The sequence below is a fragment of the Ambystoma mexicanum genome, chromosome 11, assembly GCF_040938575.1.
Source record: "Ambystoma mexicanum isolate Mex_15411 chromosome 11, UKY_AmexF1_1, whole genome shotgun sequence".
Taxonomy (NCBI): domain Eukaryota; kingdom Metazoa; phylum Chordata; class Amphibia; order Caudata; family Ambystomatidae; genus Ambystoma; species Ambystoma mexicanum.
The window spans coordinates 87,605,071-87,893,428 of record NC_090934.1 but is presented as its reverse complement, the minus strand read 5'-3'; the positions used below and the strand labels follow the sequence as shown (position 1 = coordinate 87,893,428).

The 288,358-nt window shown below is 46.2% G+C and overlaps 1 protein-coding gene across 1 annotated transcript; it reads left to right on the top strand.

Moving 5' to 3' along the window:
* The first annotated feature begins 138,032 nt into the window (after positions 1-138,032).
* PSMB2 (proteasome 20S subunit beta 2) lies at positions 138,033-270,355 on the top strand. The gene is made up of 6 exons (XM_069622598.1): positions 138,033-138,418; positions 158,961-159,083; positions 159,578-159,648; positions 224,873-225,035; positions 237,852-237,901; positions 270,153-270,355. Exons 1-6 carry the CDS (start codon positions 138,328-138,330, stop codon positions 270,252-270,254), a joined length of 600 nt encoding a protein of 199 aa, XP_069478699.1. The 5' UTR covers positions 138,033-138,327; the 3' UTR covers positions 270,255-270,355.
* The last annotated feature ends 18,003 nt before the right edge of the window (positions 270,356-288,358 follow it).

The window sequence follows — 288,358 nt, the reverse complement described above, 5'->3', positions numbered from 1 at the left end:
CTCAATAAAGTAGGGAAACCTGGAAAACAAACAGATTGCAGTTCACACACTCTCTGCATTTCAATTACACAAAAGGCTTTAAACCTCAATGTACGTCAGCTATTATGTCATGCTACGTGGCAAATAGTAAAAACCTATCGGCAGAGGGATTGGTTAAGGGAACATTTATACCTATAGTCTGCATAGGTGTTAGTAACATCATTGGATGCCTCTTATCTGGTAGACACGCCTTGAACAACCTCTAACTACGTAAAATACAGATAATAGCAGAATAACAGCAGCGGATTGCCTTCTGCAACAATGTATGGTTCACCATCACATAGGCCCTCATGATTGGTTGGCACTCTCTTACCAACCTTGGACATTCGTCTCGTAAACGAAACCCAGGTGAAGAGGAACAATGTCAGAAAACTACCTTACTTCATTAATTAGCTAACCGTCTCTCATCAGTTAGACCCTAAGCCAAGGCTTCTTCTTTGTATTTGACGTTGCTGAACGTTCTCTTCCTCTGAACTTTAAAGGGAGTGAAGGTTCTATCTTCGTCTGAAGCTTCATGAATAAGCCTTGTCTTCTGGTCCTACACCACGCTTGAGGGGACCATGATTTGATCCATTCTGCCATTTCTTTTAGTGCTATATAATCCAATTATATTGGGTGTTATTACTCCTCTTGGTCTCTGTGGACTTGGTTGCTCCATCTTCCATGTGCTTACTGCATCTTTAATTGTACAATACCTTGACACTCACAAATGTTCACTCCTTTGCTTAATGCAAGAGAAATACGTCTTATGCACATGGCCTATCGTCTTTGACTCCTGTTTTACCATGCAGTTGTGCTCTTGCTGTGACATCCTTGATCTTGAGCCAAACGACTGTCTGTTGTTCTGCACGATTCTGTTATTCCAGTGCCTGTCAGCTCTGCAACCTTGGTTTTCTCCTCGAGGCTTCTTGTTTACTATTTTTGATGCCAGCGTCCATTTTCTCAAGATGGCTGCTTTACTCGCGTTATATTTCCTACATCAGAAAGCTTCTACATTGTCTCATCTACCTTGTGTTTCTGCACATATACATCTACTGCATTTCTGGTTACTTATCTTCTTCGGATATATGGTTTTCTTCATATTTGCATGTGTTTACTTTGTTCTTAAATCTCTGAATGTTAATATATTGGTTTAAGTGCATCCACGTATCTTCTTTTCTTCAAGACGTCACTTCACATCTGTCAGACTTCAGTTATAGTTCTTCTATGTTCAGTGGTGCTTGCAGGTGTCCTTCTACCACCTCAGTTCGAGGGTACAATTGGTACGGTTGTCTGAGTGCATAACGTCTATCATACCTTCGATGCAGTATTGGGATGATACCAGCTGTCACACATAGTGCTTTCTTGCTGTTCTTCCAGTATGACGGAGGTGAGGGGGTGTGCTCTATTAGTGACGTTTACGTCTGCATCTCTACATAGTGTTCGGCTAAGTAGGCTGTTCAGCCACTAGAAACTAGAGTATGCCTCCTATCATGAACGCATGGTCCCAATCACTAGGCCCCACCTTTTACCACTGCAACATGCATAGTGAATGTTGGCCTCACTCCCTACCTTTATACCACAATGGCAGGACACCAAAAGGCCCTAGACACACCTGATCATTCTTCCAGCTTCTGGATTACGCATTCCCTCAACTAGACCATTCCTCCAGCAGCTGCACCACACCTTCCACAACTAGACCACACCAACTAATACATTTACAGGGGTGTGGCCTTGTAGCTGGCAGTATGGGTTATTAGCAGTGTAGTCTAAAGGCATAGTCTGTGCATGGTATAGGGGATGAAAGTGGGGTCTAGTGGCTGGAAGAATTAGTTCTTGCTAGGTGGCATACTCTGCCTGCTGAAGGGGTGGTATAGTTGCAGAGAGATGATTATAGAGGGGCCACAACATCGGCTTCTAGACCAGATTCCCTTTCTGTAGATTGCACGCCCTGCGCAAAAAGCACACCGCCTGCCACTCGACAACCACCCCAGGGACAAGATTTCAGGAAACTGACAGAGGCCAGCTATCGGTTTTAATGGACTGAGGTTTGGGAGTGGTCAACAGGTGTGGACGTTAAAGGGGTTCATAGTGTGACACTATGCATAGTGCATACAGCCAGACAGATAGCACAGCAAGTTAAGCGCTCCCCCTGATATCTGTGCGCAGCCTGCTGTTGCAAGTTCAAATCCTCAGCCCTTCATCCTTCCGATTAATTGAGTACCACTCTGTAGGATGATAATGTCTTCTGTTATTTCAGCGCTCTGAGACCTATGGGTTTGTAGGACTATATAAGAAATACATTATTATTACTAAGATTTTCAATAGGGGAGTGCCCTCTGATGAGTGTGTTTAATAGCAGCCTGGACAATGCAGAGCGTGGTTCCATGTGGACATGGAGCAAGCCTCTTTTGCTGAAGTACACATGTGAGAAGGCCGGTGGCCGCATGCTGGTTTCCACTGCTTGTGACGGCCATGCCACAACCCAACCCTGCATGATCCACAAGGCGCAGGAGACCCTGCAACCCCCCCCCGCCCCCGACGACTATATCTTCAGAAGGTGTGTGAGCTGATAAGAGTAGCAACCCAAATATCAATAGTACAAAGACTCCTCGGCCTTGTGGTCTCACCCATGTGTTTGGACGACACCTAGGGTCGGACTGGGCAACGAAACTGTCTCGGGCACCAATGAAAAGATGGCTTAGCGCCGCAATGGCAATCCGCTCCCGTTGTGACAGACTGTTCAAATAGTACACAAGGGGGAGTGTTGGGGTAAAATATGTTGAAAATAATTCTGCAATTTAAAGACTATTTGTTCAGTCACAAATACAAGCTGCACAACGAAGTTACACATCAACTGGCCCACTCGGGCCAGAAACCTGGCCCACTGTCACTAAAAAAACAAGCACTGGCCATGTCAACAGTTTTGGCTTTTGTGTTGGCATGGGAAAGGCATTTGCCAGGCACTGCCATAGTGGTATTAACTGACCATCGATGGTAGCAGCTGCAAAATGGTGCGAGTTCCTGTGGATATAATAGCAGTGTCACCTATACTCAAGCCAAAACTGTTAGCTTTGCAATGCCTCTTTTTAACAGGACTTCAGTGAGGAACTAGCATAGTGCTTCTAAATCTAGTGGCTGAAGGCAGACCTGGTTAAAACATTTGTATTACACCAGTAACAGGTTTACAGCTTCATTAACTCTCAGAAGACTGCTTTGAAATATCACTGGCAGGCACTTTGTGCACAAAATTTGATGGTAAGGCTAGAAATGCTAGTTCAAAAAGTTCCCGTGAGGAGGTGTTTTTGGATGGGCTTTGGCAGGAACTTAGTGGGAATGACAATACAGATTAGAATGGCCATGGGCAGTCAATGGGTGGGTAAAAAACCAAAGAACACCTGCAAGCTGTGTGTCCCCCCTCATATGCCATTTCTCCCTAACTGTATTCTAATGCAATAGTTTCGGCTTACTGGCGGCGCTAATAGCCAAAACTAAAAATTGCCACACTGAAATGTTGGGCCTGCAATTCTGGCATTGCCCTATTGCTCTATGAGCCAGTCCAAGCCTGGTGACACCCCACAACCCCACCAACACCTCAGCCCTATGACCCTCCTCCCAATGGCTTTTCCCCTCCCCTGTACTCCCCTCTCCGCCGACCGCCTCTTTACCTGGCTCAGAATCGCCACGCTCCTTGCCATGCAATTCTGACACCATTCTGGGTGGCTCCATCATACGTGAAACGAGCACACTTTCAGTTCGCGTAAAAGCACCTTTTTGCACACGTGCATATGGGAATAGAATGCCAAATGAATCGTTTCTGTTCTGGATACTCCTTGCTCTAATAATATGTGCAAAGCTATAGTAGCATACTAACAAAACATACTAATAATTGCAGCGGAGGATTTGGGAGGGGATCAGGAGGGTGAAGGTGTTACAGCTTGGGAAGGGGTCATAGTGTAAAAAAAGTAGTATAACTATGTTGCAGTCAGCCATGCCCTCACCCACCCCAGGGGGAAGTCCTCTCCTGTAAGGCTAGAGTGGTGCAACCACTGACCAATATTCCCCCTAGGGGCGGTAAAATGCAGGAGGAGCTTTCAGGGGAGGACTCCCCCCCCTTGGGGATAGAGACATACATTCTGGGCCACAACACCCCGATTCCATCTCACAGCCCATCTCCACTCATGACACTATTCACACACACTCTCAAATGCTATATTGTGACAATAGTCAGTACTGGGATGAGTAGGAGCCGCGGAGGCATGAAGATCCCCTCATTGAAATCGACAAGAGACTTTGCCATTCATTCACAAGATTTTGGCCCTATAAAGAGGGAAGAAGGACTCACCTTGGTAGCAAGCAGGTCCAATCAGCCCCGGAGTAACAGAGAGGGAGAATGCTGTCAAACGCAGAAGCTGGAAATTGAGGAAGCCACAGGTCCGACAACACAGGCGAGGGGCGGGAAGCAGCGCTGTCGTATATGGTGGCCGGACTAAGCCCAGCTGGAGAAAGGCGAGGCAGTGGCACGACCTCCAGGAGGACATGGACTGCGCGGTCCACTAACGTTGCCAACACTGCAGGGAGCTCAGGTTTGCGCAGCCCCCTCGAAGCCAACAAAGCAGCTTAAGGCCTGGGAAAGCAGGAACGAGACAACACCTAGAAGCACCGACACCCGACGAGAAGGCCCCAGAAGGTAACAGAAAGCCTGGGTGGACCGGCGGGGGTGGGAAGACAAGGAGAGGGCCTCTGCTTTGGTCCATAGGTGGTAATAGTAAGAAGAACACTGACCCAAGAGAGAGTGAAGCGTGCATCAGAGGTTTTCCTCATCACAGTGGCAGTCATAAGACCACTGACCCAAGTGAGAGTGAAGAGTGCATCAGAGGAGGTTTTCCTCATCACAGTGGCAGTCATGATATCACTGACCCAAGAGAGAGTGAAGCGTGCATCAGAGGAGGTTTTCCTCATCACAGTGGCAGTCATTAGACCACTGACCCAAGTGAGAGTGAAGAGTGCATCAGAGGAGGTTTTCCTCGTCACAGTGTCGGTCATAAGATTACTGACCCAAGAGAGAGTGAAGTGTCGGGGTGATTGCCCGGGGGCCGGCAGAGCCGTCCGCGACCTCCGGGGCAGTGGGCCTGAACTCCTCCCGTGTCAAAGGAGTATGAGGCACACACAAGAGCAAGGTAGTTACTGCTGTTTATTATAGTAACGGCAGGGATTATTCTCAGCCCGTATGCATCCGGGGAGACTCTCTCAGCATTCGTGGGGCTCGCAGGCCCTTTTTACTGTAGTATGACGCGCTACTTGCGTCACCTGGGAAAACTTGTCCCAAAACCTAACGCCACTTTGGGTTTGCTCCCCGAGTGGTAGGGTCAGTATAGTTACACTTGCAGTTGCTACATCAAATTGGTTACAAGGGGACACTTGGTGATTGGCTAGCTGGAATGGCGTCAGTGATGAGCCCCTCGTATTCTGATTGGTTCACCCGTGAGCCCACAAGCCTGGGACCATCGCTGTTCCCAGCTCGCGGTGTACCTGGTGCTGGCAACAATGTGCAACTATGTGTTAGTGGTGGACAATGGACAGGTCTGGCTAGTGGCTGCTGTGCATGTCTTTCCCATCGCTGTAGGTGTCCAACTTGTCACTTCATTGTTGCAAATCGTGTCCCAGGCGTGGGATCCCAGCGACTTTCTGTCTCGCGAGCTTGGCATCTTGTCAACTCGGCTTGGTCACATGTGGAGAGACCGTGGCTGGAGCAGAATTATGAGCATTTGATTTGTATTTCGGCTCTGAGGAGCATTCGGTGTTGGCAGGTGTAACCTTGGCGCAAGGAGCGTGGCATGTGAATGGCAACGTTGCGGCCTTGGCTGTGAGCTCTCGTTGGGGCTCGTTCTGCATGATCAGCGCTTTGCATTTTCGTCTGAGAGGATTTTCGTCTGAGCGGCTCCAGCCTGGAGACTATTGCTTTGCTGCCTACCTTGGCCTATTTTCTGGGTGGCGGTACATAATCCATAATATGGGGGTCGTGAGAGCGTCACAAGCAGCAGTAGATATATAGGGTGACCCTTTGCAGGGATAGCAAGCTTACATACACAAGCTCTTCAGGCGTCTTGCGTTTCTGCTGTGCTCTAGGAGGCCTATGTGAAAAATAACAACAATGCGCGTCTGGGGGTGTATCGGTCCTCTGTGTCGTAACACTGAGTATGTTCTTCGTGTGGGTTGGTATGTGAGTGACCAGTGGGCATGGTGGCACGTGTGTTCTTTTCTGTTGGCTATGTCGTCATGCTATCTCTAACGATGATGGCGTTTGTGGCTGTTGTCTAATCGAGTTGGTCCATGAGGCTGACGTCCGCGGTTCCCGGATGTGGTAGTGGGCATGATCCTCGGGCGTGTGGGCCACAGGGGACCTGTCCGTGTGGTGATGAAGTAAAGGAGTCGAACTCCTCTCGCGGGGGTGCTTGGGTCTTGATGTCCTGGGCCATGGTTTAGATGAGAATGGGGGAGGGTGTTTTCCCATTTTCCCTCTTCAGGCCTCCTCTGGTCGACTTGTCGACCACAAAATTATCCACTCTCTTATCTCCGTGTACTCTCCATACTTTCGTTATACCCGCCAGGTGTCCGTACTGTTTCAAGTGATCTTCAAATGACCTGTACATGTATACGCATCCACTGCCAGGCTTGCAGTAGACCCACTTTCCAACATAATTCTTTGGGTTCCTTGGGTTCTCTATCTTCACTGATGGTGGATCTAAGTCTGCTTCCATTATCTGCTGGCGTAATCTGTCTCGTTCCTTTATGATGATGTCTGTGTGTTCGCCATCTTCAGCTGGCATTAGGGCGTGTATGCTGATCATTTCCATCATTTCATCAGTAGTGCGCGCTGATCTTGCTTTCCATAACCTAATTCCCAACAGGGCGGCCATTCCCAATATTATGCATCCTGCTATAATTTCAAGACCACCTAACAGCCACAATGGCATCCATGACCACAAGTAGGAAAACCAGCTACCATCTTTCTTCACTCCCTTTGCTTCTTCTGCCATCTTGGCGTGCATCTTGGCAAGTTGTAATATTGCCTCAGAAAGAGTGCCATTGTCTGCGTCGTTGGCCGGGCGAATGTGCAACACGAGCTCCCAATTTTCACACAAACTCCTCCCTCCATTGCTGTTAGGAGGTCCAGCACATATCTGTTCTGGAGTGCCTCATCATTAGTTCCCATCTGGTAATCTGGAGCCACTTTGCATTTGCATATGCCTGCATCCCTCAATGCATTATGGAGGAGAAGAACATTGCTGCTCTGCTGAATAGTCTGTGTTCTGGTGGGATGTCACTAAGAGCCGTTTCTGATGTTCCACACAGGTAGTTCCCCGTCAGTGGTTCTCCTTCCCTCTTTACTCTCGACAGGCTTGCCGTGTTGTTCCTTTCCCTTCCTCCTCCCATCTTCACTGACCTTTTCTTCCTTTTGTTCCCCTCGTCCATCTTAGGGAAGTTCCCCAGGTTGACATGTTTCTGCGGTACTACCAAGGATGGTACGTTGATGTGTACCATAGTGCATATTCTATTCCATGATGGTGGCAAGCTGTGGTATGCTTTTCCTCCTCATCAGAACTGCTGTACCGGCACCCCCCTCAGCTATCATTATTGTTCTTTTGCAGTTGCTTTTTCATCCAACATTGACATACCCATCATGTTGATAACAAAGTGTAGGTGTAGTTAGTGGAAGTATTGTTATTGGTTCCTCGTCCTTCTCTAGCCAGCTTACTAGTGCTGCGCTCCTTGTCCATCCGTTGTAACGTTTATTGTTCTCCTCATTTACTGTTACTACTGTTGCCTTTTCCAATGTCACCATATTGCTTCCCACAACGCCATCTACCCATCCTCCTTTCGTGTATACCTTTCTATATATTAATATCAGTGGTCTTTCCCAGCACCCTGGTATCCCAGGAACTTCTCGTGCGCGCCATTCACATGGTAAGTAGTTCAATGTTACTTCCTTTGTTTCTCCTTTATCAGGTCCATCCGTCACATATTGGAGCCCTTGAATATGCTGCCAGTAGTTGTCGTACATGGGTAGTGTTTTGATGAAGTTATTCTCATACGGGTACGTGTCCCTTGATTTCCATCTCAGCGTTGCTAGTCTCCCTTGGAATTGTCCTCTTGTTTGGAACAGGGCCAGGTATAGCAGGCACTCCACTGATGTTGCAGGTACCTCAGTCGCCACAAATGTTGTGGATGCGCTCATGGCGTATGGGATCAATGAGCACACATAGCAGTTGCCCCCTTACCAATTTTGGACATGTGCTGGTACCACATGTTATTTGAGAAGTGTGCTGACTCTGTAAGGTATGAATCTACTCCGTTGTTATCAATAGAGGCACTACGTTTATCCTTCTTCCTATTCCCTCTAGGGGTAGTCGTACCAACTGACACCGTACCTGTTGCAGCCGTGGGGGAGGGACTGTTATTAGAGGGTGATGCCATAACATAGGAAGCATAGTGTGCCTGCCAGACAGTGGCAGCAAATAGACCAGTGATGAACAGTATGGCTATCATCTTTATTACAATTGCTAATATCACTGGCATAGTTCTGTATCCTTTGCTGGGGTCCTGCAGCTTCTTTACTTTTTATTATATAGATGCCCGCCTGAAAATTTCTCAATCTGCGTTATTTTGTTAGTGTTTTTTCAAGCTCTCCCTGTCATATAATCGTTCAGAGCCCAGGCGAAAAGCTGTTCCCACGCTTTTCTTAGCGTCCTATCCCTTAAAGCTGGTAAGTGCTCGTGGAGATGGGGGAAGATTGCTCTATTATCAAAATGAACGTGTTGTAGTACACACGTAATCTTCTTTTCTTTAAGTATTTTGGTCTTCTTATAACGTACACAAATTGGTGTGACAATGCTTCTGGGGTGTTGTCATCCATGGGCAGCATTTACCTCTCGGCACTGACATATGCGTTATTAACTTAAATTCACTTCCATCTATATATATCAGTACTGTGCGGTACCTGCATGTGCGAGACACAAGAGAGAAAAGAACATGCACGTGTCTACACAGTGTGGTGTAAATTTGCGTATTATTGGACAATTCCTTTATTAGGGATTGGCTGGGGTGGTGTTTGCTTTAGTCTGGGATCTTGTGACCATGGGGTGGGGTATGGGTGATTGTTCACTTATGTCTTTAGGGGGGTTTGGTGTATTTGCTGTGTCGCTGATGCTGTTGGTTGTCGTTGCTGATGTGTTGGCCCTTCCGTCGATGCAAGGGGGGTCTGTGCTTTGTAGGGCTTGATGTCATGCAGGTGGGACCAGACGTTCTTGTTCCTCAACTTTACAGCTCTAGGAGCTGTTTTTTCCACCTGGTGGGGCCCAGTGAACCAAGGGCTGTTCCACCGGCAGTTAACGTTCTTCAAAAGAACATTGTCCCCCTCTTTTACTGTCAACTGTGCGGCTTGGTCCTGTTCTTCGTTTGCTTTTTATTCTTGTTGGGTGTTCTTCGACCCGCCCCGCGTTCGTTCAATCTGTTGAGAGATAAAGATGACACTAGTAACCAAGGAAGAGACTTATTCGTACACTTCTTCACCAAAAACATGTTGCGAGGCATGGCAATCTGTTATAGCTCTTGATGGTGGTGTGAGTGGAAGGTGCATTTGGTGTCTGGTCACCACCTCGTGGGGTGTGAGGTGGTGGTCTGACCCTGGCCTATTCCTTAATTCAAACAGAGCCAAGGGAAGGCAGTAAAGCCAACTCTTTTTGGTTGTTTGCTGAATATTTGCTATCTCTTCTTTTAGGAGGTCGTTGAGGCATTCACAGATTCTGTTTGCTTGTGGGTGGTACGCGCCTGCAAACTTATGCTTTATACCCAGGAGGGCAGTTACTTGTTGGAACATTTCATTGGCAAAGTGTGGGTCGTTGTCCGACAGCAACACTTTGCATACCTGTCATGATGCCTACGACCGGGGACCCAGACCAAGTCCAGCAACCCCAGAAGCAGGCACCAAGTTATCCTAAGCAAGCCCAACAACCCCTGCTAGGGGCTATTTGTGTCCAGTCCTGGCCTACGGCGCCAGGCTCATATGGAGAGTCAGTCCTGGCGCCATAGGCGCCATGTTCATAGTTTAAAACTTACCTGATGCAGACCATGCTGCAAACTTACCTGATGCAGACCATGCTGCAGGAGCTCCAAGCCAAAAGAGGCTTGGAATGGACTACTTTACTTAGGGACTATTTTTTTACTCGGGCGGGGCTGGGGAGGAATACTTGCCTGGGACTACTTTGGAGGCTATTTAAACCACGCCCAAAGAGCAGCACACGCTTCGCGTTATTCTGCATCCAGCAGCGTAACGCTCACCGTGCCTGCAAGTCTGCATCCAGCCTTCTGCCACGCCCGCCTCGAGTTTGGAGCTCCTAGAAAAAGGGAGAAAGAAGGAGAAAAGGTTAGAACAACGGCAATACCTCTGATCCTTACCTGAATTTCTGATCCATCGCGCCTTCGAGCTGGAAGAAAGAAGTTATTTTATGCGCGTCGTCTCGCCTGCTGCAGCACCGCGCTGAACTCACCGGCCTTCGCAGCATCTTTACATTCCAATGCATCCTCCTGCATGTTCCCGCCGCACTCCGGCACCTAAGGAGAAGACAAGAACAGCAAGGTGAGCCAAGGGAATACACAGAGGAATATTAGTTACCCCCCCATAGACTTACCTGATTTTACCACCGGGGGTACTATTCCTCTTCACGGGTCGGTGCAGCTTCCACTGCATCTTCGCCGAACCCCGGCCCCTAAGGGGAAACAAAAGGACAGCGAGGTGAAACAAAGGGACTAACAAGGGGAACCCTCCTCACCACAATAGACTTACCTGATTTTACCATCGGAGGTATTATTCCCTGAGAATTCATACTTTCTCTCAGCGCCTGAATAAGGGAGAAAGCAACAGGTTACGTATTGACATTATTTTATCGAACTGTGTTGGAAAATACAAATCCTTACCAGAATACTACCGGTTGCCACAAGGAACTCTTCATTAGGGTCAAGCTGCAACCTGCAAGGAATCAGACAAGAGTGAAAGTCAGGCATTTGAACTCTTACGAACTTTATACTTACGGCGTCTTGCCGGGAATCTCAGAGTCAATATTGTTCTGGAACTCACCAATTCCTTCGAGCCAGTGAAGCAACTGGTTATCAACGCGCCCCTGCGCTCAATGCAGGATGGAGAGCTCATCTTTTCAAACCACCAGGTGAGACTATAAGAGGGGACATCAAAGGTGATCTGTGGGGAGAACAGCGGGGGTGGGGGGATTTACGCTCAACTCCACGGGTGGTTAATTCCCTTTCTCCATTTGCAAAAGAATATTCCTACGGGCCAAGCAAACGAAGCTAGGTGGGCCAGTCCAGTCCGTCATCTCGGCCCTACGCGTCACATTGGTGGAGACCGCAGCTGTCCAGTTCCGATCGACGCCTCTGTGGGAGCCAGGTGAGCGTAACAATACCCACCACCTTTTGAATACCTCCCTTACCAGGAACTTCGCTGCTCTGAAGGCGTCTGCATGGGAGCATGTGTTACGTTATAGAACTACGACAGAAAGTCGATATTGTTTCCCACAATGAAAACGAAAATGTGATTAATCTCACCTTGACAGAACGAGGAGACCACCAGGAAACAATCAAGTGCAGCTGTGAAAGCTACCCTAGGACAGCCCTGCCCTCTCCGACCCGGAGTGAGATTAACCAGGGGAGAGAACAGGGTAGCCAGGGAAACCCTCAATGGGGGAAGAAAACCCTGGTCGAATCTGGATGTGTTGTGAATCCGGATGGTAGATGAATGTCTTCAACAAGTGGCTGTGGGCAGGAAGGCTTCGTCTGGAGAAATGAGAGGACAATGATCAGAGAAGTAGAGGAGAGAAGGGAATGAAAAATGGAATTGAAAGGCTTAGTGAATGGTTCTCACCAGCGGAGGGAATGAGAAGATTAATTATTTAAGGCTTCGAAGGAGAAGAGATCGGGAGATGAGAGCTCTGGAATAAATATGACTTGGGTCAGAATCTGAATGGAAAGAGGTAGATCAGGATTCCGAGTTTCTGTGACTTACAGATAGCGGGTGTATCAGCAAAGATGAAAGTTGATTTGGAGAAACCGAGACGCCGAAGGATATCTGGAAGTGATGAGAAATCCCGAGAAAAAGCGAGACCGGACTGGGAGCAGGAGCCTGGAGATGAGAACTATAGAGACAAATAGGTTACAGGGTAAGTCAAAAGGTTGACAGTAAGAAATAGAGCTCAGAAATCCCTAGAGGCGAACTCACGGAGCGTCTGTAGAAACAGAAGCGACGCGAGGAATCGCCGGCTTCCGTGTTTGATAAAGGATCACGTGAGCCAGCCGGAACGTCTCGGAGAAACGTGAAGAGTCTAGACCGCTACTTTCAGAACAGAAGTCATCTTGAGAAGGATTATCGGGATTAGCGTAGAGAATGTTACTACACAACTGGTTGTAAAACAATCGATTGCGAGCCCATAGTGACCACCTCCCACGATGTGTAACAGTATACCCCCTCCTCCTGGGGGGAGAACCCGGTTTACCCGGGTGAAGAAGAAAGAATCGTCGAATCAACTTGGGGGCATGAACAGCAGAAGCAGGCTCCCAGGATCGTTCAGCAGGTGCGTAACCCTTCCAGTCTATCAAAAACTGCAATTTACCCCTCTTGTATTGAGAGTCACAAATACCGGCCACTTCATACTCTGATCCAGTAGCCGTCAAGACCGGAGGCGGAGGAGGATTCACCGATCTCTGAAAACGGTCCGGAACCACCAATTTGATTTGAGATAAATGGAACACTGGATGAATCCGAAACCAGGAAGCCGGTAAGGCGAGTTTGATTGCAGCAGAACCAACCCAGGAGAGGACTTTAAAAGGCCCAAAGTATCTAGGAGACAATTTAGATGGTATAAGATGCCGGGGAAGAAATCGTGATGCCAGCCAAACAGAATCTCCCGGGATGATATTAGGGGCTGCCCGACGATGTTTATCTGTGTTCCTCTTAGCCCGATCTTGAGCCTCTTGAAGAGATAGTCTGGTCAGTTTCTGTCCCTCTTGAATGTCTGATATAAGACTGTCAACTCCAGGGCAACTGGAAGCAGGGACAGAAACGGTAGGTACAAAGGAAGGGTGATACCCATAAGAACAATGAAAAGGACTGGTGTGAAGAGCAGAATGTTTGGCGTTGTTGTAGGCGAACTCTGCAAATGGGAGCAACTCTACCCAATTGTCCTGGGCTGCAGAGATGAAACATCTTAAATATCCTTCCAAAGTCTGGTTTAATCTTTCCGTCTGCCCGTTGGTCTGGGGGTGATAACCGGAACTTAAGGCTCTCTTAATGCCCAGAATGTTACATACTTTCTGCCAGAAAAGAGAAGTATATTGGGGGCCTCGATCTGATACAATAGTATCTGGGAGTCCGTGTCGAGAAAAGATTTCAGAAAGGAAGATTTTTGCCATATCTGCTGCTCCAGGAAGCTTAACCAACGGGATAAAGTGTGCCAGTTTGGTAAAATAATCAATGGTGACCATGATAGTGGTTTTATTCTCAGAAGGAGGTAGGTCCGAGACAAAGTCAGTGGAGATAAACTGCCAAGGTCGGTCTGGAATAGGCATTCTAGAAAGTAAACCCAAAGGAGACATCCGAGGAGACTTAGACTGAGCGCATATCGTGCAGGCTGAAATATAATCATGTATGTCTGCCTTTACTTCCGGCCACCAAAAATGCCGTTGAACAAGTTCCAAGGTTGAGGCGTAACCTCGGTGGCCAGCTGCTCGGGAGTCGTGACACATTTGTAGAACTTCTTGCTGAAGCGAGGGAGTGGGAAGCAGAACCTGAGCTCCCTGAAAATAATAGCCCCCTTCTTCAATGAGGTGATGAGTAGTAGCAATTTTTTCACATAGAAGTTTGTTTTGATTTGTAGCAATCAGTACTTCTTGAAGAAAGTCCGTTAGGACCGCGATAAACCGTGCTGTGGGGAACATCCTTTCAGAACAGAAATTAGAAGTGGGAGAATCCTTCCGAGAAAGAGCATCGGCCCTTAGGTTATGTTTTCCAGGAAGAAAAGTGAATTCGATCCGAAAGGGAAGAAAGAAATAAGCCCAGCGGGCTTGTCTGCTGTTGGTTGTCTGGGCATTCTGGAGTACTCTGAGATTTTGGTGATCCGTTCGAACTGTGACAGGAAAGGAAGACCCCAAGAGCAGATGTCTCCACTCTTCGAAAGCCCGTTTAATAGCTAACAGTTCTTTCTCAAGAACAGAATAATTCAGTTCGGCTGCGTTGAATGTTCTAGACAGATACGCAACAGGTCTTTCTTCCCCCTGGTCAGAGAGTTGTAACAGCACCGCTCCCATAGCGTATTGAGAGGCATCAGTCTCCACTATAAACGGCTTGGTCTGATCAGGGGTAATCAAAATAGAGGCAGAGGTGAACATTTCTTTCAAAGTCTGAAAGGCCCTTTGGGCGGCTTCGTTCCAGCAGAATGTGGCGTTCTTTTTTAGCAATTGAGTGATAGGCAGAATAATTTCAGAAAAACAGGGGATAAATTTCCTGTAGAAATTTGCAAATCCTAGAAATCTCTGGATGTCTTTGACACAGGAAGGATTGGGCCAATTTACGACTGCGGATACCTTCTTTGGATCCATAGATATGCCCAGGCTCGATAACACAAAACCTAGGTAAGTAACTTGTTCTTGATGGAACACACACTTTGAGGCTTTACAATAGAGATGGTTTTTCTTGAGTCGACCAAGGACTATGTTTACATGATTTACATGGTCTTTCGGGTTGGATGAATAGACCAGAATATCATCCAGGTAGATGATTACAAAATGAAACAAAATGTCCGCGAACAGGTGATCCATAAATCGCTGGAACACTGCTGGAGCATTTACAAGACCAAACGGCATCACATGATATTCAAAATGTCCGAATGGTGTGCGAAAGGCGGTTTTCCATTCGTCTCCAGGAGCTATCCTGATGAGGTGGTAAGCTCCTCTGAGGTCGAGTTTTGTGTACACCGAAGCCCCCTGGACAGCCTTAATAATGTCAGATATTAAAGGCATGGGGTACTTATCTGGAATGGTAATCTTGTTGAGACATCTATAGTCTATGCAGGGGCGAAGTTCCTCAGAGTCTTTTTTAGGAATAAAGAAAAGAGAGGCGCCCGCTGGGGAGATTGATTCAGAAATTAGACCATTGCGTAAATTGGTCTGGAGATAGTCTTTAAGGACTGCCTTTTCTTTTTGGGACAAAACATACATCCTGCCAAAGGGAATGGGTTGATCTGAAAGAAGGTTAATATGACAATCGTCCCTCCTATGAGGAGGTAGAGTGGGAAATTTGGGGTTCTCGAAAACTGACTGAAACTCTTGATGACACAGTGGGATGATCTCTAGTTGGTTTATGGTGGACCCGGTTGGAAGATTAGACACCTCGGTTGGAATGTGAACACCCACAGACTCCTGGGACAAACAGTGGTTTACACAGTACTCAGACCCTAAGAATAAAGTACCCGCTGACCAGTTAATATAAGGGTTATGTAGTCGTAACCATGGGAGACGCAAGATAACAGGGAAATGAGCTGCCTTAATGAGGTCAAAAACCAAAGTTTCTTTATGATTGGCAATCAGACAAGTAATAGGTTTGGTCTGTTCCTTGATCGGGCCAGAGCTCAAAGGGTTTCCATCCACTCCTTGTATGGGAGTAATGATGGATTAGGAAACAAGCTGTATCTCGTGTTTCGTTGCCCAATCATTGTCCAAGAAATTGCCAGCGGCTCCACAGTCAATCAAGGCTGGTATACCTGCCAACACTCGTTTGGAAAGAATCATAGATAGAGATACCACCACCATGGTTTGGCAAGTAGCTGTGTCAAGCGACATTCCCATTCGGTATGGGGAAGTAGGATTTGAAGCCACTACCGTTCTTCCCCTTGGGGTAGGGTTTTGAAGTTTCCCGACTTAGGATTTGGGGTACGTCGCGGAGGAACCAGGTGACAATCCTTCAAAATATGTAATGAAGAACCACAGTACATACACAGTCCTCCTGTCCTTCTTCTTTCTCTTTCAGAGGTGGATAGTGGTCCTCTCACTGCTCCAATCTGCATGGGCTCTTCATTTTGGACGTGAGGTTTATTTCCTGTTGGATAGTATTCATTAAAGGATCTGGTACTCTTGCTTCTTTTTCGTTCATAGGATCGTTCCTGCAACCGGTACTCAATTTGCATGGTTAGTGTTATCATGTCTGCTAGGTTGGCTGGACGAGGAACCTTCGAAATCTCATCCTTCAGCTCGTCTGTTAATCCTCTACGAAAAAGAGTAAGAAGACCCTCATCTGGCCATCCCAATTCTGACGATAACTGTTTAAATTGGGTAATATACCCTAATAGGTCTTTTCCGCTTTGTTTTAAGTCAAGGAGTCTTTCTTGGGAGGATACAGTGATTTCTTTTCTCCCAAACATGGCTTTAAGACTGTTAGAGAAGGCAGTGTAAGATTCAAGAATTGCATTGTTTGATGTAACTAAGGGCGTGGCCCATGCCAAAGCGGGCCCAGATAAGTGAGAAACCACAAACCCCACCTTATCTTTGTCCGTTGGAAAGAAACAGGGTTTAAGTGTAAACTGTACCGTACAGCTATCTAGGAATTCTTTGAGTTTGTAGGGGTCGCCATCATACATTATCGGGTGCAATGTGGACGGGGGGGTATCGGAAAAAGCTCTAGCAACCTGTTGTCGTAATTGTACATTGTCTTGCTTAAGTGATTGTACTTCTAAAGACATGGCCTGCATAGCGGCCATTAGTTGCTGCATTTGTTGTTCCATAATGGTCTTCTTCTGTCAATATTCTTTTTTTTGGGCGTCGCTTACTGTTACGTTATAGAACTATGACAGAAAGTCGATATTGTTTCCCACAATGAAAATGAAAATGTGATTAATCTCACCTTGACAGAACGAGGAGACCACCAGGAAACAATCAAGTGCAGCTGTGAAAGCTACCCTAGGACAGCCCTGCCCTCTCCGACCCGGAGTGAGATTAACCAGGGGAGAGAACAGGGTAGCCAGGGAAACCCTCAATGGGGAAGAAAACCCTGGTCGAATCTGGATGTGTTGTGAATCCGGATGGTAGATGAATGTCTTCAACAAGTGGCTGTGGGCAGGAAGGCTTCGTCTGGAGAAATGAGAGGACAATGATCAGAGAAGGAGGAGAGAAGGGAATGAAAAATGGAATTGAAAGGCTTAGTGAATGGTTCTCACCAGCGGAGGGAATGAGAAGATGAATTATTTAAGGCTTCGAAGGAGAAGAGATCGGGAGATGAGAGCTCTGGAATAAATATGACTTGGGTCAGAATCTGAATGGAAAGAGGTAGATCAGGATTCCGAGTTTCTGTGACTTACAGATAGCGGGTGTATCAGCAAAGATGAAAGTTGATTTGGAGAAACCGAGACGCCGAAGGATATCTGGAAGTGATGAGAAATCCCGAGAGAAAGCGAGACCGGACTGGGAGCAGGAGCCTGGAGATGAGAACTATAGAGACAAATAGGTTACAGGGTAAGTCAAAAGGTTGACAGTAAGAAATAGAGCTCAGAAATCCCTAGAGGCGAACTCACGGAGCGTCTGTAGAAACAGAAGCGACGCGAGGAATCGCCGGCTTCCGTGTTTGATAAAGGATCACGTGAGCCAGCCGGAACATCTCGAGAAACGTGAAGAGTCTAGACCGCTACTTTCAGAACGGAAGTCATCTTGAGAAGGATTATCGGGATTAGCGTAGAGAATGTTACTACACAACTGGTTGTAAAACAATCGATTGCGAGCCCATAGTGACCACCTCCCACGATGTGTAACAGCATGGACCAGCCTCGATCCCCCTTGAAAATGGGCATACTACTACAATCATGTATCTGTATCCTTGACATACATTGATCATGTCAACGTGGTCAATATGTAGGTGCAGGAAGGGCCCTTCTGGCCGGGGTATAGTACCTTTGATCACTTGCAGCGTGTGACCGGCCGTAAATTGTTGACAAATGAGACAATTGCTAATAAAGTTTGTAACGTGTGAATTTAGCTTGGGACAGAACCACACCTCTTTTATTCATGCTGTAATCACCTCTTTTCCTGTGTGTGCGGGGTGGTGTAGTTGTGCCAAAGCTGTTTTCAATAAGGTTAGGGGCATCACTATTTTGCCTGTATTACCCTGTCACCATAATGCGTCTGTGGGAGACATGGTGCATCCTCTTTTGACCCATAGTTCTTTTTCTGCCATAGGTGCTGCTGCCTGTAGTTCCATTATTTGAGTTTCAGGGATGTGTGTGTACCCATCCTTCATCAACATCTGTCTTGCCCCCGCCCCCTCTTATCTTGTTGTTTTTCTGGGAGGGTCCACATCTCGCCAAAATACGCAGCATATTTAGCCTGTACATCCGCTGTTTCGTTGCCCTTTGAAATTGGATCATCCCTGTTTGTGTGGGCCTGACATTTTACCAGGGCAATTTCTCTAGGGTCTTCAATTACGTCAATTAGTTCAGCAAGTAGTAGAGCATGCTTCACCGGGGTGCCATCTGCTCTTCTGAACCCTCTTTGTTGCCACTTAATTAACCCTGAGTGCACCGTTGATGTGACGTATGCACTGTCAGAGTATATTGTTACCCTTTTGTCATAGCTTTCCTTTAGTGCCAAAATCAGGGCCATTAGTTCTGCTGCTTGTGCAGAATAGTGTTGTGGTCAATTGTTGATGACCCATCAATGTACATAACCTCTCCCCCCCTCTAGGGCATTTTCCTCAACTTTCCTTGTGCTTGTGTACATTTCAATGGCCTGTGTGCAATCATGGGCGTAGGTGCCATCTTCTACTACCTCTGCTATAAATCTTGCTGGATTCACATTACTGCACCTCACAATTTTCAATTCTGGTCTGGATAAAATCATTTCATAGCCTGTTGCCCTCTGAGTGGTCAATGTGGATTTGGGTTTATTTAATATTGCAAAAAGAGCGTGTTCCACATACAGTGTGGTGGGGGATCCCATTGTTTTTGATGATGATTTTTCTACCACAAATGCTGCTTCTGCTAGGCTCTGTTCGCACAGGAAGTGACTCATCATTACAGGATCTAGATGGCCACTGTAAAATGCTACTGGTTTGTGTCCCAGGCTAATTTTCTGTGTCAGTACCGCTTTCATTACTGCTGAGCCACAATGTGAAAATATGTAGAATGGCTCTTCATAGTTTGGGGTTGCTAGTACTGGTGCAGTGGAGATGGCATGTTTTAGTTCACTGAAAGCCTCTGTCATTTCCTTTGTCCATCTCATCTTCTTTCCCCCCTTCTGTGCTTCTTTGAGGGCCTCAAGCAGTGGTCCTGTGTATGTGCTGTAGTCGAAAACCCACGCCCTGCAGTAGTTGCATAGACCCAAAAACTGATGCAATTCTCTCACTGTCTATGGCTGTGGTGTATTTGTTATGGCTTGCGCTCTTTGTGGTGCAATGTTCCTCCCATTTTGTGAAATCAGTTGGCCTATGTACAGTACCTGTTCTTGGCAGTACTGACATTTTTCCTTATCTACTTTGTACCCTTTTTCGGCTAGTACTGTGAGCATCTTTACAGAGTCTTTTCCTCTATGGTGCTGCATATGATTATGTCATCTACATATTGTAGCACTGTGCTCTCCATTTCAATGTTACTCAAATCCATTTTTATCACTCTGTTAAAAATGGATGGTAATTCGCAGTACCCCTGTGGTAGCCTTATGTGTTTCCATTTTGTGTTGCTGTATGTGAAGCTGGTCAATTCTTGTGAGTCAGGGTGGAGGGGTATCGAGAAAAATGCGTTTTTGAGGTCAATCACGGTGAACCGTGATGCCTCCGCTGGTATCCCATATAGTATAGTGGCTGGGTTAGCTGCTATAGGGTATTCTGCTTCTACAATGTGGTTGAGGGGTCTTAGATCTTGGATGAAACGCCAAGACCCACCCTTTGCTTTGCGCACAGGGTACATAGCCGTGTTGCATGGGGATTCTGATGGTACTAGTACACCTATATCTATTAGTGCTGTTATTGTTTCATATACCCCCTCATCTGCTTCCTTTGATAGTGGGTATTGCTTTACTCTTGGCAGCATTGCTCTTTTTTTCAATTTTATTTTTACTCCTCCAATGCTTTTTATGCATCCTACGTCGTATGGACTGGTGGTCCATAGAGATGCTGGTACTGCTGCTAGGTCATCCTCGTGCATTCTACGTCATATGGACTGGTGGTCCATAGAGATGCTGGTACTGCTGCTAGGTCATCCTCGTAAAATGGCAGTGCTGTAGTGGCAGGTGCCTCTAGTGCCATTGCCATCTTTTGTGCTACTTCTTTGCATGTCACTCTCAACCAAATGTTAACGCTCATCTCAAACACCATCGCTTCCTCTCCGTTATCGTCAGAGAACAACTCCTCATCTGATGCCTGTGTTAGTCGGCATCCCTCAGCTAGTGCTATTACTGCTCTCCATGCTCTCCCTTCCCTGTCCTGGGCATGCACTGCAATGTAGTCTGTTGTTGCCACAATACGCTCAATGCTCACTGGCATCATGGCCCCTTCCTTTTCACTGGCTGGTGTTTCGGGTCTGAAAAGGTAAGCTGTTGGTCTCCTCCAAATTTACCCTTCAATTCCTGGTAGCCATGCTATTGCCATGTCTGTTCCATATTGGAAGATGTCTCGATCTACTGGTTCTGACCTGGGCACTGTTTTGCCACAATAAGCCTGCAGTATGTGTCGTGCTGTGAGCATGTTAATGCCAGGTGTGGAGCAAATTATCCCCTTCTCCGTAAAGGAGATGGTCATATTCAGCCTGCTCATAATGTCTCTCCCTAGCATGTTTACTGGTGATTGCTTTGAATACAGCAGCGGGAGAGACATATAGAGAAGGAGATGTTATCAGTGAAGGGAACCAACTCTCCATCCCCAGAGAATCCTTGAGTGTTCATAGCCTCACCTGATAAGTTAAACTTTCCCTCCCTTATGCAAGACCTAGTTGCCCCTGTGTCAACTAGGAAGGAACATTTTTTGTCACCTATCGCCACCTGTATGCGTGGTTCCTCTGCAGGGTTAGGTGTTACTGATAGGATGGGACACATCAAGGACACCTGTGGGCTGTTGTATTGTGCGTAAAGTGACTGTCCACTACCTGTGTAAGGGTTGTGGCCCAATATTGTCACCCTCCCCAGCTGTGTGTGTTTTACAGGTGTGTCAGTTGATGATATTGCCTTGTCCTGTATTTGTGTGAGCTGCTGTGCTGTTTGGACCTGTTGTGGTTGGTGTTGTGTCTGTTGCTGTGGTCATGTGTATGTTTGTGTTTGTGGCTGTGGTTGCTGTTGTGTTTGCTGTGCCTGTTGTTGTGGTTGTTGTTGTATCTGTGGTTGTTGTATGTACCCCTGAATTTGCGGCAGGGGCTGTTGCAGTGGTGCTTGTGGTTGTAGCAGTGGTTGCTGTGGTTCTTGCTGTTGTTGGTAAAATTGCTGTTCTCCAATAGGCCCTTGCTGTCCTTGTTCTCCCCAACCTGCTTGTCCCAGCCTCAATCTGCATGTGCGTGACATGTGTCCCACCACTCCACATATCCAGCATATTGGTGGTTCCTGGAATTGCCATGGGTATCCCCCTGTGTTATGTGAGTACCCCTGCTGTCCAGGTTGGCTGTAACCCTGGAACCCTCCCCCTTGTTGTTGTGCATTTGTGCCAAATCCTCTCCCTCTCATTTGTCCGCCCCTCCCTCTGTAGCTGTTTGAGTATCCATTCCCCATTTGCATATAACCCCCTCCCACTTGTGCTGGGTATGATGGGGGTGGAGGCATCTGTTGTGTCATAATTTGCGCTTGCTGTAACGGTGCTATCTGTTGTTGTGTTGTGTCTTGTCTTACAGTGGCTTGTGTGGGCATGGGTGCTGTTATCAGTGCCCCTTCCATGGCATATTTCTTTTGGACCAATTTCGCTTCCTCTGTCTTTCTATCTTCCTCCTTTTGTTTCATCTTTTCTTGCCACCTCCTGCAGTAGTGTACTATTGTCAGTTGTATTTCTGGCCATGCCTTTGCTTCCATTCCCACTCATTTCTTCAACTGCTTTTGTACTTTTTCTGGGAGCCCCTGTATTAGTATGTGGTAAAATATTGCTAGTGTCTTCTCCCACGGTTCCCGCATTTCTAAGAGCTACTTCTCCTGGATCTCCTGGATGTAATCAACAGGGTCCTCATTCTCGCGCATCTTGCGAGATGTTATTGCTCCTATGTCTGAGGTGTCTGGGTACTGGACCCTCAAGGCCTGCCATAGAGTGTGCCTGCAGTTAGCAAATGGTGCTCCGTCATGTGATGTGTCGTTTATTGTTACCTGTGGGAATCCCGCCCTCTTCCATATGTCATCTGCAGCATCCCCCAGTATTGAAATTAGTAACCCCTTTACATCACCCACCGCTAACTTTTGACCCGCAGTGTGTTTTTCCATTTCATATATCCATTTCACAGCTCCTCCACTCAGAGATGGAAGACTGCATTTAATATTTTCTTTATCTGAATGTTTCCATGGGACATATTGTGGCCTTGATCCCCCCCTCTCCAGTAGTGGCATTAAATTGTACTCCCTTACTTTCCCTGGCATTCGCCTGTGTGAGGACATGATGGTGTACTCATCATCTTCTATGCTAGGTAACTCTTCTATGCTGTCAATATTACAGTATTTTGCGCTTTCACTTCCCATGCTCTTCATTCCTCTCCCGTTACCCTCCTGTCCCATCATGGGTGGGTCTGTTCGCTCTTCCTGCCGGCGTCCTGGGAGGTCCCTAAGTCTGTTGATATATGGGGTGTGTACAGGTGTTGGTGTTAATGGTCATGGTGTTTTTCTGTTCACTTGTCTCCGTCTCATTTCCTCCGTGTGTTTGTCTTCCCGCGTCTCGCATGCCCAGGGTGACTCGAAGTTAGTGCGCGTTATGTACATTTTATCTAAACTCTCTCTATTTCCCTCTCTTCTATCTTCACACCACCCTTCTTCTTCCTTGCTGCAAAATCCATTTTGAAATGTCGATCCCCACTCTGTGCATTTCCCCCCCACTGTCACTGTCCTTAAATCTATTAAGTCTATGGGCCTCATTACACGGACGGCGGTAAGGGTTTACTGGTACCGGTAAGGGCATTGGTACCGGTAAACTCTTACCGCCTTACTACGAGGTCCCTTTGCGGGTAGGTACTTTAACGCCTGCTGTTTAGCAGACGTTAAAAACCAACCTGCAAAGGGACCAGGGTGCTAATTACGGTACTGCAATTTGCGGCACCGTAATTAGCGCCTTCCCCATTCCCATAGAGCCCTATGGGGCGGGAAGGGCAATGGGGAAGGGGGAATTACCACCCCGCCAACCTTGGAATAGGGCGGTAATTCCCCTTTCCACCAAGGCGGTGCCGGTATTTCACCGGCATGGACCAAGGTGCTAATACCACTTTGGTCCTCTGCCTACCGTGTAATGAGGCCCTATGTCTGTGTACTCCTCTCCTTTGGCCGCAGCCCCCTGTGTTGATGTTGTCGCAAACTCCTTATCCTCGCTGGTGTACTTTTTCGTTCCATTCTCCACTCTCCACTCTCTCCCCGTTCCTCATTTTTCTTCCGTACTACCTCGCTACCTATTTCCGCCCTTTTCCTGCAAAGTTCTTCCATTACTTCTTCATTCACCTTTGCCAGTATCCTTTCCTCTTCTTCCTTCCTCCCCCATACTCCCCCTTCCCCTTATAATATGCTCTCTATTACCTTTCACTCTTCATATTTCCGTGCACTTTCTGCTATAATTTTTTTTTCCATAGTCCCATTTCCCTGTCATTCTCTTCCCGCTCCTCTTCCTTCCTTCTCATCTCCCATTGCTCCATGCGTGCCACTCTTTCAGCTATTGCCCGTATGCGCGCTTCTTCCTTCTTCCTTTCTTATGCCTGTTCCTTCATCCTCTCCTTCTCTTCCTTCCTTGCTTTCCTCTCTTCTTTTCTTTCCCGTGTTTCCTGCTCGAATTGCCTAATCAGTGTGCTTCGTACTTCCCTCAATTCTGCCAACTTGTCCTCCAGCATCTCTTCCTCTGCTTGTGAAAGTCTCCCTTCTCTCTCTTTACTTACCTTGTGCCCTGTCTGTACGTGGTCCATCTCTTCCCTTCTTACCTTCCCCACTGCGTCCTCCTCTTCCCCTGTTAGTGTCCCCCGGAGTATCAGAAGCACCTGTGCTGCTATCCATTCATCTGGTCCTATGTTTGTGAATTCTCTCGGGACCCTCTTCCCGCCCCCCGGGCCTGCCTGCGTTTTGTGTATATCTGCCATGCTCGTTGTTACCACCCCCTTTTGACAGCTATCTGTTGGTGCGTAGGGTGGAAGGCTGTATGCGGGGTTTGAGTGCCCTTCAGTGGCTGTTAGTTGTTGTTCGGCAGCTTCTCTTAGTTCTGTTATTGGATACAATCCCCCCTCCTCCTTCTTTACTACCTTAGCCATTTGCACGTCCCCTTACCCTTCCTTTTTCACCCTTCCCTCTGCTACTGCAAATTATCCTTCTGCCTCCTCCTCACTTTCTTTAGTACTGGGTGGGATTTTGTGTGTCGTACCCCCTCCCTCTCCTTTCACCTTCTCCTCCTTTACCTCCTTCTCTTCTCTTTTCCCCTTCTCCTCTTTTACCCCCTGTACTACGAACATTCCCGGTGCACCCGGTGTACCTCCCTGGAACATCTTCCACAGATCAAAAACCTCTAAATGGTTTGCTAACTTTTTCCCTTTGTAGGTATTACGTAGGTATGTCATTAGGTAGTGTTGGGTAAACGTGTCGAAGCTGCCGTTGGGCGGCCATGGTACCCTTATTTTGTTGTCTGTTCCTTGTGTCCATTCAATGCTGTACTTTATAATTTTCTCTTTATGCAGTGACAATGTTGTGCAGATGTTTTGGAGTGGTGTAGTTAAAGCGCTTGCTCTGAGCCCCAACCCTGCTCCTGCCCCCTTCCCGTAGTACATTGCCATGTTACAATTTCATCTTTCTCAACGTCAACCATTTACCTGGCCCCGTACCCTGGGGACTACCGACAGTCCACTGAAAAGAAAGACAATTTCAAAAGCTTGCTCTTGCTCTTCTTCCTTCCCGATCTTACAACTATGGCACCCTTCGGCCATGGTGCACGAAGCCCCCTGCGACTGCGTGCCCTGTGTGGCGTGCCTCTGGGCTGCCCCACCTTCCTGTGCCGCCTGTACTTGGCACACCTTCAACTTAGCTCCTCCCCCTCCCCGTCCTCACTGCCTGCTCAGCCCCTCCCTCTTCTTGGCAACCCCCTTGTCGAGCACAGCCGGCGTTCTCCGTGCGCGGCCACCTCACCCCCTCCCTTATTCCCCGTCGAGCGCGGCTGGCATTCTCCGTGAACGGCCGCCTCTCCCCCTTCACCTCTACCCTTTTGTACTTCCCGCTCTCGACCACCCTTGGATGAACACGAGATGGTTGTTGTGTCCTATGCAAGCCCTATGGGTGACGTCACCAACCTCTACAAGATATTACAAGTACGTACAATTTCATAACCAATAAACGCGCAATATCTTTGACACTTTCAATCCCCGTTAACCCCACAGCTGTCTTCCCACTTCGTCTGGAGTGGAGTAACCAACAATCAGTTACTTATTATAATCGGACTGCGCACGCTGCGTCGCCTCGCGTGTGATACGCCCCCTCTCCAGAGGAGCTTAACCAGCCAATTATCTTCCACACTCGGGAACAATCTAGCTACCTCCTGCGGGAAAACATAATCTACCCACCGAGTTAAAACCCTCAACCAGTAGGGAACCTCATCTACTCATTGATCTACAACGTCAATTCATAGGAAAGCCACACCCACCCATACAGGTGTCTGCGATCTAGACCAATCCGCGCGATCTGTCAGTCACACGTGGGCGCTTGAAGCCCCACCCAATCCACTTCGTGATGCTGTAGCGGACGGCCCTCGTGCCTGTCCCGCTACACCTTACACATCTACCGCCGCTTATTAACCCAAATCTCGACACACTGCAACAAACACCCACCACCCCCGTTACAAGTCCTCCCCCCTCCCGCACAACAATACATTGCTGGTTGGGTGTGCCAAACTCACATCAAGTCCTCGCGATCCGGGGCCGCTCAACCGCGTGCACCCTTTCAAAAGCGGCTCGCCACCTCCCCTCGTCTGGACCACGTATGGACACTCGCCAAACGCGTGCGGGATACTTCTCAAGTCGGCTCCCGACAGCCAATGTCCGGATTGCGCTGTCCGGTCGTCTTGCAGTTCCGCAATGGCCTGTAGTCCTCAAAAGGGGGCAATGGCAGAGGGGGCCGTGCTGCCGAGTTACTTCATCGCAAGAGGCCTTGTAGTGGCTGCCCTTAGGTTAGGTAGACTTTAAACAGATCTCAGCAGTGCCTCCAACTTGTCGGTGTGATTGCCCGGGGCCGGCAGAGCCATCCGCGGTACTCCGGGGTTGGGGAGGCCCCAACTCCTCCCACGTCCTAAAAGGAGTATGAGGCACACATAAGAGCAAGGTAGTTACTGCTGTTTATTATAGTAAAGGCTGGGATTATTCTCAGCCCGTATACATCCGGGGAGACTCTCTCAGCATTCGTGTGGCTCGCAGGCCCTTTTGACTGTAGTATGACGCGCTACTTGCGTCACCTGGGAAAACTTGTCCCAAAACCTAACGCCACTTTGGGTTGGCTCCCCGAGTGGTAGGGTCAGTATAGTTACCTATAGGAGAAAAGATTATTGGGCAAGGACAGGTCAGGTGGTACACGTGGGTTGTCCCTAACAGTTGCTACATCAAATTGGTTACAAGGGGACACTTGGTGATTGGCTAGCTAGAATGGCGTCAGTGATGAGCCCCTCGTATTCTGATTGGTTCACCCGTGAGCCCCCAAGCCTGGGACCATCACTGTTCCCAGCTTGCGGTGTACCTGGTGCTGGCAACAATGTGCAACTATGTGTTAGTGGTGGACAATGGACAGGTCTGGCTAGTGGCTGCTGTGCATGTTTTTCCCATCGCTGTAGGTGTCCAACTTGTCACTTCGTTGTTGCAAATCGTGTCCCAGACGTGGGATCCCAGTGACTTTCTGTCTTGCGAGCTTGGCATCTTGTCAGCTCGGCTTGGTCACGTTTGGAGAGACCGTGGCTGGGACAGAATTATGAGCATTTGATTTGTATTTCGGCTCTGAGGAGCATTCGGCGTTTGCAGGTGTAACCTTGGCACGGGGAGCGCCGCATGTGATTGGCAACATTGCGGCCTTGGCTGTGAGCTCTCGTTGGGGCTCGTTCTGCATGATCAGCGCTTTGCATTTTCGTCTGAGAGGATTTTCGTCTGAGCGGCTCCTGCCTGGAGACTCTTGCTTTGCAGCCTACCTTGGCCTAGTTCCTAGGTGGCGGTACATAATACATAATATGGGGGTCGTGAGGGGCGACAGAGCGTCATAAGCTGCAGTAGATATATAGGGTGACGTCTTCGCAGGGATAGGTAGCGGGAAAGCATCTGCAAGCATATATACACAAGCTCTTCAGGCATCTTGCGTTTCTGCGGTGCTGTACGAGGCCTATGTGAAAAATAACAATGATGCTTATCTGTGGGTGTATCGGTCCTCTGTGTCGTAGCACTGATTATGTTCTTCGTGTGGGTTGGTGTGTGAGTGACCAGTCTGCATGGTGGCACGTGTGTTCTTGTCTGTTGGCTATGTCGTCATGGCATCTCTAACGATGACGGTGTTTGTGGCTGTTGTCTAATCGAGTTGGTCCATGAGTCTGACGTCTGCGGTTCTCAGACGTGGTAGTGGGCAGGCTCCCCGGGGGTGTGGGTCGCGGACACAGGGGACCTGTCCGTCTGGTGATGAAGTGAAGGGGTCGAACTTCTCTTGCGGGGGGTGCTTGGGTCTTGATGTCCTGGGCCATGGTTTGGATGAGAATGGGGGGGAGGGTGTTTTCCCATTTTCCCACTTCAGAGGACTGCATCAGAGGAGGTTTCCTCATCACAGTGGCAGTCATAATATCACTGACCCAAGAGACAGTGAAGAGAGCATCATATGAGGTTTGCCTTTTCACAGTGGCAGTCAGGATATCACTGACCCAAGAGAGAGTCAAGGGTGCATCAGAGGAAGAGTTCCTCAATGCAGTGTCATAAGACCACTGAACTAGACTTTAGTAAAACCTGCATTATAAAAGAGGTTCACCAATTCAGTGGCATTTATAGGTCTGCTGATCTGGACCAGATTGTGCGTTGTCTTGCAAGGACATTTTCTGAGAGGAAGGGGGGGTCTGAAGAACAAACGCTTGACACCAAGTTTAGAAGGGCAGCATGGAATCGTGGAAGGAGAATGCCTTTGAAAGAACGGTGTCAGGTACTTTGTTGGCTGAAAGACACCATCAGAGCTAGCCAGGAGAAGGGAGTCATCCTCCTGGCTCACAAAGTAGTAGCATGGTGATTCATCGTAGAGGCATTACTGAGGCTGTTAAAGTGAGCCTTACCTTGAGTGACGAGGCGGGTAGCACTGTCCGACACCGTCGAGCAGCAGGAAGTTGCAGAGAGGATGAAAGCCCTTGGTCTGATTAGCATCTGCGCTATTGTTTTCAATAATTAAAACACACAAGAAACTGAATTGCTGTTCATTACCGATTTCTTTGAACTATTTAAAAATGTAAGCAACGACCAAAAGGTTTAAATGAGAAATCAAAACACATAGTGGATGATAGGGTGTGCAACCCACACCGAAGCCTATTGAGCGTAGGTCTTTTCTTTATTTCCACAATTTGAGGGCACAGTACGGAGGCACTGAATCATGGGTCTGCACCCCACTTACATTTTATAACAGGCTTATTTCTAACAGAAAATCCTATCAGCACATTCATCAAAATTCGCTGGCCAGCTCCGTAATTGAAGACCAGCGATCTCTGGTCCCTACTGGGGAAGGCCAAAGGGTAAACAACAAGAATGATCTTAAACCACATTTATGAAGAAACATGTAGGGTATGCCTCATGGACTCACAGCCTAAGATCCATCCAGGCAGGGAGGACATACCCCAAATGTTAGCCTGGGGCTACCCACTCATTGTAGAGGTAGAGCTATTGGAAAGCAGGATCTCCAGATTGAAGCCATCTCAGGCGGCTGGCCCGGGTGACCTCGCAAACACAGTTTTAAAACAAAACAGTGATTTCTGGGCATCCCTGTTGAAAATTCTATATGACAAAATCCTATTGGAGGGTAAAATTCCTTCCTCCTGGTGTGAGGCTATTCTGATACCGGTACTGAAGAGGGGCTCCTCCTTATCCCCATGCAACTACCATATGCGGTCCATGTTAGATAGAAAAGGGAAAATCTTCTCGACTTTCCTATTGAAGGGGTTCCAGACTTGGGTTGATGGGGCGGGAATTCTGGAAAGGTTTCAATGTGGCTTCAGACCCAGATACTCGACTCCGCATTGCCTCATGCTAATGAATCGTCTGTCTGAGAGAACGTGGGCAAAAGGAGCCCCAAGCCTTTATGGCTTGTGTGTGGACTTCAGTTCTGCATTCGACTAAGTCGACACAGGGAGACTCTGGACTAAGCTGGAGCAAATGGCTTGTCCGGGAGACCCACTGCTCCACTCAAAAACACAGTAAGGGTAAGGTTGGATGGGGAAGGAACTATGACTGCACCTATCCAACGAGGTAGAGGGGTCCATCAGGGTTGCTCCTTGGCTTCTCTACTCTTTAATCTTTACCTGGCTGATTTACCAGTGCCTTTGGCTGAGACGGCAAGTTCTCCTCCTAAGCTCCACAGTGAGCACTATCAGGTCCTTACTTATGCTGATGACTTGGTCTTGTTAGACCAGACATTTTCTGGTCAGAGCCATATCGCAAAGGTCTTTTGGAATTCTGTAGAGGTTAACTCTTTGGAAATAAACGTGGCCAAAACGAAATTGATGCTATTCTCAGCTAAACCCCCCCCCCGCCACATTTGATAATAAATTAGGACGTCATTGGCTACGTGAATGAGTATAAGTACCTAGGAGTCGAATTAAATACAAAGCCTGGCTATCCCTCTTGTAAGGATGCCCGTATTAGGAAGGCCTCCCAATAGTCATCTGCGATTTGTAGTTTTGCTAAAAGGGCAGGGGGATACAGACTTGAGGGGGTGAGAATTCTCTTTAAACAGTGCCTAGAACCTGCTGTACTATATAGGCTGGAGAGTATGGTTACTATGGACACAGATTGGCTACTACAGGTTGAAGGAAAGTTAGTTCTGCCGCAAGATACTGGGGCTACCCGGCTGTATTCCTATGGTGATAATTCTCCTAGAGGTGAGATTGCTCTCTCTATCTGCGACCGTTCTGAAAAAACGTCTACATCTTTACCTACAGAATAAACTGGGTTCCAAATTCACATTTTGTGCATCTCACCTGTTCAGATGCCAGTCAAAAAGAAAGGAAGACCAAGTTTGTAGTAAACATAGTTTGACGAACTTGGCTTGTACCCTAACTGGGATTTTTCTATAGAAGATCTAAAGACGGATATAAGTAGCATTAGTACCCGGCGAGGGTCAACCAGAATGAAACAAACATTCTGATTCTCCCTCGCCAGGTCCATACCTCGCTGGGCATCCCTCGTCTGGAGTTCCATTCCTTTGTCCCCGGCAGGAGGGCGTGGCAGCCCCTCAGCCAATGAGGAGGCTTGAAACGGGGCCATCCCCACTCCAAGCCTCCACACGGCTGTAGGCCCCCATTCTCCCTCACCGGGGATTCAGGTCAGTTGTTTGGTTTTTTTTCCCTACCCCCGTTCTTTTCTGCAACCAATCCCCTCCCTGCCCTCCCAACCCCACTTACCTTCTTTTCTGTCCTTTTTCGGGAGCGAACGTGCCGAGAACACTTCTGTTGCCAGCGCATCCACTCCTGATGGCCGCCATGGAAAGGGAAAACAGACTCCGTTTTCCCTTCCCCGGTGGCCTTTTTCTTTGACATTTTTTTTTTATGTTCCAAAACGCTGCAGTGTTTCGGGACAGAATAAGAATGCTTTTAGTACCCCGGTCTTGAAGGCCAGGGTACTAAGAGCAATATGCCCCTCGCCCCATGGCATTAGCTGACTCAGTAATGTACGGGCCTATTTAAGCAATATGAGTCGGTAATGCCCCTGCCGCGAGGGGCATATAGCTATTAGTACCCCGGGCCGCAATAGCTGCGTGACTGGGGCACTAAAAGCATTTTTGTGTCCTGAAATGACCAACAAAATGGCCGCCGGGAAAGGGAAAACAGAGTCCATTTTCCCTTTCTATGGCAGCCATAGGGAGCGGATGCGCTGGGAACATAAGTGTTCCCAGCGCGTCCATTCCCTAAAGAAGACAGAGAAGATAATTGAGGTTGGGAGGGCGGAAGGGAGGGAGGGTAAAAATAAAAAAAGGAAAAAAAATAAAATGTACCTGGGTCCCTGGCAGGGGACGATGGAAGCCTCCAGCCGTGTGGAGGCACAGAGCGCCGATGGCCCCGCTCCGAGTCTCTACACGGCTGGAGGCTGCCATCATCCGCCACCGGGGACAAAGGAGAAAAAAGGTAATTGGGCTGGGGAGGGCAGGGAGGAGAGAGGAAAGGGGAAGGAAAAAAAAAAGCCTTACCTGACAGAGGGCGAAGGCAGCCTCTCAGCCGTGGGGAGGCTCGGAGTGGGGATGGCCCCACTTCGAGCCTCCTCATTGACTGAGGGGCTGCCACGCCCCCCGCCGGGGACAATGGCAGTGGAATCCCGACCGAGGGATTCCCGGCCGGGTAATGCCTCGGCGAGGGCCAATCAGAATGGTTCCTTCATTCTGATTGCGCCCTCACCAGGTACTAATGCTTAAAAATCGACCAATAGGATTGGGGAAAGAATTACTCACACTTAGCCTTTCTGAAGAGTTATGGTTTTGTCACGAAAATGTAATATCGGTTCCTGAAGTCTCAGCCATATCTAAATGTATGCCCTTCAAAAAGCTTGCGTTGCGTCATCTTGATACTTCGAATTAATAGTCTGCTGGTGCTCTCCGGTTGTGGGATGTAGAAATAAGACACAGGAAACAGAAAGATTCTGTCGTATGTGCTGTAATCGCTTGGTGTTGCAGACCCTGCACAGCGCTCCGCTGCTCTCGGGTTAACTCCTAAGTGCAGGCTACCAACACTCTGCACAGCGCTCCGCTGCTCTCAAGCTAACTCCTAAGTGCTGGCTACCAACACTCTGCACAGCGCTCCGCTGCTCTCGAGCTAACTCCTAAGTGCTGGCTACCAAACACTCTGCACAGCGCTCCGCTGCTCTCGAGCTAACTCCCAAGTGCTGGCTACCAACACTCTGCACAGCGCTCCGCTGCTCTCGAGCTAGCTCCCAAGTGCTGGCTACCAACACTCTTTACAACGCTCCGCTGCTCTCGAGCTAACTCCCAAGTGCTGGCTACCAACACTCTTTACAACGCTCCGCTGCTCTCGAGCTAACTCCCAAGTGCTGGCTACCAACACTCTTTACAACGCTCCGCTGCTCTTGAGCTAGCTCCCAAGTGCTGGCTACCCACACTCTGGCGCTCTGCTGCTCTCGAGCTAGGTCTATGCTTTACACTATAAAGTAAATAAAGGCTCACTCACTCTCCTCACCCATCCCTTGGACTCAGCCACACTTGCAAACTGACACGCTCCCTGGTACCACCACATCCCCTTTCCCTTTGCTCTCTCTCAAACACATACAAGTGTACATGCTCTAGCACTCACATTTCACGCAACCAAACTCTTCAAACACAAAACAATCTCCCACATTTGCATACTCACGCTACCCTCACACCAAACAGAGGCCCACGATGCTGTGTAAATGTAAACGGATGTCATCCGGCGCTTTGAAGCCATAATAATGCCAGTAGGCGCTATACAAATATCAAATAACATAACACGGGGATAGGAGAGCTCAGTGGGTTGGGGGCCTGCTATAGCTGTGTCAGAGATATCCGTGTGTTCGATGGCGCGCGCAAGTCCAGGCGGCGTCGTGGTTTTCTGTACTTTCTGGCACGTTTAGCGCTGGATTATTCGAGGTAATGGGAAAGCGTTCAGGGTACGCCTGGCCCCCGTGTTGGGGTGAATGTGAACCCCTGGTGGGGGCGCTGCTTACATACGTCTTTGATTTCCCTCGCACCGCCGTCGTTAAGACCTTGACATACAGAATGGAACATTTTTTAATTAAAGAAAAATGAGGACCGGTTGCTGGGTTTAAGACAGAGGTCTTTTTATTTTTCCAAGGAGAATGAAAGACTAGCTTTGTTTCCTGCCCATGCGCGGCGCTGTCCTAATTAAGAGGCCCTTTGTCTGTCATTTTGGAGACGTGCCATTGTCTTAATTGGTGGCATGCGCTATTTTAATTTTAACGATTAGCTATTTTATTTTTCACATGTACACCGACAATCTTTGTCATTGTGAAGGCGTTCCTGGGCCCTGTTTTAGTCACGCGTGGGGGGGAAGCAGTGGCTTTCTCATCGGACCTCAGCAGAAAGTGAATAAAACAGCTCGGGTGCATGAGAACATGCACTCGTGTACAAGAGCGGCGCTAGGGTGCTGCCTGCTTGAGATACAAAATAAAACAAAAATGAAAAAAGGACATTGAGCCCTTTCAAAATGACAGCTCTGTGAACAATCACATAATCCTACGGTGCTCCATGTAGAAAAGGGGCATAGTTTATAGGGTAATGCTGTGTTATTCATATAGCGCTTTCGACAAAGCGCTTTGCAGAGAACCTATTTACATAAAATATCACCCAACCCGACCTGAAGGATGACAGGCTGGGCTGGCCTTGCCGCGATTCGAACCTGCGCCCTGCAGATCACCAAGCACTCAACCAGCTGAGCTATCTTACCGGCAACACCCTGTCTTATAGGACACCAGTATGTCGGTGTATGCTTCATTCCAGCTTCTGGTAGGTCATTATTTGGTGGCTGTTGTCACTTTATAAATTGTAGGTACTCGTTTGTCTCGCGGATTTGGAAAGCCTTGGCTCTGTGTGATGGGTCTCGAGCCTCATCACACTGCTTGCTGGTGTGTCCTAGGGGGCGTAGTGATACATACTGGGCCTTTTCTATTTGAGGTGCAGAAGCAGGGTTTCTCTGGGAGAAGCGTGTGCGCCATATGTGGGACTCTATTCAAGGTTTTTCCTCGCAAGGATCAGCCATCTGTGGTTCTCCATATGTTTTAGACTACGACTCCCATGAACGCTCGCCATTGACAATGCTAGCTAGATCTGATGGGACATTTTTTATTTATTTATTTATTTTATTTATTTGACATTTGTAAAGCGCCCCGAACCCGGGGGCATCTGGGCGCTGGTTACATGAAGGCAGTGGTTGCACTTTGGGTGCAGCAAGGTTACAGACATAGCTAGTACATTAGTTTCCAGGTAGTTGGGACAATAGTATGAGTGGTACATACATGTTATCTAGAACTACATTTCTGATCAGGGTCAGGGTGGAGTCTGTGGTGCCAAGAGTGTGTAGGTTACAGTGGAGGCCTTGTGAGAAGAGCAAGGTTTTGAGGCCTTTGCAGAAGGGCCAGTAGGAGTCCTCAGATCTTAGGGCCGGGGGGGGGGGGGTGGCATTCCAGCGTTTAGCTGCGATCATCGGGAAGCTGCTTCCTCCTGCTTTCTGTCGCCTGTATCTAGTAATGACGTGTAAAAGCGAGTAATCATCCCGGGTAGGACCGGCGGGTTGGGCCTTGGAGATTTTTCTGGACAGGTGGGTAGGGGCAGAGTTTGAGATACATTTGTGGGTCAATGTATGCATTTGTAACATGTAGTGAAAAAAATCGGAAGAGCCAAAGGTTATGACATGATTTGGCAGTTATAACGCGCCTGTACACAAGTGTTTCTAAGTGCCTCAATACAAGGAGGGGGAAACAAAGGGAGAACAAAACAACAATCTTACTAGGTCTTGTGTCATTCCGATCACGCAAGCGCATGGAGGGGGGAGTGGAGAAGTGCAAAAGGGGGCGGGGATAGAGAAGTGCCAATTGGGAGGGGAGAGGGAGAAGGGCAGGTAACAGAGTGCAGCCAACGGATGGCCAAGTGGCGGTTACTCCAGACTGTTAAGTAGATTATGCCGGGGAGTTTGGGGAGGGAGCGAAAGCGATGTACGGATAAAGGTATATGCCGAGGAGATGTTAGACGCCCTACCTGATGCGTGCGGTGCATTCGGCTGAAATTAGGGACATGGAATGTTAGGGGTTTGGGGAATAGCGGGAAGAGGATGAAAGTGGGGAAGTCTTTAAAAAACAGATGGCATTATTGTAATAAACGCACTTACTGGGGCTGGAATCGGAGGCCTTGAGGCATAAATGCGGAGGAATGGTGTTTGGATCCCCGTACTCCTCCTAAGCAAGAGGCTCTTTGACATGGATCGCGCAGTGGGTACCGAATGGGTACCGAATGGGTACCGAATAATAGGCAAGATAGTGGGGGATTCAGAAGGTCGGACCCTGACACTGGTAGGCAGGTTGGGAGGGATGGGTATATGCATTGTAAACTCATATGCAATAGCCTCAAAACCTAGGCAGGTTGGGAGAGATGGGTATATGCGATGTGTATATGCATTGTAAACACATATGCAAGAGCCTCAAAACCTAGGCAGGTTGGGAGGGATGGGTATATGCATTGTAAACTCATATGCAAGGGCCTCAACACCTAGGCAGGTTGGGCGGGATGGGTATATGCGATGTGTATATGCATTGTAAACACATATGCAAGAGCCTCAAAACCTAGGCAGGTTGGGAGGGATGGGTATATGCGATGTGTATATGCATTGTAAACTCATATGCAAGAGCCTCAAAACCTAGGCAGGTTGGGAGGGATGGGTATATGCGATGTGTATATGCATTGTAAACTCATATGCAAGGGCCTCAAAACCCGGATCTTCTCCTAAAACCGTTTAAAGTGAACTCGCACAACCCTATAAGCACGTGGCAATTGTCACCTCCACATACACTAGAAACTCAGACCTTTGCACCATGTATGTACCACCCATGTTTGTAACCACTTGTAACCTTATCTTTCATGTAAACCAGCGCCCAGATGCCCCAGGTTTCTGTGCGCTTTATAAATATCAAAATAAATAAATACAAATAAATAAAATGTGTGCCAAGTGTAGACAATAGTGAGTATTTTCCTTCAGTGTTGAAGATGGCTGGAGGGTATAGATCGGATATTGTTATTTGGGGGAGATTTAAATTGCCTTCTACACCCAGAGAAGGATAGGACGGGGAAGGGGGGTTGGGAGGTGAATTGAAACAGATGGCATCTGTATCTAGTTAAACTGTGGCAGGAATCTCATGGAAGGGAACATCCCTACACCTTCCACTCACATGTTCATGACTCCTTTTCCCGCCTGCATGATATTTTTTGTGGGGCGGGAACACTTTCATTGGGTTGACAGACATAGAATGTCTAGGGGGAATCTCGTCGAATCGTTCTCAGTGTGTTTGTTTGTTTGTTCATTCATTTGTTATGCGCACCAGACACGTAAGTAAAAGGGTGCAGCAGTATGAAGATGCAAAGCTTACATAGTTACAAAATATACAACAGGTACAGAACTTACATAAATACAGAATATACAGAACGTGCAAATATATAACAGAGATAAGATGGCCTATATAGTTACAGAAATAAGCCATGTACAGTGTGCAGAAATGCAAATTGCAGAGTAATACCCTCCGTATATCACTAGGGCTCACAAGTAAGCTAGATTAACGGACATATCCTAACGGGTAGGAGGCTAGGGGTCTGTAGCGATAATGTGTTTTATAACATTTTTTCTGAAATGCAGGTGAGGTTGGTCAGCTCTCAGGTCTTGTGGCAGAGAGTTCCAACATTTAGCAGCCTTTACAGGGAAACTATTACCACCGATAGTGGTAAGCTTGTATTTAGGTATGGTCAGACAATTGCTAATACCAGCTCTGGTTGGTCTATGAGAAGTTCTTCGCTGAAGTTTGTCTGTAAGGTAGCTAGGGGCAGCGTTATTGAGAGCTTTATGAGTCAATGATAATGTCTTTAACTGTATTTTATTGGCCGTGGATAGCCATTTGTGATGGCGTCTGAGAGGAGAAATGTGGGTTCTTTTGTTTATGCCTAAGGCTGCTCTTAAGGCATTATTTTGTAGTGTTTGGAACTTTAGGATAGTTGTTTTATTAGCACCACTGTATAGAGCATTACAGTAATCAATTCTGGAGAGTATTAAGGCTCTAGCCAAGATCAAGCAGCTGCCATCAGAGAGGAATGCCTTGCCAGCTCTGAGTAGTTTGCACGTGTAGGCTGTGGAAGCGGTCAGGGATTTGATCTGTTTATCAAAAGACAATGTGGAGTCCAAGTAGAAGCCAAGGGTTTTTACCTCCTTGGAGACTTTAATGGAATTCCCATCAACATTGAATGAAGAAAATTCCTGGCCTAGTTTTTTGATGTTAGCCTTTGAGCCCAGAATTATCAACTCAGTCTTATCATCGTTCAAACATAGGCCATGAGTGGCCATCCATGCTTGGATGATAAGATATACTTTGTTCACCAACCCCGTGTCTTTACTGTGATCCCCAGAAAGCGGGATGAGAATCTGGGTATCATCTGCGTAATTGGTGTAGGTGATACCCAGATGGTCCAGATCATCAAACAAAGGTTTGGTGAAGATGTTGTATAGAGTTGGTGAGACGCAGGAGCCTTGAGGAACACCGCACAGGTTAGGGGTTGGGTCTGCAGCTGCCGAAGGAGAGAAGACTCTCATGGGTCTGTCGCTCAGGAAGGATTCAATCCATTTAATGGCTTCCGGGGAGAAGTGGGCAGCAGAGTTGAGGTGTCGGCAGAGGACCTTGTGATTGACCAGATCAAATGTAGCTGAAAGATCAAGTAGGTGCAGAAGTACTGACTTCCCTTTGTCTCTCAGCTTATCTATTTGGGACTTTAAGTCGATTAAGGCTGTTTCCGTTCCGTGTAGAGGGCGGAAGCCAGATTGTCTGTTACCTAGGAGTTTATGTAGTTCAAGGTGTTTTTGAATTTGTATGTAGGCGGCTTTATCCAATATTTTGAGTAAGAATGGGACCGTGGTAATAGGCCAGTAACTGGTGGGGATGAGAGGGTCTAGGGTCTGTTTCTTGAGGAGAAGGAGCACCCAGGACTGTTTAAGGTTGGCAGGGATAGTGCCTGTGGCAAAGGAAGCATTAATCAGTTTGGTGATGAATGGGAATAAATCTCTGGCAGCATCTTTTATTAGTTGTGCTGGGCAGATGTCACCTTTGCAGTTAGAGGGCTTCAGTGACAGGATGATTTTTTCTACATCTACATTTTGGAAAAATTGAAAATATTGTTATATGTCGGTGGTGAAGCACTAGGCACGGGGATATTAGGTGGGTGCTGAAGGTTCAGTACTTCTTTTTTTTGCTGAATTTTATTTTGGAGCATGTCAATTTTATTTGCTAGAGCGTGTTGGATGTCTGTACACCAAGATTTATCTTTGGTACAGATGTCCGGTGTAGCTATTAGGGACTCTAATTCTTTAAGTATGGAAAAGAGTTCTTTCATACTAGAATTGGATTTGGCAATACGCTCATCATAAGACTTAGGTTTTGCCCGGCAGACTTCCTTCTTATAATGTGAGGAGAGTGAGGTTAATTTGGCTTTGTTCTCACTGGAAGGGCAGAGTCTACAATTGGTTTCACTTTTTCTTTTTAGGATGCGAAGGTCTTTGAGTTGTGGTGTAAACCATTTGTTTAAGTAGGCCATTGGTTTGCTAGGTCTGAGTTTGAGAGAGGCAATTCTGTCCAGGGTGGTGAGCATGATATTGTTGAATTCTTGAACTAGGATACTAGGATCAAGATTTTCTGATAATGCATTAAGGGTGGGAAGGATAGCAGGGATAATTTTCTCTACTGTGATTCTTTTTTTATTTCTAGTTAAGCATGGAGGCACGGATGGAAGAGCCAATGGGGTGGGTCTTGTGGTGGATAGGTGGAAGGACACCAGTGAGTGGTCTGTCCAAGGGAGCAGCAGGATGGATGAGATAGTAAATGTACAGTTGTAATCCGCTATCCAATCCAATATTCTCCCTTTTAGGTGGGTAGGTTTATTAACTTTTTGGGACAGACCGAGTACATTTATTGTATTGACTATATCTGTGGCGTTTTTATCCATTTGGCCATTAAAGCCTAGGTTGAAGTATTTGCGAGAAGGGTTTGAGGTTGTTAGTAAGTATGTTGTGCAAATCCTCCTCGAAAGTGCCAAGTGGACCAGGCGCTCTATATATTAGGTGAATGGTGAGTGTTTGTGAGTTGTTTATCTGGAATTTGGCAGAGAGAACTTCACATGATTGTGACAGATGGATGGGGGCTAGTCTCAGGCAGAGACATGTTTTAGAGATAATGGCAATGCCGCCTCCTCGGGCGCTATCACGGTCTTGTCTAACTAGTGTAGCCATCAGGGATAGCTAGCATGAGTGAAAGTCCTGCTGCATTATGGAGCCATGTTTCCGTAATCGCAAGGAAATCCGGATTGCCTTCTGTGATTAGGTCGGCAATGTCAGTGGCGTGGGCGACGAGCGATCTTGCATTGAGAAGCGCTCCTTTGAGGAGGGGTTAGGTAAAATCTTCATATCAATGATAAGTCTTCCTGGCCTGTATGAACCCCAGAACTTTTTTGCTTTGACTAGGTAACTATTTTGCCTTGACCCAAGGTGAAGGGGAATCCTTTTCCCCTCTCACCTAGTCTTTTACTCTTTTTATGGGTGGCATTTATATGTCTCTCTATAGTGTATGGTTGAAGTTATAGTTTCCTACAACTTTTGGGCTTAGCTGGGTTGCCCCTATTGGCTCCCCTGTTAATTTCTCTTTCGTGTACTTGGGTGAACTACAGTTCCCAAGTAGTAAATGGGGATTTTCACCCCCCCCCCCTTTACATTTTATATAGTGAGCCAGCACACCCCACTTTATGTGTAGTGCTGGGGGGGGGGTCACAATGCATCGAACCAAGTATTATCAATGTACACCTTTTAGTTAGCTTATGAATTTGGAGATGAAAAAAGAACACACAACCTGTGCCTTCAAATTATTTTTAGGTGCGGGGGAGGAACTGTGATCTTGGCACAGAATCACTACAATACAGAGAAATAACGAAGATCCAATATAAGGATCCTCCCGTTCCCTGCACACTTTTCAGAACCGAGAAAACAGTCAATTCTTAGTATAATGTGTTACTAGTCTTCTGGATCATTTAATCAAAAACAGTTCTTCAAGAAGACAGAATTTTACAAACGTGTAATTACAATCAAGTGACAAACACATGACAAAAGATAAAAACAAATCATAATAAGTCAGCCGTTAGATGACACGTTTCGAGGTGAAGACCTCTTCTTCTTGAGCAAAGGGGACAGCAAAACATAAAAACCCAGAAGGACCAATTCAATATTCTATCTGCATGCCAAGGTGGCCAGTCAAAGTTTTGAAACAATAGTTTCGAATGTAAAAAGTTTCGACACAAAAGTGCCGGAAAAAAAAGTTTTGAATTATTTTTTTTATATTCAAGTTTTTTAAATTTCGTATTGTAAAAGAAGTGTTTTTTTTTAAAAAAAAAAACAGTGGTTTGAGGAGGGGGAACCCTCCCAAAATAAAACAAAAATCTAAACTTTTTTTCCGGGACTTTTGTGTCAGAACTATTGGCATTCGAAACTATAACTAGGAACCGCACTCCAATCATGGTATACTTTAAATGCTTCTATCTCCACAACAGTGCACTCATTCCAACAATGATGAGTTGCCAGTTTGTTAATTAAATTGATCAACCACAGAGCTATCTAGATGTTACCCATATCAATGAATATAGGTGATTCTAAATGTTTCACCCGGTGATTCCCCAACAAAGTTCATGAACTAAGTGGTTGAAGTGCCTCATGCACATGACATCTACGTACCTACTAGTGGACAAAAGACTAAGGGCCTGATTATGGAAGTGTTTTATAATGGCGCAATCCCATAGGAAAACGTTCCATGAATCAGGCCCTGTATGTGTATCCCCTTTCTTACTTACATGTAACATTTTTGTCACGATTGCCAGTTTGCTTGAATGGCTAGTGTCACTCATTTTAACTTTATTACTTTTAGTCATTTTTACTCACAGGCTGTTAATTCACCCTCAGTAAGGCACAGAAGGGCCACCATTTTAAAAATGGTGGCATCCTTCTTCTTTCGCCATTTATTGTTTGCTTGTAGTTCTCTGAGGACTTCCCCTGCCATTCGAGGTGGGAATCCTTTGTATTCCCCGCCATGGATCCAGAGTGTCTGAGAAGGCAAGAAGTGAGGGAGGAGTCCAGCACTTTGCAGCCCTTCGACTGTCACCTTGCATGGATGGAGCCCAGTCTCCATGGGGGTTGGCTGTACTAATTGGACAGCCAGACTGCCCCTTTCTGTGAAATGTAGGGAGAGAATGCAGATGTTGTGCTGTAGTTCCTGGTAAATTATCTGAACGTGGAAGTTGCTGACAAGTCGACCACTTCACCTGAACTTGAAGAGGAAGATTAAGAAAAAGTGGATGAGACGATTTCCAGCGATCGCAGAGCCTGCTGTGTAACCAGACCCTGCTATTACCCTTCCTTGCAAGCGGCATGGGGACTCCGCAAACGATGACCCTGACCCAGAGCCAGATGAGATCCACTAGACTCAAGAAGACCTGCATTTTGAGCTGTGGAATGTCATGCTATGACCTTGCGCGGCTGCAATACGCCAATACCCTAGGACCTCAAGCCAGTGTGCAGTGCAAGGTTATCATGCCATGTTTTTTCTAGAGAGGGGTGCCTGCTTCCTTTTTAAATTTAAGTGTGCAGTGCAAGGTCTTCCGAATTCCGAATCATGCTGAAACTTTGGTGGCATCCTTCAGGACCTCCAGAGATGTGAATCGAGTGCAAAAAGTCCCCTCAACATAGTGCTGGGCCTTGCAAGTGGTGAGAATACAATCAACGATATTCTGTCTTCTCCTGGCTCCTGAAAAGGGCACCAAAACCACAGAGCTGCATCCAGCAACAAAGAAACTCTTTCCTGGATCCTTCTCCATTGATCCCTGTTGCAAAATCTCTTCCAAAGTCCTGTCTTCCATCTTCGTGACAAAGGAATCCATCGACCAGGTTTTTGGCTGCAGATGTTGAAGACCACCTGCTGCAACTCTTCTTCTGTGCTGAGGTACTGTGTTGGTTGGGGTATTTACTTACCTTAAGCCTGTGTGATTTCTGTAAAGCTTTTGGGGTGTTTTTTGTGATTCAGAGTCCTCTCATTCAGTTCACCCAGACCCACTGCTGGAATCCTTCTAGCGTGTCTTCTCAGAAGTCCCTGGACCCCAAATAACTCTAAAGTAACCTACTTACTTGTTAGAACAGTCTTCCACAGGAACTCTGACTTGTTCTGCACCCTATCTCACCCTGACTATGACTGGCACCTAGACCACTAGGGTCCCTCTTCTGCCTCTGAGAGAACTCGTGCAATAGAATTGGCAAGGACTGGATCAGAAAAGGATTCTGCCTTGAAAAATATAACAAGTGTTTAAAAGTGTACTTACTTGTGTGAGAGTTAGTTGGTAACTGTAACTCTGAGAGTGAGCAGTTACAAACGTTATTACTTACCTTGAATGTGTGTTGTGCCATTCTGGAAAGTATATGTAAAGTTATTTTACTCACCTGTGAATTGGATGTGCCTCTTCCCAAAAGTCAAGCTGTTGGCTTCACCTAACTATTTCTTCCAGAATACCAGTGTTTACATTCACCAACTGGGTCTTGTTTCCCCTGACCTGCTATATAGCCTGTCTAAAGTAAGTCTGCCTTGGGTTTTACCTACCTGGAAGAACATTGATCATTCTTAAAGTGTAAAATGTTTTTGCTTTCCCTGGTCTGGTTTATACAGATGCTAAAACCTAGGTTTATACCTATCTTTAAGTTGCTGAAAGATCCTGTAAAACGGATATGTGTTTCACTAACCCGGGACTGCCTTGTGCCATCCTAAAATAAGTTAGAGAGTTATTGCTTACCTTAGTCTGTGTTCCACTGAGCTGCAAAGTAACTGTAATTTTATACTACACCAAAAGGGCTCACTCATGTAGTATAACTGTGTGTTATCCTGAATGTGGTTAGAGGTTTCTACTGAGTGTCCCACTATTCAGAAAAGTACACTTGCAGGTTAGTTTACTAAGTGATTCCTTATCTGAGTGTCACTGCACAACTGCTCGGGTCTACTGCCCTTGTATTGCTGAAAGTAATCAGAAAGTAACTTATGGTCTTACTCCCCATGAATAGGTGTGGTCTATACTAAACGTGTTTGATAATATCTGACTTGCCTAGAAATACATTTATTTATTTATTTATTTATTTATATAGCGCGCAAGCAGCCCAAGGGCATTGAGGCGCTGTTACTTGCAATAACTTATTACAGGGTACAGGCATGATGGTGGTTGTTGACACATTATGAATACTACAAAACTTCATACTGTTGTTACAGATATTGCATTTGGTCATATATTACAACTTATATGATAAGTATTCGTGCTGGTGTGTCGGGCCTTATGTGAAGAGGGTAGTTTTCAGAGTTTTGCGGGAGGTGGTGAGGGAGGCCTCACCTCGGATAGTGGGAGGTAGGGCGTTCCAGTGAGTGGGTGCGGGATAAGGGAAGCTGGATCCACCCGCTCTGACTCTTTTTACTAGTGGCACAGAGAGCATGTTGGTGTATGGTGATCTAGTTGGCCTGGTAGTGGAGACGGGGTGTATCCTTTGTGAGGGGTAGGCAGGAGCAGTGAGGTGAATGCACTTGTTGGTCAGTGTCAGGGCTTTGAATACGATCCTTTCCTTTTTTGGGAGCCAGTGGGCTAGTTTTCTGGCCTCAGAAATGTGTTCTCTTTTAGCAATGCCTTGGGCTGCCCGGAGAGCGTTGTTCTGTATTACTTGTAGTCTCTCTAAGTTTTTATTGGATGTTCCTAGAAAGAGTAAGTTGCAGTAGTCTAGCCTAGAGCCGGTGATGGCTCTGGCTATATTGGTGCAGTTCTCTTTGGAGAGAAAGGGTCTGACAGTGTTGATAAGTTTGGCATGCTATGCAGCTGGGGAGGCTATTGCGTTGACTTGTCTATCCATGGATAGGCTGGAATCCAGGTAGACTCCCAGAGTTTTGACAGAATCTGAGACAGGAATTTTGATGGAGTCAATGGTGACGTGACTGAATTGGGCATCTAGATTTTTTAGTGTGTCGGGTGAAACTACCAGGAGGAGTTCCGTCTTGTCAGAGTTGAGGCATAGTCCGTTGTCTGCCATCCAGGCTTGGATGGTGTTGTAAAGGTTGTTCAGGGTCAGGGAGTCAGTGTCATAGTTACCTGTGAGGGTGAGGAGGATCTGAGTGTCGGCGTAGTTAGTGTAGGAGATGCCCATAGTGTCGAGGATGAGGAAGAGGGGTCATGGGGGCAAGGCAGGAGCCTTGGGGCACACCACAGAGTATGATGGTTGGTGATGCGGCAGCTAGGTCAGAGAATACCTGCATGGTTCTGCCTTGTAGGAAGGAGGTGATCCATGCTGTGGCCTCTGGGGAGAATTTGGCAGTGGAGGGAAGGTGGTGGCATATGACGCCATGATCAACGAGGTCGAAGGCCGCGGATAGGTCAAGGAGTAGAAGTGCTGGTTTATCCATGTCTCTAGCATCGTCCATCTGGTTTTTCAGGTCAAGTAGGGCAGTTTCGGTCCCGTGTCTGGGGCAGAAACCAGATTGGCAGAGTCCAAGGAGTTTGTTCTCTTCAATGAAGTGCTGAACCTGCAAGTAGGCTGCTTTGTCCAATATTTTGAGGAGGAAAGGGACAGTGGTGATGGGTCTGTAGTTGTTAGGGGAGGTTGGATCGAGAGTTGGATTTTTTAGAAGAGGGTGTACCCAAGCTTCCTTGAGGGAGGGGAGACTTTTCCTGTGGTAAAGGAGGCATTAACAAAGGCTGTCAGGAAGGGAGCTAGCGTTTCAGTGCAGTCTTTGATAATGGAGGCTGGGCATGCATCACCTTTGCAGTTAGAGGGTTTGATGTTCCTCATTATGTTGATGATGTCTTTTTCCTGAATGGGTTTGAAGGAGAAGGGTCGGGGGAGGGTCTGGGGCAGATGGTGGGACAGGGATATGCTTATTAGGTAGGGCTTGTTTAGTGACTAGTATTTTGTTTTTGAGGAGGCTTAATTTGGTTTGCATGGCCGTTTGTATTTCATCACACCAGTCTTTGTCTTTGGTGAAGTTCTGGGGGGCGGGAGTGGGTGTCTCGAGCTCCCTAAAGGGCTTTAAAGATCATCTTATCTTTGTCAGAGTGGGACGTTTGCCACTGTGTGAGTGCAGCTTTTTTCTCATTGCGGAGTGTGAGGAGGTCAGGGGTGAACCAGGAGTTAGAGTGGGTGGTGGGTTTGGATTTGCGAGGTTTGAGAGGGGCAATGAAGTTGATAGCTGCTTTGATGGCAGCATCATAGGTTGTTGCGAGTGTTTCAGCGTCTGAGGAAAAAGGTGGTCTGAAGGCTGGACCTTGGAGGAAGGGCAGTAGCTTTTCCTTAGTGAGCTGGCGGGAGCTTCTGGCGAGGCAGGGTGGGAGCGGTTGAGGTGAGGGGGCAGCAGGGGAGTTAGTGGTGAGGATGCTAAAGGTGATGATGTGGTGGTCAGACCATGGGGTGGGATTGTTTCCTGTGATGATGAGTGGGCAATTGTGCTGTGCTATCCAGTCGAGTGTTCTGCCCTGGGTGTGAGTTGGCTCAGGATGGTGTTCTTGTAGCCTAGAGCCTTGAGGGCAGAGTCAAGGGATTTGGCTGCGACGTCCTTACTATCCCAGAGCCCTAGGTTGAGATCCCCAAGGAGAATGGCTTTAGACTGTTTTTTGAGGTTGCCAGAGAGGAGGTGGATGAGAGAGGCTTGAAAGTCTCCTGTTGGGCCTGGTGGGCGGTAGACAGTGTGCACAGTAATGGTGCAGTGGGGAGAGAGGGTTATTTTGACCTAGAGGTAGTCGCTGTTGTTGTTCAGGGATTTCTCTACCTTTCTGACAGAGAGGCAGTCTCTGGCAATAATTGCTACACCTCCACCTTTAGAGAGGCGATCTTGTCTAGTGATGGAATAGCCAGGGGGTAGGGCGAGGGAGAGCGCAGGGCCGGAGGCCTCATGTAGCCATGTTTCTGAGATCATGAGTAAATCTAGGTCATGGGAGGTTAGCAGGTCATAGATGTCTATTGATGGACCTAGCGTTAATCATAGCGCATTTCAGGTGGGGTTCAGTAGTGGCTTGGGGGGCGGGGGGTTCATGAGAAGAGGTGGTGAGGTGGAGGGGGTGGTTGTGCTTTGGGTGTTTGGGGAGTTGCACATCACAGATTTTACATTGGGGGGCTCATTTTCAGTGGTGGTGGGCACATGTGGAATCACATTTGGTGTGGAGGCAGTACAATTGTATGAGGGGTTAAGTACTTTGTTGGCCGCTGTATTGGTAGTACTTGTAGTGGATGCGGGCTTTGAGGTTGATCAGAGGAGCGTGGCCTTATTGGCAAATAGGGAGGGTTGTATAGTACGTGAGCATAGCCGGGCATTACGGGTGCTTGTGGGGATGGCCTATGAGCTGATTGCGGCTTGCAAAGTACGGGCGCGTAACCTGAGACGCCTTGAGGTGGAGCATGGGTTGGAGAGAAGCTTGCAAGGGTAGTGCTTCTTACCTTCTAGATGCGGCATAGGTTTTGGGCAAACGGCAGACGAGCAGCGAAGAGCTGCAAAGAGCACAGACGGCCTTTTCTCCTGGCCTTCTCTCGTTGGCTTCACCACTCGGCCCTCTCCCCCTCCATTTAAAGCAGGAGGGGAGGGGCGGGCAGGCGGACACAGCAAATGGGAACCTGGGTCTGCGGCAGTGAACTGCGCGGCACCAGTTGTTGTGGATGCCTCCATGACAACAGCATACATTTTGGGGCTTCTCCGGATGGCACACGTGGCGTGGATTTCCTTTGAACACACGGTTGTTCCGAACAAAAAGCAAACAGCTGATGCAGCACCCAGTTTTCGTAGCTGAAGACGTGCTCGCCGCGGAGCTGCAAAGAGCACAGGAGGCCTTTTCTCCTGGCCCTCTCTTGTCGGCTTGTTAGTTTGCTAAACTAGGTTTATGCCTTGGTCTGTGTACCTTCAGGCATTGTGTTGTGTTTTTATAATTTGTTTATGACTCTGTGACAAAGTACTTACCCCAAGACATAACTGTATTTTTAATAAACCATTATTTTACATAATCCTTCTGGTTGTGTATCTTTTGAACCCTTACAGTACTACAGGTTCTTTGTACCTTCCTACAGCCCTCTCCCCCTTCAAAGATAAGCCTGGCTGTTCTGTCCATGCTACCATATACTCAGGTGGAACAGCTTTATACTAAGAGTTCAGTCTTCTACTGTCTCAGTTGAATGGTTTTACTAAGCTCTTAGTTGGAGTTCAGAAAAACTGTCCTAAAAGTGACGATTCTTCAATGGTCAAAAAGAAAATCGGCTATTCCGCTATGGAAGCTGAGCAGAGGCTTTGGAAGAAGTGGCATTTCAGGCAGCATTGAGTGATGAGATATCTTAGTTTTTTTAAATGAATGAAGGTTTAGTGGATGATATAGGGGTACTCTGAGAAGCTTTTAAAGTGACCATGAGGGGAATCTGCATATCAAAGTCGGTGGAGGTGAGGAAAACGCTGAATAACTGATTCAGCCAAGTGAAGAGGAAGGTTAAATATTTGGAAAGGGAACTAGCTCAGGTGTTGCATCTGGGGGAGGATATCTCACTTATGTTGTGTACTCACCAGGAGTTACAAGAGTTTCTATTTAAGTTCGAATATAGCCAATATAGCATCCAGGTTCATGGAGAGGGTGATAAAGTGGGTCGGTTACTGGCGTGGTTATTTTGGCAGCAACTTTGTCGGTCGACGATAACACAGATCTACGATCAAAAGCGTGGCCTAATTGTATCACAACAGGGTATTAATGGGGTATTTCAAGAGTACTATAAATATTTATATACCAGTGAGGAGATTAACTCAGATGCATCTGATTTGCTGGAATGGTGCAGTCACCTAGACTGTCAGAGCATTCTTGGGAGGAGCTTAATTCATTAATAGAGGAGACTAATATTTTATGCGCTCTCAGGTCAAGACAGAGGAACAAGTCACGGGTGATCAATGTGGTTCTGATTGAGTTTTATCTTAAATACCCTGAGTTCCTTCGTGCCTCAATTAAAGAGTTTATGATTGGGCTTTCATAAGGGGATTCTTCCGGAATCAATGCAGGAAGCACTGATTACAGTTCTTCTGAAGGCAAAGAAGGATTCAAATTATTGCGACTCATATCGAACCATCTCACTAATTACATCTTGTCATGGATCAAGTAGGGTAGACATAGGAACTGGCATTGGTTTCTTTGGGTGCAGTAAAGGCATTTGATTCATTCGAATGGGCATGGATCTTTACAGTTTTGGAAGCATTTTCCCTGGGACCTGGTATGTTACGATGGCTTGGATTGTCATATAGCAGTCCAATGGCACGGGTGAAAGTGGAGGGTTGGGTGTCCTATAGGTGGACTTTGGAGAGTGGTACTGGGTAGGGTTCTCCGGTGTTCCCGATGTTATTCGCAGTAGTGCTGGAACGTCTGTCCAGTTACTTTAGGAAATATATTTCAGAGACTGTCATACAGGTATTGGGACTTGTACACAATATTTCCTTATGCAGGCATGATGTTTTACTATGTTGGGGACGAGCTAGCGCCTTCCTGCACCCCTCAAGCACTTTACAATTAGGCAAGACATCTCCAAGCACTATAGCACTAAGAACGCCTTTTTCATGCAAATATAATCACACACAGACGTGGCCAGCCACTAAATGAAGATAGTTAGTATTTAAATATAAGGTGTAAATAACTATTAGCCGAATACACTTGTAAATGTTATTCTATGTAGTTTTAAAATCTCAACGTATGGCAGAAGTAGGCTGTGTGCCAAAAGGAATGCAGCCTGTACTATAAATAGACTACAGGCATTGCTGTGGTGTTCACTAAGGGTGGCAGAGAGGCCATGGCAACTCAGCAACTGTTCATTGTCCATCAAAAAATCCAGGCAGGGTTTTACACAATGTAAAAGTATGGGAAAACAAGGTTTTAAGGGGAATTACTGGACCAGATAAAATATGAGTATATTGAGGGAAGTATCAAGAGTATGATGGGGAAATGTGTTTATATATAAATGTTTATAATATAGCAAAATGATGATAAACAGGAGATACAATGTATTCTTGCATAGGCTAGCAGTATGCTAAGTAGTTTGCCCTAAACGGAAACCCGGCCATGCAAGAGGGAATACTGCAGCATCCCTTGCAAGGGAAGAAGGACAGTTTTGGATGAGCCATGCCAGTGTCCACTAACCAAGTTAAACAGTATATAAGACTCCTGCGTGGCACCAGTCTGCAGAAGATGGGAACAGTGGGGGACATAATGCCATTCAGGAGCAGAGTTCTTTCCCCTCCTCATTTTCTGTAAAGATTAAACTTGTTATCCTTGCAAGATAAAGACTCTTGGCCTTAATTCACTAGAGGGGTGACCTTTAACCTACTGTGAGCATGATTGGGGGTAATCGTATAATTAAGGGGTACCCCTGTAAATTGGGCTACCTTTCAGCGGTGACCCCAACGTGATCTTAGTGTCTTGCCCCTTTACTTTGCGAATCCCCTGGCCAGTCAGCCATGTCCAACTATAGTGACCGGTCCCCTAAATAAAAAACCACGTGTTTCCTGCACGGTTCTAGTAGAAGCCATTTTAAAAGAAATCCTCTCCACTCACTGAAGCAGGGCGTGGCTCCAGAGAGAAAGACAGGCCAGCATGGGGACTTCATAACGGAGGAAAACACAAGTGAAACACGCACGTGAGTATACTCTTGCAAGTGATAACAACATGGGAACATGCATTTATGATAAGTATGGTGATGTGAATGATAGTATGTTGATATGGATGATGTACAAGGTTAATGGAACAGATGGAATAGGACCTTTTGATGATGTATTATGGAATAGGACTTTTGGTGATAAGGAATAGATTGGATAAGATTTCCGGTTATGTGTTAAGTAATAGATTGAATAGGAAGTGGGTTATGTAATATGTCGCGTATTTGTTTTTTTACTTTTTATAATTGAAAAAAGGGAACCTCAGCATATAAAAGACTGAGATGAAAGGGAATCTCAGTGTATAAAATACTGAGATGAAAGGGAGCCCTAGCTTATAAGGACTGGGAGGTAAGGGATCCTCAGCCATAACATGTTGAGAAGGTGGTACCATGCATTATTCTTTTATGACGATAGAAGCAATAGGTGGTATTACAAAAGTAGTAGCACGTTATAAGGTATGGGCCTTGATTTTAGTCCATTATTTTTTGTATATTTTCTCTTGCTGTCTTTTATGTATAGTTTCTCTTGCTGTCTTTTGTAGTAAAAAAGGAAGGAAGGTGGATGAGTCGCGCTGTGCGTGTATATGTGTGAAATCAAAGTGGAAAAAGTATAAAGGGGGTGGGGAAAAAAGTGGGTTAATCTGTATTTTTGTGTAAAAAGCTGAAGCATGCATAGCAATAGGGTCTATGTGAAGCATTGGGGTTGAGCGCAATTTTATGAGGGAAGAAACTCCAAAAACAACACATGCATAGGGCTTTGGCACTGTACAGTGACAGAATAAATAAACAATGGATAGTTGAAACAAAGGAAGGGGGATGTCCTGCTCCTGGCCAGAGCAGGGCTTCCATAACAGAAACATGCTAGAAAAAATGTCCATCTTTTTAGCAGCAAAATGTAAAGGAAACAAGTCCCAAAAAAGAAAAGAGATTCTAGATCTCGAGCAAGTATTTGAGGATATGGAAGATCAGGAAGGTGAAAAAGAGATCCAATGTAAGGGGGTATACCCCGTAATGCCTAAACCTGCAGTAGGGTAGTAGGGTGTACAAACCCAGTCTATAAGACTCCAGCGGTAGAGAGAGTGTCAACAGGATTATCAGGATTACCAACTGGGGGGGGGGGGAGACTCAAGAGCTTTTGCACCGCCATAGAACCCATCCTCAAGCGCGGATATGCCTGTAGCATCGGTGTACCCAGAGGGTCCACAAGTAGACATAGACAAAGAGTTAAGGGCATTGCAGGAAAGGTTGGTCAGGTTACAAGAACCTGAAGAAGCATCACCAAAATAAGGGTACTGGTGCAGAAAACAGAGGATTGGAAATCAGGAGACTTTTTGTTTAGGTTCAACCCTGCAGCAATAAGAAATGTTTGTGTTGAAAAAGATGATGGGCAGAGGGTATGGATGGTCCTGGGACAAGAAGTAGAACAAGCGAGGGAAAATAGAGGGGAAGATCAAGGTGGTAGAAATAATCAAGAGGCAGGGCAAGAAGGAGATCAAGGAGAAGTAACCGCGAGAAACCCGTCCCCGCCACAGGAGGCAGTGAGGAGGGATAGACCAAGAAATAGACCAGATATAATGGTGACAGTGCACAATCAGAAGACAAAAAGGGGAAGAAAAAAATAGATATGCAGATGCCTCTTATACATAAAGGAGTAGGGATAACGCAGTATGTGCCACGGCCTCAAATGGACAAAAATAATTTGATTAAAGCTCTCCCTCAGCTTATAGCCGGGGCTAGTAAATGGATCTATGAATCTGAAAAACAAACAGCCGGGGTGGCCTTAGCACTAGGAGATTTTAAGAGTCTACTGGTCGCCATAGTTGGGGACCAGGCTGGGGACATATGGGCAAGGGCTGGGGTAAGTTTGGCAGATAATGAACAAGATGGAGCAGCCTTTGATGAGGCAAGAGCAAGGGTATGGGATGCCCTACGAAGGAGGTACCCAGATACCCCTGACTTACATTCTTTAATGGAGTGCACAATGGGTGGTGATGAGGACCCAGTGAGGCTTATTCTTACGTTACAGGAAATGTGGAGAGTTGAGACAGTACCATTTTTCTATTTTATTGTAAAGAGGGGACTACCAAAAGAGGTCCAGAGGGCACTAGATAAAATTGTGGGAATTGAAGCCAAAGGGTGGGCAGAGATACAAAGTATAATAGGCCGCCATTGCAAGAAAATCAAGGAGCGGGACAGGGAGACAGCCCAGAAGCGGCAAACGGATGAGGCAAAACTGGTGGAAAAGAAACTAAATAAGGTTGTCATCCAAGCACCAGTGACGGCACCGGCTCAGGGGAAAGGACATGAGACACTCAACAAATTGGGAATGCCACAATTGCGGCACTATGAAGGAGGACAGGGACAATGGGGTGGGGGTGACAGTACCTCAACCCACAGTGGTAGTATGACGGAGCACCAAGGGGAAGAGGAGGATTTTGAGGAGCAAGAGCAGGAGACTTTGGGGGGATAGGGCCCTGGGGACGAGGATTGGGAACATCATAGTACTGGTATTGTGGGAGATGGGGGCATTTCGTAAGGGAGTGCAGCAACAGGCCTGGGATGGGATTTAATTATGGGCCAGGGCAGGGATTCCAAGGGCCTCAAGGAATGGTACAGCAGCAATTTGGGCAAGGGGGCAAAATCAGTTTCCCTATGGAAAAGAAGAAGGCTTAAGTATCCTTGATTTTGCGCTCCAATTCTTAGTTTACTGTAGTTATTATATTCAAATTTCTCATCAATTCCAAATTGTGATTGTTAACATTTGCTGTTTATGCATCAATTTGTGTTACCCCCGACACGTGTTTCTCCATTTGTTTACAATTGTTCATCAGGAGGGGTACATTGTTACAAATCTGTGTTGTAGATTGAAAACAAAAGTAAAAATAAATGTAAGAATATTAGAATAATTATCGGTATATTCTACCTCATCATTTGTTTCTGTAGCTTGCTTAACTGGGATGTGCCTCGTATCTAATTCATTTGGTTGTTCAATATGAGTGGTATCCCCACAATCGTCTGATGTAGAATCAGCAAGTGAAAATGAAGCCGAAATATCCCAAGCAACATCATCGACCTCAATAGAACAAATACCGGAAATTTCTTTTTTAGAGGAATATCAGAAATAAAGAAAAACAAGAACATATCCCCTATTCAAATCATCTCACAATAAAACCATTCATCAATCTCCCATAAGCGGAGGCTGCCAAGGAGGGGCAGGAGGGGTACGGGTAGTATCATCAGATGAAGGAAAAAATCAAGGAATGAAAACAAGATCCAAAAACAACCAGTTCAGGAAAACTTAATAATGAATCTAGCCAACATGGAACTTTCTCCAGAATGAATATCAACACTCAATAAAGGACTTTCATTTAGCCCCTCCACCTCCATGGATTACTTTGAGAGAAATTTGGATTTGTAAAATTCGGCAGGCGTTTAAAGCTCAAAAATACTTTTCCACCATGGCAAAATGAAAAGAAATAGCAACTCAATCAATCCCATCAGAACTAACAGTTGCACATTCATAGGATACAGTTAACCTACTGAATATACAAGAGAGAGATGAAGTACATACATTGCAATCATTTACAACAGATTAAATATAAATACAGGACTATCAGAGGAAACTACATTAAAACCCAAGTCTCGCTTCACTCCTCACCTTGCATCGGATAATGTGACTGACATTTTGGCAACTGTGTGAGGTTTGTCGAAAACAATTTCTTCAGTGTCTGTCAACTTCCCCTCCTCCTCACCTCATTCCTTTGACGTAATCTCTGATCCCTTGTCTCTCTTTCGTCTGGTGGTCTTTTTCTTTTGGTAGAGATACGGTCGTCCCGGGAAGGAAGCCACTGTGGCGCCGACAGAAGCCAGAGAACACAGGACCCCTTCCCGAGAATGGCAAGTCAAGAGGAAAAAAGCCAAAGGCTTAAAAAAACCTCTTGGAGCGACCGCTGCAGCTCCAAAGGATGTCAAAACGGACCGCAGAGCAACAGTAAGTACACAATGAAAATAGGCGCCATAACAACAAGGAATGCTGCTAAAGAGGGCGGCAACAAAGGAGAAAGGCAGAACGGGGAAGCACAGCAGGAGCAGGTAAGCAAGGTAACGGAAAATGTAAAGAACTGATGGGAGAGAGGACAGGAGCAAAATAGGAGAGCAAGGGGTAACGAGGGAGGAGACCAAAGCGCGGAAAGAAGGAAACCCAGCAAGGAGGAAGGCGAAGAGCAGAAAGGAGGGGGTAGCTGGAAAGAAGGCAGTAGCAACTGCAAGCAGAAAACTAGGAAGCGTTAACCCAAAGCACAAGACGAGTGAACGGGGTTGCAGCGCTCAGAGCGAATGAAGGGCGGGGCTAAAGTAGGAAGTGACGGAAGGGAAAGCAAAACACTAGAGTGTTAACCTGGAAATGTGTCGGAATGTTTCATGACGGCGTAATCTCCAAGTAGACCACAAGCGCCAGGAAGGCAGGTGCGTGACACATTTTCCATAAAGCTGTATCACAGGATTTAAATGAAAAATATTTGGAAGGTAAAAAACCATCAATTGAGTACAATGTAACATACAAGGAGAGAATAGCAATAAAAGAACTTAGTAAGAATTAGCTGACAAAGGTGGGAAAATTGTATTATTGAAGATAGAAGACTACATCACTATGGCATCACACAACATTTGGAAGAAGATCAGTGCTGTGATAAATTGAACGAAAACCCTCTACCAGCACTTGTAGACGAATGGAGAAGTATGAATACTCATTGGCTGAATGAAGGCCTTCTAACGGAAAATGAATATGACTACATGAATATTACACATCCAATCCTAGCCACTATCTACTTTATTCCGCTGGGGCTCAATGGGAATGGGGAGCATTTTATTCCGGCCCCCGCGAATGGGCAATTACCGGGTCCGGCGGGTCCGTAATGACCCGGTAATTGTCCATTCACTGGTGCCTGAAGAAATGATACCGGCGGCAGCCGTGCCGGCTTTACCGGCACGGCTGCCGCTGGTCTCATAATGAGGACCATAGTATATGTTGATGGGTCATCAATAATTCACCAGGTAACAGGACGGAGGCACATAGGGGCGGTAGTGAGACGTGGTAAAGGGGGGGAGAAATAGTGACCACCCTTGTAGAAAGCAAGACCATAGTTCCATACACAGCATTACCTATACTACAACTGGAACATTATTACCTGGGGTACTGATCAGCCCCAGGTTTCAAGGTCCATATGAGGTGGTGTTCTGTACTCCTCTCACCGTCCGTGTGAAGGAATTAGATATTGGGTGCATCTCTCAGATGTCCGAAGAGCACCTGAGACAAGGCAAAGCTCAAACAACAGAGTAAGATAAAGGATCCATGCCAAGGGGGTGTGCAGTGCATTTTTTCTTTTTCCTTTTTTCTTTCTTTTCTTTTTTCATTTTCTCATTTTTTATTCTTATTTCTTGTTTATCTTTTTTCAATGTTTTGATTTTTCTATTTTTTGAAGGTCCAGAACCCGGTCGGCCCTGGTGGGAAAAGGGTCTCTCTCTCTCTCTGTCCCTCTCCCTCTCTCCCCTCTGTCTCCTCTATCCCCTCTTCCCCTCCTCTCCTTCTTTTCTCTCTCTTTCCCTCTTTTTATCTCTCTCTTTATCTCTTTTCTCTCTCTCTCTCTCTCTGTCTCTCTCTCTTTCTCTCTATTTTTCTCTATCTCTCTTGCTCTCTTTATCTCTCTCTCCCTTGGTTTCTCTCGCTCTCTCTCTCTCTCTCTTTCTTTCTCTTTCTTTTTCTCTTTCTTGATAACCTTTTTTCTCCTCTCCAGGAATAAGCAAGGATGGCTGTTCAAACGTCTGCGTTATGCAGGGATAATGATAATAAAGATGTTATTTATTCTAGGAATTTAGTAGTATAACTGTCTTTTATGACACTGGTTGTGGTTGTTGGAGCAGATGAAGGTATGTCTGTTATATAGGGTGGCCATATAAAGGGGGTGGGGGTGGACAGTTGGAAAATAATGTGAATATGTCTATAAAAAAGGAAATACAAAATGGCTACATTTTTGCCGGCCACCGCTACAAGTTTTCTTAGACGAATGAAACAGAAAGTATGAATGACGTATGATTTATATAAGGGTTGGGCTTTGACGACATTTCTGTTATCGAGTACCCAGAATCCTCCAATTTCTTGTACTCTGATATGCGCATTGCAGGAAGGAATATAATCAATGAAAGCTGTTACGTGTGTGCACAGGAGCTCCTATGGTTTTAGTTCTACATCCAGTCCCAATTACAGAGGCACAATGCCTGGTACATCTTGCACTATGAGGGATAAAGGGCACATTCTAAGCACACAGCATGCAGTTGAGGAGCATTAATGTAGACCCAGCATTATGCAATGGCAACACAAAATACCGCCAGTGTCTACAAGTACCATATTTTTTCCTTGTGCAGTTACTCAAATGGCAACAACAAATGGCAGGCACCACAGTGACGTGCCCGGCAGATGGACTGATTGAGTACAGCAGATAAGCAGTATCCCAAATAGAGACTATGTGTGCGCAAATATGGTCCCAACTCATCACAAGGCTGACATGGATTGCAACAATGAAGAAGCCAGTGCAAATACATAGAGCCATAGACTCAAGGAAGGAACAGTGCCTATTGGCACAAACGCACAGTGCAACCACACTCTTGTGTTCCCTGATATGATGAAAAGGTGCAGCAGCTGTGATGGATTACTACTGGGTTTGTGGCCAATAAGCCGACCTGCACCTCCTACCATCTTGGAGGGGCAAGTGTTCACTGGCCACCCTGCACTCAGTGCTACTAGTAATCCTGGAAAAACACCTAAAGGGAGAAGAAATGTCTGTCAAGGTGCCAACAGCCACTCCAGCATCTAAAGAAGCAAAAAGCAGCTTGCAGATCACACACAAATTTGGTATGCTGCCAGAAAAAGGATGATTTCAACAGCGGGGAAGAAAGAAAAGATCAAACAATGTCTCAAAGGGCTCTTCCGAGTATCGCCTTTTTAGCTCAGCAAAGACTTTATTAAAATCTTTTTTGGCTCCTGGGGTACAAGCAGCTGCTGCACATTTATACCCCAGAAGATGATGAGTATGGGTCACTATCCCACGTCACCAAGGCAGTGCACAATCTAGGTGTTCAAATGAAGGAAGAAGGTGGAGTTCAGAACACGAATTGGCTATTGATTGCCTTTGATTGGGTCCCTTCATGGCTGGGGGCAGCAGTTGAATTCTAGTTCCTGTTATCATATTCTTCTTGGTCCTCTTCTACATGTGCCAATTGGGTCTCCGATGTTGGGTTCATATAGTCCCTAATAGTGCAAAGATGTTGGTATCAATTGGGGGATCTAAAACACCTTGCCATACAATAAACAGCAAAACTCAAACTAATATTTCTGGGGTTGTAGATATGTCGGGTGGGGATGAGTTTGTCATTATAGAAGTAACGAAAGGGGGGAATGTTGGGGAGGAGCTAGCGCCCTCCTGCACCCCCAAGTGCTTTACAATTAGGCAAGACTTCTCTAAGCACTATAGCACTGAGAAAGCCTTTTTCATGCAAATACAATCACACACAGATGTGGCCAGCCACTAAATGAAGATAGTTCGTATTTAAATATATGGTGTAAATAACTACTAGTGAAATACACTTGTAAATGTTATTCTATGTAGTTTTAAAATCTCAATGCACGGCAGAAGTAGTCCCTGTGCCAAAAGGAATGCAGTCTGTGCTAAAAATGGACAACAGGCATGGCCGTGGTGTTGGCAAAGGCTGGCAGAAAGCATGAGGTAGCTCAGCAGCTGTTTCCTGTCCATCAAAAAACAACGGCAGGCTGAAGCTCATGTACACAATGTAAAAGTATGGGAAAATAAGGTTTTAAGGGGAATTACTGGACCAGATAAAATATGAGTATATTGAATGAAGTATGGACATTATGACAGGGAAATGTGTTCATATATAAATGTTTATTTTATAGCAAAATGATGATAAACAGGAGCTACAATGTATTCTTGAATAGGCTTGCAGTATGCTAAGTAGTTTGCCCTAAACGGAAACCCAGCCATGCAAGAAGGAAGACTGCAGCATCCCTTGTAAGGGAAGAAGGACAGTTTTGGATGAGCCATGCCAGTATCCAGTAACCAAGTTAAACAGTATATAAGGCTCCTGCTTGGCACCAGTCTGCAGGCGCTGGGAACAGTGAGGGACAGAATGCCATTCAGGGAGCAGAGTTTTTTGACCCTCCTCATTTTCTGTAAAGATTAAACTTGTTATCCTTGCAAGATAAAGACTCTTGGCCTTAATTCCCTAGAGGGGTCAAATTTAATCTGGTGTGAGTGTGATTGGGAGTACTCGTATAATTAAAGGATACCCCTGTAAATTGGGCTACATTTCACCTATACGTAAACAATCTGCTGGAAAATATCTCGATTATTATGGAGATTTTGGCTAACTTCATAACATTATCTGGATTTCTGATTAAAAAGGAAACATTTGTTTTGTTCCCATTGACAGGCCTACGAAACCGAAACAGGGATGCACTCCCAGACTGGGGTATAACATGGGAGTTCGAATGATTTATATATTTGGGAATTCAGATATTCCATGACATTGAGGAGACTTTTGAGTACAATAATGTAGAGTAGCAAGTGGACGCATTCTCCCTAGTCAATGCTCCCTGACCCCCACCCTTTTGGAATGACTGACGAGGAACCACAATTGGGAACCCACACACATGTTTATGAGACATGTCCATACCACGTTGACTATATGAAAAGCGATATGCACTCAGGTAGCCATGCAGAAGATACCCTCACGTTGAAACAGTGGAGGAAACCTATCAAGAAGGATGTCCCTTGCCGAGTTGTCAGAAAGCAGCCATTTTTTTTGTATTTGTTTATTATTTATATTGCGCACCAAACCCTGAGGTAACTTGGCACTTGAGAACTTGGGGGTTACATACATAGTCAGGCAGGCAAGATACAATCAAGTGTAGAAACAATAATGGGGATCCTGGTTACAGGTGGGTCAGATCATGGGTGATAATGTACAGTATTCTAGCTAAACAAAGATGAAGAACAGTCGCATAAATAGGCAGTGAAGCCATGAATAGAATGGTGAGCGACATGGACGTACGTTAAGCAAAGTCTAATAACAGAAAAGAATGTTGCAACGAAGATGTCTGAATCTATGCAGAAACAATATGAAAATACTTAAGAATGACGATGTAACTGAAGCATTAAGAGAAACATGTACTCCATGATGCAGTACATGCAAACACAAAGAAGAATGAAGTGACCCCCTGCTCAATAATTGTACATACACTGAAACACAAGGTAGAAAGAATACGTACAAGCTTGCTTATGAGAATATATATTCAACGTTTAGGGCTACTATCAGAACAAGATGGACGACGGATCATGTCAATCAAACCACTTACCTCAAAATGCGAGCCCAGGGCTTTAATGTGGAAAGATGATGAAGAAGCTGTTTTCCTTGCAAAATAGGGGAGTACATTGGCTTTGAAACAAGGATGCTATTTCGAGAGATGTAGCAAAAGCACGAAGGGTGTCTATGAGCAGAACATGCACAAGGACATAGTTCCCAAAGATTAGGAGGAACAAGAACATGTTCTGATGCCAAATATTGGATGATTAAAAAGCATAAAGTCAATAGGGGATGGAGTGAGCAAGTCCCTAAAGGCTAAAGAGAGAACTGCACCCAGCAAAAGCTGAATCAAATGAGGTTAAAAGCACCATTGAGATGGACAATTTCACCGCCTTGCAACACTTGATAAAGAGCTCACAAACAAGGGCTATTCATTAGGCCTGGGGCTAAGATAGTGGTGCACCTACACTCCCTCGAAAGTCCCAAGACAGTGCAGACTGGCAAGGTCAGTCTTCAAACAGAAGACACTGGCATGAGGCCTATCAATGAGAGAGGGTGGCCTCATTGGGAATCAAAAGGAATGTTGACGTATCTACAACCACCTGGGTTTCGTTTCTATGTATGTGCTGCTAGCACACCGAATGTCCAAGGTTGGATTTGGATTTCCAACCAATTAGAATAGCCTGCCATGCACATTTACATACAATGTTGCAAAGTATTAGTCTGTTGCCACATTTTCTGCTATGACAAATACCCTAAACCATGTGATTAGAATTAGATCAGGGCGTGTCTTACAGAACAGAGACAACCAATGAGGGACTAACACGCATATTTGCTATATGTAGACATGATCCCCTAATGCTATCCCACTCCTTGATAGGTTTTTGAAGTTTGCTACGTAGGATGATGTCATAGATGATGCATCTAGCATTATATAAACTAGAACAAAATGATAAGACAGTGTGATCTTGCATGAGTCAAATTGATGAGTGTTTATTTACCCGGCTTTACTTCTTGAGATTAAAGCAGTATTTTACCATCTCCTTTGAATCTGTCTGGTTAATGGGTCCAAAGTATTTTCTTGGTCATTCCATCTAACACAACAGATGCTGCAAGGTGCTAGAGCACAATACTGGGCAGATCATTGTTGGGGATTGGGAATGCAGTGAATTTTGGGAAATCTCTTCCATTGTCATTGATGGGAATGATAGCTCTATGTAAAATGGCGGTCCTCCCTAGACTACTGTATTTTTTTAATGAACATACCTTATTCAATAAAACAGGTCTTTTTTAAGATGCTGGATGTTAAGATCGGGGAGTTACTTTGGTGCACCGGTGGACGCCGGGTATTTATGAAGAGAGTACGTCAGTCGTATCAGGGAGGGAGGTTGAATATCCCGGATTTTGAGCTATACTTAGTTCGTGGCTCACTGGGATGACTCTCCAACAGGAGAAATGAATAGGCTACTGGGAACTCTCCCTGGACATAGGGAGGGTATTGAATTACTGTGGGATCCAATGGGGAGATGGGGTGGCACAAATATATTTAAAGTCATGCACATAGTATGGAGTAAATTGTTAGTTAAGTTGAAGACTAAAGGAATGTATAGTGCAGGCTTGCCATTAGGGTTTGATGCAACCATATTGACAGCACTGAGGGAAGTGGTCTGGCAACCCAGTGGACTAAGGGATGCAACAGGATGGGTGATTTTTTACACAGATGGGAAATTACTTACTTTTGAAGAATGTAGGGAGAAATGTGCCATGTCAAAGGAAAATGTTCTGCCCTACGATAGGATGGTGAGACGGTTGGCTGAGTTGTGGGGGTGTATCCCAGAGGAGCCGGAGAACGAGAAGGTGATACAGACAGTACTGCCGGTAAGGGAAATTGGGAACATGTGAACACGCACGCACTGCACTACCCAAAGGGGTCTCTTGACACTGATTGGGAATATCAGGGTTACTGGGAAGGTTAAACTTACTAAGAATGAAACTGGGAGCTTAGTGGAAATATCAAACTGGGAAATTAATGGGAACATCAAACTGGCAGCTTACTGGAAATGATAAGCATACTGGCAGTGCCAAACTGGGACCTTGCTGGTGATGTCGGTTCTACACGCCTTAATACAATGAATTTTAAACGTGTGCATTCTGGTAGTGCACGTTTTGTCGAAATTAATTCAACCATTTTTTTTAATGGGTGGACGCCCCCTCCCCCGCTTACACCCCCTCTAGCTTACACACCCACCCCCCATGATCCCACATAAACACATATATATGCACATATATGCATATGTCATTGGTCTATTTCGACCAAACGTGCATGAACAAAGTGCACACTTGTATGAAAAGAGGTAGGTATGGATGAAAAGTTTATCGGCCATGTCAAACTGCGTGTTTACTTGAAATATCAACATTAATTCTTACTGGGAATGCCAAGCGTGATGGAAGCTGAACAAGAGTACCCAGCTCACTAAGAATATCAAAATGGCAGATTTCTAGGGATGGCACATTTTTGGGAGTTTGCTGGAAGTCTTTTCTTGGAAGCTTACTGAAAAAAATCTGAACTGGGAGCATACTGGCAATGTGGAGCATATGGGAATGTCAAACTTACTAGCAATGTCGAATTGGCAGCTTACTGGCAATGCTTAGGGCCTGATTCATGGAAGTGTTTTATAATGGCGCAATCCCATAGGAAAACGTTCCATGAATCAAGCCCTTAAATTGGGAGCATAGTGGAAATGTCAAGCTGGCTGGGAATGCCAAACTGGGGCTTACTGCGAATGTCGAACTGGCAGAATGCTGGTAATGACAAATTGAAAGCTTACTGGAAATGCCAAGCTCTCTGGGAATGCCAAACTGGGGCTTACTGAGAATGTCGAACTGGCAGAATGCCAGTAATGACAAATTGAAAGCTTACTGGAAATGTCGAGCTTCCTCAGAATGCCAAACTGTGGCTTATTGGGAATGTCGAACTGGCAGCTTGCTGGTAATGACAAACTGAAAGCTTACTGGAAATGTCAAGCTTGCTGGGAATACCAAACTGGGACTTAATGTGAATGTCGAACTGGCAGCTTGCTGGTAATGACAAACGGAAAGCTTACTGGAAATGTTAAGTTTGCTGGGAATGCCAAACTGGGACTTACTGGGAATGTCGAACTGGCAGCTTGCTGGTAATGACAAACAGAAAGCTTACTGGAAATGTCAAGCTTGCTCAGAATGCCAAACTGGGGCTTACTGGGAATGTCGAACTGGCAGCTTGCTGGTAATGACAAACTGAAAGCTTCCTGGAAATGTCAAGCTTGCTGGGAATGCCAAACTGGGACTTACTGGGAATGTGAGACTGGCAGTTTGCTGGTAATGACAGACTGAAAGCTCACTGTCAAGCATAGTAGAAGGGCATGCAATAGCATGACAAGTCCTACTATGACATATCATTGCATGACCTATCCTAACGTGCCATAGCATGCCATGACACTGTAAGTGACTTCAATCCAGCACTCGAACTAAGTCAATGCTTAGGATGGGATGCCCAATGGAAGCCCTTATTTATCTATGTTTATGTCAAAGTTCTTTAAATCTGGATGATGAACCCTTATATAACGCCCCTCTCTTTGAATCCCCCCTGACCTCACTGCGCCAAGAAGTAGGTTTGTATTGCAAATTAAAAGGTTTATTTGAAGAATTAAACAATATATATATATATATATATATATCACACTTATGAACAAAATAATATCTGAATAGCACACTTATGAATATGAACGGTAATCAGCAATGGGTAATATTACAGTCTCAACAATCTCTTTAATCAGTAAGGAGTAGTAATCGGAAGGTATATTATAAGGTAGCAGGGAATACTTTTATGGTTCAAGGAAATGCAAGGATGGGAAAGAATGCAACACAGAAATAAACCTGATATGATTTCAATCAAAAGATAATATAACCACTTTTTCCCCTGTGACTACTCACTCCCCCCAGTATGCAATATGAAGAGGTGGAAATGAGGGCACACAGGTTTCAGGAATACAATCAATAACGCAGTTCAATCCCAGTTCCCCCAGCAAGCTTAGAGAGACACAGGAATGATTTTAAAACAGGCAAAAACACTTTTGAATGTGATGGTCATGAAAGTGAAAATATGCTAATATGATTTTAATTCACTAAAGGATATTCAGCACTAGTGAGAGTTACTTTGGATTGGTTCAGGTCAACACTAGCAATGATTCATGAATAATTATCAGATTGAAAACGGAATTCCGCAATTGAAAACAAGAAACAGCTATTTTGACATGTGCTGAAATGAAGCTAAATTGCGAATCACGGCAATTTTTCCACGTGCGTGAAACGCGACTACAGGATCTTAGCTTAAAAATGACAGTTACATTTCGGATCTAGGATGTGCGGTTCAAAGGTTACGGATGTTTTTTGTGAAGGTAAATTTTTCAGAAATAAAGTCAAGATTTCAAAATGACAGATCGCGCTTTAAAGATTTACCAACAAGGATAGGCATATACTAAGGATCTATGAAGAAGCAAGACACTCAATGGGCAGCCACCAGAACTGCGGCGCCACCGCCCTGATCTCTGTCCGTCAAAACACCTGTCCCTCTTCAGAAAATATCAGCGCAGAGATGCTTATTGCTACAATTATCAAGAATTATGTGGAGGAGAGAAGAATTTAGGATAGACAAAACAGGTTTTATGATGCAGTTCTGGACAGGTTGAAATGGATGGAATAGAATTACTTTAAACTAAGAGTTTGGCTATGTACAGTTCTAGACTTGATACTCACTCCCAGTCTTTAGAATGGAGTGGGCCTCGTCAAAGATCTGGTCAAGGGTTTGGCTTCACTCGCCACCGGACAGGTCTCAGGCACTGGGTTCTGCTCACAGCACAGCCTCTGGTCTGCTCGGTCTCTCGTCTGAATCGGACGGGTTCTGGGTTACAGCACTGCTCTCTCTGGATCTGGATCTTGGTTCTAGCACAGGGTTCTTAGCTAGAATCAAACAGCACAGCCAGGCTGTTGAATGGTTTGGTTAGGCCCGTGGAAGTTTAGGGGTTAGAATCAGGTTTGCAAAAGATTCTGAAGCCTGATGAAAAGGGTTCCGCTTGTGGGTTCAGTCCTCTCTGCTTCAAGGTTCTAGAGTTTGGGCTCTAGAGTTTGGTTCTGGAGTCTGGATCTATCTGGAGTCTGGATCTATCTGGAGTCTGGAGTCCTGCAGGGTGCTTCGCCAAGAAATCGGATGATGAGTGCAAAAAAGTGTGTGTCTTTCTGGGTCTCAACAGTCCCTATTTATGTGTTTCCAAAGTGGATGGGGAGGCTGACTCTCTATGCCCAACCCTCTAAGGATCCTGATAGGTCAGAGAATTTCCTGTCCCCTGATTTGAGACAGGAGCAGTGTTTCATATGTGTCAGAGTGATGCTGTGTTTTATGGCTTAACTGAAATCCCTCCCCTTTGCTTTTACATAGAAAATCTATTTTTCCCAAAAAACATATTTCCATGATGCACCACTTGTTCATAATACATATACACATCACAGATTAATTAAGGCATGTCTCTGTTCAAGTCCCATGTTCCTACGAGCTTGGGTTCAGAAATGACCACTTATTTGCGCTTTTGGTGGGTTTTCCAATATTGGTTCTGCACCAAATTTTACACAGGCATACACACTCCATCTGAGCACATCTCTGTAATTTTTCCTGTTCCTAGCATAAACATACTAGCTACAAGATGAATACATTCTTGGGTTTAGTCTATGAACATCGCACAAATTTCCGCTTAGTCTTGAATTGTGAGTGAATTTTTCATTTCAACAATCCCAAAGTTTCATATTTGTGTCAGCTTGGTACAATTTGTTATAAGCATTTTTATAAAACATACATTTGCTTTCAATTCAATTCACATTTCAGTCTGGTCTGCCCCCAGGGTCCGGACTGACTCAGAGGTCACATGTCCTGTCTTCCTGCCAGAGCAGTTTGTTGGCAGTTACACCCGGATTTAGCATATTCCTATTCATCCCAAAGAATCCATTGTCTTGACTGAGAGCAACAGGCCAGGGTGCCTCTGCTAGTTCCTGTTCACACCAGCCTGTCAATCTCTTGGCCAAGGGCAGGGGAAGCTTCCTTTGTCCAGGGAAAAGGTGTGACATTCGTTTGAAGCACAGTGTGGGAACTTTTAATTCTTAACTCAATGTCTACAAATTGTCTTTTCTTATAATATAGCCCACATTTCTAACAAATCCATTAAACAATTTCTTCCTTCAAGCCTTTTCAGAATATAGTTTTAAATTGTCTCCACCCCTTAGGCTTTTGATAGCAAGTGTTTCTTTGGCATAGTTTAGGGTTCAATGTACAAGTTTACACAAATTCCGGCTTCTTGGTAGAGGCGAGTAGCGGTATTACACCCATTCTTGACAGATTTCTTCCAGCAAGCAATCCTCAAAATATACTTTGTTCAGATATAGATACACTTATGTGGACCTTATATCCATGTAGATTCTTGCGGGAGAATGATGGTGACCACCCAACAAGGAGGTGGGATCTTTTCGGGTGGTTTGTGAGCCATAATTTCTACAATTTTTGACAATCAAGAAAACGGATTGTCAAACAGCTCTGTGTTTCTTTTTTGCACTCAGCATTGCTATTTCCAAGTGGTTTCAGGCTACTTTGTGGGTAGCCCAATGGCGGTTATTGGCAGTGGTCTCCTGTGTTCCCACTGACATAGGTAAAAGTAGATGGTGGCCAATTTTTCAGGTTTTCACTGCGCAATTTCTGGTGATTTCTACCGAGCAGCATGCTTTCCGGCGGCCATTATGATGTTTCTGCTGCCAGCAATGCACAGTGATGTTGCAGGGCTTGGATGAGTGGGTTGATACATCCCACAAGCCCCCCTCTTGCGATGGCCGTTGAACTTCCATCAATGGAACTTCGCAAGACTGGGATGTAAGCCTCATCTCTACGGATTCCACAAATGGCAAAGTTCATCGCCTTTTCCTCCATCAGGGGTGGATCGATCGGTTCTCCTCGCCAGTCCTGATGGGAGTATTGAGCGATACCCCGGGCCCCTCAGATCTTTGCTCACAGTCCCTGGGTCATCCTCCTTGGTCAGTCTCCATGGTTTATCTCTCTCTCTTTCTCTCCTAGGATGACAAAGCAAAAACATATTTGTAGACATTTCCCCACCACTATTAATGTAGTGGGGCGGACATATACGTTTTATAAATCAGGAGACATTTTTATTATTGTATTTTATAGACTATATGTGGAATATTTTAGGGTTGATATTTTATGGCTCTGGAGTGGCCCCCTCTGGGGTTCCAGAAGACTCCTCCAGTTGCTGCAGAGTGTGCCTAGGATGGCAACACTTCAGCTGATTAATATGGACCCACTTACCTTCCCCCTCTGCCAAACTGCCTTTGGGGATGCGGATCTTGTAGGCGACTGGTGAGATCTTGTCTACAATTTCAAAAGGTCCCTTCCAGGTAGGCAGAAATGTTCGCTGTTTGGCCTGGTTCCTTTGGAAATTGTATAGATAAACCCGGTCTCCTACATTGTATTCTTTCCTAGTAGTCTTCAAGTCACAGTGGGTCTTCATGCTGTCGGCTGATCTTTCTAGATTTCGCTGAGCATAGGCAAAAGCATGTTGAAGGTGTTTTCTTAGGTTTTCAACATACTCATGAGTTGTTGAGGCATTGATCAATGTCTGCTCTTGGGTCCTGTAGAGCAAATGCTGGGAAAGGACCATCCTGCGTCCAGTCATCAGCTCAAATGGTGACATTTTAGTTGCAGATGAAGGGGTAGATCTGATGGCCATTAGGACAAGAGGTAATCGAATATCCCAACTTGGCCCAGAATATGCCACAATATTTTTTTAATATGCTCACAATTGTTTTGTTGTAACGTTCTACTGCACCACTAGAGGCTTGCCGGTAAGCAATATGTAGCTTCCTTTTAACCCCAAGTATTTCCCACATCTTTGTCATTACTTTGCTGGTGAAATGGCTACCTCTGTCTGACTCAATCCTTTGGGGTAGACTAAAACGCGAAAAGATGTGGTTGATCATCAGGGCAGCTGCTGTTTCTACCTTGCAGTTTGGGGCCGGGAGACATTCCACCCATTTAGTAAATAAGCATATCACGGTCAACATGTACTTATTTCCCCTAGAGGAGCAAATCACGGGCCCGATAAAGTCGACTTGCAAATCTGACCATGGCAGTGTCACCCCCCTCTTTTGGAGGGATGTTGGCTGAAATTGTGCCAACACAAGACACCCCTTCAAGTATTGGTCGAGGTCCTGCCCCATGTGTGGCCAGTATGCAACCTCTCTTAAGATTTCAAGTCTTGTATGAAACCCCCTATGACCGGCTGTGGCCACATCATGGGCGTGACTTAACATCAGGCTTCGGAATGGGGTAGGAACCACCCACTGATCATGGCCAGCTAGTGATTTCCTCACCAACAAACCGTCTTGGATTCGGAACATTTTTGGACATTTCATCAACACTCTGAGGTCCTCTTTCCCTATGTAATCGGTATCCGCCAGGGGAAAGTTCTCAGGGTCCTCAATGTGTTGATAAAATTTACCAATTATTGGATCCCCCTTCTGAGCAGTAATCAAATCAGCATCTGGGGTCTCCTTACTCCATTGTGTAGTTGAAAGATCATTGTGAGCATTTGCCTGGGACCTAGTGATTGTCAAAGGTTTCCCCCCGGCTCACCTGAGTTCTCTTCTTGTGGCGTTCCGCGGAGGACGCCTTCTCCCGGCCAGACCGGGACTTGTATAAGTGCGCGCGAGTCGAGTCTGACTCCAGCGCGAGCGTTCTAAGTTCCAGGAAGTCGCGTGTTCCAGGACGTCCAGGAAGAGGACCGAAGAAAGGTAAGAGATACTGGAAACAGGGGAAAAGGGAAGAAGAATAAGGGAGTTGGCCAGGAACTTGGAAGGGTAACGCCGAGCAGCACACACGCGTCGAGACACTACCTAGAGGCGCGGGGGTGTGGCCCATTTATAGAACGTGCCGTGTCCAACGTACAGGCTACTACGGAACACGGCACTGGGCACGGCCATGTTGGAAGTATCAAGGAGCACACTCTCCGTCTGGACCAGGAGCAGGAAGACCAGAAGGGGCTATGTCCATGGTAAAAGACAGCATGTCTTCTCCGAAACCCCGTCCCACCAGGCTTGCCAGGGTGTATGAGATGGAATCTTCTCAGCAATCGAGGGGTGTTTAGGTTGGATAGTGGTTCCCATGTTCTCTCGCTAGGAGGATAGCCTTTCCACTCAACCAGGTATTCAAGCCGACCCCGTTTGTACCTGGAGTCGCATATTCTGGATACTTCATATTCCAGCTGATTGTCCACAATCACAGGACTGGGTCTGCTGGTTTTCCAGGTGGAGTGGATGTAGGGTTTGAGTAGAGAAGTGTGAAAAACTGGATGTATTCTCTTCCAGGAGTCTGGTAGCTTGAGCCGATAAGAAACAGGATTGATGATTTCTTTTATGGAAAATGGACCATAATATCGGGGGGCTAACTTGTTAGGGCGTAGATGTCGTGGTAATAGTTTCGAGGACAACCAGACCTGGTCACCAATAGAATAGGAGGGTGAGAATCTGGGCCTTTCCCAATTGTTCCTTGGCTTCCTTGTGGATGTTGAGGAGAGTTTCAATCCAGGAATCAAGTGAAGGTACTGGAGTTGGATGTGGTAGAACTGAAGGTAACACGGAGGGATGAAAACCTTGACTGCAATAGAAGGGGCTAACGTTGATCGCTGAGTGATCTGAATTGTTATAGGCAAATTCGGCCAAGGGTATAAGGAGGGACCAATCATCCTGTACCTTGGTTGCGAAACAACGAAGATATTGCTCTAGGGTTTGATTAACACGTTCTGTGGCCCCGTTGGTCTGTGGGTGATATCCAGATGAAAGAGCGCGTTGAATCCCTAGAACACGACAGAGATGTTTCCAGAATTGTGAAATATATTGCGGTCCTCGGTCCGATATGATCTTGGAAGGGAGTCCATGAAGACGGAAAATGAGCTCTGAAGAGGAAGGAAGTTTATAGAGAGGCGTGAAATGTGCCATATGAGTAAACAAGTCTATGGTTACCATGATGGTCGTGTAACCCCGGGAAGGTGGTAATTCCATGATGAAGTCTGTAGCTATACATTCCCATGGTCTTGTTGGCAGTGTAGGTTGCAATAGAAGGCCCGCCGGTCTCTTATTGTCGTGCTTATTCTGACTGCAGACAGTACAGGTCTTGATGTACTCTTGTACCTTGCATTTCATTTACGGCCACCAAAACTGTCTTTGTATAAGACGGAGCGTGTTGGTTACACCACGATGTCCAGAATGAAAAGTATCATGGCAGAGAGTTATTATTTTACGTTGAAGTTTCGGTGTGGGAATGACCAAGGCATTGTCCTTGAATAAGTATCATTCCTTGATTCTTAAGTTCCAGGAATTCTTCCTAGAGACGTCCTTTCAGAGGTCAGAGGACTGGGTTTTGGCTCGAATCTCTTCCAAGAGGTTGATCGCTTGAGCTATAAAGATTGTGTTGGGAAACATTGTAGGATAGGTCCTATCTTCAGTGGTTAAATAGTCAGGACGTCGGGACAAGACGTCCGCAATCACGTTTTGTGATCCAGGAACATGAGTGATTTGGAATTGGTACTGGGCGAAGAAGTAGGCCTAACGTGTTCCTGCACTCCATAGATTGGAGAATTTGTAGATTTCAATGGTCCGTACGGACCTGGACTGGATATCTAGCACCCAGGAGTAAATGTCGCCATTCTGTGAAGCTTGCCGGATTGCCAACAGCTCCTTTTCCAGGACGGAGTAATGGGTTTCGCTGGTTGTTAGGGTTCTAGAGAGGTAAGCCACTGGGTGGTCCATCTTGTCCTCAAGCACCTGTTTCAAGACTGCTCCTATGGCATGGTTGGAGGCATCCATTTCCACTATGAAAGGGCGATCTAAGTCAGGCTGAGCCAGGACGGGGGCTTGCGTGAATCTTGTCTTCAAGCGTTGAAAAGCCTTCTCTTGCGAGGAAGACCAGATGAAGGGAACATCCTTCTTCAGCAGAGCAACGATCGGTTGGACGAGCTCAGAAAAGGTAGGAATGAACTTTCGATAAAAGTTAGCAAGTCCCAAGAAAGACTGAACCTGTTTCACCGATGTAGGAGCAGGCCAGGCCAGTATGGCCTTTACCTTTGAAGGGTCCATTCCAACTCCTTCTGGGCTGAGGATGAATCCAAGGTAATGAACTGAAGTCACATGAAAAAGACATTTCTCAGGTTTGACCAAGAGCTTGTTTTCACTGAGCCTTTGTAGTACCGCCATGACATGTTCTTCATGTTTCAAGGGATCCTTGGAATAAATCAAAATGTTGTCTAGATAGACAATGACAAAGAGAAAAAGCATGTCAGAAAACACCCTATCCATGAAACGTTGAAAAACTGCAGGGGCATTAGCTAATCCAAAGGGCATGACTAGATATTCAAAGTGACCAAAGGGCGTTCTAAAGGCGGTCTTCCATTAGTCTCCTTCCCGGATACGGATTAAGTGATAGGCACCCCGGAGGTCCAACTTCGTGAATATTACGGTGCCTCTGACAGCTTCCAGGATATCTAAATCAGAGGCAGAGGGTACCGATCTTTGAGTGTGCATTGATTTAGACCACGGTAGTCGAGGCAGGGTCTGAGTTCCTTGGAATCCTTCTTAGGAACGAAGAACAATGAGGCACCCGCTGGAGATTTTGAGGGTCTTATGGTGCCATTTTCCAAATTGATGTCCAGGTATTCTCGGAGGGCCTTTTTCTCAGGTTCTGAAAGGATAAACATTCTGCCAAAGGGAATTACTGACGAGGGATCTGTCTCAATGGCACAATCTTCGGGTCTGTGAGGGGGTAAAGCCTGGACTATGGCAGTCGAAAAGACATCAGTATATCCTTGGTAGACCTCTGGGACTTGTACAATGTTGGAAACCATGAGTGAGGTTTTTTGCTCTCCTGAATGTTCGATAGCTGGTGTTAAGGAGAGATCCAGGGATAAACAGTGGGACATACAAAACTCAGAGCTCAGAAACAATGACCCTGCTGTCCAATTAATGTACGGATTATGTCTTTGAAGCCAGGGCATACCCAGAACCATTGGGTAATGGGCTGATTTGATGATGTCGAATGTAATCTGCTCTTGGTGGTGGTTTATGGAGAGACGGACCTCTTTTGTCTGTAGGGTTACGGGTCCTGAAGAGAGAGGTCTCCCATCAATTGCTTCTACCGGCTGTTTAATGTTCCGTGACTCATATGGTATTTTATGTCTGACAACCCAGTCTTGATCAATGAAAATTCCCATAGCTCCACAGTCCACCAGGGCCAGTATGGGATAGGTCTTGTGCTTGGAGGGCGATTGAAAGGCCTGTAGCACCACCAGGTTATTCTGTCCAGGAGAGTTCAAGGATGTGATTGATGTGGAGCAGACATCTTTCTCCCGAAACCTCGCTCCATCTAGGGCCGGGAGCTGGCGTTTCCCGAACGCCGTGGAGGGGCTAAAGGACATTCTCTAACGAGATGCTTGTCTGAGGCACAATACATACACAGGCCGGTGTGAATTCTTCTCATCCTTTCTTGTGGAGTAATTGGCCCACGAAAGGCGCCTATTTGCATTGGTTCGGAGTCGTTATCAGGGGTTGAGACAGGATCGGATTTCACAGTCGACTCTGGAGGGGTTCGTTGAAAGGCAGTCTTAGCCTTTTTCCTTTCAGCCCTTCTTTCCTGGATACGAAAGTCTGTTTGTAAGGCTAGATCTACCAAAGCCTGAAACGAACTGGGGCGAGCCACTCTGGCTAATTCATCCTTGATATCGTCATTTAGACCCCTGCGAAATAAGGTGAAACTCGCTTCAGGGCCCCAATCAGCCTCCTTTACCAGCTGTTTGAATCTGGTAACGAACGTTAGCATATCCTGGGATCCTTGCCGAAAATCAAGTAGGCATTCCTGGGCGCTGAACACTTGTTCGGGCGGTCAAACATAGACTTGAGCGCCTGGATAAATGCATCATAATCGTCCAGGAGGACGTCTCCAGAGTTCACTAGGGGAGTGGCCCATGATAACGCATTCCCTGTAAGATGGTAGATTATGAAGCCCACCTTGGCCCTGGAAGTTGAGAAATAATAGGGCCTGAATGTAAAATGCACCAAACAGGAATCCAGAAATCCACGTAAGGATTTTGGCGTGCCATCGTATTTGTCTACCACTCCACCCAGTATCACGCTTTCCTTATTGGCAGAGTCACGTGACAGCACTAATTGTTTCAAGGCTGCGTTCTCTGCCTTTAAGTTCTGTACCTCGGTTGTTAGCTCCAGCATGCCGCGCATGAGGTCATGGACCGCTTTCTCCATAGCGGTATCAGTGTTGATCGTTTGGCGTCTCAATCTGTCAAAGGTATGCCCCCGGCTCACCTGAGTTCTCTTCTTGTGGCGTTCCGCGGAGGACTCCTTCTACCGGCCGGACTGGGACTTGTATAAGTGCGCGCGAGTCGAGTCTGACTCCAGCGCGAGCGTTCAAAGTTCCAGGAAGTCACGTGTTCCAGGACGTCCAGGAATAGGACCGAAGAAAGGTAAGAGATACTGGAAACAGGGGAAAAGGGAAGAAGAATAAGGGAGTTGGCCAGGAACTTGGAAGGGTAACGCCGAGCAGCACACACACGTCGAGACACTACCTAGAGATAGCGTTGAGACGCACGGAGGCGCGGGGGCGTGGCCCATTTATAGAACGTGCCGTGTCCGACATACAGGCTAGTACGGAACACGGCACTGGGCACGGCCATGTTGGAAGTATCAAGGAGCACACTCTCCGTCTGGACCAGGACCAGGAAGACCAGAAGGGGCTATGTCCATGGTTCATGACAGTGATAGCAGTGACCTGGATTTCCCCCAACAGGGACTCGATCTCTATTAGATGCCCTTGGATGGCCCTGGTTTTGGCCAGCTAAGTCATTTCCAGTTTTGTCTGGTCCCTCTACTTTGGAATGACCCTTGATCTTTTTCCAGTAGATGGTCATCCCGTTCAAGGTGACCAGATCATCAATATTTTGAATTAACTTCCCATGTTTCAAGGGTTTGTTATTAGCACATAGCATGCCTCTGATTTTCCAGTTAACCAGGTGCTCTACGAACCCGTTCCGTACATAATCTGAATCTGTGATTATGACCAGTTTGTGGAGTTGATGTTGGACAGCAGTGAGGATGGCTTGATGCACAGCCATCAACTCTGACACCTGACTACTTCGGGGACCAATCTTGTACCCAGCGGAGGGTTCTGGGGACTCATTCACCCATGCATTCCCTACGCCGGCCACAAGTTCTTTCTCCCCGTTGTTGTCAACATGGTAAGAGCATCCACCCACATAGACAGTTGGCATTCCCTCACACTTGTCTTCTTCAAAACCTTGGTGTGGGGAATTGAGGTATGCCTACATGTTGTCCTTGATTTTTAGACTTTCATCCTCGAGACAGTTTTCTCTGGCACAATCATGCAAGTCAGCCAGACCTTGTGCAAGGGGACTCTTCTTGTTTTGGCCATATCTGACCTTCACAGGAAAGCCTTGTATTGACAGAATCCAGGAAGTAATTCGGGAATTACTCACATTTCCGGCCCGGATTCTGTCACTTTGGAGATATTGCAGAGGCTGGTGTGGAGTCTCCACTATGATGTGTTCCCCCTGGATAAACGGGCGGTAATTCTTCAATGCCCACACGGTTGGCAGGAGTGCCTTCTCACAGTCGTTGAATTTTTCCTCCACAGAGGATAAAGTCTTACTCGCATAGGAGATTACTTTATTGACCTTGTCATGCTTTTGGTATAATACTGCAGTCAAGCATGTATTAGAGAACCCTGGGCCTCATTACACAGACGGCGGTAAGGGTTTACCGGTACCGGTAAGGGCACTGGTACCGGTAAACCCTTACCGCCTTACTACGAGGTCCCTTTGCGGGTAGGTACTTTAACGCCTGCTGTTTAGCAGGCCTTAAAAACCAACCTGCAAAGGGACCAGGGTGCTAATTACGGTACCGCAATTTGCGGCACCGTAATTAGCACCTTCCCCATTCCCATAGAGCCCTATGGGGCAAAAATGGGAGTGGGGAAGGGCAATGGGGGAAGGGGGAATTACCGCCCCGCCAACCTCGAATAGGGCGGTAATTCCCCTTTCCACCAAGGTGGTGCCGGTATTTTACCTGCATGGACTAAGGTGCTAATAGCACCTTGGTCCTCCGCCCACCGTGTAATGAGGCCACCTGTCTCCAAGAAGAACTAATTGTTTCTGACAGGGTAAGCTAGGCAAGGCGCTTGTGAGAGGCTTCTTTTGAGCTGTCTTACTGCCTCAGATTGTTCTGGGCCCCATTCCCACTTGACCCCCCCCTTCAAAAGATGAATCAGGGGTCTGGTGATCTCTGCGTAGCCCTCAATGAACTTTCTACTGTAATTAGTCAGTCCAAGGAGGCTCCTTAGTTCCCACAGAGTTGTGGGGTCTTTCAGTTTCTGGAGTGCTTCCACTTTCTTTTCCTGGGGACAGAGACCCTGAGGAGTAATCTCATGCCCCAAGAAATTAACACGGGTTCTACACCACTGTGCTTTCTGAAAGGAATGTTTTGCTCCGGCGGCTCTCAACTGTGTCAGAACATAACGGATCTCTGCTATGTGTTCCTCCACAGATGAACTTTTGATGAGAACATCATCTACATAAGCCAGGTTACCCCTCGCACCCAGGTCGGGCATGGCCTTATGTAGGAAAATGTTGAACTCATTGCCGGAGTTGATGTATCCGAGGGGAGTCCGGGTCCATGTGTACTGCTGGCCCCCAAAGGTAAAATCCAGCTTGTATTGGTCCTCCCTACTGACAGGTACAGTCCAGTATCCATTGGTCAGGTCTATTGCAGTGAATACCTGTGACCCCTGGATCTGGGCCAGCCCTTGGTCAATGTAGGGAAGAGGCCATCGGGAAGTATGGATCCGTTTGTTGAGCTCCCTAAGGTCGGCACAGAGTATCCACTGGCCGTTTGGCTTCAATATCCCCAGCACCGGATTATTGAAGGCGCTGTGGACTGGATGGATTATTCCCCAGGCCTCAAGGTTCTTAATTATTTCAGTAAGGGACTCCATGGATGCGAGAGGCGAATGATATTGCTTCACAAATACTGGAGTCATGCCAGGGTCCGTGGGAATTGTTGTAGTGTGGATGTCGGTGCGACCACAATCATATGAGTCCACCGCAAAGAGATCTTGAAAATCCAAGAAAACTTGTTTCAATGTTTGCTTCTGCTCCAGAGTCACACAGGCATCAGCTAGGTTGACTCTCTCTTCAACCATCTGCCTGAAGCCTGGAAAGACTTCTGGTTTCGCTATCTCTGCGGCCTCCTCCAGCTGGGTGGAGATGTCCCTGGTCAGAGTGCTTATTTGGACTGGTGGCTTCAGGTGGGAAAGGCAGCCCTCATGGATCTGGAAAACACCTCATCACTCCTGACGTCACGAGTCACATCTTCCTTGCCATAAGGGCAGGAAGTGTTCACCAGGCAGTTCCCCCCATGCCGGGTGAAGATCCTGTCTGGTGTTGTGTTGTCATCACTGTCACTGTCAAAACAGTCCTTGGGGATTGGTCCTAACAGTTCATTTCCTAAATCAATGGAAAAATGTCGGTCATCAACCGCCATTCCAATAAGGGTGCCAGTGGCTAGAGTGATGCTCTTTAAGTCGCTGTTATCCACCTCTATTGGAATGGTATCATGTTCTATATTAACTAGTGGTGTTCGGTTTACCCCCAACCCTTGCTGTTGGAGAGAAGCATTCAGATGAATATAAGCATCAGGGTTTTTCAATTTTTGTCCTCTTTCAACTTGCACTTCCAGGAAGAACTGTTGGGTCCTTTCTGGGATGGTGACTTCCTCTCCAATCTGAATTTCAACTGCATAAGGCAGCAGTTGAGCTGACTTAAATGCTTTCTCTTGGTCATCAAAGCCCATGGGATTATCCACTAAACGGGACCAAGCATTGAAGTTTATTAGGTCCAAACTAATGGCAAAGCGATTGAGAATATCACTGCCTAAGTAAAAGGTGGCAGTGATGTCTCACACGACCCAACAATTATGGACTATGCTCTTGTTGCTAATGGAGATTTTGGGCATACACCTGCTTGGCAGGAGATGTTTGGAATTGGGTGCTTCCAGGTCCATTTCCCGTGTGTCTATCAGTTTGAATGTGGGAATGGTAGGATCTTTTGGGAGTTGGCGGAACATGGCTTCGCTGATGAAGCTCTTACCATTGTTCACACACACTCGGGCGAGAACACTGTCCTTCTCTTCATTTAACTGAACAGGGATGAACAACTGCTCTCCAATTTGCTGAATATCAGCCAGACTCTGAGCTGATTTCACATCTTTCTGGACTATAGGAGTGGGAATGTCTGATTGTGGATTGGTAAAGAATTTCAGAGTGTTTTCTTCCAGTGTGGAATACCACCTTAAACTGGAAAGAAGGTTGATTTTCAGAAATAGAGAGGACCCCCCATCACCAGTCTGTTGTCCTACTGCTATTACTGTCACGTCTGGAATTTGGTTGTTCTGGAAGTGAAATTCTACTTGATCAGATTTTTGTTCAACCATGTGGCAGGTGCCGTTTAAACTAACATGGTTGACACTCTGTTTCAATATTATGGGTTGGCTAGTCTGGGTCCAGAGGACCTTGTTTACGAGATCTATTAGGGGTGACAACCTTCTCAGGAGGTCATTCCCTAGTAAACAAGGGGTGCCCTCTGGAGTCACTACTATGACCGGGTGTTTCACCTTGTGTCGCCCAATTTTAATGTCCAAATCCGCAGTCCCCTCGATGGGAATTTCCTTCCCGTCAAAGTTTTGAAGTTGTCCAGGAAGGGAGGTGAGAGGAATTTGGTATTTCTCCCCCCTCCCTGAATTCAGTTTGTCAAAGGCCTTTTTGGACAGAAGGGTAGCGTGGGATCCAGTGTCCACCAGTGCCAAAATTGTACCCTTCCCCTGTACTTGAACCGGGGCATAGTATCTTCCCTCCTTCTCTGCAAGGGGGCATAGATAATGCACATTTTTGGACAACTGGTGGGCTAGTTTTCTGGTTTTGGACATGGGGAGAGAAGAGATTTGGGCAGAATTCTGTGGAAAGTCTTGGGAATCTGCAAGAAAAGTTGGCAACTAGAGATAGGAGAAGTTTTGAGTTCCCCTGGTTCTGGTCTGGGCCGCCCCCCCCCTCCCCTTTTTGGAGGCAGTCACCAGGATGGGTTTGAACCAGGAGATTTTGATGCTGTTGGTTCTGGGATGGGATGATGGGCGGCGCTAGCTCTGTCCCCACATCTACCCAGTCCGGATGTGAATCCCTTGGGACCCATTTTCTTTGGGAGGAGTTCCCCCATCTCTGAAGGAGAAGATCCTTTTCCCAGAATCCTCTGAGGATCCTTCTCCTTCAGATTGGAAGATCTGTACCTCCTCCACAAAATGGGTCTGTTTGGGTCCTTTGGTACTCCTACCCCCTCTCTGCTCCTTGGGTTGCAGACTTTCAGGGGCAGGAGATTTTGTTTCCGGTTCCTGGGTTTCCAGGGGCTGTTTACAAGTGGGGAAGGAAGCTTCCTCCAAGGCTTTACACCCCCCTTCCCCTAGTGCCTCCTTCCTGGGAACCGGTGAGCTATCGGGGTGCTGCCCCCGTCATTGTTCTGGAGCACCAGGTCTAGAGTTTGGGGCATTCTGTGTCGGCATGCTCATCTGAGGGTTCCTCTGAGCCCTCAGCATGCAACCCAGATCGTGTGCCATATTTTGGACCTGGCGCTCAAGCTGTGAAACCCGCTCAGGCTGATACGGGGTTCTGTTTTCTCTCCTGAGCTGATCCTGGGAAGGGTAGCTATCCCCTTTCTGGTAGTACTCCGGGTTGGGAAGATTTGGGTACCCCTCCACCCTTGGCCTCCCCTCACCCGGATTAGGTTGTCTGGGCTCAGGGAAGTGGGGAAAGAAGGATGGATGATTTTGGGGTTGGAAGTTCTGTGGGTACCTGGGGAAAAAGTTCTGCCAAGGATTTGGGGAATTTCTGCCCTCCTGGGGGAAGTTAGGAGGGAAGTTCCCTGGGTTAGATGCTTGGTTTGATCCCCCCCTTGGGCTGGAGTAGTCCACACATAACCCAGGATGGGTCGGTTTTACTTGTAGCGGGGACTTACATAGTCAGGGGAGTGAGGGACCCCATTTGTGGACTACCTCCTTGACTCCCTGTCTGTGACTGGCCCGAGGGCCTTCTGGGCTTGGAATTATTCTGTGCAGGCAGGTTTTTGGGCCCCCCATCTCCAAATCTAAAACGGGGGCAACCTTTACCTCTGCCACCTTGGCAGCGGCAGGGGTGCTGGTCGGTTTGGGGCATTTCTGAGCATTATTTTTATTTTCTATGGGCTTCTGCACCTCATAGATTCGGGTGGCCTGTTCAATGACCCAGTCTAGAGACCTTTTCTCATGAAAATCTCTCACTAGCTGGGTCATGATGTATTTCGGCAGCGCATGGAAAAACATTAACAAATTCTTCACTGTCCGTGCGCAACCTTTTGGTAGTCTGCTCAAAGGCACGCTTCAACTCCTGCACAAATTCTTGTGGGGCCTGACCCTCCCCACATTGCAAATTGTAGGCTGCCTTGCAAACCTCTTGGGGATTTCTATGAACAGAAAAGTGCTTTAAGATGCCCGCCCTATATGTGGACCATCTTGAATGATTTTGGCCCTCCAGCCCCGCAAAGAAACTGGAGTATTCTGGGGAGAATGTCCATTTGACGTACTGGATGCAGCTACTGCTGTCTTTCAAATGCAAAGTCTCCATCATTTGCTCAAAGAGCTCTAAGTGTTCGCACACAGAATACTTGGCGTTCTTGTGATAAGGCGTGATAACACTCCTTATTGCCTTAATCTTTTTTAATGGGTCCTTAAGCAAGGCCTTTTTTGCCTTATTGGCCTTCTTGGTTCGGGTAACCCTGGTCCATTCATCCTCTGACTCAGAGGCACAGCTCCCAGAGGTGCCCGTCTGATCTTCCAGGTTTTCCCGGATTCTGTGAGCCTGGGAATGGCTGGCCGAATGTGGGGACCTAGTCTCCTGTGTCCTGGGGTGCGCAGAGTAGTCTTCTGATTCCTCCTTGCTCCCAGGATTTGATGGGTACCCCCACCCACTGACCTAACTGGGCAGAGGTTTTCAGGATGCCCTTAGTGGGCCTACTCTCATGGGGTTCCCCACTAAATTGCACTGTACTTGGGTGCCCATACCCGGATGCCCGCCCCATCCATTCCTGGGAGGTACTGGCCTATGAGCCCCATACTTCTGACTGAATAGTAATCTGCCATCCCTGTGGCCCTGAGCTCATGCGTGCCAGAGGCCATGGGGGTGGCAGAGTCCAGGGACTGGGAGAGATGGAGGCCTCTGGTACTAGGGCTCCTGAGGTTATGCTCAGGTGTTTCCCTTTCCCAGCGAACCTCATCTCTATCAGCCCCTGCTCCCTGTTGCCATGCAAGAGCCTGAGCTTTCAGTTCCTCAATCAAGGCCTTACCAGACTCTATCAGTCTCTCTTGCATGGCCTATCATTGTGCTGACAGAGAGTCTCATTTTCTCTCTGCGCTTCCTGGATAGTCCTGGAGTACTGGGGAAGTCTTTGCTGCAGAAGGGTTACCTCCTGTGTCCCGTCCCTACTGGCCTGCTCCTTTCTTGCCAGAGCATCTTCCACCCTCTTGGTGTGCTCTAACAAGTTATGATGCTCTTTTTGGAGGTCACCCAGTCCCTGGAGTCGCCCGATCTCTCCAGATATCTAACCCAGTTGCAGTGAGCTGTTGTGTGATCGCCTGCAACCACACATTCTGGTCCTGCCCAGTCCATTCACCTCTCACAAACAACTTATGCAAAAGGTGCTCTCTAGCTATCTTGATGTCTACCAATGTCGCCATACTGGAAATTGATTTCCTCCCTGACTTACAGAAGTTTTTTATTTTATTTTGCAAAACAGACCGTTTCCTTAGAGCGTTCCCTTATGAGGGGTTCTTTTACAGTGTAACACAGTGTAGTAGCCCAACAGGATGTATGTATCCTGTCAGTTAGCACACTGTATTAAGCTGCACAAGTGGTAGATCTAATCCAGATGTCCCGGCTACCGAGTACCCGATCTGTAAGTGACTTCAATCCAGCACTCCAACTAAGTCAATGCTTAGGATGGGATGCCCAATGGAAGCCCTTATTTAAATATGTTTATGTCAAAGTTCTTTAAATCTGGATGATGAACCCTTATATAACGCCCCTCTCTTTGAATCCCCCCTGACCTCACTGAGCCAAGAAGTAGGTTTGGTTTGCAAATGAAAAAGTTTATTTGAAGAATTAAACAATATATATATATATATATATATATATATATCACACTTTTATGAACAAAATAATATCTGAATAGCACACTTATAAATATGAACGTAATCAGCAATGGGTAATATTACAGTCTCAACAATCTCTTTAATCAGTAAGGAGTAGGAATCGGAAGGATAAGGTAGCAGGGAATACTTTTATGGTTCAAGGAAATGCAAGGATGGGAAAGAATGCATCACAGAAATAAACCTGATATGATTTCAATCAAAAGATAATATAACCACTTTTTCCCCTGTGACTACTCACTCCCCCCAGTATGCAATATGAAGAGGTGGAAATGAGGGCACACAGGTTTCAATCAATAACGCAGTTCAATCCCAGTTCCCCCAGCAAGCTTAGAAAGACACAGGAATGATTTTAAAACAGGCAAAACACTTTTGAATGTGATTGTCATGAAAGGGAAAATATGCTAAAATGGTTTTAATTCACTAATAATTCCATGATTACGGAAAAACTATAATGAATTGGAATGTCGTTTCAGGTTCGTTGGAAAGCTCAAGATCTTAGCTGACAGTTACATTTCGGTTCTAGGACGTGCGGTTCAAAAGTTACGGATGTTTTTGTGAAGGTAGAATTTTCAGAAATAAAGTCAAGATTTCAAAATGACAGATCGCGCTTTAAAGATTTACCAACAAGGATAGGCATATACTAAGGAGCTATGAAGAAGCAAGACACTCAATGGGCAGCCACCAGATCTGCGGCACCACCGCCCTGATCTCTGTCCGTCAAAACACCTGTCCTTCTTCAGAAAATATCAGCGCAGAGATGCTTATTGCTACAATTATCAAGAATTATGTGGAGGAGAGAAGAATTTAGGATAGACAAAAGAGGTTTTATGATGCAGTTCTGGACAGGTTGAAATGGATGGAATCGAATTACTTTAAACTAAGAATTTGGCTATGTACAGTTCTAGACTAGATACTCACTCCCAGGCTTTAGAATGGAGTGGGCCTCGTCAAAGATCTGGTCAAGGGTTTGGCTTCTCTCGCCACCGGACAGGTCTCAGGCACTGGGTTCTGCTCACAGCATGGCCTCTGGTCTGCTCGGTCTCTCAGACTGGATCGGACGGGTTCTGGGTTACAGCACTGCTCTCTCTGGGTCTGGATCTTGGTTCTAGCACAGGGTTCTTAGCTAGAAGCAAACAGCACAGCCAGGCTGTTGAATGGTTTGGTTAGGCCCCGTGGAAGTTTAGGGGTTCGAATCAGGTTTGCAAAGATTCTGAAGCCTGCTGAAAAGGGTTCAGCTTGTGGGTTAGGCCTCTCTGCTTCAAGGTTTTAGAGTTTGGCTTCTAGAGTTTGGTTCTGGAGTCTGGATCTATCTGGAGTCTGGAGTCTGGATCTATCTGGAGTCTGGAGTCCTGCAGGGTGCTTCGCCAAGAAATCGGAGGATGAGTGGAAAAAAGTGTGTGTCTTTCTGGGCAGTCCCTATTTATGTGTTTCCAAAGTGGGTGGGGAGGCTGACTCTCTATGCCCAAACCTCTAAGGATCCTGATAGGTCAGAGAATTTCCTGTCCCCTGATTTGAGACAGAAGCAGTGTGTCATATGTGTCAGAGTGATTCTGTGTTTTATGGCTTAACTGAAATCCCTCCCCTTTGCTTTTACATAGAAAATCTATTTTTTCCCCAAAAACATATTTCCATGATGCACCACTTGTTCATAATAAATATACACATCACAGATTAATTAAGGCATGTCTCTGTTCAAGTCCCATGTTCCTATGAGCTTGGGTTCAGAAATAACCACTTATTTGCGCTTTTGGTGGGTATCCCAATATTGGTTCTCCACCAAATTTTACATAGGCATACACACTCCATCTGAGCACATCTCTGTAATGTTTCCTCTTCCTAGCATAAACATAGTAGCTACAAGATTAATAAATTCCAGGGTTTAGTCTCTGAATATCGCACAGATTTCTGCTTAGTCTTGAATTGTGAGTGAATTTTCCATTTCAACAATCCCAAAGTTTCATATTTTTGTCAGCTTGCCTCAATTTGTTATAAGCATTTTTATAAAACATACATTTGCTTTCAATTGAATTCACATCTCAGTCTGGTCCGCCCCCAGGGTCCGGGCTGACTCAGAGGTCACATGTCCTGTCTTCCTGCCAGAGCAGTTTGTTGACAGTTACACCCGGATTTAGCATATTCCTATTCATCCCAAAGAATCCATTGTCTTGACTGAGAGCAACAGGCCAGGGTGTCTCTGCTAGTTCCTGTTTACACCAGCCTGTCAATCTCTTGGCCAAGGGCAGGGGAAGCTTCCTTTGTCCAGGGAAAAGGTGTGAAATTCGTTTGAAGCACAGTGTGGGAACTTTTAATTCTTAACTCAATGTCTATAAATTGTCTTTTCTTATAATATAACCCACATTTTTAACACATCCATTAAACAATTTCTTCCTTCAAGCCTTTTCAGAATATTGTTTTAAATTGTCTCCACCCCTTAGGCTTCTGATAGCAAGTGTTTCTTTGGCAGAGTTTGGGGTTCAATGTACAAGTTTACACAAATGGTTTTAAAACGCCGGCTTCTTGGTAGAGGCGGGTACCGATATTACACCCATTCTTGACAGAATTCTTCCAGCAAGCAATCATCAAAATATACTTTGTTCAGCTATAGATACACTTCTTTGGACCTTATATTCATGTAGATTCTTGTGGGAGAATGATGTTGACCACCCAACAAGGAGGTGGGATCTTTTTAGGTGGTTTGTGAGCCATGATTTCTACAATTTTTGACAATCAAGAAAACGGATTTTCAAACAGCTCTGTGTTTCTTTTTGCACTCAGCATTGCTATTTCCAAATGGTTTCAGGCTACTTTGTGGGTAGCCCAATGGCGTTTTTTGGCAGTGTTCTCCTGTGTTCCCACTGACAAAGGCAAAGTGGATGGTGGCCTATTTTTCAGGTTTTCACTGCGCAATTTCTGGTGATTTCTAGCGAGCAGCATGCTTTCCGGCAGCCATTATGATGTTTCTGCTGCCAGCAATGCACAGTGATGTTGCAGGGCTTGGATGAGTGGGTTGATACATCCCACAACACATCATGCTATATGACATATCATGCCATAACATATGTTATGTTAAACAGTATTTGTAAAGTACAACGTGCATTATTTCCATGGCTTCTTCTTGTCAACGAATGTCAGAGAGGGTAAGGGGCGGCTTCACCAGGAGTAGGTAGTTCTTGGGGTACATTTCCCAGGGGAAGTGGCTGCACTACATCCTTGGGCCCCCGCAGGCTGATGTGAGCATGTCTCTGGCTGAGGAGTGGACAGGCTTTGAGACCTACTGCAATGACAGGGTGTCAGTGATAGCATGGGTGTTGATATAATGTACAAGAGACCGGAGAGTACATTCACTTCCACTCACTCCCTAGTCTCTGGAGGGCCATGAATAGATGGGTTCCATAGGAAAGACAGCTGGGTGTAAATATGGATGCTCTTAAAGGTGGGTGCACTCTGAACTGTGGCTCCTCTGATAGCAATACTCTGCACTGAGATTGAAGAGGCTTTTGAGGCCTGCAAGGAGATTGATACTGAGGGCTATAGTGTTGGGGGAGGCTCGATCCTCTTGGGCTAAGGCTGGGATCTTCTGGGGGTTATCTGCAGAATCCAGCCTTTTCTACCCTTCGCATCCTTGGGGTGCAGTTACTGTGTCCTGCTCCAAAAGGGATGCTTGGTGATCTTGGGTCGAACATGGGCATAGAGTCAGGATATCAACTTTCATGTGCAGGTTTATTTTGTGCATAAGGGCTTTTAATGGACTGGGTGTCAATTCCTGTGTATTATCTATTTATTTGGATGTTTTCTGGAGTGCTACATGTCACCTTCTGACTGATTCAAAGTGATTTTTGGCCCTGCTGATGGCATTGGAGTATGAAGGTTTGGCCTCGTATTGATAGGTCGCCCTGCTTGTCCAATCGTCTCACAGCTGTTTTCAGCTGCAGTGGAAGAGGAGAGACTGATGGGGTGTTCTCCAAATGCTAGGGCCCAGTGTTTCGGCAAAGGGTGTGGTCTCCATCTGGTCTAAGAGGGGGCACACACTATGCTTTGGTTCCCTAGCCTGGAAAAGCTAGGACGGCTTTATTTTAGCAACATGACAAAGCACAAAGTGAAATGACAAAACATAACATTACAGGCTAAAATAAGAAGTCAGTGTTATTTTAAAAAACTGTAAAAACATTAAAAAAAGAAAAGGAGCAAAACTCCCTTTGACAGACATGATGACAAAGAACATAACGTACAGACCTGAACATATATAATAACTTTAAAAAAAATAAGGAACATAAAAGGATTTGGGTTTAGGGTGCTACTCGCTGGCTGTCATAGAGTTTTCGCAGTAGATTCAAAGTTCTGTCAGGTCCTTTGGTACCACATGCCACAGTCATTTATACTTTGGTTCTGTTTGGGCCTGGTTATTTATAATGCACTTAATACCCAGAGGTTTCTAGGCGTGGACCCAGTCCGTGTCGTCTTGCTTCCAAGGCAAGTGTGTTGCCCCTGAGCTATCTTCCCGGCCGGTATGTCAGGTGCCCAACAGGAAGATTATCCTTACACCAGCATTAGCTCAGCTCCATGTGGAACTGTAGCTCAGTTGCCCAACAGGTCATATATCTTTAGCTTTCAACCAATACATTCTCAATTCCACATGGGGCTTGTAACTCAGTGTACCCCAGCATATTAACAAACAGGGTTTCATCCGGCACAACCTTTCTCAATTCACTATGGGGGTTGGTGACTCCGTATCCCAACATGCAGCATTTCTTTCGTAGAAATGGTCATATGATATGATAAGTCATTTATAACGTGCCTGTACACAAGTGTTGCTAGGCGTGACAATACAAGGGAGGGAAGACAGAGGGCGGACAAGACAAGCGCTCTTACTAGGCCTTGTGTCATTCAGATCGTGCAAGTGCGAGAACGAGAAGTGCAAGGAAAAAAGGGCAGGGTGAGAAGTGCAAGGGAGAGAGAAGAGGAAAACAGAGCAGCAATGTAAGTGCAGCGTAAGAAGCAGCGCAGCTCTGGGTAGTGCAAGGAGAACAAGGGACTGTAGGGTTACAGTGTGTCCTAGGCCTGAAAGCAGTGCAAGGGTGAGAGTTTGGCCGTGTTGTTAGAGGCCGCAGAGACGCAGGCTTGAATGTGTGCTCTCTTCTTGGACAGGACAGAGAGTCTGTATTGCCTTTGCAGCAGGCGGCAAGCCAGTTTGTCAGAGGCCCGAAGCCCTCCACTTTCTCTCAGCCACCCTGCACTTGCGTTTCAGGATGGCGAGGTCGGAATCATACCAAGAGTTGCACTTGGAGCTAGGCTTCAGCTGGATTCTCTTGACAGGGGCAAGGATTTCCAGGGTGTTGGAAATAGAAAGATGCAGAGTAGAAAGGGCTGTGTCAGGGTGTGAGTCAGCCGCAGGAGTAGGAGCAGAGAAAGTAGAGGCAAAGGCATCCTTTGACACACGCTTCATGGGCCAAATGACTGAGAAGGCAGGTGGCAGTACTGAGGGGGGGCTTTGCCTGAGGAATAGAAGGTTTCAGATGAGAGCAGAGTAGAAAGTGGTCAGTCTAACAGAGAGGAGTGGTGAGAGGGTTAGAGAGGGGGATGTCTGAGGTGATTAGAACATCCAAAGTATGTCTGGCAGAGTGTTTCGGCCCAGAGGGCAGAATGGAAAGAGTGTTGCAGAGGTTTGCAGAAAACCCAGAGGAGGGATTAGAAGAATCCTGGTGGATGTTGAGATCTCCTAGGGGGAGAATTCTAGAAGTAGAGGCAAGGAGAGAAGAGGAGAGGTTGGCCCATTCAGAGAGGAAGAGCATTACCTGGCCAGGTGGCCTGTAGATGGTGGCCACAGGAAGAGAGAGGACAGGAGAGATAGAGAGCCTGCAGACCAGGGATTCAAAGGAGGAGTAGGCCTTCGTAGGGATGGCAGAGGCCAGGATCCACTCTGGAAAGATCAGGGCTACTCCACCTCCAGGACGGTTGGTTCTGGGTTCGGAGAGGATCTTGTAGCCATCAGGAGAGTAGTGTCAAGGAGGGTGTCAGGAGAGTGTCAAAACTTGTGACATAGCTGGCCGTGAACCATGTCTCAGTGAGAGCGAGGACATCCAGGTCAAGTTCTTCAAGGAGGTGGCAATTGTCAGAGGAGTGTTTGACAGCAGAGCGAGAGTTGAGAGTAGCGACGTGGAGCAGGTTGTCACATTTGAAAGACTTCTGTGGAGGGGTACAGTACAGGCTTGAGGTACACCCTGCAGATGTTGTAGAGGGGCCCAACGGTGGGCAGAGGAGTAAGATGAGGGTGCCAGAGAGGTGGCAGAAGGAGTAGCAGGAGAAGGGAGGAAGCTGATAGTGCGTGGGAAATGCCTATCAAAAAGGAGGAGATTGGGCTGAGGGCCCTGATCTAAGGTGGTGCCGTTCAGATAGACATTAAAGGATTAGTGCGCTCAAAAATATTACTATCCCGAGGGTTCGGGCATGTGTATTTAAGTATACGTTGATCGATCGTACAAACATTTCTTATGCACCTTACCGTAGTTTTCCTCACTTTTACACATGCAAAATCAGGCAGCAGGGCGGGCCATCTTGTGCTAATCTTATCCGTTGCCGCATCACCCTAAGGTGAACTGCCCTGGCGGCACTAAATCATATCCCCCGCCCCTGAGGGCGACATCACCAAACCTAGTGATATTCTCTGCCTATCTCCATGACGTTACTGGGCAGCATAGCCAAACGCACCCAGTCATCACCTACGTCTTGATGTCAGTTGACGCAGAACCAGGAATATCAACACACATCATCTCACAACATAGTGCATCCCAATTTTGAATATAAAACTATTTTTTTAAAGGAAATAGCAACACTCTACAATTTGTAATGTACTTTTATTTCACAATAAACGCTCAGAGAACATCCGGCGATTGCCATGTTCAAGCAAATGGGTAAATCTTTTCTTTGTTCTCGATCCACAAATGTTTATGGTGGTCACACAGTGTTTATTTTGGGTATAAGAAGCACATTGGAAGCACTGTGAATCGCAAGGCTTTGGCATCAGCTTGGCGCTAGGCCACCGTTGCTCCTTATCGCTGGTACCGCATAAGGGCATACCGGCCCGTGGCAATTGTCCCAAAACAGCATCATAGTTATCCAGCCATGTAAGTGTATCTGCAGCTGTTGGCTAAAGAAGACATCAATTGGTAACTGGAATCAATGACATTCGCAGAAAGGCAAGATGTAGCTGTGTGGAAAACATAACAGAAATGTGTCTCAGTTGCCGTTCTTTATTATAATGTATCAATTGACCCATTAATTCTGCACCGTGTGAAAACTAATGATGAACACAAACGTGAAACAATGGGAACACAGAGAAAACATTGTGGAAAGTAGTTTACAATTTGCTTGAGAGGTTAGTGCTATGGAGTATGTTTAGCTCGCAATTGCCATGGCCACTGGCCTGGAACCACAGACCCCACACCATCAAGGGACGAGAGCAAGGGGTAACACAGCCCTTTATTGTCCCTGGGGGACAATACAATTTAGAGGGCTCAGTTGGACTCAGTCTTGGCGCCTTTGGCGCCACGCTCATGAATAATTGTGCACTGGCACACCTTTATTTTGTGCAAGGTGCTTCTCTCACCTGCAGGGTCCTCCACGTGCATCCTGTTTGGGCGTGGCTTTTAGAGGGATTTGGGCTGCACGTGCAGCATCCTTTAGGAGTGGCACGGTGTGGCTGGTGAGTCATGACTAGTGGGCGTGGCCGGAGCCAGGCTAGTTAAGCCTGCCCCGCCCGCCTGCAAGCGCTTTGTGTTATTCTGCTTATGGCAGCGTAACGCTCACCGCCGCCTGAGCGCATCCTTACCTGTTACCAGCTACCCGCCTGAGTGCATCCTTACCTGTTACCAGCTACCCGCCTCAGCTCATTCTTGCCTGTTTTCAGCTACCAGCCTGAGCGCATCTTACCTGTTTCCAGCTACCAGCCACAGCACTTAGCCGGGAATCATCTTACGGCCAGCATCATCGTAAACTCAGGCATTCTTCATCCGCTTGCAGACCTCCAGAAAGCAGCGTTCACGCCGACATTGTTCCACCACGAGCAATCCATCGGAAGACGGAACCTGCAAGAGAAAAAGAGAAAGACAAGGTTAGAATTCGCAGAAGACATTACGTTTAAGGTCGCGCTTTTGACAAATCCTCGCGCTGACCGACAAATCCTCGCGCTGACCTTAAACCAACACTCACCTTTTGTCGGAGCATCGCGGACTCAATTCTCTTCCCTTTTGGCCCCGATTCAGGCACCGCAACTGCCGTAGGGCCGCATTTCACCTGTTGGGAGAAAACAGAGGAAAGACATTATTAAAAGATACAGACAATAAGCAGGAAATCAACATCAACAATGGGCCTCATTACGAGTCCGGCGGTAACCGCTGTGGTGAAACCGCCTGGTTACCGCCAGACTCGTATTACCATTCCGCCTCCGTGATTCCCGGAATTACCGGGGCATTACAACCCCGGTTTTCCGGGAATCACAGAGGCGGAATGGTGTTAATCCCCATTCCCATCGAGTCCTATGGGACTCGATGGGAATGGGGATCATGGAAACACCGGCAGCATCTCGTAATGCTGCCGGTGTTTCCTCGGCCGCCTGCAGGCGGGCGGTGTTAAACCCGCCAGGTCAGACCTGGCGGGAACATCACCTCCCGCCTGCAGGAGTCGGGATCAGGCGGTCCGGAAACAACGGTGGCGGCGGGTTTACCGCCACCGTTATTTCCGGACCGCCTGAGTTATAATGAGGCCCAATATTTTGACACACAAGTTGTTTTTGCGTGTCGTTGCAATATGCCACAAACAGCAACCGAGTACAATGTAAGCCAGCAATAACGGTCAGAAAATGAAACCTTGACTCGTTCATCTATAAAATCGTCTACAGTAAAACTTACATAATATTCAGCATTTCCATTCTCTCAGCGTAACGCAGAGTGTCTGTTCAGATCAACAAATTTTGAAATTTGTCCAGTTTTGGAATGGTGAACCTTATCATATTTAACGGTATTACACATCTCCCTCCCTTCATTCATTCCTTTTGGAATCCTCCCTTTCTTCCAAGGTCGAAAAACAATTGAACCTTATACTGTGTACGATGCGTGGGTGTGCTCAGCTCACAAGCAAAATTCAAAGGCGCTGACCTTCACTACGAATGGGAGTGAATAGCCCTTCAGACCACAGAGGCATTTGAAATATTTTTGAAAAACAACTGAATTGTTTGCTGCCATCCACCAATGCCGCGCAAAATTTCTAGTGATTTACTTTTTTTTAATGAAAACAGCTGTAGTTAGTTTACTTCCAAATGCCTTATTTATTATGTCCCTTTGGAGAACTTTGCACTCTCCCAGCGACTCCAACAGCCAGCCTACACCACCTGCCAGCTCAGCCCATCTCCTGTTCACACGGCAAATCATGTAAACCTTTTTCACAAGGAGCGAGTCTCAAGCCCTGACAAAATGTGCTTGTGCGAGAATGTCAGTGCAAGCCCTGCGGCAACCCCCTCCTGCCAGGCCGCGGTCTCCTGAACCCATGACCCCAGTTTCCTTTGAACGCATCTGGTCGCCAGACCGTAATCCCGCACCACCTCAACCTTACCTCCCATATATCTATTCTGGATTGGTCATATATTCTGGTAACGCTGACTCCTACCCCCACTGTGTTTGAAATTGTAAGACTCCGAGGGCTGCAAAACAAAGATCGACCCCTGTGATAAGGCATCCGATAGCAACAACCCCTAACACATGCCCCCATAAAAATATAGGTCAGAATGCACCTATTTCTCACCAACAACACCCTTTAATGCACTGTTTTGCTTACAGTCAGTAGCTCTTGCGTGCCAAGTATCTTATCTAGCTTAGGTCTCGTTTCTTAGGTGGGACTCGTATTTATTCAGCTATTTGGACAAGTGTTTGGTAAGGCAACTGCAGAACCCCAAAGTTGCTTTCATGCTGTTATCCCTCTGACCCTCCCCCAATCAGTGGAGAACCCACAAGAACTCGACGAAACTGGGAAGTGTGAAAGCACAGAGTTACACTCTATGGCATCCTCCAAAAGGCACTTCTTGCAAAATAAATGGACAAAGAGGATACATTTCAAAAGACAATTTGCACGCTTTATTTGGACACTTTATATAAACATTGCTGAACAAATAAATAGCTGTTAATCATTTGAACTGGGAAGTGAACTGTTCCACGAGGTCTGCATTCGGTGGACAGGCCATGTTTGCAATGTTCGATGGCAATGTACTTGTCCTCTGAGTCAAAATGAGGTCTTTCAGAAAATCGAATTCCATTTCCTGGTATATTGGCTTGACCACCCATTTTTTGCTTCTTTTCGTAAAGGCCATTGTGTAACGAAGCATCCCAAGGTTTCCCGCAGTCCTCCATTTTTCACGACCTATGTTCTCGTTATGCACTAAGACCGCTAATAATGTCCTATATTGCATCCCGTCTATGCCGAAATACAATCTCTTGGTCCTGTACTTTAGGCACACATTGTGGAACACCTCCAAATCTCCCATGTGACAGAATTCTGTGAGTCCCTTCAAATCTCTTGATAGAGTTTTATCAAACACAATCTTCTCAAGAGCATTGTGTTGAGGTGAAGATGGAATCAACCACTTCTTCTTGTGTTCCTGCTCCTCCGACAAAGGTCCATGTGCACATTGGTGAAAATGTAGGTTTTCTGTCCAAGAGTGAACGTTGGAACAGTGATGAATTAGTGAGTGCCATTTTTCAATTAGAATTTCCACAGACCCACCACAAGTTTTGGAGCTCCACCAAAGATGGTTGCTGAAAGACTGGGACCACTGTAAAATATTTTCTGAACCTTTCTTTTTCCAGCAGCTCAGATTTTTTTATTGATTGATTTAGCAACGTGCCAGACATCAAATTGATGATGAATATTTGGAAACTGCTCTCTCATGGTCTTGGCTATTGAAAGATGTCTGTCGGTGGCTATGAGGTCTATTTGCATTCCCCTCGATTTGAGATCTTCCAGGGATTTGATAAAACCATGTTTCTCCATGGCCACTGAGGATTTACATTCGGACACCTGCACGGCCACCGAACTCACCATTATTTTAGTTTCCATGTCCTGAAAGTGGTATGTGCAGTACTTTGCTGAAAATCCGGGGCTGTCACACTGTCCATCGCCAGGTAGCCTGAACCTTTTGTCAGAGAATGTCCTTTCAATTGACATTTGCTCAATTTTCCAAGCTTCACTAATAGCAGGGAATAAATATTCACGTTTATATTTGTAGTACTGCGTTTTAGAAAGGAACTGGAGTTCCACAAATTGACAGAAACTGGACAATTTACTAAAAGTAGAGCCACTGAAAAGTAAAGCAGATGCACACAGTACATTTCCAGCTGGCACTTTCCCCAGCATCGGTTGAGCGGACAATGAAAATTTTGCATGGAGCAGATAACAGGTGGCATGTATTTTCCGGTTAGTGCCCTGTGATACACGCGTCACATTCAACAATGGCTTCCCGCATACTTCCCCCATCACTGGATGGACACATTTCAGCATCAGTATAATCTCTACCAGGCAGCTGTCGAATACAATGTATTTGGGCTCCTTTATTAGACTATCATCCTGCATGAATATGGTTTGTGACTCAACTGTGGTGGACATATTGGCCGAACAGGATGCACTGAAGTCGAGATCTTTGGCTAGTTCCTCAGTCAATTGCATTGAGGCTTCACTCTCTGTTATTTCAGCTTGTGTTATTTGAACACGAATTGGAGAAACCATCAATGTCAATTGTTTTTTGGGTGGCCATTTTTTTGCGGGTGTGGATTGTGTCAAGTGGTCAGCGAGTAATCTGAAAGCATCTTCATTATATTCAGTTTCATCTTGTGAAATGTTCACATTGTAGCAATGGTCCAACAACACTTTGCTGGCTTCGCCGGTCAAATTCAATTCATTTTCTGGCCATTGGTCATAAGCATCTCGAGTCTGCTTATTGATTTGAACACGCTGCGCCTCAAATAATAGTTGCTCCATGGTGAAATCAGTTTGGCAAGCAGCTTCTCTGGTTGCAGTAGCTGTTTGTGTCTTCATAGTTCGTTTACTTCTGGGCCTCTAGGAGATGGGTTGTAAAAACATTTTCAATGTAAATCCAACATACAGTATATAGCACTTTAAATTTTAAAAAATGCATGTTATGAAGACACCAGCCCAAAGTACTTTTTGTAATCAAAATTGTTTGTTAGTTACCCTTGCATTCTTGATTTTCTTTGAAACCGTTTTCGTCACTGTAACGACTGCACCAGCAAGCTGGTCCACCAACTCGGATCCATGTGCCTCCTCTTCTTTTCCCGATCTTGTATACATCCCTTGAATAGAATGTTCATTATAAAAAAGCCAAACATATTTGAAATCAAATTCCTTTCTCGCACACATGGCTTACAAAGATACCCTAGTACACTGTGTACGTCAATTAGTCAAAATATACATTTCGAATTTCACCAGATTGATGGCTAGTGTACTCGATCAGAGATCACCGTGCAAGACCCACTGATTGTAATGTTGCACTCAAGCATTTTGCACTGTATTCGGCATTAGGGTAGAAATTGTAACGTTAGAACTGAAATGGTAAAAGTTTGAAAAGATGCCTGTTTATAATTATGTCACTGTCTAATAGTATCAGATGTAGGATATACTTTCTTTCATTCAAGGGAACTGTCAGTACGCATATCTCAGGCTCTGGATCAGCTCCAAAGGATGATGAAATTGTAGTCGAAGTACCAGCATCACCCTGTAACACAGTATTTATTTTAGTATGGATAATTGAACACATACAATGGGATGCAGACAATGGTACATATCAATAAAAACCCATATATGAAACATTATGTAATCAAACAACAGGATACGTAAACTATTTCATATTATCTAAAATTCCATGCATAATACATTTCCGGAATAGATTAGTGAAATAAAACTACCTGATAGGTGCTCGAAGTTGTTGTTGACTGCGGGAAAGAAATGGATGCAGAATCTTGCTCCTTCAATTTAAGTGCATTGTCAAGTAGTTGTAAAGGGAAAATTAAATTGACATGTAAATTAACCAATTACAAAAAGATTATGCTTATTACCATGGGCTCTATAGCATAGTTTTCTGTGTCCATAAATAGTTTTCTATGATGCTCCTAAAACCAGGGACAGATGTATAGCAAAATGGAGTGTGGTTATAAAGCAATACAATCTGGTCAATATGCAAAGTATTATACGAAACATTTAAACCAAAAACACCAATCCATCCATGTAGTTACCTGTTCAGTACCCCAAGGCCTGCAGCTAATTGATGAACCGTGACTCACCTGAGGCAGCGTGTGCATGAATAGAGTCGGAAATTGCATTTGGAAGCAATTTACGAGACGTTCTGAGTCGATGCTTCTTTGTGTACTGCGATTCGTCATACATATTCGTGGCAAAGTGCAGGCTGCAGATGCGGAATCGATCTCCCCTCAAGTCCCCCAAGAATTCCTGGACTCGACTTTCAAGCTCATCCCACCAAATTTGCAATATCTAACCCATTCTCTTATCAGATCTATATTCCTCGGGAATATATGCATTATTATGCCCTTAGGTTTGCTAAGGGTCTTAGAACGGCAACCAAAAACCATACAAGCAGGCATTGTTGAGTAATCTGTAAAAACAAAAGTCCACATCGTAAAATAATTATGATGCATGTATGCCTGAGATAGATGGAATTATATCATACATTTTGAACAGAACAAATTAAACAGAAGTCAGTGGTAATGGCAATGAGATGAATGAACATTACACTACTGGGAACATTCGTTCGAAATACATAGAAATTTAGAGATCAGGAAGTGATGATTTGGTGACCTGCCCTTACCTTGACCAACAAACAGTTAGATTCAGCCAGCAGGGTAGTTAGTAGCAGGAGAACAGGTAGCGCGATCACAAGTTGACTTCCACTGCTCAGAGATGTTCACAGGTAGCACGCTGATGAGTTGATTTTCAGTGGTCAGAGATGTTCACAGGTAACACGATCATGAGGTGACTTGCAGTGCTCACAGATGTTCTCATGATAAATATCAAGGGGGTTATAAAGAATTTGAAAAGTGGGTGTGTATGTGAATGAGTGACGTGTATATGGCGTGGTCTTCTGTGGATAGCATGGGCACGTCCTGCTTCAAGGGGAGCCCGCCTGGAGACACTGGGTCTGAGGAGGGCATGTGAACAATGGCCCCTGCGCATAAGATACCTTTGAAGTGTACATGGTGTTTGGCACCTTGGCCGTTCCCACCCTGACAGCCCCCTTGGGAGGGCACGGCCACAGGTGCTAACAGTCATTGATTCTGGAGGGGGGATGGAGGGGCATGAGGCATGCAGAAAAGGGCCGGAACACTGCTGAATGGAGACACACTTGATTCACAGAAAAATTGAAAAAACCATTCATAAACGTTCAGTTGTATTTTATTTTGTTGCTAATGTTGATGGCACAAATGTACTACACATTATATACTTCGGGTTGCAGCACAGTGTGTGAAAATCCCCTGTACTGACCACGGTCACTGGGGAATATGTCTCTAATGGCACCAATGACACAGGCGGGTATTACTCATAGACCGCAGTGTCCAAGCCTCCCATGAAGCCACCATGTAAACGAACGATAGGCCACCAGCCTGTACCACAAGATACGAACTGTTTTTAAATTAACAAGATAAGTGTATTAAACCTTAGTTGAACATGCAATCTTGTATCCATGGCATTGTTGCCAGTACAAATGTTACTTTGTGGATCAATCCACTTGGGCTTTAAAGTGTAGACATATTACAATATTGAACAACTATGCATTTCATTACATTTGGGACACATAGAAATATGGTTGTACATGAAATAAACATAAGATGACCACTATGATTTCCCCAAATCGCGAGTGATGTATAGAATTTCAAGACTACATTCAAGACTACATTCATTTTGCAGTGATAGATCAAAGTTACGACAATATAGGAGACAAACATGAAATGTTAGTGGCCTGAGTGACATCGCATCTAGAGTACACTTACTCATTACTTGGATTGCGAGGGCGAACCGTTGCGAAAGTTCGTGCATAAGCACCATCATAATCCTCAACACTGACCGTGTGAGGCAGGCTTCCCTGAAGTCATGCAGCTCGGTAACGCATTGCAGCCGTGTCTCGTCTTCCGATATGTAGGACAAGCATCCAGAGTTTTCTCAGCAGCAGCAGTTCTCCTCCTCGGTTGGCATTACCTTGCACCGATTGCAGGTACACCAGGTGGAGACGTCGTCCTTGCGACTAGGCTCAGGCTCTTGATCTGGTGATTCGTCCTCCCAACTGTCATCCGAAGTCCCATAGTTTCCGCATTTTTCTCTTTTGAGTAATTCCGCCTCACAATACTCCGGCTCATACTGGTAGGGCTGTATTGTTGCCATTATGCGACAAAATTAAAATAGATAGTAATGATAGTACTAGTATCTGTTTGCACGGGCTACGATCAACGAAGAAGACAGTGCAGAAACGAGGCACAGGATACACAAAAAAAGACAGTGAAAAGATTGGAAAGCAAATCTGATGTTGTCTGATGAGAAGCGGTCTGTTTATACTTATTGAGGAAAGAGGCGTCCTGCCATTTCCATGGAGACACGTCATTAGCTGAAGCGCAGAGAATGTTGACACGAGACGTGCATTGACGTTGTGAAATGGGCAGTACGCGTCTAGTGATGTCAGCCTCAGGGGCGGAGGATATGATATAGTAACGCCAGGGCAGTTCACCGTAGGGCGATGCAGCAACGGATAAGATTAGCACAAGATGGCCACGCCCTGCTGCCTGATTTCGCATGTGTAAAAGTGAGGAGAAATACGGTAAGGTGCATAGGAAATGTTTGTACGATCGATCAACGTATGCTTAAAAACACGTGCCCGAACCCTCCGTACAATAATATTTTTGAGCGCACTATTCCTTTAATGATGGTCTTGGAGGAGTAGTAGGGGGCCAAAAGGGCCTCCCACCTAGTGCCACCATTAATGGTAGAGGAGGAGGAGAAAGGAGCAAGAACAGAGACCATATGAAGGGTCCATAGGTCTGGAGAAGTGACCACAAAGAGGATGTCAGTGAGAGTCTGTCTGTAGGAAGCACTGGTGTAGGTATCAGCGACAGGGAGTGTCAGGTTGGAGACCAGGATGTCCCTCTTGAATGTCTTCCTTCCAGACTTAGTGAGAGGAAGAGGGTAAGAGATAGAGAATATGGGAGAGACAGCAAGTGCCATAGTGTGTGCAAAGGAGGTAGGTGGAGGAGAACTGGATAAAAAAGGAGAGAGAGACGCACAACCCTGTGGCACACAACTCAGAATGAGCATTCGGAGGACGAGGGCGGGGGCCAGGGTCACAACAAAGGAAGACATGGGGGGAACAAGTAACTCACGACAATGAACGGCACGCCTTGCATCTGTGAGGTTCCAATACATCTGAAATTCAAAACTGCAATGTTCAGCCAGTGGGTCTGCATCACTGTTCTCATCTGAGGCTGTTCCTTGAAGTTGTATTTCTGTGAGGTTCCAATGCATCTGAACTTCAAAACTGCAATGTTCAGCCAGTGGGTCTGCATTACTGCTCTCGATTGAGGCTGTTCCTTGAAGCTCTATTTCTGTGAGGTTCCAATGCATCTGAACTTCAAAACTGCAATGGGGTTTCCTAGTCACCTTGTCAGCAGCCTTGTCAGCAGCCCACATGGATCCAGCATGGAATAACATGCATAGGCGCTACTATTTAAATACACCGCCTCATCACACATTGCATACACACAGACACACATGATGCCAGCTGTGGTCTGACTCCTCCGCACTCAATTGACTTATTAATCATGTCAAATTAGTAACTTGTTTTTGGAATGACAGGATATATTGTGACTACACATCAGACCACCACTTGTCAGTAACTCAAATGTTCTGTAATTTGAGTCTTATGGGGAGAAATAATACCCTATAACACGCAAGACTATGAAATCACCTCATATGAAAGTACATGTACGATTTATTAGAACAAATGTTTTAAAAACCTATCAGGACAAACACAAAATGATAATAGATAATCGCTATGCATTAAACATATCAGGTACCACAAAACAAAGTGTGAAAGTGCTGTGCACATTTACAAACCAGACAAAAAGTGCAATACGTCAATATCACATGTCCCACCACATAATATATAAAACATTGAATACAATCAAAGTTCTTTGTGGAGTTCTTGGGGTCCAAGGATTATGAACTTTCTCTATTGATGATTTACCTGAATCCAATTATAAAGCCCTAGGATATATTGTGACCCCTTGTCTTCATTTTAGAAAGATTTGGGAAATAATGTAAAATGTTGCTAACTCTTGTTTAGATTCTTATTACTAGGAGTGTACCCTGAGATAGTATTTAGTTGTGCACACATTGAACACAGCATTTGATCAACCGCAGGAAGGGAGAACCTTTTTCACCGCTAACCTTTCCCCTCCAGGTCTCCCACCATATTTTCAATCTCTGCGGATATCATATTTGCAATTCTCTAAAACTAACCATAAAAACATCATATATGAAAGTGGCATTTAAAATATTAAAATCAATTTGCACTTGGAGCTTGTCTGCCACCCTGCCAAATCACAAATATCACAGACATTTGCAAATTATCTTCAACTAAGTTTATCAGCGATATCCTCAAGTACATTTTTACAGATTATGGATCTGCAACATTTGGCTCACTAGATGTTTTGGACTACATCCCCCAATAGCCCTACCCAGCAAAGTCAATTGTGAGAGATCATGGGAGTAAGACTCCAAAACATATGAACAGTCGTAAGTTGCAGATGCCTTTTACAGATGGTAGGAAGGGTATACAGTGATTCCATCGACCACCATTAATTTGTGGTCTTCTTCTTCGACTCTTCTATGTTGACTATTTTTCATTTGTTACACACTGAGAATATTCCACAGGGGGGGTGGTGAAAGCAAAGCACGAAGCCCACGAGGAGCTGACACAGAGAATACCCCACGAGACGGTGAAAGGTAATCTGAAATGCAACGGCCTGGAGGGCCAGATGGCTCACTTTTGGCTAACCTATATACATACATTATCAGAACCGTGCAAGGTGAAGAGGAGATGCTTTCATGTTGTCGGGCACGGCCAAGGCAAGAGTACCTACCATTCTTATGTACAAAGGAACCTTTTGAACTATTGAGCCAGATTGCACGGGAGTCCGGAGTAAGCGGCTCCAGGAAGAGAGAAAGACTTCAAAGACCGAAAATCTGAACAGTATCAAAAGGCCATAGCCAGATAGAAAGAGAGAACCAAAAGACACAACTGGGCGGGAGCTCAGAAAGCAGCCACCAGAGGCACAAGCATAGCTAGAGTAAAACTTACTTAGGCCACGTTGTACTGTTTATTTTTAGCGGTAGAGCAATCATAGGTTAGATTAGGGTTTGGTCAGAGGACAGGACATTTTGTGAGACATCCCGACAAGCACCGGTTTATTATTTTCTTTTGAAATTAGGGAACATTATCATAGCTGTAAGGTTAATTGAGGGTTTCTTTACTTTAATCAGAATTGGTTGAAATATGTCTTCTTGTCGGTTTCAGATGTCTGACTTACCACAGTACTTGTTGGGTTTTATAGAATCCTGGTTCTCCCCACCCTCTCTTATTTTACGTTGGGCGCTGGCCCCTGACAATGGACCCACATATAGACATTGGGGTTAGAAGTGTCTTTAAATAGGCCTTACAGTACTTGGTGTGTGATTTAGGTCACATTTGAATAAGACAGTCAGTCTGCAAGCACTAATATCTTTAGATGTTGTTAAAAAATACGTGCCTCCAGTAGCTTTTTAAATGTGATGAATTTAAGAGTGAGCTTCTGTAAACCGATAAGGGTTTTTTCATGGGTAGATTTCTTGTTGATCTGTGTTTTTATTTCTCGTCACTGTTCCTCATCCCCCCTCTGCCCAATCCTGTGTCAGCTCCTTTTATATGCTTGCCCGGCCCCCTTTCATTGGAATGCGATCCCACTCGTTCTTCGATATCTTTCTTCCTATTCTCTCTTCCATCTTAAAGGACATCTTTTATCTTCCTAACCTCCGCTGGTTTTTCTCCATGTTGGCATTTGTCGTAGCAACCTAATCTTGTACAGCGCTTTGGCATAAAGCGCTATGATGCGATGCGGCCTTCTGTTCCACAAAAGTGGGCCAGATAAGAAAAAGAACATTGGGAGAGGGCTTCAATCTGAGGGGCGTTTAGGCTGAAAGAAGCTATAAGCGTGTAGATCTGGCCAGGACGTATCAAGGTACCTATTAAGGCTGACCTGATGCAGAGCAGGATAGATCTGTTCCTCCCTCTTCGTTAGTTTTGCCTATAAAGTGGGGCTAAAGCACCACCTCTAAGCCGGCACTATTGCATTATAGTGCAGCTAGGCAGAAATGGCATATGAGGAGGAACACAAAGCTTGTAGGTGATGTTTGGTTATTTACCCACACATTGACTGCCCGTGTCCATGCTAATTCCTATGGCCATTCCCACCCAGTTCATGACCCTCTCCACCCAAAACACATCCTCCTGGGATCTCTTTCAGCTAGCTTTATCAAGCCGTATATCAGAAGCGCTTGCCGTTTTTTTTCAAGAGAGTTAATGATTTAATTGGAACTCTAACAGTGCTACTGGTGTAATAAAAATAATTTAACCAGGTCTGCCTTCAGCCCCTCGATTTATAAGCACTATGCGTGTCCTTCAATGAAGTCATGTTTAAAACAGGAATTGGCAAAGACAACAGTTTTGGCTTGTGTATAAGTATTAGTCATTTTGCAGGCACTGCTATTATAGGCCCAGTAACTGGCACCATTTTGCAGATGCTACCATCGATGGGCAGTTAATACCATTATGGCAGTGCTTAGCAAATGCCTTTCACATGCCAACACAAAAGACAAAACTGTTTGCTTTGCCAAGGCTTGTTTTTAGAAGCAGAATTGCAAGCTGCAGCGTTATGAATGCGCTAAAGTTTCAAAATGGATGCGACTGGTGGTCACAATAGTCAAAGTAGGCGTAAGAAGTCCAAAATAGCTGGAAAGCCACACATGGTTTTCAGACCTCTCCTTGACAGGTGTAACCTGCTGAACGATTGACAAGTAGTGTATAATTATAGATAGTTCCCAAAGATACAAAAAGCACTTTGTTCCATCAGTTCTAATTTGCGCCTCCAGTGTCAGCTCAGGAACTCTTTTGCTGCTGTTGATCTGTACACTTAGTAGCCCATGTTTGGCTCTGCATAATGCAAATGAAAGATCTCTTTCAATAACATTACACCACATTTTTCTCAATTTGTATTGCAAAAAGCAGTGGTGGCACACACCTTGCGTTTCCGCCGCTCCCTTTCTCTCTGCCATACAAATCCAGCATTTGCGCAGATATGGATTTTCATGCCAGCGCAAATGCCAGGGATCCCTATGGAGTCATCAAGCTTTTTGCACCAGCAAAAAGCAGGCGGACTCCATAGGAATCCATTGTAAACATTGACTGACAGGCGTACTGCTGGCAGAGTGAAAAAGGGGAGGACAAAATGAGGTGTACACGAGGTAAGGAAGGCATGGTATCAAACAGTAAGACAGGCACAAGCGACCACACTTCAAGGGTGTTTATTGAACTTCAATTGGGTTTGCAAAACACCTATGTAATCCTAAATCTAAATATGGGAGCAAGCTACGACCATCAAATGATAATAACGCAGTCCTAGTGGTGTCTTGTCAAATTAAAAGGACCTCGACTAATAAACCTATTGCCAATCCTTACTTCTAAATACAAATATTGTGGGAAACAATGCTATGCAAAAGAAAAGTGTTTAAGAAATTATATGTCAGGATATTAAAGCCGTTGGCTTCCCTTCCCCACGTTTTCAGCACACAACAAGGCGGCACACTCGTGCTTAGCAGTGTCTGACTTCTCCAGCACGAGGATGCAGTTCAAGACTTCAACATCAGGACCTTCTGTGCCAAAGTATCTATGTCATTCAAAGTCTCTTATTTATGAGGGTCTGATGCAACACGACAACACAGTAAAGTTCCTTCTTTCTTAGGATTTTCACTTATATAACTTCTCGGGTGATTGACTGTTCACCCCGGGTCTCCGTCCGCCGGGCTCAGACCCACTTTAACACAAAACCTTCAGTTGGTCTCCCTCCACCGAGGTATTGTAGCTTGCTTTAAAGTTCAATCACTCGTCAGCAGTTTAAATTCACTTCCGTTTCTTATCACACAGGTTTTAACAATGTTCGTTCCAGCGCACGCCATACAGTGTTGCTGCTTGCAACCTTGGCTTCAACACAGACCGGTCTTGTATCGGTCTCCACAACTGACTGACTGTGTTGACTTGACTGATGCTGCTTTGTTCCTGGAGCCAAAGACGGTACCACAGCGCCTGGTGATTCTCCCCGCCTTTAATACTGATGCGGGAGTGTCCCGGGTATCTCCGACACACAATGCAGGACTCTTCAGTCTGGTTTCCTGGTCTTACGCTTTGTATTCTCGTGATCTCCGGAAAGTAATGGTTTCTTGAAAAGGTCAAGGGAATTTCCCTCCTTGCGATCCACTTTTTTTTTGCCATCTTTCCCCTCGTGCTCATCTGCCGTCTCGAAACTGCTGTTTCCTTGTGTGCTTTGCCTCGCTCAGAGTGTGCTATCGTACTCCGCCTTTTATCCATGTGGGGAAGTGTAATGGAAGTGAGGTGTGAGTGATTGTCGATAATTGCCTGACCTCGCCTGACCATAGTATTGGGACATGTCAGTTACACGGCTCGGGTGTTAGTCTGTTTTCCCTTACAGCAGGCTGTCCATGAGAAAGTGTTCATGTAGTAAAAAGGGGGGGAGAGAAATTCCTAAATATCCTACCGGTAAGGATGGGGTATCTCACCATCCTGTGTCCCACTCCCCAATGACCCCTAACCCAGGTGATCCTCCCGCACTGGCCCACCCCCACCTGGATGACAGATCCCCGGGGACTAGTGGGTGAGACACCTGGTTTCTCACAATGCTTCTACGCTGCATTTACCACTCCACTTTTGCACTCTGCCATGCAAACTACCAAAATTCAGCAGCAGGATCCACTTACGTGAGAGTCTAAACGTAACAGGTCCCCACCACCGAATTACAGGAATTAGAAAATGAGTTCCTTAATGTAAACAATTTGTGAGAACGTGTCCCATTCTAAGAGCCATTCAATCAATCAATCAATCAATCAATCAATCAATCAATCAATCAATCAATCAGGTATACACTTGATGTATGACTTGAAGTTTATATGAATGGATTCAGGCAATCAGTCAGATATACGATTGGTGTATGGCTCATTGTTTGTCGGAATAGATTCAATACAAAATGTATATTTAATGTTGGGATAGTTTCAGTAATGTTATTAATGTAAATATTAGTTTATCTTGTTGAATAAATATTGTGACGAAACCAGGGAGTTTGTTACCGCCACCCAAGAAAGAGCCAACCCCTTTGGGACTAGGCAGGTGAGCCCACTACCCCCTCTAGAACAGGGTAAATGGGTTCCCTCTCGAGGTGATTGCCCCTTATGGGACAGGAGTACCCCAGAGAGGGACTTGAGTCACCACCCCTCCCCTGGGCCCCTATCACCTTTAATGAGTATGTAGTATGTATGAACTAAGATGTGTAATAACTGTGTGACCCTTTTAATGGCTGCCTGTGCTTCTGACCCAAACTTCACTCAGTCCTTATGGGAAACAGCAAAAACACTGCTAGAACAGCCAGTCTGAGGAACCTGATCTAAAGAACCCATCAGAAAAGAGAATCTGCAAAGCCTGCAGACTCCAAGAACGTCCCTGCGCACACAAAAGGGGTGGTATGCAGGAGTGAGAGAATCCTAGATGAGGCTAACCAGTCTGCAGTGTGGACTCTGGGAGTGTAGCAAGGCCTCACGGAGGGGAGCTTTTCCCTATGAAGCTAGGGAGGTGAGATTGCTACTCAATAGCCCCCTTAGTCCCCATATGGTGTCACAAGTGGAATGCTGCCCAACTGATATAAATTGGGGACCCCTTAAATTTAGCAAGTTGATGATTAGAGACTTCAACCAAACTGTTGCCACTCCCAAGTCTATTGGTTTCTACCTTTACAGCAGTAGTGATGTCACCATTGAGGTTGAAGAACACCAATTAATTCTTACAGGGTTAATTTCCTCTCCCCCAAAAGGCACCTACATCCGGTTAGTGTCCAAGTCAGGGTTGGCTTAGTAGCACAACCTAGATGTTATGGCAGGCGTGATAGACTCCGACTACTGGGGAGACATAGTAAACCTGCTTCACAATAGTAGGAAACAAGCATATCATGTAGGAACAGGTGAGCAAATTGCACAAGGGATTTTGGAGTGTGCTGTCTTTCCCAAACCCGTTGAAGATCAAGAACAGGAACTCACAGGGAGGGGCACCAAGGCTTTTAGGGCAGCCGACATAAACCTCCCATAAAGATCAAGACCCTTCGAAACAAACGATGAATCAACAACCGCAGACAAATCTAAACTGGTAGCTGATGAGATGGAGATCAACCTGGATTTGGCCATTGCACAGCGCATTGACCCGATCCTGAAGGAAGCCTTTCAAAAGTAATCTCAAAGGTTGAGTTTAGAACACAAGGGGGTCCTTTCTTTTTTCTCAAACAGTGGCTCTTATATCAAGGTGTTATGATGCCTGAAGGGGTATCTAGAACTTGGTGGTTCCATGTAGCCACAGATCGAAAGCTCTAGAAATGGCCTATGCCCAGTTAACATTTGAACATTTGGGAGTCACAAAAACTCAAGGTCAGATCATACCACCCTTCCACTGGCCAGGGGTGCATGCAGACATTAAGAACTTTGTTACTATGTGTGCCTTATGCCAAAAGACTGCTACCCAATTGATATCACCAGTGCCATTAAAAACTATCTGTATCATTGAGGTGCCCTTCTCGAGAATTGGAATGGATATTGTGGGTCCGTTGGAGCCACAAAACTAGAGAATAAATATATATTAGTCATTGTACACTATGCTACTCGGTATCCGGAAGCATTTCCCCTGATAACTAACACCTCCCAACATATCCTGAAACATTTCATTCCTTTCCTGTCACGGGTGAGGTTTCCTAGGAAGATTTTGATGGATCAGGGCAGTACTTTCATGTCCAAACTAATGGCAGAAGTTAAAGAGATGTTAAAGATAGGCCCTCATTAGAAGTTTGCTGGTGCAGAGAAATACTGCTATAATTGCCAGTAATTCTGGCACCAGCACTTTTTCTGCACTGGAAAAACACAGGTTTGTCAGTGGGGTGCGGGGGAGTCAATGATTTACCTCCAGCCAAGAACTGGAGGTAAATCAGGCCACAATCGGCAAATAAATGCCAGAATTACCGGCACCGGTATTACCAGTGCAGGTAATTCCAGCAGTCTCCTCCAATAAATGGGGATTTATTTCCCTTTCTGCCACCTGGAATATCCCGGACATTAGCTGGCAGATAGTTCAGTTTGCCGGTATCCCTACGGACTTACTGGGGGGGATACCGGCAAACTTTTAATGACCCCCTTGCGTACCTCGGTGTACCATCCACAAATCGATGGTTTAGTGGAGTGGTTTAACCACACTTTGAAAAACATCCTTAAAAAGCTGGTTGAAGCTGATGGGTGCAATTGGGACACAATGATCCCTTGGGCTCTATTCGCCATCCAAAATTATCCCCAGGCTTTCTTGGGATTTTCTCCTTTTGATGTTCCCTATGGATGTGAGCCGTAAGACGTCTAAGACATGCTCCTGTAAACCTGGGAAGAGAGGAAAGAAGCTGCCCTCCCCATGTCACAAACTACACAACGCCTGAAAGAACACATAGCTGTTGTAAGAGAGTTAGTAAATAAGGCTCTGTACGATCAGAGTGCTGTCCATCGCTCCTTTTCTATAGGTCAAAAGGTGCTTGTTTCTTACCCACATCGGAACACAGGATGCTTTTGGAATGGTATAGGCCCTATGAAATATTGAAAAGGACAGGATCATACAATTGTTGGGTAGCCCAGGACGATTGGAAAGTAAAAACCCAGCTATATCACATAAAGCTCATGAAGTAGTAGATGGTGTACCCAGTAGAGACCTCTTCAGTTTTGATGGCCACATTGTTAACGCAGGGAGCACCAAAAAATTATTTCGATTTAACACCCCAAAAACAACAAGATATCCAGAATGTGTTAGACCAAATGTCTTTAACAGTGTGCCTGGGACCGTTCGGGATTGTATGCATTGCATTCGCACCCCTCTTGAGATGGTAGCTAATTTGAAATCTTATAGGATTTGTAATGAACTCATGATGGCAACAGTAAAGACAGACACAAGTGATCACAGTTCAAGGGTGTTTATTAACATGTATAGGTAGGTTGGAAAAACACCTAATCTAAACCTAAATCTAAGATGGGAGCAAGCTACGACCATCAAATAATAATAAGGCAGTCCTAGTGCGCCATGTCAAATATAAATGCCTATACTAAAAATAAATAATTGCCAATCCTTACAACTAAATACAAAAAGGGTGTGGGATAAGATTCACATGAAAGAAAGAAGTGTTCACAAATTATAAGTCAGGAAGTGGTAGCCGGGGGTCTCCCTTTCCCACATTTTGAGTACGGGACAAGGTGGGACTCGTGAGCACAGCACACTCTTGAGCTTTTCCAGCACGAGACAACAGTTCCATTTGCAGCTATCAGGACCTTCGGTGATAAAGTCTCTTTTCTATAAAAAGTATTTTGCCTCTGAGGGCCTGATGTGTTCAAAATAACAAACAAAAAGTTCCTTTCCAATTGTGTGTTGAGTGATGACTTTCACCCCTGGGTCCCTCTCTTCCGGGCTCAGACCCCTCTCGAATATCAGCCTCCCTCCGTCGGGTTCACTACAGATTTTCCTCAAATCAATTTCACCTGTGGCATTCACAAGCCTCAATGTCTTATTAAACAGTTCACTGTGGACATCCATTGGTCGGGTTCACTCCTGTGAACACACTGATCATTGGGACTCCAGACTTTGCACTTTTCCATCGGCATCCCTCGGTCGGGTTCACTCGAGTCAACTCTTGCCAACCACACAGTTCTTTCTCTTTTCTCACTATGCAGGATTCACCGCCCTTAGCTTTTCAATTTTGTGTTGGTCAAAGACTTTTGACTGTACAAGGGGTTTTGCTAGACCCCTGTATGACCATTTTGACAAACGCAGGATCAATCAGAGCCTCTAGAATGAGCACTCACGTGGTGCCAGATCCCTCTGCAGCTGGTTTTCCCTTAATGTTAACAGTTCTTTGAACTTTCCTTAATTTTCCCTTTTGCGACTTTCGTCCAACACAGTTCGGTTTCTTTTCGGTTATCCCTTCGACTCACCGGCTGTGATGAACCACTTGGCTTTTCTTGTCTCTGGAGTCAAAGCCGGTACCACTGTAACAAGCGTCTCTCCCTGTTCTGATTATCAGTGTCGGCGTGCTCCATGTACCGTTGACATCTGCTGCAACACACGCTGGCTGTTGTTCACGGTCTTACAATTCCTTTCAGGGAGGCTTCGCAAGTCTGGGTCGGAAAGGGCAAAGTTGCTTCTCTCCTTGTCACCCTTTTGGTTCTTGCTGCCTTGCTCCTCCTCTTGTACTGCCGTGCTTGGGTTGTTGTTTCGTCATGCCATCTGCCTTGCACGTAGTGTGCACTCGTGCTCCACCTTTTAACCCTGTGGGCAAGGGAAAGAGCCGTCAGGTGTGTGTGGTTCTAGTCAATTGCCTGACTCTGCCTGACCCTTGTGTTGGGACATGTCAGGTAAAGTGTTTGTATCAGAAAAGGGGTTTGGGGATAGAGAGTCTAAGTATACTACGTGGTAGGCTGGGGAAAAGGTGGTATAAGAAGGGAGATGCCGCGTCTCACCTGTCGGTGTCCTGCTTCCACTCCCCGCAAACCCCTCATGCAGGTTATGCTCCCTCACTGGTCCACCCCCAGGAACTGGATCCAGTAGTGATGGCCGTGTCCTGGCCACCTGAATGAGAGATCCCTGGGGACTAGTCAGGGAGACACCTTCAGGTTTCTCACATATCCCTGAGGTGAGAAAGGAAATACTCCTTCAGGAAGTGGAGAATATAATAGAGCCATCAGAAAGCCCATGGTCCTCGCCAATAGTCCTAGTTGCCAAACTGCCTTGCACCTTTTTCAGCCTTCACTGTGTATTCCAAATTGAAAAATCCATAGTCCGTTGTGTGGGCCCTCTCCGTTCTGTAAGTTGGTCAAAGTTTGTTTCTCCTTTTCTGTTATTTTAGTAATGAATGGAAGCCTATGTGTGGCGAATGGATCTTGACAAGCGGGTTGAGCTGTGCAGTGTTCCATCCCGTCACAGGACTCCGATATCAATTCTCTTGGCAGCTACCTGGGGTCTTCTGGAATGGTTTATTCTGAACGAAAAAGAGATGAGACCTGGCCAATAAGGAGATTGTACAGCACTGCGGTCAAGACAATGGTATCAATGTATCAATGTTGTTACACCACAACACATGCTTCGGGGAGCCAGAGGCTGGGATTACCCTGCCCTGCTAGGCTACTTAATACAAGGTGGGAGGGGTCTCAACTCCTCAAATCCCTGACTCTGTCATCCTGCTTAATGGAAGGCGCTACAGCCCCAACAGCATTGCTTCAACCTCTAGGCAGTCCGTCCGTTCCATGGTGGAAGAATATGTTGGACACAAACTTTCAGGCCATGGATGGCAAGACATTCACCACATCATGGAACAAGACTTTGCTACTGTCATAGATGGCCTTAAGAACACACCAACTCTCAAATATAGTTCAAGGGTTTTTATTGAAGGATTTGTGAAGGGGCTCAGTAAGGGCCATCTCCCTCTCTCTCGTCTCCTCCAGGTGGTTTCCTCCCTAGTCCAAACATCCCTCAATCCGAGGATTGTCACTAGAGATCGGTAAGCCTCTACTGTCTAATTCTCAACCTGGCCGGTCGTAATGGCCTATGAGCAAGCTCCCTTTCTATCTGTTTCCTTCTAGGAACAATTTAGCTGAATCGTAACCTAGGTCCCACAATACAATTAGTACAAGAAGGGGTGCCTCCCAGACACTCAGGTCCCACTTCGGCCTCTCGTTTCATGCCCTTGTACTACTCACCCTGATGCTCTACTCTACTCTTTTCTATCCCTTCCTCTTACTCTACTTTCCTTTGTCACTCTCTTTCTTGAACCTCCCTTTTGTCTCTCTGATGTTCTATCTCTACTACTACACACACTGTGGACATACACTCACACCCAAGTGCAACTTTCTCCAACCCACCAATACCTCATCCTGCACCCTCTTTCTGTATTCCTTCTCCATGCTCTTCTGCACCATCCTTCTCTCTGCTTGGACTTTTGGTCCTCCTCCTCCTCCTCTTCCTCCCTTGGCCTCACCCAAACAAGCCACACCTTGCTGTTTTCTGTGCACCTTTTTATCCTCACCTCTGTGTGTATCGCGTAGAGCACTGGGATAGTCGGTTTACGGTGTGGATTGCTCCTTTTTCTCGCTGAAGCTGAGGTTACTGTTGTGATGATGTAGGTGGAATAAGAGGTCGTAGGTGGAATGTGAGAGGTGGAATGTATGAGAGTGTTCTCATTCCATGTTGACAGTTCTGAAAAAGGCAGTTGGAAGGAGAGACGAGTGCTGTTGAGAGGTGGGGGCTCTACATCTGAACTTAGCTTTGATGTATCAAGCTAAAAAAGACCTTACACCCATCACTGTGTCAGCGTCATAATACTGGAAACAAGGAGCCCGAACCAGTGGGATGTGATATCCAAGTGTCCCCGCCTCCACGTTGGTGCAGTGAGTGGTCTGAGACCAGAAACGGTATCCATGGAGTGCCAGACACTTGGCCGTGTGCACCCACCCACCAAGACAGGAAGGGTGAGCGAAGCTGAGTGAGGGAAGAGACTGCGGAACTCACACGTGCGCTCAGCGAGGCCAAGGTCCCGATGGGAATGCCTGCTAGAGGAAAGCACCTCTAGGCATTGGAATGCTGTCTGGAGAAGGGAGATGGTTGTGTAGCAACCTGTACACAACCTCAAGCCCGTGCAGGAGAGCACAGGAGAAGAGAGATGTATCAGCCTGCTCAACAAGGACTAATACATAATAATAAACAATAAGAGGGATATGAACAAAAGAAAAGCCTGCTCAATAAGAACAAACATATAAAAATAAACAATAAAAAGAAGTAAACAAATGAAAGCCATTGCATCACAGCCTGCCTAGGCCCATTAGTATTCATGCCAAACTCTGGCCAATCAAATATTGTATGGTGTGGAGGCATCACAAAGCAAGACACAGACAACAGACTTAAAGTTCAAAATAAAATACTTTATTAACTCAAATGTCAGGATGTCAGGATAGTAGAAGGCCTAACTTGACATATGCTACGGTGGTGTAACAGTATACCAGAGGACAGGGGGGTGTTTGTATGAATAATATCACAAGTTAGCAGAGTATTTGGGGCCCATGCGAACCCTTCCCCCGAGGCAATAACGGAGAACAAATTAACTGTCTTTATTCTCCAAAAGACAGGGATCATACAGGAAACAACAAAATCTCTGACAATCACAGCTCCTGAGCCTGCATCACTTGGTTTTGTTTCTTAGTGATGTCACAACCACCAACCCATCCCAAAAACCTAAGGCCCATATCCACTGGGTAGCTTGGGTGATACCACCTATGGAAATCCCCTATGTGAGTTATTCCATTGGTCTTCTCATGTCAGGTAGTTTCGCCTGAGACTTCCCCAAAAATGATCTATTACTTTGTTTCAGTGTCGCATGATGAACATTGGCCCCTGCAACGTTATACACCAACCCCGGATTGGAGCATCCGGATTTGCTGGAGCGGGTGTCCCCAGGCCTGGGACTCTGCTCTGTTCAGAGCACTCTGTGTACCTCAAGGTTATGGGAAAGATTGTGTGTCCCCATTGTTGCCACTAATATTGCCACCTATCCTGGGAGAGTGCCTTCAGGTTGCAATGTTCTGTGGACAAAGTATGTATCAGTTTTGTCTGCTACTCTCGGAAAAGCTCCTCTTCTGACCATGAGTATATGGCCATTGTTCAGCTCGGCTGTGTCACGTGGGTGAGCACCACCAAACTGAGCCTTTTGGTCAGCAATTATTGAGGATTTTATTCTGTAATTTCGCAAGTGGTTCACTGCTTCAAAAACCAGGGATTTTCCACCTGCCTTGTCCTTGGTTGCGAACACTGGCTCTGTGTTTCGCGCTGCAGAGTCTGCATCTCTTCTTCCATATTTTGAGGCCTATGGCTTCATGCAAATTCACTACAGTCCTTCTATGGTTTCCCTATATGTTCTAACACATACTTTTTAGAGATTAATATTAGTCGAGCTCTTATAGGTTCCTTATATGTCCCCGTAGCTCCTTATTGTTAGCTTATTGTATGCTTTGCTGTCTTTCATTTCTGCATTTGGCTAGTGAAAAGGAAAAGCTTTTGACAGTATGTATATGTGTCTGTCCTCTATCTACAGAATGGTGTAAGCATGTTATTCGTATGTGCATGTGTGTCTGCATAACTTCATGCAGGCATGCAAATTTACTTTGTGACTAACGTTACTATGTTGTGTTGTCACTAGTGACGTCAGCACAGCTGGTTGTTATTATCAGTCAACCTAATCCAGCGATGAGGCACCTGTCTCCACAAAGACATCAGCTGGATAGGGTGTGAATGGTTATCTAAGAGAATATCTGTTCCCATGGATGGGGTACACTGGGTCACCAAGAGAAAGAACATTGACCCGAGACAATGAGGGCAAAGACGCCAAATGAAAAAAAGACACAAGTCAACATTATCACACTTTTAATTATGGCATTCATAGCAACCTCCACTTCAGAACCTTGTGTATCTTTGAATATACTGATGAACGGCCTGCAATGTGCTATGAATGTGTTTTTATGGTGTTAGCACATATTACTTTAAGCTCCGCGGTCGCAATGTTGTTCTACTGCAATAAGGAATATTTTTTTGCACACAATGCGTCTTCTAGGGTCACGAAGGACCTCAATCACTAAGGGACTTCCTCAATGTAGTCATGGTTATGTTTGGGACAAATAGGCCAGGAATATACGAAAGAATAAACTGGGAGAGGGCCTTCTTACATGGGTGGACCTCCTAGCGAAATGGACAAATTGGCCTTGAAAGGTCGTGGGGTGAGGGTCTTGGGGAAGCATGGGACAGTGGAGGAATCACAGTTGCTACTTTCATGATGAATGCTGTCAGTGTGTGAAAAGGAAAATAATAAACAAACAGTGTATCCTCACTCTGGATGTGTAGGAAGTCCTTTCCCTATCTCTCACACTCAGAGAGCGAGTAATCATAGGCTGGCCTCTGCTGGGCTGTAATGCTCCTTGTTGATCTGTTTGTTCTTCCTCTTGCGTGATGTTGGCCCTTTTGCTGTTGTTGCTAGGAGAGGCTGCTGCTCGACAGGGCTAGATGTCATTGAGGACATTTCAGGCCTTCTTGCCCTTTATCCTCACTGCTCGATCTGTTACTTGCTCTATTTCATGTGGACCCGTGAACCTTGGCTTGAACCAGGTCCTGGTGAAGCCCCGGAGTAGTACAGTACCCCAAGGGTAGAGTTGTGGTGGTTTCAAACGTTCTTCATTTGTTTCTGTATCGTTACCTCCTTCCTTTCCTTTGGGCATCTCCCATCGTGCTTGCAGTTGGCGAGAAATTAAAGAGGTACAGGCCATCAAGGCAGCGGTGTAATCATACATTTCCTGTCCCAATACATTAGACATTGTTTCTGCATCTGTCAAAGCCATAGTGGAGGAATCAGGGGAATTCACATGCACCGCCCAGGTACCACTTGTGTGGGGTTAAATGGTGGTCGGACCCTGGTTTGTTGCGCAATAAGAATAATGCTAATGGCAGACAGTGGAGCCAACTTTTATTAAAGGTGACTTTTATCTTGGCGGTGCACTCTTTGAGCAGCCCATTGAGGCACTCACATAATCTGTTCCCCAGCGGGTGGTACGCAAAGGAGAATTTGTGCTGAATTCCTAGCAAAACAGTAATGTAATGGAACATCTCATTGGCGAAGTGAGGGCCATTGTCAGAGTGCAGGACCTCACATACGCCCCACCTTGGGAACATTTATCTAACCAGGAATGTTGCCGCCCAAAGAACCTCAGGATGCAAACAGGGACCAGCTTTGATCCATCGGGCGAAACGACATACAACCACTATCATGTAGTGGTAACCCTGACATTCTTGGAGCATGTCTACATAATCAACATGTAGGTGTTGGAATGGACCCAGTGGGTGAGGTATGGCTCCTCTCACTACACTTAGTGTATGGCCTGCTGTAAATTGCCTGCAGACAAGGAAGTAAGTCATAAATTCTGCCACATGCTCTGCCACGTTGGGACAGAACCAATCTTCTCCAATGTGAGAAGCAAGTACATCCTTCCCCATATGGGTAGATGTGTAGTTGTGGCAGTGCTGTGTGTAACAACGATAAGGGCATTACTACTTTACCCATGATTTCTTGCCTTAATAGAGCGTCTGAAGGTGATATAGAACACCCCCTTTTTACCCATAATTCCTTCTCCTCTCTCGGCACACTTCCCTGTAATTCCATTATTTGTGTCACCAGTAGTATATTAAAGCCTCCCTTCAGTACCATTTTTCATACATAATTACGTGCCTGAGATGGGGTGTCCATATCTAAGGTGTCCTCGAAATATAATATGTGTTTTACTTCTGCGTCTGCTGCCTCTTTGCCCCTAAAGACGGGATCCTCCCCGCTTGTGCGGGCCTGGCATTTCACGACTACTATGCTTAATGGGAATTGAAGCACTTCTATCAGTCTGCCCAATAAGAGCACGTGCTGCACCGGCAACCCGTTAGCACATCGGAAAATCCTCCACTTGGCCAGCGTGACAGTCCAGGATGGACTATAGATGTAACGTAGGCTGAATCTGTATATACGGTCACTTCCTTGTTCTTACTCTATTGCAGTGCCAGTATTAGAGCTACTGGCTCCGCAGCTTGTGCTGAAAAATGTGACAGTAAGTGTGCTCTTACTAACACACGCTTGCCCAATTCTCTTTTCCCTCCTCATTACTTCAGTCCCAGTATGTCTCTCCCCGGGGTCTGGTCTATAGTTCATGAACTTTCAATGTAAAGTACTTCTCCCCCATCAAGTGTGTTCTCTCTCACTCTCAGGATGTCGTCGTAGCTTTCTATATTTGTAGTGCAGTCGGGTACATAATCTCCCCCCTCTATGGGCTCGGCGACGATAGTCGCCGTGTTCACCAGTCGGTATCTTACTACTTTGATGGCTGGATTTGATAGTATCACCTCATATCCTGAAGCCCTTTGTGTAGTCAGTGTACTTTTGGTTCGTTCGAGTATTGCGAAAATAGCATGTTCCACAAATAAAGTTGTGCTGCATCCCATGGTAATACTTGCTGATTTTTCCACTGCAAATGCGGCAGCAGCTGGTGCCTGCTCGCAAGAGTAGTGACCTCCCATTACTGGGTCTAATTTTCCACTGTAGAACGCTAATGGCTTGTGACCTATGGTTGTCTTCTGTGTCAGTACTGCGGTCATTACTACTCCGTTGACGTGTGAAAATAAGTAAAATTTGTCTTGATAGTCTGGGATCCCTAACACTGGAGCTGTGCATATTGCTATCTCCAGCTCCTCAAATGCCCCAGTCATTTCTTCTGTCCATTGTAATATGCTCTTCCCTCTTTGTGCTTCTTTCAGTGTGCTCAACAAAGACCTTGTGCATGTGCTGTAGTCCCATGCCCATGCTCTGCAGTAATTGCAGAGGCCTAAAAACTGCTGCATTTGTCTTATAGTCATGGGTTTTGGATTCTTGCAAATTGCCTCTGCCCCTTCTGGTGTCACTTTTCATCCATCTTGTGATATCAGTTGTCCAATATATAACACCTCTTTTTGACAATATTGTAGTTTGGCTTTGTCTACCGTATACCCCTTTTCTGCAAGCACAGTTAAAGACATGGTCTAGTAAAAAAATTTATTTAAAAAATAGATAGGAAACATTTAAAAAAAACTAGCATTCTCTTTTTTAAAACTTCCTATGTAAAATATTGAGCTATTCAAGCCAAAATTCGCAAAAGCAAGCATATGGGCGCATACATTTTGTGAAATGGAGGCCCTCCTGTGCTGGCTTTTGCTTTTGCGGCACTAATGAAGGAAAAGCCAGCCAGCTGTAGTAAACAAAAGCTACCGCTGGGTGGCTTTCCCTTCATTAGTGCTGTACGCGGAGGACGGGGACCGGAGACCAGAGCAGGAAAGCTGCAGCTGAATCTCGGTAAGTGCTATATTTTTTTTTTTAATAAATAAGCACTAGCTGTGGTTTTTTTTCTAAGTTTTCCGGGCTGGAGAACTTAGAAACTGCAGCTTTAAAAACGTTGCATTTATGTTTGCGGTCGCTTTTGAAGCGACCGAAAACATAAATACAACGTTATTGTGTTGGAAAATGCTGCGGTTTTTCTTTCCAAGTTTCTCAGGCTCCTCCGGCTCAGAGGAGCCTGAGAAACTCGGAAAGAAAAACCGCAGAGTTTTCCAACACAACCGCGTTGTGTTTCTGCCTGCGGTGGCTATCACTTTGGGTCTCCGGTGCTCCCAGGGGAGCACCGGAGACCCAAAGTGAAAGCCACAGCAGGCAGAAACACAACGCGGTTATGTTTACATGCCGCGTAGTGTTTCTACCTACAGCTGATTTCCCATTTGGGGCTCTCAGGTTCCCCATGGAGAGCCCGAGAGACCCAAATTGGAAATGCTAAATGCTGCGTTGTTTCTGCCTAAATCTGCTTTCCCATTTGGGGTTCTTGGGCTCTCCGTGGGGAGCCTGAGACCCCCAAATGGGAAAGCAGATTCAGGCAGAAACAACGCGGTTGTTTTCCGCAATGCCGCGTTGTTTCTGCCTGAATCTGCTTTCCCATTTGGGGCTCTCGGGCTCCCGGAGCCCGAGAGCCCCAAATGGGAAAGCAGATTCAGGCAGAAACAACGCGGTTGTGTTGGAAAATGCTGCGGTTTTTCTTTCCGAGTTTCTCAGGCTCCTCTGAGCCGGAGGAGCCTGAGAAACTTGGAAAGAAAAACCACAGCGTTTTCCAACACAATAACGTTGTATTTATGTTTGTGGTCGCTTCAAAAGCGACCGCAAACATAAATACAACGTTTTTAAAGCTGCGGTTTTATTTCTAAGTTTTCCGGGCTCCTCCAGCCCGGAAAACTTAGAAAAAAAAACGCAGCTAGTGCTTATTTTAAAAAAATAAATAAATAGCACTTACCGAGATTCAGCTGCAGCTTTCCTGCTCTGGTCTCCGGTCCCCGTCCTCCGCGTACAGCACTAATGAAGGGAAAGCCACCCAGCGGTAGCTTTTGTTTACTACAGCTGGCTGGCTTTTCCTTCATTAGTGCCACAAAAGCAAAAGCCAGCACAGGAGGGCCTCCATTTCACAAAATGGATGCGCCCATGTGCTTGCTTTTGCGAATTTTGAGCTTGAATAGCTCAAAATTTTACATAGGAAGTTTTAAAAAAGAGAATGCTAGTATTTTTTTTTCTGTTGCCTATCTATTTTTAAAATAACATTTTTTACTAGACCATGCCTTTAACATGTGTTATGAGTCATTTCTGCACTATATTTCTGTTTTACTGCAGATCAAGATGTCTACGTACTGTATAACAGTACTTTCCAATTGTACATTACCTAAGTCCATCTGCAGTACTCTGTTGAACATGGAAGGGGACTCTGTAAGGAACTCATGGTGGCAACAGTAAAGAAAGACACAAGTGATCACAGTTAAAGGGTGTTTACTAAACTGTGTAATGGGTGAGATAAATGCCTAATCTAAACCTAAATCTAAGTGTATCCTTGATTTTCAACAGGATCCTTTTACCATTGTTGTTTAGGTGAGAAAATAGTTATTAATTCCTTCCAAAAAAAATGTTGTCTCTTGTTTTTAAAAAAAACAGTCTTGCAGTAATTGTGAAAACCTATGCATGATGTTTAACAGACATGCGGTCTCTTTTGTTGTATTACATCCCTTGTTTTGGCGGTTTAAAATGATACATCCGTCAAAACAATGCATGAATAATTAGGCACTTCATGCTTGTCTCTTGTCCACAATCAGTTAAAAACAGACTAATGATGTACACTATTATGGAAGATCTTGCTTTTTAATTGTATCATGATTGTAACAAGTATTTTTCACAACCACTTTCGTATTTTATGTACATTCATGTTTTTTTGTATATTTATTTGTAGTGGGTTTTCATCTATACAACAGTACGGTCAACAAGAAGTACTCATCACTATCAAGTTTTTAGAATTTTTTTTTCTTTCCTGTCCTGAAGACGGCTACATTTGCATCAACAGACAATTTTGTGTATTGCCTGATTTTTCCTGGTGCCTTTAGCCGAAACATATGTCAACTATACAAGATTAAGTGTCCACAAGACACAGCTTTCACGTTCGGGAGGTGCGGTTACCCGTGTTCCAGGCTGAACTGGTTTCAAGAGAGATACATGGAACACAGGGTGAATATGCATGTTGGTCGGCAGGGCCAGTTTAACTGCAGCTGGGTTTATAATAGATTCAATGATGAAAGGTCCTAGGTATCATGGGGAAAATGTCCGGGTCCCTTTTATAGGTACATGCTTTGATGCTAACCAAACTTTGTCTCCCACCTGGTAGTTGGGAGTTCTATCACGACGCTGGTCTGCATATTTCTTTTGGCGGTCTTTGGCTTGACGTAAATGTTCGATGGCCTTTATAAAGGCCTGAGAAATGATGGTGTGTAAGGTTTTGATGGCCAGCATTTCCAAAGCCGTGGGGACGTCCAGTTCAGACGTACGTGGGTGTCTGCCGTATATTGTATAAAATGGGGTCTGTCCAGTACTGCTTTGCCAGGAATTATTATAAGCATACTCAGCAATCCACAACAAGTCTTTCCAATTCCCTTCCACTTGATGGAGCATACAGCGCAAATACTGTTTGAGTGTTTGGTTTGTTCTTTCCGTTTGGCCATCCGTTTGAGGGTGGTGGCTAGTGGATAGTCTGATGTCGATTTGAGCCATTGAACAGCATTTTCTCCAGAAGTTGGATACGAATTGGGTACCTCGATCCGAGATCAGTACTGACGAGAACCCATGGAGCCTTACAATGTGTTCCAGGAATGTCTTCGCCAGGCTAGATGCATTTGGGAGACCTTTAAACGGCAAGAAGTGGGCCATTTTAGAAAACAAGTCTACCACCACTAGAATGGTATTGCATCCTTGACTGGATAGTAGGTCGGTGATAAAGTCAAGAGATAATGTATGCCAGGGTGCTGGCTGAATTTCCAATGGTCTGAGGAGTCCAGCTGGTTTCTGCTTAGATGACTTATTCTGTGCACAAATACTGCAAGAGATAATGAATTGAATGACATCTTTACGCCATGTAGGCCACCAGTAGCTTCGTTTCACTTTGGCTAGAGTCTTAGCAATTCCAGGGTGGCCCTCAATGAGAGAATCATGATATCCTGAGAGGACCTGTTCCTGAAGCTCTTTCTTGGGCAAGAATAGACAGTTCCTGAAGTATGGTAGTTGGTCCTTAACTGCATATTGTTCTCCCCGCGAATCCCATTCTTGTAATAACTCAGGAGTCATCGCATGTCAGATTCCTTGCAGTAATTCATCTTGAGTCATCGTGGTCATAATGCCCAGGAGTTTTTCACTCGGGATGATGGCCACGGGATCGGGGGTCGTGTATACCAGTTCATCAGTAACCATGCGTGAAAGGGTATCGGCTTTTCCTTTTTTTACCCCGGGTCAAAATGTGCTCACGTAATCATACTCCACAATGAAAAGGGCCCAGCGTAGTTGTCGTGAGGATTGAGCCTTCGTAGTTTTTAAGTATTGTAGATTTCGATGGTCAGTTATCACAGTGATAGGGTGCCTGGCACCTAGCAGATAATGTCACCAGGAATTGACGGCTGATTTTATGGCCAGGACCTCTTTGTCCGTGATGGCATAATTAAGTTCAGGTGGTGAAAACTTACGCGGCCAGAAGGCTACTGGATGTAGCTTGCCGGTTTGTGTGTCTCTTTGCAATAGAACAGCACCCATCGCCATGCTGGAGGCGTCTATTTCCACTACATATGGAAAATCTGGGCGAGGGTGTCACAAGATCGGGGCGGAAGTGAATCTCACCTTGAATTCTTGAAAGGCCTTTTCTGCCTCTTCTGTTCACTGGAACTTCTTGTTGCACTTCCTCAATAAAGATGTGATTGGATGTACTATTTGAGAAAATCCTGGGATGAATCGGCGGTAAAGGTTTGCAAAGTCCAACATGCTCTGAATCCCTTTGAATGAACTTGGGGCTGGCCAATTTAGAATGGTGTCAACCTTGTGCACATCCATTCGATTCCCTTTGGAGTGAGGATGAACCCAAGAACTCTACCTCAGTGACATGAAATGAACATTTTTCGAGTTTGGCATAGAGGTGATGTTGGCTGAGCTTGGTAAGGACGGAACGAACATGCTTGACGTGGTCCTGTTTTGAGGCCGAGTATACTAGGATATCGTCTATATAGACCAGGGCACAGACGTCAATCAGCTCTCTTAAGACATTGTTCATGAAATAATGAAATGCAGCAGGGGCATTGCAAAGGCCAAATGGCATTACCTGGTATTCATATAAGCCATATTTCGTACGAAACACAGTCTTCCATTCGTCCCCCTTTTTAATTCGGACAAGATGGTATGCCCCTCTAAAGTCCAATTTCGTGCAGATTTGGGTGTCTTTGACTTGGTCTAACAATTCCAGAATAAGGGGCAAGGGGTAACGATTTTTAACGTGATTTGGTTCAGTACGCGATAGTCAATGCAAGCCCTCAAATCTCCTTCCTTCTTCGGCACGAAGAATAGGGGAGATGCTGCAGATGAAATCAAGGGGCGGATAAAACCGTTAGCCAGATATTGTTCTAGGTAGAACTTCAAAGGTTGATTCTCTGGTTCTGTAAGCGCATAGATTCGACCACAGGGGATTTGTGCACCATGTATCAGATCGATCTGGCAATCGTAAGGTCTGTGTGGTGGCAAGGTGTTAGCTTGTTCCTTTTGAAACACATCTTGAAAGTCTTGGTATTCGCTTGGTAGGGTACTGATCACACCCTGGGCAATTGCTGCTTTTTCCCGGGCAGACGAACTTGTGTTCGTTGACTTCCTTCCATTATAATAGCAAGTGCGTGTACAGCCTTCGGAAAAGACCAATTTCCTTGCACGCCAATCGATATGCGGATTGTGTGCACCAACCACGGCATCCCTAGGATCAACCAGAACTAAGGTGCCTTGATGAGATCAAAAGCGATAGATTCCGGTGGCCGTCCTGACATAGGAGGGTTAGAACTGTTGTGCATTTGGATACAGGGCCGGAAGCGATTTATGTACCATCTACGGTGGTCACTGTCTCGGTGGTTGACTTAGGGCAGAGAGAGAGCCCCATCTTTGCTGCAAGATCCTGGTCCATGTAATTACAAATGGCTCTGCTGTCGATGTATGCTTCTACCGTATGCATCCTAGACAGCTGTTGGTGGTTGATTAGGATCACAGGCAACGCAAAATGGGAGGTCTGTAGTTGACTTTCTTCACTCGACAAATGGACCCCTACATTTGCCGGGCTTGGCAGTTTTCCGACTCCTCATTCGGGTTTTCCTTATTCGTGGCTCCTACGGTCCTCCTTGGTGGCTTTACTGGACACTCCTTGAGGAAATGACTTGCTTTTCCGCAGTATATCCATAGCTGCTGTTCCCTCCTCTTGTCCCTTTCAGCTTTGGTTAAAGGAGGTCTTACCCTCCTAGTTGCATTGGCTCCACGGAATTGTCTGCCCCTCTTGGAACATGGTCTTTAAAGCGCACGAACATAGGACGAGTGTCTGGTCTGCTCCGATCTGCTCTTCAGTCTTGCAATGTGTGATCAAGTTGAACCACAAGGTTGATAAACTCGGCACAATCTTTTGGTGGATCCACTACTTGGGCAAGAACATCCTTTAGCTCCTCCCTTAGGCCCCAGTGAAATAGCGTGGTTCTCTTTTCCTCCAGCCACCTTGCTTCGAACACGAGCCTGTTGAAGGTCGCTATGTATGTCAATAGGTCTTGGTTTCCTTGGCGGAGAGACAAGAGTTTGTTGTCTAGTGCCTGTCCATGGGTACAACGGGCGAAGAGCTTTTCCATTTCCTGCTGGAAGCCCCCAAAGTCACGTAGCAGTGGGTCATCCTGACTAACGAAAGGTACAGACCAGTCCATAGCACTGCCACTCAAATAAGACAACACGAAGGCCACCCCTGATTGAGCTTTAGGAAAGGCCCCAGGCCTGCAAAGAAGAAGGAGGCGACACTGGTTCATGAAGGTCGAATACTTCCTATGATCCCCGGTGAAACGCTTTGGTGGGGCTAAAGGAACTGCTCCTGGGAGGGTGATCTGCACCAGATTGATGGGTGGTGCTGACATTGATGGAACAGTCCCAGGAAATGGGGCTTGTCTGGCCTGTGATTGAAGGAGTTGTCTACTCAAATCATCAGTGCGTTCTTTGGCCACTATTAATTCTCTCTGCAAGGCATTGGTCTCCTGCCTGGCTGAATGCACCTCAGTGTGTAACTGCCCCAGCACCTGAGCTAACTGATCGGTTTCCGAGGTATCCATGCTTGACGCCTGGGTGGATTGTGGTTGTGAGGCTTCACGTTCTGTAACGCTCACCTGGTATCAACAGGGACGCCACCCAATCTGGCTGGACTGCTTCCGACCTGGACCCACTCCCTCAGGTTCTTGTTCTGCCGAGGACCTAGTCTTGGTTTTCAATATGGTGCGCTCTCTGTCCTGCTGTTCTGTGCAGGGGTGCGTCATGGGTGGGCGTGTCGCAACCGAGTTGCTTCACTGGTGCGTGCCCTGTGAGTCCAGTCCTGCTGCAACTCAGTTCCTCAGGTAAGTCTGCTGTTTTGACAGCTTGTCCTTAATTGCAATTGCCCCTGTTAATGTCTTTCCTTCTCTCTTAGGTGCGGAAGGAGTTCTGAAGATGCCGTGCTGGCTGGGGCTGCGAGATGGTAAGCGAAAGCGCGGAGCGCAGCGCTATGTGCTTTTCTTGCGGTGTGCTAACCTGTGTTGTCCCTCTCTTGCAGGCCGCCGTGATGTTCTGGATGATAAGCTGCTGAGAGGATGCGGAGCGGTGAGTAGGTGTTGTTCGAATTGCCTCTGAGTAATTATGCATGTTAATCAGCCTTGCCTTTTTCTCTTGCAGGTTGTCGGAAGACCGGAATGGGCTTGAACCAGAAGCAAGTTCAACTCAGGTAAGCGTGAGTCTGACGATTGTCATTTAAATATGAAGAATAAATGCTTACTAATGCTGCTTTTCTATTTTCCCCCAGGTTGCGGCTTCCAGGAGAGAGAGAGAGCGTTCACCGAGATGCTGGATGTTCGGGACACTGGAGCGGATGACAGGAGCTGGGCTCACTAACAGGTAAGAGTAACTAATGGTGTTCCTCTTCTTCATACAGGTGTCGGCCCGAAAGGCTGAGGAAGATTCGACAGGCCATGGTGAACGTCACGCTGCGAGAATAGAGCAACGCAAAGCGTGTTCTTCAGCTTGGCCGTGGCTTATATAGCCTGAAGGTATCCCAGGTGCCTTCAGGCCTAACCACACCCTAAATGCTAGACTGCATGGTTCAGTTCTGGAACTGAAACTTGTGGGGGCATCCATGTTGTTACACTGCCATTGTGAGCTCCAGCTCCCCCTTCTGCCATATGAGCCTGGCGCCAAAGCCACCAGGACTGACTCCAAGAGAGTCTTGGGGGATATGATTGGGCCCTTGGGGCCGTGATGAGACACCAGGTGAGGACCAGGGGGCCTGACTGTCAGGGCGAGGGGCAGTGGTCATAACAGTCCTTGTGCCTTTTGAACTGCCTTTCTTGCTCTCGACGAATACGGAATGAAAAACAACCAGCCATTCTTACCGGCATTATCCTTTTCAGCCTCGCCTCGGAAACAGACCCGAACTGCTAATACGACCAGCTACCTCGCGCCGAATTTGTCCTTGTTCATCCTCGCCTCGGAAATAGACCCGGACTGCTACCACGACCAGCTACCTCATGCCGAATTTGTCCTTGTGCAGCCTTGCCTCAGAAACAGACCGGGACTGCTACTACAACCAGCTACTTAGTGCTGATGTTGTCTTTGTTCAGCCTTGCAACGTAAACAGACCCGGACTGCTACTACGACCCGCTACTTATTGCCGACCTTATTCTCATCATGCCTCGTTCTACAAACAGACTTGGACCTCAAGATCTACCAGTTTACCAGTGACATTGGTCGCTCCTCTCAAGCATCTGAATCCTCACCTCTATCTGAACTCGATATGCGCCACACGTGTGTTGCCCTGATTTCAGTGCAGGAACTCAAGGACTTCAACACTGGCGCTTGATTGAGGTTAGGCGTCCTCGTTCCGTCATGACAGGTGGTCCCCTGGAACTAGAGACTACTGACCAGTGCCGTATTAGGTGTCCTTGTTCCGTCGGGGCAGGGTTACTTGGGGAAATACACACTGGGTTCTGTATCTGGTCTGATCCTCCAAACCTTCACAGGTGGTAAGTGTCTCTCTGTCTTTATCTCATAATAGTTCATTACCCATGGGTTCTTGTGTCATAGTGTTCTTGTTATTCCTTGGGGATTCCTCCTGCCCATCAGAGACAACCGACTTGCGAGTAGAGGGGGGCTTCCTGCCGCTAATCCACTGGGGGTCATTGACACTCATATACAGGTTAGCCAAACTTCTACAGTCTTGGCAAAATCAGACACTTTGACTTTCCGTTTATTCTTTATTGATTATCCTTGTGTCCATTACAGTCTCCCTGTGCGGCTGGTGTCCTCGTCTCTCAACCAACGTGTTCCTGGTCCAGCTGGTGTCCATCTCTCTCAAGTAATAGATCTCTTTGCATGTTTGTTTCATTCAGAGAGTTACATTGGTGGGGAGATTTATTCACCTACACTACAGGGGCAAGATCTCTCGTCTACACCACAAGGCCACACCAGGTATTTGACAGGAAGCCATAAGTTGGATCCGCTCTTTTTTGGGAAATAGGTCCTCAAAGGTAGGCTGGGGAGATGCCAGTTCGACAGCAGAGCTAATGCACTGCAGGGAGCCTGCCTGTCGCCAACCTTCTTTAATTTGTATATTGGACCCTTGTGCGACGTTCTAACAACCATGAGTATTCATTTCACCAATTACGTGGATTGCACTCAGCTCCTTATGGAGCTGAGTGGCTACTACAACACTGACCCAGCCAGACCCGAGCATATCTATGACACCATACAAAACTGGATGTCCAACAGGTGGATGTGCCTAAAAAGCAATAAAACTGAATTTATGATCTTTGGTTCCCCGTAAACTAGAGTTAAACTGAGTTCCGATTACAGACATGGGAACATTGAAGGGAACCAGATGGATATTATTAATAACACTGTAGGTGTTTACCTGGAAGCATCTATGAGCTCAGAGGCCAAGGTGGATGGGGTCATTACCAACTCGCAGTATCATCTAAGAGTATTAAGAAATATTAAACCACTTTTCATTCATTAAAAGACAGAGAGGCATTGATCAGGGCCATTATAATGCCACGTATTGACTACTCAATACCATACTGATTGGAGGGGAAAAAAGCTGTCTGGATAGACTCCAGGTACTACAAAATTAAGCCGCCTGCATTACTTCCGAGAGCAGACCATGTGTTGGGCTCAAGAAGGAAGCTTCATTGGCTAACAGTCCCAGCCTGTTAGGAAAGATTTCCCTTAGGTGCAATTTTCCCCCCATTTGTGAAGCCCCTAAACAAGTTGCTTTTTTTGGGCTTACCTAACCTGACTTTTTCCAGTGGAGCACAGCCTTCAGCTGCCCTCCTCTGGGCTTTCGCTCATTTGTTATTGGGCAACTGACACGTCCTTCAGGGTGTCAGTACTGGGAAACTATGTCCCTTAGTCTTCAACTTTGTTGCCATTTCTTGGTAGCTGTTTATCTATGTGCCAAGTACCTTGCAGTACCGCGCATAGGGGTCCTTTTGTTTTATGACCCTAGCCACCCTCTAAGGATTTGTTGGTGTTTGTACAAGTGTGCCTAGGATGAACTGGTGGCAGCAGATTACTTTTCAAGTATTTTTACTTGGTTATTATGGACCATACCGTGTTTACCGCATTTGGCCCAAGACTGTGGCCAGTGCTGAAAATGGCTTTGCGGCTGCCACAAAGTCTTTTGTTCTGTCCTTTGACCATTTTGTCCCTTTACCTTCCCCCAGGTCGAGAGACTCAGGTATTCCTTATTTGGGTATACAGTCTCTGGCAAAAACTGCATCTTTCGTGGGCTCCTGCATGTCACATGTGCTAGTGCCCAGGAAGAGGGTTGGGACTGTCTGGTCCCAATCCAAACTACTTGTGCCAGTATGTCTGGTAGTCATGAATGACTGGAACCACTGTGGGCCACAATTGGCGTGCATTCAAGAGAGCAGGTCTTCTATTGGCTATCTGAGATTTTAGCGCAAAACGAATCGTGGATAAGAAAATGGGCTCTGCATCCATTCCAGGTTGATCAACTGAAGTTCACACCGAACTTCAATAGCAGCCTAGTATCCTTAACAAGAGAGCAGACTCGAGGAAACCGCTGGTGACATGCTCCTCTGGGTCGCGATTTATGAGAGTTTGCCACACTGCGAGCATTTGCGGTCCCTGTGTCGCCCCGCTGTGGTGCCCGTCGCTGTAAGTGCCTGTAGCTCTGCTCTACCATTCCCTGAGAGTGCTGCACTGGAACTATCCTTCGCTACTGTCTACTGTCCCGCCACGGACGGTTGTCCCATCCCGCAGCAGTTGAGAGCCGGAGCGTCCTGAAACTGCAAGGTCAACACCTACGAGCGAAGTGGACTAGACTCACAAAGTTTGCTCCAGACTGTGTTGAGGGTCAGTGAGTACTTTCATCACTTACCGGTGGCCCCCTGGAACATCCGTCCCTTTTTACGTACGAGAAACCCTTAAAAGATACTCACCTTGGCTGGGCTAGCCTGCGCTCCCCAGCTATTCCCGAACTCTGAAAGTCACTCTATCCGCAAGGGTAGACCCTCTTCTAGGAATAGGAACTTATTCTTCATCACCTCAAGCCCCTTCCTTAGCAGCAACAGCCCCCTGAAGAGAACCCGCTGTTCGTTTTATGCACGACTTTGAGCGCTAGGCTTCTCACTTCGTTGGGGTGGACTACATAAGTGAGAGATTGTTGATGAAACACTGCCTAATCTGATATATGCATTGAGCTGACCCCTTTCTGTTGCAGGTTGTGATTATTTTCTCCCCCTTTCATTAGTATTAGGCTAAACGTAATTTGTATATATGTTACATAGTGAATAAGCGTGTGTGGTAATTGTTTTCTTGATAACTGTGTTTTAATCGTGTTTGTTATAAAGGCCTATAATACATGCATTTTTGATGTATATCTTTCTAAATGTTATCTGTGGAGTTTTACTGTTTGTGCTCATTGTGGGCTTCAAATCACTCTCACCCCTCCTGAGACTTAGGGACTGATCACGAGTTGGGCGGCAGCCCTTAAATGTGGCGGTAATTGAGTTACCACCACATTTAAGGGTCCGCCCAATCTCGTTTCTGGCGTGTTTACCCCAGCTCAAAGCTGGGGGTAAACATGCTGGAAAAATGCCAATTTTCAGCGTAATTACCGCTGGCTCTATTACCACACGGGGACTAACAGTTAGTGCCCAACCTGTGATCTGGTGGTAATACCGCCAGACGGGTGGGCACTAATGCTAATAAAGTTGTGGGGTATCTCAGCAGGGAAACGGCCCAACTCGTGATCAGGGTCCTAGTCTTTACCGCCTGCCAGCTACCGTAGATTGGTCTGTTTGTCCAGAAGATTCCTCTGTTCTACTAGAGTAATATTTAGGGCTCTCTCTCTAGCTCACAAATATCTGGACAGAAAAACGCACCTAGTTACCTCAAAGAGCGCCTGCATTTTTATGCTCCTTCCAGACCACTCCGCTCCAGCTCAGGTGGACTCTTGAACATTCCCAAACATAATAAGCAAGGTTACGGACGCTCTTTCCCAGTTCTCACGGCATAAACATGGAATGTCCTCCCCATCAAGTTACGATCAGAAAGACACTGGGCCTCATCACGAGTTGGGTTGTATCCTGGCTGTAATACCGCCCAACTGTAATAGCCTTAGCACCCACCGGTCCGGCAGTGTTAGCGCCAGATCACAAGTTGGGCGTTAACGGTAAATCCCCATTCCCCATTGGGTCCATTAGATCCAATGGGGCATTTATGGTGCTAATACTGCGCGCTAATACAGCCGGCGGTAATACTGCCAAAAACAGGGATTTTCACCTCCAGAAAAAAGCTGGAGGTAAAACAGCCCATTTAGCCCCCACCTCGTGATGGGGCCAGCCCTTAAATGCGGCGGTAATACCAGTAGCGCCGCACTTAAGGGCTACAGCCCAACTCATGATAAGGCCCACCATCTTCTGTTTAGGAAACAATTACAAACTCTCCAGTTTGAATAACTCTGTCTTCTGATTCTGGCTCCCCTGGTTCTCGAGATTCCGAAACATGTTAAGTTCCTTCAGAGCTATCTGTTGTCCTGTCCTCTGCAGGACCACTTCGACTTTAACTTTATCTCTTCCTTCTGGTATTTGCCCCAGTTTCTATTGGTCTTGGTAGTTTCACACTCAGCAAAGTTCAAAAGAGATATTTTCTCTTTAAGCAATCACCTTTTAACTTCCCCTTTGGATGGGGTTAATCTTGACCACTGCGCATTTAAAAGTTTGTTTACTTTGTCGCTTTTTAACAAGACATTACACATTTCACAGAGACTTTCGATGGGCTACTTCCTTTCGCCGGACCACTACACTGCTCTTCATTACTGTCTTCACAGTTATCGGGACCTTTAAAGTTCACTACTGATTTGCTTTCTTTTGCATCTCATTAGCACGTACGCAACCTTCAATTGTAAGATACACTGTTGCGGCTTCAATCTTTCCTTGACACAAACCGGCCTTTCATGTCTTCCACTAACTGCCTGGTTCTGTGCATTCCTTTCTTTTCTCTGTGGCTTATATTCACGATTCAAGGTTGATACCACAGGCTCGGCCTCACATCCCCAACTCTGCTGTTCATCCGGGAGGGTTGCTGGCATCCTTGAAACCCAATGCAGGCTTCTTCTTGTCTGGGATTTGATTTTCTCTGTGGATCCTTATCGGTTTCCCGGAGACAACAAATGACTGAAGGGATCTTCGGGGTCTCTATCCCTCGCTCTAGTCCCTCGATCGGTCGTCCTGCTCCAGTGGGTTTGCCTTCCCCCTAGAACATCTGCTCCTTCTCGTGTCTCACCTTGCTCAGAGTGTGTCTCTATGTTCCACCTTTTATCTGTGTGGGCGGAGCTAATGGGTATCAGATGTATGTGATTAAGGTCAGGTGCCTGTCTTTGCCTGATTAATGGGACATGTCCAATGAGATAGGAGGGTTAGCCTCTTTTCTCTCTGCCATCCTCTTCCTCTGCCAGGTGTTTGTGTAGAAAGGGTTGGGTGAAGTTGTGACGTCATGATATGATAGGTTATTTCTAACGCGCTTAATACCCAGCAGTTTCTAAGCACGGACACAGGAATCAAACCTGTGGTGCTCCGTGTGGTCTTGCTTCCAAGGCGAGCACGTTGCGCCTGAGCTTTCCTCCCGTTGGAGAATCCTAAACAATAGGATGGTGTGTGGCACGGCAAAGGAGGGAATATCCTGTCTCAGCATCAGTTGTCTCACCCCCACTCCCCGAAGACCCCTTACCCATGTGATCCTCGCACACTGGTCAACCCCCAGGGTCTGGATCTAAAGGCGATGGCTGTGCCCTGGCCACCTGAGAGAGAGATCCCCGGGGACTAGCAAGTGAGACACCCTTTGGTTTCTCAAAGTAAGAATGTCAATAATAAAAGAAATAAGTTTTCCGGTGCTTGCGGCTAAGACTTGGAACAAGCTTCCACCTGCACTAAAAACTGACTCTATGTTCCTCTCATTTCTGAATTAAATAAAATCCTGTTTTTTCTCACGTTCCAACTAAAGACCACCATGCTCTATCGTGACCAATCTAGACCCAGCGACCTTCTTGACCATGCTCATAGCCTAGGCCTGACACAATCACTGGCAGCCTTGGCCAGCTGAAATGTCACCCTAAACTATATTATGAACTTGCACCTATACATTTTGTATATCCCCCCACCATGTATATACTTTCTAAAGATGTGTACCCACCACTGTATATTTTATTGTATCGTGTACTGTATCGTGTATAATTTACTGTAACCATGTAACTTAAGAAAAGCGCGCAGATACCTTTGGGTTCGGTGCGCTATATAAGCAAATAAAACAAACAAACAAACAAACAAATAGTGTTCCACTCAAAAGTCTGAGCTTCTTCCAGCTTCCAGCTATCTTTCAGCTCCCCTTTGTCAAGTATAAGAAAGTTCCACAAAAGACTTAAGATTACCTTTCTCGAGCTCAAGGCAAGACAGTTCAACCAATCCTCAGCGTTCCCTTCCCCAAGTTCCAAGCAACCCAGTTCAAAACAAAAGGGGTCTTAAGGCTCCGTTCTCAAGACAATGCACTAGAGGGTATATCCCTACTCTGTCAAGGACTGGGAAATCACTAAACCACAAAACAAAAAGGTGTCCTGACAGGTTCACTAAACATATATATAAATTTAATTTATAATAAACTCCTCAATACCAGAAATATGGCACAAGCTATCTAGAGTATTTCCTGGGTATGTGTTTTACAGTTTTCTGTGTCCACCTAAGTTTTCATTGGGATACATTTTACAAAAATCACAATTTCGTACTTCTGTTTAAGCATTATACAGAAGTAACTTTTTATTATTTCAGTTATTACTCATAAGCAAGGTCTGTCAATTACCAAGCACTATTAGCTCAACATGAATTCCAAATCAAGCACAATATATACAAAAAAAGAACCAATAAATATCCATGTTCATGTACACAGTATTTCATACAATGCAAAAGACAGTTATATACACACATTAGAAAAGAAAATTTGACAAAACTTTTTCTCAGAATAGTTAACACTATATAAGTTTTTGAAGTTGATAGGCCCCCACTCAAAGGTTGAAACCATATGTCTCTGAATTATAAATTTTCAGTTCCACTGGGGGCATTTTTAATTGGTTAGCTAAACTCAGGGTCTACTAGCTAAACTCGGGGTCTACGTGTGGCACCAGGATGGATCTAGAAGGTGTCATACTCGCACAAGAATAAAACAGAAAGTGCGAGTAAACTACGTTTCGGCGGAGTGGGCAATTCCGCCTTCCTCAGGACCAGTAGAAGTCATGACCCATGTCTGGGGTCCCGCTCCATTACGTTTGAAATCTTTGTGCTGGAACCGTGAGTATTGCAGGCATGACCATAGTACACCTGAGGTGTACTATGGTCATGCCTGCAATACTCTCTGACCCACTCGTTTCTAGCTCTGAGAGAGAGAGACACAACCTGCACATCACGGTTCCAGCACAAAGATTTCAAACGTAATGGAGCGGGAGGCTCCAGTCCATGCCGGGCACATTTTCGAATTGTGCATGGCCTCCTAAATAACAGCCTAGTGCCCTGCACCTATAGAGAGATGCCAAGCAACTACTGCACAGCTTCTCCTATTTAAAGTAACGTCAATTTGTAAACGTGAAGGAACGAATTTGATCTTGAGCCCCAGACATGGGTCATGACTTCTACTGGTCCTGAGGAAGGCGGAATTGCCCACTCCGCCGAAACGTAGTTTACTCGCACTTTCTGTTTTATTCTTGTGCGAGTATGACACCTTCTAGATCCATCCTGGTGCCACACGTAGACCCCGAGTTTAGCTAGTAGACCCTGAGTTTAGCTAACCAATTAAAAATGCCCCCAGTGGAACTGAAAATTTATAATTCAGAGACATATGGTTTCAACCTTTGAGTGGGGGCCTATCAACTTCAAAAACTTATATAGTGTTAACTATTCTGAGAAAAAGTTTTGTCAAATTTTCTTTTCTAATGTGTGTATATAACTGTCTTTTGCATTGTATGAAATACTGTGTACATGAACATGGATATTTATTGGTTCTTTTTTTGTATATATTGTGCTTGATTTGGAATTCATGTTGAGCTAATAGTGCTTGGTAATTGACAGACCTTGCTTATGAGTAATAACTGAAATAATAAAAAGTTACTTCTGTATAATGCTTAAACAGAAGTACGAAATTGTGATTTTTGTAAAATGTATCCCAATGAAAACTTAGGTGGACACAGAAAACTGTAAAACACATACCCAGGAAATACTCTAGATAGCTTGTGCCATATTTCTGGTATTGAGGAGTTTATTATAAATTAAATTTATATATATGTTTAGTGAACCTGTCAGGACACCTTTTTGTTTTGTGGTTCCGTTCTCAAGACAACACATGCAGTTCCTCAGGTCTTGAGGTTTCCTTCCCCAAGACTTTAACTTAATCACTGGTATATGTTTAAGTCGCTCTGATCTAGGCGCAGTTGTCAGACCACACGGTCGACCCATCACAGGTCGCGCAACCTGGGTCCCTGGGCCCTTTAGCCCACACACGTTCTTCTATACCTGCTCCTGTGTACAGAGTTACTTTCACTTAGGTACTTCTTGCTAGTCTTGTGGCTTGACACAGGATCATGCTTTTCTGGCTTCTCCTTGTTAACCTCTTGGCTCTGCCATAATGTGTCACACACCTCTGGTCAGTCTTGGGCCTTGTTGCACTGCAATTTAGTCTTAAAATTCACTCTATAGTGGTTTTGTTCCTGTCTCACTTTTCTATGGCACTATGCTACACTTGTACTCTTCTTTATATGCAACTTTCATATTGGCATTTCCTGCTTCACAGTTGCTTGCTTTGTCCAATGAAGTTTACTCCATTTCAATTTATAATAAGTTTAAGTATAAGATTTCACTCAGTTCGATAGTCAATGGATATTCGTTATGCTTGATTTCCAGATTTCCTTCGGTTCGGTATTCAATGTGCACTTGATATGTTTAAGTTCAATTTTATACTTAGTTCGGTATTCGATATATTTTCCTTAAGTTTCCTTTCAGGTTTCCGATTAGTTCGGCACATATTATGCATTCATTTTGCTCAAGTTCATGTTTTCCTTCGGTTCGGTAACTGTTCCCTCACTTGTAGCCCACCCGGAACACCCCAGTTGCCAAGTGCCTTTCCTTGACACTCACCGGTCTCCAGCGTTGCTTGCCAGCGGCTGCTCCTGTTTCTGCCTTCTTCGCCAGGCGATTAGCCAGCTTCTGCAAGTCCTGCTTGCATTGTACACGCTGCCTGCTCTGCCGCCTCTGGATGGACGCAGACAGTGTCGTGCTTTCTCATATATTTCCCCAGTTCTGGTTGCTTTTCTCTCGTCACAGAGGCTCCCTCCTTGGGCTGGGTTGCTGGCCTGTGTCCTGGCTCCTCCACTGGTCCCACCACGGTTGCCTACTACGAAAGCAGGTCCTCTGCTGGTCCTCTCCCCTCAGGCCTTGCTGTTTCTCCTCTCTGCAGTGTTCTGTGGCTCTCTTCTTATACACCTGCAACCTCCTAACAGGTTGCAGATGTGGATCCTTCACTAGGTCTGCCTGATCACATTAAAAGGGACATGCCTCTTCCTCGTCCCAGTACCAGAGTGGTAAAATGATAGTGTAGTGTTCATTCCTCTTAGTCTCCTCCTCTTCGTCCCAGTACTTTTAAGTGTCATATGTGGGGAAAAGAGGGGAACAGCTTTGTAGTAACACATAAAGGTTGGGGAAATGTCAGGTTAGTCATGAATAGGGAAGGGGGAATCCATGTCTGGCCTGTGGGTACCCCACTCCCACTCTTTGAGGACCCTCCACCCAGGTGATCCTCCCACGCTTCTTCATTCTGAGGGTCAGGATCCAAAAGCAATGGCCTTTTACTGGCCACCAGAGAAGAGGATCCAGGGGGATTAGGATTGAGAGTACCCCCAGGCTTCTCACAATGGGCACAATGGAAAGAAGGCTTCTTGCACTATATGTTATGTTATGTTATGTTATTTTGCATTTATATATGGGGGCATCATGCGGAAGTGGATGGACTATAGACAGAAAAGCCTCCCTACTAATGCACTTCCTAGGATATGAAGGTCAAAGAATTTACCAAACATTACCTAATATCCAGGATTATGTTCCCGTCACAGAGGGCTTATCAGAATTAGAGATAGCACTGCAAAAACTAGACATACACGTCAACCCAAAACCATTACCATACTCAAGAGGTACAAGATCCAGGAAACTGGATAAACGGTAGAAGATCATATAATAGCGCTGCGCCACCAGGCCCGTACATGTACATTTGGAATCAATTTTGACAAGCACATTAGGGATCAGCTCATGGTGCATTGCTCGAATAACAAGAGACCAGCTGTGGCCTGAAGATGACCCCTCTTAGGACAAAGTACTTCACATTGCTAAGCGAGTTGAACATTCATTGGAGTGTGTTGCCAAAATAAGCAAGAAAACTAACAAAGAAGTGGCTCCACATCATGGCAGTAGCAAATCATTCATGACCCAATAAGGGGTCAATGTGGTTACGACAGAGGAAGTCGAGGAAACATGAGGGGTATGTTTCGAAAGGAAACCAGAAAAGCAATCAAGACCTAACTAAAGAGACGTAATGAATGCAAAGGAATGCTTTAGGTGCGGACTGATTGGAATCTTTTGCTAGCTCTAACGTCTGTCCAGGAAGGAAAGTTGCGTCCAACAGATGCAAAAGATGGGGACACTTAAAGTGGTGCAGTGAATAGAAGTTGACATAGGAGATGGAGAGGACGAAGAGGATAAAGAAGGAAATAACGATCACTTTATGGTCAATGTGGTAAACATTGATATGGATGAAGAATGAGAAAGCCTGATGGTGAATGTTTTGATGAATGGGAGATGTGTCAAAGTGATTGCAGATTCAGGGGATAACATAACTTTGATTTCTAGGAGTCGGTATGAAAACATTGTGAGGTTTAGGCTTGATAGCTACAAATATCATTGTGTCCAAAGGTAACCTCTGTTGGATCTCTAGAGTGCTTATAATGGCCAAGAAGAATATCCTGAGGCATTGGAAGAGCGATAGTAGGCCTGCTATTGAGGATTAGCTACATAGTCTGTAGATCCTTTCTGGTAGAGAAAGAGTATCTTTCTCGACTTCAGAAACATAATGACAAATATGATGTAATATGGAGTACTTTTAATGAATTGTATGGTTAGATATTGACTCTCGGTGATGTGGAGCGTACCCCTTTTTCTCACTCTTATTGGTCGTAGATAAGTTATAGTTTATGTGAATATGTGTATTCATGAAGTTATTTCATGTCACTGTTCCCATATTGTTCTCTTATATTGGGGAATGTAATACATTGTTTTTTAGAAATAAGAAAACATTGTGAGGGGGTGTGTGGCGTCTAGGTGGTTATAACTGAGATCAAATAAAACTCATAGGATATTTCAATTCAAGGGGAGAAATACCCAAAGTAAGGTGCATGTGACGGCCAGGGGGTATCATTATTGAGATGGAAGAGCAAAAGAAGTTGCACATAAAGTTAGACCTCTTGGTGTTTCCTTGTGCTCCTCTATCCTTGGCACATACGACAGATTTGCTGTTCTGCTTTAAGGCTCACTTTTGCACCTTGCAAAGCCAGCAGTGGCAGCTTGTTTGTTCGCAGTTTCAATATGAAGTTCCGAACCGCCGGGCTAGGGAACTTCAAAAGATATTGTTTGGTCAAAATAATTATATCCCCAATGCAATCCTACGGGAAAAATACATTCTCCCGATTTCTGTGCTGAAGATATTCTCCCAAGGGCTGCGCAATGTTGGCATTTCTCCAATTGACTTGCCTCCCCCATCCCGAAAAGCTTTCAATATACAAAATGCAACAGTTCCAATCATACATGCCAACCCTCCTGATTTAGGCGGCAGACTCCTGATTTTTCCCAGAAAAATATTGCTATTTTTCACACTCTCCCACCTAAAATAAATCTTTGCCGAATGCATTTCTATGGCAAAATCTTTGTCTCACGATTTTACTGACAAAATCTCCCTCACAGGTGGGTTGAAATGTTGGCATGCAGCCCTGTTTCTTAGCCCGGGCAGAGCGGGCGGCGGCCTGGGCGCAGAGCTAAAGAGCTCAGGAGTGGGCACAGTAAAGGGCCCACCCAGAAAGGTGTTTCCGACCTTGCCGGACAACAGATGAAGCAGCCTGCTGTGCCGGTGTGTGCTCCTGTGTGATGTGTGGCTGGCTGCTCTCTGCCGACTGCGATGCGTTGGAATATGCAAACAAAGGAATGCATATTCCAAACGCACCATGTGAGATGCTCTGCAGTCACACACCCAGCGCTCATCATTCTTTGTGCTGACAGTCTTTCAAGTAGGGCAATTCATAAGTGATGGCTCACCTAACGAGCTATTGTTTTTACACAGTGTGCGCTCAACATTTCAAAGAGAATTAAAATGCCACACAGGAACATTTTCAGACTATTTTCTTTATTTTCATGTTTCTTTATGGTTACCAGACATTTGGTCGAAAAAAATTGGTCGACCAGACAAATGGTCGAACCAATTTGGTCGAAAACCAAATGGTCGAACCAATTTGGTCGAAAACCAAATGGTCGAATTTTTTTTTTTTTTTTCACTCATTTTTTTTTTTTGTGGGGGGTTCCCCCCCAACCTCCTTTTTTTTCTAAAAAAAACCTTTTTTTTAAAAACGAAAACCCGAAAAATAAATATATAATAAAAAAAAAAATTCGACCATTTGGTTTTTGACCAAATTGCGTCGACCAAATGTCATTCGACCAGTTTTTCTTCGACCAAATGACTGGACACCTTCTTTATTTGACACAACTAAACGTTGTTTTTTAATTAGTACTTTTTAGTTACATATGGCGCATCCCTGGGAAGGTTAACTGTCATTTTCTTGCTAAGTATTCTGGTGGCTGCTTTGGGACATGGACTAAATGCATCTGCTCAGCATCAAAGGTCTTTTAATTTAACAAGCCACTGCCTAGCGCGCACACCAGATGGCACCGCAATGTCACTTGGCACCTTGATTAGGAAAGCAGGATGTATTGTGTCACTGTGCAGACCATAGACCGTGGCAAATCAATGCTGTGATATGTTTGCAGCAATGATTTGTGCACTACACAAGTCACCACCCTGTTGGTTAATGGTGTCTATGTGGTGCTCCCTTATGTAACAGAACATATACCTGTTGTTGTCTGATGTGCCCAATGTCCATACAAGAGCACACTGGGATGTTTTGTGTATGTAGCCCTGACATACATGCAATACTGTGCCCACACTTAAACACATAAAGCAATCAAAGAAGTTGCCTCAAATTACATCCACTAAGCCAAACCCCCTTTCTACACTGCCACGCCATGATTTTCACTAGATGCAGGCCAGCACTAATGAGAAATGCTAATGCCAGCTCTGTTAAATAAAGCATGGGCCTGCTCTTTTTTTGCTGAAATAAATCCTGAGGCCTGCGTAATAGTGAGGAGGTAGTGGCTGAGAAACTGTGGGCCCTTTACCATGCATTAGAAGCCGGTTTTGTTTAAAATGCTTATTACTGGTCAGGCTCAAGTTTGTAAGAGGTACAATCGTTTCTGTGTGCCTTTCTGTGCATTGTTTATTGGGTCTCTCTTGTGTGGTATCCTGTCCTGTCTGTAGATATAATTCCGAAAGATGTTTCTTGTTTGGGGCTGGGCCTGCCCTCAGTGAGACCCAGCCCTTCCTTGTCTAAAATTCTTTAGAAACAAGGAGCAAAAGAGCCCCTGTAGCCCATTTGAGTGGCTGATGTTGCAGCCATTTAATACTCGCATCCAAAAATGTAAGCTGTCCGAATGAGCATGCATGGTTCATGATTACAACAATTTTAATATTAGGGTGAGTATTGTGAACCGTGATGTGAGCACCAAGGCATGCATCGGTTATGAATTTAGAGATTCACACATACAATCTTTTTATCACAGAATTATTTATCAAATGTAGAGATCTCTGATCACTGTTATAGTCCTGAAATGCTCTGTGAGTTAATGCAAAGCATACATTAATCCTCATTGGTGCCATTTTGTCCCCTTTCCCACTCTCAGAGAGGTATTTTGAAAGAGTTAAATAAGAGTGCACCAGACAGTCCGTCTTGTAATGATAACCTATCAGAAAATAATTCATATGGTTACTCTAGTATTGCCCCTTGCGAAATACAAGTGAGGTCGTACGAACAGAACACCTGCAACACAGGGCCAGTGGTCAGTGAACCTTCAGACCTCGGTAGGCTGATCACACCGCAGTATGCTAGTACGGACACTTTGAAACTGCATTCAGGCAAGGCCTTCCCTAAGAGCAGGTGACAGAAAAAATAGGGTCTTGGGCAGCAATAGCTGTGTTTTCACATTAGAATTCTTCTGTGAAGTACTGAATTAAAATGTAATGAAACTATCTTCATCTGCATAGCAATTATTTATTGATTTTGAGGTGTAGTTTGGGAGTGACGTGAGCCAGTCGGGGGGAGGCATTCTGATGTTTCACCTTGGGCACCAAGTTGGCTAGAACTGCCCTGTTGGCATGTATGGTTCCAATTGACTTCAATGTGGTCACCTGCCACACACCCTCCAATTAAAGAGATTTCAACCATCCAGGAGAGCCAATGTGTCAGAGGTATGACAAGTTATACCAATTTTACCCAAACATATCTCCAACTGTGTACCGCAAAAAATACCACAGCCAAACTTTTACCCAAAAGTCCATGTAAGTTGTACCCTGAAATATATCAAACGTGAACCCCACCACATTGTTAATAATTTAATCAGTATTGCCAATGTACGCTCTAACTTGACAGGGAAATCTACAGTGTTGATTAATTTGAAAAAAATGAACGCCTCGACTCATGACACCAACATAGGCCTGCACATGACTATTTTTTGTCTGCTACGGCGTGGGAGGGGGGGTCCATCATTGCCTCAGAGCTGAGACCGGTACACTTCCGGGTCCGAGTGACAGTGATTGGCTGCCTCTATGACACCCACGCCAGGCCGGCGATTGATGAACTACATTACCCCGCGGGCTCTGCGCCTTGCTCCTTCAGCGAGGTCCTGGCAAGCCTGCCCGTGACGCAATGCCTGGCTGGAATGTTGGCACTACGATACCCAGGATGCCAAGCGCCGCGGTCGCGTACCGGCGTACGTCACTTCGCCGCGACGGTCAAGTTCCTGGTAGTGAGGTTGCGCTTTTTTGACTGTGTCTAAAGAGAGCCAGGCCCGAGCCCCTCGCTACAGCCCCCGAGCCAGCACCAGCGAGGGCGGAGAGCGCTCCAGGAGAACCCCTCGGCACAGGGCCCGTGGGCCACACAGCACCTACCCCGAAATGGAGTACCTGATCGGCATCAAGGGGAAGGACTTTGTGTTGGTGTCCGCGGACACCGTGAGTGCCAACAGCATCATCAAGATGAAGGACGGTGAGTGATTGAGCCCCCGACCAGCAGCACCGTGAGGGCTGGCCAGTGACCCACCATGAAAGATGGAGGAAGAACACCTCCAACTACTCATATTTGCTAGCTATGCAGAGTAGGTTACTGCATGCTGCTTGCAGTAAAAGGTTGGACAGCTTTTAGGCATCAAGATCACCCAGAAGTGACTACGTTTGTTGCTCTGGCGTGCATATTGATAAGCAGTCAGCTGACCAGTTATTTGCGTATTTTTCGTCTGCTCTTCCTGTAGCAGCTTCATGTTCTTTCAGAGCAGAATGCTCTAATTACCACTTTTTTAATGCAGAGTTTAGTTTTGCAGTATGTTGTCCTGTCCTGCTGGCCATCTATGAATGCTGAGGGCAGGTAGGCGCATGCTGTGACTGACGGCTCAGAAGCATGTTGTTGTGTGAATGTGACAGTTGGGGGGGTGGGGGGAGGCAGACTTGGAGTGCAAGAATACTAAAATAGTAACTGAAACTATATAGCAACTGTACATATGTTTGCCTGTTCATCTTAACTAAGTGGCTTGCAGCTGGTTTGTGTCTTAACTACCATCAATGCCCACCAGGCCACAACGTATTTTGCGACGAGGGAAAAAGAAACACACAATGACTACAAGGAACAGAAAACGAGTAAGGAGAGCTGCAGTGGTGGGGAGTGGCTCAAGGCAGACAACCCTCTGTCCTCTAAAGGTGACCGCTGTCCTCAATGAGCAGGGAAAGGAAAAAGTAAGGAATACAGACACCAGGTAATGAGCAGAAGAGACCCAATAATGTTCCTGCCCATTCCAGCAGCACATTGATAATACAGCCCCATCAAGAGTATAATGGTGGGGCTTAAGATACAGAGTATACCGCATATGAGCGGCCCCTTGAAAAGATCTCATACAGTGAAACTTAGCACAAGGAATTTTAGGGGTCTAAGTTAACAAAGGACTTATTTATGGCTGCTACCATATCAAAGGATAGTTTCCATGAAGAGTAAGTAACGGGAAAGGGTACGTACTGCTGGAGAAGCTGCCCCACTCTCAGTGGGATGGTGGCAGTGCAGATGTGGAGGAAGCAGGGGCATAGCCCTCCAATGCAGCGTGACAGAGCCCTCCAATGCAGGGTGAATGTGCCTGTGTGAGGCATTCAAGCATCCGCAGAGGGAGTGCGCACGCCCGGGCTTTTTTGATAAATGAAAATGAATTCTGGGAGACGTTCTGCACTCATTTCCTCCTGTTCCCGCACCAAACACATAGTCACCTGTACTCTGGGAAGACGCAGCCTACAGGTGCCGTCTTCCCCTGTCATATTCGCATGGAATGTGACAGCTCTGGTACATCAAAGCATTCCAAGAAGGGGGAAGGTGCACCTTCCTCCAGCCATGAGCAGCCTAATTAAAATATCAAAGGCTCTGTGGATCTGCATTCCTTTGTTCTCCGGCTGGTGGCAGTGCATACTAATGAGAGAAATTGAGGCAAGCTTTGCAAGTGGGCTTGGTTCCCGGAGAAACTACAGAAAGGCAGCACTAACCACTTTGGTGTGCAATGTGTCAACTTGAAGCTAGTTCCCACCCCTCTGTAAGAAAGGCAGTGAAATGCATGTCTGGGTCCAATATTTACTGTAGGCAAACCCCTGCAGAGCAGACTTCTTTCAGGGAGTAGAAGTATGTGGTTTGGGGGAGACGGGAAGTCTGCTCCCACAACATACTTCAAGGGAAAACCTGCGCTTTAATCAAGAGTCAGGAGACACTTTGATCTACAACAGACGGGAAGATGGGTGGGACTTTGGTATATGTTGTCACCCCCTTGTCTGTCCTGTTGCAGATCACTCTGGTCCTGACCTCATGCATAACAGAAGATTGTTGGTGTGGACCCAGGATTGTTTCATTAAGGTAGGCTTAGCCTACACCAATCACTGGAGCCCATTTGGCTTTAAAAGAGGGCTGAACCCCTAATTTAGCAGATCATCTGAAGACTTTGCAAGGCGTAAATAGGACTCATTTGGACCCAAGCTGAAGGTACAGTCTACCTTACATCTTCCGACCAGTGAATGAAGGCCAGGAGTTCCCAGAGGGAAGCAAGATCCCTTTCCTAAACATCTCCCTGGGAACAGAGGGAGATAGCAGACTCGGAACCCGTCCACTAGCTCTGGAACTGGTACCCAGCCAGCACACAGCATGCCCTCCTAGGTTCTGACAGCAAGTTTCCTAGGTGGGAAGTGCCAGAGTCTTGGGACCAAGACCACGACTGTTGCCTGCTAACACCCTCCTGAGCTTTGGGCTGTCTGCCTTGAAAGGACACAAGCCCTGCGAAGAAGCTAGGAGGAGCGCCACACAAGCAAGATCCAGAGTCCATCTTTTTAAGGACAATTTCGAGACAGTTGAGTCCTCGAACCGCATCCGGCTGCATCGCTGACTGCTGTCACGCCGCAGTCGCCAGAGCTGTCTGTGACGCCTCACTCAGCATTCCCGACCCGCAAACTAGCACAGGGACAACAATTATTGGCACCGAGCCACCGCGCCGGCCAGCCTGCAGACATCAGTCCGGCCTCCCTTGCCGTGCTGCCTGCCGCCTGGTACCCACGGCTGTCTCCCGCCACTAACTCTCACGGGCTGCATTTCCTGGAACCGCATCAACGCTGTCTAGCACCAAGAACGTTCAGCCCAAGGTACATTGTGGATTTTCCCTCCCTGGTCCTTCTCCGAATGCCCATAGAGACAGTTACAAACCTTTGCCCTTTTGGTGCTGGAACCAAATAATCTTTAACTATAAGACTGATTATTTTACCAACTACCCGGCTGTCGGTATCCAGAGTGCATCCCTTTCCATCATGAAACTGTCCTCTGTGTTCCTTTGTAGTGGGCTAGAACTATTAATTGTAGTAATAATAAAGTAGATATTTTTATACAACCTTGACTGGACAGTCCCTTTTATCAATGGGTAATTGTATTTTTGCTGTATTAAAATGAACCAACGATCCACGACCTTGCGGAGATAAGCCTGCTGTTCCTCCGTGTTACCAAAAATTGGACAAGAAGGTCTTATAATTCACTTGTATTCCAATCTGTTCGGATCGCTTCTGTTGAACTAGAGGTGTGGGGTTGATTGATGGTTTAGAAACCGATATTCATCCCTGGACCACTGGTCCCCCCGGAAGTTGATTCGTCACAGCCTGTGCGCCGCTGTATGCAATAAGTATTTGTAGCAGTGGTGATGCCCTTTGGTGCATGGTGAATGCGCAGCACAGTGCCAGGTGGAAAAATAAATAAAGGAAAGTGCCATTCCATGATCACTGAGGCGACAACATCCTAGGCGCAAGGCGGCAGGGGAAGCAGAGATCCAGCCAAACTAGAGGCTGGCGGTACCCAAGCGCATGAAGGCGAACTGCCGGCAGAGGAGCAGTTGGGAGCTCTAAGTGGCTCAGCAGTGTGAATAATGACGTCCTCGAACGCGCTGGTCCGACCAACAGAAATATTAGGGTGGGTTAGTTGCACAGCCATTGTCTTGTTTGCTGAATGGGGAATGTGATGTGTTGTGGCCTTAAAAGTGAGGTTACTATTAAGAAAGTGTCAAGTTCTACAAATGAAAATGGTGCACTCCATTGGTTTGGGGAATGCACAGATTTATTAATTCATTCATTTTGTCATTTGTATAGCGCCTTTCGCCATAATTATGATCCCAACGCACGCTGTTGGTTGAATGCCCTTGGAGGGACCGGAGTTAACATTTGGGAGAATTGGGAGGTGCTATTATGTGTGTGTACATTTCAGCCATTAAAGTTATGTGAGGGTGGCCAAGGCCTTGCAAGGATGGGTTCAGCTGAGGTAGACTATGAACTAAACGGGAGTGGATTGTGTTTAAGGGGATAGAGAATTATGTTAGAAGCTACAGTTTGAATTTTTGTCGTTAAGCGTAGTTTATTTCTTATCGCAGAGGTGTTGTGCAGTAATTTTCGTGTTATATGTGAGTGCAGGGTGTGTGGAATGAGCCTGTGCCTTCCGCTAAGTTACAAAGGTGCGGTGTGCGAGGGGAGAGAATGGGTTATCTGTACAAACAATGTCTACATCATGGGTTTCATCCATGTCCAAAAGAGCAGTGCTACGTTTAACAGAGGAGCTAAGTGCTAAATGAATACAACTTTATTAGAAATAAGTTATACAAAGGAAAATGGTGCACTCCATTGTTTGTGGTAATGCTTAGATTTATAACGGGCGCATTAGCAAAAAGGATTGAAAAGGTGTTTGTGTTAATGGTTATTAAATGCTAAATAAGGTGTGCACCAAAGGAAGCATTTTTCAAGAAAATTGCTTGCTGATAGCCGTATTATGGTTAATATCAATACTATAGGGTTAGGGTGGAAGATGAGCACTAAAGTAATATGTGAACAGTCCGGACTATAAAAACTGCAGCTAAAAGACTATACATGCTAAGACTTTAGAGTTAAGTTTACAAATTTCAAGTGGAATATGTTTATGTAGTTGTGTACCAATCCAGGATGTACCACATATAAGAGCCACCTCACTGTGAAATGTGTGGGGTGTGCGCTTGTATATTTGTGTGAGAATGTTGATGTGAGTGTGAATGTGTGTGTTGGGGGGCTTGAGCTGGAGTCCAAGAGGTTGGCAGGTGGTTGGTCTCAAAATCTTAATACTCAAAGAGTAACTGGAACTGTGTATAAAGAATAAAGCTCACCTGGTATTCTTAACTAATTGGTGTTGGGAAGGGGATACAATCCCCCCCGCCCCCAGGCGCTTTAGGATAAGGCAAAAGCCACCATCTGTGATGTAAGAAACCAGGGGGCTACCCCTACAGGCGTTTACACACTCGTATTATCATTCATTCTGTAGCTGAAGTTTACATGCAGGAATAGCAGTCAACTTGGATTCTAGCAGCCATAATGTGGTACAAAAAAGCGCGGCAGACAGCTCTCCAGGCCTAGGCCGCGAACATGAGTTAAGGAATAGATTGTATTCCAAACACTGGTGAGAAAGCCCAGAGCTAAATAGATCCATAAAGCCCTTCATTGTCCTAAAATATTGCCAACTTTCGCTCCCTGGGAAGAATGTGTCCTGCAAGGCCACAGGAGGAGGGCTGAGTGCCTGTGAACAGAGTGATCCCATGAGAAGGAGGGTGCAGGCCTCCAACCCCCATCAGTTCCAATTCTAAATGATAGCACCCAAATGCCCTGGTTTTGGGACCCCTGAATTCCAATGTACCCAATAATGCCAGACCACGGATCATAAACCTGCTGGACCCCCAAAATATCAGAAAGCAGGGCCATCCTGCCTTCACTTCTAGGTCATGTGATTTTTTTTTGCTGCGAGGTGCAGGGAGGGATGAAATTATAGCCTAAAACGAGGATGAGACCTTGTATTGGTGTGGGCCTGCCTGGAAGCGAGTAAAGTGTGCGTTAGACTGAGGCCTGTGGTCAAGGTTTTTCCCCTGAACCACTGTCTGCTCGTACCAGGAGATGTGCTACATAGACATAAATGTGTTTTATTAGTTTGTAAAAATAATAACTATTTGTTCGCCTTCTGACCGGTGACAACTGCACCATCGCCCACGTGGACGAAGATGGACGGACGGGGCTGAGACCAATGGCCTGGCATCCCCTATGGAACATGTGAACTATGTGTGGAGCAGGTGAACAATGTATAGTCTCGCCAACCAGCAGCGCGGGTTTCTACTGTATGTAATGTCACTGATGACTGTGTATCGTTTGATGTGGTTCACATGCCGATGCTGCCGGAACATTCCACAGCCCCATCTAAACCAGCACTGTCCTAAAGACAAAGGACAGTGAATACTGCGTTATTGCATCAAGACATACCCTTTGGACCCGTTTGCTCTCTTAAGTGGGTGAAATTAAATGTTTTGGGTGGGTTAGAGCCCATCAAAGTTTTTGGTAGAGTATGTAGGCAAATTGAGTCCGGAGTGGGCGAAACCTGCCAAATGAAGGTGAGTTTTGTATGATCATTATGAAGGATGGAGAGTGAGCCCCTCCAACCAGTTTTATTATCTAGACAACGAATGGGCAATGACCCACGCTTCTCTTACAGGCTCAAGCTTAAAGCATGGCTCATCAGTGCCTTCCCCTTTTCTAACAGCGTCTCGCGAGGAATGTCCACCCTGGCCCCTTCTAGCTGAATGATGAGCTATGCGTCACTTGCTATAGTCCGTTCCATCTACAAACCCCCCGCGACCGTTGGCTTGGTAGCTTTATTTTATTTTTGTGATTCTAGTGGGGGTAAACCCAGTTGAGCCCCTGCTTGGATCTCATGTAAAATCCTGTGCTAGGTGCAACAGTCAGTTTTTCTATGGGTGAGGGAATAATCAACGCATGTTATGGCCGTTTGCTGTAGTGTCTCCCATCTGCCTTGGCGAGTTATGGCTGTGGCCAGTTTAAGAATGGTATTTGGATTCAAGGGCTGAATGAATGCTCTAAGAAGCCTCCAAAAGTTGAATATGGCAGACCTCTGTGACTGGATGACCACAAAATATTTGAATCCACCCAGGTCTCCAGATAAGCAATGTTGCAGTCTGTTTTACGCTCTAAAGTCAGACTTGTTCTAGCCATACTTTGTGTTTTGTATTCTTTTTCTAGGTCCCCTTCAATTGCAGCCACAGTTGTACTTTGAACAAGGTCATATTAGGCTCTTTCCCACTCGCTAGGTCCACACCCAGCTAGGGGTATAATTATACTGCTCTTTGTCACTGCTGTGCTCCCTACTGTGTGACCCCTCTGTGCATCCTGCGGTGAGCAGCGCTGGGCTGTACATCTCTATTATCTTTTGCTTCCTCCTACTTTCCCACTCGCGCCCCCTATGGCGCGCTCCATTTCTCCCATCTTCTTTAACTGCTACTTTAGCTCCTATCCTATCCCTCTCACTTAGTCTGGAAGGAAGACATTCAATGGAGATATCCTGGTCTCCAACTCAGGCCTCCCTGTCACTGATGCCTAAATCAGTGCTTCCTCCAGACAGACTCTCACTGACATTCTTTGTTGTTCCCTCACTATGGACCCCTCATATGGTTTTGGCTATCTCCTGTCTCTTCCTCTCCCATTAATGGTGACACCCAGTCGGAGGCCCTCTTGGCCTCCTTCCACTCTTCCAAAATATCTGAATGGTGTCGTCTTAATCTCCTGCTTTTCGATAGGTGTCTACTGCGTCTCATCAACTTCCTTCCTTCTCCTGCTACTCCTTCTAGCACCACTTGGCCTCCTCCCTCTTCCGCCTCTCTGGCACCTTCCTCCTCTCTGGCTACTATGCCACTTACTTCTACCACCTTTGCTGACTCTCTGGCCCCTCTACCACATCCGCTGGGCGCACCTCAAATCTGTACCCCACCCCGGAAGTCTTTCAAATGTGGCAACCTGCTCCACGTCGCTACTCTCAACTCTTGCTCTGCTATTAAACATTCTTATTGACATCTGCCACCTCCTCGACGAACTTGACCTGGATGTCCTCACTCTCACCAAGAAATGGTTCATGGCCAGCTCTGTCACATTGACACTCTCCTCCCTGATGGCTACAAGATCCTCTCCGAACCCTGAACCAACCGCCCCGGAGGTGGAGTAGCTCTGATCTTTTTCAAGTGGGTCCCTGCTTCTGTTATTCCTACGCAGGCTCTTTATCTCTCCTGGCCTCTCTCTGACTGTGGCCACCATTACAGGCCACCTGACCAGGTTGCCCTCTTCTCAGAATGGGCCAACCTCTCCTCGCCTCCACCTCTCAACTTCTCCTCCTTGGAAACCTCAACATCCACCTGGATGCTTTCCCTTGTCTGGGCTCTTCTGCAACACACTCTCCTCTCTTTCTATGCTACCCTCTGGTCTGACGTACTCTGCCAGATACAGCTTGGATGTTCTCACCTCCTCTGACAACCCCCTCTTGCCACTCCTCCCTCTTCGACTGACCACTTTCTGCTCTCCTCTCACCTCAAATTCTGCCCCTCAGGCTAAGCCTACACCAGCACTGCCCCCTACCTTCTCAGTCATTCGGTCCATGAAGTGTGCGTTAGTGGATGCCTTTGCTGTTACTTTCTCTGCTACTCCTTTGCCTGCGGCTGACTCGCACTCTGACGCAGCCCTCTCTAAACTGCATCTTTCGATCTCCAACACCATGGACGTCCTTGCCCCTGTCATGAGAAGCCGTCTGAAGCCTACCTCCCTCTTGGTGTGACTTTGACCTTGCTGCCCTGAAACGCAAGTGCAGGGTGGCTGAAAGTAAGTGGAGGGCTTCGGGCGCATCCTCTGACAAACTGGCCTGCTCCGAAGGCAATATAGACTCTCTCTCCTGTCCAAGAAGAGATTCCACATCCAAGCCCGCGTCGTTGCAACCTCTAACAACACGGCCAAACTCTTTAAAATCTGCGGGGAGCTGGCCAATCCTTCCGCAGTCTCCACCTCTCCTGTTCCCTCCCAGGCCCTATGCACAGCTTTGGCTTCTCACTTCTCCTCAAAAACTCAGGCCATCCTGTCCTCTCCCTCACTAGTCCCCCTGTGGCTGCCTCTCCCCTGACAGTTTCGAGTCAAGTCTGATCTATGAATGTATTGTCCAAACAGGTGCTCCCCTGCTCTTCCACAACCATCAAGGACTACATTGACACTCTCACTCCAGTCTTGGCCGATTTCGGCAATCACTCTTTTGCCACTGGATCTTTCCCCTCTCTTCAAGCACTCCCTTGTGCACCCTCTCCTTAAAAAGCCTTCTTCCGATCCTACCTGTCTGACAAGCTATCGCCTTGTCTCTATCACTCCTTTCCTGGGCAAACTCTTTGAAAATCTGGCCATCTCATAGCTTATTCTCCACACAAAATCTTTTGGTTGTCTCCAAGACAGTCAGTTTGGCTTTAGAGCAGCCAGAGGCACAGGAACTGCTCTTCTGAACACCTGTGAAGATCTGCTCACTAATCTAGATTCTAGCCTTCCTTCTATCCTCATCCTCCTTGACCTTTCCTCTGTTTTTGACATTGTCAATCACTCCATCCTGATCAAACGACTCTTTGAGAACCTGGGCCACATGGATCAGGCCCTGGAGTGGTGGACCACCTTTCTTGTGGACTACCCTCCCAGGTCCCACTTGTGTCCTTTCTCTCCACCACCGCTCTCTCCACATGTGGTGTTCCCCATGGCTCTATCCTCTCACCGTGGCTCTAAACTTGGCTCATTTGGCATACCTACCTGATCTCTACCTTCTACTCTAACATCCAGTATTATGCGGCTGACACTCTGCTCACTTTCAAGCTCCCCTCAGCCTCCTCTCTCGCTCATTTCTGACTGTCTATCGGCGATTCAGGACTGGTGTGCCTCCAATGATCTCTGCCTTAATCCCAGTAAGAGGGAAAGTGTTCTCATTGGGGCCCCTGCTCTCGCTTTCTATATCTGGCCGTACACCTTGGGGCCTCTTCCTTTTCCTTTCTTGTTGTCATCTTCGACTCCACTTTTTCTCTCCTCACATCACGGACCTTGCTAAGAAGGCTCACTACCAACTGCGCCTCCTTAGGTATTCTTCCTTTTCTCACTTTCCCCCAGAAGCTGTGTCTCCAGAGCTCTGGTAGCCTCTTTCTCAATCTGCCTTCCTCTACTCTTCGCCCGTTGCAACTAATCCAGAACAGGACTGCAAGACTTGTCCTTGGCCTCAAGCCCAGGGACTGTATCTCTCCAGCCCTGAAATCTCCCCGTGGCTGCAAGGATTAAGTTCAATACCCTCTGCATAGTCCACAAGGCTTTCTGGGGCTGGGCCTGCACTCCGTCCAACTCTCTCTTCCAAAATACCTTCCTTTGTGAGCCCTTGTGCTCAGCTATCTCAAGCTCGGCAGAGAGGTGTAGATCTCTCTCCTCTGCAGGTGCCTCCCTCTGGAATGGCATTCCTGCCCCTCTCAAACTTGAGCCGGACCACCTGAAGTTCCGGAAGCAGCTCAAGACCTTCATTTTCTCCTCTGCTTTCTCCCTCCCCTGCCGATCTACCTGTCTGAGGTGCTGACTGGTTGCTTGTCTACCCTCAGTCTTATTGGTTACCAGGCTCCTCCATGATCAATCACCCCTGCACTGCCCCCGGGCCTACCACGCACTTTGGGCCTGTATCTGTAACCCCACAGACCCCTGCACGCTTGCACTTGCCCAGAGCAGCGCTGCCCTGGCTGCACGTACTCTGAGCATTGCTGCCCCAAATTAACTTCCCTCTCCCACCCCCTTACTTTCCCTTGCACTTTACGTTGTCTCACTTGCACAAGCTTAATGACACGAGGCCTAGTAAAATCGTTTGTTTTGTCCTCCCTCTCTTTCCTCCCTTGTCACGCCTAGAAACACTTGTGTGCAGGCGCATTATGAATGACATAATCATATCATTGCAGGTCAAATGGTTTTTTCCAAACCTTTTTAAACCCACCATAACTTTGTTAGTGTTTGTAAACATGCCCCAATGCTCCAACCACGAGGCTGTCAAGACGGTACTGCACCGATGATCCCTAAAAGGGTGACACCAGGTATGTAGTCATGTGTGGGGCCTTGAGAAATGCCTGTCTTGGCTTCATGAAGCTATGTGTAAAGTGGCAATGCCCTGTAAAACGCAGACCATTTCCTGGGGCAAAAGGCTTGCATTTTGGCTAATTTGCATACCCACAATGCCTTGCTGTTGTGGCTCTGAACTGGAGGTGAACTTTGGCTACCAAGTGGCGTTGTGGCATGTGAGACTTGACTGAAATGGATTCTCACTCACACGCACTTACTCTGTCAAATGGATTTTGGAAAGTATAGAGGAAGAGACGTGCCGCGATAGAGGCCAGTGGGTAGATTACTTTAACTTTGGCAGAGTTAAGCACCAGACAGTGAAGGGCAAACCATTGTTGACGGCGTTGAGGCAGTCTCTGATACCACCGTCATTGGCAAATGGAGGATACGAGAACAAAAAGGAGTAGATGAGATTGCCAAGAGATGAGGTATGGGGTGAATTGGACATAATGTGCATGGCACTCTGCGCAGAGCATATCGCAGTAATTTAGGAGATGGGGGGAGAAAACTGCCCCACATGGGGGCCTTTCGAGCCTCGTCCCCTTTCAAGCACTAGCTGGTGCCTGGGAGGCCCCAGAGGGTCTGTTTTCCCACTGCGCAGGCTGGACACAGTGAATTTGTCAAAACGCCCTTCCTTGTGGGGTGGAGGGGTGATGTGTGGTTGCGAACAAGCGGAATGAAAGAGTGGTCAGTGCTGGCTTATTGTTGGGACAGGCCTCATAATGTAGCTGGGGCACAATGGACATGAAGGAGGGGGCAGTGCAAATATATTGATGAGACAAGGGCTCAAAATATGCACTCGCCATCGGCAAGTGAGACGACCTCTTGTCAAGTAAAGTAATGGTGTGTTCTGTGCACCTGGTGAATATGCGCTCGTGCGTGGGGGTGAGTGACTCCTATGCCTGGCTGCAATTTGAATTGTTTGGCCCTGTTTAAGATCGCCCCTAATATTCTTTGAACACGCACACCATGAAAACTGGTTTCAAAATGCTTCCACGTATTGTTGGCGAGCTGGCATCTCTTGGAGGATTTCACGTGTTGCACTAGGTCAGGTGGCTGCTGCCTTTGGCTCTCCAGAAGTGCCATGAGCTCTCACCATTGACCACGTGGATTGGTGGTTCTGGGAGTTGTAGTCCAACACATCTGGAGAGCCAATGGCGTCAGACCTCTGCCCTAGGAAGCACATTCTATAGCTTTCTGCCCAATCTTTCTGAAATGTTTAGTACTGTAAAATCATTTAAAGGCCTTTAAAAAAATCTCTGGCAGAGACTCCCGCCTGCCTCTCAAAATACCCTTGCTGGCACTTTGCTGGAGCCATGTATACCCTACCACTGCAAAGATCCTCTGCCTCCACTTGTACGCACCATAACAAATGTGATTGTAGGTAGTCTCTTGAATTTGCTTTGCTTTGAATGGTACGCGAAGACATAATTTTTCTTCTTAAGATGGAGACATGGTAATGGCTTATAAACTTGGCCTTCTTCCAACCAGGATGGCTCAGCAGTGTTTGTGATATCGAAAGTAAAAGTGTCCGTGTGAGGCCAGTGCAGCCTGTCGGGTGTGCTGCAGGTGGTTTCCAGAGGAGATGGGGCATGTGACATAATGTCGGCTTGGGGAGAAAAAATCCATTTGAAAAGTGATGCCTCTTTTCTTGTACTGCAACTAAGCATAGCTCCAAATCTGCAAAAAAGAGGTGGGCTGTGTACATGAACGTACAATGGGCTAACGGCAATTTCATTTGTGTATGCCCGTTTAGAAATGTGTTCGTGTAATTACATCACTTACCAGTCACTGCTTCATTGAGTGAATCCTTCAAGGTTTTTGGCAGGGGATGGAGGGGTGGTGGAGTTCTTTTGACATTTGATGGCCGTTCAGTCGCTGCAGGATGGTTTGCAGTTAGTGCATTGTAGTTCTTGACAATTATTAACGCTCTGATCTCCTTTCTCAGTTGAAAAAGGAATTAGTGCTGGAAAATGAATTCGACATAAAATCTGCCGTAATGGCTGGGATGCTTTTTTAAAAATTATTATTTAGAGGCCGTAGGTTTTCTGAGTGCAACACTCACATTTTCTTCTCTTGCCCGCCTGGTAATATCGCAGAGATCAGGGGGCACTAGAGCTGAATGAGCATCTTGAATGACATGAATTGTGGGGAGTCGCTGGACGCTTTGAATGATTGCTTTACCTGCGCCTCACTGTCCAGCCAGCTGGTCTTATAGGCAAGAGGCAGTTCTGGGCGTCTCCTAATTGTGCAACTATTTACCTTGTATCTATCGTTGCGTTCACTGCGATGTTGGACAGCATTGCCTTGCTCATACATTGGTGTATCAGAGAAGCTCCCCTCCCCTAGTTTTATCATCGTATTTCTTGTCGTGAGCCAATATCGCTTTTTTCACCAATCCGATGACAATTAAAAGTATTCAAGAGAACACGTGGGAGACCATGTTTTTTTTTCGAAGCTGGCTGCTCAGTTGAGACCCCAGCCCTATATTACATAATTCAAGGAAATTCAGGTCTTACCCAGGTTCTTCGTTGGGTGCCAGTGAGCAGGAAAATTGCTTTTCAAACACTGCCTTAACTTCAAAGCACTACAGGGGAAGGGACCCAAGTTCCCACAATCAACATTGAAGACCTATTCAGAACTTGAATCTCAGATCCGCTTCCCTTCTGCCAGTAGTGATCCTGGCCCTTAATAAAAAGAAACTGGGAGGCGGAATTCACTTCTCAAGGACACTAGAGAAATACTAGCTTTTTCAAAAAGCAATGACTACACGGCTCTTTCTGTATTTAACGGCATGGGGCTAGCATATTTTGCCTATCTAAATATGCACAACTCTTAGACTTCCACCTATAGTCGTTCTGATTGACGTGTTAAAACATAAATGTATTGTCTACACGCATAACTTGGCAATAGGGCCAGTCATCTCTGATAGAATAGTCTAGGCACTTGGTGGCCTCAAAATGTACACTTGCGTTTGACTTTCCCAGCTTGGTTAGTACCATGCAACTTGACATTTCTGCCCCTGACTAACACGGAAGTACATACGTCAAACAAGCGTTGAGCATTAATGTTCCAATACGGTTCATTTAGTTTGACTTCAAGAGACAAACTTTTGTTTCAAACACAAAAGGCAAATCGCAAGATAAACAACCAAACAAAAGAAAAAACAGAAAAAAGCAATATGGCATACACAAGCAGTCTCCACCAGTCTTCTGAGGCCATCTCCCACTGATGTTTCTATTTTTGAATGTCCGCTTTCAGGATCGACTCAAAGTAATTCACAGTTGCACATACAAGTCTTGTATTGCATCCTGAAATAATCCGACCCCACCACGTCTCCATATCTTCATCTAGAGGTGCAAAGTTTCCCAGATGTAATGAGCGTTGAGTAACAGTTTGAGTACATTCAATTAGCAGGCGTTTGGCTGTTTCAGTCGATAGATTGTCATCAATGGTTTTGTCCTTTCTTTGCCAAAGAATTTCTTTGGTTTTTAAAGCGTGGACTCAAAACCTTAAAAATTGGTCTCGGTGATAACGAGATGGACAGTGCAATAGATACCGCGCTGGTTCATTTAATTTCCTGTGAACATCTCCCATTTCTTCTGCCGATTTTTAATTTTGACCTCAATTCGTTGTTGACAATCCATGTCCAGTTATCAAGCTTCTTTTTTGCAAGCTGTGGGCGATTTAGCAGCTCTTGATTGCTTATTTTTGCTGCCGTAAGGAAAGCCGACAGTTTGCGAAACCATAGACTGAGAAGGTCACAGTTGTTTGTAATACTGTTGTTTGCAAAGATTTTATATGCCGGAGCCGATGATACTAGGTCCATTTTTCGCATTGTTGCGATTGAATTCCAAACCACTCTCATATAAATAGTTAATCGCTAGTTCGTGTCGCAAAATGGTTATCGGCGTTGCCTGTGGCAGCCGCAGAACTTTCCGCCAAAAGCGTCCTTCCAAAGCATGCCAAGTTTGCACACTTCTATTCCAGCACCGAAGATTATTATTGGGTTTACTTTTTGTAAGTAAAATTTGAGTACGGGTTCCAACAAGAATTTTCCAAAGTTTTTGTTGATTTTTACAGCTTGCAATGCTAACTTCGTCATTTTGGATGTTAATTCTGCCCCCCATTGATGTTCACAAATGGAGTTGTTAAATTGTATCCCCAGATATTTTATTGAATCAACGGCTGTTAAGTTGATTTCAGCAATTTTCCACCTGAAGCCTTTCTTTTTTGCTTCTGATGTTTCCAATGGACATAATCTTCGTTTTTTGAGTGTTTATTTCCAATTGGTTTAGGTCCATGTAGGATTTTAGGCCAAATAGAAGGCGCTGTAATTCAATTTGGGTTCTGTCCATCAGAACCAAATCATCCGCATAGACTAGACAATTAATTGGTATTTGATTTATTTTTGGTGAGAAGCATGGGACTTTATTCAGGTAGATAGGGAGATCTGCTAGAAATAGTTTGAATAGTTCTGCAGCTAGGGGGCATCCTTGCTTAACACCCTTGTGGGTCGCTATTGCTTTGGATAACACTCCGCTGTTGTTAGCCAGACTTTGATTGAAGTGTGCTCATGAAGAGCAATGATAGGTTCTAAAATGGATGCCGGACATTGCCATTTTGACAGTTTTTTCCATAATAAGCTTCGATTCACACCATAAAACGCTTGTTTCATGTCGATGAAAGCAAGATGTATCTTGCTGTTCTCGTTTAGGGTGTCCAGTTTTAGAATCGTCAAGATAAGATTTACGTCCACTCCGGTCCCTTTCGTGATTCCAGTTTGCCGTATGTAATTGGTCTGTGACATTTCAGCCCATTTGGCAAGTTGGAGGCGCAAATTCTACCCAAAAAATGTTTCCAATCCTGTCGAGCAAGGCACTTGGGTGATAGTTGTTCGGATCGTCCCAACTGCCTCGCTTATGGATTGGTACCACGATTGCGGTCGTCCAAGTTTCAGGCAATTCTTTAGACCGACTGATTTTTATGAATAGATTGCCAATAAAGTCTGCCCATTCACTTGGATGTTTTTTTAAATCGATATTTGAGATCAAGTCCGGTCCGGCAGCACGTGAGATCTTAAGAGCGTTGATTGCACAAACAATTTCATCATGTTCCATTTGCACATCCCACTGGGTGTCAACAGAACTCACTAGTGCCGAAACCTCGGATTCAGGTTTTTTAAAGACCAAAGAGAAATGCCTGCTCCAAACGTCACCTGTTATGGTGTTTATTAAGGTTGGGGTGCAATTTGAGAGCTCCATATTCAGGATCTTCCAGATGTCGCGTGTATTTTTAGTCAGAATCAGGTGTAGAATGGACTCAGCACGATCTTGCTCAATTATGACTGCATGTGACTTTGCCCAATTTTGATGGATCATACGCCTTGCCTTTATCGCTTTTTGGACGTCCATCGTAAAAGTGTGCTTCCTTATAACTCTCAGATCTTTCCGCAAGGCCTTTTTAGCATCATGTAGAACCTTGCAATACATGTGCCGATGAGTCCGACCGCGAATTAGTGAGGTTTTTCCAGGGATGGTAAAGTATGTCAACAATGGAGTATAATCAGGCCCTTGGTTGGCTGGTTTGTTCACTAACATCGCCCCAAGTCGCTGGATTTGGTTGCCACTCAGTCGCAGACGATTTCCGCGACAATTTGTTTCTAAGGTAACCTTAGGTAAATTTGTTGGCAGGTTCATGTCTATCATAAAGCATAATTGAAGGATATGATCTCTGTAGTTCATTTTCTTTATTTGCAGATCCACTAGCTTATGCACCAGGTTGCTCGAGATACATATATAGTCGAGAATGCTATGTGTTGCATCTCGATACCAAGTTGGTTTGGCGGGCACGTCTCCTTTTACATTTCCATTTAACATTACGAGGTCGGGCACACCCATGGCAAGTTGCCATCTTTTTGCTCTTTCCTCGAGCACTTAATTTTTGAGTTGCTGGTAATTTTTCGAGGATTGATTATATTGGAACCACGTACAATTCATGTCACCACAACAAATGACAGTTAAGTTATTATAGGCTAACATTGCGTCATCAATTGGATGTGAGATTGCAGAAATAAGCCCATCTGTATTGATCTTCAATGGGTTCCAATAGATGTTTATAATCAATAGGTGACGTTTCTCTGTAGTATTTTATTTTATTTATTTTTTTTTTTTTTTTCCCATTGTGTGCATGATGGTCCCTTGCACGTATGGATTTGATTTATTGGTATCGGAGATGACCAAGATTGAGTTATTCTTACCAATGTTATAAGGCCCGAACTCGGGAGACTTTTGACGTTTTTAACTGCTGAATTTAATAAAACAGTAAATCATCACAGATGGGCGGTGTGCATAGCCATGTTTCTTGCAAACAGATGAAGACATTTTCAAATGGTGTTTCAAAATCGTTAAATAGATGTTTATAGCCACGTGTGTTCCAGGATAGAAGTACCGTCGGCTTTCCACTTTTAGCTAGTCATAGTTAATGCTGTTTCCTGGTTGAATACGGTTCATTAGCGGCGTATGACTGTTTTTGATCCCAAAAATGTTCTGCATTATACATTCCAACATGTCTGCAAATTGCAAACCGGGTCCTGGTATGAGGTAGATTGTTCCTCGAAGAACTTGGCAGCTTGCTGGTTTGCACCATCTATGCTCGCAAAACGGAAGTACTCCCCTGCCAGAGACACGGGAGTGAGTCCTCAACCTGAAAGTTCATCGGTGGTCGTTGATCACTTCCAGACATTTGGGGGACAGAATCCATAAAACCTTGCAGTTTCATGATAATTGCTCCCGCTTATTAGATGGATGAATATTTCCATACCAATACACGAAATACAAGTGGAACGCTTATTCTCTCTTCTCCACTTAAGGCCATACTGGTGTGGAGCAGGGAGATTCTTTAACTCTCCTTATTGTGTTCCCTCGGCACCTCGGTGAACAGGCACAGCATTACCAGATCCCTGGCTACAAGCCCTGGCAACTCCTGAGCACATCTCCAGGCCAATGTGCATCCACGAACGTTTACCTGCCAATACAGGCAGCTCTGAATCCTTCTCGGGATTAGATGGCCTTATCTTTAAAGCACCAATTACTAAACGTCATCCAAAGATCACCGTCGCTCTCCCACAGCTATTTTTCCCAGTCTGTTGTAAGTTAAGTCTGTTTTGTTCACTAACTTCCCACTCTCAGCCTTTCCTATTCACCTTCGACCTGTTTCCTTTTTACTGCACAGACTCTGCCTTAACGTCCCTCTGAGCAGATGTCACAATTTCCTTTTGCACAAAGAAGGCTCACTGCTTTAAGACCACTACGTTGGTGATGTATGCTGTATAAAAACAATTAACATGTGTCGTGTCGGAGAGGGTTATTTAAAATGTGGGCCCTAGTTCTGTGTCTCTCTCGTCTTTGCACCTCCTCGCTAGCCAAGGCGTTCTTATCCCCAAGTTACTGCTAGTGATTGTTTCTCTTTAGTATGCTGAACACTTTGCTGCAGTGATGACCTAAAGTCACTGGACCTTCTCTCCTTAAACTCAACTTAAACTCGACTAGGAACTTCCTTACTGTCTCTACTCTAGCAAGTTGTTCGTGTTCTACAGGAAATATGGGATTGTTTTTCAGGCACCATGCAGCATTGTGTTCTCTCTTCCGCTCGCTCTCAACACTCCCTTACCATTGTTGCTCTCTTTTCTCTCCTATCGCTCTGATGTCGTTCACACTTTCTAGATCTCTCCTCCCTTTTGTTACTCCTCCCTACTACTACTACCACCACTCCTCCCTCCCTCCCAGTTACTCACTCGGTTCCATTCACTTCACAATCACTCCTTATAATAATCTTTTCTAAACACACTTGGCACACAAACCACTCGCACACCTACAGCAGAACAACTTTCCCACCCTAGCCAATACACCAGTTCCACAGTCTGCCACTCCTTCCTTTCAACTGATCTCTCGGTCGTCGCCCACATCTGACCTCACCCCCAGAAGAACACATTGCCTGCTCCCGGTTTATATTACCCTCTCTTAGCCAGGATTGCATCACATTTTTTTGTCCAGTCCTGGTCTCACATACCCAGGGCATGTGTGTAGGATGAAAAGGCTGGCATATGTAGTGGGGGTAAACCCTGCCCACTTCTACCGCATGGGCTTGGCGCGTATCAGGATGGTTGATGCCAGTGTTCGTGTTAGTCGATCCAATCCCTGCTACGTGGGGTGTCCTGGTAAGTATCAGGTGCGGGTGGGCCCCTCTTGGTCCACAGTTAATAGAAATTGGTAAATGATCAGACAAAATGGCTCATTTAGACTACCAATGTCGCGCAACTAATTTTCAAATTAAAAGCAGCTGAACGCAACGCGTTTTGAGAAACAGATATGATATTTATAACGCGCCTATACACAAGTGTTTCAAGGTGCGACGAGGCAAGGGATGGGGAACAGAGGGAAGACGGACCTCTTACTAGGCCAGGTGAAAATGAGATTGCGCAAGTGCAGGGATGGGTGAGGGGGAAAGTGCGGTGGAAGGGGAGTGCAATACATAGGATCAGCAGTAAGAATAAATAAAACAATTGGGTGAAAGTTCGGCCAGCTATTGGCAAGTGCAGGGGTTAGTGCAGACATCAAGTGTCAAGAGCTGGGGCGACTCTAGGGATACAGAAACAGCCCCCAAGTGCAGGGGTTGCCCGAGAGGCAGTGCAAGTGTGTAGCTGGTGGGGGAGGGCACCTATGCCCAGGATCGGAGGGTTGCAAGGTAACCAGTGCAGTTTCAGTCAGGGGTTCAGGAGAGGAGAGGAGGAGAGAAAGCCAAAGCAAAGAGGAAGGTCTTGAGGTGCTTCCGGAACTGAAGATGGTGCTCCAAGTTTCAGGGAGGCTGTTCCAGAGGGAGGCCCCAGCTGAAGATCTACCACCAAACTCGTTGCTTGGGGAAGCGACTGACCGCGAGGGAGTTGGAGGTGGATGAGCGAAGATATTTAGGAAGAGGGAGTTGGAGGTATTGAGGCCCCAGAAGGCCTTGTGGACAATGCAAAGGGTTTTGAACTTGATCCTCACAGCAACTGGGAGCCAGTGCAGAGATTTCAGTCCTGGAAAGATAACGATCCCTGGGCTTGAGGCCCAAGGACAAGTCTCGCAATCCTGTTCTGGATGAGTTGCAGAGGCCTTCTTGCGACATTTGAATCGGGTCACTGAAGAGAAGGGGAGCTTGACCAAGCTTACTCTATTTAGAAGTCTTTGAAACTTTTTATTATATTGTGATCATTTCGAGGGGACATCACCCTTAATGGCTCTTAATGATTATTTTCAGAATCTCTATAGATCTTGGACACCCCTGAAGAAAACTGTTTCTCGAAACTCGTTGGTTCAGCTGCTTTTTATTTGAAAATTAAAAAATAAGTTGTGTGACATTGAATTGGTAGTCTAAGTGAGTTCTTTTGATGGTCTTTACCGATTTCTATTGACATTTTGTAAATATATGTACTGCTACTGAAAATGTGCTCGATACCATTTGGCTTTTCAGGAAACAGTGTGCAGGGGGACGGGAGTTCCCAATATTGGCAACCATTCTCTTTCCATCTTATTATAGGGTCCATGTGCCAGGGCCTTGCTTATATAATATATATATATCTCTCCACTGCCACATCCCTTGGGTTTAGGGCCGGCTCAAGAACCTGCCAACGCAGGCTCTTGCCACCTCCTTGCGAGGCCACGGTAATGGCTCTGTCACAAGCAATAAAACCCTTTTCTCTTCTGACCACAAACCTACACAACTATTTCTTCACGTTTCCATTGAGTTCATTTCGCAGATTTCAAGTGCCAAAGGTCCCACAATGGCATGCACGGCCATAACGCGGTTTGTGTGTATAATGTGTTGTCCTGCCATCCTGATCTTCAGTACCAATATGGTGACCGATGAAAGAAATGCCACGTAATGGCTAAAGGGAAACCATTGTTGTGCCTTTTTTTTTTTCTTCTTGCAGATTCAACATGGTGTGCATGGTCCAGCTTTTGTTAAACATTCCTTATGGTTTTTGTTCGCAGATCATGACAAAATGTTTAAGATGAGCGAGAAGATTCTGCTCTTGTGCGTGGGGGAAGCCGGCGACACTGTGCAGTTTGCTGAATACATTCAGAAAAATGTTCAACTTTACAAGATGAGGAATGGTGGGTATAGACATCTGCACATGGAGGTCGGGAGTCCCACGGACTACTATGGAATGGATGGGAAGCTCCATTAGCCCTAGCCCTAGGGGGCACACACCTTAGGCCACTTTCTCAACTCCCCCCCCCCCCCCAACCACATATGGTGGATGATGCAGGATTTCATCATGCACATTTATCACACCAGTTATCTTTCTTTATTGGAATTCTCATATATATCTTTCAACCATAAACACTCTTACATTGGGGAACAATTTCCCATAAGCCTTTTCCTTGAGTTCCTGTTTCTAGTTTGACATGAAAAGGTACTGCTTATGGTGTGAAGACTTGCGTCAGCTTTTGCATGACTTAATTCTTACAGTTCTGTCTACTCCTAAATGACCTTTAACACCTGTACGATACTGACATCTGCATTAAGGCTACATTTTCATCTGTGCGTTGCAGAAGTCCTTTTCATATGCATATATCAATATATTTTTATTTATTTTTTCGGTAAGGTTATGAGCTGTCCCCTTCTGCAGCAGCAAATTTCACTCGCAGGAACCTGGCAGATTACCTTCGAAGTCGGGTAAGTAACAGTAAGGACAAGCGAAATGTGTGTGTGCGCACATGTGTGGTGGGGGTGGTTCTTCCCTTTGACACCCACACAGGAACTGTCTTTTGTGTTTACTCGTTCCAAAACCTTTTCAGTTCCAGAAGAGAAGATGTGTCTTCTTAATTCATTCTGTGTTCTTTAGTTTCCTTCTCGATGAATATACAAATGGGAAACTATTCACAGGCTCCTAGCGAGAAGTGGGTGCCCCACATATGGTGCAATGAAGGGGTATAGCATTTTTGGGGCAGTTAAGTTTGCGAATGCGCTGCATTGATGTACCCGCCCCACAGCAAAGCTTTGGTTGTGACGCTAGAGCATATACTAAGGCAAGGGAAACTGGCCTGGCTAAGTTACTTGCACCTGACCAGTAGCAGCTCTGGTAAATGTTATTCTCCTTTGTGAAAGTGAATGCATAGCCCCACTTATCAACGTGCGACCAACCCCAGAGCATTCACTGTGGTACCTTTTTGGTTTTTCTTTTTTTTATATTTTTTTTATTAACTTCTGTCAATATTGACATTGGTCAATAACGACATGGTGAAATGTCGGTTCAATATTAAATAATTGGCGTAGTTACTGCTGCCTTGACATTGAGATCCTGCAGCATGCTACACTGCTAGAAAAAATCAAGGAACACACTGCTGCAGTAAAGCGAGCGAGTAACCACAGTGTATATGCTGCTTTGACGCCCTTCTCGCTCTTGCTGACAATCGTTGGAGCGCTTTCATGGGAGCAGAGGTTTGCACAGACTCACCTATGGTCAGTAGAGTGATTGGTTACTGGGAAACAGAATGACTGCTACATTTCACTCCCCTGGACTAGTGCCATATAAACATACCTACTTAATGTTAACTCTCTATTCGGGATTGTGTATAAAGGAGCGTTAGCACTCGGCTAGAAGACCTTTAATGCCTAATGGATCATATAATGGGGATTAAACCTTCTAGTTATGTCATGTGGAGGTTCTGCTATCTGCTGCCCCTGGTTTCCCAGCTTTGGCTCCTGTTCACTGGGTGAGGACTGAAGCATAGGAGATCCCTTTTCTCCTGGTCCTCGAATCTTTAATATCCCGGGGTTAATTGCACATTCTCTGCTTTGTTCGTGCAGGGATCTCTTGGTTACAGGTATCCCACTCACTCATTGGTCTGTACAGTGGGTGATGGATTTCTGTCTCCGTGTTCTCTACTGCCACGTCCTCATTGGTGAACATATCAAAATCTTATACATAACTAACAAAGGTGTTTGGTTTCTGTTCTGTTTCATTACAATGCTTTATTGTATTTTATTTAGTTTTATGTGTGTGATGACAAAAAAACTTCTCCAGTCTCCAGATAAGATTTAGAAGTGGAGTGTTTTACTTCCTGTTTTCAAGTAAAAAGGTATTTCCTATTCCTAATGGGTGTATTTTTAGGCAAATAACAGTGGTCTTTTTGTCGTCCATGCGTCTGAAAATTTGAAAGCACTAATTCATGCTAGTTAAAAGAAGCATTTTTGTCTTTAAGTTCCTCTTTAGATCGGTGTGACCATTCCAAGGAGATCACCTCTCCCCAAGGGAGGGGATCGCCTCCCCTTTGTTACTAGGGAGGTGAGTCTGCTATGCTTAATACACAGGGAAAGAAGGATCCCTCGTGAGCTGATGTGTGGTTTCTGCCCCCTCGCTGGAGACGGCGGAAGAGCGAGTGGACCAATCCTTGGAAGAGCATCAATTAAAGAGCCAATCTGTAGCGCCATCAGGAGGGTCTGGCCTGGTGAAGTGGAAGCAAGCGAGCAACCTTGGAGCGCTGAGGCACAGACCTGAGGGGAAGCTGCAGTCTTATCCTTCCACGAGGCAAGCGGGAGCCGAGGAGCAACAGCCGATGCAGAACACAGTTAGCAACTTGCGCAAGCGGCGCCGCGTCGGACAGACGTGACCCCCTGCCCAAGGAACCCCACATGCCAGAAAGTAAATGGTGGCGGCAGAGAATCGGTAGGTAGGTAGGTAGTAAAGCGAGGACCCCACAGTGGGGAGAGCACCGAGAAGCCCCACAGTCGGGGGAGAAAGAAAACAGCCCCATAATGGTGAGAGAAGTAAGAAAACCTTAGTGAAAAGGAGAGCCCTACAGTGGGGGTGCGGGGGGCGGAAGAGAACCCCAGAGCGGGGGAAAAAAGAAGCAAAGCTCCAGAGTGGGCGGAGGAAGAGACTCAGAGAAATACAGACCGAGCAACCAAGACGACAGTCCCCTCAACCCAAAGGGAGAGACTGTGAGACTGATATTTTTAACAAGGAAGAGAGAAACGTGGCTGGTGCCTTTTGAAAGCATTTCAGCAGTACCTGAATTGTACAACTTGGAACTTTGAACCTAGGCAAGGCTCTCAGAGAGTCCAAAAGAGGTGAGGGTCAGAAACCACCAGCCAGCCCTTTTGGTTGGGGAAATTCCCATCTTGTGCCTTTCCCTTCTAGAGATGGGAAAAGAAACTAGGTTGGGATTGGATTTCCGGTCAGAGGACCCCGTTTTTGTTGAGACATCCTGACAAGCGCCCTTTTATTCTGTTTAGAATAGGGTTTAACCTCCACAGGTACATGAAGAGTATGCCTTAAAACCGTGTCCGTCTCTGGATTGTGACCTACCACGAAAGGCAGTAACCTTACAGCTGTTTCCTTGGCACCTGTGATCTGCACATGCACCTGGAGCCATGCGAGTAGAAGCAAGAGGTGTAGACTGGTTTGTGTCTGGTTCCTAGCTTTAGTTGGGAGTAGTTGTCTGTTTTTAGAGGGTAATGGCGGCTAGTGCACCTCTTGCCTGTAGCAGAGAATATTCACCTATGCTGAATATGGAACGTCAGCAGAGAGGCCACTTGATTCTGTCTGTGCATGCTGCACCTGCCTGCACTCTAGTAAGCTTTGGCTCCTTGAACTCTTTTACAACAATGTGTTCCCCGGTTGGGTTAATTTCCCTGCCCCTTTCCTTTCCTTTGCCCTCGCGAGGTCCTTCCCATACCCCCAGCTGGAGTTTTAGCCTGGCGAGAGATTGGTGGCAGGTCCTGTGCCTTGGGAACAGTCCAAGCTTCTCCTAGGGTACCTCCAATCCACTTCTTCTCAGCTGCCCAGAAACGGGTGCTGGAGCAGATGATGATGGTGTTTCCTGGCTTGTGTATGGTAGTGCCTTTTCAGCAGTCTATCTGAACGGGGTTCAAACATTCTGCTGTGAAAAGTATTGTGGGTATTTTAGAACCTGCAGTGAACTTGCCGTGTCCGCACCGCTGTCTGCCTTCCTAACCAATGGCAGGCAGTGGGATTTCCTCCCCTTCTGGTTCCCATTAGGCTAATCCAGAGTCCAGGCCCCCTAGTTTGGATGATCCCTCTTGCACCTTCAGAGGTGCTAAAGGTAGATTACTTGACTGATTGGCTCCAGTCGCCCTGGGAATCTTTCATGTTTCCTCCTGGGGCGTGGCACCGCTGCAGATTGGGCAGCAGTGGCATGCAGAGCAGTGTTGCGTGGGTCACATTAAAGCGCAGCTCCAAAATGGTCAAAGCTGCCCACCCATGGGGTTGCTGGGCTTTACCCTTCACTTCATTGTAGGTCTTTGACTCTTGGGCAGATGTCTGCTGCTCAGCTGCGCTTTCCGCTGTAGGGGATGGATCTGTGTGACGGGAAGGCCTGCAACTGGTGGCGATCATGGGTCCCTGCACTCCCTAGTTACTGCACTTGAAGTATTATTTTAGGGTTGCGGTTACACCGTGTGCCCCTCTCTGCTCACACACTGACTGAACAGCCCCTGCACTTTTTCTTCTCAATCAGTAGCAGAAATAGCGTGCAAACTGACTAAATGAAGTTGCTGGCCGTTGTCAACTCAGCACAAGTGTGTGCCCTTTGATGGCTTGTCATGTTACATGGTGTGTAAAAGAGAGCTAGAAGAGCTCACTGAGTTCTATGAGCTTCAGGTCGCAACTCTGAATCCTGGCGTGCAGGGATTGAGCCCCCTAATCTAATTAATTTTTTTTATTTTGTTTTTATAATGTGGGAGGCAACCCCCCCCAATCCCCAAAACCTCCCTTTACCCCCCACCTATTATGTACTAAACCTATACCACATTAACTACAGTTTTCGGTCAAATACATTCGGTCACTTCTCCTTGGGTAAAATTGCATTCGGTATCATCTACAGTATCGGAAGGATTGCACACGATTTGATGTTCGCATCTGCTCCGCTACATTGATGGCCTTTTGAGTCTGAGGAGTGTCCAGAACACCATATACCACCTCACTCTGCTTGTGCGTACTGTCACTGTATACTTGGCCCACAGTGTCTCATGGGCCTATCGCTGACCTTGTAGGTGTGCATACCGCCTGCAGAGTGTGTGTGTGTGTGTGTGTGTGTGTGTGTGTGTGTGTGGTTTCCTGTCACTGTCCTCTTTGTGAGCGAGCCTCTCATTTTATCCCCCCACCCCAATCTGAATCCCCCGGAGGGTGGCAACGTTTATTAGGAGCGCGTGCATCAAACTACTCTCATTCAGGTTCCTGTCGCTGTATACGCGCGTGTGTGCGTTTGCCTCTTGTGTTTTTCTCGATCCTCGGTGTGAGAGCCCCTTCCCTGAGACCCAACAAGGCGCAATATAATATGGGGTCCACACAAGAATTCCTCGGATGGTGTTTATGTAGATGAGCAGGCTGCAACCTGCGCCTCTCCAGAGGTTTTAGTCTGCTTAGGGCTAAAGGTTGCAGACCCTTACCCGAACGTAGATCTTCGAAAATGGGAGCGGATCGGCCAGCTTGAATGAAGCCTCGGGAGACGAGTCAGAAGTAGTGCTTCCGTTTGGAAGTAAGCAGCCTCCGCCTGGTGTGTGTTTGGGAGAGCAGAGCAGTGCAGTGCGACTTGATGAAAGGAGCAGGAAGTGTTTGCATGGAATCGGTCCCATTTTGTGAGCAAGTTTCGTGTGACCGTTTGTATTCGGTGTGTGCTTTTTATACCCGATTGATACACAGAAGACCCCTATGCCAGGCCTAGATAGTAACCTTCTTTCTTTGCTATGTATGTGTGTGTGATCTCGATGTGCATTTTGCTAGCCTTTTATAAAATGGCCGAAACGAAGGAATTGATGGTCTCCTTAGAGTCCATGCGTTTGGAGCTCCATTTGTAACCAAAATCCAAAAACATTTTAAAGTGCATTGTTAATTCTCTAAATATACGTTCTCATTTTATATAACCCAGTGTGTACACGATAGCCTTTTGTTCTTGTTACATATGCAAAGGGCACTCGAAGGACACATTGCGTGCAGTGCAATCTTACCCAACATTGCATGCTTATTTTTGGGCAGTAGTATATATTTTGTTTGACTTGAACGTTTCAGGAAACGTTATGTTATTGGTCCAATTTCACTTTGTATCATCTGTGGTTAATAAATGTTCTATGACGATTAACGTAGACGGCTGCTCTTATTGGCCTCTGGCTAATGAGCACGGCTAAATAAATGTGTGCTTGTTCCTCCCTCGCCAGTCTTCATTCAATGCAAAACACTCGGGATATGAACATTCTCGTCTCAAACGGAGCCCGTGTTGCTTAGTGTCACAGTTGCTTTAACATTGTGGCTCATTTGTATAGTGCTCACAAGCCACTTCAAGGTGCTGGGATTGAGGTGTTAACCCGGCAGCTCTTCTTTTTAGTAAGATGCTTATTTTGCCAATGAAGCGATTGCCTGGTATTTGGGGGGGCGGTAGGTTGCGGCATTGGCGCAAGTGGCTACATAGAAGGCAGCGAGGCAGTCCCTGGCAGTCTTGGTGGTGGAAGTGGTACCTATCATTCCACCACGCAGGACTCACTATTTCCACGGGGGGGGGGGGGGAGAACGGGATTCTCACTGATGCCGAGAGAAGTTAATGGGGTGTGTCTTGCACCTAAAGCAGCTTTAAAGAAGGCACCGTGTCCGGTGGCTTAAACGTTATTCTAATTGTCGCAATCGAGCCGTTTCCAAGTGGCCGATCATGTTTTAAAATGATACATTTTTTAAACAAAAAGTAACCTCCCAAGGAACCTTGATGATTGCTTCAAAGGAGAATGAGAAACGTCGGGATGCTTCTGACCCCTCCAGACTTTAGGCAGTCATTGGATCTCTGCTTGTGGACAGGTGCTCACTGGGTTGCTGCATTAGTAGTAACCTGCGCCAGCCCAGACATCTGATGTTAACTGTGTTGTTCCTAGTGCATTTCTGTGCAACCTTTAGCACCGTAGTCTATTGGGGGCACCCGGTCATCTGCTTGAAGCTTTCATTCTACGATCGACCTTTCTGAGGCTCGCCTTACCTGTATGTGAGCTGGCGGGAACCATGAAGTGGGGTAATGAAAAAGGAAAGGAGTGGGGGCACACATCTTCACAAAAAAAGAGGGCCATGGGAGTGTTCACTGTAGGTGTAAGAAAGGGGGTGTGAGGTTCAGAGCAAACTCCCCAAGCTGAGAGAAGGGCGAAGACCACTGTGGCGAACAGAGAATGGGCAAGGTGCTCGAGTGCGGAAGGAGAAACTGGAAAGAGGCTGAAAGACAGGGAGGCCGTGCACAGTAGTAACAGCGCTGGAGGGACAAGAGAGGGGGAGCAAGTGATGGCAAATGGGTGCCTCCTACGGGCCGAGAGTCCACTTTTAATAGACTGGTTACGCCTTTTGCTTCATTTCTCTTCCGATGTACAAGTGTGCAGGAGTCTTCTTTCAGTGAGCCAGCTTGTCCAGTCTGTATATTGGCTAGGCCATTCGGATTGAATCTCTGAATATTGGCTAGGCCATTCGGATAAGGCCGCCTGTCATGCCTCCTCGCTGCTATTGGTGTGGTTTCTGAACTCCTAGATATTTATTTGACCATTCCTTTTTTGTCTCGGCCTGCTTGTGGGACTGGCCATGTGCCTAGTATTCTGGCTCAAACAGCTGCTTCATGGAAGGACCATTTTCTATGGAGTCGTATCAGTTTTCTGATCTCTGAGGTGATGTGATACTACACTAGCCAACTTGTTCAGAAGACCCACCATTGGCTGGATATTTTGATCAAACCCATTGTTGAACTGAAGAATGGTACCCCCACCGGTATTACGTTCAAAAATAGTTTTCAATTGTTCATGGAAAAAAACTGCCCGCACATAGCGGTCTTTCTTAATCTAACTGTCACGCCCCGGCCGTACACGAGTGCGTTCAGGGGCTGATGGGCACAGCGAGGCCCAGGGGAGTGTTAGGTGTCTGTCTATACGTATGTGTGGGGAGTAAGTGGGTGTTGTGCTGGGGGAAGGTGGTCGCAAGGGCCGGGGGTCCGGTCTGTACCATCACCCCTGTGCAGATTACACAATTTGAGAAAACCGATTTGTGTCCCTCGGGTCAGGCCAATGAGCCAGAAGATGACTCTTAAGCTGGACTTTTGCCCAACATGACAATTGCAGTCTAGTCATAGCTGAGAAACATATTTTTCTTAATCGTAAAATGCATGTTAAGCTCAGGACTCTTCAGCAAAGCGTTTTGTATTTTAAATTGTTTGCTATCCTTCCTCTATAGAGGGTAGCACATATTCCTGCATGGGACTTTACAATCTACACAGTTCCTCTCTTCGCCTTCCTGGCTGTTCACAACCACAACGTGGCTGGTTTTCTCTGTTTTGCACAAAACCTTCTGCTACCCAACTGGTTGAGAACAAAGTCCAGAAGAATGGTGCCTTTTTGTTTCTGCCAGCCACATGCTCATTACTCTTATCAAAGACGCACCAGTCTGGCTTCCTTCTCCTAAAGTATCGAACCTTTCATTCCGTGGAAGAGCATCGTCGGCAGTGTCTACAGCCGGTCCTCTCCCAAAGAATAAGCAGGGGCGCAAGCCTCCAAGTCTCTTCCCGAATATTCCCACGTGAATCCTGCTGCTCACATTCCTTCGGCTCCGTCTCCCTTCCATTTCCACGCCTTGTTCTCACCCAGTTTTCTGCAGTGCTCTTAAGAGAGAGAAATTGGATCTCCTAAGGCATACATGATTTCTAACATTTTTTTGTAGGAAGGAATATGGACTTGACTCCATCCTGGAACTCCACTGGTCATTCCTTTTTATTTTTCTGGCCCTGCAACTCCTACAAGAGAGCCATCCTGGGCTAAATTCTTCCAGGCCCTTCAGAGAGGGGCTGGTATGTACACCAGGCCCCCTTCTCCCTCTGCCCTGCCCCCCCCCCCACACCCCCCGGAGCTGCAAAGGGTTTGAGATTTGCTGCAGGAGATGCCTGCTTGAAGGGATGAGCTCCATAGCATGGGCCCTCGGCTGCCGATATCTTCCCTTATTGGCTGAAGAGGCCAGTGCTACTCGGAAGAGCATGGGTTCTCTGAAGTAGGCATTGCTGTTTTTGTCCAAGTTTAGGCTCTTTCTCCTGAGGTTATCCCGTGACTTGCTAGCACCCCCCTCTCCCCAGTCATTTTGGATGTGGTATCTGCCGATATGGCCCCACACATATCGCTACATTCTTTTGCAGAATTACATTTGAAGGGTGTGCGTGTTCCTGGATTTAAAAGGGATTGGGCTTCTAAAAGAGGACGGAAGTATGCCCCCATAAAAAGTGATCAACAATAAAGGCCCTAATCCTATTTACTGAGCGAGCCACCACACTAGCACATATGAGAACCGCCCTCTGTGCCACTGCCAGTCTCATCAAAGGTCTCTGCAAATAAAGCCAGTCTCCCCTGCGGAGCTGTTGCCATGCACACTCCCTCCTATCTTGCACACAGGCGCGATCTGTGGTGTGCCGCGCATCGCCAGAAGTCCGGATACGGCTAGACTAGAGCAGCACAAATTGAAGAAAGAAACCGGAAACACGACAGAGCCTCATGCCCATTATCATCCGGCTCACTCCCATCTTCTTCGTGCCCCATAAGACACATTGCCACCCAGCCACGTATTCCTTGTGTGGAACACCCTCTACAGCCCAGTCTTGGCTTCCGGTCCATAAGGAAGTAGTCTATAGTCCTCTCTGGATGTCCAAATGGAATAAAGGCACACCGTTCGAGTTTCGAGGTGTGGTGAGAGTAAGCAATCATTATGTCCTTGCAAACTTGGCAGGAGTATTTTCATTTCGATAACCTTGTAGATTTATTTTTATTTATTTGCATTTGTGAAGCGCACTTGCAGCCCGGGGCATCGAGGCGCTGTTACAAGAATTTGTAAGAAGTTTTGATTAAAATGTTAATGGACAACCAGTGGTCTCTTAGTTACAGATACAGACTAGTACAAGTATGATCAGCGTTACGATAATAAGGCAGTTATACAAGGTGTTCATAGATATTTACCTTTCATACAAAGAGCTTGGTTTTAATGGCTTTGCGGAATGCTTGTTGGGACTCGATCATTCTTAGATGAGTAGGGAGTGCGTTCCAATGAGTAGCGGCCAGTGTAGGAAAACTGGAAGCCCCCCGCACAGGATTTCCTAGTTTTTGGTACGAGAATCATGTTGGAGTAGTCCATCCTCAATTTCCTGAAGTACCAAATTGATCCGAAGAACAATCTGCTTTTGTTTTGTCATAGATTTTTGGATTTATCAGGGAATGTTCCCGACTTCCTTCTTTTTCCCCTTTCCCCCCCTCAGAGTTCTGTGCAATTTTCCCACAACTAAACGGAATCCAGCCAGACCATTACAGGGACTTTTTTTTATGTATATAGTTTGGGCTTTTAGGCACCCCCTTGGGGCCACTGATGAGCTAAAACCATTGCATTGCATTACAGATGGGATGTGAGGGGGGAGACAGTCTGTGCAGATTTTGGTTATTTTTCCCTAGATACCTATCCCCACCTAAAACGTACCCCCTCCCCTACCCCCCCGTGATCTCTTTGCGCTACCTCTGTCATGCAATATCATAAAACCTTGTCCAGTGTGTAGGACCTTGCTATTTCTCAGCAGTCTTCTGAGCTTCACTGGCTTAATTGCCTCTATGTGAGCGCTCAGTGTAATAAAAATGTCTTAACTAAGTGTTCATTAGGCACTTGATTGTTAAACATTGTGGCTCTTCCCATCTTATCCATGTGCTGAAGTCCTATTTTAAAAAGCAAGCATTAGCCATGCAAATGGTTTTGTATCCGCATTGAATAGCCATTTTCTGGGCACAGACCAGTGACCAGCTCTACCCAAGTACTCGTACCATTTGCCAGCTGTTGTCCTCCCAAGGCCTGGTAGTACCCAGAACAGGCTTATCCCATGTGTATTACCTGTCAGCATGTTTATATGGACACTTGACAAGCAAGCTTCAATTTATTGTTGACTTGTGGCTTGCATTTTAGATGAGTATCTCCTCAATAGTGTGTCCAAGGTCATGGCTAGCATGGCATTTGTAGCCGTGATTTTAAAGTATAAGGGTTCCTCTCACCCCAAACGCCTCCCCTCCCACGCATCAGTGTTCCGGGTTTCAAAATGTATATCATTATGAAGAGAGGAGGCATGGACGTGTCAGTGACTATACCTGCTCAGCAATCGTATTGTTCACTTGTAGTTCTATTGGAGCGGGAGGGGGATGAGGCAGACTCTTACAACATACTCTTTGGTAAAAGAAAATTGTCTAGAAGGGATATTGTGGTAGGTGAATGAAGGAGGAGGGGTGTATCTTACAAGGTGTGACTAAGGGGGATCCTCGAAGTGGAGGGGTCCCAACGGTGGTCATCTCTGGAGGTTAGCTGTCAGGAGGGATACTGTGCTAGGTAAATGAAGGAGGGCTGTATCTTAAAACGGTGTGAATAAGGTGATCCTTGAAGTGGAGGGTCTTGATGGTTATTATCTTTTGAAGGGTGGTTTTCCAGAGTAGTATTAGCCTTGTGGGCAAGGTGTATCTTATGGTTGTGCAGAAGAGGCTTTTTGAAGAGTAGGGTCTTGTTTTCAGATAGCCCGGTGAACACGCATATGAAGAAAGGCGAAAAACTAGATTGCGAATGCCTTCTTAACATTCAGATCTCTGAATTCTAAACCGTCGACCCAGAGGTGCAATCGCAACCATGCTTACAATAAAGAAACTGCTGCTAGGAAAAAACAACTAATAACACAACTCGAGGGCTCAGCGACTGCCCATGGAAGAGCATAGCAGCCACTGAAAATCTGTAAGCAATCATATAAGAATTGGTTGAGTAACACCCGGATGATTTGCTCACAGAACAGATGTTAAATGCCATGTCATGTTGTAATACAGTTAAATGTCATGTCATGTTGTAACACTAGGGATTTGTACAAGATTCAGATGGAGACCTACCAAGATCTAATGTCTCGGAAGCAACCTGGATATCCTATTTTACCCAACTCTTCGCAAAGAAAAAGAAAAAGCCCGCAGCTTGATAGAAACCCCAAATATGAAGAAATGGGAGTTAAAATGGTAGTATGATGAAATATTGACACAAAGTGTCTGATTCCATCTCGTGCCCCCGGCCCGGATGGTCTCACTAATCAAATGTTAAGAGCAAACCTGGAAGCCTGGGCTAATCTATGCCACCAGATATGTATACTGATCATTGAGCTTCGACAAATTCCAGCTACTTGGCGAACGCTGACCCTGATTCCAATCTTTAAAGAGCAATAGAAAGATGGCATGTAACTACCGTCCAATAGCACTTTTGGATCTGCTCAGTAAAATATTCGCCTCTTTCCTTCTACAACGATTGACAGAGTGGTCTGCTACGAACGAGAGGTGCGAGACAAGCGGGATTCATTAAAGAGGGGGGGGGGGGACAAACCTCAGCCTAATGATCCTGAACTTATTCAAGCTGGAAGCAATCAAAACAAAAACTCAAATCCATGCAGGGTATAGATTTCAAGCTGTCTTTTGACAGCGTAAATCGGCAAAAACTATGGCACAAATTACATCTTAGTAACTGTCTGTTAGATATCCTAGAACCGATTAAAGCCCAATATTCAAATACGACCATAGGAGTAAGACTTTCCAAAACGGCATACTCTCAAAAGAAATACGAACCTGGAATGGGCTGAAGCAGAGATGCCCGCTGGCAGCAACCCTATTCAACCTGTATACTTCAGACCTTGCAATCTCACAGAATTTACCAACCGTAAACCCGCCAATTTGAATGGGACCCCTGTACCGTATCTTATGTACGCAGACGATCTTGTGCTTTTGATGGAACACGGGTGGGCTTTCAAGAGTGACTTGGTGCCCTGGACTAATATGTAGATGCCAACGACCTTATAACAAGGTTGCAATCGATGTTGCTGGTTATTGTCTGGACAGAAAGAAGAGGGAAGCGGACAAAAAGAGTGAAGCAACAGTGTTTCTAAGGACAAGAAAATTAGTCCATGTTAATGTTATCAAATATTTGGGGATTTGGATAAACCAAAGTATATGCGAAAAGGTATGGCCGGAACATCTGAGAACCAAAACGGAATCTCTCGCCCATCATGGTCTAATGATGCATAAAAAATACGGAAAGTTCTCTATAAGGCCTCTTATCGTATTCTTTTGGGAAAAGGTTGTAGCGATACTTAACTATCGTAGTAAAGCTAAGCTGAATCTATCATGGCAGACCTAGGAATTATTTGAAGGTATCTTCTGGAGAAATCTTAGCCCTTCCAAGTCTTTCCCTGTCCAACCAATTTTGTTTTGAATTGGCTCTGCATTCCATGAATTTGTTACCTGGAAATCTCTAGACCTTTACAGGAAAACTTCTATCAGATGATAATATTACAACGATCAACATTCTAAGATCAAGACCTAACTCATCACACAATGCAATACTGAAAATTTGGAAAGAAGCATGGGCATGCTAGATTGTTCCATGGAAACGCTGATATAACGACCATCCGAAGTCAAGAAAAAAAATTCTGCGGTCCAATTGGATTGACACAATAGAGCAGAAATCTCAGTATCAATTGGCAATACCGGGTGTGTGAGAACAGAGCTATAAACCAACTATCTCCCTACCTCCACTCTTTCCTCAGATGGCGTCTCAATTTACTGCCACCAAGAGAGGGGCTAGTGGAAAGAAAATAAATTGCGGCTGGTACCAATACAGTCCATTTTGCCAAAATGACGACCAGCCAGAATCACTAACATCTTCTGGAATGTTCTGCTCTGTCTGCTGCAGTTTTGGAGACAACTGATGGAAAAAGACTTGAAAAATTCGAAAAAGCTTTGATGATTCCACAACTTGGAACATGGCAGAAAAAGAACTAACCAGTGAATATTAGTGCAGGTTTTTTTTTCTCGGTTTGTGATGATTGTACTTTTGCCTCCTTTTTTGGATTTTTTTTTCTTTGTTTTTTTTTCTTTCTTTTAAGAGGGAAAATATTCTATGCCTGTGACAATTTGATTGAAAGAGGAAATAAAATGAAAATCCTTGTAAACTAACAATCATTTAATTAAAAAAATAGCCTGAGGTATGAGATTGCAGTCCGGAAGGGAACTGTAGCCCAGGAATGCTCATTTCTGCAGCTGTAGTCTGGCAGGGGTTTCAATTAAAGGAAGATTGCAGCAGTAGCGTGTAGACTAGGATTGAGGAATATTTGTTTTGTATCGATTAATACATTTGTCATCCCATTTCTTTGTGTTTTAGACGTATCGATTTGTTTCTAACATGATGCACCTCGCTCTCTGGAAACATTTTCAGGTCTCTAAGAAACTTTGGTTCTGAGGAGACAAAGTTTACTGGGCTTCAAGGTGGACTTGCATCTTTCAGGTGCTGCCACGAGCTCCGTTACCAGGTCCATTTCTCTGGTGAGGGGTGTGTAAACATCCATCCGAACGTTGGACGGGGGAACGACAAACCAAAGTCCAAACTCTTCATCTCCATGGGAGAGCAGTCTTGGATTCACTCATGGGAGGGCAGAAGACTGGTGGTTGGGTACAGTTGGTCCTAATAGGCAACTCAAGAAAAATACATCATATGCATCTCATCACACAGATGTGCACGTTGGATCGGGTGGTAACGGCCCGCGCTCAAACCGTAACGATGATCCCTGGCACTGCTATTGGGCCGCATTGGGTGTTATTGCTGTTAGTACTCTGAGCTTTAAATGTGGAAATAGTGCTTGGAGTGATGTATTTTGTTTCAATGAACGGGATGCTGCATTGATCTGGAAAGCGGAGCTCCATACAGAGCACTTCTTCCATTTCCATGGCAACTAGCAGGGACACGGAGCAGCGGCAGGGGTGCCACTGCCAAACTAATCAGGTCAGTGGGGGTTGCAAGGGACGAGGGATCGGAGGGGAGGGTGGGTGGTGATGGCGGGGCAGGGGAAGCAGCCATCGGGCTGCTCGGAACACTGGCTGAGAGTGTGGGATTCAGCCCATAATCCGAACAACCTGATTGGTTGCCTCTCGCACCCTGAGTGCTAATGCAGATTAACACAAGTTATTAGTAGTTCAAATAAGATTTGAACACGTAAATAAAAATGGAAAAGGCCTTTGTTCAGACCTTTCACACTACTGTCCACCATACCATACGTACAGGCAAACAGGGTATTACAGTAGTGAGGAGTGGGAGGGCGATTCCTAACCGGGGCGACACATTACTTTGTTCATATATCAGCATTGTATATTCTGAACATGACTATCCCAGTATTGCTCACAACCTCTAGTGTACAGCAAACTGGTTGACGGCTTTATCATATACTCAAGCACTTCTGGCTACAGCTAGCCGTCTAATAGAAGACTGACAAGATCTCAATACCCTCCCAGAAATACTGGAAACCAAATAGCCAAGTCAGCTACTGTAACACCAATTCATTTCTATGGAGACAAGTGCAGTTATGTATTACTTTAAAGCCCTAATCGTAGGCGTCGTCTGAAAATCAACTCTTAGCTAGAGGCATCCAATAGGGAGCCACCAGAAATGTTTCACATTCATGCGAGTACCCTTTTTGGAGACCTTGGGAGGCGTTTAGAAGTGTGTAGGTTTCCCCATAGGCAATGACCATGCAAGCTGCATATGATACTTCAATGCTGGACCAGCAATGATCCAGACAGAAAAGGCTGATCGCGGTTCCAGAAAGGCAACCTACTAACAGAAGGCAATAAGCAGGTGGAGAAACCTAACCCACAGGATTCAGCAGCTTGAGGCGAAAGACAGGGCAGCTATCCAACAAAGGCGAGTCCCACAACAGGAGCAATGGATGGTAGTGACCAAGGTAGAGCCGAAGTGGTGCAGTGTTAACCCACCAGTCTTCTAGTCCAGTGAGTCGTCCAACCTTGAGAAGCTTGAGACCCAGAAACGGTCCCAGCACGGGGGAACCTGTCCAGCCTGCAAGGAGAAAAGTGAGATGGAGGACGAAGAAAAGCACACAATGGACTTCCACCAGCCTTGAGACACTGGGGCAAGGACAACGTAACTAGGGCCCAGCTGGTAGGGTCAAACAGGTCCTTGGTTGCAGCAGCCCACCTTCACAGCAGTCCTCCAGAAATATGGGTAAGAATCTCAAATCTGAGGAAGGCACAGGGTCTCCCCTAGAGAGATGCACTTACTCGGGTGCTGCCCTAAGCCAGCTCTCCAGTCACACACTAGGCAGTCACAGGTTTTTGCTGCCAGCCCATTAAGCTGGTGCTAGGAAAGATTTCTCTTTACAGCACCTTTCTCTCATTTTTATGGACCCCCAAAATGTTTGTCTGACCTGAATTGTACAGTGCAGTAAAGCCTTCAGCTTTAGTACACTAGATTTTGTTCATTTGTCATGGGGAAACTGACATGTCCTTTAGGCTGTCAGTACTGGGAAACATCGTTTCACTTGGACTTGTTACTTTGTTTGCCACTTTTGATAACTCTTATAATTGTACAATGCAGTATAATGGGGTACTCTTTGTTTTGCCCTAGACTAACACTAAGAGGATTTCTGGTTACTTTAGATGTGCCTAAGGGACAAGCTGGTGGCAGCAGCTACTTTTTGCTTTTTTAGTGTTTTCTTTTAGCCTTCGAGCGTTTGGCTACTTACTGTGTCTAGTGTCCAGACTTGGTCGTGCCACAAGTTTTTTTATTTGTCCCTTGGACATCTTGTTACTAACCCTTCTTTCTGACCTGTGAGGACAGGAACATCCTTATATGGACCTCCAGTGCCTGGGGAAAGATGAAGCTTTTCGCAGGTTACTGCAGGGCCGTGTGCATTTGCTGCCAGGAAGTGGTATGAATCCTGCAGCGTCATCACTGATTTTCCCCCAGCTCCCCCCACCCCCTGCATAAAATCTCCTCCCAAGTGGCCAGGGGACAGCAGCAGCCAGCTGATCTTAGCCCTGGGGTTGGTATTATGAGGGAGGCTCACTCGGGAGGAGATGGATGTCGGGGAGATGTGGAGACCCCATCAGGAGAGACGTGATATTCTTCCCCTCCAGGTGAGGCAGACCCTATAATTCCAGATGGCAGGTTGTATACAAATCCTTGCAATCTTAAAACCCCTTCTTGCCAAACACCCTAGACAGGATACCATTCTCACTTCATTTGTACATAATACCTGGATTTTCTTTTAAAATGTGTTTTATTGAATTATAAAAACACAAACGTTCACACAACTTTATCAATGCAGTATCAACACCAGCACATTAACACTCGTCATAGACCTACCCCAACGTCCCTTCCCTCCCAATTTCCCACTCCCTGCCTTACCGACCTCACAACAATTAGTCACCTCCCCATATCGTATTGCTGTCCCTATAGGAGCCTGGTTGTGGATACAGTGTCTGAAAGAACTTGGCGGCGCTGTGATTAGGGGCATACATGCTAATCAGGCAGGTGTCCACTTGTTGAGGCCTTGTACTAATACCATCCTGCCCACATTGTCCGTTTTTAGTATCTGTAGCCTTTAAAGGTACAGAGGGTGCTATCCATATTAGGACCCCGTGAGCATAGGTGGAATACGGGGATCTGAATTTCTGCCCCATTTACTTGCTAACAGTACCTGTTTTTCCGACGCGAGGTGTTTCCTGTAGTAAGGCAACATTCACTTTGCATCTCAAGATATGAGACCACTCTCTATTTCTCTTTACGCAGGGATTCAATCTTCTAACATTCCAGGTCAATACATGTAGAGTCACTGCCATTTGTTTCTTTCCCCCTCCCCTCCGCTCTGCGGCGTTTCTTGCCTCCCTTGTATTGCTCCCTCCCGGAGATGGATTCCAGTATGATCCGTATCTTCCCCGATTACACCCTGGCAGTTCATCAAGAAAGGCGAACGTTCATCAGAGTGAAGAAACTGTTGAGAGAACGTAAGATACCCTATGCAATATTATATCCGGCCAGGCTGCGCATGCAATATAAAAACAAAAATGTACTTCACGTTCCCTGAGGTAGCTGCCACTTTTGTAGAAGCCAACATCCCCCTACCCGACAAGCAGCCACCCAAAGCAGGAGAGGACTGAATATAAGGTACTCTACAATATTTGAGAGGACATTGCACCTGCTGCGTGAGTAGGTCATCATCACTAAGCGTACAGCAAATGTGACTACGAGGAAAATTGAGTTGGCCTGCACCGGTTCCCTGAGTACACCTTGAAGCACGGGGCAGGGGTGGGGGTTGTACGCATGGGTTGATGTAAGGCACCTGAGCAACAATGTTCTCGTAATGCTCCCAACTGGCCGGCAGCAGGTGACTACTGCAATCTCGTGGCCCCCAGAACCCATAAGTTCTCATTTAAGACTGTGGAACTGCCTGCTCCTTGTTGAACTAGAGACTTGACTCAGGCCTGTGATACAAACTGGGTTAGCAGGCAGTGCAGCAAGCAGATAACAGGGTCTGGGGTGCAGTGAAAGCTCCCTGCAGTAATTCAATATGTGTGTTAGTAATGTTGTTGTTATGCGAATTAAGGAACCCAGACCGGACAAAGCACTGATGCAATGTTCTGGGACCCTGGCCGCCATGGCAGCGGTCACCCAAGTGCACAGTTTAGTTAAAAGGGAGGGGGGTGGGGGATAATGGGGCAATCATAGTTGACGTTTGGGAACTATGAGGGGGGGAAGGCGCACAAGGGTAGTTGGGAGGAAAGTTCTTAAAATCCACAGATTGACTGCAACATGTTACTGCAGGGCTGGTAGATTACACAAGATTGTGAAGGTGATACAAGAACGTGTGAGAGATGGATGACAAGGCGTTGTCTGAGACAAAGCTGCTTAGCTGGAATGTGAGTGGCCTGTGTGCACCAGTGAAGATGAGAAAGGTAATGGCATACGTAAACGGGCAAAAGGCCCAGATATTATTTTTGCAAGAGACACATTTATTGGACCATCAGGCAATCAAGTTTGCCACCGGATGGGGAGGGCACCGTTTCTACACCTCCTGCTCTACAAGGGTCTGAAGGGGGGTCATGATTCTAATTAATAAATCGCTCCTGTATACCCACTATGCAACAGAAGGGGACCCCGGAGGTAGATATGTAGTCGTCCATGGGAAATTAGGCAATGTTGAAACTCTATTGATTAATGTATATGGTCCCAACATTGACAACCCGGAGTATTATGTAGAGGTTTTTCAGAGAATGCGCTAGATACCCGACTGCCCAAGTCATCTGTGGCGGAGACTTTAATACAATATTAGACGTAGATCTGGACAGGACATCAACCACCGAAAGGCCTCCGATGGGAGCAGCACGCACAATACACACACATAATGCAGATCTGGGCTTGATGGATGCCTGCTGCTCACTATACAGGACTCTGAGGACCTACGCCTTTTACTCATCAGTACATGACATGCATTCCAGGATAGACCTTTGGTCTCGCAGAGGGTTTTGGGTTGGGTAACAAAGGCCAAGATATTGCCCTGGACACTATCCGATCACTCCCCTGTTTCCTTGATGCTGGATAACTCGGAAGGTTCCCCACAGAAAGCACTGCGGCGGTTCAAAGCAGCGACCCTCCTCGACCCAGGGTTTAGAACCAGTCTGTCACATGTCACCGAGTTCTTCGAGAACAATGAGCAATCGGTAGCCCAACAGGCTGTTCTATGGCAGGCTATGTCCACAGAACTAGGAGTATTCCGAGGGAACTCGAGAGGCGGGAAGAATCACTGGCCAGATTGAAGACTGAGTACGCCATTACCCCATCAGTACGGGTTAGTACAGATATTAAAACGCAACTAGATGAATTCCGAACTGTGGTGGACACGAGGGCTGATCTACTTGACAGACCAGCAGCCGCCTGCCGGTATGGGGGGGGAACAGGATTGGCTGGGTAGGCTCCTGGTACATATGGTACGCGCGAGAGGGGCATCATAAACATCCTGTGCATCACCAGGCGTGATGGGGGTAGTGGTTGCTAAGCAGCAGGAGGAGATCAGTGGGGTGTTTTTATGACTTTTATGCCAACTTGTACCCCCCTCCCAGTAGCCACACATCGTGAATTTGAGGACTATTTATAAAAATATCTACCACGCTGCGATCAGGGGACGCCCGCAACTCTCTAGAAACACTGAGCGAGATAAAGGAAGCAATAAAGAACCTTCTGAGTGGTAAGTCCCCGGGTTCAGATTGGCTGGGTGCAGAGTTTTGCAGGGAATTCATGGATGTACTAGTTCCCCCGACTCCTATTAATGTGGCCGACGTGCTGGAAACCGGCATGTTACGGGATACAACACGTGAGGCGGTCATTACCCTACGGTTGAAGCCGGGAAAGCCACCGGAGGACTGTGGATCCTACCGTCCGTTATCAACACTGATGCGAAGATATTCCCAAAGATACTGGCCTCCCGGTTGAACGCACTAATGCCGTACATGGTGCACAAGGATCAAGCTGGATTCGTGCAAGGCAGGTCAGCGGCATCTTAAATACAGAGGTGCTACGATATATTAGCAAGGATCCCGGAAGACACAATAGAAACTGCTATTGCCCTGGATATGCAAAAACCATTTCATACTGTGTACTAGCCCTTCTTATTTAGAGTACTGCACAACTATGGGTTTGGCCCAAATTTCATTCAATGGGTGTGCATACTCTATAAACAACCGTATGTGTGAATGGGGCGTTATCCTCTATGCTAGAATTAGCAGAGGGCACTAGACGGGGATGCCCGCTCTCCCCGTTACTGTTCGCATTGGTGATAGAATCACTCGCAGACCTTCTGAGAGCGCGGCATGCCGAGATGGGGTAACTCTAGCTGGGAGAGTGGAGCTGATAACTCTCTATGCAGAAGTTGTCATGCTGTATGTAAGAGAGCCCCGGAGATTCCTGCAGAGAGTACTGGCAGTGGTACTGAGTTTGGGGAATATTCAGGTCTCCGGCTGAATACTAACAAATCTGAGATTTCCTCTGACAGGACTAGTGAACCAAGCAATCTGTACGGATTAAGATGGGCACCCCAACGGGTGAAATATCTGGGTGTTGAGAGCATACAGCCCAATTGGTACGCTCCCTCAATTACGACGACCTGGCTGATGCGCTATGTGCAAAGATTGACTGTTGGAACCACCTCCCTATTTCTCTCATGGGCTGTTTAGCACTATGATCATACTCCCTAAGCTGTTTTATCTTTTCAGTAGGGGACCACCGTGGCCGGGGAGATCATTTTTTCGAGAATACAATGGGCATGTTCAACATTTGTATGGAAGGGACAGGTACGAGCTAGTTGGAAGCGCCTTACAATGCCATATGAACAGAAGGGGAATGGCGGCTCTTGATTTCGTACTGTACTTCTGGCTGCGCATGCTTACTATGTGGTATAGTGGACGGAGGGTGGCCCTGGTGCGTCCCACGTGGCATTGGAAAAACAGGGGAAGGACTCGGCCAACCGCTTACACTGGCTAACCGAAGGGAAATCGAGGAGCGATAACCAAATGGACCCTGTCCTGTTCACGCAGCGGGCATGGGCTAGGTTGATTAGCCACCCTAGAGACACCATTTACAACCTGGACATACCTGTCTGGGGTGCGCCATATCTCTCACCCCCTGGCACCCCCCCCCCCCCCCCACGTTGTAGTATGCGGACCTGGCCACACACTGGCGGCACAGGGGCATGCTGCACTTTAGGGATTTGTACCGCGATGGTGAATTTATAAGCTGGGATGACATGAAGGCATGCATTGGTGACTCCCCACTTCAGAAATTAGTGTATCTCAGACTTCGCTCTGCACTAGCGACACTAGGATGGGTTTCCCTGTGAACTATTGCACCCGAGCCTGCATTGAGACTGCATCAGCGTTGTACAAACTGACATTGTCTTCTTCAAAGGCACATGCACCACACATTAAAGGGGAGTGGGAAAGGGGCCTAGAGCTTACCCTTACGGAAACGCACTGGATGCAATTATGTACACTAACGAAGTAAATCTCCTGTAACTCTAGGTACTGGCTAATCCACTTAAAGATATTGAACAGAGTACCCCTCACCCCAGCCCACCTCATGAAAATGTATGTCTCGGCTGAATCAAAGTGCCCAAGATGCGACAACGATGACGCAGACATACGCCGTATGTTGTGGTCTTGTGGGGTGCTCACCGAGTATTAGGCCAATGTGTGATGCGTTGGAGGCGAGGGTTGGACAGCCCATACAATGGGAGCAAGGGTCCTGCTTATTGCGCTTTTTTATGTAAAATGAACCCTATAGAGCGCAGACTTCTTAATCTGGGTCTGTTGTTGGCTAAGCGCGCTATACTGATGAGATGGAAAAGCAAGATACCCCCCCACCCCCTTCAATGGAAGATTGGGTGCATGAAATGTCCTGGGCGAATGACCATGACGAAGTCTACTCTAGCTTACTGCCCTCAACAAATCCCCCAAAAGACATTTGGGGAGGGTTTGGGCAATACCTTCTCCATAAAAGTGAAGGGGAAGAGAGTCATGACGTGTCCTAATGCATGTACGCCACTGTAACTTGGAGCCATATACTACTCTACTGTATGGAATGCAATGTGGTAACTCTGTGCAAAAGTTAAATAAAAGGTTTAAAAAAACACTTTGTTTAAAAGGCTGAGTCGGGCCTGGTGGGTTTTAAACCTGGACCTTGGAAATGCTGATCGGAGTTGTGGGTGGACAAGCTACAGAGGCATCTCTCCCGTTTCTGTCTGCCTTGTGTAGGGTTTGCTTGCATCCACAGTATGGCGTGGCTTTTCTCTGTAGCTCACTAGCGCGTGTTGGGGCTACCGCATTGATAATGTGCTTATTAGCAGGTCATGACATGGCGGGAGCAGATGGCAGAGGTGAGGGTGTGACGTTAAGTGTCCTGCTTGCTTAGGCGCAGTCAGTCGTTCTCCGGGTGCGAGATGCTAACGAGGATAATTTAATCAGCTTCTAGGAGCAGGATGTGACATGGCGTGGCGTCGCCCCCTTTGCCAATGTGCCATCTCCCCCCTTGGGTCCCGCTGTGCCCTGCATCCCGCCCCACAGCTCACCTGCTCCAGATGGGTGGCACAGCAGGGGGGACGCACTGGCAGAGGCAGATGTGTTTGTTTACCGGAGACAATGTTGTATGTCTGCAGATGGCACTGCCTGGCAGCGGGCTATGCTCCTTGACACCCCTGTCGCACTGTGAGCGGTGCTGGGAGGAGGGGGCATCATCCGAGCCTCTTTACACAAGCCGCGTTTTGATTATTTTCCACAGGAAAGTAATATTTGACGACATGTACAAATGGCTGGGTCCATATAGACTGTCCACTGATGGCCCAGGGTGCTTCCGGTTCTGCCCTGCCATCATGCACAAATGGCTGGGTCCATATAGACTGTCCACTGATGGCCCAGGGTGCTTCCAGCTCTGCCCTGCCATCATGCACAAATGGCTGGGTCCATATAGACTGTCCACTGATGGCCCAGGGTGCTTCCAGCTCTGCCCTGCCATCATGCACAAATGGCTGGGTCCATATAGACTGTCCACTGATGGCCCAGGGTGCTTCCAGCTCTGCCCTGCCATCATGCACAAATGGCTGGGTCCATATAGACTGTCCACTGATGGCCCAGGGTGCTTCCAGCTCTGCCCTGCCATCATGCACAAATGGCTGGGTCCATATAGACTGTCCACTGATGGCCCAGGGTGCTTCCAGCTCTGCCCTGCCATCATGCACAAATGGCTGGGTCCATATAGACTGTCCACTGATGGCCCAGGGTGCTTCCAGCTCTGCCCTGCCATCATGCACAAATGGCTGGGTCCATATAGACTGTCCACTGATGGCCCAGGGTGCTTCCAGCTCTGCCCTGCCATCATGCACAAATGGCTGGGTCCATATAGACTGTCCACTGATGGCCCAGGGTGCTTCCGGTTCTGCCCTGCCATCATGCACAAATGGCTGGGTCCATATAGACTGTCCACTGATGGCCCAGGGTGGCTTCCGGCTCTTCCCTGCTTGTTTTCTCAGCATGCGCACACCAGAGTCTTAGTAATGATAGGTTATTTATAACACGCTTAATACCCAGAGGTTTCTAAGTGCGAACCCGGGGCTCGAACCTGTGTTGCTCCGTGTCGTCTTGCTTCCAAGGCGAGCACGTTGCCCCTGAGCTATCCTCCCGAGAGGACCCCAACTCTGAGCACTGAGGCTAATGTCACTTGTTTAAGTAGGTCCACCCAGTGCTTGCCAAGTAAGGGGTCGGTGGCACAGGTAGTTGGTGACTTGCCTATGGTGACAGTTTGGTGCCCGCTACCCCAGTTGCCCTACTCAGTAACTTGGTACTAGATCACATCTCCTTGTGGTGCTGTCATTTTTCATATTGCCTTCTATGAATGGGCGGAAACAGTAGATGGAGAACTTTCAGCTCCTCAAAGCATTCTAAATAGGAGCCTCAACAGTGTTTGCAACCTATTAGTAGTTCTTTAATCTTTGGAAATAGCACAGGTGCGCTCCGTCGATGGTTTGAGGAAGACGAGACCCCTTCATTTTCTTGACCACCGACTTTTAACACACTGGAAGGGGGGAAGGGGGGAGGCTTTTCCCATAAGTGTTTGGCACTGCCCAAGAGGTGGTAGGTGGGTGACTCCAAAAGTATGCAACTTTTTTATTTATTTTTATTTATTTATTTAAATGGTTCATTCAGGCTGTTTTCAACAAGCAATGCAGCTGGCTTCCAGAGCCTGTCAGTATGAGGTCGTGATTGTAAATCGGGAGGTGGGGGGAGATATGTAGAATGCATGTGAAGAATTCCTAGCCATCTCGTCCCGGGGCACAATTCGGTGGCTCTGGTGGTGAATGCACGCTGCGGCAGGGCCACGTTGGCTTCCGCAGCTGGCGCTGCAGTGGTAAAGCTTCAGGGCACTAAACTGGCAGCACCGGTAATGCCAGGGGGCGTGGGTGGGGGGGGGGGGAGAGTGCTTCGCGTGGTTCACCTCGGTAACTGCAGGGTGGCATTACACGCCTCTCCTGGGTGGGAGGAAGGAGGTGTATGCCCGAGTTGCATACACTTTGGGGAATACCCTGGCCGAATGGTGGATGTTTGCACCCAGGCGATCGGGCTATAAAAATGCGGTGCTTCCAAAGTGCAACAAACAAGATGTCGTCATGAGTGGTCCAGGCAGAAAACCAAGCCGTGTCTCTCAGGAAATGCACCCTCTGTGCCCATTGTGCAGAGCACACACGCACACACAGGCACATTATCCCTGAAGCTGTGCATGCGTCACGGTGCCATCCATTCATCCTAGGTTACGGGAAAGTGCACCCGTGTCAGGATGGCTCCTCTGCTAATTGATGAACTCCCATTTGCCATGTTGCTGTCACCACATGCCAGTGTGCTTGCAACAAGCACGAGTGTTGCTCAAATATTCTAGGGTGCAGCTAATGAACGTGACACTCCATGTGCCATTGCCAGCTTAGGAAGGGCGCTGATCAAGAATGCCAGAGTCCCACGCAACCTGCCAGCTTTTCAGATTGTATATTGCCATGCCAGTTATGCAGGTTCGAGGTCCTGGCACATTTCTCGAGGCACTGTAGAAACGGCCATGTGCCCAGGTAGCCCCGTGTAGATCCCGGCCCCCACGCCCACGTCAGCCTGTGGTGCGATGCCCCTTAGTTCCATTCCCAGCGGCTGGCCGTAACCCCCCCGCATGCACAGCCATGGCCGTGACCGCCTGCGGTGCTGGCGCACACGAGCGTGCGTGCGTGCGTGCGTGCGTGTAGCTGCTGCTAGGGGTTGCTATTGGAAGGTGCTCGGTGTGATCTCGTTTTGAAAGGATGAGGTAAAATGTGGAGTCCTACTGCCCAGTTCTGTGGCTAGTGTATGAATGTCGGCAAAACCTATGCAACTGGACAAACCTATTGTGTAGTCAGACGTTCAGATGCAAATTGTACACCACGTCAAGAATTTCAACATGTGCACGCTAGGTGAAAATGGAGGGGATCTGTGGTAAAATGTTACATTCCTAAATGAATGTCCAGGAAAAGGGACTGCGTTTTTCGGTTCTGTGTGAACATTTCGCCAGCAAAATGTCAGCAGTGGGTCAGTGTTTTACCCGAGCCCTAAAAGCCTTTCCAACATGGAATATTTGGGACCCTTTCTTGATAATAGTTGGGGTGCACGTAATGCATGACAACCTGAAGACGTGTCACTGACGACCTCCTCTCTGGATGCCCCTCTGTCTGCAGATTGCACCCCTCGAGTCTGGGGTAGGGATGCAGCTATGCAACCCCACCCAGCAGCGAAGGTAGGTAGTCCTTGGGCAAGAGGGATGCCTGCCTGACCCGAAGTCACTTTAAATAAAGCCGCCCATGTGTAAGCCCTGGCCAGGGTCTCCCTGGACTGAGAAATGAAGGGATGACCTCTTGTCCCGTGCCTGCGCCCCCTGCGGCTCGTCTTTGCTGGACCCGGAATAGTCCAGGGCCTGAGAGCTGGCGGTGCTTGCTCGCCGTCGCTACGCTTTCTCGTTTCCCCGTGGCTTGCTGCCATTGCCCCCTCCGCGCCGATGCTGATACAGTTGCGACTCTTGCAGGTGCAAGCCCCCTCTCTGCAGGGTCTCCTACGTGAGACCTCGCTGCTTTCTCACTCCCGCAGAGAGCGTGTGCAATTCCTGCTGTGAGCAGAGCACTTGGCGGCTGAGCCCTGCTTTGCATCAGGGCTCAGCAGCAACACCATACATGCACTCTGCAGGCTGGATGCACTATACACCTAACCGTGAGAAAGGGTTCCATAAGTGCGTGCTAAAAACAAATCCACCTCCATCTGGATTTCCTTTTATTCCTTTCAAAATGGTATTGAAGCAGCCCTGCGTGGAAAGGACAGTGCCCTACCGCTTCCTTTTTTTGCTGGGCAGTTACTTCTCTGTAATGCCTTGCATGTGTTCGTCCCTGGGTGACGGTGCAAAGGTTTCCAGGGAAAATGGGGGCGATTCTTAATGTCTTATTTCATGTTATGTCGTATTTGTATTGCGCCTCCTGCCATAGTTTATGGCGTCAAAGCTCTTTGCCTGTCGGAGAGGCAATGGAAGAGTATGATAGAACATTCAGTAGTGGCAGAGAGGGCCAAAGGCGGGTAGATGGGTGGGATGAGGGATGGATCGAGGCTCAGGAAGGCCTGAGAATGAATGTGTACAATTGGACTGAATTTATCGGGCTCCAGTGTGTTCTCTGGGGCCCAGCACTGAAAGGCGAGCTGCTGTTCTTATAGAGAACTTGGCTCCCCAATGGAAAATGTCAGGCGTTTCTGCCAGAAGTTTGGCTTTTTTTGCTAGTAAAGCTGAAGTGTTTTAAGGCGTTTAATTTTCCATTACAAGCTAAAGTGGCTGTTTAGGTGTTTTGGTAGCGCCTACATATCCCCCTACGAGTGCTGTGACCTGTGCTGTGACTGCATCCAGTCAGTGTCTCAGGGTGCAGATTATGTACCACCTCGCGGCGTTGGCTTGGCGTTGAGGTAGACGGAAGATACCCCAGTGCCTTTATAATGGGGGGATTTATCAGGGGGGAAAAGTTGCATTGAAGTTGTTTTCCTGAAAGGGATATTATGTTAAATAAGTCATCGTTACATTGGGACAGCATTCCACAGCTTAGCAGCTACAAGAGGGTTCAAGTCCGCTCATCCAAGTTGTTAAAGGAAGGGGTCTATAAGGCTAGCTTTGGAGGAGCATAAGGAAAGAAGGAAAGGTGCACATTTGCCAATCAAACTTGGGCCTTAAGTTGTGAAAAGCCTTCTAGACCTCTGGCAGTTTTTAAATCAATTGCCATCCTAACCAGCAAGGAAAGAAGGCCAAGCTTGAAAAGATGTATTCTGATTTGTACTTCGTGAGTAGACGAGCTGCAGTGCTTTGCTTTCATAAAATGGAGAGAAAGCGGCCCGGTTAGTCGTGAGCAAGTAATCGACAGCAAGTTATCGACCGTTACAGAACCATATTATTAGGATAAAACATTGGCCAATGTCTCCTTGTGAACTACTAAAAAGGTGACATTGGGGGCTATACAGTGGGTCACACGCCCACAGAAAATACAAGGTTAGGGAATGGGAAAGCAAAACTAACCCTCAATCGCTCCAGGCCAGTCCCAACTAGCAGGGACTCCCCACCTATCAGCCACTGGAATCATGTACCCTACCATCCATACATTTCTACAAGCAAGCCTCGCATCTGATTCTAGCCGTCCAAGTCATCCTTCCTCTTGAGCTGTACCCTCTAGTCTGGGTTGGAGTGGCCAGTCCTCAATCCGCAGCTGAACCTTTGCTCATGTCTCGCGTATCCAGACACACATGGCCTCTCTTGATGATCAAAAGCAGGCAAAGCCAGCTTTGTTCAGCCAGGCTATTGTGGAGGTGCAGCAGCACATCAATATGGGGTTCATGGGCAGATCACATCCCAGACCCAAATTATTTCTCCAACACTTTCATCCAAAACTGAGTTTCGGGCAGTCCCAGAGCTTGTGTGTGTCGTAGGGACCCAGACGCACCAAAGCAGTTCCATCACAGAAGTCTGTCATTCCTAAGCAGTGCACTGTTATGTGGGTCCAGTGAGCGCGAAAGGCACGTACAAGTCTGAAGCTGTCACATGGCCTGTAGTGCACATTAACTTCCCTGAAATTCTGTTGGGATCAGACCTAGTTCTGTACACCAGTGCTTTGCCATGTTTACTCTCTTAAGAGTAGACCCGCTCCAGTTAAGGGGACCATACCAGACATGAAGATGGCATGGGCTCCTGGAGGAGATTGGTCAGCGCCAGAACCCCAGCCGTTATCTGCGTCCTACTTTCTAGAAGGCTTGAAATCCTGTGTAGCCCCTGCGTGCTGTCGGGGTACGCAGTTTGACAGTCCTGCAAAGAGACTACTTGCATAGTCTGTGAGCGGGATCTGGGTAATGGTCACTTGGGCTCTGTCCAGAAAGGGCATAGGAAACGTGTGTGTCTCATGGTGACTTTGTTTCTTTCTTTTGTCCTTTTTTTTTTTTTTTTTTTTTTTTTTTTTTGGCGGGGGTGGAGAGATTCTCTTAAATCCCTGTGGTCTGGGTCATTCGGAGCATCTTGCTGACTTGGGTGCTGCTAGCAAGTCCCTCAAGCACAACAGCCTCTCAAAGCGGTAATTGTATAGAGTAGCCTATGTCTGACTCTGTGGAGGTATTGGGGTGGTTGACGGGTCGATGACACACCGAAAGAGAATGGAATTTTTACTTAACAAAGGGCAAAGGGAAAAACAGTACACGCACAACTAAGTAACTGTACAACAGCAACATAGGTTTAAATAAGTTATTTAAAGTCCATAGAAAGTCCCACCTAGAAAGGAAAATGCAGTAACTGGTATGTACAGGCTTTTCTGTCTAGGCTGACCAGTGCAAAGAGACTGGTAGTGCGACTATGAGCAGTCTTGGGTGGGAAAGAGCCAGCTTTTCATGAATGTGCCCCAAGTATCAGGTCCTCGTGTTCTGCTGGAAGGAGGCCCACAGGAGTTCCTACATGAAGAGGTCCAGGGATGAAGAATTGGATGACTGAAGAATTGACGCTTTGAAACACAATTCTGTTGTATAAAGCGCCTTACAAATGCTCAATAAAATGAATATAATAAGAATCAGAAGAGAAGTACCCTGTGAGAAGCAGTTTTGCATTATCTAGTTGGACATTTCCAGTAGCAGTAACTTCACGGGTTGTAAGGCAACCACTGCAGTCTCCAGCATCTGTACACCAGTGCAGATGGGAGCCCAAGAACCATGAGAAGAGCGCTCATTGATCCAGTGATTCCTAGGCTGGGGGTTGGAGCTCGAGGAGCAGACACTCTGGCACTGGATTCTTCTCCTATGGATGGGGTTGAAACGGTGAGACCCTCCTTTCCCCTCCTGCAAGGGGAAAAATGTATGTTTATCGCACTGAAGAGAGCTGGCCATGGAAGGAAGAACCAGATGGTTACTGGGGAATAGGGCAGCACGGGCGACAAGGCCACCTCCAACATCGACCTATGAATAACAGAGAGGGGTACTCTCTCTGGAAGGCCTAGGGGTACAATTGGGTACTCCTGCCTTAGGAGTCCTAAACACTAATAAGGCATGAACCTCAAACACAGACTCACCGAGTCAGTATTTGGCATAAGTCTGGCTGAGAGAAAAAGTTACACAGCCAGCAGAAATGCATATGGGGCTACTACATGGGGTAGACGGCTGCCCTTTACCTAATCCTCTCCCCCTCCACTCCCAAAACTAAGGACACAAGAACTTATCCCCCATGTGATGGGCTTCAGGCTTTTGTCTGTTGTACATTCTTCTGCATTATCATGGTCATGACTGTACCTGTGTGCAATATGGAAGTCTAGCCCCTCTAAGCTGATGGCCCACCTCTGCGACTTTTCATATCCCTCCGCCCCCTTCTTGTGCTTTAACCGCTTGAGTATGATGAGTCTGATTCATCACTCCTTCCCCAGGGGAAACCTCTCCACTCGTGGCCCAGGAACGGCAGCCGCTGCCAGGTCCTGACCCTTGGGGCGGCTACGTGAGGAAGGATCACATGGGACGGGGTGGGGCGGTGATAAATCTGATAGACTTTTTATCCCCTTTTCCTTTTAGGGATAACCGTCCATTCCCCATGCCTTAATGGCATATTGTCTCGGGAGGATAGCTCGGGGGCAACACACTCTCCTTGGAAGCAAGACGACGCAGAGCAACACAGGTTCGATCCCAGAGTCTGCGCTTAATGACCTCTGGGTATTAAGTGCATTATAAATATCCAATTATACTTCTGACTCCCTTCCTCCACCCATGGAAGATGCAGAGGCTACCTTCCAAAGTTCTGTGCCTAGGTTACCAAGCACTGACTAACATTTCCATGTGTGTAAAAGTACTGCAACGAGAAAGTTTAAGAGCAATGACGATCCATGAATGTGAAAAGCACAAGATGCAGTCTAGTTATGAGCAATTGATGGGTACTTGCACATTTAAAAGCCACATCCAGCACGGCTGGGGGAGATGCTGCCTGGAGGATTCCTGTGAAGTCGAGAACAGCGAGAGTGAGTGAAGGAAGGAGAGGGGAAAAACTGAGGACGACAACCTCCTGGACACACTGCCCAAAGCAACCTTCTGATAAAGCTCCAGTTTGTCTGTGGCAGGGGAACGCTATGTCGGAGCTAGACGCAAGGAGCAGAAACGGCTGCCCACTAGCATCCTGTAAAGTTTTGTGCAGAGAAGACCTGGGGAAGGGGGCCAAACCCCTGGATCTGTGAACTTTACCCATTGGGAACTTTTGTGTTGGAGTTGCGCTTTGAATTTGAACATTTTGTGCCCTTCCAAGGCCAAAAGACATTACCATTTTCACCTTACAATGACTTTTAGAATGTGTGGGGCAGAATAGTATTTTGGACACAGGCTTTGGACATCTTGACAATGGACAGGCCCTTTGTTTTTCTAGGAGGTATGTAAATACCTCCTAGAATAGGGACGCATAGGCCTTTTCCAACCGCCTTTTATTTTGAATAATGGTTTATAGCCAAAACTATGAGCTTTGTGTCTGCGTCTCAGCCCACACATGGGGGTTGTGCTTTTTGATCCTGAAGGTGGATCCAACGAGATGGGACCAACCTCTCCAAAGGGCAATTCTTTTATAATTGTGGCCCACACAGGTCTCTACACTTACTAATGAAGATAATGGCGTGATTCCGCTCCTGCTCATTAGGTTGGGTGAGTATTGCCTCTATTCCAGCTTCATATGTATCACTTTGGACAAAGAAGGGCTGACTGTAGTCTGGAGCCTTCAGAACAGGTGTCTTACACAAGGCTTTTATGGTGCCATAGTCTGTCATGACGTAAGCAGGTAACCTTAAGAAGGCTATCACTTGATTCTGAGTTCTTGGTTTTTCCCAGATCTGGTCAACTTTAACCTTACTGAAAAGGGGCTTAATGTTGCCCCACCAACCTTGTGGCCATGGCAGACCACATAATCTGACCTATCTGAAGGTCAAGGTCCGCACCACCTAACTGAGGTGGCATAAGTGCTCATCTCAGGAGTCTGTGAAGACCACTATGTCATTCAGGTAGTATGTGACGCAGCTCTCAAGACAACTGAGGGAATAATTCAACATCTGTAAAGTGGCTGGTCCATTCTTTAGCCCAAAAGTGCATGACCCTCAACTCTTATAAGCCTTCTGGGTGGAGAATGCAGTTTTCTCATTGGCACGGTCTGGTAAGGCTATTATTCTGTCGCCTGAGAGAAAAACATTCCAGCACCTAGTCTACCAGCCCATCATGGCTTGTTGAAGGGTATCTCCGGCTAACTATTGGCCAATCTCCATCACTCCTTTCCAGGGCAAACTCTTGGAAAAGCTGACCATCTCCCAGTTTAATCTTCACGATGAATCTGTTGGTTGTCTCCATGACCACCAGTCTGGCTTCAGATCTGCCAGAGGCACGGAAACTGTTCTTCTGAACATCCGTGAAGACCTGCTTACTAACCTTGATTCTAACCCTCCCTGTCCTCATTCTCCTCGATCTTTCTTCTGCTTTCATACGTTCATCCAGGCCATCCTGCTCAATCGCCTCTGTGGTAACCTGGGTATCACTGATCAGTCACTGGCCCTGGCAAACCTCCTTTCTCACTGATTGACCCTCCAAGGTCCAGCTGGGGTACTTCCTCTCTTCCATCTCCCTCTACCTGTGGTGTACCCCATGTGTCTTTCTCCCTGGCTGTTCGAACAATATCTGGCACCTCTTGCACACTGCATTGCTGCTCTCTACTCCAACTTTCAGTGTTATGCTGATGACACCCAGCTCCCTTTCAGGCTCCCCTCAGCCGCCTCTACTCCTTCTCTGTCCCCAATCCAGGAGTGGTGTGCCGCCAATGATCTCTGCCTTAATGCCAGTAAGACTGAGATTCTCCTCATCAGAACACCAGCTTCCTCCTTTCCTCCCTCTCTGTGGCTGCCCATTCTGCGCTCTCTTCCTACTCCCATCTTTGAGGCTAAGAACCTTGGGGTCATTTTGAACTCCACCCTTTCCTTCTCTCCTCACATCTCTGCCGTCTCTAAGAAGTCAAACTATCAGCTGGACCGCCTCGGAGGTATTATGCCTTTCCACACTTTCACCCAGAAGCTCACTGTCTCTAGAGCTCTGGTCCTCTCTAGGCTGGACTACTGCAACAGCCTCTTTCTTAATCTTCCTGCCTCTACTCTCGGTCTTCTACAACTTATCCAGAACAGGACTGCAAGACTTGTCCTTGGCCCCAAGCCCAGGGATTGTATCTCTCCAGCACTGAAATCTCTTCACTGGCTCCGAGTGCGGAAAGGATCTTGTTCAAGACCCTTGCATCACCCACAAGGCTTTCTGGGGCCTGGGAACGCACAACCTCCAACGCTCTTGTTAAATGTTAAAGGTATTTGTACTGCGCACTGTCGGCAACGGAGTTGGTCCCCAGGCGCTCTGGCGGATCTATAAACGAGAAGGTGGGATGGGTTAGTATGGTGAAGGAGTAGGATAGTGGGAGGAGTGGTGTTCTGTTGGCAGTTTCATCTCGGTATACACCGTGCGCTGAGCTTTGGTGTGAGTATCGGAGCGATGTCGGTCCTCCTGTCCTGATATTCTGGTTTATTTGTTGCAGTGTGGTGAAGTGCTTGCGTTGCAAGAGGTGGTTGTGTTCATTTTTGAGTGATTTAAGTATGCAGAAAGTTTGAGCTTTTTGGTTAATAGGTTATGTTTTGCAGCTAATCCCCACTGCCTAGACCTCGGGAAGCCCGCGCGGTGCAAAACCAGCCAGACCCGAGAGTCCCGCACAGCAGGAGAGGTCCACGTCCATTTAACACCATTTGGCTCCACTTAACTTCACCTGCACTGAGCCACTAGCTGGCTGCGCTTTTGATTACCTGCCCTTCTCTATCCCTCCCCTCCCTTTTGGCACTTCCTTGCACTTGCGCGATATGAATGACCCAAGTCCTAGTAAGATCGTTGTTTTCCCTCTGCCCCCCCACCCCCAACGCACCCCTTGTCTTGTCGCACCTAGAAACACTTGTGTACAGGTGCATTATAAAAGCCATATCTTATCAGTCTTTCTGACTGCACTGAGTGCCGTAATCCACACAGAACCATAGATCTTTAGTTCTTGCTTTAGGTACCAGCACAACAGGGCTGGACTAAGCACTTTTGAAGCGCTCTGTTACATCCAAGACCAACATCTTGGCAAGCTCTTTCTTGATGTGCTCTCATAGAACTCCTGTTTTTGGCAGGTACTATCCCCAGGGTATATCCTGTTGCTATACAGAGGTAAGACCTGGTTAAAATAAGAACAGGGAGGAACATTGTTGTAGTAAAGCCCTACAATATCCCTGCAGCTGAAGCGCCAACTACTGAGCAAGGTTTATTTCAACTGAGCAATCTTGAGGCTTGTTTTTAAGGTGGTCTGGGAGAGGTTCCTTTTCTCCCTCCCCCTTATCGGGTGCCAAAAGTGAGACGGGCTCTTACATATCGAATTAGGGATTTTAACCTGTTGATGACGAAGACGCAGCCTTCTTGGATAGTCCCTAATCAACAAGGTAATTGACTTCCCGAAGTTGTTAGACAACTTTGTAGGGGCCAGTCCATTTGTCCCCCCTTCCTCAAAGCTTTCCATCTGGTAGGCTCCATGATGAGGATGTCTTGTCCATCAACTTAGCCAACTGGAAAAGGCTTCTGAAGAAACCAATGTTTCATCAGAACCTGGCTCTTTTTTGCCTCGCCTATCATTGTGGCAATTTTTCTCCTGAGGCCTAGGACATGCTCAAGCACATTTATGGTTCAAGTAGGTAAGGAGGCCTCCCACCTTCTTCCAACCACGAAGTGGGCAAAGGGACCTTTGACACTTGCTACCCATCCTAGACCCATATATAATCTCCTATCTTGGTCCAGTAGAAGTGGAGAGTCAACCTCCCGAGTTTTCGTCACTCAAAGGGGCTCGGCCCAGCAGCAGCCTGTGGGCCAATCTGAGTAGGGATGGCCTATAGGTTTGGTCGCTACCAATCCCTTGTGGGCCCAGGCCCAGGCGTAGGCACATAATAAAGGCGCCCATCCTATCAGAAGAGTTTGTTTGCCAGGGGGGGGCTAACCCTTTAGAGTGGGAATCAGTCTGTCCTTCTAGAGTAGGACACTCTTGCCGGCAAAAGCAGATTTCTTGCAGCTCTTTTTGCTGTAGCTCTGGTCGCTTCCCAAGTGTCATGATCTGGAGCAATTAAGCCCTTATAAGGTGACATGCCTTTCTCCCCAAAACCCCATGCAGCACTTGCTAGCCTGCAGAGGGGATTAGGGCAGAAAGGCAAAGGAAAGCCAAAAGGCCTTCTCAGTGCTGCTGCAAAGGAAAGAACAGGGTTAATGATTACCATCTTAAATGCAATGGAAACTCTATCCTCCCTCTTCCCTGACTCCCCTTATCCCACCTGACCGAGCTGGGGAAGGATCAGGGGATCAAAAGTGTATTGTCCAGAGACTAGGGAACCTGTTCCCAAATGTGGGAATACAAGAAAAAAGGAAGTTTGTCTGGGCCTGACCCAAAAAGCATATAATCTAAGGAGAAAACAGGAGGCGGCAATCGCGGCTGGTAATCCAGAAATGTCTATTCTCGGGGGGGGGGGTCAGGGGAGTGGTGGGGTTAGGGGGAATAAGTCTCTTGCTGTAAATTTACAGTATGTGGCAGTCAAAGTCCTCTTTCAATTTTCAATCCATGTGGCTAGTAGAACCACTCAAAAGCATTCATCCGAAGATGCCAGTTCCCAAGGAATCTGTAATCCAATCCATGTAGAGAATGCGTAGTGTTTAAAATGGAAAGATCAAGGCAGTACCATATATCGCCACCCAAAAAGGAGGATCAGTAAACCTGAGCCAAGAAACGTTGCTAAATAGGTTGTAAATACAGAAGTCGATATATGAAGTAGTAACACTAGTCCCTTGAACACTGCTTTTTACTCTTGCATTGTTGTGCGACGGGATGGAACGCCATTCTGCCTGCTGGAATTTTCCTCGAGCAGGGCAGCGATCCTGGATCTGCTATATGGTTTGCTGGTGTTTCTCTTGCATGCGTCATGATGTGGGCCACAACACCAAGGGCATGGGGTCATGCCACTGCATGGTCTTAAGGATTTAAGAGAATAAACCCTACTGTTGTTGCTGGCTGTTGTGAGAAGAGGTGAGAACCCTCCCCTTCTTTACACTGTTGGGTTTAGGGTTCCCCTTCGCCTTTTTAGACACCTTAGATGAGTTATGCGTCTTTGGTGTTTGGACACTCTTGTCAAGTTGTGCTTTTTTTTATACTTGTGATCTGGTGACCAGAGCGGCAGCAAATGGGGGAAATTGGCCCCACCATTCCAAATTCTTTCAAGTCATTCCACAGCAGGACTGTTGATGGGACATTTATCTGGACACTCGTTTGGATTGGAGGAGATAATCCGCCCACCTCTACGGTTACATGGGCAATAGGGCATTAGCTATGTGCATCAGCAAGTCTGGTTGTCTGAGGCTCTATTGGAGATGATCCTCAGGCTGGTCCACTAATGTCCGGGTAGCCCTAGAGTCTCGAAAACCAGTGGTCTCCTGGCCATCGATGGTCCCTCTGTCTATGAAAGTAAGGCTTGTGGCCTGGACCCCTTTTGATGGTCCTTTACGTCTAGGGTCCTCTTTTCTATGTGCTAAAGAATCACAATCTCCAAAGTTAAGTAGAAATCTAGGGAAGGGTTTCTTGACTTTCTGCTTGTGGTCAAACCTCCCCCACCCCGCACTAACTGAGACGTACACCTTCTATTTTATGGACCTCTTTGGGAGGATTTTTGTCAGAGGTAGTCTTGTGTACCTCAACCTTCTGTGGAGCCCCCTTTTAGACGACGTGTGGGAGACACAGATGCATCTGCCATTGCCAACTTCTTTGTGTCAAGTTCCTTAGTACGCAAGGTGCTGTCATGGCTCTGTGGAACAAGCATTCAATATGTTCTCGTGCATTATCAAAGGTCCTAAACCATCAACGGTGTTCACCTTGTAACCTTTTACCTAACAATCCATAGCCTTAAGGGAAGCAGTCACCCAATTGGAAAACGTTATATTGTCTCACTTCTTGTTCTCTGTAGACCTCGAGCCTTTTAAATTGGTGAAAAAGCAATCGGCACCCTAGCCACGCGGCTAACGAGAGGGGGTACTCGCGCTGGCGTCCCAGCGACTCTTAAGGCAGATCACGGTTAGCACCGAGCCACACACTGGCAGGCCTTGGATTCATCTCGTCTGGGAGAGAAATGTGTCCAAATACCATTCTAGCCAGCAAAAACTCCAGGGGGGGGGAGGGAAAAATGTCCTTTGTGCTCGACAGTCTGACTGTCCTGCTTTGAGTCGCAAGATATCTGAATTATTACCACCTGGGTCTCCATTTTATTTCAAATACACGTTATTTCCACACTTAATATCTGGCGTTTCCTTGTACCCTTGACCATGACCGATCCTTTCAGAGAAATTTTAGTTTAACATTTTAATTCATGGGGTATTTTGGAGTAGTTGTAGCGCACCACGGGTCTGCAGTGGTGGGGGGATTGTTTCTGTGTTATGGACGAGTAATCCACTTCTCCATTAATCACTCCAAGCAGGCAGCGCCAGTGAGTGGGTTCACTTTGGCAGTAATGTAGGCCAGAGGAGTCCGGATTTTCACCAATCGTGTTTGAAATAAAGATTTGATGAGCAAAATTTGAAAATGGCTTCTGGCTAGCAGACCAGTCCATGTGAACAGGAGAAACTTCTGGAGAAAGGGAAACTGATAGTATAAACCATATCGAGATGTAACCTTGTATCCATATGTATGGCCAAGTAGTGTTTAAATGCCATCTTCTGGTTCTCTTGTTCACCTTGCTTTATATGTATTTTTGCTTTTTATATAATGCACACTCCGCTGTCAAGCAATGTGCAACAAGGGTAACGAGGTACAATATCACATGGTGACAGGCTATTGCGGGTATTCGTTGCAGGACATGGAGAGAAGGGCATTCTCTTTGGTAATTAATTAGTTGGTGGATCTGCCGCTTCCTGTGAAGCTTGATGTTCCTGTGACTTTCACACAATCTGACCCCACTGACTGCCTGGAGTCTGCATCCAAGATCTTGTGCCATGACATCTGCTACCTTTTATACAGTTCCCCAAAACGCAGTTGATGTCACTTAGGTATTTGTTTTGAACCAGTTGACCTAGGGAGTCAAATGTAGCTCCTGATAGCGGTTGCTGTCAAGCAAGCCAAGCTCTTCTTGGCTAAGCAGGGGGTAAGATGTTTCCCACAAATCTTGATCCCTGCACAAATTATGAGGTCAACGTGTTGCTTAAAAATGCACCCAAAAACACTAGTATGGGTGCATTTGGGGATACATTCCACAGTCCTTTGGCGAGGGCTGTGAAAACATCTACCCCAATAGGGAAAAGGATTTGCAACCAAATATGAGTCCAAGCTCTATAGAAAGCTGTGGATAGAGTTACTGTCGCACTATTGCACGTTTTGAGTGTTGGCACCCAGAGATGGTATGCTGCAAACAATTTAGATACTTTTCGTGCAACGTTGTTTTTGAATGTTCAGCCATATTTACGAGCAGATTGGGCTGTGAGAACCACCAGACTGTGGATCTGCGGTTTATGTGGTTTGTCAACCCTACCACTAATGGAAAACCGTCGTCGGACAAAGCAAACCATTGTGCTAGCTTGTGGAATCGTTTGTACATGCGTAACTGGTGAAAAATTGATTTTCCATTTTAGTTTTCTTTTTTTCTCCATCTGAACTTCCATAAGGGGAATAAACAGCTTTTTTGTCAAATATTATTTTTTTTTTGTATTTTTTTTTTTTTTTGTTAGACTGCGGCTCGCTCAAGTGGCAGCTCCTTTCACAGGGCTTCCAGAAAATGACCAATATGTTGATGATTGCTGGCTGCAACATCGGAAGAGACATCCCACCTGGAAATGGACCCGCTGCCCAGCACAGTCCATTAAGCAATGCAATTCCTACTGAAGAGTTTCTGATGCTTTAATGGCTTTCTTTGCACGATTTTTAACATATAGTCCTGGAAAGACCAACACTTGAGGAATGGAGAGAAGGATGTAACTTCTGAGTTCCAGTCTGCTCTAAATGTAGTCGACTAAACGGTTGTGCCCTAGTGGGTTGGAAGGGGTTAAGGCGAAGGAGGAGGAGTGTTTTAATGTTTGCAATCTGGTTGCACCTCCATGATGGCTATTACTGTACGTCCAGGCTATTTTGAGTACTGCTCTCCCCCCCCCCCCCCCCCCCCCTGCCTTGGTTTGGTTTCTCTCTATTGTATCTGGGTGGGCTCAGGTATAGCGTATGCAACTTTGCAGCATACACCACGTCCTTTATGCAGGTCTTGATCAAGAATCTTCACAGTATGACATATTCATGGATTAAGGTGAACACATTGATTTCAAGCTCCCTTTGCTGGTAGTCCTCTTTGGACTGGGATGCTCACAGATGATCCTACCACAACCTTTCACCGGTGATGCACTAAGTTGCCTGCTGGTGTTTTTGGAAGGTAGTCTGACATTGCTGATCCCACAATGTTGCTGCAGATTTAAATGGTTGCTGTCCCTCCCCTTTGCACAGTGTTCCGTTGTTGCTGCAGCGCTGTGATATTAAGGGCGGTGTGCCTGGCCCCGGTCCAGGGTGCCGGAGTTGCTTCCTCCTGTGCTGGCCACACTTGGCAGGATACTTCCTCGCACTCTCCGCCCTTGGCCCTCCCATTGCTGTGACTGTGGCTTCCACCAGATGTCACGCCGCTGCCTAGCACCGCCCAGCCTCCCCGCTCCGCTCTCTGTTTCCATGTATTTTATTGCAACTGTTCCCCCTTAGCTGTGAATTCTGAGGAATTTCACGCTCTCGCTAATCACTTCTGTTCTTGCTTTCCTTTAATTAAATAGTTTGCAAGGCAAAGCGCGAGTCAGAATTTGTAATCTACTCTCTGGAGAACTTACAGAAAGTTTGACCGTACTTGGTTGCACATGATTGCATGTTGAACGCAACACCCCAGGCTCCCTCACCTATAATAAAAGATGATTTGACGTATCAATTTAGTCCTCGACCCTTCGAGTAGTACCAGAGATTGACTTTCAGCCTCACGTTGATGCTAGCCGCTTATAATAAAGCATCGACTGTGCCAATTATCTAAATCGGGGGCAAATAAAATTACAACGTACTTCTCGCGAGTAACTCTAGTGGATTCTGATAGCCCGACTAGGGAGGAGAGGGCAGTATCAGAGATGACCGACGCAGAGTTGTTGGTGAGTGTGGTGACAATTGGCTCCCAGTCAGTACATCTTTTTTTATTTTTGCATTTATTACTGCGCACAAAACCCTCGGGTATCTAGGCGCTAGTTACATTGAGTGGGGGGGGGGGCAAGAGGGAGGGGAAATGCATTAGGAAGAGTGATGGTGGTCAGACCATTGGCAAGGGGATATGACAGGAATGGAAATGTTGCAATTGAGGTCGCTAATCCAGTTAAGGGGTGCAGCCTTGGTCGTGGGTGGGCTCGAGGGAACGTTGTGTGTAGACAGCTTGGTTAAATGTACTGGCTATGCTGGTGGCGACTGTGTCCACTGGATGATTGGCGTCTAGGTTGAGGGCACCAAGGGTTACACATTTTCAGTTTGGCTTGATGGAGAAGATGCTTTGCAGTAAATTATCCTCAAAGGCAAAGCTGGGGCAGGAGGGCAGTAGTTGAGGATGGTGATGGAGTAGGTAGGTGACATGGAAAGCTTCACGAGTATGGATTCGCAGTTGGGGATGACATTGGTGTGTGCAGCTCTGATAATGAGGATGTTTTTGAAGATGAGGACGATGCAACCTCCTGAGGATCTGTCACATCTTAGGATGGCGTAGCCCGCAGGGATGGCGATGGAAAGGGCTGGGCCTGCAGCAGGGTGGAGCCAGGTTTCAGTAATGGGCAGTAAGGCGAGGTTATTAGACGTTATAAGGTCAAGGATTTCAGCTGCTTGGGCCGGGACAGATCTTGTGTTGATTAGCGTGCAGTTGATAGTCTTACGGATTGGTCTGGCGGGCATGCTCGTTTTCATAGGTCGCAATGGCTGGGGAATATAGAGGGAGACGTGGGTTGAACTGTGTATGCACAGTCGAGGAACCCATTTCTTGGAGGGGGTGTAGCAATAGCAGAAGCAGAGATTTCAAGTTTCGTGGTCATATCGGCGAGTCTACAGTGGGTGGAGGGGTTGAGGAGCGTGGTGCGGGACGCACACGGTGAGCTATGTGCGTAGCCCGAGGTACCTATTCATCATAAGGATCGGAGGGGGCATAGCCGAAGGCGTCAGGCTGTTTTGGGGGGGGCAGGAATAGGCGGGGTTGGCCTAGATGTGCGTTGGGGGAGCAGCAGGGTGTGGGTAGGGCAGAGGCACCAAGGCACTTACCTGCGGTCCAAATGTAGCAGGAGTCCCTGGAGTCTGGCTGGACTTGCATGGAGGGTGCTGTGGGGGCTCTTGAGGTAGGGGCTGTTGCCGGTCTCGGATCTGCTTAAGGTTGTTGCAAGACCACAGTGATGGGGTCCGGCCGAGAATGCTAGGTATGTGGAGGTCGAGTTCAGCAGTGCCTAACACCTGCGGCATGCAACACTGCGCCCTTGGCCGGTGCAGACTTATCCGCAGATGGTTCAGCACGCAGGTTTTAATTACAGCGACGTCAGACGTCAATGCATAGCACATGGTCTACGTGCATCGAGCAGCGTGCTCTGCGGACCTGAGTCACTCAACACCACTCAATATTAGTCGTTCTCACAGTTTAATCTGCCAGCCTCCACCTTGCGCATTGATCTTGCTGGCAAAATCGGCTGCTCTGAGTCTAACCTGGCAGAATTGTTAATATGTAACATTGCCTGCATTACTGATATAGTGAATGAAAGGGAGGTGGAGTCATCGAAGAATCAAATCTGAATAGTGCCCGGTTACATTCCGATTGAGAACCCTACACTCCATCATGCAACAATGAGAACCTCCACTTGTGTATTGCCAACACAGAGAGGGTCCTTAGAGCCTGTGTTGGACGTCCGGGTCCCTCTAGAATTTCGAGAAGTTCTGGAAGTTCATCTAATTCACTATCAGTGAAATGTTCTGCTCCTGAACTTTCACAAAGACCATCTATGGGCCATCCTAGGGGGGACCCACAACCTCTTTAGTAGAGAACTTTAATAGGTCAGCATTGACCATCACGTTGGCTCCGTTCTTAGTTATATGAATCCATGAATGACAATCTAAAAGATCATGCCACATTGTTGGCAATTCTTCACTCCAGGATGATTTTCATTGAAGGGTTTATTACTGCAGTGCAAAGGATTATAACCATGCCCAAGCACTAGTTCAGCGGGTGTTGATTCCAAGCAAGCCCTTTCGTTTATTATGGGATCCATCAGTGTCACTGAAAAATATGGGAACAAGTGAAACTAGCAACCCAATGAACTTAATACACCAACCAGCAGAGTGTTGGTGGAGCCCAACATTGTTGAGAAGGTTCGGGTTATGGGCGTTAATTTCGCTCAGATCCCAACTGTAACGAGGTCCTGGCCGATAGTAATCGAGTGGAGTCCAACGTGCCAGCTCCTATTCTAGCGACTATAAGTGTACATGTTGATCTGGAGGAAATGCCTTTGGGTGGATCTGTGGTTGTGGAAGAACTGATAAACCATCTAAAACCAACAATGATCTTGAGACCTTCCAAAGAGATTGTTTCTGATGTTTGTTAATCTGCTTAGAATCACATGCACAAGACCCAGAGAAGGTGCTTCACAGCCCTGGCAGTCCCCATCAGCGTTTTCGGACCCTGACCCTAAACCTGTCCCCTCCCAAGGACTCACCTAATAGGAACACGTCACCTATAGACGATCAACCTACATTTAATGCACTACTACGCAAGGCAGCAGCGCATTTCGAAATGGACACTGGGGAGATTTCTCCTGACATTGACTTTGTGGAGAAGGTAATCAAAGAGAAACCCCCTGTCAGCCAAACGGTTCTTCTCCTCGTCTCTATAAGGAGACAAATTATCCCTTCACTATCTACCCCCGCGTTGGTCAGAGGGGTCAACCCGAGGATAGAAAAACTATTCAGTCCCTCGCCTTCAGACCCGTTGTACGTCAGGGGCCACTCTGTACCAGACTCCCTAGTGGTGACAAATGCAAGGAAAAGAGCAGGAGTCCCGCTGTCAACCAGCGAGGCACCACCAGATAAAGAGGGGAAAAAATGGTATGCCCTAGGGAAGGGGATCACAGCCTCTGCTGCTTTTTCCGCAAGGATTGCAAACAACTCCTTGCTAGCAAGTTACGCAGATGCACAATGGAGCAAGCTACGTAAGGACATCGAGGAGGTGCCAGAACCCCTACGTACACGGCTTCTGGCCACGATTACTGAAGGGACCCTAGTCAACCAAAGCATCGTGAAAAACACTCTGGATGCTGCAGAAACGGCTGGCCGTTCCCTAGTCCAAGGAATACTCCTCGCCATGCCTGGCTGCGTAATTCGGGGTTTAAACCTGAAACACAACCATCTCTAATCAACAAGCTTATAGAAGATGCCAACCTCTTTGGGAAGGCGGTTGATGAGGCACTAGAAACGGCAAAGAAAGCGTTTGACACCATCAAAACCCTAGACCAGATTTCTAGGCCTCCTAACAGACGTGGCTATGGCAATAGGCACTTTTTTCGAGGCCAACGCCAGCTGCAAAATCAGCAGCAGTAGTACTCTGCAAACAACTGGTCCTCTAACCAAGGTACCAGTGGACAATACAACCAGAGAGGACCACGCCGTGGCAAAGGGAGAGGTCGGGGTTCCACACCCAGTGGGTCCCAAGCCACCAACACCAAATGACTCAAGATTCAGGTGCCCTCCCATGCATCGCCGGTTGGGGGCCGATTAACATCCTTTCTTCCAGTATGGGAGGGAATAACATCAGACCGCTGGGTACTATCAACCATAGCCCGTGACTACTGTGTAGAATTCAACAGTTCCCCAACGTACAGACCCCCGAGGGGACGACTCATGACACCATAACAGCTCGCCATCCTTCTGCAAGAAGTGGAACAGCTACTGGAAAAAGGGGCCATAGAGGTCGTGCCTCGGAAGGTATTTATTCAGTGTACTTCCTTGTACCCAAAAAGGACTTAACCATGCGCACTGTACTAGATCTGCACCTAGCGAAAAAATTTGTCAAACGTCAAAAGTTTCGTATGGTGACCTTACAGGAAGTGATCCCCCTGCTATCACAAGGAGATTACATGACAACACTGGACATGAAAAAAGCATACTTTCATATTTTAATGTTGCCAGCGCACAGGAAATACCTCAGGTTCATGATAGAGGGCAAACACTACCAGTTCAGAGTGCTACCCTTCGGCATAGCATCAGCTCCGAGGATATTCACGAAAGTACTGGCAGTGGCGCACCTGCGCAGGTTGTCAATCCCAGTATACCCTTACCTCGACGATTGGCTTATAACAGGGGATTCTTACGAAACATGCTTCTCAAATACCCAAAAGACTGTAGACCTTTTGTTCCAACTGGGCCTCTCCATCAACGAGAAGAAGTCCAGCTTAGACCCCAGCCAGATCAAACCATTCCTATGGGGCTCTAATTCGAACAAAGGACGGCCTCGTCTTCCCCTCCAACGAGAGGGTCCAAAACATGCTGTTTCAGATCCCTCAATATGTGGCAGGTCGAGAGGTGACGGTACGCAGAGCAATGCGCTTGCTAGGAATGATGGCGTCATGTATTTGGTACCTCACGCGCGCCTGCGCATGCACCCAATGCAAGAGTGGCTCAACAGCCAGTGGTGTCAGGCCAGCGGACAATGGGACGATCTAGTGGTGGTCTCGCAGGACTTTGTTCTCTCGCTACGGTGGTGGTCGAAGGAAAACCTGGTAATAGGGAAACCATTCGCCACCCCGCTGTGGAAGCCACTCTAACCACAGACACATCCCTCACAGGATGGGGGGGGGCTCACCTATCCCATCAGACTGCTCACGGAGTGTGGACTCCGAACGCAGCATCCAAGCACATAAACTTACTGGAGCTACTGGCTGTGTTCAAGGCACTAAAAGCCTTCCAGGCACACCTACAAGGGAAGACAGTGATGGTCCTCACGGACAGCACCACAGCGATGTACTACCTCAACAAGCAAGGGGGCCCTCACTCTCCAGGACTGTCCAAGCTCTCCCAGAACATCTGGAAGTGGGCTCTCAAACACATGTTCCTACTGTCACATCATGTACCAGGGGAACTCAATCTGCTAGCAGACGAACTCAGCAGAGACTTCCCTCTGCCCTCAACGAATGGCGGTTACACGAAGACATCGTCTTCGACGTTTTCACACAATGGGGATTCCCAGAAATAGACCTGTTCGCAACTCTGGAGAACTCACAATGCCAAGATTACGCCTCCAGGTACCCCCAGAACCAGTCCAAGGGGAACGGTCTATCGATTCCATGGTCAGGGAAATTTGTTTACGCCGCCCCCCCCCACCCGACTCCCCTTCTCAACAAGATTGTGCACAAGATGCACCAGGAACGAGTTACCATGATACTAGTAGCCCCTATGTGTGGGCCTGGCAGCCATGGTTCGCTCACTTGATGGAGATGTCTCCATCTCCTCCAGTGAAACTTCCCTGCCCGTACAACATGCTGTCACAAGACAAGGGCAGGACTCTCTATCCATGCCCCCAGAACATGAACTTAGCAGCCTGGCTCCTGAGATCATAGAATTTGGACATTTACAGCTCCCGCAGAGATGCATGGACATCCTCAGGGAGGCTAGAAAGCCTAACACTCGTCACTGTTATTCTAGCAAATGGAAGAGATTTGTCATCTGGTGTAGAGGAAGAAGCATCAACCCGGTTGACTGCTCTCCCACGCACATTGTTCTGTACCTGACCCATTTACTGGACTCAGGTCTAGTGTTCAATTCTATTAAAGTCCACCTAGCGGCACTTTCTGCATACACCACCTCCCAACTTAAAGTGTCATGGTGGAAAGTCCCAGTTATCAAAGCCTTCATGGAGGGGGTAAAGAGAATACACCCTCCGATAGCAAACCCAGCTCTCGGCTGGGACCTAAATGTGGTACTTACCAGGCTCATGGGCTCACCCTTTGAACCCATGCACAAGGGAACTCTTAAGGACCTCACTCTTAAGACTGCTTTCCTAATAGCGATCACCTCCATTAGGAGAGTAAGTGAATTACAGGCTCTTTCTGTTCTAGACCCCTTTGTAACAGTTCACAAAGATAAAGTGGTTCTACGCACACACCCGAGGTTTGCACCGAAATTCCATGTCAACCAGTCAATAGAACTACCAACGTTCTTTGAAAACCCTTCAAATTTGGGAGAAAAAAGCCTGCATACACTTGACGTGTGCAGAGCTGTCATGTTTTATATGGAAAGACCTAGACCACTAAGAAAGACTAATCAGTTATTTGTCTCGGTGGCAGCAGGAAGAGAAGGGGATGCAGTCTCAAAGTCCACTATATCTAGATGGATTGTTCAATGCATCACTCTCAGTTTCTCTCTTGCTAAGAGAGAACTAACCTTCAAGCCAAGAGCACTCTACTCGAGGCACTGGGGCATCCATAGCATTCATTGCAAATGTTCCCCTCAAGTCCATTTGCAAAGCGGCAACCTGGAGTTCTGTACACACCTTTACAAAGCACTGTCTAGATGCTCACTCTAGATCTGATTCCCAGGTGGGACAGGCAGTATTAAGGCATCTTTTCTCTACTGTTGCTTCTCACAACCCACCTCCAACTCCGGGTACTGCTCGCTAGTCTATGCACAGCATGTGATTCTAAGCAGATTAACAAGACAATGCATTACTTACCGTAAAAGCATTTCTGATGGTTGTATCTGCTTAGATTCACATGCGCCCACCCTTCCTCCCCGCTCCGATGGAAGGAACATAGACATCTTTTTATATCTTATATTTCTCTTTTCTGTACTCACTCACGTCTAGAAGGCTCCCTCAGGGCAGAAAAAATACAAACAGAGGGACCTCGACGCATGAGGGATTGTGGGTACACCTCACGTCACTATAGGGATTGTGTTACAGACACGTCTTGTCGCCGTCCCCTTTTTCGACTACGAAAAACAAAATGCAATACTCCGCAGTGACCACTGGATGTCGCACTATGCGCAGCATGTGAATCTAAGCAGCTACAACAATCAGAAATGCTTTTACGGTAAGTAATGCATTGTCATATTTACACAGAAATGGGAAAAAAAAAACAAGGAGCTCTGATTTGCAGCAAAAGTCGTCTAAGAACTTGGGTCAAGGTAAAAAGTGTAAATCTTGCCATTCAATGACATTTTTCCATAGTTTGGATTTTCCACTCAGCTTGGCAGGCCTGTCGAAGTCTGACTTGAAAGACTGTAAAAACATGCTGGTGAAAGCCCAGTCCGAACCCGTTCTGCAGGTCCATGGTACATGTAAGGCCTTACATAGTCGGACGCATGTAGCCCGCAAGAAGAACTTATGGACTAGCTCATTGACTTGTCTGTCTAATCTATTGAAGATAATTTGGAGAGACTGCATCAAAGAACTTTGGAGCAACAGAGTTTGCGAAGTCCAAACTTTGCTAACTATGGGGAAGATCTGCTGGTGATCTGCGTCTAGAGGATCCCGTTATGATACCTTAGGAAGTACGGGAAAAAGATTGTCCAGACTTTGGAACAAAAAAAGTCTAGCGTCTGATGCAAAACACAAGTTGGAGACCAATGGAAACTGTCTCAGGTCTTCTTTGATTTGCTCGGACGCTAAATAGTTATCCGAGTGTAATGAGTTTAAAGATGGACTTGGCAAGGGGGCATGGCTAACATGCTGACGAGATGGACGTGTAGGCAGTTATCTCACTCAAAGGAGCTTAATTACATTCTTAAACCTTTGTAATATATCACAAATTGGCATTACGAAATGATACTGTTTGGATGAACTGCCCTCCGGTGATGTAATTACCTCTCTGGATTAATGTTGTGAGACGTTCCTCCCGACATGCTTCAGAGCCCGTTTGCCGTTTGATTAAATGAGGTGTAGCGTAGATGTTCAGAACAGGAGGCAGGAGCCCACCATGTAACTTCGGATTGATCCGGAGTAGTGTTGCAGTAGCGGCTTGATTTAAGGTGCGTTGCCCGATGAGCATGTCCTCATTGTGTGTGGTGACATCCGACGGAGCGGCTCTTCCTTTTTCTGAAAGCAGTGTCAGCTGAGGAGATCGGCCGACGCAGTACGTGAGACTGTGGTTCCTCTCTCCCTCTTGGACTACTCTCTGCTGCCATCCAGTACGCTTCAAGGAAATTAGTCATTTTTCTTATTTTTTCTTCAGCCTTCATTTCTGCCACAACATTTGTACCCACACAAACATTTGAATGCATTACATTTGTAAAAGACAATTGTATATTTGGAAGCCTTTTCAACAATTTTAAGATTAAACACCAAAGAGTCAGTGTGCTGATTTTATATATTTTGAATTATAGTCTCCTCCTCAATTGTCTCAACCAAGCACAGGAATATTAACATTTTCAGCTGTCTCTATGTACACCAAAAGCCATATACAACAATCTTTATCAGAAATGGCTGGTCAATCCTTATCCAGTTCCTCAGAAGACCTATCGAGCATCAACAAAGGCATGGCCATTGTTTAATGGAGCTCACCTCTATACAGTCTCCCATTTCAATTTTAGAAAATGGATCCCTATCCCTTCAAGAAGGATTTAATGCTTTTAGGAATCGTATCACTACAATTAAGTCTAGACTATCTGAAATGGAAGAGCGGGTATCCTTGTCTGAGGACAGGTTAGAAAGTCTTGACCAAATGCAGTTTAAACTTTTTAATTCAGAAACTGAGGTCTCTAACTTAGAGGATCGGAACGGGAGGGACAATATTGGAATGTATGGTGTTCCGGAATACTCGGCACAAAATAATGCCATTCAATTCCTTCTCTCCCCCACTGGAGTTCCGAAGGGCACACCGAATTAGACCACACTTTACCACAAACGGCGTTTCACCAAGACTGTGCCTGTTTAGTGCGACACCAGCAAGCTAGACGCATTCTCCCAGCTACAAAAAAGTCACTTTCCCTAACTTTTCAAGGCAATAAAGTGTTCTTCTCCGCAGTCTATTCCAAAGCTACTCAGGATAAAAGGAATCTATTTTTGGACATGAGACCTGCATTAAAAAATCTAATCAAGTACAGCTTTCTGGAACCAGCTAGAATGATTATCACACCTCCACAAGGAGCCACCAAAGAATACCAATACCCTGATGAATTACAAGCTCTTATTAATCTTCAGAGATGGACATCCTGCAGCCATCTGCATCTTCAACGGCTTAGTGTTCTGATGAGTCACTATCTCCTCATAACTTATTTGCATAACAAGTATAAAACCGAGAAATCTCACTTATCTGGCAATAGATCGGATCATAATAAATCAAGTTAATTTGATGCTTCCCACAAACGTAGAGACAAATCTCAATCTCCTATAAAACAGATTGACCTGGCAGAGTAGTGGAGATTACAACAAATTGACGATTTTTCTTCAGTCTTTAACTTGCTAATATTCCTTTTTCGCCTTTCATAATTCTGTTAATTGCCCGACTGCCTCATACTGAATTGCTCTGTTTGAGCTCATGGGCCTTCCGGAGACTGTCTTGTTTTCCCCGATTGCAGCCCCGTTGGATTTTTCCATTTTTAGGTACATTTTTTGTCAATACTTTATCTTTATTTTCGATGCGGTCGCCCCTTTCCTTCTGTTTTTATCCTCCATACTAGTTAATTGCATTCTGGAGTATCTCCAGCACAATGTTTTACACTTCCATATGCCAATGTCCCTTTTCAAACTTTCTCCGTTACTCTAGATCACTTCAGGTAGGTCCTTAATAATCATGTAGCCTATTCTTTACTGTGAGTATCAAGGTATTATGGAGTATTAAAGGTTTAAATAATCCGATTTAAAAGACAAAAAATTTATAATCGCATAGGACAGAGTCATGTTGCATGCATCCAAGAAACTCACTTAGATTCAAATGAAGAAAACAATTAGTGAAGTTATGGGCTAAACATGCTTTTTATGCACCAGCTGTTGTGGGGGGTGGGTGGGAGTTGGTATTCTAATTCACAAAATAACTTCCTGTCAAGTAATTGGTGAACAGCATGACTCTCTGGTCATTGATCCATAATTGACGCTATTATTAACCTATTGGTCACTATTCTCAACATTTATGCACCGAACGCCCCTGATCCAATGTTCTGGAAAATTTGTGAAACAAATTTTATTCAGTAAATATTTTGATCGTCCTATTACTTATGGAGATTGCAACCAAATTTGTGATTTCATCCTAGACTGTAAATCCAATACCAAATTTACTAATTCTAAATCGCATTTGCAGTTTATTAATTTCATTCATGATCTATCCCTAATGGATACTTGGAGCTTGTCATCCTGATACAAAAGCATGTACCTTCTTTTCTCCCCCTCCAAAAATCATTATCCAGATTAAACCACATTTATTTTTTAATTCAACATTACGCTCTAATATTCTTCACCTAAATTGGCCCGATTGTTATTTCAGATCATGCTACGGTTTGCACTTTCTTCAATGGTTACCCCAACGTAATGCCCCTCTTAGATGGAAAGCCACTCCCTTTTTACCAAATGATTAATCTTTTCCAAAACAAGTTCAATATTTCTTTGACTTCTTCACTAACAATAATCTACTTGACGCCTCTATTCCAACAATTGGGGCGCATTTAAGGCAACTTGCATGGTTTCATCATTCAATATGTCATTTTTAAAAAGGGGCAAAATGAAAAATTATCACTATGATCAGTCAAGTCTCTTGAAATGTCCTATTTAATCATATAATGAAACTCTTAAATTGCTAATCTCAAAACGTTTAATAAATATAATAGAAATAGTGTGTGCTCATCCTTAAGAAGTAAAAGTACATTTTATGTAGGATAGAACAAATATGGAACATTGATGACTTATCTTAAAAGAGAAATCTATTATTACGTCTATGGTCAAGCTCCAAGATATAGCTTTTATTCCAAACATTATACACCGGATCAGATTATTCTCATTGAAGACATTCGTAACTTTTTGCATCAAAATAAGAAAATTAATGATCAATCATTAGATTTATAATTTCTTGATTCTCCCGTTTCGTTAGAAGAAATTCAAAAAGCCATTTTAAATCTCGAATTTGGAAAGGCACTGAGACCCAGTGCATTCCCTATTGAATTTTATCGATCCCTTTCAGATCTGCTCTCTTCCAAACTCCTAGAATTATTTTTTCATAGGACATAATTCTGTGTCTTTTGCAGAAGCGTTATTATTTCCTAAGCCAGACAAGGATCCCTCAGATGTGACTAACTATCAGCCATTTCATTAATGAACTCAATCAAAAATCTTGGCCAAAGTGATTGCTAATAGATTTAATGATATTATTCCTAAAATACAAAACATAAATCAATCTGGTTTTGTTAAAGGAAGGCTGGCTTCCTCTGATACCAGATGTTCTCTCCCAGGCACAAAAATGTTGACATCCCGTCATCGTACTTGCATTAGATGCAGAAAAATTGTTCGTTTCCTGACCCTTTGTTTAAATTCGTAGTATAGCATGGTTTTAATCGTACATTTATTACATTATTTTTGCTTTTATACTCTACCCCTTCCACTAGACTACCATCAATAATTATCTTTCTGAATCGGTGCCCATCTCTCTTGGTACCTGTTCTGCCCCCCTCATTGTACATTTAGCCCTAGACCCTGCCCTCCTACAAAATATCATGACTACCGACAATATAAGAGGTATTATAAATGGTATCCCCATTACATATTCCGCCTATGCCGATTTATATTCTTCTTTGTTTAATCCAGCCTCCTCTATTCTTACGCTAATGTGTTTATTAAACAATGTTTTAGCGTCTCTGGTTATAAATTAAATGTATGATGAATCAGAAATCCTTCCTCAAACCAATTCTTACATCGTGGCGGATACCCCTCTTTATGGCATGAAATGGTCTTCCACATCTATTAAATATCTGCACATTCTTATTGCCAAAGAGAGATCCTCTACCTTCACCTTAAATCAAAACAGTATTATAGATAAAATAAATTCCTCTATAAACCATTGGTCTCCCTTGTTCCTGTAGGCCAGGTCGTCTTGAGTCCATCAAAATGACCCAAGAACCCATTCTTCTCTATTATATATTCATGATTCTGAATATTCATGATTCTGATATTATTTTCAGCAACATTCTTCAAACAAATAGATAAATGCTTGTCTAACTTTCTTTGGTTTCTTTGGAACAATAAAACCCGCAACATTTCTCAAGATTAAATTCAACAAATATTAGTGGAGTCAGACTTCCTGATTTTACAAAATATCAGTAATCCTTCTTACTCATATATTTAATATATTTCAATCTAGTGAACCTGTCTTGGCTTAATGCACCTTTCTGGGTCAGTTTAGAATCAAATTGCCCCCTTTTCATTGTCTCATTTTCTTCAAACATCCTCATGGCCAGCCATAAAAAAACATTTACTTCTCTTTTAAAACGCATGGAAATCTTTTCACAAGATGCATCAAACACCTTTTTATGGTTCATTAAATCCTTCCCGTTTAGACCCAAACAAGAAGTTTTACTAAAATGGTATTCAGCAGGAGTTTCTTGTTTCACATTTAATTCAAAATAATTTACCTAGATCATTCCCTCAGTTATGTATACAATTTAATCTTAATGGCACAGATTATAAAATGTACATAACCCTTACTACTTTAGTTACTAAAGCTATCCCTTCCTTTTGTCATATCCCCTCCAAATATTTATAATCAATTTTACACACCCTCCTCCCCCTCCATCAAAGCATCTGAATTATACTTCTTAATTAAGCAACCGTATGAAGATAGAATTTCCTTGTCTAAAATCTACCAGCAATGGGATTGGGATATGCGTAGATCTTCTGACACTTCAATATAATCTGGAAACCATGCTTCTCCACATCAATCGTGGCAAATTTAACAGTTGCACGACTTTATATTACAGAGAGCATACCTGACACCTTCCAGGATTGCAAAAATGTCAAAATTAACTGTTTGCTGGTCTTCTCAATCCTCCCTTGCTGATTTTATACATTCCATTTTGTTTGTAAATAGGTCTTCTCTTTTTGGGAAGGCAATCTGGAATGAGTGCAAAAGATGTGTACTTTTCAAGAACCTCCATCTTTATGCAACTTGATGATTGGTCCATCAGTCAATTGTTACATGGCGTCTATTTCCATGCCAGATTTAATTTTACTTTCTCATCTTTGTTACCTTTCATCTAATTGCTACTAATTGAAAAAATGCACACAAATGATCGTAACTTATGGTAGAATTCTTCTGTTCGTTCCACAGGATTCAAATGTCTTTAATGATTAGTTAGCATGATACGTTTACTTATGACCAGGATTTGTATTCCCCCGCGCCCCAACCTACTGTCCTTTCCTTATCTTGTCTGCCTAATCTTCGTCCCCCTTTTATGTATTGGGTCATATACTACTTATTATATATTTCTTAGTACTGTTAGTCTCATAACAAATCTTTTGAAATCTTTTGTATATTTTAAATTTGCTTTCTTCACTATAGCTATGTTTCTGGAATTATTTCAGAATGTATATTACTGATTTCTTATTTTAGTACCAATATAGCAATACAAATTATTAAACTAAAGAAATGGGCTTGACACATGTATATTGCTAGAAAGACTGCTGTATGTGGCTGATGGCTTGACCATGAATCGTAGCTATGTCCTCGTTATTTCATTACATCCAAAGCTTGAGGGCAAGTTGCTCAAGCGACATAAAACTTGCAGAGGTTTTAGTGACTCCCAACTTGATTGGGTGTTTGGTTAAATTAAATTCTAATTTGATTAAGAAAACACTACTAGAGACCGCCCCGTGTCTGCTACCTTTGGGCCTTGACTTAGTAGAAATCTTGGGGCGGGTAAACTGTGATGACCTGGTGGGTGACTCAGTAAAAGACGGGAAGACCAGTTTCTTTGAGAACCCCGTTTAGTGTTTCCTTTGGAGGGAAGGGTGTGTTGGAAAGGAGAATTGTAATGCAGCAGGAAGCTGAGGACCATGCACTTTAGGAGGTGGCTTGGTTGGCAGAGGCTCTGCTGTTGGAAAAAAGGAGATTAACTGGAGGATGTAACCACTAAGTGCATAACAATAGGATCCTGGAATATGCTGGGCTTCTCTCGCCTGTTTAGAAAGGAGCAATTGAAGTTGGAGGACTTTGACATCCTCTGTTTACATAAGACCTGGTGGTGTACCACCCCGACTTTGGATGGTTATTACATTTATTTAAAACTGGCTATTAACGGCATTAAAGGAAGATCTGCGTCAAGTTTCATGTTAGGCCTTAGAAGTGGAATGGGACTAGGAATTCTGGAGCTCCAAAACTCCAACCCCTATATCCAGATGGCCATCATTCGTTGGGACACGCAATCTTTTGGGTTGGATTTTGTTTGTAGTGCTTAACCTGTATTGGAATCTGGCAGCTATGGGCATCAGGAAATTTGACAATTGTGTTATGAAATTGATGAGTGCTATGGAAACATGGTTGATTTCTGATGATTTAAACATCATCTGAATGGATAAAGTGTCACGCGTTGGGTGAAGAGAGATCTTCCTCTAAGCCCTCAGAGAAAAGAGGGCGATTATGGTTAAGAGAAACTAACCTTGGGGATCTTCACCTACTAAACTGTCAGGTGAAGGGAGACCAACTTGGTCCAGGGGAACCCATTTTGGAATCTTGGATTGCATGTTTGTTTCAAGTAACATACTTCCTTTGGTCTCAAGATAATTACATCTTCCACTAGCAATCATAATTACTTAAAATTGAAGTGGGCAACTCTGGAGATGCTTGAGGTATTTTACAGGAAGCAGGTAGAAGACTCTGAAGTAAGGAACCAATTTAGGATGAAGCTTAAAGAGATGAGATTGCTTAAAGAGCGATATAATGACCATATAAGTGATTGGAAGGGTCAAAATATCTAAAGAGTACTTCACTACTTGTCAATTTTGTTAGAATTTACAGAGGTCTGTGCAAAGGAGGGTAAACGGACCTTCTGGCATAAACGTGCGTTTGACCAAGAGTTAGTAGAGGAAAGAAAATGGCTTAAAGCTGATATCAAACTAAAGCTCTACAAGGGTTGGAGATGTTCGATGTTTGTAAAAAAAAAAAAAAATATATATATATATATATATATAGGCCTTGATGCTTTTGCACGATGCTAAAAGCATGTAAAATTGATTTGCAAGAAACATATCGGGGAAATCTGGAAACATCTGGGTAGATCATTTTGAAAGTCTTTCTGTCCTGCTTCAAAAGTAACTAAATAGTTGGGGAAAACTATACCTACAGAGTGGTCAATTGAAAAGGAACTATTATGGCTCTTATAAAGAAAACTAGTAACAGAGCACCCGGCCCAGTCGGTTTGACGAATGCTGTGCTCAAAGAAGAAACAGGGTTGGACAGGTAATGAAGATAAGGAAGGTCCCTCAAACCTTAAATCGCCCATCGTCCCAATTTTTAAAACTGGCAATAGTTCTGGTCCACGGAACTAGCCCCCTTTTGCCATTTTTGGATGTAGTGGGTAAGATATTTGCCCCATTGATCTTGGATGGTCTTTGGGTGAAGCCCTCTAGTAGCTATGATATCCGCCAGTCTGGTTTTGTTAGAGTGGGAACGAGCTTGAATGTGTTCTTACTATCATGAAAAAGTCAATGCTTAAAAAGAACTCAAGGTTGTATTTGGCGTTCATAGACGTAGCCCAAGTGTTTGACAGACTGGATGGGTACCTCCTTATGGTTTTAAATTGTTGAGTCAGGAAGCCCTACTGACTTGCTGCAGGCCATTAACGCGTTATAATCTCCAACCTCATTGAGATTCAGATTGAACCTAGCTGGACGCCTATGTAGAACAATAAGAACTTTTATGGGCCTGTAGCAGGGATGTCACTTAGCGCCAGCTCTGTTCAATCTGTTTATTTCAGACTTGGGAGACACTTTGAGAAGAGCACATTTTTTTTTTTTTTCCCTGCCAAGACTTTTGACGCTTTGGGATGGATGCTTAATGCAGATGATCTGGTCCTTCTCGATCAGACACCCATTGGCTTACAGCACCAACTCAATTTGCTTCAAGTGTGCATTGAATTGAATGGATTGACAATAAATGCATCAAAGTTGAGCGTCTGGATCCTTCAACCCCCACAGGGCAAGCAAAAGATTGCCTTTGAATGGCGTTTGACCAAGAGTCCTTGGAGAAGGTGGAGACCTTCACGTACTTGGGAATGTGTTTGAATTCTAGTTAGATTCTCGCTCCACGAGAGAAGGTCCCAAGGGTAAAGGCGTCTGTCCATGGGTATTCTCTATTGAGGCACTATCGATATTCTTTGCTTCCCGTTTTAAAACTTGTATAAGATGAAAGTTGTCGATATTGACCTATGCTGCCGATGCATCATTTGCACTTACATTGAGAACATGGCCGCTTTTAGAGGGCATGTTCTAGGAGTTCTTTCACTGCCTTAGGGAGTCCCGATTTTAGGTTTTTTTGACACGAGTTGGGGCTCCTCTCTTTGTATGTAATGATAATTTGGAAAACCCTATCCTTACAGCTCAAATTCATAGCTGACAAGGTACCATCTGCTTTCCAGACATTAAAGGGATTTTTACTAAGCGGATCCTGAATTACTAGAAATCTGCTTGTCATAACATTCTTGTGAAATTAGACACAAAGGAAGAAGTATTTGTAGCTAATCCGCTGGCTGCAAAAATTAAGCTATGTAGGGAAGACTTGATCCAAAGCCAGGATGAGAAAAATGTATAAATTGCACTATCATTTTAATTTCGATTTTAAAATATACAATGTGCTGGAAAAGCACCTGATCAAGTTCTGCAACAGTCTTTACTGTTGCGGAACCAATTTCTGTGCTTTCGTATGAACTTCTATCCAACAAAGAAAATGTTGGCCTCAAGGAGGTTGGGTGATGCAAAAGATCTGACATGCAAGCAGAGTATGGAGACATTACAGCACCTTTTGCTATTTTTCACAGGGTTGACTGAGTTGAGAACATTGCACTTGGTGCAGTTTGGTGAACGTCTCGTTGATCTTAGCCCCTAAGACTTTTTTAGAAGTTTTTTTTTAAATACCTTTGATAAATGAAAGTAAAACTAATAGGACCAATTGTTTAATGAGATAATGAACTGCAACCTAGCTATGAGAGAATATTATTTCTGGGTGGTTGGTTTTGATCTTTTTAATTGATATTTTAATATTCTGTTTTGTTATGTGGAATGTAATTGGTTTTTATACTCTGGATTTTATATAATCCGTATATGAAAATGAATTGTGTATGCTTTTGTATTGATGGTGAAAGGTTTGTGATCCAAAAGCATACATAAATCTACTTCTGAGGCTTGTGGAATCTGCTTAGATCACATGCCTTGCATAGGCCGACATCTAGTGGAAGCTGCGGAGTATTAGTTTGTTTTTCGAAACTCGAAAATGGGCGTCGACATGGGGCGTGCCAGTAAACTATCCCTAGTGTGACGTCCACTGTACCCATGATCCCTCACGCGTGTAAGACCCTCAGATTGTTTTTTTCCGCCATACTTGTCGGAAGCATTGTGCGGAGTTCCCTGGCTTTCAGCCATTTTGCAAAAAATCAATATTAATTTCCCCGTTCTTTCACTCCCACGTCAAGACAACGAAGATCGGCGCTGGTCCGAAGAACAACCAACCGTCGAGACTGCACGACAGACTTTGGGCCTCGGCAGGCCTCTGCCCTGCAAGTAGGGAGAGTGGGGGGTGGGAACATATTCAACACTCATATTATTTCCTACATACACTAGCCCACTGCCTTAAGGTGACACATGGAGAGTACTCAATTTAAATTTTGCCCCAAGTGCAACCGCAAGTACCCTTGGGTTGACAAACACGCCACCTGTAATCTCTGCTTGCCGAGGGACCACCCCGAAGCGAACTGCAGTGTGTGCAAGCTTTTTAAAGCAAAAACACTCAAGGACTGCTCCACTAAGCGTTGGGCCCACCACGCCATGCTGCTCGAGGCCATGGAAGCGGTGGGTGCCTTCAGTGATGGCAGCGATGCCGCCCTTTCGGACGGCGAGGGCACAGGGGCGTCAAAAGACACCCAAGCGCTAGTCCCCGACCTCAGAGGATTGTACGACAGGGCCGTTATGGGGAACACACCCGGCGACACGAGCGCTACCCAAACTACTAATACACCTAAACACACTAAGTCCAGCCGAGACTCGACACATGTGTCGAGTTCTCGGAAGAAAGAGGCACAAGAGAGCGGTCCACGGAATCGGTGTCCTCTGGGCGTTCCAGGTCGAGATCGCCGCATGACTCTCTGCAACCGTCCACAGTTGACAAGAGTGCCTCGCTCACCAAAGTCAGAGATACGTTCGTCAGACGAATCCGACCTCCAACCCCAAGCCCCACACCAGAAGGCTGCTCCGGCAGCCCGTTCTGCGGCTTCCTCCAAGTCCCGACGTGCACACTCGAAAGAGAGCGACAGTACCCCCGAATCTCGACGCCAGGCATCGAAAGATTCAGAAAAGACCAAACCATCAGGGAAACACTCTTCCACTCATGGGAAAGGGGACAAACTGCAGAAAGAGCCATCACACTCAACCTCGGCACCCCAGGCACACAAGGACAAAAACAGGTCGTCGGATAAGGACAATGTAAGACCCCTGTCCCAGTCACTACACCCAGGCTCATCCCGCCCACTTCTCAGGATATGGGACTACAAGAGGAACCTCAACAGGAGGTTGTCATCCCCAGTTCCAAAGAATGGAGCACTGAGGACATAGACGGGGTAATGAGGAGAATGTCTTCTTTAGCCAATTTTTATGAAAAAAACCCATAGCATTTTCTTAGCTATACCCCGGACCATGCTACTCCTTCAGGATCCAAGGACCCTCAGCCTCCTAATAGGAAATCTCGGTTTGGTACTCCAGCTCAGGGCCTGACTTCAGACCCTTACTACATCCAGCCTTACCAACAGTATCAGGATGACCCAGAAATAGAAATGCTGGATGGCCAAACGGGGGTCGAGTATTATGGAGATGACGAGGACCAGGATGATGATGATGATGATGAGGAGGGGAATGAGGAAGAAGTCTACAATATGGAAGTTACTGACTCACCAATAAATAACCAGCCCCTTCTAAATGAGGTCTTGGCTAAAGCTACAGAACACAAAGAATTGATCCTTCCCTTCTCACCCCTAATCTCACTAGGGCTGTAAACCCCAGAATTGAGAAGTTGTTCAGGGACGCCCAGTCAGACCCACTTTACATCAGGGGTCAATTTAGGCCCGACTCATTGGTAATCACAAACACCAGAAAAAGAGCGGGGACACCTCCATCTTCATCTGAGGCTCCCCCAGACAAGGAGAGCAAGAAAATGTATGGTTGGGAAGGAAGGTGGCCTCCACTTTCGCTTACCAGGCAAGAATCCCCAATACCACTACTCTGCTGGCAAGCTATAATTGTCACCAGTGGGAGCAGGTAGCTGCTCTCATTGACTCCACTCCAGAACCACTAAAGGGCCAGCTAGCCAAATCGCGTCTGAGGATAGAGCCGTGTCCGGTTGCATTTTGAAGACTACCTTTGACTGCAGATAATGCAGGCCGGCTCATAGCAAGAGAGCACTGTCATTCTGAGGCTCGCTTGGCTAAGACAGTCGGGGTTTAAACCCGAGACACAGGCTACCCTTATTGACATGCCGGTGGAACCGAATGTCTTGTTTGGCAAAGCAGTAGAGGACGCAAACTGCCAAAGACGAGTACGATGCTCTGAAGTCCCCGGGACAATTGACAAGCCCACCAATCAAAGAGGGAATAGTGTTTTTTGTCGCTCACGCGGCCAAAATTCCCAGAGGGGCTCCAATTACGCACAGGGATAGGGTACATCATGGGGTGGCAACCAACTGACTACCCAAAGTTACGGCAGAGGTAATAAAAAGAACTGTGGTAGAGGAAGAGGCAGCCCAGGCAGAGGCGGTGCGCCTCCCGCAAAACAGTGACGTTCCGCTCAGTGTCCCTTCCCACGCATCCCCAGTAGGGGGGCGTATTTCCAACTTCACCCAAGCATGGGAAGGGATCATATCGGATAGATGGGTGCTGTCCAGTGTCTGCTAGATACTGCATCGAACTACTGGAGCGCCCCCGCAACCACCCTCCACGACAAGATACATTCCCTGGACCACCAAAAGATCCTCCAAGGAAATCGTCAATCTTCTCGCAAAGGACGCGATAGAACTCGTCCCGGGCAACCAGGTAAACAAGGGTATTTATTCAACTTACTTCCTTGTGCCAAAAAACGTTTTGACAATGCGCTCAGTATTAGACTTATGCCCTGCAAACCAGTATGTCAAGCCCCAAAAATTTCACATGACTACTCTCCAAGAGGTAATCCACCTCCTAAAAAGAGGGGATTACATGGCAACATTGGACATGAAAGATGCCTATTTTCATATTTCCATGTTCCCAGCGCACAGAAGATTCTTGCGCTTCAAGGTGGACAGTCAGCACTACCAGTTAAAGGTGCTGCTCTTCAGTATAGCCTCAGCTCCAAGGGTATTCACCAAGGTACTGGCGGTGGCGGCAGTACATCTACGCAGGGAGGCAAGCCCAGTGTACCCTTACCTGGACGACTGGCTTATCACGGGGGAAACCCCGGTAATTTGCAGATCCAACATCCAAAGAACTATCAACCTCCTTCGAATTGGGTTTCTCTATCAATGAGAAAAAATCAAGCCTGGTGCCAAGCGCCTCCAAACAGTTCCTAGGAGCTGTCCTAAACACTCAAGAGGTGTTGGCCTTTCCGTCAGAGGAAAGAATTCGGAATATACTACTGCAAATTCCTCAATATCAGCCCGGTCGTCAGATAAGGGTGCGCAAAGCGATGCGTTTGCTAGGCATAATTGTGTCATGCATTTACCTGGTTCCCCACGGGCGCCTGCGCATGCGACCCATGCAGGAATGGTTGGTGAAACAATGGTCTCGGGCAAGCGGTCAGTGGGACGATCTAGTGGTTGTTTCGCCAACACTTGTACAAAGTCTTCACTGGTGGACGAGGGAGAACCTGTGAAAGGGGAAACCCTTTTTCGATCCGGAGATGAAGGCTGTAGTCACTACAGACGCTTCCTGATCAGAGTGGGGAGCACACCTCCTTCACCACACAGCGCAGGGTCTCTGGTCTCACACAGTGGCCAAGAATCACATCAATCTGCTAGAGCTTCTGGCAGTCTTCAGAGCGCTTCGAGCGTTCGAACCCCACCTGATGAACCTGTCAGTGAAGATCTTAACGGACAGCACGACAGCAATGTTTTTACATAAACAGGGAGGGACTCGTTCGCCAAATCTGTTAAGGCTTGCCCCGAGAATTTGGACATGGGCACTCGCAACGTTTACCTGCCATCTCAACATGTTCCAGGGGATCTCAATTCACTAGCAGACGCTTTAAGCAGAGATCCCCCTCCCAGAAGAACACGAATGGTGTCTACACAGAGGTCGTAGAGGACATCTTCTCACAGTGGGGTTTCCCCACTATAGACCTATTCGCCACAAGCAAAAACAGGCAATGCACAGGGTTCGCATCCAGGTTGCCCCAGCCAGACTCCAAGGGGAACGACCTGTGGATGAACTGGTCAGGGACGTTTGCCTACGCTTTTCCACCAACCCCGCTCATGAGGAAGGAAGTCAACAAGATACACAGGGAATCGATGATGCTCATCCTAGTTGCTCCCATGTGGGCGAGGCAACAGTGGTTCCCACACCTACGCAGACTAGCAGTGTGCGAACCCATCAGACTCCCGTGCTGGCACAACCTACTATCCCAGCAGGAAGAACAAACAGTGCATCCTCAACCCAGCTCAATGAACTTAGCAGCATGGCTCCTGAAGTCAGAGTTTGGACATCTCAACCTACCACAGAGATGCATGGACATCCTAAAGGAATATAGGAAACCAAACACGAGGCACTGTTATTTTGATAAATGGAAGAGATTCGTTATTTGGTGCCAGAATAAGCAAATCAACCCCGTTGATTGCACTCCTTCCAATATTGTCACCTACATGCTCTACCTGCTGGATGCAGGGTTGGTATTTAATTCACTCAAGGTACACCTGGCGTCGCCGTCAGCATACACCACCTCCCATAACAAGGTTTCGTGGTGGAAAGTACCAGTGGTTAAAGCCTTCATGGAAGGGGGTAAAGAGATTCCACCCTCCAATTTCAAACCCACCACCAGGATGGCACCTTACTGTGGTGCTTGCTAAGCTCATGGGCCCACCATTCGAACCCATGAATAAAGCCAGTCTCAAACACCTGACCTATAAAACTTCCTTCTTGGTGGCCATTACATCTATATAAGAAGGGTCAGTGAAATCAGTGCAGGATCCTTTCTTTACTGTTCATAAGGATAAACTGGTTCTACGAACACACCCTAGGTTCTCACCTAAGTTCATTTAAAAATTCCACGTTAACCAGTCCATTGAGCTTCCGGCCTTCTTCCAAGAACCCAAATGCTCTGCTGAGGTGAAATTACACACTCTAGATGTGCGAAGAGCGGTCCTCTACTATGTAGACAAGACCAGGCCGCGAAGAAAAACAGACCAACTGTTTGTCTCCATAGCTACAGGCAGAGGAGGAGATCGCGTTTCTAAAGGTGCCATCTCGAAGTGGATAGTCAATTGTATCCAGCTATGTTACGCCTTTTCTGAAAAAACTCTGCCTTTTACGCCTAGAGCTAGAGCTCACGCTACAAGAGGCACTGGGGCCACTCTGGCTTTCATTGCAAATGTACCCCTTGACACCATTTGCAAAGCAGCTACATGGAGCTCTATTCACACTTTTGCTCATGCCAAGACAGATACTCAAGTGGGACAAGGGGTTCTAAGACACCTGTTTGCTCATGACCCTTCTCACATCCCACCTCCTTCTTCTAACACTGCTCGCTAATCTATGCACAGCATGTGATCCAAGCAGATTCCACAAGCCTCAGAAGAGATACATTACTCACCGTAATCGTATTTCTGATGCTTGTATCTGCTTAGATTCACATGCGCCTGCCCTTCCTCCCCTCTGAGAGAAGGCGCATGGATGCTTGTAGTCTTATCTATCTGCTTGGATTATCTGTACTCGTGCTTCCTCATGTCCGAAAAAATACAATCTGAGGGGGTCCTACACACGTGAGGGATCATGGGTACAGTAGACGTCACACTAGGGACAGCATTACTGGCACGCCCTATGTCGACGCCCATTTTCGAGTTTCATATACAGTCTGCACACTACCTGAACATCCCTTGCATTGTCAACTGGGGACCATGCTTACTCATTGTATCTTCAAAAGAGGGCAATAGCAAGGCAAATGCTTGACAGGTTTTTCATGCAGGAAAGATGTTAAAAGGGATCCAGCAGTAAGCTCTCTGGAAGGATTTGATCTGTGGGACACCAGTATAATTTTTAGCACGCGGTACACATTTTACTCCATCAAGGGAGCATAGAATAATTGGCAATACAATTGACTACTTAAAACGCAAGCTGAGGTACAGTTGTGCAGTAGCATGTATATGGTTTTTATTTGCTTTGTCAGGCATGGAACAAGTTAGTGAAGGCAGCGCTCTATAGAAAATGTTGGTGTAGGAGATGTTTTTGAACACTACTTTCTCCAAGCTTTAGATTTAGTTGGGCTGAGGTGGAACATTCCATTGTGGCCATTGAACCAGACTCTGAATGCTGGTTTGTATGTTTGGGTATTACGGTGGCCACTATGCACAAAGTACTCTTTAGGTGCAACCAGACCGAGGGAAGGGAGTTGACCGCATGATGGAGCTGTGTCGCAACTGTGAGGGTTAAGGAAAGACTTAAAAATGAGGTAGGCTGAACCCTTCTTTTTGAGTGGCACTGAACTTGTCATGGTGGCATTGTGCAGTGTGTGGGCACCTCGCACAAATCTGTGGACTAAGTTGGTTAGTGTGGAAGTGTGGTAGAGTGTAAGCTTGAGCCGGTTGTAGCAGCCATGATTATGTTTTGAATGTATGGGGCAGCACATGGGGGCCATTTGTTGTTTGGACCTGGTGTCCACCTCCGAGTGTTTAGCCTTGAGGGCATTGACTAAAGGGAGTAAAGGATCTCTTGTGACCCAGGTGAGGGTATTTGACTACCTTCTGCATTCTGCTGCTGTTCCAGCTGCTGCTTTGGATCCATCGAGATGGTCAGCAAAGGTTGGTGGTTATTGAGCTAGGACTCCAGTATTATTACAGGTAGATGTATGGTAATAGTTGTGTTGGAGTGATTTCCAAAATGAGCACATGTCTGAAATATGGCTGTGCACAGTATTGATGCATTTCTGGGGTTGGGAAGTTCCATAACCAGGACCCCGTGTTTCACAAGTTGGTACGCTGGCTTGCAACTGATGGCCTGCCTGGTTCTACACATTCCTGCTTCAATGACTTTCTGGAGATTGCTTTGTGGTCAGATAGTTCTGTTGCGATTGCACATTAACTGTGGTGTTCACTTGAGCTGTACTGCTTTTGTTAACTTAAATTTCCCCTGAATCATCTAAGAAGTTGTCGGTCAAATCGTACCTGTGCAGCACTTAACAGAACCTGATGGTTCTGTAACTCAACTTTCAAGTACTGTACGAAGCGTCTTACACACCCTTTTTCCAGCACAGATGTGCATACTGGAAAACCTGTTTTCCTCTGATTCGATGCCTGCTCTGAAGCTCAGTAAAAACCTTGTCTTTAACTGGGGTGACATGGACCCTAGCAGATAAGTAAAACTGGGATTCCGTGAATACTAGCAAATCGGCACAGGAAGACCTGGGGTTCTGAATACTAGGAGTGTAGCTGTGTCACGAGGATTGCACAGTAAGTACACCTGTTTGGGGCTGAGATGGGGAAATGGTTTCCACTTATAGTTGCCCTTGAGCCCGGTGCAAGCTTGAGTAGATGCTCCGATGCGTGGTGTGCAAGGAGACATTCAGACATGGGAACTGCACACATGTGTTGGCTCAATGAATCCCCCTTCACATTTACTTATGCGCAAGCATCTCACAGATGGCAGTGTTGGTCATTTTGAAGTCGCGCAGATTTGGGAACGATTTCTCTGCCTCGCTTGTTGGGGTTTCGGGACCCAGCACTGCTACCACACTGGATTGTCTAGAAGCAGCGAGTTCACCTTAATGCAGTGGCTGGCTTTGTGAAGTATTGCTTGGCATCCATTCACACCACATCATCCTGAAAATGAATAGGACTGCGCAATCTACTAACTTCTCCTCCATGTGGATTGCATGGCACAGATGTCCTTTGTGTTCGTTTTCTGTCTACTCCACTCCGTTTCCTCACCCCTCGTTTCTCACACCCTTTCTCAAACTACAAGAACCCCCCTGCTTCCTTGCCTATGTCTCCATTTCCCCATTTCTCACAGCTGACTTCCTGTCTCTTACTGCTTCCTAATTAATGCCCCTCTGTGCATCTGCCCTCCTGTGGGCCATCTTAAGAGTCTTACTCAATTTTATTGTATGCATCTGTGTATTTTAGTAGTTTTCATTCTATATTGTGTTGAGGTTCCATCTCTTAAAACCCCATAATGTAAAACACCTGCAATTCAATATTTGTACCCTGGCATCCTCCTACCTGAGGATGCTCTCCTCTGCCCCTTTAGGTTTGTTTGGAGTGCATGTTGTATGTACGTGTATACACGTAAACGGTCTTGGCATGCGAACACGGACTGTACAGCTGCCTCCTAAACATACGCAGTGTTCCTTCACTCTTTGGTCTTTTTCAGAGTGAGAAGTGTTGCTAGGTCTAAGCCCACCTCTTCTCCCTCCCCTACATTCATTTTTATCTCTTTATTTTCCAGACTCCTTACCACGTGAATCTACTGCTGGCTGGGTACGATGAACACGACGGCCCTGCTCTCTACTACATGGATTACCTGGCAGCCCTGGCACAGGCTCCCTTTGCAGCTCATGGGTATGGTGCCTTCCTGACGCTCAGCATTCTGGACCGGTACTACAAACCAGGTATGTGTTGCCGCACCCTCAGGAAATCAAGTAAATCATGGACTTGCTGGGGGGCACTAGTGAACTATTCAGAGCTGGCAATAGGTTATTGGTGGCTTACAAACTGTAGCAGTGTGTGGTGCCATTAAAGGACCACTATCGATTGCGGTTAAGGGCTCTTGGCATTCAGGCATGTCAGTTTGCGTACTGTTGGTGGGTGCGTGGCTTAATTCAGAGATGTTGATGGCTGTAGACATTGTTTCGGTTGGACTGTGTTAGTGGCCATCATGCTTCATGATCTGAAATTAATGGCGTTTGCGCATGGTACCAGAAGGCCTCCAGGTTTTCACTAGCAATTGGCAAGTCATAATGAACTCTTGGCAAGTAAGAAATGCTGTGCTGTGTGCACATGGAGAACTGATGGGGTGAGGAAAGCTGGACTACCCCCCCCCCCCCCCCACCTTTTCCTCTGGCTCATACGAGTGTATGGATCATGGCTAGAGCTGGAATAAAGTCCCCTGCACTTGACCTGGATTTTGGTTACATGTCTGTCTTCTTAAAGGCCCTGTAACCACAAGGGCTACAATCTGCATGCGGGCAACACTGAATCGGGCTCCTACAACTATGTGGACATTGGTGTCCGGGTATAGGGGGATAGCTTCTCAATCCTCCCCAGATGCCCTAGTTGGATACAGTATTTTCATTCTGGGTTTATTAGCATAGCTTCTCAATCCTCACCAGATGCCCTAGTTGGAGAGAGTTTTCATTTTTCTGGGTTTAGTAGCATATGATATGATGGTTTATTTATATAGCGCCAATACAGTGTTTCAAAGCGCTTCAAGGCAAGGGAGGGAGCCAGGGAAAATACAATGACATTCTTACAGGCCATGAACAGTAAGGATGTGAAATTAACTATTGTACTCGGCCTGACGACATTTCAGATGACCTAGATAAGGGAGGGGAGAGTGGGAAGGAAATGGTAACAGACAGCCGACTACCGTACTAGGCCTGACGACATTTCTGGTAGAGCCAGAGAAAAACAAAAGGTGACGAGAGAAGGGTGCAAGAGGGGAGTAACAAAACAAGCGACTATCATACTAGGCCTGACGACATTTCAGATTGTGCTGGAAGGGGGCCGGGGGGTGAGGGGGTAGATGAGAGAGCGATTTTGCTATCCTACTAGGTCCAGGGACAATTCTGATAAGTGCTAGAAGAAAGTAAGGGGAGGAGATGGGAAAGGGATAGGAGGAGAGAACAGAATATGCAGTCAAGAGTGGAGAGCGTATACAATTGCAGATGTTTAACCCTTTAAGTGCCATTGTTGTCCCCCCCCCCCCCCCCAGTGCCACAGGTTTTTTTTTTAAATCGCGGTAAACACCGCAAAACCCGCCCAACATTTCCCCCGTCATTAACCCCTTAAGTGCCACCGACGAGCCGGCTCGTCGGTGGCATTTAAGAGGTTAAGACTGGATACAAGATGACGATTGGAACAGCATAATTCGGGGCCACCCGAGTACAAGCTGCAAAGAAGTTCAGCATGAGTTGAGAAAGGGTGACGCACCGTGAATCGATGTGAAGTCCATAAAAGGCAAATCCAGCAGAGCTTCTCAATCCTCACCCAGATGTCCTAGTTGGAGGCAGTATTTTCATTATTCCGAGTATAGTGGGATCGCTTCTCAATCCGCCTACAGATGCCCCAATAAGACAGTATTTTCATTATTGTGACATATATTCGCTAATTAAATGTTTAAGGGTGTAACCCAGACCCTCTTCAAGCTGGACAAACTTCATTATATTTTGGCTGAATAGGGCTTTATAGGTTTTTGATGATCACTACATCGCCTTCCCAAGAAAGGCCCTCACAGTGGACATGTAGGTACACTACTTTACGCACAGTCTTTCATCCATAGCGGCTGCTCACACTACTCTGGGCCTGTTCCATTGCCACCTTTTATTTTTTATGAATTGCACCAGTTTTCTTGTCCTTAAATAAGTGAATACGCTATATTGGGTTCATTTATAGTATACTTAAAGCGATGTCTAGAAAATGCCTTACTCTGGGAAACCTAGTTGAAAGGCACATGCAATGACACAAAGTGAGTTTCAGTGATTTATCAGTCACTAGGACACGTAAAATACACTTGCAGCTAAGCTGTAAAAGTACAGTCAAAGCTTAAGTCTTTAGGGAGATAGTCGGGCAATTTACAGGTGTGTACAAATCAGATACTTGGGGGGTTTTTCAGGAAGGTTTGCCCATAGAATTCAGTGGGGAAAACAAAATAGTTCAGTTATTGGAAAGGCAAGCACCTTCTACTGACTGGTCACAGGAATTAACTTACTATAACCATCAAGCTTAGGCGTGTTTGACAATCTCTGTCCTGCTCGGGGATAGGCTACCGTGTGGACCAACCACCCACTGAAATAATTCCATTTCAGTCAGAGGGGGCCCTGAGATGGATTGAATACCCATCCGAGAGGCCTCGGGAGGACGACAGACTAGTGACCTGATGGAGTCGGAAGACTAGTGTAAGTCTTCCTAGTCTAGCGGTTCCTGCGAGAGGGCCAGGTAGAAACTGGTGCATAGGTCCCCTTCAGTGTCGGGATTGGGTCTGGCTAGTTGATGCGTCAGACTTGTGGTGTGGTCATGGCATCTTCTGTGAACCAAAGATCCAGAAGGATAAATTAGTTATTCCAGGCGACCCTCCACAAGGAGGTCGTCGTAGCAGCAGCTGTTCACAGTAAGCAAATGGGTAACTCTAAACAGCAAGTGACGTGTCTCAAATGAGGACAACCGCCTTGAACGAGGCAGCAGGAATCATTGCTCGACAGAGCAGCTGCAGGAGTGTGAGGCTCTATGTTGAGACAACAGAGCAGTTTAGTGGGGCAACTGCAAGCAACTCTGGTCTAGCCAGGCTGCAGGGGCCCACACCTTAGGTCCAGCGAGCCACCCTAGCACAACTGCTTCTGGCGAGCTATACATTCTGCAGGCATGGATTTCTACAGGACTGGAGTCTGGTTGGAAGATGACGCAGTGGCTTCTAGTCACTATTCTCAGCACAAGAGACTCAGAGCAGCTTGGCAGCAGGACCGGGGGTATAACCGGTATGGCGGAAACTGGATCCTCAGATATCACATCTCCAGCTTTGACACGTTTCTTTGTGAAGATCCAGAATGTCGCAGTGTTCCCTAGTTATACAAACGCACACGTAGGCAGAGATAAACCTGCCCACCAATCCATAACCGTGCGCCAGTCAATGTTTTGACGGCCATGATTTGAGGGGGGGGGGCGCCATCTGGGACCAGTGACGACCACATTGGGAGAACACAGTATTCCCAAAAACCACATTACCCTAGTATCCCTTTCCAGAGCTACCCCACCTTTCCTTCCTCATGCCTCTTCGAAATCTACCAATGCTGAGTAATCATTGGACCCACTTTCACCAAATGGAAGAAACAAGATAAAAACCAATCAAGGACTTGATGATAGAGATAAAAATAACAGCAAGCGCTGATACTGTATCAATAATGGAGTGGGAACAAAATCAAGTCCTGCCACTACCCTTGGGATGAAGGGGGTGTTTAGGTAGATATCCGCTAAACACTCTGCCTAGGGTCTTTAAATATGTCTTCCTTAGTGGGGAACCAAGGATTAACTCCCGTTTCTTCAGGATTTTAAGTTGCAGTGTGGCAGAGCAGCCCAAGCTGAACAGAATGGGATGGTTAACATGTACATTACGCACTTTTCACATATACCAACGAATAGGTTGTCCACACATATATTCCTAATATTGGAAAAAGCAAGGGATAAAGTTTCATAAAACAAATATGCAAAACTGTTACAGAATTCATTTTTGAAGAATTTCAAAGTTAACTAAGTTTTTCCTAGAGGACAAAACGCCCTAACAGGAAGGTGAATTGCTTTCTGTTTATTGCAGTAAAGAGTTGTTAAAGCCGCTGGGGTTCCGAGCTAGAGATGCAGAAAGGTGAAGCTGTGACTGGTAATAGGCCACGCAAGATATCTCTATCATCCTGTGGCTAAGGATTCTTTAAAACTGTATTAACAGTTGGCAGACCTGTTACAGAGCACAGTAGTTCGACCCAGCACAATCTTGATATTTCACATAAGAGCTAGGCATGGTTATCCTGGTTTAACTAGTTCTGTTCTGGATGACTCGTTCACATGAGTCATAGTGCATTCGTGTCCCACTCCTTGGCCATTCCCCGCCCCACTGTTTTCATGCAAGATAGTCCCGGAAGGGACCCGAGATGTCCTTAGGCCTGCACCTCGATGCAACTTTTGCAGTATATCCCTCCTCCCTGTCATTGACTAACGTTAGTGCTTTTAACCATTCTGTCCCAGTTGGGGCAGATTTAATTTCCAATATTTCAAAATACATTTTTTTGGCAATTACACAACTCAGATTGAAAAATGTATGTTTCAGCACTGGTACTTTCCCAATATCCCCAAGGAGGTATTTTGGTGGAGACAGCCCAGGGGGTATCGGCACTCTATCATACAGTACACCTGCCACTTCCTGCCAGAATTGTGATCTGCGGGCATCCCCAGTACATATGAAATGAATGTGCCCTCTCCCTCCCGCACTTTGCACATTCATCATTAGTAATCAGTGTACGTTTAGAAATACACGTTGGTGTATAGTGCAGTTGGTTCAAGATCTTAAATTTGATCAAGCGGAACCTTGGATTTAGCGACGCATCTCCAGTCAGCTGAAACCATCTTTGTCACTGGTCCTCCTGTAGTTCAATGTTTAGATCTGCCTCCCACTTCTGTCGTACATGTTTTTTTGGTAGTCTGACCTTCTTGACACAGGCGGTATAACCTGGATACCAATCGCCTGCCATCTCCACCGAATACCACAGCCTATAGACATTAAATTGTGTCTGGTTCCAACAGGAACGACTGCTATCGTCGACGGACCGCAACCCTTGACCTATAGAATTACATTGTTTTGATGGGACTGTGCCCTAATTTTGCCATAAACTCCTCTTCCGTCACAAACTGCCCATCTGGGTATAAATCTCGCAGAACCATGCATTCACTGTCATCCCACGACCCCTGAATGTCGTTGCCAAATGTCGGAGGTAGTCCCGGGCATTTCCATAATGGTATCACCCTGCAATATGGGGTAGTTATCACTAATCTCTTAAATAACCTTGACCGTGCATTGCTGTGGTACAGACTGGGTCGAAGGTACAGGAGCCGGCGTGTCAGTCGCCGAGAATGACCAAATGCAGATTTGCTGGTGCCGCACTGCAAGTTTCCATAGCACATGTATCGGACTAGGGGACTTGGCATACCAGTGTCCGGTGTAATATGCCTGCGCTGCAATGTAGTATAATTCGAAATTGGGTGCTGCTAGACCCCCTGTATTATATGGTTCCACCAACCCCTCCCAGCTCATCCGGGCTACCCCTTTCACCCACACAGTCAATAGCCAGGGATCGCAATTTCGTTAAAGAACAGTCTACCCGGCCATATTGGGATGTTAAAAGTAATACAGCAGTTTAGGAACCACTACCATTTTAAGCAAAGACGGTCTCCCATACAGTGACATTGGTGAACAGGCCCGTAATTGTAGTTTAGCGGCCAAAACATCCAGATCTTGCAGTTATCCGCATTTAAGGAACGGTACGATTGGGATACCACTGTGCCCAAGTATTTAAACCCATCAGGGACCCACCGGAATACCAGCAAGTCGGTCAGCTCTGGCGTGCTGTCAGTCAATGGGAACAACTCCCATCTGCCTCATTTATTTTGTAGCCAGAATAATATATAAATGTGCATACCTCCTCTAGTATTGGTTCCATAGTCCTCTCCGGATCCCGGATATATAGAAAGGTATCCGCGTCCGACGATATTTGTGGTGAACCTGGCAAAGGATTCTGATTCAGCGTATGGGGTGAGCTTCAGAAGACCCCAAAAAAGGATGGCAATTCAGGATTTGCTCAGTTCGTCACATAAGTGGCCAGACACAGAAGGCAGACTGAGAACAGAGTTTGACAATGCATTTGAAGAACAAAAGGCAACATAAGCCCCTGGATCTTCCCATATAAGTGAAATGGAACCAGAGTGCTTGCTAAATGTCCTTGGATGAAAAAAAGTGCAGAGAGTTCAATTGTTGTGACAGTCTAGAGGCCTCCCCTTCTGGATCCAGCCAGGCTCAGGAGCCTCATGTGGCTTGAGCCTTCAACCAGAAGAAGTGATCCAGTTGGCATGGAGTTCTGAAAGTTTATCTTTCTGGTCCTTAGCAGAGGCAGGGATTTGCTGTCTTAGTTGGTGGAGATTCAAAGGTTGCTGGTGCAGAGCATGGATCCTTCCTTGAGCAGGAGGAATCCCCAGAGAGCAGGTTGAGTCTATTAGATCCATTCTGTCTGGATTTGGATTGCCAGGCTGAGGGGGGGGGGGGGTAGCGAGAAGATCACAGCTAAATGCAGAGGGGATTCCAAAAATGGAATCCTGCCTTGTCATGTCGGTGTAGGATCCCACTTGAGGTGACCCCCAAAACCCTAGGGACAAGGAGGGCCCAACCAAGAATTCCATCCCACCCCATAAGCTCAATCTCTGCATACTTATCTCACTCAAAAAACTTGCACAACCATCTCTCGCACAGCAAGCCGCACGCACTTCACAACACTGCAACAACACATAAGCCGGAGCAACAGCACACGCGGACTGACTCCGATACCCGCACCAAAGCTCAGTATCTGGTGTATACCGAGCTGAAGCTGCCAACAGAACACCACTCCTTGCACTATCCTACTCCCTCTCCACCTTACTAACCCATCCCACCTTATTTGCAGATCCGCCAGAGCGCCTGGGGACCAATTCCGTTGGTGACGGTGCACGGTACAAATAACTTTTAACATTTAACCTCCCTTCACTGTTACAACCATGTTCCAAGGGGGAATATTTGGGAGCTTTCTAACTTTTAACATTTAACCTCCCTTCACTGTTACAACCATGTTCCAAGGGGGAATATTTGGGAGCTTTCTTTGCCAATTTCGAGAGGTTGACCACCCAATTTCACTGAGACATCTTGCTTGAATCCTTTTATCGTTCTCATCTACTAAAGGGAGAATTATGGTTATCCTACCAGATAATGCTAATAATGAGACTACCCCTTAGAGTGAGATGGAAACAGCCACCAGACGAGGCCTTCTTTCAGAGAAAACCCTGAACTGCTAATTTGCACCCAAGTGGCACCCTGATGGAGATTGCTGGGAGAATCCAATCTCAAACCGTGGCTAGGGGGGAGAACTGGTGCTAGAAGTCTTAGAGATTTGACACTGGAGCAATTTGTCAATGCTTTTCCACCTCCCTGCCACTGAACTATCTTACAAACCTCCAAATCGTCCAGGTGTCTTTCACATGTTTTTCGTCAACATCCGGGGATGCTTCCTGACCCCCGAAGAGACGACCGGCCCTCAGTGAGGAACACAACAAACAGTGGAGCGGGCACAAGCAAGCCAACAAACGGGTAAACATTTCCACAGATAAAAGGCTTGATAGACCTTGGAGAAAAGGTTGTATCTAACAATGGCTTTGCACAGATCTAGAACAGAAAGGAACCCGCCAATAGGGCAAGTTCAATATGTGACCAGAGACATACAGCCAAGAACTATTTTAATGTACATATTGGGACAATCACATTGACATTATGGTCATCCCTTAGGGGACCCCAAGAGAGACGCTGAGAGGCAAAGTGACGCACGTGAAGAAGCAGTAGTACAGTGCAAGGTCAGTATTACAGCGATCAGGACGCAGTTAGCCAGAATCTGACTCATTCCTTGGTTTAGCCTTCCAGTTTTTTTAATAGATTTTAATCACACTCTAGGTTGACACACATTCTTGGTTGCCTTTCAGGGTCCCCACACAAGACTCTGTCCTGAGGAAGGCGGCAAAGCCATAGATCTGCCGAAACAGCAAAATAGGAAAAACGTATTGTGTAGAAAGATCTTCTACACCAGACGTAGATCTGGGTACTAATGAATTGGGGATTTGGGTGATTTGTGAGATTCACTTGACTTCACAGGGTGGTTTAGAAAAGGTATGACTGCATTAACAGCAGCTAGGTTTTACAATAGGTTTGTGAATTTTGAATTGTAAATACAGTTCAGCTGGTGGGAAAGCAAGACAATAACAATGGATTGTAGAAGAAAAACAATGTCACTATAAATGAATGGAAAAAATGTGACATTACCATAAATAACTATTGCAAACATCAAGAGAAGAAATTGGGGGGGGGGGGGGGCGAATAATACATTGATTGTTTGCCTATTAAAAATGAGTCGGATATTTCTGCTTTAGAATTTAATGCAGTATAAAATTAAAAACAAGTAAGACAAAAAAAATATGACTGGTACAATTGTGTAATTATGTTGTGTTTTTCCCTCCATGTACCCTGCATTAAAGGGATTCCTCAAGTCATCGGGCCCTCTGTGAGGGACATTCACCCTTCCCTGGTCAAAGCTAGGGATGTTCCACCCCCCCCACCATGTTCAGTAAAAGGAGTAACGTCCTGGAACACTTCCCTGGGGACAGCAGTGACATCCCACCCAAAAGGGGCCGGGGGGGCTTAAATCAAGGGAAAGAAAATGCGATGGATCCCGGGAATTCGTCCCTTCCCTCCACGGAGGAGCCACCACCTTTGGGACTATGGAGGGGTGCCGGCTACGCAAACACTGGTCTAAGGGTCAGAGCAAGCAGGATCCCTATGGGTTCCCCCCCCACCCCCCTGCATCCCTTTTCTGTTGACGAGGAACACCCAAGCAAGAATTCCATCCCACCTCCTTCCACCTTTAACTCCACAATGTTTGTTGGTTACATGGGGCTGGAACATTGTCCGCAGGTACTTGCCCACTGTAACGTGGATGGCTTGGGGTTCCGACCTGGTTTTGTTGCCGTCTCTTGGGGAAGATCGGTACCAATGGAATCCTCATCTCTGTTCCCGGGAGGAATGTAAATGCTGCTGTACTCCAACAGAGGAGGCGAGAAGCAGCTGGCACTATCATGCGCAGGTGTACATTAGGAGACGCTCCTGCAGAGGCGCTGAAACCCACGCAGTCAGCGTGGCAGGCAAAAACCAAGTGCAGCCCATGGAGCGCTGCTGCATCTAAAATGGAAGAACGAAGCATAGGAGCCCGGACTCGTGGGGGGGCCCCAATCTGACTCCTTGAGGGGGAGGCAACGCGGAACAGCAGACCAGAGCAAAGGCAAGCGTGCGGACATGCTTGGGCCAAAGAGTCCACATTCAGTCCAGAGCTGTGCCGCCATAGAAAAAGTATGCAGCGGCATCCGACAAGTAGTTGGAGTTGGTGAGGCTGGATTCCTGCCCATGCTGGACTGAAAGTGCGAATACCCCAGGAGGGGTGAGAAAAAATGCAGAAATCCTACAGGGATGAGCAGACACGTTACCTAGCCGGGTAATTAAAGACCCACCTAGGGCCAAATACCAGGATACCCAAGGAGGGGGGTGATGGAAGCAAGCAAACAGGCCTGAGAAGCCGGATACCTAGCGATGAATCGGGGCTGAGCATGCCTATAACCCAGGTCATGTTGAGACTACTGCAGGAGAGGGAGAGAAAGTAGCGAACCAAATTGGACTGCGGGCCCGTAGCCCACACAGAGATAACTCTCAGAATATGCCAGGAGGGGGAGAAGAGAGCAGGAACCCCTGGAGGGCTGAGCAGACCCGTAGCCCACCTGGGCCTGAGAAAACGGGGGGTGAAAGAGTAGAAACCCGTCTGAATGATGCAGAGTGGATGCTGCCTGCCGCCAAGTTGGTCAACCAACCAGAAGGAACAAATGCCGGCCTATCCAGGTCAAGAGAAATCATCGCAGGCGAATGTGTAAACCACAAACTAGGCTGACTACATGATGGAGACAATCATTTAAACCAGGGAACCACTGAAAGACATTTTGTTAATTCTGTGAAACTACAAACCAGAAGAGACCATCAGGATTCTTTAGTGGGGGGAGACGGGATCAGGAAACCAGCCACCCTAAAAGGGGATGTACCCCAATACTGAGCTGAAGCTTAGCTTCTTCCTTTTCGTAGGGGTAGGCTAGTGCAGCTTGGGAGGGAGGGACCAATGTCATTTGTGGGACATTTACTTTCTAGCATAGGGACTCCGTCAGACGTAGGGATTAGAGATGGTTTTGCACATTTATATAATAAATGTGTCCGAACCATGTCGTCTTGTCCATCACTTGGTGTGCCTCCACCCACGGTCCTAGGCTTCGGGAGCACTTCAAATTGTCTTGCCTGTGCCAGTGACGTCGCTAGGAACCGGCTAGCCATGCGTCAGTCGGTTAAACCCAGCCCCCCCTGAAGCAGTTATGGAACCCTTTGGCGCAGTGGCAATTTGCATGTACAATGAGTCTTGATCTAGTCGGTCTTCCTTGAAAGGGGATGTGTCTGCAATGGAGTTGTGGAAGAGACTGCTTCCTCCTAGACGACCACTGGCTAGCGCTTCATTCATCCAGCTCTCGTGCACTCTGGGTTAGGGTCTGCCCCTTACTGGTTAATCCCTCTTCGGGCCTTCAACGCTTGTCAGGCACGATTGGCAAACCTGTCTTGCTACTGGCGAGGCTGTCGTGGTGTTGGCAGTGTACCCACTCGGGGAGTGTCTGTTTTGGCATATTCCACTGGCTGGCTTAGCCAAGCTTGTTTTGCGAGTAGGACTCCAGTAATGTGTAGATCAGGGGTCTCCAACCTTTTCGTTGGCAAGAGCTTCTTGTAGTTAATAGCCAATAGGCAGGAGCTACCAGGGTGGTGATATCCATGAGTATGAGAATTTCGACTAAAATGTTTTTGGGCAGTTTATTCGCTCTTCATATAGAAAAGGAATACTGTATCTATTTACTGTGATATGAATATATCAATAACTTCAAAAACGTGTATCTTTTATTAGATGCTGTTTCCTAAAAATTGTTAAGCATATCAGATGTAGGAAACTAATCGAGACATTTGTTGTGAAGGCTTAACCTGCATGCTATCCACCAGTGCTCAGTAATCTGGTGTAAAGCTTGAAACAGCAACAGCACTCGGATGCTGTCAGACGGGATCAAGGTTTTGATTTCAGATAGTTCATCTGAAAAGGGCAGATTCACAGAGACAAGCAATCACATTGGCTGATAGTGCAGTTACCTTTTTAGCCATAGTGATTGTACACACGACTTGGCAGACATACATTCAGGACAGTTTTTAAACTTGCTTACAACAGACTCAGCCATGGGGGTCACCTTCACAACTTGTGAGTCTGCAAAAGAGCATTTAAGGTCACTCAATTCCAACCATCGTTTCGTGAAACATCTCACATGTTTAGTCCTGGTATTGCTAGACATGTCACTTTACATTCATGTTTAGTTTTATAAATGTAAGTGGATAAGCACCAGAATGTATTGCAGCCAGTAGTGTTCCATGTTTACTTAAATGTAAAATTGCAGCTATCGCTTGAATTCCTCTTTTGGGACATCCATAGAGGTGGGTTCATGCTTATCACGCCATATTCCATCCTAAGCTTAGCTTTAAAACCAGGAACTCAATATCTGAAAATATAAAAAAAGAAATCCGTTTTACCATAAACACGCAAAGTCTTGCAAACTGGGACTCGCACGGATTGTTATTTTTCTATGCACACACACATGCGTGTGCTGTGAAAGCGATTTCAGCTGTAGCTTTATTTCACCTATTCTGTTTGAAAGCCTACAATTACCAGCATGCAAAGTAATGCTAGCTGAAATAAATCTAGCATGCAGATTTATGCACCCATGCCCTTTCTAATCCACCATCATTTGCACCTCTTGGTGACAATGGTCCCAACACACATTTCCCATAATGCAAAGCTTTGGATTAGAGGTCCACTTGAGCCCTAACCAGAACATCTAGAAATACTTACATAATGCAAAGCTTTGGATTACATCAAGTTTAGGACCTGTTTGCATTAAGCAAGTGATATATAACTTTTCAAGATGGTTGTTTGGAACTGCTTCACATTTAAAGAAACAGCAGTTTCTTTGATTTAAGACATGTATTTGTTTTTTATTTGGGTTTTTTTTGGTTTAATTTAATACATGTATCTTGCATCAGTGTATAATGAGCATTAGTTCTAATGTATACAATCTCCTCTGCGGACTCCTCTTTGAAACTCTTGGAAAAATAAAAAATGGTGCTTTCACGCGTAGCGGATTCTAGCTCCCTAAAGCCCCTTCAGCCGCAGGTGTGCACTATACATTTCCAAACCTAAAAGAAGCTAGTTGAGGCTTGAGAGTGATTAAGATGCACCCCTCCGGTGGTGCTTGCTTAGTGGCGTGCCCAGCGTAGCATGCGGCGGCACGTGAAATGCACACACAGTATGCTGTCACAGTGAGCAGCCTCTCTCTATTCATGCCAGTTCCTTTATGTGAATGTGTGAGAACAGAGCGGGCTCCTGCTCGTGCTCGCCCATTATTAAAGGCAGCGCCCCGCAGAGAGCCTCAGCCAAGCGCATCTCTGGGCCACCCCTCCATATGCGTCCCCGCCGGTGCACGCGCGCCCACTGCTCCCCAGGCTGGAGCGCGCCGCGGCCAGCATTCCGTCATGCCTTCGTGCACTGGAACCAATGGATCTAGATGGCCGCTCCCAGGCGGCGTGCACTCATATGGAACAACTTTTCTGCTAGCTGTAAACAGAGGGCTCGGGGCATGATGTGGGGGGCTTTCTTCCTGGCTTAGCATTTTACATAAAACGAAATTGGGCTAGTTGTTGAAAGTGCCTTTTTTTTTTTTTTTTTTTTTTTTTTTTTTAAAGCGTTTTTTTTTTCTTTTCCTTGCAGATCTCACACGCGAGGAGGCGGTGGAGTTACTCAGAAAGTGTGTGGAGGAGGTGGGTCGTCGCTTTCAAAACATGTATTTTATCTTTCGGATTGTGTAAATTGTGTTTCTATAGGAAGATGAGATTGCATTAATCTGAAGTTGTCAGCCTGCGTCTGTTGACTGTGATCAGGAACCTGGACAATGGTCAAAGGGCCCACAGAGCACTCGTACACACGCCACAGCACGCACAGCGCACTGGCCGCAGAACAGCACGCCCCGGCAGGCCGCAGACTCTGCTACTCTAAATGTACTGATAGGACTGCAGTGTTCAAACCTGACCGCCCTCGGCTCCAAGAAGTCTCACAGGTGGCAAAGTCTCTGCTGGTGACCCAAGTGGGCAGCCCGCATAGCATGCATGCACTAGTCCTCGCGGCACCCAGCCCGCTCAAGCACTAGCTCGAAGGCTAGGGACATGAAACTCAGTGTATGGCTGTGATCGAAAGTCTGGCAGATCAGCCGATGATGTGTCATGTTACAGGCCTGGCTACCTTGCACACCTTCTCGTTTGATGGTAGCCATGGGGGAAAGTGATTTGCATAGCCAGCTGATTGGATCACAGCACTGCTGGGTATTCATGGCCAACAGATAGTTCCTGAGTTAAGCGGCCTGCACTTTGCAAGTTCCAAACCCCGGCAAGGCCAAATTGAGTAATAACATCAGTACCCATTGCAGGCGGAATCGCACATGGAGCGCAATATTAAAACCTGACAGTATGATTCACTTCTCGGGGCCTGCAAGCCCTGAACACAACAGCATATTTGTTAGGGATCTCATTCAATTTCTTACTATATCCCCTTAAGATGAAGGGGCGTAGTATATCCTTTCACTTGCCCGCTGTAACAGATGGCACAAGAATCGCTCCAAACCTCGGAGGGGTTTCAGGTTCTCATTGCTTATGGCCGTCGCTCTCGTCAAAATCTACCTCTCCCTCGCCCCGGTGATTGATTCACCTCAGTATACTAATTGCAGAATTAACTGATGTTGACCTAAAGGCCCACATGGTATTGTATACACAAACAATTATTAAATTGCCAATTTTTTTTTCAATAATCACATTGCTGATCACATTTTCGAATGACAGTTGATTTACTTCAAATCATGGATTCATATGGATTTGTTATAAAAACACAATCCACTAGTTAAGTGTGCATCATTTTCAATCAAATAGTTTGACACTAATGTCTTAGTTATAATCAATTTCTCGCCCAAATGGTTCCTGTTGGATTGATCACAGGTAGACAATTTTACACAATGGATTCCTGTCAATTCTCACATATCTAGTTCAAAGGGTGTCCAGTCATAATTTCGAAAACATAATTTCGAAAGTCAAAGAAGTCGAATCAAAAATGTCGGAAAAAAAAATGTCGAATTGTTTTTTTTTTTTATGTTTTTTTTTGGCTCTAGTTTCAGTGAAAAAAATAGGTAAAAATAAAAAAAAAGGGGGGGTTGGGGGGGGGAACCCCCCATTTCGAAAAAAAGTCATTAAAAAATGTTTTCGCCGTTTTTATTTCGACTTTTTGACTTTCGAATATTTTGTATTCGAAATTATGTCTATGAACCAGTTCAAAGATTATGTAATGACGTATGGTATGTCCAATCCTTGTGTATTTATCACTACGCGTTTCGGGGTAATTAATCCTGCTTCTTCAGGAGTTGTCTACCCCCTTCTGTGTCTTTAGGTAATAATCATAGTTTAGTACATTTCTTATAAATGTTTCTCCATCAATACTCTGTCATGGATACCTTGTACAATGATCACCTGGATGTATCTTCCTTTGAGTAATAGTTTCTTTGGGGAATTTTCTCAAGATTACTTTCTCCTATCTATTGCACTGAGGCGCAGATCAATAACAAAAAAAAATCTAAAATCAAGACTATGTGTAAAAGGTTGGCTAACCTAGATAAAGGATCATACTATTGTTGTACCCAAGATTGGTAATAATTTTTATAAAAAATGGGATCCAAGTTACCTAGATGTTTAAAAGAAATTACCTGTGTGCTGTACACAATATAATGCACTCCAACCCTTCCGAGTAGCGTAAATTATGTACACGTAACTTGTGGATTGTGTTTTTATGACAAATCCATATGAATCCCTGATTTGAAGTAAATCAACTTTTATTCAAAAATGTGATCAGCAATGTGATTATTGATGAAAAAATTAATTGGTAATTTAATAATTGTTCTACCATACCATTTGGGTGTGCAGGGGAAGGGAGAGTTACGCAAGTTTGTGGACATCTGTTGGTTTTACATTTCCTCAGCACCCCACTACCTATAGTAGGACAGAGACGTTGACCTAAAGGCCCTTGTCCTTCTCGCACTAAACTCCTTCAGGGACTTCCTGATTTTCCCTACTCTAGCCAGTTGTAGGTGTTACAAAGGGATGTAGAATTTGTGCCTTGCAGACACCCCGATTGATTTGTATTTTTCCTTCATGCTAGTTTCCTCCTCTCGTCTTCCTACTACACTCTTTCTCCCAGTCTACCTGCTCCTGCTGTATTTCGCCTCTGACCCTCCAATGTCCCTCATATTTTCTAGGCCTTCCCTGCACCCTTTGATGTTACTCCTCCTTTCTCCACACTACGACTCCTCTCCTCCCTCTGTCCACTTTCAGGGTAGGGGCTGGCTCTGCATTGCTCCCTGGTAGGCCTCTCTCGCTTGGCTGAAGGCGCTGCTCTTCCCCCCCCCCCCCCCCTTGTTGCACCACACAAGTGAGCAGTTCTGGAAATCTTTACAGAAATCTCCATTCCACACTGCATTTAATTCATCACTCTTGAGCACAGGAGCACAGGTGAATCCATACCTGCAGTACCACTATCGCACATGCCACACCCCACCCCTGAACACCCTGCCCATCAATCTCCACAGCAACCTGTTCTTCGCATCTTTTTTCACTGCTTTAAATTTGTTCCATATTTTCCATCATCTAAGTGCACAGAACTGGCCCGAACCACACAATTATCCGCAAAGGCAAGATCACAGGCAGTCGCTTAAGTCACAGACCTGACTCACCTTTCACACAAACTCCAAAGTGGAATTACACAAGAGCTTCTTAAACTCCTCAATTTGTCCCTTACCTGATTGACGTGCCCATACTTTAATTCAGGGGGACAAACTTCCTTAATTTATCTCCTGATCAGACAACTCATTATCCTTCCTAACCTCCCACGGCTCTGCATCGAGCTCCCAATCCTCACGCTGTTTGATCTACCTAATTTCGAATTCCCATCACAACTCCTCTAAAATGAAGCTCTTTTAGCTGGCCAAACACTTTGCCATCAGTGGTGTCTCCATGCCAGACCCTGTAAATCGGTGCTGGAAGGGCCAGTGTTTTCCAGCATGAAGGGTATTCCCCACACACACATCCTGGACTGCTTTAGAACCCTATATTCGACGACAAACCAGGTTCTCACAACACCGGTAAGCATGCGAGTTGCAAAGACTATCTGCACCTCACACCATTCTGAATTTGGCTCAATGCAGCTCTGAAGCCATATTCATGCGTATCCTCTATGATTAATGTCTCTGTGCGCATACAAATTATGCAAAGTTGGAGCCATACAAATACCATTTTTAATGCATTGTCATAGTCACCCATCCACGCACATCCTTTCTTTGCATGTCTCTCCAAAGCACCATTTTTATTGGCCGAATTCTTTATAAACTTCGAATAAAATAGCATAGTACCCAGAAAGTGCCTCATTGGCTCCTTGTTCCTAGGTTCCCCGGCACCCAGCCTTACCAACTACTTTTTGGGCACGACGCTGGCCGCCTGATTGATATAGTGTTAGGAAAGATGTTCTCTTTTGTACCTTTCCCTCAATTGACTTCGGTGGGACACCATTTTGCTTGTTTTTGAAATGTACCTGACTTTTTGAAAGGAAGTAAATCCTTCAGCTTCGCTCCCTTTGCTCATTGTTATGAGAAATGACTAGTCCCCAAACCTGTTAGTACTGAGACACTTAGTTTCGCTTGTGACATTTCTGTATTTTGTCACTTGCGCACAGCACGTGCAGTGCAATCCTTAACCTTTGAACACAATGGGTGTTGGGCTCCGCTTTCTATGTGCCTAAGAAAAGCTCATGATTTTGACTGGATTTGTATTTTTCTTGTGCACTTTTTTGCATCTCGTGAATGGCTTCTATTAGGTGGCTAGCACCCAAAGATGGCTGTGCCACAAGGTTCTTTGCTTGCTCTTGGGCTTTCTTGTAGATTGGCCTTCATTCTGCCTTTTCAGGTCAGGCAATCCCATTTAAAGTCATGCACTGTGCCAGTAAAGCAGCTACTCTCGCGGGCCAGTGAGCCTTTGTGTGAGGCAAGGGCAGGGGGACCGGGACTGTCTACCCCCAGTCCTCATCCCTTGGTGCCAAGAGAGTCTGCTGCTGGCCAGATATGAAACCAGTAGTTGTTCCTGATGGGACAAATATGTGCTTGAATGTGGCAGATCCTTATCGTTGGTGGACTTGCTTCCAGCCCCAAATCTGGATAAGAGGAGCACTCCTGCAGCCATTAATCGATCTGCATTGGAGCCAGGATTCCTGCAAAGGAGAGCAGCCTGCTGATGAGACGGCCGACTTCTGCAGAGCACCAGCATCCCATCCAGTTATTGGGCCGGTGAAGCTCTGCTTCTCTGCCTGTATGCATGCCCCAAGAGCCTTCAGAAGTGTTCCTGGGCTCCCCAGTGAACTGACCAGCTCCCTCGTGGCCTACCCCACTGCAGCTGCGGCTAGAACTTTGATGGTCGCCATCTTGTGCTTTAAATCGCCTTCTCTCAAAATGTCGGTGTCCTAGCATAAAAGGAGGCTGTACCGGAGCTGCTTTTGTGTCAGCGCCTCGAAGGTTGCCTCTCTGACATTGATCACTGGATGACGACCAACCACCTCATCCTCCACCCTGGGAAAACTGAAATCCTAGTCTGCAGGAAATATCGCGCATCCCCCAACCAATCACTAGGACAACCACCCCCACCCTCTAACGTGGTAAAAAATGCCAATTTGACACTGATCTATCCCTCACCCAACACACCACCAGCGTATCCAAAACCTGTTTGTTCCACCTACGTATCCTCAGGTGGATTTTCCCCTACCTCACTTATCCCCATCGTTTCTTGGCCATCAACTTCATCATCATTTCCCGCCTACACTACGCAAACTGCCTCTACTTAGGAGCCCCAGCATCCCAACTAAGGAAACTCCAAAGAATCTAAAATACGGCAGCACGCCTGCTCCGTATCCAGCCCGCCAGAGAACACATCAGCCCTACCCTGAGAGTCCTCCAGTGGCTCCCTATTGCGAGACTCATTACCTTCAAAGCCATGTGTATCACTCACTGTGCAGTCCAGTCCACACCTGCTCTGAATTCCTTCTAGACAAAATTGTCTCCTACCAACCTTCCAGGAACCTCAGATCTCGCACTGCATTTTGCCTAGTGATCCCACCCCACCGCTCATTAGACTTGGCGGTTCCTCCCTCTCCGTTCAAGCGCCAATAATATGGAATTCACTACCATTACACTACCATTACACATTCACAACACGGAAAACCACCTGAAATTCAGGAAGGCCCTTATAACCTGGCTCTTCCCAATGCTCTCCTAATCCACTGCTCCCCGAGAATACACCACTAATAAACACCCACGCATCAATCGCAACTCGGGGCTGGCAGCTCTTGCAGCCGGTATTCCTGACGCACCACCGACTGGTATTCCAGGTAAGCCAGCAGCTTTCGTTGTGGCACACCTGGCCCACCATCCACCCACCCACAACAACACTCCCACCACACAAGCACTCCGGGTAAGCCAGCAGCTTTCGCTGGGGCACACTCGCAAAAATCAATTTCTGTTAACTACAGGAACCTACTGTACTATAGGCTGATCTACGGCACTATAGAGCCTAGGCCCCCACCCACCATGCAGGATTCTCAAATCTAGATGTAGCCTCATCCCTTGTTTATTATATGATGAGACCTACTGTATTTTTAGACACAATCTTGTTACACATTACACAGGACTCCCAAATACAGGTGTACCCTCCATCTTTTACTGTATGATTAAACCTACTGCATTGTAATACCTAGGCCTCTCTCTCCCACTGTACATGATTCTCAGATCTGGGTGTAGCCACCGTCTTTGTTTACCATCTGTATAAACCTACTGCACTTTCAAACATAGACCTGCCTCCCAATGAAAAGCATTCTCAAATCTAGGTGTAGCCTCCATCTCTATTTAATATGTGGATACCTGCTACAGTATGACAGCTAGGCCCATTGGCATAGGACTCTCAATTCTAGACCTGGACATACATTGCCCGAACAGAGCAATCTCGGCACCTAAGGTACGTATATCTTCACACGACTAGTGTGGGCACAGGCCACAGGCACGGCCAAGCATCCATACACAATAGAATACGGCTACGGCCAAACACATCCAGTCTAGTGCACACACAGCTGTCCAGACTGAAACACCTGGTGTACCTCAACACCTCTTCCACTAGCATGCAGTGACCACCGCCCGAAAGGAATCTGATATAGCTGGCCTCACATAGACGCTCTCAACAATGGCAATCTATCTCTAACCCGCAACAGCACCCACCCATTTGTCTGACCTCTCTTGGGCTACTTAGTGGAGCTTTGCCAGCCACCCAAGACCTAGAACGGCAACATGCACACATGCATCTCCTAAGCTAAACTCCCTAGAATTTCCAACCACATTGACTACGGTCACCAAAGGCGTTCAACCGAGGAAAAAGCGCATTGATGCCACACAAGTGGGGAAAGAGCACTATAAAAACAGCCAAATACAATACAATGTCCCTCCTCTTGCTGTATATGAATCGGCAAAGGCCTGAAAACCTGTTCCTCTCCTATAGACCCTTTATCAACACCCTCTAGAATACTGCAAATGTTGATTTCAGACCGTTTTTGCTGTGGCTTTGTACCTGTCCAGGCGGACGCCTTTTAATTCACTTGCTCATCTGTTTTGGTGGCACTGATCTGTCCATATCGCTATCCGTGAAGGAGAACGGTTCTCTATTATGAAATGCTCTGTTTACTTTACACTGCATTCTTCAACGGAAAGTGAGGTGCAGTAGAGACAATTTGAGTCCCTTTAACTTTGTTTTTGGTAGCTTTGTGCGTTTACTTGCGCAATATGTCCGCCAAGACTAGCTGATCGCAGGGGACGTTTTCCTACGAAGTCTTTTTAAAAACAAAATACTCTCTCATTCAATTTTATATTTTACTGCTCAATGCCTTTTACTGTTCCATATACTCTAAAATGGCTGTTCGAGGCCACGAGATTGTCCTCTGTCCTTTGGCCATCCTGTATTTTGGCGTTCTTCCTGCCTTCTCTGGGATGGACTTGCCATAGATGAGCCCTTTACCAGGCGACACAGCCCATTGTTTACTGAATGTGGGGGCTGGCACTGTCTGGTCCCAGTCTTCGTCCATGCCTGTGTCTGTCGCTGGGCAGATGTGGTGGCCAGAGGCAGTCCATGAAGTTTGAATGGTGCAGATCCTTACCATTGGTGGGTTTGGTTGTGACTCCACCTTGAATCCTGTAGAGAATGCGGACTTTTGCCGCCATTCATCAGATTGCCTTTGTAGCCAAGCCCCCTACGAAGAGGAGCATCTCGCTGAAGACTCGTAACTCATCGTTGCAGACAACCTGCTTTGTCTTCAACCATCCTGGCAAAGCCCGGCTTATTTACTATTTGCGTGTAGTTTTAAATAGCAAAGAGTTGTCCAAGGCCTAAATAAAGAATTGTATTTTTATACATTCGGCCTAACTTGTATTAATAGTGTTCATTGTGTGATAAACCACTTAGCCTTTCCATCATCACCCTCATGTTAGGAATGTGACACCGACCCACCCAAATTGGATTAAAGTCCCTTTATTCAAAGCACCTTCTGTCCAATTATCGGTCACTAGAGAATGGGCACCAGCCGTTAATTTGCTCCTGTGCCATCAGTTGCCCCTTCTTGGCTCAATCTTGACGTTTATCAGAACCCGCCTTACTCTGAGCGCGCAGATTCTGGCATTACGTTTCAGAGTCATTTTCTGCTGGATGCCTTTTAACATCCCAATTTTTTAAAAGTGATGGTCTTGGAATACAATATGTTTTGTATCGCCTTCACCGGTGCCAGTGGTGAACCCAAGTCTTCACAATATGCTCCTACAACTGAGTAAGGTGATCCAGAGTCTGGAAGCATGATGGGTACCACACCAGCAAATGCAACATTGGGAGTCGGCACATCCGACCCTACACGTTCAAAATGATCTGGCCATACCCTCTGCTGTGCCTGATTGGGGCGTGAGGCATTTTCTTTTTTTTTTCTTCTTTTTTTTCTTTATTTTTTTACACTTTTTTCCTCCCTTGGACCTCGCGCACACTGGTATAATATGCACACCCATTACCTAGGTTTCAGATAACATTTTGAAGTGGAGTATTTTACTCGCCTTTTCTTTAAATTGGCAGTAATTGGTTTTAAGGGTTTTAAAATGGTCATTTCCATTGTTGAATTAGTATTTTATGGGTGTATCCAATGACTCCAAAAACAATATCTTTTAGTAATGCATACCTTTTTAGCTAGTAATTCTTTTGAATTAAAGGCTGCATTTTTTCCTTTGTTTTGTTACCATCCGATCGGGCATTAATAATACTGGAGCCCTTTCCTGTGGCATTGCTCTACTGGTACAGCTCATGCAAACGTATCCATGGATCTGAGTGAGTGGCAGCGGGCGCACGCATCAGTCTGGCCATGGTTTCATTTTGTTGTTGTTGTGAATACTTTTACCTGAGTCTGCTTCAGGGAATTGGAGGCTGGAAGGCTGCCTATTGCATTTCTTCCATACGTCCCTGCAACTGGAAATTCTTTAGCAATATGACCTGCTGACCCACGCCTTAAGCTCTTCGCTACATGTCCGCTCCCCATAACTGTGGATTGTAACTGCACCAATCCTACTCCTTAACCAAGGCACCTTGCAGCTTCCCTAAATGAAAGCAAGGAAGCACTAGTGTGCAGGAGACGGGGGGATTCCTAGGTAGAATCTACTTGCTTTCATTTGTCTTTTGTGGGGATTTTGTGCCATGATCCCAGTTCCTCCCCCGCACCTAAAAATATATATAAAAATATAAGATCTAAATTCAGAAACATTATTGAAAAACCTCATTGTATAGTGTGCCTGGTGTCCAAACCTATCTTTCAGCTTCCCTGCCAGACCGTTTATTCATGTCATGGTACCAGTTTCCCTTAGTGTTCACGTAGGTGGCAAATTTAGTAGTGGGCCAGATGCTCACACTACATTGATATTTTGTCTAGAACATTCAAGTTCCCTCAAAGCCTTCTCCAATGGAGTGACCACCTCATCACAATCGAGTTAATGTTCTCTCGCCCAAGCAATTCCTTGAAATCCTAATGCCTCCTGTATCAGTGCTGAGCATAGCATAGATCCTGTCAATCAACAACCTGCCCCCTCCACATCATATGCCTGCTAGATCCTCCCAGAGTAGTGTGTGTCCCCCTTGGTGTAGAGCACACAGGGGCAGAGTGAGATTCTGCATGCTGAGCCTGCAGTCCTGAGCAACCTGCCCCTCCACATCATATGCCTGCTAGATCCTCCCAGAGTAGTGTGTGTCCCCCTTGGTGTAGAGCACACAGGGGCAGAGTGAGATTCTGCATGCTGAGCCTGCAGTCCTGAGCAACCTGCCCTTCTCCACATCATATGCCCGCTAGATCCCCCCCAGAATAGTGTGTCCCTTGGTGTAGAGCACACTGGGGCAGAGTGAGCTTCTGCATGCTGAGCCTGCAGTCCTGAGCAACCTGCCCCTCCACATCATATGCCTGCTAGATCCTCCCAGAGTAGTGTGTCTCCCTTGGTGTAGAGCACACTGGGGCAGAGTGAGATTCTGCACGCTGAGCCTTCAGTCCCGAGCAACCTGCCCCTCCACATCATATGCCTGCTAGATCCTCCCAGAGTAGTGTTTGCCCCTTGGTGTAGAGCACACTGGGGCAGAGAGATTCTGCAGGCCTGAGCAACCTGCCCCCTCCACATCATATGCCTGCTAGATCCTCCCAGAGTAGTGTCCCTTGGTGTAGAGCACACAGGGGCAGAGTGAGATTGCCCCTCCACATCAAATGCCTGCTAGAGCCTCCCATAGTAGTGTGTGTCCCTTGGTGTAGAGCACACTGGGGCAGAGTGAGATTCTGCACGCTGAGCCTGCAGTCCTGAGCAACGTGCCCCTCCACATCAAATGCCTGCTAGAGCCTCCCATAGTAGTGTGTCCCTTGGTGTAGAGCACACTGGGGCAGAGTGAGCTTCTGCATGCTGAGCCTGCAGTCCCGAGCAACCTGCCCCTCCACATCATATGCCTGCTAGATCCTCCCAGCGTAGTGTGTCCCTTGGTGTAGAGCACACGGGCAGAGTGAGCTTCTGCATGCTGAGCCTGCAGTCCCGAGCAACCTGAAGAACCTGGAGTTTCGAGGAGTGTGAGACTATGCTCCCCCTCAGTGTGAAAACTGCCAGCACATCGCAATTCGTGCTGGGTGTCCCAATGCTGTCAGTTTGAGATGTTAGGCCTGGTGTCCCAACACTTAGCAATGGCATTCCTTTGCGCGAGCACCACCTGATGGGTAGCAGCTGGACCCAACATAGGTAATATCTGAGCACTTTACCCCGATCAAAGGCCACTGGCCTTCTGCGCCCACATAATGCAGGAAACCGACACGAACTGTGATGGCCACAGCCTCCAACCTTAATCACATGGCAGGGTCGCCTGGGCAGCTCTCCCGAAACATGACTGAACCCCCATAGGATATGAAGGGACTCATTGCATCACTGAAACGCGGCTTGAGGACTGGATGGTGCAGTACCAAACCAAACCTTTAAGTTGCGCAGAGAACACCGCCTTGCCACTTGACCCTTTCGGCTGCACCGGGTTGTGTACCAAGTCCAGCTGTGTCGCAACAGGCAGCCTGGTGTAAATCACTTTGCACCAAAGCCTGAGCCTACCAAACGTCATGCGTGTCCTCTTCCTGTACCACACAGCCCGGGGGCATAATACACTATGCAGACAAGCCTGGGTGCTGCCAGACCACTAGGGTGGTGATGGGCACAGTACAAAAGTTTCACGCATCGGATCATGCTGACTTAACGTGTTCACACCGGTAGCCTGGCAAGCGCATTGACGCACAACGCCCACTTTGCCAATAGACTGCCTTGGTGCAATTGGGGAAGGTTCCAGCTTTATCTTCGGAGAGACTTTTCCATGGTCACACTGGCATCTGTACCTGTAGAGGGCTGCAGTGGAAGATTCTAGGGGGTGGGGGGGGGGGGAGGAAGAGTCCTTTATTTCACTGTTGCCACAATGTGATCATTCCATACCTTCAATGGTCCGGCATCTGCAGTGCTCTACTTTGCTTTTACCTTGGGGATTTCTTCCTGAACACTGGATCCTTCCATGGGTAAACGGTAATACCTGAAATGTTAACTGAAATATTAGTTTCAAAGGGTGCCGCAGAAATGTTTGAAAAAATAAACGAACGGCCAAAGAATTGCGAATTCGTCATTGAAAAAAAAATTACGTAAAGCCAGATTGTCAATCAAGGATATCGGGGGTGTACCCTGCTTCCATTAAAAGGAAACCGGGAGACAAAGATTTAAAAAGGAAAAAAAAACACTCACTGGGAGGCGTAACTCACATCGCAGGGAAGGAGCCGTGCAGAGGAACAGCAGGTAAGTGAGGAGGAGGAGGTACGTTTTGAGGTTTGGGGGGGGGGGGGACTAGGGGCATTCATGTACGTTATTATTTCGTTACGGCATTTCGAATTCGTGATTTTGGAATTCTAAATTTCCGTTAATGAAATAATCGCATACATCCGTTCCAAATGCAGTGGAGGCCTGATGAAGAGAACCGTCAGTGAATGCTTCTATGCGAGAGCATAAGCAGCAGACCATGTACAATGAGAGGACCGTGCATGTTCAGGGCCAAGAAGCGGAATATGAATAGAATAGAAGAGAAAGCAAAGGATGGACGCTGCTGCACACCTGTGCAATTAGTTATTCAACCTAGATTTAAGGCAAGTAGTGAAGTGCAGGAGAGAAGGACTCAACCCTGACACTAGGTTGCGGTGAGTACAAGACAAGAGACGAAGGGTGTGCAGGGGGGCGGGGGAGTGGAACACTTGCGTCCCCTGCACACTCGATGTTGTCAAAAGGCAAACCATAATTATTTATAATTTCGTTGATAGTTATGCTGTGTGGTTTGACTTCCCACTAGTTGGGAGAGCGAACCCTGCGCTCGTGAATTCATGGTAGGCTTATGCCCAATTGGCTCTGTTTCAATAGGAAATATTCTGGTAATGTTGCTCCAACAGTTTTCAAAAAATATATACAGTTTATTAGTATATCGTCTTATTGATCAAATCAACATGTATTTCATTAATGATGCAATAATTCACTATGCGCCATGTTTTGCAACAATATTGCATAGATATTGTATTATGCAGACAACAATTCATGGCTTAGTCAACATAATTATACTGGCTTTACGCGTTTCGGGACTCGAGGGCCTTGCCTCAGGAGCAAAAACCAATTTTCATACAATGTTCACAGAATCTAGTAATTCTTCTAAGTTCTTCAGAGAAATCTCTGTAACAATAGATAACAGAGTAATCGTGTTTTAGTGATATTATACTCGGGAGTCACTTATTTCTATCCATACAGCGTAATATTCTTCATTTTAGCTGGCCCTACCTCTCATCGGTGCCACATGGCACTCCTTTAGAGGTCATGTTTAAGTGATGCTTCTAGGCAGTGAAGAAAGTCACTTCCCAGCCCGGGGATGCCTAAAGAAAAAAGGATCAATCTCTACTCCCCTGCTGCTAAACATGTATTCCAATAAGTTACAGTGCTATTTCTATCCATTTGACCTACCCCCTTAGGTGGTTAGAACCACATCTTTACGGGGTCAGTTCTTCAGAGGTTGGCGGTGCCTAACTCAGATTAACACTTCAAAGAACAATCCCAAAGGGCTATTTAGCAGTAGCCCTCCATCTGTATGGGAAATATAATCCTATCGTACTGCTGCTTATCCATGAGACGGGAAGTTAGTCAGTCCCGTTCTGTCTTTACCTTAGTGTCCTGTGTCCCGCAATGGACGTCTCGTGGATTAGGATGGCCGCTGTCTCAATGAGTGGACTCTAGTCCTAAATGAAAGCAATGGATAACGTGGAGTTCAATGTGTCTAACATACTCAAAAGGAAATATATGATGTGAAAAAAAACCTCTAAGTGCTGCCTACCTGCTGAGTAGGTCTTCACTAGAGAAGTAGTTCTATGGCTCTGTAGAGACACGGCGGCCATCTCCTGTTAGAGTACTTGCGCCAAAAAGAAACGCTGTGTTGAACCTCTTAAGGGTAAATGAGGGGGCGTGTCACTCGTGGCCCTTAGATAACATACAATCCTAGTAGGTCATCATGGATGGCGTAAAACCGTACCGTTAAACGTTTAAGTTGATGGGTGTGAAGTTCACACGTTTTACAATGATTTGGATTTCACAATTCATAAGTACATTCTACTGCTATGTTCTGCTTTCACCTCTGACCCGGGCAGGAATATTGAGACGGGGACCATGTGAAGACAGGATCTCTCACCTCCCCCCAGAGGGAGCCGACACCATGCACAGGGAACTGATTTAATGGCTACGTGTTTAAACCATAGAAGCTGTGTGCTTCAAACAGCAGTTCATTAAAGAAACATTTTCTCTGGATTTAAAAATGTTCAGATGCTTCGGCATTCGGTGCACTTTTGCAAAGAGCTGGTCATCTGACTACCATTTACTGTAAAGCTGGTTTTCTTTGCATCTTGGGTACAGTACAAGAAGCTCAGCCTCTGCAGCTCCGTTACTGTATTAAAAGGTTTCCCCTTTGTGCTCACACTGTACTCCAACATGCTTCCAGTAGGCAGTCAGAACTGTAAAATAAATGTAAATGGTGGCACCAGGAGTAGAGCAAAGCATATCGCTTTGGCAGGACACACTATATTCTCTTTTAAAATGGGTGCGTCTGCATCCCGCTTAATGTTTATAGAAGACCGGCTAATTCCCATGGTGGAACTGCCACAACAGAGGGCATGGCAACCTCCATCCCATTGAACCCACCTTTACACATTGGTTGGACATATGGGTGTCCTTAGTTGTGGACAGAGTTAGTGTAACAATCGGAAAGGAACTCTCTGGCTGGAATCTGCAGTGTTGCCTTTGAGCTTTCAAGTGTTTCCTCCCCTTAAGATCTTAATCCATGTCACGGCAGAGTTTTCTCTATTTTTACTACTCATATTTTGAGACACGTGGTTTGTGTGTTTTTTGTTAAACATTATTTTTTTAAAGCTCAGGCTAGATGCCTGTTGGTGTCTAATTATGCTGTTAGGTTGTGTACTGTGCACTGCTGTCGTTTGCATGGTCTCCAGGTGCTGTCGCGGACCTGGTAGAGATCGAGTTGGATTGGTTAGTTTGGAGGGAAGAGGCAAGGTCGCAGTGCTTGATTTGTGCATCCTGTATCTGGCGAGCCCTTAAGATTGTTATCATTTTAATCAAAGGGGCCATATAGATGTGGAAGCGATCCCTTGGGAACCCCACAGATAATGGGCTTGAATTGAAAAGGGGCAGCCAGGTAATTTCTGTGGTCAATTAGGGACAACCTCCTCCATTGTAGAGTTATGGAATCACATTTCTTCAAGCAATTTAATGTGGTGTTGATGAAGGTCGTTGAGGTGTTGGAGTACTAGTGCCGAGGTGATGTCTGCTGTGATTTTGAGGTAGCCCCCAAATGAAAACTAATTCCTTTTCAGTGTCTCTCGGAGGTCTGACCCTAACGTGTGCATGCAGTCGACATGTTTTTAGATTCTACGTGCTCCTAGATTTGGCGGTCTCCTTAGCGCTATCGAGTTTTGGCTGGGAGAGAGTACAAAAGTTGAAGGCATCTTTTGCGTTTCCGGCATTGTTTTTTAGAAGTGTGCAAGCAGTTAAATAAATTGTGCAAGTAGAGAGCTGTTGTTTCCTTGTCAAGGATAGCGTATAGATGTTTGGGGGCTGAGGTGGATCAGATGCCTTCACCAGTTTTTTTAAATGTAGGGTTCAAATAATTGTTTAAAGCGGTTTATCTCTGAGGTTGGGGGCTAAATGGCATTGCCCAGGGTTTGATTAGTGCTTCCAATTCCGTTCCTTATTGGAGCGTAGATGGCTTGCTGTATGTTTTGAAGGAGGGTTTCTCTTCTCATGAATTATTTGGCAAAGTTCTTTCTCTGGATGCGGGGCATGGATTTGTTCGGAAATGTGTGGATGCCTCTGTACTGAGAATTAACACGGTTCAAAAAACCTGCTCTATGGGAGGTTTCCTTCTCATGAAGGTCCACAACCATGTTGTAGCTCGCTGTACATTTCACAGAGGAGAAGTCTGGCCCTTTCCCCAAGGCAGTCCAGTCCTGAAATGCTAGGCAATTCTCCTCTGAACAGGAGTACCTACAGCAAGCCCAGACATGTTTTCTTAGCCTTGTTGGGTCTCCTTAGTGAGCTGAAGCTGTCTCTCCAAGCACAGTGAGCAAGGGATCCACCTTGGGATTACCTTGGGCAACACCGGTATGTGCATCATTTTGACTACCTACCTCTTGTACTCTAGGAAATTCGTTTAACATCTTCTTTAATGATAAAATGAACCCGGTTTGTACAAACATTGACTCCTATTTAGTCAATGTACCAATTCTTAGCCAGTCTCGCTTCTCCCGCAAGGTCCATTCCCCTGTAAATTCAGATGACCTTGAAGCCCTGATCTATCCCATTCCAGTGCTCCTTGCTGTACAGCATGCTTCACCGCTCATACGTTTTATGAGATACCATCTATCCAATGTTCGCAAAATCTGTTCCTTCCTCACCTTCCATGCTACGAAACTCTTGATCTCTTCCCTCATCTTCTCCCGTCTTTTCTATTGTTCTCCCCTCTTTGGATTCCCCGCCTCTCATCTTGCTCCTCTCAAATCCCTCTACCACTCAGCCATTCGTACCCTTGGTCTTCTTGCTCCTCATGATTCCATCTCCTCTTCGCTTTCTTATCTTGGCTGGCTTCCCTTTCACTCCCAACTTAAATTTAACTTCCTCTGTCTTGTTTTTAAATCTCTTCATGATCTCGCTCCCTCCTACCTTTCCTCTCTCCTTTCTACACTCCTTTTCGCTCCCTCCGATCTTCTGATCTCTTCTTACTCAGTGTTCCTCCATCTCCTTGTGCCTCTTCTCGTTTCCGATCCTTTCAGCTCCTTGCCCCCCTACACTGGAACTCTCTACCTCCCTCTATCCGCTCTTTCTTCTTACTCCTCCTTCCACGCCTCCTTAATCTTTTCTTCTTCACCCCCTGTCCTGACTTCCCTCCTTACTTCCCCTACTTCTTTCCTACAATCTCATTCTTTCCCTCCTTCTTACATCTCCCTGTCTTCCCCATTCTCTCTTATGCCTCCTTCCCCTCCCCCTTGAATTCTCTTCTTCCCCCGCCTTGTCTTCCCTCACTACTTCCCTCTTTTCTTCCTCTGCTCTATTTCTCTTATATTGACCTAGGTAAATTGTTCTACATACGCATTCTGATGGTTTGTCTCAGATTTTGTAATTTTATGCTTCTATTTTATCCTAATTTATTATTGTTGTAATGTAAAGCGCTTCGGCGTAAAGCGCTATGTAAATTTAATAAATACAAATGACCGGGTTTGTGAATGTCGCATTAGCACAGGAAAATGTACCTCCAGATTTAAAAAAATCATTCCTCACACCATTGCTTAAGAAATCAACATTGGACCACAAAGTTCGAACAAATTAACAGCCAATTGCCGGCTTTCCATGGCCCTCAAAGGTTCTGGAGAAAGTTGTGACCACACAACTGCAGAGCAGCCTAGTAGAAAATTCCATTCTTGACAACTTCCAGTCCGGTTTCAGACCTGGTCATGGGACCGAGAGCTCTGGTGGCTGTGTGGGATGACATCCTAAGGAGGCCGCTGATGGTGACATGAGCATTTTGATTTCCGCGGCCTTTGACACAGTTGATTTCGAACAACTGTTGACCAGATAGTCGGTGGTTGCCCAGGTCTCAGAGGGGTGCGTTGAGGTTGTTCTCCTTTTATTGGAAGGTCAGGCACAAGCAGTCCAACATGGAAATTTCTGTTCTGACAACCTCCCTGTTCTATGTGGTGTGCCTCGGGTCCTCATTGTCCCCTATACTGTTTAATGTTTCTCAGGCCACTAATGGACATTTTCTCCAGGTTTGAAGTGAAATAGCATTCTAATGCGGATGATATGCAAATCTGTTAGACTAAAATCTGCACCGGAAGCCACACTACGTATTCTTTCTTACCTGTGATACTTCTTAGGAATACCCTACTCCTTGTCCTGCTATTTTTGATGTGGCTACATCCTTCTCATTCAAGGTAGAAAATCTTGGCTGCATATGGGAGGCATCTTTGGGCTGTAATGCCCATGTCTCAGAAGTTGTTAAATCTGTTTTATCAACTCTAAAGCCGATTTTATTTGCCATTCATTTCTGAATCTCATCGTGATGGTAAATTTGACTTGATTATTGCAGCACTCTTCTTCTGGGAGCACCTGAGAGCCAATTGCATCGGCTGCAGGTGGCCCAGAATGCCGCTGTCAGGCTGGTATATAATCTGGCAAAAAGGTACCCATTTACAAGTATCGGAGGTATTTGCACTGGCTACCCGTTCGGACATGATCGAATTTAGATCGTTGTGTCTAATACACAAGTGCATTCCAAGGAGTGGAACCAAGCTACCTGGCTTCTAACGTCAAGTACTATCAGCCACCCCGACCCCTGCGTTCAATTGGGAAAAATGTGTTGGTTGTTCCTCCTTCATTTTTTCTCCCGGGGGTGATCAATGCTCTTCTATTAAGGACTTCCTTAGTGTTGGAAGAGGCTGCTGTAGCGTTTCTTTATTTTCCATTGGCAGTGCGGCTTGACGTCATACGTTGTTGCATCTTTCCTCCAATGTCGGTGTGTGTGCTGGACGCTGCGCAGACAACCGAGGCATCGGAATTTTCGGAATTGGAATAATAAGCGGCAAGTGAAATCAAAGCAGCCCCAACTCTTGGCTTTCTGCTCATTTCTGGGAGGTGAGCTGCTTTTGGGTGCCTTTGTTGTATTGGTCGCTGGTGAGCTGAGGGGGGCAGGGGGGAGAGGCGGAGCACTGCTGGGCCCCATTTTTGGTTAGAACTGATCGCTGATGAGTGGCCTGTTGTATCCCTATTCGCCGCCCCCTGCCTGTCCTTGATTATGAAGCCGAATAGGGTGAGGAAATATGGTTTGCGCAGCGCTAGCTCGCGTGCGGGTAATCGAGCTCGGAGCTCCACAGTCGGAGATATCCTAGTGAATGGCGCACCGTAGCCCACAAAAGATAAATAAAACGGCAGCTTAGCAATACAAAGTAAAATAACGTGATACTATGGGGTACCCTCCCAATTGAGATTCCTGTTAATCCCAGCCTGCATAACTCTCCAATTGCTAATAATATTGAAACGACTGAGAAAGTAGTGGTATCCCCTTGCATTGGCCATAATTCACAACTAAACCTATGATTGGGTCTTCAGAGGAAATCTCTGGGGTCAGTTAGTGGAATTTAGAATTCCAAACTGATTATACCAATATTGATATTTTATTTCTATCGCGCTCATACACAAGTGTTTCAGAGCGCGAAAATACTCATGTAATTGGTACCCAACTGTCGGCCACACCCGATTTTGAGCAAATGATATCCTCTACTAGTTTTCTTTCCTCATCTGAGAGCAATTTCTGACTGATTTGGTGCATCTGTTTCTTCAGTAAGAGTTAATGTTGCAACCAAGGGCCATTCCCCATCCTCACTAAATGCAATGGCTGCTTCGATTGAGTCTTTATTTCTACTTTGCACAAACATGGCCAAGGAACACAGGAACTTAGTTATATTAGCCAGATTTGTGAATGCCTTATTAAATTCCTATGATGAAGTCATTAGGCAATCGGACATCGATGGAAAATCATTATTGGCACATAATGTGCTGGAAGAACATGATGTTGGAAGGTCGATTATTGATCCAATAGCCCCTATAATAACACAGGAATTTGGAGAGGGCTATACTGATGCTATAATCTATGACGCATCGATGCTTACAATTCACGAGGAGGAAGTAGCGGAAGAAAGAGAACGTATTACCATCTCTCCTGTTGGGGCAAAAACTAAAAGGAAACTTGCGGTTGGCCAGTTCCTTATGGTGCTAGGAAAAGAACACAATCTAGCCGTAAGTCTAAAAGGCAAATGGAGCAATCACAATCCTATAAACCCAGTTAGCAAGGTACTACGGCTCAAACTATGAGCTTGACTAATGGTTGTAAGGTGCCATGTGATGCAGCTGGGAGAACAAGAGTGACTAATACTTTGAGTGATGGCACTATTCGGCAAGTTCAATTGTTCGGTCTGTTGGATAAATGGATGCAAAAACACGTTGCATAGGCCCCATCCTCAACTTATCATATAAAGAGCTGTCAATTTGTAACACAGGAAAACGATGCAATCTCTATACACTTTTATTTATTTGGAAAGAGTCCAATAATCAAAAATGACAAACCAAATCATTTTTTTGATATGTTTCAATCCGCAATCACATATATGGATTTCTCTGTGTGGGAAGGGCAATTACCCCTTACCTAAACGCACTTCCAATTATATACAGCACAACTCTACCAATCACACATGCAAATAAAACATCTCATACACTGCATACATACTGATGCACAATTCCGAAGATTTAGAACTTGAATGTGCCATTAATATTTGAAACCCATTTACTGTTCTACCCGCGGTCTGTTCCTTGCAAACCTTTCCCAGGCAAAATGCAGAGCGGACTGGTGTGGTGTTTGAATTATTCCAAAACAGATAAAAGTTCAAAAATCCAAATGTAGATTAACTGTATGAAGTGTCTTCAATAACTGTCGGGAGGTGGGAGCCACTTCTTTGGTAATTACAACTGCAGGGTGCTATGTTTGGAAGGAGGCGACCATAATGGTTAGAGGTATTTACCAAAATGGTCTTAGTAAAATTTAAAATTTGGACACAAATGTATTGTCTCAGTATATGTTCTTGTAGTTGCATTTGTATTGAGACATGCAGTTATTTTAGCTGTTATCTGAATAGTGTTTGCGATTTTATTCTTTTATGTATTAAGGGAAGAGTCACACGTTGTATTCTCTTTTGTATGGTTTTAAAAGATTGGAAGAAATGCTTATGAAATTTGTATGCATTTTATAATTTGGAATGTTTTAATTCAAATGTACTGAAATTTGTAATGTAATTTAATGTTCTAAATGTGGTTAAGGTTTATCTAACCAAAAACAATTAAGGGCCCTTGTCTCTGCCAGGCACTTCCAGTCGAACTACGCAACATACCTTCTATTACTCTTTCTCAGAAAAATCTGAAAACTCATTTGTTTGAATAATTTTCTTTCTCTGGTGTTTTGTGGGCAACGGAATTGAATATCTGCGCCTGGATGCAGGTTTCCTGCTTGGTTCCGGAAGGATCTATACAAGTTTCAAATCAAACTTCGGGTTAAACCCCAACCATTACAAAACTGATGGAGCCCCCTTTTTTTTGCATTAAGGATTTCTGCTTTTTTGTGACGAATCGCTTTATTAGGCGACCATGTCTTGCAAAAAAAATGACATATTCAAATCAAACTTTGCAATGTAGGTTTGATGCACAAGTGCTAGAAGTAGCTCCTGGTTATCTGGCATCACCCGGGAGGCAGGAGCTTTAAATGTCCTCTAGGCATCCTTTATCATTTATCATACACGTTCCCAAACAGACCTGCTGTCACATAGCTGATTGTACGTCGCCAGCCTGCCCAAGGAGTCCGAAGTGACTCATGCTACCTGTTGGTTTGAAGCTAACCAGACTCTCCGAGGCTTCAGTTAGGAGCTAAAAAGCTCCCAACAAGTTGTGACCTTGCATAGCAATTCAACCTTCTATAATATACAGATGTAAAATGAATCTGGTGTGTCTTTCGGGGCTGATACTATCTGTATTAATGGAGTGTTTGGGAGTGTTCTGTGTGGCTGGTACTCTGTTGAATTGCTGAGGAGTGGAGTACCTCTAACAGTTCCATTTGAGAAGAGGAGGAGCATATTGATAAAAGCCCCCTACTCACGCGGAGCATCGCAGAGTGTTTGGGAGTGTGCGGTTGTGGGTGGTTGAAGATGGACCCTACCACTCATTTAGCGCTCCGTCTGTAATCACGGACTCCCTTGCCATGTGTGGGATTACAGCGTATGCAATCTGCACCCGTGGGTGATGGACAAATATGCTGTTCGACTTCAATGGACCATACGGTATGTGATCTGAGGGGGGTTAATAACTTTGATCGATTCCCCCCATTCCCATGTCCTCACTGTGGACATCTGAGTATACCCCCCCCCTCTCCTCCTCCTCCTCCTCCTCTGCCACAATGTCTGCCTTGGCGAAGGTCACGCCTTTTGACTTGTCCAGAGCAGTGCACCTGGGGCTGTCAAAGCCAACCCTGGCTGCTCCGACCCCCCCTCTGCTCTTACCGTGTCTGAGCCGTGTTTGGGTGTCTGTCCTCGGGGTTGTGGGTGCAGCAGGTGTCTGCTGCTTGTGTGGGGGAGGAGCTGCTGTTGGGTGCTGCAGCGCATGCGTGGCCCGTCGTTCGGGCTGCGAACTAGAAGTTTGTGGTGTGACAGCTGACGCGCCCCATCTCCTGGAGGGAGGAGATGGTGGTGCACAGGCTGTGTTGTCCAGGGGCTCACATGCGTCCTATGCAAACACCATAAAGTTCGTCTGGGACGCCAGTATTCAGACGGAGCTGCATAAACGCAATCTAAACACAAGTTTTCACAGCAATGTTGATACTGATCAGCTTACAGGTGCACAATTCACAGGCTCCTTAACTGCACTCCCCCCCGCCCCCCCTCTTCTCTTAGAGTACTTGTGTGGCGTGTGCTTCAACTGATATAAAAGACCCACAAAATCATCAAATATCATGATCAACGCAACTTTGAGGTGGAAGAATGTCCGTACAGTGATGTAATTACCAATGCAAAACCGGAGTCACTAACAGATGGTCAGGAAAATTCTTGATGAGGACGTTTTTATAGCAGCAAATGACTTAACATTTCATGACAGTGAACGATTGGGCGTAGGGAGGAAACGAGTGACCCACACAATGAACGGCGAAATTCGCTATTTCTAGCTGACAAGCTAATTGAAGATCTTAAAAATATAAATGCAAAACTGACCCTCCCGTTGTCAGTGTAACAAAACGACAATTCAATTGATGAAAACGACAATTACAAAGGCTCCATTGAACTTGAAAGAAGTAAATACTTTCATAAGTGGTACTCCGATCTTCAGCGCTCCTTTCAGTTTGTGTATCTCAGAATTTTTACCACCCAAATAAACTGACTGATTGTGTCTAGTACTATCCCAATGAAAATAGCCTGTTCACAGAACAGAAAAAAGGCGCAGTACCTTGGTACAAAAGATACAAAATACAACACACATAAAAGCTAAGTATGAAAGAAAATGTGTGAATACTGAGAGGAGACGTCCTATATCTGATTCTACCGAAACAAGTGGTGATAGCTCTTCTGATTCAGGCGCACCCAGAACCGCAAGAGGTTTTTCAAAAGTGCGACAACAAAATTACATGAGAAAACAAGGCAGCTGGTAATGTTTGATTGACCCTCAAGCAGATTTCTATGAATTAGTAGAACAAGTGATAAATCAGCTTAGACCGAATATAATCTCAGCATTGACAATAACTGTGGCACCAACGATAAAACTGAGCATTTAAACAAGAGCCTCGAAGACCAAATTACCTAAATTTAATAAATTCAATTATTAGTAAATGCAAAATTATCAAACCTGGAGCATTTACAACAGGAAGTGAAAATTCTCACTGCTAATAACCAGAGGAACAATGATGTCTTCGTTGCGCAAATAAAGGACCAACTGAAGAACAGCGCAGAAGATAAAACGACTCTTAGCCGAGGTGGCACGAGAAGCATTGATTATTCTAACAAAAACAGCAAACGCTTAATGAGGAAAATCCGCTACTGCGGTCCTCAGTTGATGTTGCACGTCTCGATGGATCAAGAGTTGGAAATGTGGGCAATAATGAACAAATGGTTGAGGGAACGGTCCGAGCTCTCTAGCTACAGGGGAACAACAAATAAACCCCGAAATTGCAATTGAGTCCTCACCATCGACCATTATTGTCATATTAGACTCTGTGGAGACTCCAAATGAGAACCAGACGGACGCTGTACCTGTAAGGAAGTCATCGAGAATTAAGAGCAAAGTTATGGAATATATCGAGGACGAGGCCGAAGTTAGCCATCCATCGACCTCGGCAAACGCTGATGGCCTTATAGGACCTTTGACATCAAATACAGAAACTAACTCTGAGCGAACGCCGGAAAAAAATGAAACATTCGCAGTCTTTGACAAAAATAAACGAGAAAGTATGATCAAAGGAGGAGCAAAAGATAAACTGCCTATGAAACAAAGAAAACGAAAAACCTGCCTAACAAGAACAAATCAAACTCTAAAAATGTGTGCACATTTCTAATAATAAATGTAATGATTCAACCTGCACTGAGTAAGTTAATCCAAAGTCATCAGGTGAAAGAAACAGTAGCCGTTATTGAAGAAGCGGAGAATCCACAGATAAATGGGGGAAAAAGCAAGTGATCATAATGGAAACTGAGGATGATCCTATGATAGAGGAACTGGCAAATCTGTCCACTTATGAGTCCAATATTAGTGGCGTAACATTAGACGAAGGAGGAAAACCTGAAGCTAGGCTGGCACAGTAACGGTGACCCAAGGACAATACAAAATGGAAAAATTAGCTAGTCAAGAACCTGCACTATCGAGGTTACACCTGAGAAGGAAATAATACAGAGCATTCAATTCCAAGAGCCAGAGGAAATAACAAGTCCCAAAAAAAAAATGCTCGACACTTGACGAAAGATGGGCAGCAGTCATCTGTCGAATTCCGACTTCCTGCATGATAAACTTCAAGAAGCAAAATCTGGCAACAGAGAGCAGAGAGATGGCGAAGCATTGGGTGAAAAAACTGCCGAAAGAAAGTCATAACATGGGATGATAAAGCAAGGGAAGATTGGAGAGAGTATAAGAGTGCCATTTGACAAACATAAGCCGTTGACAAAGAAACAGGAGGATATAACTTCAAACTTCTGCCTTTTATTAGAAAGAAACTTTCCATCAAATGATGGTTAATTCTAAATAGGTACAACGTGTTGAAACTTTTGAACCATCTCCCACAGCTACGCTCGATAACAAATTATAAAAACAGTTGAATTCATACACGACGCAATAACTGATCGTGTACTTCTACACAGAGCCTTCAGAGACGTTATTGTAGAACACACGTATGACTTTGAAGCGTTGGGATTTGGAATAACTGAACCATGGGGTGATTCCCCATATATAAAAACAAAGACCCTGGGAAATCAACAACCAAAAAGATCAAAAGTGATTAATTCACAAAGGAATTAAGTTGCAAAACAAAGTCAATTTTGAAAGAGTGACTAAAAGCTCAGACGAAGATTATGATGTGCCCCCCTGTGCCGAAGCCAGATCTGAACCTAAAAAAATTAAAATCACATTTGCCTATAAAGAGGATGATCATATCATCGATAATAGACGGGAGAAAAATGACAAGACTTGTTGGAACCGGATTGCCAGCTCATCAACAAAACAAATAATGCCAGATGAGAACGATATTACCGGTTTTAAGGATAGGGAAATGGAACGCAAGAGGCTTCATGCACCTGTTTAACAGTCTTGGAGGCACTGAAACATTACACATTATTTGCCTCCAAGAAACTTGGCTTCTTAATCAGCCCTTGGTGGAAGGCTACGAAACATCCAATATGCGACAGTTGAAATAACGAACGAGAAAGCGAAAAACAATGCAAAAGTTCATATAATTAATTTATGTTGGCAGCATAACTCCTAGGATGAATGGGTGTATCTTGACGTCATAGGAGATTTAATAGACACAATACTGTTTAGTTTGAAGAAAGCCAAGATTATACTCTGTGGTGATCTCAACATGGAATGTTTAAAAGTACAAAATGTGATCGCCCCACCTAATACAAAATCCGACAAAAAGAAAAATCGGTTGCTTTTAGCATGGGAAGAAGAGATGGAAGTTCGAGGAATGAAAATGCTAAATGTAAACCTGAAAGGGGATATCCCCTCCCCCCAAACCTACTTGGCAAAATGAGAGCTCTAAAACTATCCTCGACTACTTCTATATGTCAGAAAATGTGCTGGGAAATATTGAAGATCTAAATGTAATTGACATGCAATACAGTGACCCTGAGCTGATAAGAATTGCCCTGCAAGGACTAATGACGAAAAATGAGTTGAGATGGAACAACGATGTATCCAGTACACCGGGTAGAAATTGTCTAAGACTGAAAGAGCAACAGATGATAACAATGACAAATCTGTTAACGGGAGAAAAAATAAAAATCTATAGATCAAATGGAATACCCTGCCCTATTGCAAGCCTATATTGAAACTTCCAAAGTAAACAACTCAATTTTAAGAAGATTCACATGTATGACAGAGAAGTAGTCAGCAAAAAACGTGAACTGCGAAAAATCAGAAGTTTACAAAAAAACGCAGCTAAAGATTATTTGAAACACAAAAATAAAGCTCAAAAAAAGCTATAAAAATTGGATGCAAATGCACAAAAACATGATGGTTCAAAATGACGTTGAAAAAAATGTTGCCAATCTTATCCGCAAAAAACAGCCGCCTGTTTTGGGAAGTGATAACTTGGCAGTCCCTCGACAGGCAATTCAAACTAACATGGTGACGGAAGCAACATGGATAGAGCACTTTGTGAATCTGTTTGCTAAAAACACTGACAGTGAGTATAGTGAACAAAACACTCCTTCAACCTGGAACATCTCCATTGCTAAGATAGACATCCTTGAAAACATCAAAAGGTTGAGCTCGTCTCGAGCTCCTGGGCCAGATGGCCTCACAAACCAGACATTAAAATTACATCCTGATGCGTGGGCGGAGTTCTGCTACACCCTATTCAAAAATATAATTGAGGAAAAAAGAATTACGGACTCGTGGAAATGCGCAATAATTGTGCCTGTGCTGAAAAGGGAGTAAGAACAGACCCAAAAAATTACAGGCCTATCGCCTTTTTAGATGTTGTGAGAAAAATCTTTGCAACCCAACTGTTATTACAACTGACAGATTGGATAAAAGTGGCAGGAGTGGCCGACGATCGCCAAACTGGCTTTGTGAAAGGTGTTGGATGCGGACTAAAGCCAATGATGATCAATCCACTAAAAATGGAGGCTATAAGGAAAAAATCCAAAGTATACTTAGCCTTCGTAGACTTGGCCCACGCGTTCGATAGTATCGAACGTGAGCTTCTGTGGACAAAACATAGCAAATGGGGGTGTCCAGGTAGCCTGCTTGCTGCGATTTAAAGAACTCCATTCTGGCACGACGATAAAAGTTAGATTGGACTTCCAAGGAACACTTTCAGCAGCCATCGGAACAACAAGAGGTGTCCTCTTGAGGCCACTCTATTCAGTGCATTTATTTCCGATTATAGAAGGAGCATTTCGAAACAACAAGATCATTTGCTCCGAAAATAAATGGAAATCGCCTTGGTCGCATACTATATGCTGATGACACCGTCTTAAGGGATGTTACTCTGATTGGTTTGCAGAGGAAATTGATGGCTCTAAAAGAGTATACAGATGCAAACTGTCTCGTGATTAAGCCAACGAAAACCGAGATATTGATACTTCAAAATCTAGTCGGATCAAGCAATCGGCGAAAATTCTATTGGAAATTGGAAAATAAACCCATCCAACTCATGATGGAAATCCAGTACTTGGAAGTGATGATAAACTTCCGTATTAATGACAATATGGTTGCGACTTTCTTTCGGAAGTGTAAAGCTTTAGCAGCCCATGGTGTCGTATTAAATAAGAAATACGGGAAATTCACCTTGAAACCGACTATTGAATTTTATAAAGTAAAAGTGATACCAGCATTAATTTTTGGTGCTGAAGCAATGTTAGGCTGTCCGGCTGAAACATGGGCCTGGCTCAAACACATTCTGGGGTAAAGTACTATCATTGCCCAGAGGGACCCCCACTGCTTGTATTCAATATGAGCTCGGTTTAACTTCAATCAATGCAAAGGTGATGTGGAACATGCTGTCAGTGTATAGGAACGTTTTGGGAGCGGATGATCTTCCTCAATATCGAATTCTTCGTAACGATGAAAACCACTCTGATGTTTCAATTTTGAGTATGTGGGTGAGATCACGTTAAAACAATTGCAAACTGACCAACTGCTATTGAATCAAAATCCTAACGCAGTAAAAAAAAAAAAAATGATGGGCCCAAGACTGTTGTGAAAACCAAGACCAAAGATCACTCCATAGATGCATGGTCAAACGCTTCTGAAGCGCGGGCAGTTAATAAACTTATCTCCAAAATTTTCCATGCAATAAAAGAAACATCATACAAAATTTCAAGAATTTGTTTCAAACCAATTATGAATATAAGAAGGAAAGACAAAGATTCAGATGAAGATTGTAGATTTTGTAAAACAGAAAAAGAAACGTTAAAACACCTTGTACTATATTGTAAAAAATTAAGAGACCCAAGAACAACTTACTTGGGACCAGAATTTCTGAAGAGGTCGCATTTAAATGGCAAAGATTGGTGGAATGTAATTTCAGAAGGAACAGACTTTTTAAACACATTTTCACCCTAACATTTTACTTGGGGAAACTGGAAAGTACTATGGCGGACCATCTTTGAGCAAAACTTACTTTTGCTCATAAAAAATATAGCTGAGCTCCTTGATAGGGGACTATGAAAGATAACGATATAATACACGATTTTTGTTAAAAACCTGAATCTTTGTTGTATTATTTTGAAGGCTTATGAATGTTTGAAAATGTTTGTCTTTTGCAATTCCTTTTTGATTATGTTGAATATTTTAAAAGTTTGTAATCTACATAAAATAAAAACATTTTAAGGTCCTGCGAGCCGGGATATTTGTTTGCTTCAATATAGTGTCAACATAAGCACAGAAAAATGCAGTGCTTTGATTAATATTCTATCTAGGTAAGCACAAGCTGCTCCGTACACGGAGCTGTCTTGTAAGTGAGCCTTCCATGCACCAATAGGTTGCAGTGTACTACAAGCTGCTCAGTACACAGAGCTGTCTTGTAAGTGAGCCTTCCATGCACCAATAGGTTGCAGTGTACCACAAGCTGCTCAGTACACGGAGCTGTCTTGTAAGTGAGCCTTCCATGCACCAATAGGTTGCAGTGTACCACATGTCATGTTTGCGTGGCACAGCAACATATTTGTGATGGGAGCATGCAGTTAAAGTACAGCTCCATGCACTGAGCTGCTATTGTTTGCTTAAATGTCACCCGAAGCATTGCATTTTTCGGTGCTTCAGGTGACATATTTCAACAAAATGCACCACATCCAACAGGGGGCGCCTTAAAGAGACCTGCGCCCACGGTGCTGTGTGGAAATGGCCGGTGCCGAAAGCACTGTGCTGGAATATCCGGTGTTGCTAATTAAGATTGGGGTATAGTCTACTCTTTCCTAGATTTTTAGCACCTGTTAATTGCGATGGTGTCGTGCAGAGCCCCCTTTTATCCATTGTTTCTCGGATAGGGATTTCTGGTTTGACCCACCATCTTAACTTTTAACATCCAGGGATCAGTCTTGTTTCCCCACACATCCTCAATCTTACACGCCTGAGTATTGGCTTACTGAAATAATCGAAAAAATGCAATGGGTGTGCTCATTAACTTGCAGCATCTTTGCAGGATCAATTCATATGAATAAAATTGGCAGTTCATTTTCTTTTTTTTTTTTTTTAAGGAAATTGATAGAATGATAGTGGGTTTCAAAAGTGCCCACTGACTGGCCTCCTCCTTTCACTATTGGCACTGAAGAGGGTGTGATGAGGTCTCCAGCCTATCTCTGCAGACCGACAGGTGGTTAACTCAGGAGGTCTGATGCCACCTCGAGCCAGTGGATCAACTGGCTGAGGGAGAGCAACCTGGGGGTCCTACACATTCAGTCTGACTCGCGTGTCAGTCGCCTGTCATCCTCGAACCACCTAAGACCATTCTCCAGGCAGACACGCTTAAGTCTCCGACCCTGCCATCAGGACCTCCAAGGAGGAAGTTGATAAGGCCCCAATCGCACTACGAGGAGACTGTTGCACAACCCTGCGATGTACACAATTCTGCTTGGAAATTTGGCACATAACTAGGAACACCCCACGGAATAACGTAATCAAGGTCACCAATGCCCAAACCTACACCCCTAACCCTAGTGTACTAAAAAGCACAACGGCAACAGACTGATCTGTTACTTCCATAGCCAGCTGTCCCAGCCCCTCCAGGCACACACGAAATCCAGGATGGACGCACGGCTTGATGAGGGGTTTAGGCTGGTACACTCAGCCTCAAATGAACCCAGGGAAGGCTGGAAATGCCCACTAACCCCGGCCTTGCAGCAGTTCGGAATCCTCGGTGCAGACGCTCACCAAGAATCTCACTCAGGATAGGAGGGTCTGGCGGTGTGCCGGAGGTACGCTCTGAAGAAGACTGGGGACCAGTGCAAGAAGCAGAGGCTGGGGAGGTGGTAGCAGTGGAGAAGCAGGGGGCGGTGGTGAGAGCGGTGTGGGAGGTGCAGGAGGTGATATCTTCAGGATGGGAGGGTGAAAAGATGGGGCCATCAGGAGAGCAAAGCAAACCGGAAGTGTTAATAGTAAAGCTGGTGGTAACGTCCGAAGTAGGAGTAGCAACAGAGGTTAAAACATAAGAGGCAAGATTGTACAGAACGACGTGGTGGTGGTAGTGGAGGAGGTGATGACATTAAAGATGAACAAATGATATGTTATGATATGGCATTTGTAACGCGCCTATACACAAGTGTTACAAGGCGCGACGAGGCAGGGAGGGGGGAACAAGGGGAAGACAGACAACGATCCTACTAGGCCAGGTGTCATTCAGATCGCGCAAGTGCAGGGGTAGGGGGAAGGGAGAAAGTGCAAGGGGAAGGTGAGGGGGGGGGGAAGTGCAGTACAAGGTAAGTAGAATAAAATAAATAAGTAAGAGGGCCAGCTGGTGGCAAGTGCAAGGTAAGTGCAGACAAGTGTTGGGAAGGGGAGGGGGGCTGTAGGGATACAGAGACAGTCCCGCAGTGCAGGGGTTGCCAGGGAGGCAGTGCAAGTGGAGAGTGGCTGGGCCCAGGACTGGGGCCGGTTTGAGTGGCCCAGTTGCAGATTCAGTGCAGTTTCAGCCAAGAATTAGCAGGAGAGAGGGAGAGAGAAAGCAGAAGCAAAGAGGAAGGTTTTGAGGTGCTTCCGGAACCGGAGATGGTTCTCAAGTTTCAGGGAGGCAGGAAGGCTGTTCCAGAGGGAGGCCCCTGCCGCGTACGTAGAGAGATCTACCCCCAGCTTGTTACTTCGAGAAGCGGCTGACCCTGAGGGAGTTGGAGACGGATGAGCGAAGGGCTCGGGAAGGAAGATATTTAGGAAGAGAGAGTTGAAGGTAGTTAGGCCCCAGAAGGCCTTGTGGACAATGCAAAATGGGAGTGAAGGTTGGTCAGTTCAGGAAGGTTAAGGAGCAGGAAGTCCAGGGTATGCTCAGGCCACCTAAGGATCCCTCTCCCGCTCTCTTTGCTGGCTAAGAACAATGCACACTCCGTCTGCTTGTCCTGAAGCCAAAGTTAGCGGAGTTCTGCGAGACTCTGAAAAGCCGGCATCTGGACTGGACCAAAGACAAGGGTGTGAGAGCCCTGTCGCCCTGTACCTCGAGTGAGGGGGGGCAGTCTCCAGTGACGGGCATCGACTGCAGAGGCATGAAGGCCTGGATACCTGCACCTGGTGGAAGAGACCATTCTTCAGAGAAAACCATCCTGATGATGATTTAGTTTCTTGTGGGGAGTTCTGTTGCATTTCAATTCACCCTTACTTGCACATTATGCACCAAATAAAATGGCAAACTGACCATGCCTGTACTTGGAGTCCTTGATCCCGGGTGTCCTACATGGTATTGGGAATGATATTCTGTTTTTTTTTTAGGCAAAATGATTTACGAATACTTTAAGGAAATTCAGTCCCACTTAAATCCAAAATGGCCTCTGTATTGCTTTTGACTAGATTGTTCATATAATTGCTTGGATTCAGTGGAAGACCAATACTGTGGATGCTCACTGACATTTCTTCTGGAGAACCTGAAGAGACTCCTCGTGATTGCTGTGCATTCGCTTTAGTAGCAAGACCTGGGAGCCGCTGCAGTGGATGCTGAATCTGAACCAGTTCAAAAAGCTTCCTTACAGATCTATATAGTTGTCAATGGCTTTCACTTCTAGGGAAATATTAGAAGTGCTTGGAGGCAAGTTTGAAAACCTTAAATTTGAGGTAGCCTATTTGTGCTTTGAGACTTGGATAATGTTTATTTAATACAGTGCTCGCTGCAGTTTTCTCTTTACTGGCAAAACAAGTAACTGGTGTAACTATTTTGACACTTAATGATACTCCAAATGGGAATCCCCTTATTCTTCATTAGAGAGGTGCTCATAGCCTATTATCACCTTTAAAAGTGCATTGTGCTGCACAGGGAGGCAGAACTGGACCTATGGATGCCATGTGTTTTGTTCAGATCAGGGGCAAAGGTCTGAGTGCCTTCTGTTGGTTTATGGGCCTACTGTCAACTCTTACTTCCATAAAGTACCTACATTTTTATTCAAGAGGTCATCCTCTAGCCCAAAATCATGTAGTTCCTTCAACAACTATTGCCCACACCCCACCATCTTAACATCTAACTCTAGAGCAGAAAAGAAAAGACATCGCTGTACTATTCCTGACGAAGACTAACACTAGATGTGGTCATGGCCTGCTCACAAGGAGTGTCCCAGCAGCACACAATAGAGTACAGGGCTGAGTGAACACTAATGGGGAAGCTTGTACCCCGAAAGGAACATTTCTTCCCAAGAGTGAATGAAGTTCAATGATTTGGCTGCTATGGATGATTCTGCTTTACTGGTTTTTGTCTGTTGCTTTTGAAAGTTGCTTTAATTTGTTTTCACCTTGTCTTCAAATTTCAGCTTCAGAAGCGATTCATCTTGAATTTGCCATCCTTCAACGTCCGAATCATTGATAAAGAAGGAATCCACGACTTGGAAAAGATCAGCCTGCTGAAGGAGTAGCCCTGCTCTTAACGCCCCTTTTCATGCCTTTCCTTGTTTTCTACTGTTATTGGAGTGAGGCTTGTACAGAAGCTTGAATTAAAATAAAAATTGAAATGCCAGTCCTGCTGCTGATTCTTATTTAGTGGTCATCTTCTTGCCTGCTAACTGGAGGAAAACTTTGCGCACCATGTTTTCTCAGGGACAACTTGGGTGCGGGGGGGAAGGGGGGGTGCTTGCTTAAGTGAAATGTAACCTTGTAGTGAGGCCGCCCTCTTGAATGACGTAACATTTATGACTTATTTCCAGGATGTATCATCTTAGCGCTGCTATGACTTTTAGATGCTCCTGTGGTCTGTGTGCCTCAGTTCATGCCTCTCGGGTGCATTTACTGAACAAACATTGTACAAACTTTGCTTCCATTGTTTTCAGTATTTCAGAGGTTTCTCTTACCCAGTATGTTTGGATGGAAACATTGAAGCATACATTCGTGTCTCCACTTTATTAACTTCCTAACCACTGTGCTCTGGCCAACCTAAGTGTGTTCTCCAATCTGCTTTCTCTGGCAAAACCAATAATAGGTACAGTTGGGTGTTGGACTTTTCTTAATGAAGAGGAGTCTGGCATGGTGCTTCTTCATGAACATCGAATTTGGGATGTAGGGGCCTTTTGCTCGCAGATGTATATTTGGTATCCACGACCATTTATCTGTTTAGCGCCCAAAAACCCGTAGGCATCAAGGCCCTGGTTACAGAAAAAGGGGCAGCATAAAGGCTTGTTGCAGGAGTAATTATCAGACATTTAGTGACAGTCTTACTAGAGGTTATCTCTATATTGGCGATCTCTTATGAAAAGAGCCACGTTTTAAGGTGCTTACGAAAGTGTTCTGATCTTAAAGCTGGAGGGAGGGCATTCCAATTCTTAGCTGCAATAACCGGGCAGCTGAGACTTCTAGATCTTTGAAGTTTGAATCTCGGGGTGGTGCGACGGTGCATGTAGGTGGATCGGTTTGTTCTGGTAGATTGAGATTCATTAAACATTTAAGACTAGTATTTAGGGGCAGTGTTAGAAATGCACTAATAGCAAGAGTTTTGAACAGTATCCGTTCACGGGTAGGCAACCAGTGCACATTTCTTCGAGCTGCGGATATGTGATGTGATCTTTTTTTGGGATGATAAAGGCTGCTCTCAACACATTGTTTTGAATGATTTGTAACTTATTGATGATCTGTCTGCTGGTGCCAACAAATAAGGATTTGCAGTTCCATGTCTTAAAATCGCAGGAAAAATGGCAGTGAATACAAAATATTGCAGCAAAATGCTTTTGCTGCCACAATCCTGTAAAGGATGCAGGGGACACCCCATGGTATAATGGGGTACACCTTCACCGGGTCAAACCACGGATTTGTAAGTCAAGTCTAGATCCTATTCGTGCTCTTCCAATTGTAATGCAGCTGTAAGAGGAGAAGAAGGTGCCTTCAAGCATTGATTAGCTATGTAGTGTAGACTGCTGAGGAGATCACATTTACTTATTTAGTTAGTGATAGATTGAAGTCCAAGTAGATCCCAAGGGTTTTGACTTCCTCAGAGACTGAGATAGGGGTGCCATGGATAACAAAGGATTTGTAGGCTCTGTCAAGTTTGTGTAACTGGGGTTGCAGGCTGACCAGGACCATCTCAGTCTTATTGAGGCAAAGTGAGCGATGTGCCATCTAGGCCTGGATGGTATGATAGGCGGCACCTAAAGTGTCAGTGGTGTAGTCTCCAGTGATAGGTAAGAGTATCTGGGTTTCTGAGGTTTGTTAATCCGCTTAGAATCACATGCTGGGCATATAGTCCGACATCCAGTGGTAACCGCTGAATATTGCATCTTGTCTTTCGAGAATCGAAAGGGGGCGTCGACATCGGCGTGCCTGTAACACTTTCCCTACGTGACGTGTATTGTCCCCAAGATCCCTCACGCGTCGAGGTCCCTCAGATTGTTTTTTTCCACTTAGCATACTGGTCGCCTTATGCGGAGCTCATCAGAGACATTGCCTATTGTCCCTTCGACCTTTGGTCGAATAGTTACATAAAATAATTAAGATCACCCTATATCCGTTCCTTATTTTGACGGCTGTTCCAGATCTCTGCCGAAAACCTGAACCTTCAGAACTTTGTATGGTGATCCAGTCGGCGCTGCCGATCACATGGCCAAGGCCTTCCGCCGGCCTACACAGTAGGGAGAGTGGGGTCGGAGTGGACATTTCTGTACAATATGAGAATGCCTTTCCTTTTCCTTCCTCTTTCCCTTTTGGTCTTCATCACTCTACCCATCCTCAGCTATGGAGAGGACTCCATTTAGGTTTTGCCCCTCGATCACAATGAATTAGATTATGCAGTGTGTAAGTTCCTCCGTCCTAAGACATTAAAGGAGCGCAAAGTCAATCGGTGGGCGGCCTACGGGATGTCGAAGGCTGAGTTTTTTTTTTCTCCCGCTGCTACAGCCACCGAATGTGACGATAGCAATAGTGACAAACGGAACCCCGACCCGGTGGTCGTTTACCTTTCAACGTAGCGCTCCCGCTCCGCATAGTCTGTCCCCGGCCCCGTCAGGCATGGCTATGGGGAAGATGCACCCCGGCGACAGACAAACATTTACAGAGCACTAAGCACACAACCCCAAGACAATCTTCAACCAAGTAGAAGAAGACTTTGGCGCCAACGGGTGCACCGGAAGTTCTGGTGGAACCTGCCGATCGTCCGGATCGGCAGCCCTCCCCCCAGCCGCATATACGCCTAGCGAGCGGGCCATCAATAATAAAGGGCGCTATCTCTAATATCCCGGGTACTGTCAAGACACATCACAAGAAGGCGTCTGGCGATGACAGGATTCCGGCTCTGCCGAAAAAGGCTCCTTCACAATCGCAGGCCTAGGCTATGCGCCTCCCGACTACGGAGGACGTCGCCGAAAGCATGGCAAGTATTTTCTCCGTCGATTCTCATAAACGGCAGTCAAGAGATTCTTCGAGGCCTAAGGAAAAGACAAGGATTCATTGAGACCCAAGGATAGCCTAAGGGGAGTACCAGAACCCTCCCCTAAGCCGAAAGAAAGTCACAGGGACGCCCCACCTCTGTCGGTCCCCCAGGAGGAGTTTTCGAAGGGCGAGGAAGGGATGACTTCGACATTGAGACAAAAATCTCGCAGCTGTACGACAGGAGAGTGTTTTCAAGATCCTTTTCCACCTGTAGACCATTCTAGGTCTTCTGTTTGGACTAGAGAGAAGTTTGAAAATTGTATGGAAAGGTGTTACCCGTTCAGAGCAACCCACGCCTAGAAGACCATGGGAGGAGAGCCCTTTGGACCCTGTAGCAAATATCCCAAGACACTTTGACCCTTCTCAGGAAGAGGATATATACACCTATGACCTCACTGAGGACATTCCTGCAGACACTCAGGATGAGGATCTATTCTTTAATCCTGAGGGCATGCATGATCCCATAGAGGGCTTGGGGGTGAGGGGGGGTCATGGCAGTCTCCAGATTCTTCACCAGATCCTGATGCCCTGGGTTTGGATTCCCCCAGACTACTCCCACTAGACAACCTTCGCCAGTGGATGATCAATTGACGTTTAACGTTATGTTGCGCAAAATCGCCACAGATGAAGCTGACTTTGTGGAGGACCTCCTCAAAGAGAAGCCACCGGCCAGCCAGGCTATTCCTCTTAATTTAATTTGTCTGTCTCCCTCCTGCCCTTACAAGAGGTGTTAATCCGAGGATAGAAAAACTCTTCTGTCCACTTCAGACCCCCTTTATATCCGAGGTCACTCCACCCCACACTCTCTGGTGGTGACCACTACAAGAAAAAGGGCAGGGATCCTTCTGTCAACCGGCGAGGCACCCCCTGATAAAGAAGGTAAAGGACTACGCCCTTGGAAAGAGGGTCACGGCTGCAGCAGCTTTTTCAACACGTATTGCCAACAATACCACCTTATTGGCCAGCTACGCGGATGCTCAGTGGGCCATGCTACAAGAAGGCCTAGAGGAGGTTCCCAAACCACTACGAACTCGTCTCCTGGCCACAATGACTGAGGGCAGACAGGTGAACCAAAGCATACTTAAAAACACTTTGGATTCTGCCGAAACAGCTGGCCCATCTCTGGCTCAGGGCACACTCCTGAAGAGACACGTGTGGTTAAGGAACTCTGGGTTCAAGCCAGAGACGCAAGCATCACTTATAAATAAGAATCCAACCTGTTTGGCAAAGCAGTCAACGAGGCCCTCCAGACCGCAAAAAAGGAGCATGACAACCTGAAAACGCTAGACCAAATTACACAAAGACCCTCTACAAGACGAGGATCTGGGTCCAGACGGCTTTTTCGTGACCAACGCATCCCTCAACAGTACACCTTAGGGAAACAATTGGTCCTCTACACAGGGAACCAGCGGTTACACCGCCCTGTATCCCCAGAGGAGTCGGCGTCGTGGGAAAGGAAAGGGCCAGAACTCTACCCCCAGACGCTCCCCGGTCTCGGGTTCAAAATGACCCAAAGATTCGGGTCCTCTCCCATGCCTCCCCGTTCAGTGGCCGGCTAACATTGTTCCTTCAGGCATGGGAGGGGATAACTACAGACCAGTGGGTGCTAAAGACCGTGGCCCACGGGTTCTGTATAGAGTTCAACTGGTCCCCAACATTCAGACCTCCATGAGCAAGACGACTGACACCAGACCATCTTCGTATCCTTCTTCAGGTAGTCGAGTCTACAGGAAAAGGGAGCCATAGAAGTCATACCTCTGTCACAGGTAAAAGAAGGTATTTATTTAGTGTACTTCCTTGTACCCAAAAAGGATCTAACCATGTGCCCTGTATTAGATATGCGCCCAGCGAACAAATTTGTAAAACCACAAAAGTTCTGGATGGTCGCTCTGCAGGAAGTAATTCCCCTGCTACCCAGGGGGATTACATGGCAACACTGGACACGAAAGATGCATACTTTCATATTTCAATGTTGCCAGTGCACAGAAAATACATCGTATTTATGATACAAGACAAGCATTATCAGTTCAAGGTACTACCCTTCGGCATAGCATCTGCTTCAAGGGTATTTACAAAGGTACTAGCGGTGGCAACAGCACATCTGCGCAGGCAATCCATCCCGATCTATCCTTACCTCAATGACTGGCTCATAATAGGGGACTCTTACGAAACCGGTCTGTCAAATACCCAGAAGACGATAGATCTTTTATTCAGTCTGGGATTCTCTCTCAACGAGAAATATCCAGCCTAGACCCCAGTCAGGTCAAGCAGTTCCTAGGGGCTCTAATTCGAGCAAAGGACGGCCTCGTCTTCTCCGCCAGCGAGAGTGTCCAAAACATGCTGTTTCAAATCACTCAGTATGTAGCCAGTCGAGAGGTGATAGTACGCAAGGCTATGCGACTGTTAGGAATGATGGCGTCATGTACTTACTTTGTTCCTCACGGGCGCTTCCGCATGCGCCCAATGCAGGAATGGCTCAACAGCCAGTGGTGTCAGGCCAGCGGACAATGGGACAATCTAATGGATGTCTTGCCAGCCCTCGTTCTCTCGCTGCGTTGGTGGTCGAGGGACAACCTCTTGAAGGGGAAATCCTTCACCACCCCCACATTGGAAGCCACTCTAACTACAGACTCATCTCACAGGGTGGGGAACTCACCTGCTTCAACAAACAGCGCACAGAGTTTGGTCGTCAGACATAGCATCCAAAAACATAAACCTGTTGGAACTGTTGGCAGTGTTCAAAGCACTAAAAGCTTTCCAGCCACAACTGCAAGGAAAGACGGTCCTGATCCTCACAGACGCACCATGGCCATGTACTATCTGAACAAACAGGGGCACTCACTCTCCAGGGCTATCCAAACTGTCTCAAAGGCAACATGTTCCTGTTATCACAACATGCTCCAGGGGAACTCAATCTTCCAGCAGACGTACTCAGCAGAGATTTCCTGTTGCCCATGGAGTACGAATGGCGATTACACAGAGACATCATCGCCAATATTTTCGCAGAATTGGGCTTCCCTGAGATCGACTTGTCTGGAGAACGCTCAATGCCAAGATTACGCCTCCAGGTACCCCCAGGACCGTTCCAAGGGAAACGGACTCATGGTTAACATGGTCAGGGAAATTTGTTTACGCTCCCCACCCTCCCCCCTCCCCCCCCCTCCAACTCCCCTTCTCAACAAGATAGTGCACAAGATGCAAAAGGAACCAGTCACAATGATACTGGTGGCCCCCATGTGGGCCCGCCAGCCCTCGTTCGCTCATCTGATGGAGATGTCCCTATCTCCTCCAGTGAAACTGCCTTGCCCGTACAACATGTCGCAAGACAAAGGGGAGACACTTCACCCATGCCTGCAGACATTGAACTTAGCGGCCTGGCTCCTGAAGTCATAGTTTGGGCACCTTCAGCTCCCTCAGAGATGTATGGACATTCTCAGGGAGGCAAGAACACCGAACACTCAATATGGCTGTTCCAGTAAGTGGAAACGGTTTGTCATCTGGTGCAACTCGAGCATTAACCCGATTAACTCCCACACACATTGTTTTGTACCTAACTCATTTACTTGACTCAGGTCTGGTCTTTAACTCTCTAAAGGTTCACTTAGATGCGCTTTCAGCCTACACTACATCACAACAGAAAGTTTTGTGGTGGAAGATACCAGTTAAGGCTTTCATGGAGGGAGTGAAAAGAATTCACCCTCCCCTTTCTAACCCGGCTCCTGGATGGGACCTGAAAGTGGTGTTGACTAGACTTATGGGACCTCCCTTCGAGCCCATGCACAGAGCGAGTGTTAAGGAACTTGCCTAAAAGACTGCTTTTTTAATAGCGGTTACCTCCATTAGGAGAGTAAGTGAACTACAAGCGCTCTGTCCTAGATCCCTTTGTAACAGTTTACAAAGATGAGGTGGTTCTACGCACTCACCCTAGGTTTGTGCCGAAGTTCATTTTTAAGTTCCATGTGAACCAATCAATAGAACTACCAACGTTCTTTCAAAACCCTTCAAGCATGGGAGAAAGAAGCCTGCACACGCTTGATGTACGCAGAGCAGTCATGTTCTACATGGAAAGGACTCAACCACTAAAAGACATCCGTTTTTCGTTTCAGTAGCGGCAGGAAGAGAAGGAGATGCAGTCTCCAAATCCACTATCTCTAGGTGATTTGTCAAATGCATCACACTGTGCTACACTCTTGCTAAGTGAGAACTGCCCTTCAAGCCTAGTGCACATTCTACACGAGGCACCGGGGCTTCATAGCATTCATTGCAAATGTTCCCCTTGAGTCCATTTGCAAAGCGGCAACCTGGAGTTCTGTACACACCTTTACGAAACACTATTGCCTAGACACTCACTCTAGGTCTAATTCTCAGGTGGGACAGGCAGTACTAAGACATCTTTTCACTACTGTTCCTTCTCACAACCCACCTCCAACTCCGGGTACTGCTCGCTAGTCTATGCACAGCATGTGATTCTAAGGAGATTAACAAACATAAGAAAACATGCATTACTTACCGTAAAAGCATTTCTGATTGTATCTGCTTAGATTCACATGTGCCCACCCTTCCTCCCCGCTCGGATTGAAGGAACATGGACGTCTTGCTACTTTCTCTTTTCTGTACTCACTCACAATAGTCATAAGGCTCCCTCACAGCAGAAAGAATACAATCGGAGGGACCTTGATGCGTGAGGGATCTTGGGTACATTATATGTCACGTAGGGATAGTGTTAAGGCACGCCCATTTTGAAGGCCCCTTTCGATTCTCAAAAGACGAGATGCAATACTCTGCGGTTACCACTGGATGTCGGACTATATGCACAGCATGTGAATCTAAGCAGATAAAAGCATCAGAAATGCTTTTACGGTAAGTAATGCATATCTTCGTCTGCATAGTTGGTGTAGGAGATACCCTCAGAGTTGAAGGTTGAAGAGTGGCTTTGTGATGACATTGTAAAGGGTAGGTGAGACACAGGAGCCCTGAAGGACTATGCAAGTGACCAGGGCTGGCTGGGCTGAGGACACAAACTCTCATGGTTCTGTTGGAGAGGAAGGATGAGCTCCAGGTAGTTTCCTCTATGGAGGAGTGGGCTGCTGAAGAGAGTTGTTCGCAGAGAATTTGGTGATCAACCAAATTGAAAACCTCAGAGAGCCATCTTGCCGGCATCTTTGAACTTATCCGTTTGGTACTTTAAGTCAACAAGTGCCGATTCCATGCCATGTCCCGGCTGGAACTCTGATTGGTGCAGACATTTGATTCCAAATGTGATTGAATCTGTAAGTACACTGCTTTATCCAGAATGGTACGGTTGTGATAGGTAGTAGGAATGTTCAGGTCTAACGTGTTATTTTTATTTTATTTTTGTTATTTGTAAAGGTAGGACCCAACCATATATTAAGTTAGCTGGGACTGAACTGGAAGAGAATGGAGAGTTGATGAGGGAGGAAATTAATGGTGCAAGTGCTTCCGCACAGTCTTTGATGACTGAGGCGTGGCAGATGTCCCCTTGGCATCTGGACAGTTTGAGGCCTTAATTGCCTCAGGTTCTGAGACTGGTTTGAAGCCGAAGAGGTAGATATTGTTTTGGGAGGGAGAGGGTTTAAAATCGGAAGAAACATCTAATGTAATCAGTTTTTCTTTATCAAGATTTTTTTTGTAGGGATGATATTTTGTCAAGTAAGGCAGTTTGTATATTTGTGCACCAACTGTCGTCTTTCACACAGTTATTAGGCAGGGAACTGGAGATTCTAATTCCTGTAGTGCTCTCTGGTGGATGAGTTAGCTTTGTCAATTCGGGCATTATACGTGGAGCTTTTTGCATAGAGAATGACCAGTTTGTAGTCTTTCGCTGAGGCAGTGAAGTATGCTTCATTAGATGCTGTTGGATCGTTCTTCCATGAGGTTTCCGCTGCCAGTTTATTAGTACAGAGACAATGAGATCCTTTTGGAGCCAGACACTTTGAATAATCAGTCTGTAACTGGCTAAAATAAACCTTTAACTGTACAAGTAAGGGGTTAGTTCGGAAAACTTTATGTAGCATTGAGAACATTCTTTCGAGGTTTCTTCCTCTAACATCTGTTCTAATGTGTAACTCCAGAGCATAGCAACCATTCCTCTCGTGTTATGTTACTTGGCATTTATATAGCGCTCTATATATCATTGGTATGACCTCAAAGCACTGGTCGATTGAATGCCCTCTGGAACCGTAGTTCTGGTCAGTTGAGAGAGGTAGAGTTGTAGAATGCGTGGGTGCACTATTTATGTGTGCAACTGATGTAGTTGCCTGTTGGTAGCTGCATCCTAGCGTTAAGTGTGGGGCTGAAGATATCAGTTGAATGTGTGCAGCCTGGTGGGTGGACATCCAGCCTGGGCTCTGGCTGCGTTAGGCCTGAAGGATGCATATGTGAGCAACAAGGCTGGAATGTGCTCGGCTAGCTGCGTTTTATTAGGCTGATGAGGTGTTGATGGGGTGGTATTCGTATGTGAACAGCTAGGCTGAATTAATCAGGGGTATAGCTGTGTTCTAGTTGTATGATGGTGTATAGTAGAGAGTAAGCATAGTGATGTGATAGGATGGTTATCTTTAGAGTGCCCGAGACCAGGATGGCGGGAAATACCGCGACACACGGACACATAGAGATGGGGGAACGGGAAAGCAGTGTGCACAGTGATACCCCATAGGGTGGCATGGTAATGTTTACATTTGCTTTTCTATCTAGATACGATTCAAGATAATGTTCGCGTGGAGTTGCGAACATTTCCAATTATGTCTAGAATCGACTCAGAGCAAGGGCAATGTTTGCAACTTCATCCAAGCGTGGCACATGCCATCATTCGCAACTCCATCCAAGTGTGGCACATGTTACCATTTACAATTCCATCTAAGTGTGGCATATGCTTCCTTATGCCATTGGAATGTTGCCAAGGTATTGTAAACAGTGGATCAGTGGTGGGCCTGAACTACTGGTTTTGCTTTTGTTGTTGCCTTCCTAATATCCATTAATCATGTCCTGCATCTCCTTTATCCAAGCTTCCATTCACCTTCTCCAACAGTTTTCTCGTTTAACACATTATGATTTTTCCATATTACATTGGCATTACATCTCTGGATGGATGTGAAAGATTTTAAAGTCCCTGTCCCTCGCTATACCCTCTTATTTGCATCAGGCAACTTGTGTGTGAGCCGATTACACATGTTAAAGCCCTCCACCGGCAAAAATGCCAAATGATGGCGTTCTGCGTCCGTACAGCCTCACAGTTTACTTAATTGGGTCTTGTTTGCAACAGGTAGTTTTTAAGTCCGACAGATTGGCGATGCATATGTACCAACAGGCCATGCATGGGCATAGGATGTATGCGTGGGCGACTGACTTCGTCTCAGCATCCTTATCCTGAGCTAGATCAGATCTCCTCCATATAGCATTACAATACTACTAAAGGAAATGAAGTCTCTGCAGAATATTTCCAGTGCCCCTTTTAACCTACTAAGCAGATTACACTATTGCTTTCTAGCTGCAATATCAGTCTCACGTCTTGGGTTTAAAGTGGTGATGGGCATCCCACTACTTGACAAATACATGGGGACTACTTAATGCACACTCTGGTGGGAGCAGAAACCCTTCTAGTCACCCCCCTATGAACTAGGAGAACAGACAATCTCATCAAACCACCGAGAACACTGGGGAAAATGGCAATTAAACCAGCTATGCACTGATCAATTTCTGAAGGGTATCGGGAGATGTATGCCGGCAAGCCAAGGGACCCTACCCTAGAGGTTCAAATATTTGAGAAGGGCTTGAGTGAAAGCATCAAAGCAATCGCAATATACTTTCGAGAATCCAAGCTCCGGTATTGCATTGTGGAAAATGTAGTCGTACCAAGGTGTCCTATTAAAAACTGAAAAAGAAGGAAAATGCAGACCCCACATTCTATTTACATGAGACTTTGTGCAAGAGACTCATTTGAATGCTGCACTGGGCAATACAAGGAATTTGCCAAAGACCTAATCGGAGACTTTTCTTTTAGGCTCCAAAGAAGCACCCGGGCAATAATGAGACCCACGCAGTGACCTATCCACAGTTGTTGCTGTGATGTCCACACTGGAACGTCATCTTTCATTATGATCCAGACTAAACCGTGTGGCAGGCATTGACATCCTGTGAACATTGCATCCAGATGAGCTTCCTCAGTCCATGTTTCCCACAGTCATGCAGTTCTGCGTCAAGACCTCAGTTATCTGGCGCAAAAACACTTTTTCCATATTTACATCCTAATTCCAAGTTTCATCCCAAAATACATCCGTTTGTAGTTGGTAATTTTAATGTGACATTTATGCTTAAACATTTTCAGATTGCAATCGACTGCCCTGGCAACTACATTCATTAAAAACATAATTTCATTATTCTGCCATAAAAGATCAAACACAAAATGTCTTCTTAATCAAAGGAATCGATATTATCAACTCCTACTTTATCAGTTTGCTCTGAAATGGAAAACATTATCGGTAACATAAGAGCCTGGTAGTGTTGCGCCTCTCTGCAAGCTGCATACATTCTCAAATGGGAACTCCTCCTATAATGTATACGGTTGACTCTCATCTCCTTATCTACTTTAGATTCAATATCAACACGCAGAGTGATTTCTTATTTCCACAATATACTCTTGCTAAACTTCTTATTTTTACGCCAGATCTTAAGTGGTCAAAGGTAGGGATTCGTTTCCTACAGGTCTTCTAAAAATAAATGTATTAGAAAATATCCATCCGGACGGAAATATGCATAGCTACAGTATAATCTTATTGTCCAACAAATCTCATGTTGTCTTAAGTGCAATTCTCTTAATGTGCTTCAATATTCTCAAACCAAAGAACATCAGTCCTTGCCGAGACCTCTTTATGCTCTTAAAGACAATGATTTGCTACCGTAAAAGCTTATTTATTTCCCTTTATAGCCCAATTATGTTGAGGTATCTGTTTTGACTTCATACTGTTTGCCGCAAGGGCCCTTTAGGCTATATACTACCTAACTAGTTGCATATATATGTTCCTTCGTACAGTCTTAACCAAAAAAACAGTTAATGTTCTCTTTTCATATGAGGACATAATTGCAAATCTTACTGCTCCCACATCTAAACCACCCATTGAAAGAGGCAGACGACCAAAAAATATAGCTGGCGACAGAAAAGCACAATACTTTGTAATAAATGAACAAGTTGAATGAAATTGGTTAAAAACAAGTGCATCGGCATACATGAGAAGTTCAGTGAATGAAAATTCGGACCAGTGCAAACATGCTAGCATACATCTGAGAAAGTCAGCTTTGGGAACATTATTTTCAAACTCCCATGCAAGGGCACAGTTAGGAGTGTAATCCTTTAAGCTGGGTGCAGAGGAAACACAGGTACAACTCAAGTTGGGAAAATGATTGCGTTTTGAATGTTATGTAATAACACAAGTTTAATTCCTGTGTAGTGTGCAAGGCAAGAAGTCAGAAGAGCTCCTGTGTTTATTTTCTCCACTTCCCCTTGGGCAGACCTTCAAAGCACAGTGTACACAATCTGTGGGTGCAGAGCAGTCGGAGAGGGACTGTGGGGTTCAGCAGCTCCAACGGAAGACGAGTAACTTGGACCCAAACAGTATGAAGGGGCCAGGTGATTTCTCTGTCTGAGATATGGACCCCACAAGTTTCTCTCGCTGGGCGATGTGCTTTCAGAATTATGACAGGAGCTGACGGCAGTTGGAAATGAAAATCAATCTTTGAGTCTTATAATTTGGATGAAAAAGTAAATGTTATGCAGGCTCTAGTTACTCCATTACCTAGAGATCTGTTTGAGGAACCTGAGCCCCTGTATTTAACTCAGGATGAGGGACCGGAGGATCAGTTTAAGAATGTGGTGTTCAGGAGCAGAGAGAGCCACTTCCCGATTCCTCTGGCTGTGCCGGAATGGTTTGGAGGATATTCAAGGAAATGTTCAATTTTGTTACTCAGTACGAGTTACACTTTATGTAGACCAGAAGTTGTTCCAACAGGAGCTTCTAAGGTGGATTTTATTCTTCCTATTTATCAGGGGATGCTGCTGCTTGGGCAGTGCTACTGGTTAGTCTAAAGAGCCCTCTTTTGGTAGATTTAAAGGAATTTTTGTGGGAGTTTGGCAGAATGTTTGGCAAGCGGCAGTTGTCCCAAGAAGTGAATAGTGAATTGTTAGAGTTGAGGCAAGGAAGTAAGCTACATCACGCAATTTAAATCCTTGGTATTGAAAACCAAGTGGCCTGAGGAGAAGAGGGCAGCCTTGTTTTATATAGGTTTGAGGGAAGAGATGAAGGATGCTGTGTCAGCTGTGGTGAATAGGCCGGCATCTTGCGAAGATTTTATGACACTTGTTATGCATTTGGATTTTAGGCTAACAAACGTAAGGGAGAGCGTTGAAGAAATTTGCCCGATATTCAGTTCGGCTAGACCTAGAGGTGGGGCAGTCAGTCAAGAATTCAGGCCCATGGAAAGTAAGGTATTTCTGTCAAACCCTAGAGGTCCTTTAACTAAGGAGGAGCGAGAAAAGAGAGTAAGGGAGGGACTTTCCATTGACTGTGGCATAGGGGGTCATTTGTTGAAGGATGGTCCAGGAATAGATCGGAAATCTCAGCCTCCAACCCTCATTTAGTGGCGAACATTCTTCAGTCTGCTGTACCCCATCTTCTCCAGCATGGGGTCTGGCATGGATTCACATGCTCATGAATATTCCCCGTCGTCAGGCTGGGAATCCTCGGTAAAGAAAAAACCAGTATCAGTTTTGTTTCTGATCTGTCTTTCATAGTAGTAACCAATCACTGATCTCTGCGTCATACTGACCACAGCCAATGACTGCCCTCTACCCAAGCCCCGCCTCTGGCAGCCATCTTCAGATTTTTACCGCACGTTCATGTGTTGGGATCCTCGTGCTATTGCTCTCGAGCGTTGGTGCTATTTTTTCACGTTTTTTCTCAAAAAACTCGTTTTTTCGGTCAAAAAGAGCCTCAAGCTCCACCGACTCTCCATCCGATCAACGGGGACCCGTGTCGGATTTGTCTGCGCCCCTCAAGGGTGAAGATTTCGTCGAGCTACGCTTTTGGAGGACTCCAGAAGTTTCTCAGGCCTGTCCCGGACATGGCCCAGGAGAAGGGACGCTCGACGCCCGGAAAGCTGTTCAGGGTCTGCCCTGGATGCCAGCTACAGAACGTCTTTAAGGAGGACGAACACTCCTTTTGCCTTTACTGCCTACATGAGGACAAGACGCACGTGGAGAAGGACTGTGCGTTTTGCGGCAACATGTCGGAGTGGACCATGAAGGACCGCCATCAACGTCTCGCCAACTGGCTAGAAGGGAAGAGCCCGTCCGGCGAGAAGAAGAGGAAGAAATCCGAGCGGTCTTCTAAGACCTTTGAGGACGCCCCGGCGACGGGGGTCCAACATAAGGCCAAGCACGCGAGTCCGCTGGCACCGGGAGCGCCGAACGGTCGGGCTCTACGGGCGCCAGGCAGGGCGCACCCTCCCCGGCACCATCAACCACGAGCCAACGCTCTGGGTCGGGTAAGAGGAAGGCCGAGCACCCAGCGAAGCTCCTGGAGAGGCCCCGGTCGAGCTCGAAGGCCACATCGGAGGGGGAGCGAGGCAGTGTTCCCCCCCCCCCTCAAGGATAAGGCGGTGAGCGCACCTAAGGTGGTGAATGCCTTAATCCATCCGGCCAAGCCCTCTATCGAAACTGTTGCGGCGGCCCTGGCTCAGCCTGTGGAGGCTACACCAGTGGTGGCGACCTCGGGGCTCAGAGTCTCCCTGCCACCTCGGAGGGAGTCCTCTTTTGTGCCCATCGATAGGACCCCCGTGAAATCCCCCGTGGGGAAGAAAAAGGGGGGGCAGGGCATCGTCGTAGATTCGGCTTCAACCTCGGAGGAGGAGCTGATCGAGGTCTTAAGCCACGGCCTCGGCGTGGAAGACCGGCCCGTCGGGATGGATCCTGACGAGGGTACCGACGGGGCCCCTGATCGCCCGTCGGATTCCCCTCTGCCAGCGCCGCAAGACAACTCGGCGGCCATTTTGTTGGCTATACAGTCCTTATGCTCAGAGATAAGGACGAGACTACCGTTGCCGACGGAGGAACCTCTCCCGTCGGGGGATCCAGAACCGGGACCTTCTGGTGTTCCCCCTACCAAGAAAAGAAGGATGCACCCTCCACCTCCTTTTCAGCCGTCGCGCCCCGTCCAGCCCTCCTCCCCATCCACCCGAGGGGATGATACGGGGACTGACACGGCAGCGACGGGTACGGACGACGAGGTATACGACGAGGATATACCGTCGTCGCCTCCCACCAGGGCTTCTCCGCCCGACGAGATTGGATCGTTCCACTCCATGATCACCAGGGCATCCGAGCTTTTCCAACTCTGCCCTGAGGAGAAGAAAAAGGAAGGTTTCCTTTATCAGCGGCGCGAGGCCAAGAGGAAGACGGTCCTCGCGGTGCCTCTATTGGACAACATTTGGGATGAGGGCCCCGCCCTCCTCAAGAACCCTTCCACGACGCCAGCTAGAAGAGACCGGTATGAGAAGAAGTACCGGGTCCCGGACACGGCCCCCCTGTGCCTCCGGGCGCAGCCTACCCCGGACTCCGCGGGGGGGGTGCGGCCTCCACATAGACTTCCCCACCGGACGGCGAGGGAAAGAAATTGGACGCTATGGGACGCAGAGTCATCTCGTCTGCAGCGACGACGATTAAAGCGGCCAACGCCTTGGCTATCGTGGCCCGCTACCACAGGGAGCTTTGGTACAAACTGGCTCCCCTGCTGGACTTCCTGCCGGACGACAAGAGGGCGGAGGCCCTGGAGATCCTACAGGAAGGTGAGGTGGCTTCGGACCACGCCATCACCGTTGCGACGGACATCGCCGACACTGGGTTCCGCCAGTTGGGCAACGGCGTTTGCCTTAGGCGGCGTGGATGGCTCAAGGCTACGGACTTCCATCAAGACGTTCAGACCAGAGTCCTGGACATGCCCTTCGATGGGAACAACCTGTTTGGGAAAACAGTGGACGATTCCCTTCAGGCCATTAAAGCGGACACTGAGACGGCCCGGGCCCTTGGAGTTCTGCAACAACGACGGACGCCCTTTCGGAGCAGCGGAGGCAAGGGCGCCTCCAAAGGTTCCGGCGGCGGTTTTTCCACCTACCGTCAAGCGGCCCGCTCGTCATCTCAGGAGGCCTACAGAGGACGAGGCAAGTCTGGCGGACCCCGCCGTCGTCGCCAAGGAGGTCAAGGCGGCAAAGCCTCGTCGAAACAGGATTGAACCGGCCGTGGGGTCGGGCCCCCACCGAAGCACCCCGGTGGGAGGCCGGCTGGCGAGCTTCGTCAGCGTGTGGGAGTCCATCTCCACCGACCGTTGGGTGCTGGACGCCTTAGCCCGGGGCCACGCGCTCGAGTTTCAAAGAAGGTGCCCGTGCGTCCCCCCCGTGGCCAGGAAAGAACTTCACGTCCCTCAACTTCTCCTGGAGGTAAAGGCGATGCTCAGGAAGGGCGCCATCGAACTCGTCCCAAAGAGGCTTCGGGGCTCCGGAGTTTACTCGAGATACTTCCTCGTGAAGAAGAAGACGGGAGGATGGCGCCCCATCCTAGACCTGCGACGTCTGAACAAGTTCATCAAGGCGCAGAAGTTCCGGATGGTCACCCTCCAGCACATCCTGGGTCAGCTGGAGGAAGGAGACTTCCTATCGTCGTTGGATTTGGAGGATGCCTACTTCCATATTCCCATCCTAAAGGGGCACCGAAAATTCCTCAGGTTTGTGGTCCAAGGGCGTCATTTCCAGTTCAAAGCCCTCCCCTTCGGACTACGGTCGGCACCCAGGGTATTCACCAAGTGCCTCGCACCGGTGGCGGCGCAGCTGCGCCGCGAGGGGATCCACGTCTACCCCTACCTGGACGACTGGCTCATCCGAGCCAAGACGAGGGAGCTCGCCGTGGAACACACGGCAAGGACCGTCCAACTTCTCACGGACCTGGGATTCTCTGTGAACTACGCCAAATCCCACTTGGTGCCCACGCAAGACGCACTGTTTCTGGGAGCGAGGCTCAACACAGTGTCCCTTCTGGCCTTCCCGTCGGAGGAGAGGACCAGGACCATCCTGGGCAAGGTGCAGCGGATGTTGGTGGCCGACGCGGCCAAAGTGAGGTCCATCAAGTCCCTCCTCGGAATGATGTCTTCCTGCATCTACCTTATTCCCATGTGCAGGCTCCGGATGCGCCCGTTGCAGGAGTTCCTGGACGCGCGCTGGATCCAGACGACGGGCAGCTTCGAGGAAAGGATCACACTCGACGAGATTTTCCGATGAGCGATCCGGTGGTGGGGCACCCGCGCGCATCTGACGGCGGGCATGGACTTCCAGACCCCAGCCCACAAGGAGACAGTGACCACGGATGCCTCCCTGGAAGGGTGGGGAGCACACACCGAAAATCTGCACGCAAGAGGACTTTGGCTCCCGACGGAGAAATCCCTACATATCAACGTCCTGGAGCTCCGTGCAGTGTTTTGGGCCCTCAGGTCCTTCCTTCCGTCCCTCAAGGGCAAGATGGTGAGGATCTTCACCGACAACACCACCACCATGTTTTACATCAGGAAACAGGGCGGAACCAGGTCACCAGCACTGTCCAAGGAAGCGCAGGACCTGTGGCATTGGGCCGTCACCCAAAGGATGTTTCTGGTGCCGTTTCATCTGGCAGGGATAAAAAACACCATCGCCGACTCACTCAGCAGGGAGCTGCACTCGTGCCACGAGTGGGAGCTACGGCAGGATCTAGTGGATCGCCTCTTCCGACGGTGGGGCACACCCCAGATCGACCTGTTCGCGACGGCGACGAACACCAAGTGCCGGAGGTTTGCCAGCAGGTTTCCCCAGGCGAGGAGCATGGGCGATGCTTTCTCGTTCCCCTGGGAGGGCCTGTTCCTCTACGCGTTCCCTCCCTTGCCACTGCTAATCCGGCTTGTCAACCAACTCAAGAGGTCACGGTGCAGGATGATCCTCGTCGCACCTGCGTGGCCGAGGCAGATATGGTTCCCGGACCTTCTGGACTTGTCAGCGTCCCCGCCAATCAAGCTGCCGGTGG

Bases quoted from the DNA above. Each gene is read 5' to 3' on its own strand.
- PSMB2 (XM_069622598.1), top strand. From the start codon at position 138,328: ATGGAGTACCTGATCGGCATCAAGGGGAAGGACTTTGTGTTGGTGTCC. The intron at 225,036-237,851 runs GTATGTGTTGCC...TTTTCCTTGCAG, and splicing joins GGACCGGTACTACAAACCAG to ATCTCACACGCGAGGAGGCG. The intron at 237,902-270,152 runs GTGGGTCGTCGC...TTCAAATTTCAG, and splicing joins TCAGAAAGTGTGTGGAGGAG to CTTCAGAAGCGATTCATCTT.